The sequence below is a fragment of the Sinohyriopsis cumingii genome, chromosome 17, assembly GCF_028554795.1.
Source record: "Sinohyriopsis cumingii isolate HCF-2022 chromosome 17, ASM2855479v2, whole genome shotgun sequence".
In the NCBI taxonomy this organism is placed as follows: domain Eukaryota; kingdom Metazoa; phylum Mollusca; class Bivalvia; order Unionida; family Unionidae; genus Sinohyriopsis; species Sinohyriopsis cumingii.
In genome coordinates, this window is record NC_142977.1 from 82,755,040 (window position 1) to 82,980,315 (window position 225,276).

The 225,276-nt window shown below is 35.6% G+C and overlaps 2 protein-coding genes and 1 long non-coding RNA gene across 6 annotated transcripts; 1 reads left to right on the forward strand and 2 right to left on the reverse strand.

Annotated features, from left to right (window-relative positions):
• Positions 1–18,712: 18,712 nt before the first annotated feature.
• On the reverse strand, positions 18,713–22,767 carry LOC149779325 (uncharacterized). The gene is made up of 2 exons (XR_016415608.1): positions 22,655–22,767; positions 18,713–19,106 (listed from the first exon to the last, which is right to left on the reverse strand). It is a non-coding gene; the product is annotated as an uncharacterized LOC149779325 (long non-coding RNA).
• Positions 22,768–33,046: 10,279 nt separating this feature from the next.
• LOC149779326 (ceramide kinase-like protein) lies at positions 33,047–121,809 on the reverse strand. Its single transcript, XM_089939941.1, has 13 exons — positions 121,213–121,809; positions 107,923–108,195; positions 106,174–106,305; positions 80,616–80,679; positions 78,808–78,950; positions 75,811–75,885; positions 71,699–71,879; positions 55,766–55,837; positions 51,895–52,010; positions 46,429–46,652; positions 43,562–43,879; positions 41,855–42,072; positions 33,047–40,239 (listed from the first exon to the last, which is right to left on the reverse strand). The coding sequence occupies exons 1-13, from the start codon at positions 121,403–121,405 to the stop codon at positions 40,146–40,148; spliced, it is 2,103 nt and encodes a 700-aa protein (XP_089796067.1). The 5' UTR covers positions 121,406–121,809; the 3' UTR covers positions 33,047–40,145.
• Positions 113,117–218,151, forward strand: LOC149779327 (sterol O-acyltransferase 1-like). Of its 4 annotated transcripts, XM_089939944.1 has the most exons (16): positions 113,117–113,236; positions 118,813–118,899; positions 148,901–148,962; positions 159,344–159,477; positions 171,380–171,442; positions 180,027–180,134; positions 186,898–187,046; positions 187,661–187,788; positions 188,809–188,881; positions 190,564–190,657; positions 195,551–195,747; positions 197,469–197,545; positions 204,814–204,912; positions 205,479–205,614; positions 209,449–209,588; positions 212,901–218,151. In XM_089939944.1, coding segments are annotated over exons 2-16 (1,512 nt in total). In that variant the 5' UTR covers positions 113,117–113,236; positions 118,813–118,898; the 3' UTR covers positions 212,952–218,151. The 4 variants fall into 4 exon arrangements, with proteins under 4 accessions (XP_089796070.1, XP_089796069.1, XP_089796068.1 ...); XM_089939943.1 differs by lacking the exon at positions 118,813–118,899 and having other exon boundaries at positions 113,140–113,236; XM_089939942.1 differs by lacking the exons at positions 113,117–113,236; positions 118,813–118,899 and adding an exon at positions 135,254–135,352.
• Positions 218,152–225,276: the final 7,125 nt, after the last annotated feature.

Consider the following 225,276-nt stretch of genomic DNA (forward strand, 5'->3'; position numbering starts at 1 on the left):
ATAAAATGGTCCACAATTGTTTGTCTCCTTGTTGCAAACTCAAATTGGCAATGGCTGCCCCGATGACACAATACACCACAAAGATTTGGCAGAAAAAGACGATTTGCGTTTTAGGAACACGTTCTCCACACCACACCCACAAGGGTTGTTTTTGTAAATCTTGCACAGAAGAACTAGGTGAAGGAGGAGTGGTCGACGTAGCTGCGTCTGCTGTGTGAAAGGGCATGATGGTCACTTCTTTTTATAGTCGATGACTTGCGATGCGTCGATCCAAGAATCAAAACTGGGTGGATATCCTTTCCAACGTACTTTGACTTCTTTGACACGTCGTTTGCCCACTTTACGGGTTCTGCGTTCGAGAATGCTTTCGATATCGTACACGTCGTCTTCTTTTTTGGTGACGCGTTGTAACTCGGGCAAATAAAACGTTCCTTTGAGCACTTCTCCATTCGTGTCTTCCAATTTATAGACGGCAGGATGACGGCCATGCGCTCGTCCAGTGACGCGAAACAATTCGGTCGTCCAGTTAGGTAAGTAACCTTTGTCGAAAGTGCGTTTGGTTTTGCCAATACGCACCCAATCTCCTACGGCCAACATTCCACTTTTCTTGGGGACAGCCCTCGTCGGGGACGTACCAAACAGACGCTCAAACACCAACACTTCGTTGTCGGGAGTCACGTCTTGCGGGGCATGTCCGATGCTTCGATGGTAAGATTGGTTGTACGCTTGCACCAGGTGCGGTAAGATGTCGATGTACTTCAGAGTATGGTGATGCGTAAAATATTTCCACATGCGTTCTTTCAAAGTGCGTTGAAAACGTTCCACGATGCTGGCTTTGGTTTCGGGATTCTCGGTGGTAAAAAAATGAATGTCACGTTTCTTTAATTCTTTTTGGAAAGCTAGGTTCAGAAATTCGGTGCCTTTGTCCGTTTGCCATCGAAGAGGGTGACGACCGCTTTGTTTCAACACCCGTTGCAGGGCTCGCACTAACTCGCTGCTCGATTTGGAAGTCAAGGGCACGACCCAGGCAAATTTGGAAAAGACGTCGATGACACAAAACAAATATTTGTAGCCACGATTGTAGCTGGCCAAAGGAGAGACATCGGCTAAATCGGCTTGCCATTGATGATCGATGCCTTCCACTCGGGTGCGACTTCTGGCAAACTTGCGTCGAATGGGTTTGTGTAAAGTGTAGGTAGCTTGTTCTTGTAACCATCGTTGCACTTGAGGTAAACGGAGACTTTTCAGTCGCGTTTTGGCAGCACGATACAATTTTTGAACTCCTGCGTAACCTGCAGGATGGGAGGGATCGTAGTAAATGCTGGCTAAGACTTTTTCCATTTTTTTGTGTTGGTTGGTGTGTTAATAAGACACCCACTCTTGGAGGATGCTACTCTTTTTCTCTTGGGGTATTTTCTTGGATTGCAATGCTTTGCGTGTGCGACCGGCAATAGCTGTTGAAGAGGAGGAGGATGTCTGAGCGGGGGATATCGGTTCTTGTTTCACTTCTGTCTTCACTTCTGTCTTCACTTTCTTTTTCTCTTGTGATGAAGAAGGGGTGGCCATCATCTTTTTAATCCATCCAATTCTGGAGGTAGGTGGTGTTGTTAACTTGCGTACTTTTTCTGGTGGAGTTTGAAACCCTTCTTCTTCTTCTTCTTTTCCTTTTTCTGTCTTGGTCACTGGTACTGGTGGTACTGGTACTGGTGATGGTGATGGTGCTGGACTTTTCATCAAGGTCTTAAAATCTTTCAGAGTGGGTAGAGCTGTTTCGTCTAAAGCTTTCTGGTGAAAGAGTTGCAGTCGTTGCAAGAGTTGACCGTACTTTTGCGATTTTTCTGTTTCGGACAAATCTTGGCGATCCATCAAGGACTGCAATTCGTGTTGTAACTGGGACATCTCGCTCAAATTGGGATTGGGAGGTAAATGCGGGGTGCGTTGTTCTTGCCACCGATGGTATTCCATCCATCGTTTGTAAGGCACTAAAGCTAGTTTTCGTCCTTCCATGGGGTTGTCAGCGGTCGATTCTGAGATCTTGGGACTTCCGAGGGCCTTTTTATCTTGCTCCCACCAGTCCTCCCAACATGGTTCCCAAGACTCCTTTCAGTATGGGGCCTAACAAGAGAGGCAAAATACTTCCACGCTGCACTAACATCTTCTTTTTTTGACGAATGGGAATTTTCTTTTGAACCATTTGGCGAAGAACGTGACGATGTTTGCCTAAGCATTGTTTCTGGTGTTTGGACAAAGGAATCGTGCCTTTCAAAACGTTCAAACAACATTCGCACACGGTATCGATGACCTCTTTGGAGGCCGTTTGAATGATTTTTTTTTCGTAGGGGTGGAGAAGCTTTGGACAGGACAGATAACATGTCCCCATGTTTGGCTAAACGTGGTGGCAGTCCTTTCCTTTTCTTTCCTTGGGGTTTTCTGGAGGGTGACATCTTTGAGTCTTCAGGAGCACCAAAAAAACACTGATACCCTACTTGGTCACAGGCCTTTTTTATACTGGAACGCGTCGCCACTGATTGTCTTTACGTCGTATCAGTTTGAGGACAGGCATGACACGTCGTGCAGGGGTACGCAATGGACTAAATCGAGCTAGTCCTTGCTTGGACAAATCCAGTAAACTTTGTAACATGCCCGATCTTTCTTGGACTTTGATTTTGGGAGAAGGTACTTTGTGAGCAGCAGCCACTGCCACTAAATTGGAGGGTCCTGCCACTGGGGAAGTTCTTTTGGGGGTCATCAACGGAGAAGTTCTTGGTGTAATCAACGTCTCCAAGTACTCTTCTTTTCTGGGTGTCATTAACGGAGAAGTGGATAAACGTGAGGCTGCCAGAGACGCAGTCACCGCTGCGGCAGGTCGTGGTTTGCGAGTGTAAGGTTGCGTCCTGGCCGAAGTGCCTCTCTTGCGACTAGTTTTCTTCTGTGGACTTTTCTTTTTCTGGGGACTTTTTCTGTTTCTTTTTCTGGGGGCTTCTTTTCTTTTTCCGGGGTGGTGTCTGGTCAGAGGAGGGTCCTGCCACTGGAGAAGTTCTCCTTGGGGACCTGGTCTTTTTCTTTTTCTTCTTGGGGCTTCGTTGGACTTTTGTCTTGGGGATAACTTTGGGGGCATTAGGATCCCATCTTAAGAGAGAGCGAATGATGACCCCTCCTAGAGTACCGCTCCCTCCAGGTTTCAAAATGATTTGTTTTTTGGTTTGAGTGTCGATGCGGGGATCGGCCAGTTGGACCAAAGCGACTTTGTTTCGATCGAAAAAGCGTTTGGTTTGATGAGGAATCTGAATGATTCCTTGAAGTAATTGACGTGCCGTCACCGTGAACCATCGTAAGACTTCTTTGAGACTAGCTTCTAAGACACGAGCTCGTGTTTGTGGATTTTTTTCTCGACTGATGCCATACAAGGCACGAATCAGTTTGACGGGAAGATGTGACTGAAGGGACGTCATGTTCACACTGTGTGAGACAGACAAAAAGGGTCTGAGGTTTTTATAGATTTTTTTTATGGGGAGTGAAATGAAGTCGAGGACGGAGACGTGTACAGGACAGGCCCTCCGTCTTGGCACCAGTGGTGAAACAAGTGGGTACGAAATCGCAAATCCTCGGGAGTCGTAGGTTTCAAATCGACGAGTAAATAGGCGTGTGGCGTTTGAGTGGCATCGTCGTACGCCTGAGTCAACCAAGGCGTTCCTAACTGTTTGGCTAAGACTTGCACTTGCGATTTATCTCGATGGCTTTTAAACAAGACCACGTAATGCGCATTGAGACTGATGGTGCGATGGGCTTTACTTTGTTGAAACAAATTTTGGGTGATGTAAACGACACTGGCATTACGGTGATGCCCTTTGCGCGTGAACCACAGTTTAATTTCTTCTTCGTCTTCTCCTAACATGTCGTCGAAAATGACCAAATGGGTTTGACGGGAGTCAGAGACGATGCCGTCGTCTTCTTTAGGAATGCCTTCCACAAACACGATGGAATCGCCTTGACTTTCTCGCAAGAGGTTGTACGCCGATTGCCACTCTTTGTAACACCACACGATCCGTTGAGGTGGCCGATCGATCAAATGATGTTTATGTTCGATCAAACGTTTGACGAATTCGGTTTTGCCTGAACCGCTAGGTCCAGCAATGAGCATGTTAAAGGGATGGCGAAGATACAAAGCCTTCCAACTGGCACGATCTAAGTGTTCGTCGATGACTTTGACAGTAAAGGAAGAGGGAGCAGAGACAGCAGAGGTAGCCATTGTGTGAGAAATGTCACTTGTGACACGAAAAACAAACAAGACAAGAGTTTATATACTTTTTCAGAACACGTTTATTGAATGTTTCAAATATGAACACGAAAGACAAAAATACATAAAACCCAAATAGTGATGTACAGGAATAAAAAACACATCAAAACGATCAAAGTGGAATATAAACAAGTGTCTGTACAACATGTTTTGGGTAACCAAGATGTCCTAGGGACAGTGTGTAATGTTCTTACAGTCTCTACATGAGGTATTGTCACACAAGTGTCCTCCCGGAATGACCTTTCAGGCATGTCCATGACAGTCCTGTCCTGAAGCGAGTGGTTGTTCTCGGTGACGGGTTCTTCTGGCACCGTCACTAACACAGGTTGAAAAGTAACTTTTTTCCTTGAACAACTCTCGTGCATACTGGGCCACTTCTTGGGTCCAAGCCTCAAAACCCCCCTTTTTCCAATCACGAACATCTGTCCAATGGGGGTGTAAGTCACAAGCTACACACACATCGTCATACACGTCTTGGGTAGCTAAAAGTTGACGAATCTTTTTTTCCTGTTGAGGTCGAGAAGTATCCAGATGAAAACGCAAGGCTTTGAGCAAAAGGAGTTTTTCGTGACCATTTAAGGCCATTGAGGTGGTAAGTACTGATCGTAAAGAGTCCACAAAGAATCGGCTGGTAAACGAAATCCCAGAAAACAAGTCACTAAGACACACACCACTTGTCGTCCCAAATTGAATGGATACAGTTCTTGTAATAATTGATGGTAATGATCCACGGTTTGAATATGGTCATTGAGTACCTTCCACGGAATCTGTTGGATTACATACGACATAAGTCGTGGCATGGCAGCCTGTTTTTTATAGTCTCTTTGTTTCGGAAGCAATACACGTACTTTCTAGCCAGTGATGTTCGTTCTCGAGTTGGGAATGTAAATCTTGCATACTGTAACCTGAACTTCAGATTTCGATTAGAAGTTTCCTCTTCCACTAAGTAGATTCCACGGAAAATATGTTGGTAATCCTTTACCTCGTCTTCCTCAATGCGTTGGTCTAGGTGAATCTCGAAGTAACCAAAATGATCAACACGTGGATCATCGGGGGCCTGGAAGTATTGAACAAGGTCTGACCACTGAAACAATTTCTGACGAATCAGTTCTCTTATACCATTCAGGTACCAGTGCTTAAAGATCTGGTGACGTAACGGATGCAATTGTTCTTTACGTTTCACTTGTATTTTCACCAGCTCTCGGTAGATCCTTTCTCTCAACTCCTCAGGCAAGCCCAAAATGTTCTCTTGTAAAGTATTCATGAATAGGTCAGTCCGTACAATTTACAAAAGTAATCCACATAGTGATTAATTTCTGACCACTGCCATTCAGGGTAACGTCCAAGAATGTCACTGAACTCTTTTGATGTAAACGGTCTAAAGCGATATAATAGGATGAATGCAGCCTTGACCCAAAGAAATCTAACACACTGGTTGACTTTTTTCACTTTCCTCTTATGAATTTCGCGACACAAAAGTTCTACATTGACCCATTGAGATTTCACTCTGGCAAACCCCTGCCAAGTCATCCTGTATGCAGAATTCGATAATACGATAGAAATCAACAGTTTGAGAGAAGTCATCCTAGATTACTAGAAACCATGGAAGACTGTTGTCCCTCTTTACCTAGTGGAGAAACTTTGGACATTAAATGTGAGGAGACTGTGGAAGAAGAAGTGATCATGATGAAGTCGAGATGGCCAGAACAAGAAGCCCATTTAGTCTCCTGTTTTGCCAAACACTTGGTGGAAAAAATGACGGAATTGATCAAGAAAAATTGTTATGGATGTCAAAACGCTCATCCCAGTCAAATTCAACACGATAAATGCCTGATGTTGAGTCAAGAAGAAAAATTGGACGAGTATCTGGACGAAGCTTGGAGTCTCATCTCGAACAAAGACGTGTTGCACCAGTGGTATAAAGACTTGCGTGAACATTCTTGTCCACCATTAACCACTCAAGAGATCCATCGTATCGAAGCTCTCCTGAATCAGAGTGAGGAAACAGAACGAATAACCGTTTATTCGTCAGACATTTTCAAGCAAAAAGTCAGGATCGAATAGACGACTTATTATTACCTGTGAAGAAGAAGAAGAAAAAGCACACACAAAACATGGATACCTGGGAACTTTATTACCTTTTGAACCACAGCTCGTATACAGCCTCTTGGAATCCTGTCGTCTGTGCTAAAGATGAACTCCCTCATCGCAAACCTAAAGACCATCAAGCTTACGTGATCAACACGGACGAAAGTCATCTCCCAGGAACCCACTGGGTAGCCGTCTACTTTCCTCAAGAAGGATGTGTGGAATATTTCGATTCGTACGGATTGCCCCCTTTGGAAGACGATATCATCGACTTTATGAGAAGAAATGCTCAGACCACCCGATTCAATAATGTGAAATTACAAGGCACAGATTCCTTGGTGTGTGGACAGTACTGTGTGTATTTTCTGCATCATCGCAGCCTAGGCTATTCCTTAGAACATTTAGTGACTCATTTTGATCCTCGTTCTTCTGCTAGAAACGATGTGAAAGTAGATCGATGGTTTGGTCCATTATGCTTATCTTTTGTCTCAAGCTAGGAAACGTAGTGTCCATCAATGGCCTAATGATTTCCAACAGTGGAAATCATAATTTCATTCACAACGTTGTCAGCCCTGTTTAAAGTAGACTGTAAATTGAGAAAAAATTGTTTGATGTTTCAAAAAAATGTTTGATGTTATAGTGTTGGATTATTGTTAAAAATGTTAGAGTTGTTGTTTAGTGTTAAGTGATTTTTGAATAAAAAATGTTGTGTTTTGAAAAAAAAAATGCCTTTGTCTTTTGTTTAGCTATAAGAATGTTGGATTGATGCTCTTTGATTCCTTACTATCCCTCTCATGACACTCACTGAACGTTGCGGCTCGAAAACCGTGTGGGGGATGTTTTCCTTCACGTCCGCGCTTTGACTTTAAGAACCGGGGTTGTTTCCAGTCTAACCATCCATTGTCGACTCATCCTCCTAAGAAGATGTGTTCCAAACTAGCTAAGCTCAACGAAGCCTACGTGAATTTGCATAGGGTCAGACACAGTCTGATACCGAAGCCAGAAGAAATAGAGAATGTGAGAATGTTAAAAATCACTGAAGACCTGATAGAAGAGCTCTTCAGAGAAGAAATGAACAGGGAAAAAGAAGAATGGACAGAGAAGTACAGACTTCAGAGACAGCAGCAACAGCAGCAACAGCAGCAACAACAACAACAGCAGCAACCTGAAGCTGACAGAGGCTTTGTCGATTGTCGTATCGACACCAAAGAGTTCTTCTTCTCTTTCCGAAGAAGCAGACCTATCGCCAGAAAGTCTATCCTCAGAGGACATCGCATTCTTAGAAACTAAAAAAGAATGCCATAGCAAACAAAAAAAACAGCCCTTTTCAGGGCTACCCAATACTCTAGAAAAGAAATAACGATCGATTTGCCAATGTGTGTAGGTAGAGTAGTGTGAATATAAACACTAACTCTTTTTTAAAAAATGTGAGGGTGTGTGTTTGTGTGTTTGTGTTTGTAAGTGGTTAAGTAAGTTGGTGTGGATAGTAGATTAAAATAATGTCTTTTTTTGGTGTTTGAGGTGTATATTTGGAGTTAGATTGGATTGCTTTGCGTATGTGGATAGTCTATTGAAGTGATTTATAAAAAATTTTAAAATAGTGATGGGTAGCATAAAAAAGTGAGTGAGTGTTTCTTTTAGGTCCGCGCGTTGTTTTTTGGTCATGATCTAGGTAAGATCAATTTTATGTTTTTTAGGGGGATGTTTTCCTTCACGTCCGCGCTTTTACTATAAATTAAAACTCGTTCGGCAGTCTAGCTACCCTTGTTGATTGATCAACACCAAAAATGAACACGAGACTGTCTAAACTGTTGGAACTTCATGTGCATCTGGAATATGCCAGGCGCATATTAAATGAACTGGCCGCGGAAGCCATTGTGGAGGAGGGAAGGATAAGAGAGGAGGAGGACAGAAGAAACAAAGAAGAGGAGGAGAGAAGATATAAAGAAGAAGAGGAAAGAAGATACAAAGAGGAGGAGAGAAGAAACAAAGAAGAGGAGGAGGAGGAAAAGGAGAGAAGAAAAAATTTCAGAATCCCAGAAAGCGAAAATTGGGATTCTGAAGCCACATATTCTGCCTCTGCTCTCTCCCCCAAAAAGGTAAAAAGTAACTGGGGGACAAGATGTGTATGTGGCGCCAGGCCTGGAAGGTGTCACCATTAACCAGGTGTCCATGAAGTTCCAAAAAAACAGCCCTTTTCAGGGCTACCCAATACTCTAGAAAAGAAATAACCATCCATTTGCCAATGTGTGTAGGTAGAGTAGTGTGAATATAAACACTAACTCTTTTTTCATTGTGTGAGGGTATGTGTTTGTGTGTTTGTGTTTGTAAGAGCTCAGGTATGTTTGTGTGAATAGTAGATTATGGGTTTATTTATTGTTTCTTAGCGTATGTGGAGAGTATAGTTTGGGTTATATTATATGAAATGAGAAAAGTGGGGATGTTTTCCTTCACGTCCGCGCGTTGTTTGGTCATGATCTAGGTAAGATCAATCTTATGTTTTAGGGGATGTTTTCCATCACGTCCGCGCTTTCAGTATAAGAACCCACAAAGTTTGATGTTGGAACCATTCTAAGGAATAACTGAGACAAAATGACTCAAGTATCAGTTCTATTTAATCTATTGAGAGACATCTATTTCTGGATAATGGATGTAGAATATGTTTTAGGAAGAATAGAAGAGGAATGGAGGCATGGAGATATGAAAGACTTTGTAACGAGTCAAATTCAAGGCCTAAAGACAGCAAGAGATATCATAGCAGGGATGATTGAAGAAGAAGTCAATAAGTCAAGAGGCTTCATTAACCCACCTTACTTCAGAGTGGGAAGTTTGAAGGAAGCACTGGATAATGTCATCAAAGTCCGGTGCTTCCTAGAAAAAATATTGTACTGGACAGAGTGGAGAAATGTAAAATGGGGATTGGAAAAGGTGAAGAAAGGGGAAGATCTGATGAGAAAAGTAATGGAGGAAGAAGTAGAGAAGATTAAAGAGAAATGGAGAGAAGAAAGAAAAGATGTGGAAAAGAAAAAGAAACAGGCAGAGTTTGAGAGGTTGAATGAGAATTGGATAAAAGTTCAGGAAAAGTTTAGAGCTCTAGGTCATCCTGACTGGATGCCAGAAAAGGAGAAAAAGAAGACAGGAATAGTGACAAAAGTGAGAAGATGGTTGAAGAAGTGGAAGTGTTAGAAGAAACCCAAAGGCCCTTTTCAGGGCCAGCCATATTTCTCGAAAAGAGAATGACTTTTCAATTGCCTACCCCTTTTTTTTAAAAAAAATTTAAAAAAAAAAAAAAAAAATCCCATGTTCAATTCCCCTTGTTCCTAGACAAACCCAAACTCTGTGTTAAATTCCCATTGTCCCTAGAGTGACCCACGATTTTTCTCGATGTTAAATTTCCATTGTCCCTAGATTGACCCAGGGGTGTTTTTAATGCTTTGTCCCATTGTCCCTAGGGTGCCCCACTTAACTACTGACAAATTTGATATCAAATTATATATTTCTCGTCAGTCTAAATCGATCTATGTCATTAGATTTGTGTAAAAATGCAAAATAAAAGAGTTGGTATTGTTTCCTCAATATCACATAGCTGAGCGAATTTACGGATATATATTGTCATGATATGTGCTTGCAACCTTGCCCTGTTATGATGTTTCCACGTAACTTGGTGAGAATACTATAGATATAAAGCGTTTAATACCTTGAACAGTTTTGCAGATCTGTATTACTTTTTCGAAGATTATTTGGCTGGCATGTTATTACCATTTTAAAATATAACTTTGTTATTATTTAAACTACCACGACCCCCCCCACCACCACCACCACCACACACACACACACACAATATCTGGAATAATTAGATTTATTTACTCGTATGGTTTGGTACAGGTTATTCCTATGAATCCCATTAGTTTTCAGTTCCCGAGAGATGTAAATCATAACTGATACTAAACCTTCCTTTCGTAGGAAAACAAAATATGTTTAAATTTAAAATCAAATTCCATCATAGATTATAATAATTAAGTGCACCTTGTTTTTCTCCTTGAAATAGAGGCAGATTGGAGAGTATGATAATTTGGCGAAGCTGCATCCTCCCTCCTGGGATCTCGGGCATCTTGGAGAGTCAAGTTAGATTTCACATTGATTACACAAAGTGGACATTACTGATAGGCTTGATGTATAGTCCCTCTTTACAGTTATATTGAACTGTTAGCCGCTAGGATTTAGCCACAAAATAAAATCAAAAACTGCCAATGATATACTGTGATCCTATCTACGATGCTTAACACAAAGTCCTTAGTGATGCATTATCATGCAGTATAGTTACCATAAAGAAGTTTCGGACTGACGGTTTAGTGTCCAATCTTTCAGAAAAGCAGTTGCTCATTTCACACAATTTAGCCTTGTGATAACGTATGAAGCATATAGTCTAAGCTATACAACAGTATATACAATGTGTAGGTATCATGTTAAATAAGTCTTCATTTGTCTGTACGTGCTCCTATACATACGTTTTCCGTATAGGTAAATAAGTCTTACCATTCCTATACAACCACAGATTTGGACAATTGTTATATCAATTTATATGTTTCTCGGCAATTTAAATTGATCTATGTCATTAGACTTGTGTAAAAATGCAAATAAAAGAGTTGGTATTGTTTCCTCAATATTGCTAAGCTAAGCGACTTTACGGATAGAAATATTCATGATATGTGCTTTTACCCTTGCCTTGTTACGATGTTTCCACGTAAATTGGTGATAGTACTATATATATAAAGCATATAGTCTAAGCTATCCAACAGTATACAAAATGTGTAGGTATCAAGTTACATAACTCTTTATTTTCTGTCGGTGCGCCGATACATCATTTTTCCTTATAGGTAAGTAAGTCTCACTATTCATATACAACCACAGATTTGAACAAATTTACTATTAATTTATACGTTTCTCGGCAATCTAAATCGATCTTTGCCATTAGATTTGTATAAAAACGCAAACTAAAAAAGTTGGTATTGTTTTTTAAATATTGCTTTGATTATCTACATATTTTGGTGATAAAACCATAGGAATGAAGCGTATAGTCCAAGCTATCCAACAGTATATAAAATGTGTAGGTATCATGTTAAATAAGTCTCCACCTGTCTGTGCGTGCGCCTATACATACTTTTTCCATATCGGTAAAATAAGTCTTACCATTCGTATACAACCACAGAGTTGGACAAATTTGATATCAAATTATATGTTTCACGTCAGTCTAAATCAATCTATGTCATTAGATTTGTGTAAAAATGCAAAATAAAAGAGTTGGTATTGTTTCCTCAATATTGCTTAGCTAAGCGACTTTACGGATAGAAATGTTCATGATATGTGCTTGTACCCTTGCATTGTTACGATGTTTCCATGTAAATTGGCGATAAAACTATATATATAAAGCATATAGTCTAATCTATCCAACAGTATATAAAATGTGTAGGTATCAAGTTAAATAACTCTTCATTTGTCTGTCCGTGTGCCGATACGTAATTTTTCCTTATAGGTAAATGAGTCTTACTATTCATATACATCCACAGATTTGCACAAGTTTACTATAATTTATGTTTCTCGGCAATCTAAATCGATCTATGCCATTAGATTTGTATAAAAACGCAAAATAAAAAGCTGGTATTCTTTCCTAAATATCGCTTTGATAAGCTACTTTACGGGCTATCAGACTCTACCCTTGCATTGTTGACACACTTCCACACATTTTGGTGATAAATTACCATACTAAATATTTCGTGGCAACTTCGTCATTTTCAAGCCGCTTTACTTGAATAAACTGAGGATGTATGTAACGTTAATTGTATTGTATTGTAAAGAGTGTTTTATATCAATCTCATCACAAGGAACACAAGTATACCAAAAATTATTAAACAAAACACAAAATATCTAATTTAACAGAACTATAGCACTGGCGGCTGTGTAATAGCATTGATGTTCTATAATTCCAGAAGTGAAGTACACTGGTCAAACTGATATATTATAGTAAATGTACGTACAGAGTTAGTTGATGGGCATACTTTTCTAATACATACTTGCAAAGTGTATCCCTTAGTATTGTTTTGACTCTAATAATGAGAGAGATACACTTTAATGTTACACTAATCTCACAGCTTACTTTCCATGTTACTTGAATTATACATTTGAAAATTCAAAATACACTGTAAAAGTGTTTTGTATAACTGTTTACAATTGTACAGAAGATACAAATATATTTTTAAACAGTGTTGTGATCACGAGGCAGCATTGTGTGTAAACCTTACTTTAAAGATACAATAAGAGTGTGAATGTCTAATACATTTACGGTATATAGGCTGGTCTCGTTGAACAGTCTGTGTTTTGGCTGTGACTAAAAAAGCATTTAAACAACTTGGAAGGCAAAATAAAGTGTAACGATACCTGAATGACACCACTGCACTGGTAGACAGATTAGTGCCTGGTGTATTTATATTGATAAACTTAGACATAGCTTTACATGAAATCAAATTGTGCAACTATAATCAGCTTCTTCATTACCACATTACACATAGTTTATGCTAGTCAATAATTGTACATTTCCTCTAACAGTATTTATATTTCATAATTTTTCTTAGTTATAAATTATAAATTATTCATTTGAATCTCTAAGTTGGATTAGTTTGGTAATGTTTATAAATTGTTCTATTGAAACGTATGCATCTTGCATTCTAAAATTTATTTTGTATATCTGGTTTCATCATTCTTGCAAGAGGAGTGTGTGTGTGATTAGGATTTTTAACGTAGCTTTTAACATGTTTTCAGTCATATCGCTACGATGTATACAGTGTGGCAATTTATAGTGATGTCTAGCACTGGGGCATCATGCCGCAGACACGTAGCACGATGTTCCACCCAGTCACATTATCCTGACACCAGGCCAACCAGTCCTAACACTGACCTCTTAATGCTGAGCGTCAAGCGAGGCAGCTGTTAGTACCATTTTGTAAGTCTTTGGTATGACTCGGCCGGGGTTCGAACCCACGACCTCCAGCATCCGAGGCAGACGCTCTAACCACTAGGCCACCGGAGCGGTCTCTTGCAAGAGGAAGAATTCAGGAAGCACAAACATGTAACTTTCTGCTTATTGGTATTATGTACTTCTTAAACCCGTATTATATAAAGGTGAAGTGTGCATTTGCAACAAGCAGAATGGAGAGAATGTTGAAACACCTCTATCCTGCTTTCATGTACTGTGACTAAAAATGTCTTTATATGTGATATCAGGGAAACTGCATGCTGCCTAAGGTAGACAGCGGATAGAAAAATGGCTGCACCCGTGTGCTCTAGAAATGAGCTTGAAATAGTCCAATGTATACAAACTTTAGCAGTTATTAAAATAGCGAAAATTAATTTTGTGACAGTAGAAAATACTAACTTCTAAAAGTACAATAAATGAAACATAAAATATAACCAGAGTCCCTCAGTGGGACTGAAGCTCTACTGAACATTTTGAATTTCCAGGAATTCAAGATAAGACAATTTCTTCATTTTAACTGTTGAGTATTAAAACCATCTCCCGTATCCTTCAGCAATAACGAGATTTTCAAATTCGCGGCTGTGGTACTCATACTGGATGTCAACTTAGCACCAATTTCATTTAGGACAAAGTAGACATCATTAAAGGTGCATTGGTGAAAACCACGTGTCATAATGATCATTCATTCCAGGGGAGTAGTGACAACAAGATTTAAAGTCAGTCGTCGTGATAACCATATTTTGATGTAATACTGACACCAGTTTCATTAAGACAGTCGTCGTGGTAGCCATATTGGATATGCGACTGGCACCATGTTCATTTAGGACCAACAAGGTATTATAAGAATTCTATTGGTTAAGGCCCCATGTTGATATAACCATTCATTTGGAGAGGAGATAACAATATCTTCAAGATATGACTTTTCATTCAGGAGGAGTAGCAATAACAAGATTTTCAAAATGGCTGATGTGGCGGCCATATTGGACATCAGATCAGCACCATTTCATCTAGGACCAGCCAGACAAAATAAGAAGTCTTTTAGTGAAAACCCCATTGACATGACCATCCATTCAGCAGGAGTTGCAATAACAAGATTTTCAAGATGGCTGCCATATTAGATTGGCACGATTTTCAATCAGGACCAACTAGACAACATACGAAGTCTTTTTAGTGAAAACCAAATGTTGATATAACCATCCATCTAGGAACAGTAGCAATAAGATTCTTCAAAATGGCTGCCATGATGACCATATTGGATGTCAGATCAGCACCATTTTCAATTAGGACAAACCAGACATTATAAAAAGTATTTTAGTGAAAACCCCATGCTGATATGTCCATCAATGAAGGAACAGTAACGATAATAAGATTTTCAAGATATCCACTGTGGCAGCCAAACTGGATGTCAGTTAGGTACAATTTTCATTCAGGACCATCTTGACAATATAAGAAGTCTTTTCATGCAAACCCTATGTTCATATGACAATTCATTCAGGAATAGTAGTGATAACAAGACTTTCAAGATGGCCACTGTGGCAGTGATATTGGATGTCCAAGAAAAACCATTTTCATTGATGAATGTGTGTAAAGTTTCAAGGCTATCCTCAGAGTAGTTTAGGAGAAGTAGTGATAACAAACATGCTAACAGTCAGATGATGAATGGATGACAGACAACAGACCATCCCATAAGCTCATCTGGTCTATGACTAGTAGAGCTATACAAAAGTAACGTTAGTTTTTTTCTTCAATTTGCCTGTTAAGTCCAGGAAGTGAAGATGACCAAGCGGAGATAATAGTCTTTTGAGAGGTGCATATCTGAAGTAAGGCCAAACTATAATTTATAACCCTATTTACACTCAACAAACACCAAAACAATGGAAATATAAAATTATTTTAATGATACCTAACATATAAAGGTCTTTTTTAAATACCCAGTATAACCAGTGAGGAAAATCTGGGAAACTATATTCCTTTAAAAGTCAAACCCTGTGCAAACTATGAAATGGTAGAGTGGAACCTTAAAACAAAGATGAACATTCGTGCAATTATCTCTTTTTCGTATCATCATGTATGATTTCTCAATAAACCCATACATTACTATTGATGTTATGAATAAAAAATACGCTAATCAGCCTATCTTGCTGTTGTTGATACAATGTTTAGTGCAGTATTGTGCCTGAAATGTTTCTAATTGTGGGGAAATTAAATGTTTTAGAACACAGAAGTATTATAAACTTGGATTAGGTGAAAGAAAAGTGTAGGAAAAATGTTTCTTTTCATTCATTTGTAACACAAAAAAGGACAAATTACAAGGCAGATTCACATGCTTCCTTATACTACCGTTAGAAGAATGAGCAAACTTTGTACTTTTTGACCTCTGTGAACCTGATCTTTTCCATCCCTATTCAACCTATACCTTTTATCAGTGACATCTCTGGAATGAATGTGGTAAGTCTTGTGTTCCTGTCTTTAGCATAATACTGGTTGCTAGGTTGAGAAAATACAATATGCATTTTTAAAATCTGAACCTATTCATAACTGATTAAGATAAATTTTGACTTGCTCAATTGCTGATAAATGCACTGAGACTGTTACTTGAAAATAAAACAGTTCTCTTGATATTGTGTCTGAAAACTCAAGTTCATGAAAAGTTGTTTTGTAACATATTATCTCAACATTATACTGCATTAAAATTATTTTGGCAAACAGTTTTTGGTGTCTGAAAACCAACAGCCTCCGAAGACATAGAGAAAATAAATATTTTTTTAATGGTCTGATAGGTACTGACACTGCTACACAATCTAGTTAAAAAGTGCATGGTGTATGGATCAGATGTAATGTCAATATTTATCCTTGTACAATTGTTGAAGCATAGGTATTTGGTAAGTCCATGAAAATAGCTTTCATGCCCCTGTTATCTTCTACTTTGTGGCTGTATGGTGTTTAAACAATTGTTAAAATATGATGGCCAAATAACTGCATGGGATAATTTTGGACACCTCATGTTTGATTGATGACTGACATATTGAGTTGGTAAATAGTCATTTGAACCCATGTGTTGGTCTAGTATAGCAAACATTGCCTTCGATGACCATGGGTATCTATGTATGTGTGTATACCATATCTGAAAGATATGTTTTACTGGTAGGTAGGTATACAAGCAAAATATGATAGATTAAAAACAGACAGGTAGATAAAGAGCAATTAAAAACATTATATGTAAGCGTTGAAAGAAGGAAACATTGTACCCTTTGACCTCTATGAACCTGATCTGTTCTGTTTCTATTCAACCTGTAAACTTTAAAAATGACATCTCAGGAATAATTGAGGTATGTCTTGAATTCCTGTCTTTAGCATAATATTGTTTGCTATGTTGAGAAAATACAATATGCATTTTTAAAAAAGCCCACTTTTCCTCATGGGCTGGAGTTTGAGGGCTTGGGTCTGACTTTGGGACCAACAAATACTGCCCTGTGGAAGAAATGCATAATAATTATTCAAAAGGACTGTTTAGAGGCTAACTATTTCAATGTTTCACCTATACCACCAAAATTAAAGTGTACACTAGTTTGATATTTATGGTTCTGTTCTGGTGATTAAATACTTCTGAAACTGGGACTGGTATAAGGTAAAGTTACGTGCATTTGCAACACGTTCACTGGAGAAAATGTGGACATACCTCAAAGCAACTTTCATTTAATGTGACTAAAATTTCTTAATATGTTGCATTAGAGAAACAACAGGCTGCCTAAAGAAGACAGTTGATCAAAATGGCTGCTCCCACTTGCTCGTGAAATGAAGCTGAAATAGTCCAATGTACACTACCGGTAACTTTAGTAGTTATTAAAATAGGGAAAAGTAATTTTGTCTGAGTAGGAAGTACACATCAATCTGTGTTCATCTCACTCATTAACAAACATATGCAAGAGCTTAATAACATAAGTATGTATTCCAAGTCTGATCAAAATCAGATCAGAAATATGATATCCTGAGTGGTAACAAGTTCAGCCAAAAAGGTGCAAAAATCACCTTATTAATATGAGTTGATCTCATTCACTATCAAATCCATCTGAGATCTGGATGATATATGCGTATATTCCAAGTTTGATCAAATTCAGATCAGAAATCTGGCCTCCAGAGTGGTCACAAGGTTAGCCAATCAGATGCAAAGGATAATCTCTGTGGATCTTACTCCATACCAGATCTATTCAAGATCTTGATGGCAAAAACCCTTAGTGCTTGTCAGATAAATATCTAATCAGAATAAACGGCTTTCAGAGAGGTAACAAGATCAGCCAATTTGATGAAAGATCACCATATTAATATGCGTGGATCTCACTCATTGTTCATTTGAACTTGACCTTTAATGACATGCACCCCCCACCCCACCATAAAGAGCATGAACAACCGCAACATTTCCAAGAGCAATTTTTTTAACGTATAGATGGTTAAAAGTATGTCCTGGAAACACTTATAATGCAGGACCTTCCAGGGCCTTTGCCTCCTGGGCCACCACCATAGTGTCCATCCTACTGACCCTATGCCTACTTGTTTACACTCCCCAACAACATTCCTGGATCTGCCAATGTTGATCAAGATATTGATGATTTAAGCATATATTCCAAATCTGATCAAAATCGGACTAGAAATATAGCCTTTGGAGTGGTAACAATCCAAGACAATCTCATGCAAGATTATTTGATTAATATATGTGGCTCTTGTTCTTCCATCCAAGATCTTAATGATATAAATCCCTATTGCAATTCTGATTAAAATAAGATAAAAAACATGGCTTCAATAGGTGGTTACAAGCTCAACCAATCAAATGCATGTTCATGCATGGATCTTGGTCATTAACAATCTTGTCAGAGATCTTAATGGTAAGGATATATTCCAAGTTTGATCAAAACAAGATAAAAATATATGGCCTCCAAGTTTAGCCAATCGGGTGCAAGATCAACTCATTAATATTCATGCATCTTACTTATTATCAAAATCTGTGGAGATTTTGATGATAAAAACCTATATTCCATGTTTGACTGAAATTGGATCAGAATATAGACACTAGGATGGTACGAAGCAGCTGTCGACAGACGGATGCAGGGCCTTTCAATGGCATACATGCCATATTTCCAGATGGTTATTGAGACTCAAAAAGGTGGGGGGTTGGGGTTGGGGGGGCAGTGCACTCGCCACCACCCCAAAGCAAGATCGTCCAATTCAGAATAAACTCTTTTCATATAAACCTATAGAAAATGACTGGAAATTCATACATGAATACAAGAAAATAATACGTGTTTTCTTTAAAGCATTTAATGCGCTTACAAACAAAATATAGTTGGTTCACTTAGCATTGTCAAATATCATCACCTAACAAACACACGTGTACACTCACAGAATCACAGCCACACAGAGATATAAAAAAATGCATAAAGTTCTGTCTTTAAAATCTAATGGACATTGCAATATAGTCTTAATTAAATGCAGTCTATCAATAGTTCAGTTGGGGGGTTGAAAATATAAATGTCATTTGTGTTTGTCTTTGCACTCATTTGAGACTGGATAGTACTGTTGTTCAAAGTTCCCAGCTGGACTCTCCGAGGGAAATCTGGTCAGAACTGAGTTGTTCTTGCCGACCATAATACTGGCATTACGGTAACTGTATCTGATGCAGTGTGACCACGTGATATGCTGGTTCAATAGAAAAAAGAAAACAAAATGTATTAAAGGCTGAATCTTTTGTTTCAAGATTCCTTGTAATTTTATTATTTTATCTGTTGTTTGATGATATAAAATAGGGGATCATGGCTGCTAATTACAATTCTGATATTCCTGTTTTTCTCTTGTGTAATGATGTCTACAATGACAACCAATCATAATTGTTTTAAATGAATCAAGCAATTAAGAAATAGACAATCATAAATACCCTTCCAATACATTTTGATATCCAGAAACATACAATTAAACATGATAATATATCTACTGAAACCTTTCTGACAGTGTTATGAGTTCAGTATCATACACATATTTAATCATGCATGCCATATCTCATTTGTACACAGAACACTGTCACGTGGTGACCTGCACAAAAATAGCAATCAAAACAAAAAGAACACGGCATATCTTCCATGACCACTGTCATGTAATTAGTTATTGGTAAGTTCATGATTACATTCAATATTTCTTGCTAAGTAAGCAGAAGTATTCTCCAAGAAAATTTTGTACCTATTCATGACTGATTAAGATAAATTTGACTTGGTCAATTACTGATAAAAGCACTGAGACTGTTACTTGAAAATAAAACAGTTCTCTTGATATTGTGTCTGAAAACATAAGTTCATGAAAAATTGTTTTGTAACATATCATCTCAAAATTATCCTGCATTAAAATTATTTTGGCAAACAGTTTTTGGTGTCTGAAAACCAACAGCCTCCAAAGACACAGAGAAAATAAATATTTTTTAATGGTCTGATAGGTAATGACACTGCTACACAATCTAGTTAAAAGCGCATGGTGTATGGATCAGATGTAATGTCAATATTTATCCTTGCACATTTGTTGAAGTATAGGTATTTGGTAAGTCCATTAAAAAAGCTTTCATACCTCTTTTATATTATGCTTTGCGGCTGTATGGTGCTTAAACGATTGTTAAAACATGATGGCCAAATAACTGCATGGGATAATTATGGACACCTCATGTCCGATGACTGACATTTCGAGTTGGCAAATAGTCATTTGAACCCATTTGTTGGTCACGTGTAGCAAACACTGCCATTTGAGGACCTTTTTCATGTATGTATGTATGTATGTATGCATGCATGCATGTATGTCTGAAAGAATTTTTCAATTGGTTGGTAGGTATATGAGCAAAATATAATAGATTAAAAACAGACTGACCAGTAGATTAATAGCAATTTTTAAAAATGATATCTAAGTTTTCCTATTATTAAACATACTTTATTATTATTATGATTATTATTATAATTGAATTATTATTATCATTATTGTTATTATTAAATATAATTTGGAAATCACTGAATATATCAGTAACAGTTATTAATACAATCCGTCTATCTTTATTTAACATCCACAGAACCCAAATACCTGAGATGCTATTGCAATATGTTAAAATTGCCATAGGGTTGAATTCTTAAGGAATGAACTATCCGGGGACAAAATGGCTGAGGATGAGTTGTTCTTGAACACATAATTTTCTTAAACAACTTGCCAAAAGGTGATGTCATGGATGTGACATTTCTGGGCAGTAAACAATGACAAGATATTTTACCAACAGACAACCTATCAACAACAACACAAAAACTGACACCTGCCAACAATTTGTTGCACTGTATAACAATAATGAAGAAAAGTCACCAGGTTATTAACAGCATGAATAGGTTTTACTTTAAATATAAATATACTTGGATAAATATTACAAACATAAAAAAGTCAACAACAGTCGATCTGCACTGAAAAGCATATTTATTCTAAGGTATAGTTTTGATGATGGTAAATGTACATCATCAAGCTACAGTAACTGCAGGCAAATGTATCAGATTTTATTGGTGTTGTGTGACAGATGAAACTGGTAAAGTGCTAGGTTACTTTATTAAAATAGTGATTAGCTGTTAAACTCAGTGTGTGGACCAGAGAATTAAATTACATGATGTACCAAGAGGGCCCCTGAACATAAAAACAGGTGTGCCAAAGAAAGAATGTGGTGTTGGCATGGTTGCACTGTCAATATAAAGTTTTGATAAAATATTCAAAAATATAATAAAAAAACAGCATCTGCAATCTGGCAACTCTCCCTGTTATAAAAACAAGTATCATAAGATCTTTAGAAGTTATATACACAAGAACAAGAATCAAGATAAAAAAGAAAAAACACAGTCTTTCTTGATCTAATCACTCTGCAAAATATATTAATTTGTCAGACCTTAGTTCTTACCAATACTACTGATAGTAATCCTTCTTTAGCTGCCATGAATTAAGGGCATAAATTACCCAAACTGATTGGCTGGCAATGTTGCTTATAGGCACATCATGACATTTTGACTATTCAGTGCTAAAGCTGGGGGAGTCAAGTTCTTTGGTCCGAGACCCACAGCAGCCAACCCAGTTAATCGAGGCAGGATTCAAACTGGCAACCCAATTATCATGAATCCAGCATACTAACTACTGAGTCATTAAACAATTAACTGGGGAGAAATTGTATCATGTTACAACCCGTCTCAGACCCACAACAGCCAACCCAATTAATCGGTGCAGGATTCAAAGTGGCAACCCAACGATCATGTATCAAGCATACTAACCATTGAGTTACTTCCCAACTTCCCAAGTAACTGAGAGGGAATAGTGTCATTTTGAAATTTGTCTAAAGTAAGTGCCAAATAAGCTTATACTGAATTTTTTATTTTATTTTATCAAAAGGTACAATTCATTTTGAAAACAAACTTTACAAACCTAACATTTTAGTATATTCCAATAAGATGATCATAATTTGGATAAGTCCATTCTGCAAAATTACTATGGTATATGAAAATTTTCAATAGAATCTGGCACAAAAATGCTGGACAGTTAACATAGTAATTTCCAGTTGCATGGGTTGTCCCAGTAGGCAGCAAAATTATGGCATATGTGATGCAATCGAAACAACCCTTGCTGTCCAACTTTGATGCAATACATAAATTGTTTTTCCTTTACTAATATAAATGTGGCGTAGTCCTATCAAGACAGTAGCATTTCAAAATAATTACTTTGCAAATTGATTGTACAGCTGATGTTATTCAGGTGTCAAGTTTATTACCTAAAAGTGATGATCATATATATAAATAAGGAAGAAAAACGTGTGTATTGGATTATTCACCACCACCAATAAGTGGCTTCCTATTGGTCTTTTCAATACGTTTACACGATTTTCTCTTCCCTGCACCCCACCCCCAACTCAGAGTGTTGGAGCCATTCACTGTACTGTACTGTATCTGTATCTGCGTGATACTCTAAATCCTCTTGACAGAATATTATTCGGAGAGTGTTGTCGACAGTACATGGAGTGAACATATTGTTTCCTTTTTTAATAAAATAATTAGCATACAGTTATTACGATATTTTAAAAGATATCACTCCAAATGCGTTATTTTAAGAATTATAACTGCTCATTACTTCTTGTATAATAATAAATATTGCCTGTATATGGCTGTTGGCGTCGTATAGGCAAATTTCATCGTGCAACTTACGTTTTGAGCAGTTGAAATCCCTCACATGAGAACGGGCAGACGACATGAAAGTTATTACTTCCGGGTCAATCTTTCGCTGTGCTTGTTAAGCCTTAGATCACAATGGGAAGTAACTCGTATATATAATTCAATTCAATACACTAGAAATCGTAATTAAACACGAAAAAGGCAATCACTTGTGTAGTATATACGTGTTTGTAGGATATTTAAGATCTAGAAACGATTATATATGTTTATTTTATTGAAATCTGTGATAATAATGGAGATAAAGATGACGTTGGTTGCGGGCAGATTTTAATCTGCCCACTAAACTTTATCTGCCCACAACATGAGTATGAGGACAACGGTTCTGCCTATAACCCACCTAAAATAGTATATTTGTCTTAATTATAATTGGATGGATTCGGGAAATTATCCACGATTAGGCCTTCTAAAGACAAATTTAATCTTGACAGAATATCCCCTGACTTACCGAGGAAAGCTCTGGTTGATCCGAAGAATAAAACTTTGATTATTAAAATTCACGACGTCAAGAAAGAGTTTCGCAAAGATGCGCCTCTTATGTGTGGTCAACATTTAAAATCTTGCGCAACACCAAAGGTGTCGATGCTACGATGAACGACAAACGATCACTAATTATCTCAACAATCGAAAATATTGTTTCAGAATAAAGTTTGTTGTATTAGCAGAAACAGACACTAATACTTGGATTATCCGTGACAAATATGATCCTGTCCTTTAAAATGAAACAATTGCCATCCTGAGTAAAAATTCGAAAACAGGAATGTTGACTGGTATTGACAAACCGTATTATGAACGAGCGTCTCCTGTAAACAGCAGTTATATAAGCGTTATATCCGATAAATGATAAACCCAGAGTTAATAATTTAAAACCAATGAAATTTTCAAGGCAAAATTGTGTAGCCGAACGAGTAACGGAACATTTTACCGTTTCGACTCGTGGAAACGGTCTCACGGATTAAAGACGTAAAAAAATAAATGAATGGGGAGAAATAGTTAAAGATACTGGAGCGTCTGTCAAAGATGTTGCTGAGCTAAGAAAGAAACTATAGTTCCCAATAACAGTAAGAACGGTAACCGAATCAAAGTATAAATCAAAAGGAGCCTCGATTTAAATTATTGATCTTAATGCGTATGCGTGGACCAATACAGTAATAATATTTCCACAAAATCGAACTGTTAAATTGTATAATGATGATATATTCGATTTTTTTAACGAAAAAAGGACGAACGATCCTGTATCAGTATGGTTATTTCAAAGTTCTGATGATGGAAACTATCAGTTTGTACGACCAAATGGCATTATTTATCGCACAGAATCTCTTCACGAAGAAATGAAAAATCTTGCGTTAAAATATACCAAAGATGTTGAATAATTATTCAGTAATTCTTTTACGATTCCGTCAGTTGCGGCTCATTTTGCTAGAGAGAAAAATTCGTGGAAACCAACACGATTGGTTTTTCTCAATGATATAATATCGAGTTGTGTTCAATGCGGACACGGTGGATTATGGAATAGTAAATACTATCATAAAGTTGTTATCTCGGTTGAGATGATTGCATGTTATCCTGGACGTTTTCTTGAAATGTGAGAATCTTCTAAGCATTTTAAGTGATTTGGTCATCCCACACACGAAATGACCAGATTATTGATAAACGCACCATTGCCAGATTTTGACTTGACTGGATTCGCTTGTATCGAGTCATTTACTTTTGCCGAAAATCTTCATTCAATTTGTTGTGTCTGGTTTGGCAAACATTTTTCAGAAAATCTTTGGGTACCAACAGTATTATTACGGTATATACTCGATGTAAAAATACTTATATTCTTTACAGTAAGTGAACCAATTATATCACATCGTCCACAGAAATAAGTTTGCTTACCACAACAACAAAAAAATATTCTGAGGATGAAAATCCTGATATAACCGTTTACGAAAATAAAATCGCAAAAGATCTCGGCAGAAAAATAATCGGTAAATTTACCCAAGGAGGATCATATGATCATAAATGACATTGCACAAGATTGAATATAGACGTTGCTGAGTTAGATTTTATAATTGCTGATACAACGAAAAAAAACATACATTTATAAGTCGATGTAATGCTAACTTATCGGACGGAACTAAATTAGGTACAATTGTGGGTTATATTGATGGTGAGTCACCGCAGTTTACTCGCTTAAGATCTTCAATGCTCGCGTACGTTTCGATACGTATATTATCAATGATAAATAGAGTTTCTAAGTTTGCTGTCAGGTTAGCTACAATTAGTTGTATATCCAAAACAAATATTCAGGATTGTTGGAAAAATTGAATATCGGCACTTATGCATCACGGGGAGAATGGATAATAAAACAAGAAAATATACTTGATAATTCTGAATCAGACATTAAAGCTATCTTCTTCACAGTCAGTGTATGATCCCGTAGCTAGACATAAAACAGTTTATTTCAATGGACCAGAACATTCCGGTAAAACTACTAGTATAATTGAACTATTTCGGAATTTTGATATTGTCGTTTTAACCCCTACACACAGACTCGCAAGAGAAATGAAAGGAAGAAATATTAAATCATGCACGTATTACAAATTCTTTCAATGGAAGGCAGATAAATTAACTCCTGATCGAATGGGCGTAAAATACATTCCAAAGATTATCGTTTGGGATGAAATATGTACAGTGTCGTCAGATACATTAAAAACATTTCTTGATTGGTTGTTGACAAAAATTACTGCTGTAATAATATCTGCCGATCATGGTCAACCACCGCCATTTGTTGGATTGTCTCCACCCGAATGGCTGAGGAATTTTGTAGACTATTATGAAGAAATAACAGACGATCATAGAGCACTTGATCCAAAATTAAGAGAGTTTAAGAAATTAACCAGACTACAACCGAATAAATGTCAATGTGAAATAATGCGTGAAGTAATTTCAGAAAGTCCTATGAGCAACTTTTGGAATTTATGGTGAACAAATGATTTGATAGTGGCAAGTAGAAAGATAGTTCGTGATACACTTCAACAACAATTATTTATGTTACATAAAGAAAAAATTTAAAATCTACCCGTACTATTATGTTTTCGACCAGTTTATACGCGACGGCAGAAGATCGACGTTGATACACCAGGATCGTTAGAAAAACAAAATCTTGTATTAAATGATATTGTTTTGTATCCTGTCAATGTTGTTGAGGATGCGCTAAAAATGGACAAATCTCCGTGGACGTTAGGATACGCGATGATGATTCATTCATCTTAGGGGTTAACTATTTCTGATACTGGAGATTGGTTCGTCGATGATCATCTCGAATGATCAAATTTGGTATATCTGGCAGTGTCTACAGTCAGAAAAATATCTCAGTTGCGGAGAATTGCTATGGACTTCACAGAAACCACTGGCGACAACAACAAAGTTGTTGTTCGCGATGTTATTGACCATGATATAATAAGAAACAAATTAGTTAGTTACAAGCAATATGACAAACATAATAACCGCGACTTTGATCTTGATGCCGAATTTATAAAGACGCTGTAACAACAACATAATAATCATTGTGCGAGCTGTAATACAATAATGTTGTGGAGCAATATTATTAATGGTCCAAGACAATTCACCGTAGACAGGATTAATAGTAAGTTTGGTCATACACGCGAAAATGTGATGCTGACCTGTCTTGAATGTAATCGTCGTCAAGGTGCTAATTTACAAAAGTGAATGCGGTGGTAATTGTGTGTCTTCATTAATTACTTGTAATTGCTTGCGTGCGAATCCCCGTTGAGGAGCAGTTGAATCTAGTCTGTAGATGGAAGGTCTACCCGTAGTTCTTACCACGCTAGATATGTTATGTGTCGTTACACTCTAAATAGGATATGTCGTTCTTTTTTTTACCGCCTTCAAGTTCACCTGGTTCATATAAATACCTGACAGTCACATTACCTAATATTGGTTGTTTTGAAAATAAATTCATGTCGTTCTATTCGTATATGGCTTTTCTTTGTTTGTGTAATTGCATTAATAGGTTTCATAGAAGTTGCAGGAGTAATTGCATAATTTAATGCAGCTTTCACACTTGGTAATTTTGCAACCCACTCACGAGATCTCGTATCCTGAATTATTTCCTTTGCATATTGATATCCAAATAAACGCTCAGCAAGTGTTCGATTAAATCGTTCAACAATTGCGTGATCACGATGAATTGAGGTATGTCCTCGTCTGATTTCGACATTATGTTATGTTTTTCATCAGAGATGATACTACGCCAAGAAATTCTTGCCAGGATCAACCTGCAATAGTTTGGCCATCGCAAGGGTCCTCGTTGATAAATTTGCTCAAAAGCAGATAAAACTTCAGCAGCTGCTTTAGTTGATAATGGCTCTGCTTCTGTATACTTACTTGCAACGTCAACGACAGTCAACGCGTATTTGTATGTTAATTGACGTCTACCTATTTTGATGGTGTCGTGTGGTTCCAATAAAATATCAGCCTGATGAACTTCGTTAGGAGTACTGACATCAAAATGTGCATGCTGAGTTCGATTTTGTGGTGGTAGATAAATCTGCCATATTGCATGTCGTGCTAACATGTTTGCAGTAGACGAACGTGTAACGTTTGCTGCATCCACGAGTTTGCTAATTGCTGCTCTACCTTTCCAATATCCTCTTGTGCTATAATAAATCGATTCTATTATTTCAATTAATGGTTGATTAATTACCGGCTCTGAACAATAATTTACCTTTCATCGCATATTTTATTACCAATCTAGCTGATTTTTCTTTAAAAGATAAAGTATTTAAGGAATTGAATGCATGAATTAATTTCACATCTGCAATATGTGGTTGCTGCAGTTCTTTACTTTTATAAGCTACATCATGAGCGTGATATGCTTTATCAATATCATTTATAGGATACTTTCCAGGTCTAGGTTGATCTTGTTTATCAAGTCCGATATCATGTCGGGTACCAGGACCACAATAATTATACCCAGGAAGATGTTTTTTCTCCTGGATATTTAGCCCATTTAGTTCCTGGAAATTTTGTCATTAATGTAGCAATATCAACGCCATCCTTATCTTGAATTTTAGGTAAAAACAAAAATTCTGTTACATGTTGCACATTTTTCCACAATATGCTATTTTTCCATTTTCTTCTTTTTTTTTTTTTTTTTGTAACCGTGGCTAAATCAGTGGTTGGAGTTTAACTCTACAACGCAAATTATATAGATTCATGTATGTTTATAATACGGATGTAATTGAATTCTGAGCGACACGAAAGCAAGAGCCAGTAAAACATATTTCAGCATTACCGAATTATATCAGAATGATTATAATATGTCCATCTGGGTCCGTTAAAACGCAATTACTGCTTAATTCGATAATGAGATGGTCAAATCTGGGACAAGTTATATTTAGTTGCACCATCATTTGATGATCAGAGATGTTATGATGTACTTAAAGATTTTAATGAAAATGCAAGACTGGTAAATGAAGATGGTGACGACATTATTAACTTTATATTATATTTTAATAATCTCGTAGTATACGACGACGTAATGCTGGACAAACAAACAAATCCAGCTCGGATATTTTCTCGAGGCAGGCATAAAAATACTGATGTGATTTATGTTACTCAACGATATACAAAAATACCTAAGGTGATCAGAGATAACTATAACATTTTAGTTGTGTTTAATGGAGTTGATACACATACACTGCGAAATATTCACCAGACTTGGTGTAGTGGGGGATATTCACATGATTAAGGTCAAAAACGTCTTTTCAAAAGCACAATCTACTCCACACGGATTTATAACAATACATTTACACGATCCTAGAGTAAAATATCCTGTTGGTCTTGATAAAATATTTGGTTGATTTAATTATAGCAGCAGAGAGTGTGCGACATCAATTGAACGTCCGATGGATAAATGAAAACGCATATACTTTTTTAAAAAAACACTAACGACACCATAAAGTAACAAAATAAACTGGACGCTTGCTGATCTCAGAAATGCCCGAAGAAACACCCAGTGCGCGAACGAGTACTGGCAAGAACTGTGTGAAGAAATCCAACGCAGTACCGAGTCCGGAAACATCCAAGGTATGTACAGTGGCATCAAGAAGGCTCTAGTCCCTACAGTGAAAGGGGTCGCCGTTCTGAAATCTCTGACAGGAGGGATCACTGGTCGTGAGCAACTGATGGCCAGATGGGTGGGGCACTACTCAGAGCTATAATCCCGAGAAAAGTCAGTCACCGATGAGGCCCTTAGCAGCATAAAGAACTGCCCATCATGGAGGAGTTCAACAAAGTGCCCACCTTTAGAGGAGCTCATCAAAGCAATCGACTCCCTCCCAAACGACAAAGCATCCCGCCCGAAGCTATCAAACGTGAGAAACCAACATTGCTTCAGCCGCAGAATGAGCTACTTTGCCTCTGCTGGGAGGAAGGGGCAAGACATGCACGACGCCACGATTGTGACCCTTTACAAAAACAAGGGCGACCGAAGTGACTATAATAATTACAGACGGATCCCGCTCCTGAGTATCGTTAGCAAAACGTATGCCCGCGTCATACTCAACATGCTGAAGTTGCTGCCGGACCGTGTGTACCCGGAATCCCAGTGCGTCTTCAGATTAGGCAGGTCGACGACAGACATGATCCTCTTCCTAGGACAACTCTAAGAGAAGAGCAAAGAGCAAGGTCAACCGCTCTACATGATGTCATCGACCTCACCAAGGCCTTTGACCTGGTCAGCATAAAGTTTTTTTTGAGCTTCTCAGTAAGATTGGTTGCTACCCCCCCCCCCAAACTCCGCAACATGATAATCTCTTTCCATGCCGATATGAAGGGAACAGTCATGTATGATGGATCCTCCTCAGCCTCCTTCATAATCAACAGCGGCGTGATGCAGGGCTGCGTGGTGGCGCCAACTCTTTTCGGGATCTTCTTCTTGTCCTACGCCTTCGACTCGTTCACTGATGATGTATATTTACACACTAGCTCCGACGGGTGGCTGTCCAACCTTGCACGACTGCATTCGAAGACCAAAGTGAGATCGGTGCTCATCAGGGAGATGCTTTTCGCAGATGGCGCGAATCTTGTGACCCACACCGAGGACACCCTCCAGAGACTGGGAGATCGTTTCGCTGATGCCTGCAAACAGTTTTGACTCACCATCAGCCTGGAAAAGACAAACGTAAGCGTGCAAAATACCACCATTACACCTTCCATCAAAATTGACGGTGTCACCCTGGAATCAGTCAACAACTTTACTTACCTGGGGTCAACCATCAACAACAGTCTCTCACTTGATGTGGAGCTGGACAGAACGCTTGGAAAGACAAACATCATCATGGCACAACAACTAACAAAGAGGGTGTGGGAAAACAACGCACTGAAAGAGCACACAAAGATCCAAGTCTACCAGGCCTGCATTCTCAGCACCCTCCTATATGGAAGTGAGACCTAGAGCACCTACATGAGGAAAGAGCACCGGCTGAACTCCTTCCATATACGGTGACAAAAACGCATCTTGAAAATCAGCTGACAAGACCGCACCCCACACAGCGAGATCCTGTAGCATGCAAGTACCCACAGCATGTACTCCCTGCTGCGAATATGCCGCCTTCAATGGATGGGATATGTTCAATGCATGGAGGATGGAAAGCTGCCAAATCACATCCTGTATGGACAGCTGGTCACTGGTACCAGAAGAGTTGGCCGCTCCTGACACCATTTCAAGGATGTGTGAAAGAGGGACATGAAGGCATGCGACATTTCACCCAATGGCTGGGAAGAGCTGGCCAAAGACAGTGGCACCTGTAGGCTGACGTTAAGCAATGGCATAGCAGTCGCTGATGGGAGGAGAGGCCAGTTGGTAGCAGAGAAGCGTGAGAGAAAGAAAAGTTCGGCAGCAACCCCAGTAACTCAGACTTCCCAGTATGTCTGCACCAACTGCAACAGGGACTGTCACTCGCACATAGGCCTGCACAGCCAAAGCAGACGATTTCAACACCCCGAGACAGACGACACTCCAAGGGCGCTATTCGCATGGTCTGTCAAGACTGAGCAGCCAGTGATGGTGATGAGCTGCTGCTGCTGGTTGAGTTGTATTAGAAACATTAACATTATGGATGCCTTTGTTATCTCGTTCACTTTCTGCAGAATCAGGTTTGTGATGACTTATGCAATCTTCAACCGCTTCAGCATTGTCATTTCTTACATATACCACAGACGTACACTGAACAACTGCTATTGCGGGACATTTTACTTGGCTGACAATTACCCAAAATGGTCTTGCTGGGATTTGCTTTTTTTGGAAACCCTTGGGTGACACTGCCAACCGTACGAAACTCTACCTCCTATGATTGGGTCATGTTTGTGCAAAATTAAAAGTGATAAACATGCAATGGTCACGTATGGGCTAACTATGGGTGAAGAAGCGAGGACTGGTGTCAAGGACCAATATGGGACATAAAAGACAAGAGCCCTACATTCATACTACTAAAGTGTTGGGTATATGTAGTTGATTGTACAGATTTGTATAAATGTGTTCCTTGAGTGTCTGTGACAGGACTACATCTTCGTTTATTAGTATTTAGTTTAATATCCTTTTTATGGGTGATTTTGTTTATAAGAAAGTTCTAAAATGAACTTTATAAAAACAGCTAACTGGTAGACAAATGCATCCAATTGGAGCTGAGGCAACTTAGTGACATTTATATAAATCGTGGCAACGTTCATAAGCCATTGATGCAAATGTTTTATAATTCGTCTAACTGGGATTTCAATAAAATGTTGGCATATATTTGCATTAATTCAAGGCACATATGAAAATAAGAGTTTGGTCTCCTGTACCTGGGCCTCAAGTTTCATGTTTTTTTTACAAATGCAGTTTTAGAGTATGATTAGTTACATACTACACTGTTTATTTTAATAGAACATGTATCCCAATATTTGCCTCTGTATACTAAATGACGCACATTAACCCTTTTTTATAACTTGACATGTTGTAAAGAGGCGACCACATTGCAAGCCTGACATTGAATACTATCATCATTGAATCTTTCTTCATCATGAGAAAGGTGTGGCGGACTTTTTTTGAGGGTACATGCAAAGAGTCTCTAAAATATATATAGTGGATATGTATTCTGTTACTGAAGATGGTTACTCTTCCGAAATAAGTACCCACCTGAATGCCTACCACCTGATCTGACAGCAAAGACCACTGAAGAAGTGGCAGACTTTTCTCACAACTGGAATCCATGCAATCTGAGAGAAATAACTGCATTTTTCAAACAAAGGTGCAAACCAGGACTTACTGTGCTAGAGGAAGAGCCTAATTCAAATCCCAAATTGATGAAACATGTTGAATGTTTAATCTGTCCAAGCTATCTGCTGGCCCTCTATGCCCTAATGAAAACAGTAATAACAGACTTCACCAATATTAATATCACATACATTGCAAATATGCATATAATATTGAACTCCCATAAAGTGGAAATGAAATTAAGTATGAACTTGTTAGAGTTGTAATTTCTATAAATCAGCAAATACACCCTATTGTGTCCATTATTTTTATTGCAATATCAAAGAGAAAATTCTCTTTAACTAAATACTGAATACTTTTAGAACAAAGAAGTAAGAAATAGTGTAAGTCGTTTAAGAGTGAAATATGCCATACATTGTCATTCTAAGATATGTATTATACCACAACAGAATTTAAAGATTACATAACAAATTTTTCCAATTTGTAAAAGGGGCATTTCGCACACAGAATTATACTTATATGTTCAGAAATTAAATATATAGTCATGCCATTTCCTATCATTAGTGCTATGAGTATTCTTTGCCGGATAGGGAAATGTGACGGCGGTGGTAAAGGAAAGTGCCTGGTAGGGAAATGTGACGACAGTGGTAAAGGAAAGTGCCTGGTAGGGAAATGTGATGGCAGTGGTAAAGAAAGTTCCTGGTAGGGAAATATGACCGTGGTGGTAAAGGAAAGTGCCTGGTAGGGAAATGTGATGGCGGTGATAAAGGAAAGTACCTGCTAGGGAAATGTGGTGGCAGTGGTAAAGGAAAGTGCCTGGTAGGGAAATGTGATGACAGTGGTAAAGGAAAGTGCCTGGTAGGGAAATGTGATGGCAGTGGTAAAGAAAGTTCCTGGTAGGGAAATATGACCGTGGTGGTAAAGGAAAGTGCCTGGTAGGGAAATGTGATGGCAGTGGTAAAGGAAAGTGCCTGGTAGGGAAATGATGTGATGGCAATGGTAAAGGAAAGTGCCTGGTAGGGAAATGAAGATATACAGCTTGCAGCTTCAGAGATACTAGTTGCAATAACATGTTTCTCAATCATGAAATAACAAAGATAAAAATTGTATGTGACTTTATTCTGATAAAATGACATTAAAGTTTCATTTCAAAACAAGTCAATAAAAGCAAATTGTAGAATAGCTTAAAAACAGACACTCAATATGGTCAATCAACCAAATAAAATACTAAATACTTAAAATATAAAAATAATAAGAAATTCATTCTGGACGGAAGAACTGGAGAAAAATTCAAGGTAATATTAAAACATGCTATTACATTGTCCATGGAATTGTAACTTTAGAGGCACCAGTTCCAAAACATGTTTCTTTATTAGGCAATAACAATGATGAAAACTGTATGCAACTTTATTCTGATAAAAACAAACACAAATTTTGATTTGAAAACGATTTTTAAAAAATGTTGATGTTCAAAAAGCTTGAAAACAGATACATAATTATATAAAATGAATACACAAATAATAAACACTTAAAAAATAAAATAATAAGAAATAAATCTTGAACCAAGGAACTAGACAATAATTCAAGGTGACATCTCAAACAAGTTAGGGCTGTTCCATTTAAACATACATGGTACCCAAGGAAGGCAGTTTTTTATATATACATGTATACATGCCAGGGTACTTTGATCTCATAGAGTTTGCATTAAAATAAGAAAATTCTAAATTGCATCTATGGGTTAGTACCCCACTTTAAAAGTGCCCTGGTCCCAGAACAGCCCTTAGTTTATTGTGTAATGTGGGACAGCTATTTACATATTACATTTCAATAAGGGCTATTCCATTAAAACATACATGGGACCCAGGGAAGGCACTTTTAAAATGGGGCACTCACCCACTGAAGCAATTTAGAAATTTATTATCATTTTAATACAAACTCTGTCAAATCAAAGTACCTTGGCATATATTTTTAAAAACCTGCCTTCCCTGGGTACCATGTAAGTTTAAACAGAACAGCCCTGAGATATTTTACCCTCAAAAGACTTATTTTTACAATATTTTATCTTCTTCTCACATAGTGATTTACTGACATATTCTGACTGAGATCAGTTTTTGACAAGTATGCAAGTCACTGTGCCTGAAAATAAACGACAAGTTCTGTATGTAGAACAACGAGTGACAGCATACTGAAAATCAAGTATGTACTAAGATGTAGATTGGAATATTTCCTTAATTTACTAGGCGCCCATGACTTGATGAGTACTTTTATTCAGTTATGAAATTTACAAAAAGAATCAATCTTTGTGCCTGAAAACAGATTTTGTCAAAACAGAACATGAGTCTGAAACCAATGCCCACTTAAGACCATTGTACATGACATAATTTAATTTTAATTTATGCTTAACTGAGGTAAATACTAATCAATTCGGTCATCTACTTTAAGAATATTTTTTTTCCTCCTTTTACCTGATACCTGCCATCTTTTTATGACTATATTGTTACCTTAACTAAACAATGAATGAAAATACACACAATTCAGGAATTGCAATTCTTCAGTCTCTGCCAACAAATCACAAAACTAATCTTGAAACTAAAATGTTCCTACTTGCCAAACCAAGTCCCATGCAAATATTAGGATGACTTATTATGTCCACTTACCAGCAGTGAACACTGTAAAAAAATAACTGCTTGATGACACTGATTGAAAACAGTATAAACAGTGAGCCCAAAAAGATGTCAATATTTTCAATTGGCAAGATTGTGTGATATAATCCTCTCAATATGACAAAAAATTATGATCTGATGTTGGGAATGGTTTTTGGCATCTCCTAAAGAAAAATCATTAGATGATACATATTGCATAGTGCTTAAAAGGAAAAAATAATATATTGTCAGTACTGATTTATTTAGTCACATTTATGAGATGAATTAACAACAGAACACACTTCAAAAATGTCATCTTGTGTGCTATGTACTAATGATTTCCAATCTAACAATATACATATTTTGGATGGTTTGATGTATATGAGTCTATTTCTTTTATAACTGAACAGTTTTGATCGACCACTGAACATTGGCGATTAGCTGTATGACAACACTGAAAACTGAACATTGTTGGGTTAGCTGTGTGACAACACTGAAAACTGAACATGGTTGCGTTAGCTGTGTGACAAAACTGAACATTGTTGGGTTAGCTGTGTGACAACACTGAACATTGTTATGTTAACTGTGTGACAACACTGAACATTGTTGGGTTAGTTATATGACAACACTGATCACTGAACACTGTTGGGTTAGCTGTGTGACAACACTGAACACTGTTGGGTTAGCTGTGTGACAACAATGAACATTGTTGGGTTAGCTGTGTGACAACACTGATCAATGTTGGGTTAGCTGTGTGACAACACTGAACATTGTTGGGTTAGCTGTGTGACAATACTGAACATTGTTGGGTTAGCTGTATGACAACACTAATCACTGCACTTTGTTGGGTTAGCTGTGTGACAACACTGAACATTATTGGGTTAGCTGTGTGAAAACACTGAACATTGTTGGGTTAGCTGTGTGACAACACTGAACATTATTAGGTTAGCTGTGTGACAAGATTTTCAAAATGTAAATCTTGAACTTTTTTGTCTATGGTTTTCAAAGCAAAGGGAAATAACTAAAGATATATCCTTTTGTCAACACTCATCTTTGTAGAATGCAAAGAAACTTACAAAAATATAAAAACTGTTAAACAAGAAAATGAAAGATATTATGAAGCATGGTGAAAAATGTTGATGTGTTAGGAGCACTAAAAAGAACATTAATGGTAAGATTCTATATATGGCATGGCAAATTACACTGGAATTTTTATCAACAGACTATTAACAACAATTTAATTCTGTTGCATTTTTCTTCTGTAAACCTCTTGACACAGTATACCTGGAATTTTCCAGGCTTCAGGCCATAAGGTACGGTAAAATATTACAGAGAGTTCAGTAACTTTTCTGATATTGTTTTCCCCTGAATTTATTCAATGTGCACTCATATAAATGTCTACCAATGTACAGTCAAACCCGGTTATCTCGATTACGTCGGGGGTGTAAAAAAATCGTCGACATAACCGGGTCCCGAGATATCCGGGTTCATAAAAACCGGTAATTTTAAAAATGTCCTTGAGCATTACTCCTGTCTCTTGCTGGTGTTTACTGGAATCCCCTCCCACTGCATGTTACAATAAAATAAACAAAACGCTTAATTGATAATAAAATGAAATGAACTAACCTGGTGTTGTTATCATTTATTCCTTTTTTATCATCATAAGTAATTTATTAAAGAAAAAATATATCTATGAACTCCTTATATCACATGTAGCGTATGCATCCATTACTGTAGTGTGCATCACTTATGTCAGATAACACACGACGCATTTTTATAATTGATGTGAATATTGAAAAACAAATCATGTTTGGTTGTACTCAGAGGTTTGAATATGTTATCAGATTGAAAAATGGATCAAAGAAAATCACAAACGAGAGAGTGAGAGAGAAACATCCACCGATTGCTTTCAGGCACCCGCCATTCACGCATAACGCGGTGTTAGGTGCAAAATAACCAAGATTGTATTATATCCAGGTTAATATATGACAGTATCTCGCAGATAAAGATCAATAAATGTTTTTGAAAATACATGTACATGTACATTGACTGTGAGTGCAAATGACACTCCTTTCGCTAGCATGGGTTACAAAGAGTATTTATTAAAGCAAGTTAATGTTGAGTAGACTACTTACCCCGCAGGCATCAATGCGAGTTTGTATCAATTATGATTCCAGATGGCAAATAAATAGATGCGCGGGCGGTGAATAAACACATCCGGTAGCGAGCAGTAAACTAATTCTTTGAACTTACCGGCAGGATATCAAATACAAAGGTTATTTTATTGCAAAGCAAACCGACCCTGGAAAATGACTTTTGATTCTTTCAAGTGTGCCGATTCTTATTTTCTTTTCTGTTTTTCTTTTTGCCGACTTGGGTTCCCCTTTACTGGTATTCACAGGAATTTTGAAAATAAATTAAAACAATGGAAGCCAATTTTTCTGCCAGACCTAAATAAGATATATTACAAATAAGAAAACAAAACAAAATTAAGAAGACCTCAAGCATGAGAACTAAATTATGGGGCCTCGACTGCCATTGTATAGAAGCCAAGTGCCTGAGATTATCCATTCGCGTGCATATATACGAGCATATATATAGGGTGATATTCTGCCTAGAAATATATCTGTTCTGTTTATTTTCTGTTGACAAGTACATGTACAGTATATGCTGTTTCATGAGAGAGAAAAAAATGTTCCAAAAGAGAAAGCTTTCAAACCAAAACATTGAACTGAAGTATGAAATTTTGCTACAACTTGAAAAAGGCGAAAAGTGTGCTGATTTGGCAAACAAGTACAACATTCCATCAAACACTATTTCAGGCTGGAAGAAAAATGCTGATAAAATCAAAACTACTTATGAACTTGGACAATTTGGTCCCGATAGAAAGAAAATGCGTTCCGCAAAGTTCGATGATGTCGACGAGGCAACACTAAAATGGTTTAAAAACGTCCGTGCCGAAAATATCCCAGTAGATGGCCCTCGTATCCAGCAACAGGCTGAGAAATTTGCAAAAGACTTGGGACACGAAACATGGAAAGCATCACATGGCTGGTTAGATCGTTTCAAACAGCGCAATAATATATGTTTTAAAACCGTGTGTGGAGAGAGTGCATCTGTTTCAGATGTGGCTGTTAAGGAATGGCATAAAGAAGTTTTGCCAAAAATCTTAGACAAGTTCAAGCCATGCGATATATACAATGCTGATGAAACGGGGCTATTTTGGCAATGTCTGCCTTGATTGTTGTTTCTTGTATACATGTACTTCGGAACATAGTTCATATCTGAAATGTACCTTAAGAAATAAAAGGGAAATGATAAAATACACATGTAGCTGACATCTAAGATTCTGCGTTTTCGTAAAATAAAGTTACATTGTAATTTGTACACACTCTTGTCTTTGTGAATCCTTGAATATTTTACGTAGTGAACATGATATATTCTTAATAAACTAATCGATTAGGCTACTCTTACGAACCAAAAATAGAAAGAATATGAAATAAACATGTGACTACTGCCGTAACGGACCAAAATTGTGCCTGAAAATCGATCGCTTTTGCTGACTATTTCTTGTACAATTTCTGTGAGATTGACGTTAAAAAGTTGCATTTCGTCGAATTAAGCGGGTCCACATGTTACTTCGGACCGAAACTTATGCCCGACATAACCGGGTTATCGACTTAACAGAGGTTGAGATAAGCGGGTAAAAAATAGCATAACAAAGAAGAATTTTTTCGGGACCGGACCAAAACGCTCGACATAAGCGGGTTGTCGAGATAACCGAGGTCGAGATAAGTGGGTTTGACTGTAATTTAGTTACATTTTATTTGAGATGAACAAACTACAGAGTCACCATAATAATAACTGTACTATTCCATATTTATCTACAGGTTTTTAAGCATCATACATGATACAACATTTTGTTAAAACATTCTTAACTTGAATTTATGTCTTTCATGTCATTCCATTTATAATAAATATATAAAATAAACACAAGTCAGAAAACATTTAACAGAAGAAAAATGTTAATATTCTGCAAGATCTCTAGGAGTGTAAGATAGTCCAATGTTCTGTGAGATCTTTTTTTCATCACAGAATATCACATATATATTATAATGTTATATCATATATCTGTAATATCAAATTTATAACATTAGTTCATGATAAATTATGTGATGTTAGCATTTTAAAAAGCCAGCCTAGGAAAAATAAATGTATCAATGATACCCATTTAGCTTTTCCAAATAACTGGGCTTTTTAAGTTACAACGATCACAAAGATGCTCAATATGCCTATATTTAAAGTGTGGCAATCAGAAAAACATGTATCTAAACACTGATATCACACACATCAAGCATTACCTTTTGGCTTTTCCAAATTAATGTTTTTTGAAATTTATGCAATACAGATAAACAAATTGCCTATTTTAAAAATGAAGCAATCAGTGTAAAAAATATTAACATTGATGAAAATGGCACAGAAGACCAATTTCTGTGTCTTACTAAATTTTAGCCAGCTAGAAATGTGGTATCAAATGGGGATCCCCCACCACAGTGCTTTAGAAACTAAGTCAAATGTGAAACTTAACCAGATAGACAGATGGTTAGACAAGGACAACACTACAGAACCCTACCACATTCTTGATAATCATGTGTACAGCTACATCATATTTGTCACAAGATGCTATGCAAAGTGACAAATTACAGTCAGAAATGTATCACCAATAACATGCATACCTAATCAAAGAAAATACCATGAGATCAACAACTGTAGCAAGAATTATTGAGCATACTGAAGCATAAAGATATGTATATGCTGTATAATGCTTAGTTACACTCTGTAGCCTGACGAGGGTAATTTGTCAAAAGGCACACAGCAGTGTAACAGGAATCTCACACCAATGACACACTTTGCAGCCTGACAGACTAATTTAGCAAAAGGCACACACTGTGTAACAGGAACCCAACACCAAAGACATGCTCAGTAGCCTCAAAAGGCTAATTTAGCAGATGGCACACAACGGTGTAACAGGAACCCCATAACCTCCACAAACACATTTAAAGCTGTTGCTGTAATAAAATAAATGTGTCACACTTGTACAAACAGACTGATGCTAGTTAGACTGCATAAAAAGCAGTGCTAAATCAGCCACTCAAGTGTACGATGAACTCCTTAACGTCAACAGTTTATGGCTTTCATATAGATATAAAACATACTGGTGTAGCAAGGCTAAAAAACTCAAGCACGTGTAACACAGTGATGCTGTAAGGGATACGCTGTGACTAGACATGACAGATGATCTTCCACAGAAAATATACAACACACCTGTATAACCGATCTAGCCTACTCTGACAATTTAACACAAATCAATACAACATCATTCACCTGTGTAACAGGTGGCACAGAACACAGAAAAAAAATTAATTTTGTTACAGTGCATATGTGTCGTAGCGATGTAACAAGACTGGCATTGCAGCATCAGTAACTTCAGAACAGAGTCATAACATGTACCATAGATCCATTATCCATCACACTGATTCAAATAAAAGCTTGGAAATCAAGCAGATGGCACACACAGCAGTGTTCCCTCGTCTGCTTCTGTATCAGGAGGCACACCTCTACCACACACCAACAGAAGACCATGGTGGACTCTGTAATGACACCAAAAAAAACATGATAATGTCAGGGCAATCAAGTACAGAATATTATTAATTATTTAAATTTACTTGAGCACTTCAACATTCCATGTTGAATTAATCTGCTACAAGAATGAATATCATGTATATCCAGTTATATGAGAGATATCAAGGATCGAATATTCCACTCATCCACTCATATTTATGAGAAGCGACTAAGGAAGGCATGATGCTTTTCTGATTGGAAGAATGTCATTTTAAGCAATTTTGGTATTAGGTACAGTGTTGAATGAATAAAACTGATTCAAAACAAGTACAAGTTCCAAGTCAACATGACAAGTCATTCAGGAGAAGTAACCAACTGAAAATATCTGAACATTTTTGAGCACTCAACATTATATACATGTGTCTGTGCATGTGTGTACGAATGTGTGTGTGACTTACTGGAATGTTTTTTGGAACTCTCTTGCTAGTTATGATGTACATGGATAATCCAACAGTTTATGAAGGTATAACTTCATATATAAATTTATGAAACATGTTGAATAATGTCCAACTTTTGCAAGCCTTCATAAATTTAATATTAAATCAGTACCCATTTGACATTCTGTTCATCAGAGATTTTATTTCAGTGGAAATAGTTTAGAGAGAAAGAAATAATTTTGTTCATTCTGTTCAGATGATATACCTTTCATTTGTTGTGCATAAAAAATAGTCCCTGACAATAGCTGAATTAACAATGCGCAGTTCTATAACCAGTAACATTTAAAATGTAGATGTTTTATAAATTATAATTCAAAAAGCAAGTGTCCTTCCAAATCAAAAAAACATTTTACATGGACAACATTAGTTTTCAACACTGTATCACTGATGGAAATTATTGCATGATGTCAGGTTAGGCTGGCTCAGGTTAGGTTAGACAAGCCATATGATCAATGAGAATGTTTACAATGTTTCCACCTAAAGTGTGTCACTTTCACTACTAAGCAATCCAAATGTTGAATATTCATGTGAAGGGATGATTACTGGATGCAGGAATTCCAGATTTACTCTAATGATTTGTGCAATGATACTCGCATTATTTGATATGAAACAATACAGCAGACAAACACATTTTATTAGGAGTAAGAACAGCATCAAATAATAAATGACATCAGCTTGTTAGACCTATTTTACCACTTAAAAGTACTTTGGTTGGGTAACTTTCTAAGTTGGAAAACTGGAATATATCCAATAATACTGCACTTAGACTTCATGATTTTATTTGGACCCATCAGATTCACACAAAGTGATATGTTAACATGCTAACACGTCAAAAATATTAAACTGCAAACACAATAATTATGTAATGTGTACCAATTATTCAACAAAGCTAAATATCATGGTTTATTATGGATATGTGAATACGCTGCTAACCAAATATTTTTTCAAGTATTATAGGTTTTAATTTAAATCCTCAGCAAATTTATGGCACAATTGTTTTTCCAAAGACACTATGCATCATGTGTAATCATGCTGTTAATAATACAAATTGGTTGGCTAATTTATCAGAAATTTAAGTCATGAATATTTTAAAACTGACACAATGTTGAGCATTTCAATAATGCAACTGAATCTATAGCTTCCTCACTTAAAGCTAAGCTCATCCTCACGGCAAACTTCATTATCAATATTCCACACTGATTTCATTTTCTTTTCATCTTTGGCTTTTTTCTTTTCCTCCTTTTTCTGTTGCCGTTTTTGGCGTTGCATACGTTCCTGTTCAGAGAAAGGGGTCCTGTATGCTGGGCCTACCAACATCATGTCTGATGCTGAAGCAGCTCTGACATGCCTAACACCATTTACTACCTGCAAAAACAACACTATGTGTATTCAAGTTTACTGAGGACTACATTAATTTCAAAGTTTAAAAGCCATTTTATATACGTACTTTGATCACTGAAATATGCCAAAGGGTAGTATACTGTGGTATTATTAACTTTCATGGCTCTCAATTTCCATGGTTTTTTAAAAATAAACATTTATGTGGGTATTTCAATTCACAGTTTGACCTGTCAAAGTTTCTTTATTTTTGGGTATTTAATTGCATGGACTAACCTCTTGAAATACCCCAAAACAAGAATAGAAAAAAACAAAACTTTGCCAAAAACAAAAAAAGCAATCACTTTAATAGTTAAAACAACACTACCACCTGTATGAAAAGAAATAAAAAACCTACCAAAAACAATCAATTACTTTCTACACCAATAATGCTAATGCAACCAACAACACTAAGCTAATTGGTATTAAAATATATCTGTATGATCTCTTTAAAACAGTATCCATAAAGTTCCACCATAAGTACTTTCGGATGACCCTGGCATTAACACAGACATTTCATAGTACTAAACTTCAATTTAGATCTCCATCATTTTGGATAATGTCATCATTCCACATGCGAACCAAGTATGTGACCAGCTGCCCCTAGCAAGCAGTGTCAACATCTAAAGTGTTCAGACCCCATCATAGTGCAAAAATGCTAACTAAATTTTAAAAAAAATGGAATCACTCCTTTGTCTGAATCTGTCTCATGAATGAACCAACCTCAACCACTGAGACTACAAAGAAGAATTCATATCACTCTTCCTCAGATTCAGCCAATGTAGGTATGTGAGAAAGCATGCCAGTAGCTTCTCGTGGGTTTGTGGTTCTTTCCAGGGTTTTCCCAGGTTCTTCCTCCACCATTAATACTGGCCGCCATGTATAGCTTATCATGTGCTGAAAAATGGCATTAAACCCCACAACAACAACAACAAAATCCTCAAGTGGTATGGTAACATATCATGAAGACATCAGGGAAAAGGAAGACATCAATTTATCATTGTAATATTTTACTGGGTTTTTTAAATTTGCAGTTCAGTAAAAATCCACAAAATTGATACTCCACAAAAATTAATGAAACCACTGTACCTGAAAAACTCTTTACTTAACAAGATTACTTGCAAAAGAATAAAATATAAAAAATCTGTGTATTTGACAGCTGGACTGTATATATATTTAAGAAGCATGGCACATTCAGGTTTTAAAAAAAAATGACAGGAAAAAAATGGTGATATACAAAAGATGAAATTACACTACAAAAATATAAAACCGTTGTAGAGATGGTGATCAAAAAGGCAACATGTAAATTCTATATCGTACCTGCCGACAAAGCTATAAATATCTTACATAACGTTCAAAATCTTTAAGATAAAGTCATATAATTAATGATATCATAAATTCCACCATCGCCACCACCAAAAAAGTGATTCCTAAACTTTCCTACTAACAAAAATGCAGGCATGACAAAAATGATTACTCTCTCTGTTTCCTGTGGTTTGCTCTTGACACTGTCATCAGAGTCATCAGAATCCTCTAAATCAAGGTCTTCAATTTCTGTGTTCATTTTCTGTAGACTTTGGAATCTCTTGGGAGGCTCATCTTTTGCATCTTCTATAGGGTCATCAATTTCAAGGATGGAACTATCTGGGGTGAAAGCTCTGTTTAAATTTTCTCTCCTGGACATTTCATAGTCGATTTCATTAAAACTGAAGTCCTTATAATTGAATCCTATAGGCCACCTGCGTCTAAACCGCACTTCTTTTGCATGGTGCACTTCAACAAAGGGCAATTCAAACTGAAATTAAAGTATAGCTGAATTATAGAATCTGCAACAACAAACAAAACTGAAATAAAGTACAGCTGAAATCTGAAACAACAAACAAAACTGGTAATGTTGACAGCAAAAGTAAAAAAGGAACACTGATACCTTAAGCTAAATGAATGAGTGGCACTTTCAACAACCTAAAGTGCTGCTGTAGAACAAAGGCCAGGTCATTTAAGATGTCTCATGATTTATAATTGTGAAGAAATTTAAAATAACCTGCTTTCCTTAAATTGCATCACATCACTATCTGATTATAATAATATTCATATCCATAAATTAAAATTCTAGTTATGTTTACTTGTTAAATCTACAATTTCAAAATTAAAAACTTCTGCAGTTAAATAAATGCATATCTAATTTCATTGATCCTTGATTATGCAGGGACCAATGATCTCTGCACAAATCTGTACAACTATCACTTAGCCAAGACATATTCTGTGGTCATTTGCATCAAGTATCAGCCTAATTACATGTCAAATAACATTAGGGAGCATCCAAGTAGGAAAACTATTTTTTACAAAAACTGTATTCATCTTAAAATTATGCGATGAAAAGATCATGATAAATTACAGGTATGTAAAGAGTTTGATCTATACAGATAGATGGTTCATGAGGATATGATGAATTTTGTCTGTATTTATACAAACTATTACCCAACAAAACTTTATTTTCTTATGTTCCCTTCAGTAAATTGCTAACATTGTTCATCTTCTTCATCTGCTGTACTTAAAAATTAACTAAAATTAAATGATTTCAGTGTTTATTCAAAAGTATGAGAAAATACATTTTTTGTTCCAAAAATAATGATTACTTAGATTTACTCAAAAATACAATAATTTTAAACATTTAAATTTAGCCAAATCTGATAGGAAAGACATGTAATTCAAACTTGTGGAAATTAAATTCAAATTTTACAAAATGCTGACTTAACTTAAATAATCTTGTTCAAACTGGAAAGATATTTCAACCTTGTCCCAAAAAGGTATATTCACCATAAACAAACAAAGATGAGGAATAGAATCTAATAATTGTTTGTATAGTTAATGGGAAATAGAATATCATATTTGTTTTTACAGAGAAAATCTCCCTAGCAAATAAAAGATACGACATAATACCCTCCCCTATGTAAGTTTTAGCTGTTTTTAAACAACCATCACAAATATACATCTTTGTTTGTTCAACTGGGCTCTTTCTAGTTTAGTGTTGGCTTCCCTTTAGTAGATCAAAGATGTATAGCATGTGGTTAGATATTAGATTTACCTGAACAAGGAGATTAAGATGCCAAATAATCATTTTGATCTACAGACAGTACTGAGTTCACTGTATTTTGACTATTATTGTCATATTTTGAGAAGTACTCAAAAGCTAAGCCACAATTTTACTGGATAAAAATTAAATTCCACATGAAATAAAAACTTAAGTATATTTTGATGATATGTCACATTCCTTCTTGTTTCCCCTATCCCATTTCAAAAGAGAACTATATTTGTCAAAGTTTAAAAGTTAAAAAACTGGTGTGAGTTTGTCCATGGAGGATGATGTCCTAAGGAGATTCTGCCTTGGGGGGATTTCATCCTGCTGGGATTTTGTCATACACCTATTATTATGACTGTATGGTCTTAAGTAGCAGAAAAGTGCAAAAACCAACAAGTTTTGTAAAATTCAACAAATAATTTATTTCCCTAGAATACAATGTGAAAATTTAAAAAGAATTTACAGTATTGTGAATTAAATACCAAACAGTCCTAAACATTCTATCACCAGTCCTAATGAATAAAGTTCTTATTAAATTCCAGGTGTGTTCGAAATAAGACCCATCACTGAATTATTGATATGCCTGTAGTGGCCTGGAATATGGAGATGTGCCAACAGTCTTGATGAATTACAATAACATCATCCAAGATATCCTTGTCTGAATTCACTATATTTCTCAATTAATGTTTCTTTTCAAGAATACTAATGAGCACTTTGTAATTCCAGTGAATAATAATTTGATTAAATTCAAATGAGAAACTAAACACAATAATTAAAATGATTCTGCTTCAGATGTTATCACAAGAATAAGTAATTTCTGAAGTAAACAAGATTACATTAAAAAAAAAGTCTAAGACACAAAAGCAGAGCCAGGATGAGAGACATGACACAAGTTGATTTCTAGAAAATTCTAAGTTGTCAACAAGATATAATCTGTTACTAAAATTATAACAAAAACAACAGGTTGACCAGGTTTTTTATGGAGGGGATTCCAGTGTCCAAGACCCAGACCCAACTAAAGATGTTTAACTCTATTGATAATGATCTGAAAATTTAATCCACACTCATAGAGAAATAGTAACTATGTGTTATGTTGTTTACAAAACAAATGAACTTGACTTTTGACAAAGTCAAGTACTTAATCAATTATACATATAATATAATCATGGATAAATAACTAACAAGCAATACTAATTAAATTTATATAATACCATCTTATATTTTGGTACAGTGGATAAAGAGAAATATACAATCAGTCAGTTTACCTGATTTTTTTGGTTGGCTAACCGTTTGATGTATCTTAAAAACTCTCTTCTCACAGTTGTTTTTATCAACACCAGATCAATTACCCCATCATTGAGATGGGTGTATTTACTAAGGCCCCTAGGGGCTAGGGCCTCTCTGCCTGGAATCACATAAATGGCCACATTTAAATATTGACCCTTACATGTTCTCCAGGATCCTCCTCCATTGGCCTCCTTTGCAAGATCTGAAATGCAAAAGTAAATATGTACATTTTATTGGAGGAATAATATGCTTTTAAAATTACTAGAACATTCTTCAAATTTATTTTGCACTAGAAATTTAGAAGTTATAGGCACTTTTATCTTCATAAAAGGTTTACAATGTTATTCACAATTTGATAAGTATATTTCGTATGATAACTAGACATGCATCCAGATGACATGGATGGCCCCAGTATATATAACACAATAAGCTACTTTATAAGCAGTTACCATAATCAGCGGTGAAAAGATTATCTCCCTTAGCATGATCACTAGGTGACACATAATTTAAGGCATGGAAAGGGTTAATATCTATTATGGTATATGATGATATTACTAATTTTTATGTTCTTTGGGATTCTATTGAATGAAAACAAATTTGGAGATATGATAATGAATGAAGTGTGTGACTTGAACCATTGCTCTATTTTCAAAAATATCCAACATATTGAGTGTTTGTAATGGATTTATAAATTAACTTTTTCTGCCAGTACCTGAGTGTACTTTTATTTGTTTTTTGAACAAAAGAGCAGCTATCAGCAAAAATAAATATAGACGGCATACCTGCCAAAACATGTGAATTGCAAAAAAACATGCTTTTGGCTTACAAATTCTTAACATGTTCATTCTTTGAAAAACAAATTTTTCTGTAGTCTTGACACACACACACAAAAAACAGAAAGAGAGAGACTTTTATTCACCATGATATATACTCATAACCTGTATAAACAGTAAATTGTCCTGCCTAGTGCTAATGTAAAACTATCCTCAAGACAGTTCATGCAGTTGATGACAGCAGCAATTAAAATACAAGGTGGTCTGAGATAAACAACCACTATTTCACAGATTACTTAACTGACTGACAATAGCTAATTGTTAAGTCCTTTGAACACTACTCTTGCAGATCCCATTAGGTTATTTGCATTTGTAAAGTCAACTAAGTGGAAAACCCTAATTCATTTTAAGTGAGGGTCTGGCTGAGGGGCTTGGGATTTTTAACAATTTAGCATTTTATTTGTTACACAGACTGCAAACACCATAATGAGAGAAGTCATTCTGGATCATATAAAATCCATTGACATGGCAATTCAACCCAGCATAATTATCCAAAGTAAATATCTCATTATTATTTTCTTCCTAATTGTTTCACCATTCTAATTATAAGAGTGTGAAAGCGTAACTCCAACTCTCTAGACTTGTCAAAAGTTGGCAGCTGAACTACCTCCCTGGGTTCTGCATATTGTAATGTTGCCAGCAGACCAGACTGCTATTCCATCTTGTCATTTGTCAATATTGTGTTCCACAATGTCGGTGCACACAAATTTACAACAAATATGTAGTGTACTACCTACCATATATACCCTCTTATGAGAAGAGTCCAACTGCAAACTACATAGACCCAGATTTGCTGGAACATCATGTGCCAACAAATTTGGACCTGTGCAGTAGAACAAACAACTTAGACCCTGATCGGCAGGCACATTATGCTATGGCAGATCAGAATCTTTGCTTGAAGTTTGACTCAAATAATAAGCCAATATATGGTAATTCAAATTAAATAAAGATAACAACAACATAACCAAACAATTTAACTAAATTTCTAAAGTGATCTTCCTCAAACTGATATTTTCAAATAAATTTCTTTCAATTTTTTTTTTCTTTGTACTACCTTTTTATTACATGACTGGCTATACAGAAGTCTTCACTATATATTTACCAAATGGCCAGAATTTAAATAAAATTTAAACTCTGGAATTCTCAGGAAAAGAACCTGCTTTATATATGAAGGAAATTTAACAAGAATAAAAAGACACTCAGCCATGCAATTTAAATAACATCAACCTGAATCTATTTTTTCATCCCTTCTGCTATCCACAACTGATAAAATTCCCAATATTGAAAGAAGTACCCCAAGCAAACTGATGTTAATTCTAAAATCTAGGAGATAATTTGAGAAATTTTGTGGCAGCAGGGCCTGGTCTGATAAAATTCAGCTAAAAGACTCAACCAGAAATTACTGTATATTAGATGCTATGCATTCTGAGGTATGCTTACTGAGAAAGTATCATTTTATTGTTTTAATGCATAAGAGTAAGATAAAGTGCTGTTGTTTGGATGAAATGCTAGAGCACGTTGCCCGAAGAAGAATATAATGTTTATAAATATAAATTAACAGTCTAGAACAAGGACTAATGGAACTGTGGTACTAGAAATGAAGCAGCAGTGAATCCAGAATGGAAAACTGCATGTTTTGGTATATCAAATGATACATATACTTTCTTCTGATGCATTTAATTAAATCAATCAATACATATAAATTAAATGTACTAAATATCAAGCAAGGCCCCAAAAATATTTGGAGTTGCTGCTCAATGGTATTCAAAAAATAACATTCATAGGTAGTTTGTTAAAGGTAGATGTGGCTCAAAACTAAATGTTTCAGGTAGCTGCAACTCAAATGTTTCAGGTAGATTCAACTTAAATCTAAATGCTTCATGTATATAGAACTCAAAACTAAATGTTCCACATAGATGCAACTCAAAAGCTAAATTGTTTAGTTAGTTGAAACTCAAAACTAAATCACTCAGGCAGATGCAGATTTAAATAAAAATTACGTCCATGGCTCTCAATGGCCAATCCACACACTTTATGTTACAGAGTCCAAAATATGAAATATATTAATGTGTCTTCCTGTTATAAGTGTATGCATAAAGCCCCTACCAACTCCATTTAAAACATAACTATGAATAAAGCCCCTACCAACCCCATTTAAAACATAACCATGCATAAAGCCCTAACCAAGTCCATTTAAAATATAACTATGCATAAAGCCCCTACCAAACCCATTTAAAACATAACTATGCATAAAGCCCCTACCAATCCCATTTAAAACATAACTATGCATAAAGCCCCTACCAACCCCTGCATAAAGCCCCTACCAACCCCATTTAAAACATAACTATGCATAAAGCCAACAACAACCCAATTTAAAACATAACTATGCATAAAGCCCCTACCAACCCCATTTAAAACATAACTATGCATAAAGCCACTACCAACCCCATTTAAAACATAACTATGCATAAAGCCCCTTCCATCCCCATTTAAAACATAACTATGCATAAAGCCCCTAACAACCCCATTTAAAACATAACTATGCATAAGGCCCCTACCAACCCCATTTAAAACATAACTGTGCATAAAGCCCCTACCAACCCCATTTAAAACATAACTATGCATTAAGCCCCTACCAAACCCATTTAAAACATAACTGTATGCATAAAGCCCCCACCAAACCCATTTAAAACATAACTGTATGCATAAAGCCCCTACCAACCCCATTTAAAACATAACTGCAATTTTCTGTATCATTTCCTTATTACCATCTACCATTGCCCAGGGATGAAAGTAAAAAAATTATACACGTCATGCAATACGTTCACCACTAAGTGGCAACTGATCCAGTGGCTACCCATCAAGTGGCATTTTTCACCAGTTTTAGATGAGTAACATAACAATGATGTTCAAATTTGTTGAAGAATAGTATGAGAGGAATATTCTCAGAGAAACATAATTTATTAAACATAATTTATTACAAGTTTTTTTCTCTAATACAATCCCTGAAAATAGAAAGTAGAAATAGAAAAATATTTGAGAGAAAAAGGAAATGCTGGGCAGCAGAAATGAGTGACACATAACCCAAGTTATAGACAGATAGACAGAGGTAAAGATTGATGGACCAATAAAAGGTATCGTAATATATATAATGCTAAAAAAAAATGTCCATGAGGATAATTAGCAAATTACACTTTTTCCTTTGTATTAACTTACCCCCATCCCTGAAACCTACCACATTTCCCCTGAAGGTCAGAACCAAAAGCCCATTAAAAATAACATGTCTTCCTATGAGAACATTTGTTTCAAAATAATAACACTATAATGGGGATTTTGCAAATTTAGCATCAGACCCCAAAGAAGTGGACCCAAATATATGACTCCTCTTGTGTATGGCATACAAACACAATAATAAGCTATAATGTCTAATTCTATATGGCATACAGATATGATATGTCAAATTCCATATGGCATACAGACATTGTAACAATTCAGCTATGTCAAATTCCATATGGCATAAAGACATGATAACAACTAATGTATATCAAATTCCATTCAGCATACATATATGATAACAACTAATATATGTCAAATTCCATATGGCTAAGAGATATGATAACAACTAATCTATCTCAAATTCCATATGGCAAACAGACATGATAACAACTAAACTATGTCAAATTCCATATGGGCATACAGACATGATAACAACTAAGCTATGTCAAATTCCATATGGCATACAGACATTGTAAAAACTCAGCTATGTCAAATTCATATGGCATAAAGACATGATAACAACTAAGCTATGTCAATTTCCATATGTCATACAGAGATTGTAACAACTAAGCTATGTCAAATTCCATATGGCATACAGAGATTGTAACAACTAAGCTATGTCAAATTCCATATGGCATACATATATGATAACAACTAATCTATGTCAAATTCCATATGGCATACAGACTGTAAAAACTCAGCTATGTCAAATTCATACAGCATACAGACATGATAACAACTAAGCTATGTCAATTTCCATATGTCATGCAGACATGATAACAACTATGTCAAATTCTACCAGTGGTTAAAGAGGAGATGTAAAAATGACAGACAGATGGTGAGATGGACATATGGGTAGAAGGAGGATATCACCACATCCTGAATTTTGTTTAAAGTGTAGTACTGGGGTAAGAAATTGGCCCCTTGCTCTTGGTGTTACGTCAAAACTTTATTCTTTCTAATAATTACAAGAGAATGTCTTAGAGATAATGGGCTCACAGTATAATCTTAAGAAAGTTTCTAAAACAAAATTTATCCTAATCTTAAAAAAACATAAACATTAAAATGGGCCTTCTAGAAATGTATCAACTCTAAAATCTACAATTTTTTTCAAGCCCAGAAGTTAAAATTGGCATTGTTCCAAGCGTACATGGTTTTACAAAACACAATGTATAAAGAAGAAATGGAGGCCTACAATCATTTATCAAAGTTGTTGAAAAAGACAAAACAATCAAAAATTAAATCAAATCAGAGCTTGCATGTATATTTCACACAAAAGCTAGGAATCCAAAAATATGCAAATCAGGTCATCTAAAGCATAACAGCTGTTCTTACCAACAAGTGTATCACTGTCACCAGACATGCCAAGGGGGTTGAATTCCTCTACAACATCTGTTGTCACACCACTGTCATCATCAACTGCCTTCTCATCATCCCAGCACACATCACATCTGCAAGTTCCAGAAAGAATTGAGATGTTATTAAATTATTATTCATACCAAATTTAACAAGTTCAAGGAGTATTGTTATATCTATCTCATCCCTAAGCCGCTCCAAAAATTACAAAACTATCCAAGCAGTGACCTATTCATATAGTCACAAAACTGTCTGAGCCATGGCCTTCTTCCAGTCATAATAATGTCTAAACAACAACTTGTCCCCAAAGTCAGAATACTAAGTCATGGTCTGTCAACAATACTCTCTAAGCCATGATGACTTATCCACATAGTCACAATACTGTCTAAGCCATGACCTGTCAACATAGTTACAGCACTGTCTGAGCCATGACCTGTCCCCATAGTTACAATACCATCTGAGCCATGAACTATCACTAAAGTCAAAATACTGTCTGAGCCATGAACTATCACTAAAGTCAAAATACTGTCTGAGCCATGACCTGTCTCCATAGTTACAATACCATCTGAGCCATGAACTATCACTAAAGTCAAAATACTGTCTGAGCCATGACCTGTCTCCATAGTTACAATACCATCTGAGCCATGAACTATCACTGAAGTCAAAATACTGTCTTAACAATGATCTGGCAAATAGTATAAAAAATAAATGTCTGAGCCATGACCTGGCACAGAAACTGAAATCATGCACATTTTAACAAAAAAGCTTAATTTCTACAACTTTACTCAGAATATAAATACTCACTTTTAAGTTGGGTCCAACTGCAAATGAAAAAAGAATCTGATCTGCCACTGCATAATACACTGGCAGATCCGGGTCTATGTTATTTGTTCTATTGACTGCTCCTAGCAAGCTGCATAAATCCAGCTCTGCCACTGCATTATGCAATGGCAGATTTTAGGTCAACAGTGTTTCTACCAGTTTTGATGAGAAAGGGGCCAATTTGTGGATATTATTTGAAAAAGTGAAACAATTGTGTCATCATAAGGGACCAACCTCATAATAAAATGAGACATTTAAGTAGTCAATTTTACATGATATTAAACCCAAATAAATAACCATTTTTACCTTTTAATACAAGTTTCACTTCCTTTTTGACCTTCCTGTCAGTTTCTGTAGGTTTTACTGGCTTCTTCACTAGAGTCATCATATCTGTGGTCATTTTGACCACTTTCATAATCTGGACTTAGTAAAGAAACCTGTTTTCCATTGTTTCCATGTCTATCTCTAAACTTCATTGCATTTGGAAATGAAAAATGGTTCAACATATCATGTAACTGGGGGCATATGCTTATGGAAATCACAGGACTAAAAAGTTTTCTTATACTTAAAACTATTAATAAAACAGGAGTGGAAGTTACCGCAACACTAAGTCACTTAAATTTGTTTCATATTTTTGCATAAAAATTATTAATTATTCAGTCCAATGACTAGCCCACTCCCTGTCAGCCATTAAATATTATGGGATGTGCTGAATATATGCTCATTTCCAGAAGATCCCAAGCTTTGCCATATATATGGGATTAGCAGAACAGGGGTGGGGGGTAGATAGTCTGAGCATAGCAACCAATACAATCAGAAAAGATCACTTGATGGTTTTTGCTCATTTTCATAAAAACAATCATCAAGGAATTCAGACATTTATTGATTGGATGGTACATCTCTTTCAGATTAAAGGAAAATAAAACATGCTTTGTTGGTGGGGATGGATACAACTTTTGGCACATTAAAATATTTTTGCATGACTTGGTGTCTGATTTGTGCAAATACCATAAATGTACATCCAGGCTGAAATCAATGAAGTCTGCAATTGAATCCCATTTAAAAGCAAGAATATACAAGATAATATCTAAATCATGAAAACTGGGATGATGCAAATGTTTGTACATGTATCTTTAAATACATGCAAAATTGTAATGGTACTAATAAACTTTTGGAATTTTGTATCTGGCTAAATGTTTGTACTCAATTCAAAACAATGTGGATTAAATGATCACCTGTATCAAGGAATTATCTATGTTAAGTATGCTTTTTGTTACAAACTTAACATGTGTCTTTACTTTGCAATTTTTTTATATCATGCTAACACAAATCTAATGGCTAATCCCAGACTGTGTAAAGAGATCACATGGTACTAATTACAGTGAATCACTAAGGAAGTCTCAAACATGTTAAAATTTAAATCTTAATTACAATAAAAACCAATACCTGTGTACGAGTTTCAACTGTAACAATTTATTTCCAAGCCTGAATATGAATTTCAAGTTTCTTAGAAACTTCCAATGTCCCAATAAGGACATTTTATTGCTGGTACAAAAAATCAGTCCCATAAGACATATATAGCAAAAATGAATATTTTCAAGGTCTGGTATATTGTGTTTCATATGTATATATGAGCTTATTAGCATATAATTAAATATTGTAGTCAAATGAAATCAGCAAGAATATTCTTTGTTTGAAATTAAATTGTGTGACATTGACACATTATAACGTGTGCGTACAGAAATGTAATTGTGCTATATATTTCCTTACATTCTTCTTGTAATAATTTTCCATTAAATTCTGACACATAATGTACTATCCTGGAATTATCAAAAATTATCTTTCTTTGTGCACATTTTAATGGGTATTATCATGGGATTTACTGTTATGGATTCAATTAGAATAGTTGGTGATTATGAGTACTCTAACTATTCATGCCATTCCTTTGCCAAGTGTCTTATACATGTATCCACAAATGAATAGTTCTCTTCTGAAAATTCAATATTATTTATACAGTCAATATTCCGAAAGCATTTTTCATTTAAGCCTGGTAACTGTCTCATAAAAACCTGTAGTTTTACATTCCTCTCCACCCTTGTCATTTACAGTCTGGATGAAATACATACAACATTTTCTTCAGAAAACAGACTTGTTTTGATATAAAACATGATGGTATTGTGCAGAACCTGACCACTGTATCTTTATTGCATGTTACCATAATCATTTAGTGTCTGTTTGGTGATGTTTTTTGCACATCACTTTACTACCCGATATCAAATATTTATTAAAGATAAGAGTCATCTGGAAAAAATACAACTGACCTCAAAGACTAAAGAGTGAAGTAATACATAATAATTATATAAAAATTAAATAATTAAGCAATAATTGACCTGTGCAAACTACAAACAGCCATAGTGCCCAGATGATGAAATATTAGCCAGCAAATACCATTCCTGTCTGGGGCTACAAACTTCTGTTTTTCCCAAGGGGAATTTACTCAGACACTCATCATAATCAGTTAAATCTCAATAATAAAGTGATGCCAGAGAGTATAATTAGTCTTCCATGAGTCTCTCTTGATATCAAACCTCACCAGCAGAGTGATGTCTGACTGAAACATGAGTATCAAAAGTCTGTGCCTGAGATAAAATTTCACCAACAGGGTGATGTCTGACTAAACCTAGAGTTCCAAAGAATGTGCATGAGATAAAATTTCACCAGCAGGGTGATGTCTGACTAGAACTAGAGTCCCAAAGACTGTGCATGAGATAAAACTTCACCATAAGAGCAATGCCAGATAAGAATTTGAGTCCCAAGAGCCTGTGCTTGAGATTAAACCTCTCATCATCAGAGTGATATCAGAAACTGAGACTAGTCTCGCAAGAGTCTATGCTGGTAAACAAAGCTGTGCCTAAGATTTTGCTTACAACAGCAGCCAGTGTCTATCCCTACTGCAATTTAAATCTACTTTTATTGATTAAATTGTTGTCTCTTGGTGCCCCTCTCCTCTCTTTCTTATAACACCTACCCCTGCCAGCATGGCACTTGTTTTCTGTCTCCTATATCTGCTGGTATGTATTCCACATCACATTCATAGGCCCTGAAAGAAAAATCCACTAAAGTTACAAAGGCACAAATATTTCTCATGCATTGAGAATAACTGCTGGTTGGTTGATTGTCATTTGGAGAGCAACAGTTGATTGGTGGGTTGTCATTTGGAGGACAACAGTTGATTGGTGCGTTGTCATTTGGAGAACAACAGTTGGTTGGTGGGGTTTCACGGGAAAACAACAGTTGGATGGTGAGTTGTCGTTTGGAAAATAATGGTCGGTGGGTTGTCATTTGAAAAACAACAGTTGGTTGGTGGGTTGTCATTTGGAAAATAACAGTTGATTGATAGGTTGTCATCTGGAAAACAACAGTTGGTTGGTGGGTTTCACTTTCGGCACCTTTCTGGGCTCTATCATGCCAAAAAAATGTGAGCCAACACACTTTCCAAGGACACATTGAGAAAACTCACCTGGCCAAACACTTTTTTTACAACAAATCTCAGGCAGCTCCCAAATTACTTTGTTGAATTTATACTTTGCTATATGCCTAGTAAAATATACTGCTGTCTATTACCTAGTATTCAATTTCACATTATTGTAACAGTAAATCTGTACTATTTGTAATCATGCTGACCAATGTTTCAGTCTATTGCTATTTTCACAAAAAATCTATAGGAGTGATTTATTACAGATCTCATCAAATGAAATTATTTAATTTTTTTAAAAACAGCAAATGCATGATGCTAATAAGAGTTTTTGTACGTTCAATGGTTTTATTTAAATTTACATTTCCTACTAATTACTCCAAACAATTCTGATCTGTGTAATGAATCTTCTTCCATGAAAGGATATGTATTATAGTTTGTACCAAAACGATTCACTGCATTGAATATTGCTGATTTTCCAAAAGCTACTGCACCATTTTATTGGTAGAAAGGAAAGAAAATGATAAAAAGAAGGATTTATGGCATAATGAAACTTGTCTCATTGTTAATCTATGGGTTCTTCTTTCTGCATTTCTTTTATACAGATCAAACATTGACTTTCAGTATCACCAAGGCAATGACTGTCATTTGGAAAAGACTCTAGAGGACACGTATGCCAAAATTAATCAGTTAAAATTCAATACAACATGACTAACTCAAACAGGAGCATAACTAAGTCATTTTGACAGAAATAGGTGAATACAGAACTTTATTTAGGTTTCTAAGACATTAAATGCATTGCCAACTTTGCTTAAAATCCAAGGAATGCTTCAAGACCTGTTTGACAGAAAGAAAACTTCTCAAAAAAAGGGAGAGGTCTTCACTCAATTACTTTTACTGAAGATGAGATTAACATGAATGACATATGTCGACATACTGTTTACTAGTTCCCTATGTAGCTATATAAAATATTTGCACAAAAACCATTTTTTTCCCTTCAATCAGAGTGACCTTGGTCTTGACCTTTTAACCCCAAAATGTATAGCCTTCTTTCTTATGCTAAGTGCAAGTCATCCACAGAGTAAGGGCCAGGTCTGTGATGTAGAACTAATTTTAATGAGCTGAAACCATTTTTGTCTTGAAGTCAGCGATATTGATCTCTCGACTTTTGATACCAGACACAATCGTTTTCTTCCATACCCCAAGTGCAAGCATTCCATAAAATTTGCTGGAAATATGTCATGTATCTCCAATGTTACTGTTTGGAATACTTGACCTTTGACTTCTGAGCCAGAAATCAATAGGCTTCTTCCTTAAAACAAGTACAAGTAAAGTCTGGTAACTGCTGTAGATGATAGAGAACTTGAGTTATTGTTCAAAAAGTAAATTTTAAACACTTACGTTTCTAAATAAATACTTACCTAATCACATTAATGCTAGGTAAATAAACTCCACCATCTCTCAAAAACCCAGCAATTCAGGAAAGAGAAAAATTTCATCTTTCCCATTTCTCTTCTATGGAACATATAGACAAAGGGCAAACACTTTTACCCATTACCTCCACTTACCATCACAGTGGCTACCCATGAAACAGATGTTTACCAGTTTAATCTGAGCAATATAACAATGATGTCACATTTGTGGGGAGTGTGAGGGTTTAAGAATAATTTGATCAAGGAAGCATTCTGGGAAAAATATAATTTACTAAAAGTTTACGTTCTCTATCCAATATATTCCCAGACCAAATCAAAATTAGGAGAATAGGTAAAAGAAAGAGGAATTGCATGAATATCCTACCCTTATCACTGGCACACTTTGTTGTGAGAGTGGCTGGATGAAGGATAAACTGATGTCCTAACATGAGGATAGCACAACTAATTGTCACATAACCCATGACAACAAATATCTGAATTTGTGGAAGAGGTTGATCCAAGATAGCTGAAAACAAAGGAACTTGTCACCAACCTGCTGTCTGTGTGTGGACAGATATGGTGGCAAGTAAGCAATGACTGTCTTTAGGATGGAGAAACCTTGCCTACTATTCCATTTATTGAACTGACTCCAGAAATTTGACTGAGGTCTTAAAGGCTGCATTCTTCCTCCTATCTTTTCACAGATGATAATCTCACCCTTGCAGATGAAATTTATTTGACAAGAACATCAGAGCACGTTTGAGGCAGTTCTTTATTATTATAAAGAAAATTGGGTAATTTGGCATCTTCAATTCGATGTATTACAAAACTAAAGACTGAATGCCATATTGCATTGCCTATTTCCTAGTCAAGTGGAAAACTACATAAATTGACCCTTGTGGAAGCTCAGAGAGTACAATATTTACTGTAACCAAGTGCCAAACTTGCCAAAATAAATAAATGCCTAAATTTCATATACCATAAATCTGCTATATTACACATAATATACAAGTTTCCTGTTATGCAGCGTGTGTGGGCACAATTGTCCTTATCACTGGTCAAAGGATTGAAACCATTCTTAAGGTTTTTTTTAATGAATAAGGTACAAACAGCAAAAAGCTGACAATATCATGCAGGATACCAAAAGAAATAAGCTACTTTAATCTGATATAAATATTGCTGGCCAATAAGTCTGAGCATAAAATAAAATGAAAATTTGCTTGTTCTGAGTGAATAATGACTATAATATATGTTGTTGGTGAGGTTTTCACCCACTCAATTAAATATATGTTATTCTCTTGATCCAAGCAGATATCCTTTACATGTTAACTTAAAGACAATATTCTTTATCTCTGAGAAATATTGGAATTTCCTCAAGTCTAAGGAATTTCTTAACTTCATTTTTAAAGAATAAAAAAGCATACAGGTGAACAAATTAAAATCAAGGAGTTATTTTTCATTATTTCTACCAACTCTCGCTAAAATATAAATATTATTAAATGATTCAGAAGTGAGATAATGTAACATTTTAATTTGATCAAAGAAATTTTAGAAATTTACTTAAACAGTGCTAGGTCATATTCTTGATAAGAAATATAAACAAATTAACTGGGAACTGTCAATCATGATGCTGTTAGAAGAGCAGCATACCCCCAGATTGAAATAGATGCTGGTTTATAATTATTCATTTTAAACCAATCAAACAAGCCAATTCCACATCAGGGCTCGAATTTAACACAAATTTCATTGTAGCCAGAAGGACTAGTATATAGAGAAATTTACTAGTCCTGCCAAATCTTTACTAGTCCTGTTCACAAAACAATGTCACACAGCTTTCATGTACGTTTACCAATTCAATTTTAAAGTTTGAACAACCCGCAACAAAACTGGAAGTTTTCTGTGTGTTTGTTTTTGCGAATTGAGTACACCAGTTACACCACATAACATTCCTTTCCTCATCATAATTCAGCCATTCCCCATCTTTTGTCCATTTCTTCTGAAATTTTCCATTACGCTTTTCCCTATCATAAGAATTATTCCTATCATTCTCATTCAACTTTTGCTTTCTTCCGGTGGCTGAACACCTTCTATCAAATGCCACATTTTGCCTATCTTATAAGGAGGAAATTGTACCTTGTTTTGAAATATGAGATGTTATAGTATAGCTGACGCGAATTATTTAAAGCAAGAAAAGGAAGGGCACAGTGTCCTTTATATAAGAAAGTCAGAGCAAGAAACACATTTCAAAACACTTGTCTTTGCCCCCTCCCACAATGAAATGGCCTCTCCCTAACAAAGACTTAACTTCAGCGGATGTTCTGCATCATCAAAGCAGTGGCTATTGTAAACAGTTATAAAATATTAGCATCAGAAGATAGTGTTAGTTTCAGCTTGGAAAAGGTGTGTTCCCTTCAAACAAAGCTATCTGACACTCGGCGCATTGTATTTAACAGCTCCAATTACGTTATCGTAAGTCGTAAGTTTGGTAATTGTTTCTAATTAATCGAACCTCAATGTATTGTTGAAATTAATAATAAGGTGGAAAATTTTCAAATCTTAGATGCCCTTGCTCAGAGATTTTAATTCCCAACAAATATATGGCATTCTGCTTGGATATCTCCATGTGTATTCAATTATTTGTTCATTCTTGTAAGGGAAAAATATAAAAACTATTCTTATCATCATAGAAAAAGTAGTTGTATGGAAAGGATGTGTCAATAACGTAATCGTAATAAACTGATCTAATTCTTATAATTATTTCGATGGAAATGTAAAATATGTAGTTACCTGTTTGAGACTGTTGGAGCGTTTGGGTAGCAAGCAAAAAAAAAAGAACCTTAAACAAAAAAACGTGCAAACTAATTTCTTTGAATAGTTTTTGCCATGTTCTTTTGTGTGGTATACAGCTTTGTAGTTTGTTACTGTGGTCAAGCAAATATAGTGTGATACCATGTCATTTTCTCACTTAATTCATTATCAGATTAATTAGGATCAATTACCAAACTTCCGTTTTTAATGACGGGACCATAATTTGTGCTGTTAAGTGAAATGCACAAAATCAGACGGATTCTTGTTATAGAAATGCACCTTACCGAGGCAGAAATTGACTTTATCTTCTCATACTAATATTTTATGACTGTGTTCACAATGGCCACTGCTTTGATTCTACAGAACATCTGCTAAGTAAAGTCTTTATTAAGGAATGGCGTAAACAAACTCTGACTATTGATAACCAAAACTTACTAGTCCATCAGACTATTAACATTATGAAAGTTACTAGTCCGACAAGAAATCTGCTAGCCTCGGGCTAGCGGACTACCGCTAATTTCGAGCCCTGCACATGGAAAATGAAATTACAGTTTATTTTCATTTATTTAAACATGGGTGTAATTACAATGGTTTTGTGAAAATGACATTTTTGTTAGTGTTTAAATTCATGGACATGGTGGTGGAAATATAATATGTATAGCAGGGCAAGTTGAAACTTTGATGGGCAAGTAAAATCGTTTGTCTGGATTGATCTAATAAATTTGAAAGCAGGATAAATATGTTTGTGTAATTTCATGAAAATGAAAATGGGGAAACAATACGGTAGGATTTGTTCAGCCCATGAATTGATGAAAGGTCTAATTGATTAATGACTTCAAGATAAGACCTATCTTATTTCTCTTATACATTAATGACCCGCCATTCTGTACGGAAAACAATGAAACTCATATGTATATAGATGATGCAACATTCTGCACATTGGATCAAGCAATCAACACAATCCAAGACAGCACGATTTTAATCATACCAGTAAGTGGTGTCAAGACAATGGAATGTACATACATACCAAAAAGACCACTTAAATGCTAGCAGAAACATCAAACAGATTATACTTGCAAACCCCTTTTGATTGTGTGCAAATGATGAATATATATCTAATATAGACAGCAATAAGCTCCTACAAGCATATGCTAATGATAAACAAATTTGAAATCATCACATGAATCAGGTCTGTAACACAATTGCCTCCAAACTAACACTACTGCAAAATGAAAGAAATATCTACCATGGAAGGAATCTTTTCTGTGCTACTTACATATTACCTATTATGAATTAGTGTTGCGAAGCATGGACAGCCCTTCATAATTTCAGGCTTCTTTACCTGAATATGTGCTTGTCCAATCATACGTGTATTTTGGTTGATAAAACCCTTCATAATTTAACACCTCTCTGCCTGAAGTGTTTGTCCAATCACACATGTATTTTGGTTGATAACACCATTCATAATTTAACACCTCTTGACCTGAATGATGTGCTTGTCCAATCACACATCTATTTTGGTTGATAAAACCCTTCATAATTTAACACCTCTTGACCTGAATGATGTGTTTCTCCAATCACACATGTATTTTGGTTGATAACACCATTCATAATTTAACACCTCTTGACCTGAATGATGTGCTTGTCCAATCACACATGTATTTTGGTTGATAAAACCCTTCATAATTTAACACCTCTTTGCCTGAAGTGTTTGTCCAATCACACATGTATTTTGGTTGATAACACCATTCATAATTTAACACCTCTTGACTTGAATGACATGCTTGTCCTACCATACATGTATTTTGGTTGATAACACCTTTCATAATTTAACACCTCTTGACTTGAATGATATGCTTGTCCAATCATATATGTATTTTGGTTGATAAAACCCTTCATAATTTAACACCTCTTGACCTGAATGATATGCTTGTCCAATCATACATGTATTTTGGTTGATAACACCATTCATAATTTAACACCTCTTGACCTGAATGATGTGCTTGTCCAATCATACATGTATTTTGGTTGATAACACCATTCATAATTTAACACCTCTTTACCTGAATGATGGGGGCCCCGAGTGGCCGAGTGGTCTAAAGCGCTCTCCATTACGGATCACTGCCATCTCACCTCTGTCTGCGTGGGTTCGAGTCTTGGATTCGGCTAATGTGGGTATGTGAGAAAGCCTGCCAGTAGCTTCTCGTGGGTCGGTGGTTCTTTCCGGGGTTTTACCGGGTTCTTCCTCCACCATTAATACTGGCCGCCATGTATAGCCAATCGCGTGCTGAAAAATGGCGTTAAGCCCTACAACAACAACAACAACAACCTGAATGATGTGCTTGTCCAATCATACATGTATTTTGGTTGATAACACCATTCATAATTTAACACCTCTTGACCTGAATGATGTGCTTGTCCAATCATACAAGTATTTTGGTTGATAACACCATTCATAATTTAACACCTCTTGACCTGAATGATGTGCCTGTCCAATCATATATGTATTTTGGTTGATAAAACCCTTCATAATTTAACACCTCTTGACTTGAATGATGTGCTTGTCCAATCACACATGTATTTTGGTTGATAACACCATTCATAATTTAACACCTCTTGACCTGAATGATGTGCCTCTCCAATCATATATGTAATTTGGTTGATAACACCCTTCATAATTTAACACCTCTTGACCTGAATGATGTGCTTGTCCAATCATACATGTATTTTGGTTGATAACACCATTCATAATTTAACACCTCTTGACCTGAATGATAAGCTTGTCCAATCACACATGTATTTTGGTTGATAACACCATTCAAAATTTAACACTTCTTGCCTTGAATGATGTGCTTGTCCAATCATACCATGTATTTTGGTTGATAAAACCCTTCATAATTTAACACGCCTTGACCTGAATGATGTGCTTGTCCAATCATACATGTATTTTGGTTGATAAAACCATTCATAATTTAACACCTCTTAACCTGAATGATGTGCTTGTCCAATCATACGTGTATTTTGGTTGATAACACCATTCATAATTTAACACCTCTTGACCTGAATGATGTGTTTGTCCAATCATGCGTGTATTTTGGTTGATAAAACCCTTCATAATTTAACACCTCTTGACTTGAATGATGTGCTTGTCCAATCACACATGTATTTTGATTGATAACACCATTCATAATTTAACACCTCTTGACCTGAATGATATGCTTGTCCAATCACACATGTATTTTGGTTGATAACACCATTCAAAATTTAACACTTCTTGCCTTGAATGATGTGCTTGTCCAATCATACATGTATTTTGGTTGATAAAACCCTTCATAATTTAACACCTCTTGACCTAAATGATGTGCTTGTCCAATCACACATGTATTTTGGTTGATAAAACCCTTCATAATTTAACACCTCTTGACCTGAATGATGTGCTTGTCCAATCATACATGTATTTTGGTTGATAACACCATTCATAATTTAACACCTCTTGACGTGAATGATGTGCTTGTCCAATCATACATGTATTTTGGTTGATAACACCATTCATAATTTAACACCTCTTGACCTGAATGATGTGCTTGTCCAATCATACGTGTATTATGGTTGATAAAACCCTTCATAATTTAACACCTCTTGACCTGAATGATGTGCTTGTCCAATCATACATGTATTTTGGTTGATAACACCATTCATAATTTAACACCTCTTGACCTGAATGATGTGCTTGTCCAATCACACATGTATTTTGGTTGATAAAACCCTTCATAATTTAACACCTCTTGACCTGAATGATGTGCTTGTCCAATCACACATGTATTTTGGTTGATAACACCATTCATAATTTAACACCTCTTGACCTGAATGATATGCTTGTCCAATCACACATGTATTTTGGTTGATAAAACCCTTCATAATTTAACACCTCTTGACCTGAATGATGTGCTTGTCAAATCACACATGTATTTTGGTTGATAACACCATTCATAATTTAACACCTCTTGACCTGAATGATATGCTTGTCCAATCACACATGTATTTTGGTTGATAACACCATTCAAAATTTAACACTTCTTGCCTTGAATGATGTGCTTGTCCAATCACACATGTATTTTGGTTGATAAAACCCTTCATAATTTAACACCTCTTGACCTGAATGATGTGCTTGTCCAATCATACCATGTATTTTGGTTGATAAAACCCTTCATAATTTAACACGCCTTGACCTGAATGATGTGCTTGTCCAATCATACATGTATTTTGGTTGATAAAACCCTTCATAATTTAACACCTCTTAACCTGAATGATGTGCTTGTCCAATCATACGTGTATTTTGGTTGATAACACCATTCATAATTTAACACCTCTTGACCTGAATGATGTGTTTGTCCAATCATGCGTGTATTTTGGTTGATAAAACCCTTCATAATTTAACACCTCTTGACTTGAATGATGTGCTTGTCCAATCACACATGTATTTTGATTGATAACACCATTCATAATTTAACACCTCTTGACCTGAATGATATGCTTGTCCAATCACACATGTATTTTGGTTGATAACACCATTCAAAATTTAACACTTCTTGCCTTGAATGATGTGCTTGTCCAATCATACATGTATTTTGGTTGATAAAACCCTTCATAATTTAACACGTCTTGACCTGAATGATGTGCTTGTCCAATCATACATGTATTTTGGTTGATAACACCATTCATAATTTAACACCTCTTGACCTGAATGATATGCTTGTCCAATCACACATGTATTTTGGTTGATAACACCATTCAAAATTTAACACTTCTTGCCTTGAATGATGTGCTTGTCCAATCATACATGTATTTTGGTTGATAAAACCCTTCATAATTTAACACGTCTTGACCTGAATGATGTGCTTGTCCAATCATACATGTATTTTGGTTGATAACACCATTCATAATTTAACACCTCTTGACCTGAATAATGTGCTTGTCCAATCATACGTGTATTTTGGTTGATAACACCATTCATAATTTAACACCTCTTGACCTGAATGATGTGTTTGTCCAATCATGCGTGTATTTTGGTTGATAAAACCCTTCATAATTTAACACCTCTTGACCTAAATGATGTGCTTGTCCAATCACACATGTATTTTGGTTGATAAAACCCTTCATAATTTAACACCTCTTGACCTGAATGATGTGCTTGTCCAATCATACATGTATTTTGGTTGATAACACCATTCATAATTTAACACCTCTTGACCTGAATGATGTGCTTGTCCAATCACACATGTATTTTGGTTGATAAAACCCTTCATAATTTAACACCTCTTGACCTAAATGATGTGCTTGTCCAATCACACATGTATTTTGGTTGATAAAACCCTTCATAATTTAACACCTCTTGACCTGAATGATGTGCTTGTCCAATCATACATGTATTTTGGTTGATAACACCATTCATAATTTAACACCTCTTGACCTGAATGATGTGCTTGTCCAATCACACATGTATTTTGGTTGATAAAACCCTTCATAATTTAACACCTCTTGACCTAAATGATGTGCTTGTCCAATCACACATGTATTTTGGTTGATAACACCATTCATAATTTAACACCTCTTGACCTGAATGATATGCTTGTCCAATCACACATGTATTTTGGTTGATAAAACCCTTCATAATTTAACACCTCTTGACCTGAATGATGTGCTTGTCAAATCACACATGTATTTTGGTTGATAACACCATTCATAATTTAACACCTCTTGACCTGAATGATATGCTTGTCCAATCACACATGTATTTTGGTTGATAACACCATTCAAAATTTAACACTTCTTGCCTTGAATGATGTGCTTGTCCAATCACACATGTATTTTGGTTGATAAAACCCTTCATAATTTAACACCTCTTGACCTGAATGATGTGCTTGTCAAATCACACATGTATTTTGGTTGATAACACCATTCATAATTTAACACCTCTTGACCTGAATGATATGCTTGTCCAATCATACATGTATTTTGGTTGATAACACCATTCATAATTTAACACCTCTTGACCTGAATGATGTGCTTGTCCAATCATACCATGTATTTTGGTTGATAAAAACCTTCATAATTTAACACGTCTTGACCTGAATGATGTGCTTGTCCAATCATACGTGTATTTTGGTTGATAACACCATAATTTAACACCTCTTGACCTGAATGATGTGCTTGTCCAATCATACATGTATTTTGGTTGATAAAACCCTTCATAATTTAACACCTCTTGACCTGAATGATGTGCTTGTCCAATCACACATGTATTTTGGTTGATAAAACCCTTTATAATTTAACACCTCTTGACCTGAATGATGTGCTTGTCCAATCAGACATGTATTTTGGTTGATAACACCATTCATAATTTAACACCTCTTGACTTGAATGATGTGCTTGTCCAATCACACATCTATTTTGGTTGATAAAACCCTTCATAATTTAACACCTCTTGACCTGATTGATGTGCTTGTCCAATCATACGTGTATTTTGGTTGATAACACCATTCATAATTTAACACCTCTTGACCTGAATGATGTGCTTGTCCAATCATGCGTGTATTTTGGTTGATAAAACCCTTCATAATTTAACACCTCTTGACCTGAATGATGTGCTTGTCCAATCACACATGTATTTTGGTTGATAAAACCCTTCATAATTTAACACCTCTTGACCTGAATGATGTGCTTGTCCAATCATACATGTATTTTGGTTGATAACACCATTCATAATTTAACACCTCTTGACCTGAATGATGTGCTTGTCCAATCATACATGTATTTTGGTTGATAAAACCCTTCATAATTTAACACCTCTTGACCTGAATGATGTGCTTGTCCAATCACACATGTATTTTGGTTGATAACACCATTCATAATTTAACACCTCTTGACCTGAATGATGTGCTTGTCCAATCATACGTGTATTTTGGTTGATAAAACCCTTCATAAGTTAACACCTCTTGACCTGAATGATGTGCTTGTCCAATCACACATGTATTTTGGTTGATAACACCATTCATAATTTAACACCTCTTGACCTGAATGATGTGCTTGTCCAATCACACATGTATTTTGGTTGATAAAACCCTTCATAATTTAACACCTCTTGACCTGAATGATGTGTTTGTCCAATCATACATGTATTTTGGTTGATAACACCATTCATAATTTAACACCTCTTGACGTGAATGATGTGCTTGTCCAATCATACGTGTATTTCGGTTGATAAAACCCTTCATAATTTAACACCTCTTGACCTGATTGATGTGCTTGTCCAATCATACATGTATTTTGGTTGGTAACACCATTCATAATTTAACACCTCTTGACCTGAATGATGTGCTTGTCCAATCACACATATATTTTGGTTGATAAAACCCTTCATAATTTAACACCTCTTGACCTGAATGATGTGCTTGTCCAATCACACATGTATTTTGGTTGATAAAACCCTTCATAATTTAACACCTCTTGACCTGAATGATATGCTTGTCCAATCACACATGTATTTTGGTTGATAAAACCCTTCATAATTTAACACCTCTTGACCTGAATGATGTGCTTGTCCAATCACACGTGTATTTTGGTTGATAACACCATTCATAATTTAACACCTCTTGACCTGAATGATGTGCTTGTCCAATCACACATGTATTTTGGTTGATAACACCATTCAAAATTTAACACTTCTTGCCTTGAATGATGTGCTTGTCCAATCATACCATGTATTTTGGTTGATAAAACCCTTCATAATTTAACACCTCTTGACCTGAATGATGTGCTTGTCCAATCACACATGTATTTTGGTTGATAAAACCCTTCATAATTTAACACCTCTTGACCTGAATGATGTGCTTGTCCAATCACACGTGTATTTTGGTTGATAACACCATTCATAATTTAACACCTCTTGACGTGAATGATGTGCTTGTCCAATCATACATGTATTTTGGTTGATAACACCATTCATAATTTAACACCTCTTTACCTGAATGATGTGCTTGTCCAATCATACGTGTATTTTGGTTGATAACACCCTTCATAATTTAACACCTCTTGACCTGAATGATGTGCTTGTCCAATCATACATGTATTTTGGTTGGTAACACCATTCATAATTTAACACCTCTTGACCTGAATGATGTGCTTGTCCAATCATGCGTGTATTTTGGTTGAGAAAACCCTTCATAATTTAACACCTCTTGACCTAAATGATGTGCTTGTCCAATCACACATGTATTTTGGTTGATAAAACCCTTCATAATTTAACACCTCTTGACCTGAATGATGTGCTTGTCCAATCATACATGTATTTTGGTTGATAAAACCCTTCATAATTTAACACCTCTTGACCTGAATGATGTGCTTGTCCAATCATACATGTATTTTGGTTGATAACACCATTCACAATTTAACACCTCTTGACGGGAATGATGTGCTTGTCCAATCATACATGTATTTTGGTTGATAACACCATTCATAATTTAACACCTCTTGACGTGAATGATGTGCTTGTCCAATCATACATGTATTTTGGTTGATAACACCATTCATAATTTAACACCTCTTGACCTGAATGATGTGCTTGTCCAATCATACGTGTATTTTGGTTGATAAAACCCTTCATAATTTAACACCTCTTGACCTGAATGATGTGCTTGTCCAATCACACATGTATTTTGGTTGATAAAACCCTTTATAATTTAACACCTCTTGACCTGAATGATGTGCTTGTCCAATCAGACATGTATTTTGGTTGATAACACCATTCATAATTTAACACCTCTTGACCTGAATGATGTGCTTGTCCAATCATACATCTATTTTGGTTGATAAAACCCTTCATAATTTAACACCTCTTGACCTGATTGATGTGCTTGTCCAATCATACGTGTATTTTGGTTGATAACACCATTCATAATTTAACACCTCTTGACCTGAATGATGTGCTTGTCCAATCATGCGTGTATTTTGGTTGATAAAACCCTTCATAATTTAACACCTCTTGACCTGAATGATGTGCTTGTCCAATCACACATGTATTTTGGTTGATAAAACCCTTCATAATTTAACACCTCTTGACCTGAATGATGTGCTTGTCCAATCATACATGTATTTTGGTTGATAACACCATTCATAATTTAACACCTCTTGACCTGAATGATGTGCTTGTCCAATCATACATGTATTTTGGTTGATAAAACCCTTCATAATTTAACACCTCTTGACCTGAATGATGTGCTTGTCCAATCATACATGTATTTTGGTTGATAACACCATTCATAATTTAACACCTCTTGACGTGAATGATGTGCTTGTCCAATCATACATGTATTCTGGTTGATAACACCATTCATAATTTAACACCTCTTGACCTGAATGATGTGCTTGTCCAATCATACGTGTATTTTGGTTGATAAAACCCTTCATAAGTTAACACCTCTTGACCTGAATGATGTGCTTGTCCAATCACACATGTATTTTGGTTGATAACACCATTCATAATTTAACACCTCTTGACCTGAATGATGTGCTTGTCCAATCACACATGTATTTTGGTTGATAAAACCCTTCATAATTTAACACCTCTTGACCTGAATGATGTGTTTGTCCAATCATACATGTATTTTGGTTGATAACACCATTCATAATTTAACACCTCTTGACGTGAATGATGTGCTTGTCCAATCATACGTGTATTTTGGTTGATAAAACCCTTCATAATTTAACACCTCTTGACCTGAATGATGTGCTTGTCCAATCATACATGTATTTTGGTTGGTAACACCATTCATAATTTAACACCTCTTGACCTGAATGATGTGCTTGTCCAATCACACATATATTTTGGTTGATAAAACCCTTCATAATTTAACACCTCTTGACCTGAATGATGTGCTTGTCCAATCACACATGTATTTTGGTTGATAAAACCCTTCATAATTTAACACCTCTTGACCTGAATGATATGCTTGTCCAATCACACATGTATTTTGGTTGATAAAACCCTTCATAATTTAACACCTCTTGACCTGAATGATGTGCTTGTCCAATCACACATGTATTTTGGTTGATAAAACCCTTCATAATTTAACACCTCTTGACCTGAATGATGTGCTTGTCCAATCACACGTGTATTTTGGTTGATAACACCATTCATAATTTAACACCTCTTGACCTGAATGATGTGCTTGTCCAATCACACATGTATTTTGGTTGATAACACCATTCAAAATTTAACACTTCTTGCCTTGAATGATGTGCTTGTCCAATCATACCATGTATTTTGGTTGATAAAACCCTTCATAATTTAACACCTCTTGACCTGAATGATGTGCTTGTCCAATCATACATGTATTTTGGTTGATAACACCATTCATAATTTAACACCTCTTGACCTGAATGATGTGCTTGTCCAATCAGACATGTATTTTGGTTGATAACACCATTCATAATTTAACACCTCTTGACGTGAATGATGTGCTTGTCCAATCACACATGTATTTTGGTTGATAACACCATTCATAATTTAACACCTCTTGACCTGAATGATATGCTTGTCCAATCATACATGTATTTTGGTTGATAAAACCCTTCATAATTTAACACCTCTTGACTTGAATGATGTGCTTGTCAAAGCCAACAATACTGTCTCTATATACTCTTTAAGGTCACCATCAAACCTGTGTTTAAGGCTAGACCAGGGACTAATGCCTTGAAAGAGACATCTACAAATAATGGATCTTCTGAATCAAATCAGTTATTACTTGAACTAAAGCAGGCTGACAGTCTAGTCATGTTCAAATATAGCATCTCTCACCTAATATTCCAACAGTTTCTACTTTGTTTTTAAAAGTATGCCTTAGTCAGCTACAATCATTGTTACACTGATGTACATATATAAACATTGCAAGTTTTAAGTGAGTTATGTGTCTGACATTAACCTGTAATTAATACATTCATTCTCTCTTTCTTTCAAAAATCTAGTATTCATGTAAAAAATGTTGTATGCCCCTGATGGCCTTATTTGAGATTAGCTAAGAATTTGGTTTAATGAGGGGTAACCACTAAAAATAAAGCATTGTTATTATTATTATTATTATTAAAGGGTTCTTAGTTTTCTGCAGATGGCTCACTGATCACTTTATCCCTAAAGTTGTAATCTGTAGCAACTACAAAATCCATAAAATTTGGGACCCCATGAAAACTTAAATACACAGTATATCCTCACCTGAGTTTGGCTTTTGTCATGGATTTGTATATAGCCATCTCCAACCCCCGCCTGCCCAGGTTTCTTAAACGATTATATGACTTCATCACATTCCCAGCATAGCCATACTGGCAGTTGAATGCCCACTGACTAAATTTATCTTCAGAATACACTGAGCAGATATCCACAGGCTGGGTGTTACCTGGAAAAAAAAGATAATGAAGCTTGATAAGTAACTGGTAAGTTGTTGTTGTTGTTGTTGTTGCTGTAGGGTTTAAAGCCATTTTTCACCACACGATAGGCTATACATGGCAGCCAATATTAATGGTGGAGGAAGAACCCAGAAAAAACCCAGAAAGAACCACCAACCCACGAGAAGCTACTGGCAAGCTTTCTCACATACCCACATTGGCCAAATCCAAGACTCAAACCCAAGCAGACAGAGGTGAGATGGCAGTGATCCTTAATGAAGAGCACTTTAGACCACTCAGCCACTCGGGGCCCCAATAACTGGTAAGAAAGCTAAACGTAGCATAGCGATCGGTTAGCATGTTTAGGATACAAAGATAATTGGTTCAAGTCCCATGCAGATAAATGGTTTTAAGCCTTTTACGGGGACAATAATAGGATATAATTTACATGAACACATATCAAAAGCTTTAGTCATATACTGGGATCATGAAGCAAGCTCCAATCCAATATTAGCAAATGTGTACAATAAAATGATTGACGGATATGCCTAACTACACCCAGACCTGTTGGTACATAGCACTTAGCATAAAATACAGTAACGGGTGAGAGAATATACAGGAAACCCTCACTAAAACGAACCATGCTATTACAAACATCCAAACTGGATCCTAGAGATTGCTTATTAAGTTATACATAAAGAAAATACTTGTTACAACAAATGCCATTCTATAAAATTTCCTATGGACCCAAAATCTTTTGTTACGGCAAGGGACTAGTGTATAATGAAATTTGACAGTGTTTTGAAGAAGAAAAATAATGTAAACCGTCAGCAGCAAACATTTCAATTTTCTGATAATGTTTAGTTAAATGTCTGCACCTCTGTGTATAAAGTGTGATCATTATCTTCCATATGTGTGTCTGTGCGGCCATGAATGGGTTTTCTGTCGTAAGTACCTGAATACAATTTACACTGACTGAGAAAGAGAGGTGTCCTAATTGATAAGATGTTTAATGATGAGTGGACAACAGCAAAGATTTCTGATCCTGAATAAAGCCTGGGGATGCAAGTGTATGTTGCAAGTTAAATAAAAGGAACAAATTTTGCAAGTTTTGTTCACCTATAGTTTTGAGTCTCCTGAAAAACAAATCACACAGGATTAGTCAAATAGTAGATGGGGTCAGTGGTCTCAATAAAGATCTGTGAGCAAATTCAAGAACAGGGGATCTGAAAACAAAAGGGCAAAGCAGGCCTGATATCACATATCTGGCATAATTTCATATACAATTAAAGTGTTATAGTAATAAGGTAGGTAACTTGCATTTTTTTAAACAAATCCTGTGTCTCAATAAATTCAGTTATTTGGCTGAATCATTTCCAGCTATCTGGCTGAAATTGGTGGTATTTGATATGTAGTCCAACTGTATTTCTACTTAGTGTAACTTCAGCAGAACTAGATACCATATTGCCATCTTTCATATTTTGAATGTTAAAGGTGTTCATGCCTTGACTCTACCTATCAATTCAGTCTGATATGGTGCAGCAGGTTTTAAAGAGAAAGTCATTCTGTGATGGATTTTTTTGTATATATTACTAACAACAGCTATACTGGATGAAGATCTGTAAGTAAAATAAGGTGGTTTTCCACCTGACTGCAATGGAAACTTTGCCAAATTGGCTCATACATTCTGAAGAAGAAATGAGAAGAAAAAAAAATATATTACCTGGTTGCTATTAAAACCACACTATTGCTAAGGTAAATATTTCAAATAATTATAGAAGAACATTATATAAGAAAAATCATGTCAAGTGTGATCAAAACTGGCTTTGCCATTTTGGAAAAGTGAAAAATAGGTTTTCTACCCAGCTGCTATGAAAACCACACCACTGCAGAGCAACCTTAGAAACAAATATGAAAGGGCATGTCATCTGAAAATTTTTCATCAAAATTGTTTAAGCAATTCTAGAGAAGCTGAAGGCAGAGTTTCCACAAGGATGTTAAAAAAGCCACACCACTGCTATGGATCTTCAAGCCACCCTGCAAAAAAACCTGACAGAGTATAATCCCAGACATTCCTACCAAATTTGAGGGGAAAAAATGTATCAAATATTCTAGAAATGATGTTAAAATGAGTTTTTCATATTGCTGTTAAGGAGCCATCTCAAAGTTAATTCTAAAAGAGTTTCATCAAAATTGGCATAGCTCTTCCACAGAAGAATCTGAAAAAAGCGTTTTCTACATGGTTGTTATGGTAGGCCTAACTATGCAGAGGAACCACTCCACAGACAAAATTTCATCAGGCTTGAAAAATTTGAACTTGGCTACATGTCCCTTTTTTCAAAATGCAAACTTCTGAATAACAAACTTTTATAAATCTAGGTGCAACACATTCAAAATACTTTAAATTCCAAATATTTTTATATTTTTTTGCCACTATTTCCATCACAAAATGCATACAGACTATGGTATGTACTGCATTTTCTGTTTTAATGTAGTATTTATTACACAATACCAGTACCTACATTCATTTAAATTTTAATCATTTAAAATTGTAAATTAGATATTGCTTGAAACAGAGTAAAGCATCCATCAATCTTGTTCCCCTCTGGTGTTTACAAGTAAATATACTGGTTCCATTTTCATGCAAGTCCAAACAACTCCTATTTGTATTATATTTCTTCTTTATACAGTGTTTGATGCAATAAAAAATTCTGATTTTAATTATATTTGCTTTTTTTTTATGCTAGGTCTAATTCCCAGGTAATATTTCTTTAGATATCTGCCAGTTGAAAACCCTTAACTTTAAATGGCAGCACTTGCTTTGTTTTCCTAACCCTCTGATCATGCCACAAATGTGATACTTGCTCAATGCCAAGCAGTCCTATATTCAGAAAACAGTTTATCTGAACTTCCTGTGATCATGCAGCACAAAAGAAACCTATTAAGTTGCTGCATATACTTTAATAGATTTCACATAATGTATGCTCAAAGTGTCAGTAAAAGAGCCCAACTGTTACATCTTTTCAATTTATTTTTGATATTCCAGTAAAAAGAAACCATGGTTGCTTTCCCTAAGTCAACCTACTTTGTGTATAAAAGAAAATTGGCTTCTATTGTTTGCCATCTTGTTATCATAACTAATACAAAAAGACATTGTTGTCTGCAGGGTATAACGGAATCCACAGTCTTTAAGAATACTTTTGTAATGATGCTAGCAAAATTAGTCATTTGCACTCGCAGGAAATGTATTTAATAATGAATTTCCATTGTGAAATATTGTTATATTGTTAACCTGGATATAACAAACTGTATTGTATGAATAAATGGATCACTGAACCAATCAGTTCTTCTCTCTCTCTCTCTCTCTAATTCTGTGATTTTGTCAGATCCAATCTTCAATCTGATAACAAGCTGAAACCCCTGAGAACAACCAAACATGATTTGTTTATACACCTTCACATCATTGAACAATATGTCCATACTTTTACTTTTACTCTGCATAAGACATGCATAATAGGTATGTGTTGGACCATGCAGATTTTGGATAGTGGATTTGTTACTGTTGCACATAAACTGCTTATGAAGAACAAAATATAAAAATAAACAAGAACAGTACAAGGTTAGTTTGTTATTGTGTATTTTCAAAACAGCATTCTATTTATCAACTTTATTGTAACATGCAGGGGTGGGGATAGCAATTTCAATACAATTTGTTTCATGTACATAAGTTTAGGATATACTATCTAGATAACAAAACGTTTAATTATATGTTATGGGACTCGAAAAACAATCGCCTACTGTATCTTATCCCAAGATATAACAGGAGTATAGTGTATCAAATTTGGAAATAAGATAATTTCGGTGAAAAAAAATTATGAAGAACAAACAAAAGACAAAAAAATCGAAACAGACAATTATATTTCCATATCTACAGTTGCTTACCAAGCATAATGTGCAGGACAGCATTAATCATATCAGAGGATCCCATGACAGATCTAGCAATGTAATTCGTAACACCTGAAGAAAATGAGAAATTATCAATTAATGTGAGCATACTAGGTCCAACTGTAGATAACAAACACATCATATGAGGTTGGTCCAAGTGTATGTTGTTTGTGGTTGGATCCAATTTGTACACAAGTACATACAATAATTTCTTTTAGATAGTCTTTACATACTTGCAGGTAGCCATGTATGCTGATGGTAACATATTGGTCACAACTGACAGCCACTGGTAATCATTGGTAGCCAGTGGTGCAGTGTGGTTCACGCCTTTGCTGGTCGAATCTACCATACCATCAAGTAACTTCATCTACCCATTGAAACATGCAAATACAACTTGGCAAGTGTAACTTTGGAATGCAAGAAAAGACATTCATGTCATTTCACTTTTCAAATTTATGACATGTTGCTTTCTTTTGACTAATAGTCCACATACTTTCAATTACTTTCACTATTTATTCTGGATATTCTTTGTAAATCAAATTAAATATAGTAGGTAATGTTTTCTGTGAGGAAACCAACTGCCATCAGTAACTATAGCAAACTAACATCAGCCCTAATGGGAAATATTATGAACACTCCACCTTTTTCTGGTTTTGAACCAGCAGTTCCATGGCAGCACGATTTTTCAATTTATCCAAAGTTAGAATAAAACTACAAATGTGTCCACACATCACAACATGGATGCCCACATAACAGCACTGTAAAATGGGGTATAACTCTCAAAAAAAAACATCAACTTGAAAAATTATGCTCACTAAAGAGTAACCACCAACCTTGGGAATTAGTTAATCATTTTAGACACTATGAAATATAGAGTATTATAACTTAATATGTAAATGGATCATGAGTACTGCTGCAATCAGTGAAACCTAGGCCATTGTGACCCATAGACTTAGATTTTATGGTTCAGTGATTTGTGCTTACCTCTGGGTTGAGCTCATGTTTTCAAGTTTAGGGTTTGATGTTAAGGTCATTTCTTTTGTATAACTACACTAATTGGGCCAGTGAGCTGTTATTACACCATACTGTAATTCCTAAGATGTTTCCTCAAGATTTGCTAACCAGTGCAAACATTATCTGCACTTCACAGAAAACAGCAATTAAAGCCTAAATAGAAAATTAAATGCTTATTGAATTCATCATAGTGTAGTTAACATAGTATGATAAAACAAACAGATGTGGTTTGGTTGGTTCCAAAAAGGTCAAATGCACTGAAGTTTCACCCGTGTCATTCAGATGCAACTAATTTTTGGACTGGCACGCCATGAATAAAAATGACTTTACAGTATTCATGGTTTGCAATCCAGTCTACTGGCAGTTTTCTTGCTATATGACTGTTACCAATTGTATGCTGCACCACAATACTTTTGAAAGTTGCACAAGCAGATAAGAATTATACCATATTATGAATGGAGTGTGGAGTAACCTTGGAATTGGGGGTCTGTCTCCAATTTGCTGGAGGAGGGGTTTGGGGAACTGGTTGAGTAGGTCATGCATTATTTTGTACATTCATGTGGTGTCATCAGCTTTCTCCAAGACAACAAAGATGTCAACTATATGTTTGTTTGTTTTTTAAGGAACACTGTTCTAATAAGTCTGACAAGATGGTCTATCATGCATCTCTGGTGTCTGATTCCACACTGAATGTCTGTAATTTGTTGGATTCAAGATACCATAGTAGTCAATCATCTATCATCCATTCCATGGTCTTGCAAATAATTGTTTAAGATAAAATGGTCTTTTCCAGGCTTGGGTACTTGCTACTCACCAAATCTATGAGAAGTCACCAGTTTTCCCATATTTTATTAAAAATGTTCAGCAGTGTATTTAGAATGGTTGTCTAGTAAGTGTTTCCAAAGTTGATAGTGAATATCATCTAGTCCTGCTGAAATGTCAGGTCATCGATTAAGAGAGTGAGAGTAAAAGTTTTATTGCAATCTTCAGTATTAGCATATATGAAATTTTGTGGAACCTTTCAAGTTTTTGATATGGTGATAGTTTTCAGACTAAAATGATCTTTGTGAGGAGTTCTTTGAGAATGTGTTGGCCAATGTACCTGAGATTTCTACTACATATGTGACCACTGCATCAGATTTGTTCATACAGTACTTGATACAGCTGCTTTTATTTTTGTCAAGGATTTTTCAGACCATATTCTATACTGACTTAAGAGAAAGCAAGAGTTAAACCTAGAAACATAGGATCTCCATGTGTACCTTTTGTTCTCTCTAATGTTATGACAAACTTTACATTAGTATATGCATTAATTTTTGGGATCTACAGCATTTATTAGCAATTATTGGTAAATACTGTAATTATTAGTAAAGACTATTTACTGCCATATACATTAATTATCTGCTAATACAGTAATTATTGGTATATACAGTAATTATTAGTATATACAGTAAATAATGGCATATACAGTAATTATTGGTATATACAGTTGTTATTGGTATATACAGTAAATAATGGCATATACAGTAATTATTGGTATACACAATAAATAATGGTAAATACAGTAATTATTCTGATTTTTAGTTGTTGGATGAACATTAAAATGCTGAAGGACTTTTTTCTAATCCTGGATGGCGTCTTTGCATGCATTGTCAAACTATGCCTTGCTGACATGGTTAGGAATTGCCAGGGGTTTTGTTATTGTATCTCTAACAACATCCTGGAGTATCTTTGTAAATTGGAGTACTGGATCCACCACATTGTCAAATGATTATCTGTCAGATTTGACTTATGGATGGATTGAAATCTGCATTGTTATTTTTTCTATCACTGACTGAATTCAATTAAAAAAGAAATAAGACCATTGGGCAATTACAGATCTGATAGATTTAGTCTGAAACAATGAACAAAACAATTAAAAAGATAAAAATTACTAGTGTAACCTTACTATAAGACATAAAGATAATAACTAGTAATTACCTATAGGAATAATACCCAAAGGAACTTTGGCTTTTGTTGGAGAAAAGCCTGGTTTCAGTTCAATATCTTTATCCTTCTGTGATCGGGTCAGCAAGCCATCTACCACTTGATTTACTGTCCCATCACCTCCCATTGCAATAATTCTGCAAGAAAACCGAAAAGATTCAGTACCAACAGTCCACTAACTGACGATCCAAAATATAATAGCTGAAAATGGTTTTCTTGTTATGTCAAACCAAGAGTGTGAAAATTATGTTGCAATCAGAGGTCACCCGGTGCAAAATTTTGTGAACTGGACTTAAAATAATCTATCCAAAAGGAGAAAGATACTGTCTTGCATCTATGTGATGAAAAACCTGGGAGTGGGACACAAAATGTCAGGCTGGATCAAAGTTTGCCCATTTATGTTTGTTTATCAGTTTGTCCAATGTTAGTTTATCAGAATACCAAATCAAGTTTATTAAGTAAGAAAATGGTTATATATTACCACTGCCAAAATAATATTTAAAATCTGATTGCATTGTTTGTAAACAAAATATTCACTCAATTCTGGACATTTTGACCTTGTTCCATAAGCGCATGCATGTCTAATGTTGATGCAGATGTTATCCCATTGTATGTCTGGTTCTCGATTCTTATATAGCTATGCGTAATTCAAAGATCCATACTCATGAGGCAGACTACTGTATTACATGTGCTCTCATTTTGCCTAAACAAACTGTAACAGTTATCTCAAAATCAGGTAAGAACCCAGATAGGCTGATTTAAATACATACTGCTATGACAGGTATTTATGTTATTTTTACGTTTGGTAAAGTGTGCAAGCAGAATGCATCTTCACACACTAAGAAAATGAAAATAATTCAGACAAGTTATTTTTCCAAAGTATCACTCTGAAAATAGCTTAGTTCAGTAATGATCTTTCATCTTAAAGTTAACTAATGTTTGAGGTATGATTAGAAGTATTCTGCATCCGAAAATAGGTAATTTATTTTAATTAAATTTCAAATGTCAAAAACCATACATTAAAAATCTGGTCAGAATTAGGCATTGTTGCAACAACAAAAACTATTTTTTATGAAAATTTACAATTTATTGCAAAATCATGTCATAACAATGATCAGCTGATTGAAAGCAGGCTAGTAATTTTCTTTTTGTTTTAATCTACTGTAAATTATACATGCAGAATGCATTAAAACAAAATGAATTCTTTTTAACAGAAATATATTCTTTTTGAAAAGCAGAAATTTTGAAAATAATTAGGTTCAGAGCAGATCTGAGATCTTTAAATTAACTGAAGTAATGTACAATGGATGCAAATTTTTCAGGAGGTGTTCTAAGGCATATGATGAAAAAAGTTACAATGACCTCAGGATGAGACAGGTTATATACTAAAAGAGCGATGAATTAATACCACCCCTATGCCATTCACTTACAAATAAAAGGAAGTTTATGACAGAAAAATATTTTGCAGAATTAAATCAAATATTTCTACACTAGTATATTGCATTTAAGAATAAAAACAGAAAAAAGATTCCTCTTTACAGTATTTCTCCTACATCAAGCCTGTATGCAAACTGGGTAGGCTTATCAATAAAGAAAGCTTTATCAAATACAATTGCTGCAAGAATTTGTATACAGAAGTGTGGAATGGGCATATCACTAAGCAGGGCCTTAAAATACAATAACTATAGTATCAGAGGTCTTTACAACAGTAAAGCTACTGTAGTAGAATGGTATGATTTATTGTATGGACCATATGGGAGGAAAGTTGAGATAAAAAATCCAAGACATTCTTCATTACTTACGCATCATAGTCATCAATGTTTATATGTATCATCTCCTGCTTGATGAATTCAGTATGTTGCACTTCTGAAACAAATGAAAAAAGTTCACACCAATAATGGCCATCTTGAAAATCCTACTAAAGAGTTACCTTATTCATTTTTTCTGATGCAAGAGTTACTGAAACAACAGTTATCATACACATGAGTTATCTTACACATGAATTATTTTTGACACAAGAGTTATCTTAAACAAGAGAGTTACCTTATTCATTGTTTTTGACACAAGAGAGTTATCTTATTCATTCATTTGACACAAAAGAGTTATCTTATTCGCTGATTTGACACAGGAGAGTTATTTTACTCACTGTTTGACACAGTAATTATTTATTGTTTGTGATACAAGGATTATCTTATTCAATGTTTCTGACACAAGAGAGTTATCATATACATTGTTTTTGACACAAGATAGTTATCTTCTTCATTGTTTTTAGCACAAGAGTTATCTTATTCAGGTTTTAACACAACTGAGCTATCTAAGTCATTGTTTCAGACACAACAGAGTTATCTTATTCAGTTTTTAACACAACAGAGTTATCTTATTCATTGTTTTTAACACAACAGAGTTATCTTATTCAGCTTTTAACATAAATGAGTTATCTTATTTGGTTTTAGACACGAGACAGCTGTCTTCTGCATTGTTTTAGCACAATGGAGTTATCTTATTCATTGTTTTAGACACAAGACAGCTGTCTTCTGCATTGTTTTTAGCACAACAGAGTTATCTTCTTCAGTGTTTTTAACACAACAGAATTATCTTATTCATTGTTTTTGACACAAGATAGTTATCTTCTTCATTGTTTTTAGCACAAGAGTTATCTTATTCAGGTTTTAACACAACTGAGCTATCTAAGTCATTGTTTCAGACACAACAGAGTTATCTTATTCAGTTTTTAACACAACAGAGTTATCTTATTCAGCTTTTAACATAAATGAGTTATCTTATTTGGTTTTAGACACGAGACAGCTGTCTTCTGCATTGTTTTAGCACAATGGAGTTATCTTATTCATTGTTTTAGACACAAGACAGCTGTCTTCTGCATTGTTTTTAGCACAACAGAGTTATCTTCTTCAGTGTTTTTAACACAACAGAATTATCTTATTCAGTTTTTAACACAACTGAGTTATCTTAGTCATTGTTTTAGACACAAGACAGTTATCTTCTTCATTGTTTTTAGTACAATAGAGTTATCTTATTCATTGTTTTAGACACAAAACAGTTATCTTCTTCATTGTTTTTAGCACAACAGAGGTGTCTTATACAGTTTTTAACAAAACAGAGTTATCTTATTCAGTGTTTTTAACACAACAGTTATCTTATTCATTGTTTTTAACAAAACAGAGTTATCTTATTCATTGTTTTTAATAATGATTATAATAATAATGAGGACTTTGTATAGCACCTAATCTTTAGAAGCTCTAAGCGCTTTACAACATTAGACAACACCTATAACATAAAAAAATATATAATGATATGATTACAAAAAACAAACACCATGAAATTGGAAAACATCCTGAAAATATTAAGGTAGAAAACATTATTAGGTCTTTAAGTTTGTTCTTGCAGTCATAATAAGTGAGTTTTAAGCTCACAACAGAGTTATCTTATTCAGTGTTTCTGACACAAGACAGTTATCTTATTCATTGCTTTTAGCAACAGAGTTATCTTTTTCATTGCTTTTAACACAACTGAGTTATCTTATTCATTGTTTTAGACACAAGACAGCTATCTTCTTAACTGTTTTTAGCAAAACAGAGCTATCTGATTCAGTTTGTAGCACAAGGTAGTTATCTTATTCAGTTTTTAACACAAATGAGTTATCTTATTCATTGTTTTCGACACAAGACATTTATCTTCTTCATTGTTTTCAGCACAACAGTTATCTTATTCAGTTTTTAACACAACTGAGTTATCTTATTCATTGTTTTAGACACAACTGAGTTATCTTATTCATTGCTTTCAACACAACTGAGCTATCTTATTCATTGTTTTTAACACAGCTGAGTTATTTATCTTATTCATTGCTTTTAACACAACTGAGTTATTCTGTTCATTGTTTTAAACACAGAGTTATCTTTATCATTGTTTTAGACACAGGACAGCTATCTTCTTCATTGTTTTTAGCACAACAGAGTTATCTTATTCAGTTTTTAACACAAATGAGTTATCTTATTCATTGTTTTCGACACAAGACAGCTAGCTTATTCATTGCTTTTAACAACAGTTATCTTATTTATTACTTTTAACACAACAGAGTTATCTTATTCAATATTTTTGACACAAGAGAGTTATCTTCTTCATTGTTTTTAGCACAACAGAGTTATCATATTCAGTGTTTTTAACACAACATAGTTATCTTATTCAGTGTTTTAACACAAAAGAGTTATCTTATTCAGTATTTTTAACACAACAGAGTTATCTTATTCATTGCTTTTAACAACAGTTATCTTATTTATTACTTTTAACACAACAGAGTTATCTTATTCAATATTTTTGACACAAGACAGTTATCTTCTTCATTGTTTTTAGCACAACAGAGTTATCTTATTCATTGCTTTTAACACAACTGAGTTATCTTATTCATTGTTTTTAACACAAATGAGTTATCTTATTGTTTTAGACACAAGACAGCTATCTTCATTGTTTTTAGCACAACAGTTATCTTATTCAGTTTTTAACACAATAGAGTTATCTTATTCATTGTTTTAGACACAATACAGCTAGCTTATTCATTGCGTTTAACAACAGTTATCTTATTCATTGCTTTTAACACAACATAGTTATCTTATTCATTGCTTTTAACACAACTGAGTTATCTATATTCATTGTTTTTAAGACAAATGAGTTATCTTATTGTTTTAGACACAAGACAGCTGTCTTCTTCATTGTTTTCAGCACAACAGTTATCTTATTCAGTTTTTAACACAATATAGTTATCTTATTCATTGTTTTAGACACAAGACAGCTAGCTTATTCATTGCTTTTAACAACAGTTATCTTATTCATTGCTTTTAACACAACATAGTTATCTTATTCAATGTTTTTAACACAACAGTTATCTTATTCAATGTTTTTGACACAATACAGTTATCTTCTCCATTGTTTTTAGCACAACAGAGTTATCTTATTCAGTGTTTTTAACACAACAGAGTTATGTTATTCATTGTTTTCAACACAACAGAGTTATCTTATTCAGTGTTTCTGAAACAAGATAGTTATCTTACTCATTGCTTTTAACACAACAGAGTTATCTTCTTCAGTGTTTTTGACACAAGATAGTTATCTTCTTCATTGCTTTTAACACAACAGAGTTATCTTATTCAGTGTTTTTGAAACAAGATAGTTATCTTATTCATTGCTTTAAACACAACAGAGTTATCTTATTCAGTGTTTTTAACACAAGATAGTCATCTTATTCAGTGTTTTGAACACAACAGAGTTATCTTATTCAGTGTTTTTAACACATGATAGTCATCTTATTCAGTGTTTTGAACACAACAGAGTTACCTTATTCAGTGTTTTTGACAAAAGAGATTTGTGGAAAAGAAACATTTTGGTATGTATATAAAGATAGAGAACTTCATCAACTAATAAAACCAAAGCTGCTAAAAAATAACATTACAAATTAAAGATGCATGACGAAGTTAACACAGTTTATCATCTACTTGACTGATTCATTGACCTTTATGCAACAGTATGTATAAGCCTGATATGTAAGTAAATGATTCCATTTTCTCTTCACCAACATCCACATGGTAAGGGTAATCACTATTCTTTATGAAATTACTGTTTCTATATATACATGCTTAAATGTCAGATCATACTGCAAACTGTATAGACCCAGATCTGCCATCATATAATAAGGTGGTAGATCTAGGTCCATGCAGTTTGTTAGAACTAATAAGTAGAATATACAACAAAGACCCTGGCCTGCCAGCTAATTATTGATGGCAGATCAGGGTCTATGCTTTGAATTCACTACATTTACTAATTTTTTTGGATTGTACATTATTACAAAACACAACTTTAAAGACCAATGACTAATGATGATCTTACTTTAGAAATAATAGGATTCTTTCACCAGACCATGAATTAAAGTACTGAAACAAATGTAATTTTTCCCAGGCATTTAAAACTGACACCCACAAAAATATCTTAATTTACAGTATTCTTTCATAAAAATGGGATCAAAAACATCAAGTGTTTCCAACTGGACCAACCAATATGTTTTCATGTTTCCCTTTTGGAATAAAAAATTGCAGAATCAATATTTTTAAGTCCATACTGAGTTTTCTCTAAATGACCTATTTTCACTGCTATATTTATTTTGTATATGTTAAGCAAGAGTTTAATGAAACAACATGTATCACTGTCAAACTGTATTATGAAAATAACAAGATCAGATAAAGCAGGCAACAAACACATCCTTGCATGTCAGGATACAAGCTTTTGGCATACAGAAATACTGTAAAATCTATAAAACAAGTGTATATGCTTATTTTTAAGTAGTAACAGTGTCATATATATTTAATTAATACTGTGCAACTGAAATTTATAATGTTCTCGATTTAAGGTTGTGAAAATGGACTTCTGTCTACCTGATTTAAGTCATGTTTTTAGGAATAAACAAGTTGTCTAATTATATTTTAAGTACAAAACCTGACCTTGCTTTGAGTTAGTGGGTTTTTCCAGAAAATCTATTGCATCACAGGTCAAGTAAAGTTTCAATATAAACAGATTTGGTAAACAATTATTCACTCCTATTTTATAATCAGCCTGTGGAATCACTTGTAGTTGCTTTCAGTTTTGAGAGGAATTATTTATTCAATTATTCATTGAAATTACAAAGTTCTCATTGACTTTTGGACTAAATCACTATCTTGGGATTACTGAGAATTAATTTAATGACTTCCTCAGTTATATCATTGTGGTACATCATGAAATCCAAGACTCTTGGTACATCAGGACATTCAAGATTATTAGAAATAATTTGTAACATTCTATACAATTGGACTTGCGAGAGAACATTTTGGATTATTTAGGATTTATTTTACAATACCGCAAATGCTATTTGAAGTTTCACTTTGTATTGAAATAAATTATTTGTTGATTTTACTAAACTTCTTGGTTTCGCTTCTTTCTGTTACACATTTTAAGACCATAGAAATCTTACAAAAATTAAATGTAGTCCCATATTATCATAAAGTTTCCATATCTATACTTATCAAATAGCTTCAATATCATATACTAAAAAGATCACTTCTGAAAAACAATTAATGCACAAGAGGCAGATTAAGTGCAAGAACAAAAGATAAATAATCATGCTAGCTTGCCTAATTAGGAACCAAATTAGAATCAAGGAGCAAATCTTAGGTCCTAAAGTTTCTTCCCTTGCACATGTGTATAATTTTTGCAACTGAAAGAAATGCCTGTTTAAGTTTATTTTCTATATACGTTTATTTGAAGATACATGTATATGACCCTGATTTTACAGTATGGTACCAAAGTTTCCACTGAATAGAATCGTTTATGCCTTTCAAAAAAATGTAAAACCAAAAAAAAAAAAATTGTCACTGACAAAGATGCCATCAATGCTGTTGCCAAAACGTGATAACAACATCTTGCTTTTGCAAGCACTCACAAGACAATAATTTCCTCGCATTATTAAGTTTGGTCACAGTAACATTCAGTAAGGATGAACTAAGGTGAAATACTGAAGTAAAAATATAACTATTTAAGGGACCAAGTAAAACAACCCTCTCTGCAACAAAATAAGATTTACAGGCTGATGTCCATTTCTCTAGCATTAAAATTAGTTATACTGGTACATCTATTCCCATAAAAGGTCCACTGCATAAAGGTACGGAAAACAGTGCTCTATCAACATATCTCTATACATTAACAGCCGAACAACTATTTTTAAAAATCATCAAATTTGCACTTGTTGCTTAAAGAACACAAATTCATCTTGTTACATAAACTGAGAGAAACACACACAAACACACACATATAGCAGCAGAGGGGGCGAATCGGACATTTTGTCCAATCGTTATTTTGCTTAATTAATACTTTCTGCACTCAACGATCTAGTGTCGTCAGCGCCTGGTAAAAAAAAAACGACGACGGTCCATCCTACACGATGGTGACGTCATTTGGTTTAATTAACACCTTCTGCGCGCCGATCCCCAGTGTCGTCAGCGTCCGGTAAGCACATCGACGACCGCGTCGATGTCATCGCCCCCTCTGCTGCTAAGTGGTTATTTACAATGAAAATTATTTACAACTAACCGAATATTTGGTCAAGTCCGATACGATATCGTGTCCGAGGATCATGTAAATTTATCGTTACGAATCCATGTGGGGTCGACTGAGCATGACTAAAAAAGTTTCGAAAAACATTAAAGTCCATGTCACCGCCGCACCATGTCTGCCAAATATTTCGTAGCGTGTGTGTATCAACGCCGTTGAACACAGCAAGAATATTACAGTTGTCTCTAATTACTTTTGGAATCTGAGTGTATCGTTGAGTGACATATATCACGTCAGTGTTTTTATGCCTGCCTCTGGAAAATATCCTAGCTGGGTTTTTTTGATTGTCTAACATAATATCATCGTACACGACTAGATTGTTAACGTCGCCATCAATATCATCAATACCCGGTGCATCATTGATATCCGTAATAAACTCAATAACATTTTTTTTAGCGATCGCTGATGCATTCTCGTTGAAATCTTTCAACACCTCGTAGCATCGTTGATCATCTACGCTAGGAGCAACCAAATACAACTTATCCCACTTCATCCATCTCATTATTAAATTGAGTAACAATTGCGTCTTGCCGGATCCAGATGGTCCGATGATAATCATCCGGATCGAGTTTGGTAACGTTGCAACATGCTTAACTGGTTCTCTTGTTTTAGTCGCCGAAAAATCAATTATATTCATATCTCTATACATAAATTATGGATCTATATTGTGTGAAGTGTAGAGTGCGTACTGGCACAAATGATATGACAACCGTTACGACAAGAAATAACAGATCGGCGCTTACTGGTAAGTGTGTACAATGCGGTACAAAGAAATTTAGATTTATTTCTATTAGACCCGGAGATGTTTTAAAAAAAAGCGAGGAGGTGACATCGCAGCCAAATTGGCAAAACTCCCCGGAACACCGTGGGCAAAGTATCCAGGAGAAAAACACCTCCCAGGATATAACTACTGTGGCCCCGGAACACGATTAGATATTAGACTCGATGCTCAGGATCAGCCCAATCCAGGTGAGTATCCGATAAATGCTATTGATAAGGCGTGTCATGCTCATGATGTTGCTTACAAAAGTAGCGATCTGCAACAGCGTCATATCGCGGATGTAAAATTAATTCACGCGCTAAATGCTATTCCTGATAAATCCGTCAAAGAAAAATTGGCCTCATGGTTGGTAAAATCGGCTATGAAAGGTAAATTAATGATTGGCGCTGGTAATTAATAACAATCATCCAAGAAAAACGATGGATTCCATCTATTATTCTCCGAGAGGATACTGGAAGGGGAAGGCCGCAATTGGTAAGCTTGCAAGCGCTGCAAAGGTAACAAAGACCACTGCGGCTAATTGGTTATCCAAACAGGCTATATGGCAAATCTATCTACCACCGCCTAAACAAATCAACTTCTCGCGCTTTGATGTCAGCGTACCTAATGAAGTTCATCAGGCTGATATACTATTTCTGCCGCATGACAACGGTTACAAATACGCGCTAACCGTAGTTGATGTTGCGAGTCGATACAAACAAGCGGAACCGTTGAAAACAAAGTCAGCAACTGAAGTAGCCGATGCGTTTGAGCGGATTTATCGAAGAGGTCCTCTGCGCTGGCCAAATCTATTACAAGTTGATCCTGGTAGTGAATTTCGCGGCGCTGTTTTATCAACGCTGAAACATCATAGCGTCGCGATACGACGAGGTCATACTGCGCTACATCGTGATCAGGCAATTGTTGAACGATTCAATCGGACTCTCGCTGAACGGTTATTTGGATATCAATACGCGAAGGAATTCATCCAAGAAAAACGATCTCGTGAATGGGTTAAAAGGTTGCCAGGTGTAATTGCAGCGTTAAATAACGAGATTACCCGAGTAATCAACATGAAGCCCAGCGACGCGATTAAATACGAGTATATACCCGGAAAATTAAAAATAAATAGCGTTTCTAAGCCGATTCTTGGCGATGTCACTGTTAGATATCTATATGAACCAGGAGAGCTTGAAGGCGGTAAAAAAAGGGCTACCGATCCTATTTGGAGTGTTACCACACATAACATATCAACGATAACACGATCAACTGGTAGACCACCGATCTATAGACTGGATTCAACTGCTCCTCAGCGCGGATTTACACGCGAGCAACTACAAGTGATACCTAACGATACTCAATTACCCCCGCGTGGTCTTAACTAGCGCCGTTGCGTCTATTGCACTCAAGACAGGTCAACCTCACATTGTTTTTGACATGACCGAGACTGTTATCGATCCTATCCACGGTAAATTGGCGAGTGTCTTTATCCGAATAACGCCAACTCATTATACAATTGCAACTCGCGCAGTGATTATTCTGTTGTTGTCGTAGCGAGATTATTAATTCGGCATCAATATCAAAACGCCGCTGTTTTTTTTTATCCTGTTGGCGGTAACCCGAGAGTTTTCTATCAATGACGCTTGCATCGATGGTGACTTTGTCGCCGGCTTCGTCAGTGACTCCGTCACCGGCTCCGTCAATAACAATTCTTCGAAGCTGATTTATCCTTCGTACTCTGGACACTGCAAGATAGACTAGATTCGACCATTCGATGCGATTATCAACTATCCAAACAATTGTGTCCGTGATGGTTAGTCCCTGCGAGGAATGTATTGTTGTTGCGTATCCTAGCGTCCACGGGGATTTATCAGCACGTAGCGCGTCCTCGACGACGCTGATATCAACGAGCACGATATCATTCAGCACGAGAATTTGTTTTTCTGTCCGACCTGGAATTTCAACTTCAATGTTCTGCCGCCGTGTGTCCGCGGGTCTATAACATAACGGCACTGGACGCGTTGGAAACTTTTCCTTATGCAACGTAAACAACTTCCGCTGAAGTGTGTCTCTGACTATCTTTCTACTCGCTACAATCAAATCGTTTGGTCTCCATGTTTCCCAGAATTCATTTAACGGCGTTTCCGGAATCACCTCGCGAATTATTTCACATTGAATTCTATCCGGCTGTAATCTGATTAATTTCTTAACCTCGCGCAGTTGTTCATCAAGTGCTCGGTAATCAGTATCGGTTTCTTCATAATAGTCCACAAAACCCCTTAACCAATCATGTGGACCCTCGCCGACAAATGGTGGTGGTTGGCCATGGTCCCCACACATGATTACCGCTGTATTCGCGCGCAGCAACCACTCAAGAAACATTTGTAAAGTATCTAACGAAACAGTACATATCTCATCCCAGATGATAATGTCGGGAATAAATTTTTCACCCATTCGATCAGGAGTCCACTCACCGCCGCTGTATCGAAAGAAGCTGTGATAAGTAACGGCGTCAACATTTCGTTGTTTTATTTCTCGCGCTAGTCTATGAGTCGGTGTAAGCACGATTATACTTGCCCGCGTTCGAAATAATTCAATTGCCCGAGTCGTCTTTCCTGACCCGCCACAGCCGCTTAAATAAACCGTCTTGTGTCTACAAATTGGATCAGAACACGATGGTGCATTAGACCATTCTGACAATTTATCACCGCGTAAGTAGTTGTTCTCAACGGTGACATCTGCTGACGGGGAATAATCGCGTCGTATTTCATTTTTAATTCTCCATGTACCCCAACTCTCGTCCGGACTAGTAAACTCGGCTACGTTTCCCTTATACGCTACGTCAACATAAAACGAATCAACGGCTACTCTAACCGCGGTATCGGGGAATCTATTTATCATCGAGAATAAATTGATAGCGGCATATCCCAGCATAGACGCCCTCAAATGTGGATACGCCGGGCTGTCTCCATCGCTGTAGGTAACAACTGTACCCAACCTCGTTCCATTGGACAAGAAAGCTGTTTTGCAGTTCACGTATCTATTTTTTGCCACTGTGTCCTTGATTACGAAATCATATTCTGCGTCATCTATAATCAGCCGTGAGCAATATCGTTTGTAGTCGTGGTTTTTTCCACCTTGTGTGAACTTACCAATTATTCTTCTACCGAGATCTTTTGCCTCGCGGTTTCGTTGGTTAAATATCCTCCTGGACCATTCGATGATATATTCCTCGTCGGCATCAATGTGTTTTCTGGACTCGTCAATTATGCTATCTAGACGCTCCGGTTCTGGTAACCAGACTTCAGTCTGTGCCCGGTATGATATAATCGCGTCACTGACAATCAACGAAACTAGCATGCTACAATCAATCATATACCGTAGCAGCGCTATTGGCAGCCATCTCTTTTCAGCCATGTGTCTACCGATCCAAATATAGCAACAGCGATGGAGTCCTGCCGCGAATTCAAATGATACTATGCGAGCGAATCCGGTTAAATCAAAATCAGGCAGTGGTCCATTAATAGCAACACGAATCATTTCATGACTGGGGTGTCCAAATCGTCTAAAGTACTCAGCGGCGGATCCATACCCGAGAAAACTCGCTGGATAACAGGCAACCATATCAACCGAGATCATAGCGTCGCGGTTGTATTCAGTGTTCCATAGTCCACCGTGATAGTATTCCAAACAACTGGATTGTACATCCGGTAGAAATTCCCTGCGCGTTGGTCTCCACGCATTTTTCCTTGCTGCAACATGAGCTACAACCGATGGAATCGTAAAACAATTTGTTAGCAGTTGTTCATCATGCTCCTCAAATTCTATGGCGGTTTTTTTCATCCTGTTGTGAAATGCTTCAGTGCGATATAATTCACCGTTTGGTCTTACAAACTGATCAAAGGTATCCGCATCGTTTTCAGCGCTGCGAAGTAACCACATTGATACAGGGTCGTTTTTACACAAGTAGGCAATAGCATCAAATAGTTTCCTCTCCGCGAGAAAACCGTCCTTGGAGAATTGTTCTCCCAGGAATTCTTCGGGTATATACTTTACTGTTCTATCCCGTGGAAATATTGTGATCACGGGCGTCCATGCGTGTTCGTTATGATCAATAATTTTGATTGGGGCTCCCTTCGATTTATACTTCGATTCGTATAATACTTCACCGGTTATCGTTGTAACGGTTATTGGAAATCTCAGCGATGTTTCTAATCTCGCTATGTCGCTGATGGTTGCTCCACGCTCTTTTACGGTTAGTTCCCACTGGTTGATTTTGCTACGTCGTAAATCAGTCAATTTGTTTCCTCGACATGCATTTGTAAAATGCTCTATTATTCGTTCTGCTACACAATTTATCCCAGTTGACTGTTTCATCGGTTTCAGTTTTCCGATATCAGGTTTCTTATTTAACGGGTATATTCCATAAACAACTGCTGTTTCAGGATACGCTCGTTCATAGTATGGTTTGTCAATTCCGGTTAACAACCCCGGCTTGGAGTCGCGGCTGACAGTGACTGTTTTCTTGTCGCTGAGAACTGGTTCAAATTTATCACGCATGATCCAATCGCCTGATTCCACCCGGACAATGAATTTTACTCTGAAGAAATACCTTTTACCGTCAAGTTGTGATATTATCATTGCTGCGCGGTTGTCGTTCATGGTAGCATCAACAATGCCATCAATTCGAAATGTTGACCAACTGTGAGATGCGCCATCACGCTTGAATTCATTGATACAATCGCGTATTTTACTCAACAGGGTTTTATCGTTTATTAACGCTTTTGGTGTGTCCTTGAGGACTCTATCGAGATTAAACCTAATATTTTTCCGGGGTTTAATTGCTGCCAATCTCTCGAACTCATCCATATAATTAAAACAAGTATTTAAATGAAAGAATATAGTATAATGAATCACTGCAAATGGTTGATGATTGGGTCGACAACCCCGTGCAATAAATCATGTAGAGGTGAATTCTGCGGGTATCATTTACAAAGCGTTCGTAATGGTTCTCTTGGCCCCCTCCCGTGCTTGGTTTGCCACGTCGGTGTAAGAGGAAAATCACAGTTGTGTATCAATTGTGGCGGAAAGCGATACAGGGAACTAAAACGCTATTATGACAAGCGAATTAAAAACGCCGTCATTGACCCCACCGCCGACTTCGTCATCAAAACCCCCCAGGACTACGTTGAAAGATTCATAATTAAACCAAATAATAAATTAGACAAGTAGTATTATTATACAAATGGACCAAGAATTTCAGCCGCACCCCCTGCTCGTCAATTACGAGGCATCTCGCGACGGTATTGTTAGAAATCGTAGACTGAAGAAGCCGGTTGGATGGAAAAACAATCACGGGTATTTAATGTTTACTGCTGGAGGGAAAAAATATCTCTGTCACAGAATCATCTATGAATGTTTCCACGGATTGATCAAAGATACTCTCGTTATTGATCACATTGATTCTAATTATCAAAATAATAGACTGTGTAATCTGCAAGCCATCTCTCAGAGTGAAAATAGTAAAAAAGGCCAAACTGGTAAATACTCAAAGAAAGTAAAACCCGTAAAGTCATTTGATACAACAACTCACGAGGAAAAAATATTTCAGTCGATGAATGAGGCAGGAAAATATTTTGACATTTGTATCGCCTCAATACAATTTGTTGCAGAACGAATATATCAAACAGCGATCTCAAAAAAGACGGGTCATAGAATTCGATTTTCATATATAACATCAAAGGGAGATAACTCGTTTTGTGATAGCGTCGCATGACAAGAGTTACGTCCCTTGAAGTCTAATTAATGTTGCGTCCCTTCAAGTCCAATTAATGTTGCGATTAATTAATCATTTTACGATGAAAACTAATGAAATACACGCTATTATCTAACAGCTGTATTCTTTTTTTTAATGTTTTATTTGAGTATTTGGTTTCATTTAAATGCCGTGAAACACCATTAATAAGTATTTAAGGATTCAAACGATTCAAGGGAATTCAAATTAACACACACCTTGTGACTGACGCCGCTGTATTAGTCACTTTATATACAAGATGACTCGTTATAAGCCTGGGGCTTTCGAAAGCCAATTCAACTAATCAAAACTAACCCACGCTCTTGACCCGGGCGTGTGGTTGTCTTTTGTTCACAATCATGCAACCGGGTTAATTTAATTGGGTTGCTTTTGATTGGTTGAATTGGCCGTAGAGTTCCGCCCCGCCGTTTTATGTTTGTGCTGTCTTGTGCCGTCCCATCATCCATCAATCATTTCATTGTAAATATATTCATCCTTAATTAAGTACATGTAGTGATGTCCCCCAAGCATATCTTCTGGGCGGTCTACGATGACGTTTGTCACCCTAGGCCTCCCTCCCGGAGATGTATGCTTTGGGGTTCCAAGATGTGAATGTCCTTAATTAAGTATATGTATATGCCTGTAATCTGCCACAACACTCGAGTGGAGATCTACGGCATTGTACTGTCCATGTATGCCTGCAATCTGCCACAACACTCGAGTGGAGATCTACGGCATTATACTGTCCATGTATGCCTGCAATCTGCCACAACACTCGAGTGGAGATCTACGGCATTGTACTGTCCATACAAAAAACGGGGTCAAAAATGGCCCCAATAATTTTATTAAAATTTTTGATATTAGAAATAAGATGTTTTATAAGAATAATGAATATCGAAGACATCAATAATATATTAACTGAGATTTCAAAATTAAAAAATCAAGGAATTGAATTATCTGATGGTCTCGACAGTGAAAAAATATTATCCGATTATGAGATTATTAACGAACAGTCGAAACGGGGGCGTTTTACCCTGGCCCGCGAGTATTTTTTTATAAAACGATTACAACATACGATTAATGAGAACCTGTACCACAATGACGCAAATGCATTCATTGGACTATTTACTGCCGTTGAAATAATACGAAAAAAACTCGGACGTGTTTATGAACGACGCCGGGAGATTTCTAGTAAGATCAAAAACATTAGAAGGATTATAGACGAAAACTCCGTGGAGCCCCCGATGGTACACTCGGCGGAAAATTAGAAAATTGCGGATCAATTTACAATAATGGTAGGTGAATCACTTACTACTCGGCTAGCCAGAGAGCGGCTAGCAGCGCTTAAAAAGTTTATACCGTTACGAGACAGAGTGAGAGAGAAACTTCAAACGCGACAACAAATGCAAACCGATTTTACTGTTGGAAGCGAACAGTTATTTGCCCCGGTAACTAAAGCGACTAAGGATGTTACGGCGGCAACTGTACCCGTTCTTGGTGCGCTTGAAAAGATAGCGGCAGAGACAAAACAAACAAAAAGGTCTTTAGAAACACTCCCTGCAAAAATAGCGGCTGCTACAACACGGAGGCCACCACCACTCGCTATAACCGAACCACAAGAACCTTATGTTACAATGGCCGACGAAGAAGAACCAGGCGCCACCGCAAGAGAACCAGAAGAAGAAATACCCGAAGAAACACCAGAAGAAGAAATACCGGAAGAAAAAGAGGGGAATATACCCCGTATTGTACTCAAGAAGAGCACAATAGATCAAATTAGAGGCTTCAGCAACAGGGAAGAATTAATTAATTTTACTGCCAACAATTTTGCTAAGAACATACGAGATAAGAAGCATATCAATAGCGGTTACGAGAAAAATATAAAGTCGTTAAAGGACTGGGCAAGAATAGTGTATTTAGCGAGTAAACATAAAGATGCATTACCACATCGTAGTAAATCCGATTACGACGCATTCCACAAGGAAGTTAAGAGTATAACACCAAAAAAAGGAAAAGGATACTCTGTTGGTAAAGAATCCTACGGCGTTACCTGTCCTAATAGTGTTCTCAGTGATATATCACGGCTGGAAGTACTAATCGGAGGAAAACGAGCCGGAAATAACTCTACGGAAATAATCAATGAGGCCGCTGATATTTGCAAGCGGTTATTTGCAGGCGGTATTATGGACATTAATGTATATCGAACGCTCATAGACGAACTCGTGGATGATTAATTGGAAAACTGGTGTTTTTAATAAGGATGATCATACACTACAACCATGATAAACCAGTACTCGTCTACGTGGTAAACTCGCGATTGCCTGTTTACCGCGCGTACTATGGAGATGGTCTCGGTAGCACCATTGCGGGGTTATTTACAAGAATGGCTCCAAAAGTAGCGCCGTTAGCCAAACAATTAGGAATGAAGGCTATTGATGTTATTCGTGATAAGGGTATTAGTGCCATTGGAGATGTTGCCGGAAGGGCGTTTTCAGCCGCGCGGGACAAACTAATGTCATTGGTGAAATTCAGGAGAAAAAAACAGAAACCACCGGTAATGCCATCAACGACAGTGATGCCTGCAAATGTCAGTAAAGTAATAAATAACGCCGTGGAAGAAAAATTAGAGTCGTTGGCGACGACTTCGCCATCCGCCGATGCGGCAACCAACGCGCTCATGAACGCGATAGCGGGGAGTGGTTTAAATTCAAAGAATTTACGACGAAAAAATCGCAATTGAAAACATCAACATGATAAATAATAGAATGTTTGCGCGTACCGCTGATCCCGCGTTTGATATGGACGCCCCAGTGCGCAGGGATGATTCTGTCCGTGATTATCAATATTATTCTTATTATGCAGCGCAACCCGACCTACGATCGCGAATTGAACTTCAGGTCCAAGATACCAGTAAATACTTTCTGCCGTGTGAAGCGTTTATCGAAATTGAGGGAGAACTCGTGACAAATGCCGCCGATAATACACCATACGCAGATGACCATCGTGTTCGAGTTGGCTTCGTCAACAACGGTATCATGGCGTTATTTGAGAGCGCCAGATATCTTATTGACGGGCGAGAAATTGAATCAATAGAACGCGAGGTTGATGTTGCAACGACGATAATTGGGTTAGCGAGATACTCGGATGATTATACAAGATCGGCGGGCCCATCTATGATGTTTGCGAAGGACACCGCTAATAGCGCTGATCATCTTCAGTACATCAACGTGCTGGCGAAAAAAGATATCGCAGGTGATCAGGCTGAAGCAGCCAATCCAGACCGCAGAGCAAAACCGGACGCTGATTTCACTGTTACAAAAAGTCTTAACGATAATTACAATATGGGATTCGCAGCACGAGTAGGAATGTTGCAAGGACCACGCCGAAAGTTTTCATGCGCGATTCCACTCCATCACATATTTGGATTCTGCAGAAATGTTAGAAAAGTCATCTATGGGGCTAAGCATACAATTGCCCTGACGCGAAGGGGCGATGATAACAATGCAATATGGCATGCTGCTGGCGTCGCTGCCGGTAAAGTCGTTTTAACTAAAATGGCATTGTGGATGCCGGTGCTGACTCCATCAGTTACCACGGAAGCACGATTGTTAGCATTTATGGAACAGGGAGGGAAATCGTTGTTGAGTTGGCTAGCGGTAACAACTGATGCTAAAGAGGATAACGTCGCCGATACGTTTACATGGCACCTGGCATCAAAACAAGGTGTTTCAGCCCCGCGTCATATATTCATAGCGCTACAGAATAGGGAACGATTGGGCAGTCAAGAACGCAGCCATATGATATTTGATCAATTAGGAGTCAGGGATGTTTCGCTGAGAATAAACGGACAACAGGAACCATCCGAGGATATACAGCTTAATTACGGCGACAACCATATCGCACGTGTGTACCATCGATTGCTGTCGTATATGGGTCGTGATCAAAACGTCGACACTGGTTTGCAAATATCACAACTTGATTTTAAAAACCTGTATCCGATTTATTATTTTTCGCTGGAACATCTTGATTTAACGAGACAATCCGTCGTTGATATACACTTCCGAGCTCGTATAGCCCCGGGTGGTGTTAATTATAGAGCGGTTGCTGTCATTCTCAGCGATAAATCAATGCTGCTAGAAGGCGTTGGTGGACGAATGAGAATCGTTGATGCGCCAGTGGAAAACATGTAATTGAAAGCACAAAACGCGTTTACAATAAATGTCGTATAGTGTCGTCAGTGTAGAGTTGACTGATGGTCAAGTCAAGAAATTACGATCAAAGTCGGCTAAACAATGCGGAACCACAATAACGCTGAAGCCGTCGCAGATGGCGGGTGGTAATCATAAGATATCGTTGACGGCGCGTCAAATAAAACATTTCAATGATGCGATGAAGAATAAAAAGGGTGTTCAAATAGATTTTTCGGCCGCAGCAATTAAAAACATGGAAAAGACCGGTGGGATATTTCCGCTGTTAGCTGCGATTCCGGCATTAATTGCCGCGGCCGCACCAGCAGTGGCTAAGGTGGCGGCGTTGGGGGCCGTTGGTACCGCGGCGGGAATGGCATTGAAGAAGGCAACCGGGAAAGGCTACAAAAAAAAACGACCCGTAGCCGGAAAGGGTCTAAGACTACCGGGAACCCCGTATTCATGGTATTCGGGAAAGGGTCTAAGACTACCGGGAACCGTTTATTAACTCGGGAGTCAATGACTCCTGAGTCTATGACTCCAATGTCTAATTTTGATTTAATAGACGCCGCAAACGCGTTAGCGATAAAAAACTTCAGAGGTGTTTTTATGAGGGATCAATTACCGGCGGCCCCAAGGAATACTGAAACAGGCATAATTAACCTCGATGGGTCCTCCGGAGCGGGAACTCATTGGGTTGCGTACGCGATTGATCCGCGTGCAATCGTCTATTTTGATTCATACGGGTTAGCCCCGCCGAAAGAGTTCATGCGGTATGTCCGGGCGTGTTCAGCCCCGGCGTGTTCAACCCGGGTTTTTTATTCCACGCTGCCAACACAGCAATTGAGTGACCCACCGATATGTGGCCGTGAGGTATTGAACGTACTCGCGGCGATTTCATCATCGCGAAAACCACCTCATGTGGTTGTAAACGAATACACTAGTGGGGTCGTAGAAGCTCAACGGATTTTAGAGAATAACATTTACAATAATAATGATTGATATCTGGGGACGACCGGTTTCGGCGCTGAAAGAATACACGGAAACGGCCGCCGCCGACATAAAAAAACTAATTGAGGATGAAATCGCTGATATGTTGAATCTAACAAGTGTTGACCCGGGCGAAATAGTTGTATTTCAAGACCGCCAGGGTAAATTGAAATCCGGTAATGTGTCACTGAATGACGTTTTAATACGACAGCGTGATGCCGCCGAGGACACTATCGCGCTGTATACCAGCGACGGACGACTCAAACCGGGTGGACATATATCAGCGGTGACGGATAGGGTAACATTAGTCCAGGACGGTTTTACAAGGTTAGATAGATCGGTGACCGAACTTGACGCGCAGGTGAAAAAATCTGTCGCCGAGGTGAAAAAATCTGTCACCGATATACAACTCACTACCGCTAGTTTTTTTGGAACCCCGACGGTAACCGAACCGAATCTTGCAACAATAAAAAATACTATTTTGGAGTTTACGACGCTGTCGGGCCAATTTACCTCGTTACGAAAAAATGTTAACAGGATCGATGACAACTTTGATAAATTCCTTGGTAAAAAAAATGCCAAACCGGATGAAATCACAATAACTATAAATGATATCACTGCGTATGGACAGGAAATAAAAACAATCAAAACTGATGTTGCAACAAACAAAAGGAGTGTAGACGCGCATGAACGGGAAATAGAAATAATCGGCGCTAATGTTGCAACGATCATAAATAATGTAGACTCGCATGGACGGAAAATAGAAACAATCAAAACTGATGTTACAACGATCATAAATAATATGGACACGCATACACAGGAAATAGGAACAATCAAAACTGATATTGAAGCGAACAAAAAGGGTGTGGACGCGCATACACAGGAAATAGGAACAATCAAAACTGATGTCGAAGCGAACAAAAAAAATGTAGACGCGTATTGGCGGGGAATAGGATTAATCAAAACTGATGTTGCAGCGAACAAAAAAGGTATAGACGTACATACATATGAAATAGGAACAATCAAACTTGATGTTGCAGCGAACAAAAAAAGTATGACCGAGAATACACGGGAAATAGAAACAATCAAAACTAATGTTGCAACGAACAAGAATAATATAGACGCGAATTTGCGTAGAATAGAAATAATCAAAACTGATGTTGAAGCGATTAAAGACGGACTACCGAGAATAACAGAGCAACTCGAAACTAATATTGAAGCGAACAAAAAAAATGTAGACGCGTATGGAGGGGAAATAAAAACAATCAAAACTGATGTTGAAGCGATTAAGGACAAACTACCTAGAATGACAGAGCAACTCGAAAAAATGAAAACACCTCATGGGATCATCGGCAGTGGCGTATACACGGTTCAATACGGATCATTCGATTGGACTCCTACGCGTAATGCAATAGATGTCACCGCAATTGTTAAGGGTATTTATCGATTGACATTGATTTCGGCGATGCAGTTCAGTATATCATCGCCGAGTTCATCCGGGTTTAACAATACAATATCAACAATCATCGACAAGGATACAATCGAACGGTTTATAATTAAAGCCGTTGATAGCAGTCTATTTAGGGCAAACATCACATGGTATGCGGAATTTGTAGTGGATCTAAGTAATTAAAAACACTAGCTCTTTTAAAATAAAAATGACCACCAAGGAAATTGAATCAGAGGTATCACCGACGTCACATCAATATCGATTCGATACCGCAAAAGAATTTTCCGCGAACTTGAAAACGCTTTCCGAACAATACCGTGTAAAAATAAAAAAATACCGTCGTAAAATAACCGCCATCGACGCGGTCGTGTACTCGGTGTCGGGTATAATAGCCGGTACCGGTGTTATTTTATCCACGGTAACCACGATAGCCCCGATCGCTGTTCCAATCGCTGTCTCCGCAATGACAACAGTTGCTGGAGTCGCCAACGCAATCACTAAAAAGATATCATCGTGTTTTCAGAAAAAACTCAACGAGTATACAGTAAAACATCAAATAGTATCCGACGCATACTCGAAATTATCCGGGTTGATCTCGTTATCGATTGATAATTTGTTCGTATCCGATGTTGAATTCTCCACGATGGTCCAGTTGTATAGCTCCGCGATGTCAAAAATCGAGGATTTTCAACTGGAAGCCGAAACCACCTGGTTGTTAAAATTAGACACTAAAAACAACGAATAATAATAATGTCACTGAACCCCGAAGGGTTTCAATTACTTCAGCGGATCGCGGAGAACACCACTCCGGTACAAACAAATATGATATCGATAACATCAACGAAACCCGAATTCAGTGTAAACTTTCCATCACCGGTTCCAGTGAAGGAAATAGCGCTGGCAAAATTGCGAGTATATCACAGTTAGCCTAATATTCGAGCGGACGCATTTAACGGACAACAACCTAATAACTCGCTGGTTTTTGCACGGAAAAATAAACCCGATGGAACCCCAAACTGGGAGGAGGTTACAATACCAACTGGGTCATACCAAATAGAACAAATCAATAAAGAATTTCAACGCAGGATAAAATCGATCACAGGAAAGGAATCAAAAATCGCTATTACGGTTCATGAACCGACGTTATCGTCGACGATTGAAATAAGCACACCGGGGTATATGGTTGATATTTATAACAGTTCAATAAGAACCATACTAGGATGGCCTAAGAATCCACCTTATGAAAACCCCGAGGGCAAACAATCGTATCATGAGATTAATCCCAATTATCGAGATGTTTTGTTTGTTATGAAAAACTCGTCACCCCCCGACTGGTTTACATTTCAAGACAGGAATACCATGTATTGGTATTTTAGGTACGAGAAAACTCCTGGATCGGTCGTCGAGGTCGAAGTTAATTTAAATGATATCGATAGGTTTTTTATCGAGATTAATCGTATTTACCAATCACAACTAGAACAGCTACGGGAAACAAAAGCACAAAAACACGTTGAGGTGTTAAATCAACTTATATTAGACATGGAATATATCAATGAAAGAATCATCGGGGTAATATCCACTAGCAGAATTGATAATAAACAAAAATTCCTAACCGAGTATAATATCGCAGAAGCCGATTTACCCGATTTTAAGTTTCCAAGATACAACACGCCAGAACTAAGAAAGTCTCTTAATGATTTTATCGGTCCATCAACTTATATCCTCAGACACGATAACGGGGATGATGGTAGGCATATTGCTCCATACAACGTAAATATCGCATCGGTGATAGCAATCAATCTAGTGTGTGATGTTATCGAAGGGAGTTACCAGGTAGATACCAATCAATCAAATCAAGCTCAACAGGGATATATCCTTTATTCATTTTCACCAACAGCCCCTCCGGGATTTTTAATCGTTGAGAATCCGATTAATCCGGTCTATATGCGATGCCATGATCGGTTTTTAACGAGAATTAATTTTAAACTCACCGATCAGTCAAATAACCTAATTGATCTACAGGAGGAGGAGTTAGTGATCACTCTGTTTGTAAGATCATTGTAAATAACCACTTAGCAGCAGAGGGGGCGATGACATCGACGCGGTCGTCGATGTGCTTACCGGACGCTGACGACACTGGGGATCGGCGCGCAGAAGGTGTTAATTAAACCAAATGACGTCACCATCGTGTAGGATGGACCGTCGTCGTTTTTTTTTTACCAGGCGCTGACGACACTAGATCGTTGAGTGCAGAAAGTATTAATTAAGCAAAATAACGATTGGACAAAATGTCCGATTCGCCCCCTCTGCTGCTCATATATATAATTCCAATTTTTATATACTGAATGCATTTTCTACACTTTGATTGGGTGTAAAAGGTCAGGTGATACTGATCAGGAATGTTACCAGGTCATTTGATGTGAAGTTTTACCTATATCAACACCTTATACCCAAATAATCTAATAGTAATAACAACAAGCTCCCACCCATCCACTTCTGTGATTTCCGATCAAATGTGACAAGCCACAGCTTAAAATCGACCATTAGAATTGCACAGACCTTCCTGCACTCCGACATTCACCCCTTTTGCCAAAGAAGGCATATGGCAGGCTTTAGAAGCCAATCTTCGGAAATTACTGCATTTCACCTCAACATGTTATGGGACACATGGTACTAATGATATTGAAAAATGGGAATCAGCCTGGAAATCAGTGAACATAAAATAGAGTATATATGGGTTAGGCTGACCAGAATTGGTTAATAATGTAAGTTATTTTGTAGGAGAAAAAAAATCTTTTGAGAGCTTATCTTAGTTGTAAGTGAAAATAATAGAAACATTGTTTTGTTGATGGAATTTCAGTCCTTTAACAGTCTTGAGTTTGGAGCACTCATTACTAAAATTAGCACCTCACACTTTGGTGCAGAATTGAAAGCACATGTTTCAAACACATGCAGGTCCATGGCTCATATCCTTTCCTCAACACATAATAAGCTGACATCCAGGTTTCATCAATACTGATAAACATAGGTTTGATCATGGGCACTAAAAAATTTGAAGTTATTGAAATTTTAATATCATGGTGTTTGCGTAGGTTTTCTATGGGAACTGAATTAGTAATGTGAGTCCTACCGCAGCAGATATTAAAGGTCAGGGTGATATGTCAACCAAGGGATGTCACTAAAAATGGACATGATTTTGCTTTTGAAAGATTGAAATGCGTAGAAAGTAACAACGACATTGCTATAACAAGTGCCATATGCAAGAGTAATTTTTTAAAAAAAAGGAATATTCCTAGTTTAACCGCAACAAACATTTTTTATATATTAAAATAATGATCATAACAATATATCACTGGCATCACCTGCCATGACATTCTACCCCGTATCACTGTATAAAAAAAATCAGTGAATCTTGGATAGCAAAGATAGGGCTATGTATTCTATCACAGTTAAGAGGCTAATGAAAGAAAACTTCAATGTACATAAAAGTGAATGATTTTTTTGTTAAATCTGCTGATCTGATGTTAGAAAGGAAATAAATTGGAATCATAAGGATTAAATGATCATGGTTGGGCATTTATTGATGTGTAAATTTTACCTAATCACTCACAAAGTTTACTCAAGTTCTTCGGACTTTATTTACTTCGTGAGTGCTTAGGTAAAATTTTACAAATCGATAAATACTCAACCATGATCATTTAATCTATATATATATATATATTGATGTGTTAATATTTTCATCATGACACAATTGTTGAGTACACACTGGAGTTCTGATACAGGTTATAAATTGCTTATAATTTCCCTACATGATATAATATTTAGTGTGGACTTTATCATTTTCTTTCACAGCACTGTTCCTTGTTGTTGTTGTTGTTGTTGTTGTAGGGTTTAACACCATTTTTCAGCACAAGATAGGCTATACATGGCGGCCAGTATAATTGGTGGAGGAAGAACCCTGGAAAACCCCGGGAAGAACCACCGACCCACGATAAGCTACTGGCAGGCTTTCTCACGTACCAACGTTAGCCGAGGCTGAGACTCGAACTCATGCAGACAGAGGTGAGATGGCAGTGATCCGTAACGGTGAGCGCTTTAGACCACTCGGCCACTCGAGGCCCCGCACTGTTCCTTGTAAATATTAAAATTGTTGTTGTTGTTGTTGTAGGGTTTAACGCCATTTTTCAGCACGCGATAGGCTATACATGGCAGCCAGTATTAATGGTGGAGGAAGAACCCGGGAAAACCCCGGAAAGAACCACCGACCCACAAGAAGCTACTGGCAAGCTTTCTCACATACCCACATTAGCCGAATCCGAGACTCGAACCCACGCAGACAGCGGTGAGATGGCAGTGATCCGTAACGGAAAGCGCTTTAGACCACTCGGCCACTCAGGGCCCCCAATATTAAAATTTACTAAAGCTCTTTATATTATTCAATAGGAAACAGAAATCACAATCATATCAGGTTAGGCACAATACCTCCCAGAGTTCATAGTTTATTGTTTACATTCTACTGCAGCACTGGAAAAATCCATTACAAGCTGAAAAAAGAAACATCCAGGCAACTGTACTTGTCCATGAGCATGCCAAGGCAATTTAAGCTAAAATATTCATTTGTGGTTTCTTTCAATACATCTGTCACAGTTGATAACAGTACAACTGTGTTTGTGATTAGATGCTTTTTTCCTTTGTTATCTTTTATCTCAACAAGCTTGTGTTCGGTTCACCTGTCCAAGTTGTTGCAAATTGAAGTGCACCATAAATTTCACTCCATATCATGTTCATGCTACTGCACACAAAAAAGAAAGAATATTTGTTTACACTACATCACACAATCTGGGAAGACATTTTTATCAAATGATTATTAGATGAATAAATCTTCTATTTGGTACAAAGCCCATTTTAATCATGAAAACCATCAGTGTTTCTCTTTAACATAAGGCCACAAGACATATCAAAAGCAGACCAAACCAGTTCATTGAGACTGTTTTATCATTATTAAAATTTAAAACCTATGAAATCTACACTAATATGATATTTATTTTACATTATCTAAAATTATAAGGAACTCCGATATGACTCTTTGAGTGATTATAGTTAATACCAATTTCATTCTTTGATTGCTTAATATGGGAATGGTACATTAGTTATTAAATTAAAATTGAGGTTGACTGGTCATGTGCCTTTTGTCAATGCACACAGCTGAAAACAGAAGGTAAACACAGTCAAGTGATAATGACAACCTAGACTTAACATTTGAATTAGTGAATGAACAAGAATATAATCTAAGTGATTCTTCAATTAGCATAAAGATAATCCTTTCTCCAAGTTTATCAAAGTTAATGAAATATATATCTTCATACAAGTGTAAACAAACTTGTTCCCAATGCCTTGTTCTGTTGATGATTTAGAACACAAAGAAAACTGAAAATGAGCTGTAAGTTAATAAATAAAGAACAAAAAACTTTAACATCATCATCAACAACAATAACCATAATAATAATAATAATTTATAATAATAATATAACTACAACAACAAATGGCAACAACAATGGATCAAATTCTCCAATTACTAATCATTTAAATATGTATTTGTAATTTTAAGATACGAAAGTAATAGGCTTTTTACACTTCTACAGCTGCATTTTTTAAAATATTTTAGATTCAAATCATAAATTATGTGCCTCTAAACTAAAACCATAAAACATTATTTAATAAAGACTTTCCTAATTTGAACCTGATACCTTACAAAATATAAGAATTACACTAATGAGGTTAAAACAAAACTCATTGTATATGAAGGAATATTTACTGCACAAGTTAATTTTGTGGGTCGGAAAAAAAAATATTTTAACTTGTCTGGTGGGCAAATAATATTTTAACTTGTCTGGTGGGCAAATAATAATATTTTAACTTGTTTGGTGGGCAAATAATAATATTTTAACATGTCTGGTGGGTAAATATTATTTTAACTTGTCTGGTGGGCAAGTATGGGGATCAAATTCAGTACTTCTTTTAGGGAACTTACCAGAATGATCTACATTAATATCTGCTAAATTAAACAATGGCAAGACTTTGTTTTTGAGAAGACTTCTCCCATGAGCAGCACCTGCATAATGCTGCAAAAAAAGTTTCACCGATTTGGGTCTACCAGGAATCTCTGAAATGGAGAATGAAATTAAGGCTTAATAATTGGCAATTTTAATATGCACAGTCCTTCAGTATGAATCTACTATAGTGAAACCTGCTAAAGTGGTGATCTCTATATAGCAGTCACATTTTTAATTAGGTCAAGTATGCAAGATCACTACATTTTCTTTTAGGACAAATATAAAAAGCATAAATTATTTACTCATAAATGATATTGAATTTCAAATTCAAAATATTTAAAGACTATTTTAAGTCTGGGATACCATTTAGTGCCAAACATTCTTAAGCTCCTGGGATTGTGCTTATCATTATAGAAGGAAAAACTTACAGTCACATTAAACAATCAAACTCTATATGTTCATGAAAAAAAGGAATACCTTAATCAAATGAAGCCTGGTACATTAAAGAATGAAAAATGAAATCCCTTTATCATAAACCTGAATGAGCATAGATTCTACTAAAACTACTTATATTCTGTACCTCATGTACACATACCCAGTAAATCAGTTCTAAAAGTGGAAAAAAGGGTAAATATCAGCCAAAACAGTTTATAATGTTTCACAGGGGACTGGTATTTTTAAAACATTGATAAATGATAATTTGTTACATAAAATATTTAAGTTTTTTTTCAAATTTATATCTACTTGTCTGCATCGATGTCATTGGACATAATGTAGATGTACCAGACTGTGAATTTCAATTGTTCACAGATGTGATAATGTCACTATCCGAATTATCAAAATCCAAGAAATCAACCGTATCCAGCATCATCACAAGCAGCATTGCTGTCCCCGGTAATAACATCTGTTTGCTCACTAAACCCTGCCTTAATAAAACAGCCTGCAACACAAACACCACACCTTGCATGACGAATCATACTGATTGCAGACAGTACATTTATTAGATGTTCAGTCTTTCTTTGTCAGTGCTCACAAGGCATTTTATGAATAAAGCACAACACTACTTTGGCTTCTAATTAGATTTTTCTTTTGTAGCTTTGTGTTTAAAAAGACATTTTTCTCATTTTCTGACTAGCAAACTTGTAGCCATTTTTACAAGTCAGAATTCACAATGAAAACAAGCGATATTTACTTTAATCTGTGCTTAATTAGTCAACTTACAGGCACAGAACAATAACTAATGCACAAGTCTATATTATTCATTCAAAAAGAACAAAACAGAAACAATTATTTCATGCTTTAATTGCACTGAACCATCAACCCGTGATTCTAAAGTGCTGATTATGAACGAGGTGTGATTATCAAACCCTATGTTACCTGGTGTCTTTGTTATGCTTTGCTATTTACTGACATGTGATTATCATACTTTTTGTACCTGGTACCTTTCTATTGTTATGCTTTAGTTATTTAAACATTTCCCATGGTTTATCTCAATTCAGAGTAACAGGTAATAAAAACGTTACAAATCAGCTAATTTTTCAGGCAGACCAAACACATCGATCTCTCTATAACCAATTAAATATTGTAATAAATGAACAATGTAACAAAACCTTTGGAATACATATTAATTAGGAATCTGGATGGGGAAATTAAAATCAAACAAAGAAAATGTTGTATAAAAAAATCTTTGCTATATCTTAAAAGTTTTTGCACTGAGACACAAGTACCTGAAATATATTTCTGTATTTTCCGAACATATCTTGAACACAAAGCATCACTCGGATGTTCAAAGAGGACCATTTTCTCTCGCATACAGCTCTGTGATTTATGTTCCATAACATGGACAGCAAATCCTAGACAGACACCCTCACCCTCTTTCTGCTCTCCTGTCCGTCTTCGTTTTATTTTTACTCCTATTACACTGTTCAAATCAATAGCATTGTCCTTGATTTTGAATTCTTTATTCTTGCTGAATAGTCCCCCAAGGCCTTTTTTCTTCCCTGTAAAGATATTTAATGAAAAGTAGAATTGGTGCGAAACATAAACGGCACAATTAACAAGACACATTTTACATAGTTTCAATCATAGACAAAAATGGGGGCTATATCAACTTACATTTTGACCATATTAATGTAGTCAAATATGGGGTCCTTAACATGTTTTATATTTAAAAAATCAAATAATGAATCAATAAGGGACTGACTCTCTACTGACTCAAAACAATTTACAGTAATCCAAGAGAAAACCAGTTCTTCTTAGCATCTGAGTAGTGAAACCATATATTCTTCTGAATCTCTGATACAGCAAATTTGCAAAGATAAATACCGCTGTACTTTTTACATGTCTGAGCTAACAGGCTTGCATAATACATGTAAGTGCAAAACAAAATTCTTTGTCATGATAACCATTAACTTTAAACCTAATATCATTGACAGAACTGTAGAAACTTATTCAACCTGATATCATTGACAGAACTGTAGAAACTTATTCAACCTAATATCATTGACAGAACTGTAGAAACTTATTCAACCTGATATCAGACAGAACTGTAGAAACTGATTCAACCTGATATCATGGATAGAACTGTACAAAATCATTCAACCTGATATCATGGATAGAATTGTAGAAAATCATTCAACTTAATATCATGGGCAGAACTGTAGAAAATCACTCAACTTGATATCATGGACAGAACTGTAGACAATCATTCAAACTGATATGGATAGAACTGTAAAAAACACATTAACTTGTGTCTGGCATTGTCATGATGTATTCATGTGCTGAGTTTGGTTAACTCTATAAATAATATTTGTTGAAAAACAAGTTATTTAAGTTGCATTATTATTCAAGATATTCATCACATATAACAACAAACTGCATTTGATAATATTTCATTCATGGTTATTTTTGCTGCAAGTTCACAAGCCAGTTCAGCTAAGTTAAAATCTTTGTTTTTAAATTCAATGTCCAAGTCGTGACTATAAACCTGTTCTTTTTTTAATGTAAATAAACATAATCATAAGATGCCTGAACTGCAGTACAAAATTGTTTGTTATGACCTCTGACCTTGAATCTGATATCATGGACAGTAGATCACCAAACTTGTCTCATAGACAATATCAAGTTATACCCACATGCTATGTTTTGTTAAATCTACAGTTTTATTTGGAAAAAATTAGTTTCCTAAAATGTATCAAAATATTCTTTAACTATATCCATAAATGACCGCTCCAGTGGCCTGGTGGTTAGAGCATCCACCTCGGACATGGAAGGTAGTGTGTTCGAACCCTGACATAGTCATACCAAAGACTTACAAAAATGGTACTAACAGCTGCCTCACTAGGCACTCAGCATTAAGAGGTTAGTGTTAGGACTGGTCGGCCTGGTGTCAGGATAATGTGACTGGGTGGGACATCATGCTACATGTCTGTGGCATGATGCCCCAGTGCTAAACATCACTATAAACTGCCACAGTGCAGACATCATAGCAATATGACTGAAAAATTGTTAAAGCTACATTAAAAATCCAAATCACACACACACACATATCTACAAACTGTTTTTCACAAAACCCCATACATACTTGGTTGTGTTATCATGTTCACAAGCCAGTACACTACAAAAAGCATCTAAATCAAGGCATTGTCAATCTCAATTGGCATGCAACTAAATACAGAATATGGTAAGAATTCACTTATATATGCACATATACAAGACAATGTGTTCACAAGTTCACTGAAGCACACAAATGCAGGCAATGACTTTTGACTGATAGCCCAAAGACAAATTGGGTCTGGCTTTGAAAATGTTTTTAAAAAATAGGTTATTTAAATCATTCATGCAAGAATAGTGGTCAAAAAAAGATTTTCAAAACGGCCATTATGGTGCCATATTGGAAGTCAGATGAACACCCTGCTAACTCAGAACAAGCTATATATTGGTGTAAGATTGCTTTAGTGAAAACCCCATGTCAAGAAGACCATCCTTTCAAGGGAAGTGACCATATAATGTCAGCCATTTTGGGGTTGGCTTAGCACCCTTTTAATGCAGGCAATTGCTATACATTACCAAGAAAAAAGTTTATTTTTCGTTTTCTTTAAACATTTGGCATGACCATCCATGTAAGAGATGTTCAGTTATGAAATTTTAAAATTTCAGAAGGTCATATTGTATCATTTTTATATCCGTGTAAGAGATGTTCAGTTATAAAATTTTAAAATTTCAGAAGGTCATAGTGTATCATTTTTATTTAGAACACTGCATTTAGCGAGATGAGTTTGGATGAAAATTTTCATTCATTTAGGAAGATGAGTTTGGATGAAAACTTCCCTGCATTTAGCAAGGTGAGTATGGATGAAAATCTCCAAGCATTTAGTGAGTTGAGTTTGGATGAAAACTTCCAAGCATTTAGTGAGATGAGTTTGGATGAAAACTTCCAAGCATTTAGTGAGATGAGTTTGGATGAAAACTTCCAAGCATTTAGTGAGATGAGTTTGGACGAAAACTTCCATGCATTTAGTGAGATGAGTTTGGATGAAAACTTCCATGCATTTAGTGAGATGAGTTTGGATGAAAACTTCCAAGAATTTAGTGAGATGAGTTTGGATGAAAACTTCCAAGCATTTAGTGAGATGAGTATGGATGAAAACATCCAAGCCTATCATCATCCCTTCAACAGAAAAATTGATGATAAGATTTTACATATGGCCACAATTCATCAGTGTCGCTTTTATCAAGGGTCAAAAAGACACTGTATGAAGTCCTCAAGCTGACATGACCATCCATTAATCTGAACAGCAATAAGCTTTTCAAGATGGCCCTCATAGCCATCATACTGGAAGCCCAAAGGGAACCATTTTCGTTAGGACAAACTAGACACCACAAATATCTCAATGAAAACCCATATCAATATGACCATCCATTCTGGAGTTAAGTATACTAAATGCCAGAATGGCATCATTTTCATTTAGGACCAATGAGGCATCATAAGAAGTCCTCAGTGTAAACTCCATTTCAATATGACCATAGTTTAATGGGGAAGTATTGGTCCACCATTTACATTCAAGAGCAACTTGACATTATAATAGGTCTTTTGGTGAAACGTCCATGTCAGTATGACCATCTATTCAGGACGAGAAGCTTTAACTACGTTTATAAGCTGACCACTGTTGCTGCTGCCATACTGGATGTACAAAGAGCACCATCTTCATTTGGGGTCAATCAGACCTTGGATGGTATATCTGTATAAAGTGACAGGGCAATCCCCCAAGTGGTTTAGAAGCAGTGAAAAAAAAACCTTTGCAAATGGACAAACAACTGAAAACAGGACCTCCCAAATGTTCTTCTGTTCTATGTCTAGAAGACTTACAAATTGTTCCAATATTTTCAAGGAAATGGTGGAATACACTATACAACTAAATTTTCACAATTAATTTTAATTATGAGACATGTGTAAAATGTTCTATTTAAAAGTATAAATTCAATAAATTGGTCTTTTGCAATATAAATCTGGGTGAAACAAAGTAATCACATCAAGATGTATTGCAAAATCACAACCTTTTCACAATATCATCACAGTATTATCATAATGTTTGTACTATTAATAAATCAGCAACAAGTTACTGTCTACAAAGCGCACCAAAGTCATGTGCATGGCCAAGTGCCAAGGTTAAGGTCACAGCCCATGGAGAACTCCATTGTTTTTTTTTCCACTGAAAAGTACCTGAAGCTGTGAAGTATGTAATGTGGATTTTTAATGCAGCTTTAACAATTTTTCAGTCATACTGCTATGATGTCTGTAGTGTCAGTTTATAGATATGTCTAGCACTGGGGCATCATGCTGCAGACATGCAGCATGATGTTTCACCCAGTCACATTATTCTGACACCAGGTTGACCAGTCCTAACACTAGCCTCTTAATGCTGAGTGCCTAGCAAGGCAGCTAGTGCTACCATTTGTATTAAGTCTTTGGTATGACTCAGCCGGGATCTGAACCCACGACCAACCGCATAAGACATGGATGCTCTAACCCCTAGGCCACCGGAGTGGTATTAAAAGAAGCTTGAAGATTGTTGCTATTTATATCTGACAATTATATTTTGACCACTGTGTACTAATTCTAATGTCACAGATCAATTAGGTCAACATGCTGCTCTGTATTAGTGTTTGGTATTGCGTAGAAAAAACTGGATTTATGTGGGCAGGCTAATCTCTACCTACATGCTGCATATACAATATTGCTTGACTAGTCCATATTTTTGTTAATCGATTTATCATCAATGCATCAAATCCAATGCCATGTGGCAATATATGATAACATCAATAATACTCAGTATAGTGAGTAAAAGTTTTGAAAGACCATCCCAACTGGTGGTCAGTCAATAAAGGTCACGACATCATACAATAAAATTAACATGTGCATTCAAGTATAAGTTGTATTTAACTGCACTGACTCAGATTTGCCATCATATAATGCACTTTCAGATTTTTGTCTATGCAACTGGTCAGAAAGAATCAGTAGAACAAACAACATAGTCCCTTATCTGTTTATGCATTATGCAATGGCAGATCAATGTCCATTTTCTTTGCAGTTGGACCCAGCTTATAAGTAAGCATATATGGTAATCAATGACAGAATGTCAGCGGAAAACACTGGTCAGTCATATGATTGAGTGTATAGTGTGTCAATTTTGAGGTGTGGCTAAGGGATTAGAATTATAAAAAGTGGGAAAGGGTCAACAACAAGACAAAGAATGCAACAATATATGCTGCTTGACTAATTCTATTAAAACTTATTTTTAAGTAACAGTCCTTTAAAAATGTTATTCTCAGCCTTGACAGATATGTGAGGTTATCTGAAATGTGTCTGATTCTACTGTACACTATGGTTCAAAGTACAATGCTGTACATGTGTAACTATTATAATACATGATGCATGAATACACAGATGAGGACATCATATAGTCAGTACATTAACAAGGTCAAGAGGGAGATAAGTGATTTTCATCAGGATCTGTACTAACAGCAACATGGAAGCAGGAGGTACAGTATGAAATTTACTTTTGTATTACCTTTGACTTATAAGCACAAACTTATTCTGCATCTAAATTGCTATAAATTTGATACTAATACTTCACATCGTATCTTTGGGGAAGGGCCCAAAGTTTAGCGTCACTACTGGAACTTACTGTCAAGCTATACAAAACCATAACTATAAAAACTATTGAGATGTGGTGAAAAGAGAATAAAACGGTTATATACAAGTTAGAATAACAGTTTCATTTAAGAAGCATTCCAATTCTGAGAGATTTCTCAATTTGGTAACAGACTGCAAATTCATTAATAACATTTTGGTTGAAAACTTTTAATAATCATAGCTGAAAGTAACTTAAGTGGAAAAAACAACATATGAACTACAGTATGTTTGTAGATCTCTAATAAGTCAAACAACTTTTCTAAGTAAAAGAAAGAAATACCTGCCCATACATACTAAAATATTGCACTATAATGCCTACATGTTGCAAGATATGGACCACTGTTTGACAATATGGGGAAACTGAGTAAGAGTAAATTAAAAAAGATACAAACAAAAGTTGCCTGGCTAATTTTGGATGCTCCTTTTGACATACTATGTAGACATATCTTTTTCCATGAACTGAAATGGCTTTCAATAAAATAGAGTATAATCTTTCAAATGACAATACTTCTTTATAAATGTATAAAATGTAATATGTCTGAACTGAGCTACTAGATAAAAGTATGGACTTCTTGCTTTACAACTTCACATGGCCACTTGAAACTTCCAAAACCCAATAATAGCACTCTTGATGCAGTTTTAAATATTCTGTAGCAAGAATATGGAATTTTTTTTACCCACATGTTAGATCAGATATTCTGATTAAAGTTCTGAAGAAATATATCTCAAATAATTAAGCTTGATTTTGACTGATTTCAACATGTAAACATATTTTATCAACTTCCTATGTCTTGTTTAACTGTTTTTCTTTTGTGTGTAGTATTTTCACATTTTTATTTTCATATTTTGATTTAAATATAATTAGTATGTTGAGAGTAACGCAAAGTACAATAAAATCATAAAATGTGCATCCACAAAGCCCTTCATTTATGACTTCTAATGGGAAAATTGTCGCTTTGATATTTCCTGATACTGCTAAATGTCCCCTCTGGATTACTTATTTAAGCTGGACTATCTATTTCCGTACCAGCTATCATTTGATTCTGACATTTCACGGACCATGAGGATTTGCTATAGAACAATAAGAACTGAAGCCTCCATCTAAGTCTCATTTTTAGTCTTTTTCCCTTTGGATATACTTATATATCGTAATTATACAACAGTGGATTTTCAAAAAATTTTAAAATTAAATTTAGGGCCAATCTTCCATTTTGCATATTTATTTCTGTCTGAATTGTTCATATTCTTTTCACATGTTAACTTGACAGGACCAAACTATTGCTTCTTTTTAAACACTTGCATTTCATTAAACCACCCTGTATGTCCCCAAATTATAAATTTTTGCATACATGGTTTCAAAACTTCTACAAGCATATTATACTGTCACTAGCTCTTTATATTTTGGGATCTATAAAAAGTTAACAGACATAGTAGTTATAATTTTTTTATAAAAAAAAACAGTCTGCAATGCTAACTTTCAAATTTTGTGATGGCATAAATGTCTAACTTGTGTAAAAACAAATACATGTAGATCATAAGCAACAAAATGCCCTGACATGACACCTCTCTATGGCAATTCTTTCATTTAATGCTCTGACATGACATCACTTTAATAATGCCCTGACATTCCACTACTATATGGCAATTCTATCACTTAATGTCCTGACTTGACAACTCTCTATTAATGCTCTGACAAGACACCTCTATATGGCAATTCTTGCATTTAATACCCTGACATGACACTACTCTATGGTAATTTTATCATTTAATGCCCTGATATGATACCTCTCTCTGTCTATGGCAATTCTTGCATTTAATGCCCTGGCATGACACTACTCTATAGCAATTTTATCATGAAATGCCCTGACATGACACATCTCTATTAATGCCCTAACATGGCACCTCTTTATAGCAATTCTTGCATGCCCTGACATGACACCTCTCTATTTATGCCCTAACATGACACCTTTCTATGGCAATTCTTTAAGTTAATGCCCTGATATGATACCTCTCTCTATGGCAATTCTTGCATTGATTGCCCTGACATGACACTACTCTATGGTAATTTTATCATTTAATGCCCTGACATGACACCTCTATTAATGTCCTAACATGGCACCTCTTTATGACAATTATTGCATGTAAGGCCCTTACACGACATCTCTCAATGGCAATTATTGCTAAAAGCACTCATTCTCCTGTTATAAAAGCAGCATTTATATTGTTTAAAAAAAATTGAGGCATAGTAATAAATAAAAATATGACAAAAGCTGTGTCCAGAGAAAAAATTATCAAAAATTATATACTGTGTACTTGCCATACATACTTACTTATAAGTCAAACTGCAAACAATATAGACCCAGAATAATCTGATCTGTCATTGCATAATATGTCAGCAGACAGGATCTATGTTGTTTATTCTACTAATTAATTCCAAGAAAACTGCACAGACCCAGATCTGCTGACATATTATGTGAGGGCAGATATGGGTCAGTGCAGTTTGTAGATGAAATCAACTTGCAAGCAAACACAAATGGTAAATATAATGGGATCATTTCAACACTTCAATATCCTTTATTGATGTTTCCAAAGCCTACTGTTTAATAGAAAATGAAATCTTCAGCAAGAATCATTTCATACTGTGCAATAAAGGATTTTGCCTTCGCAAAGATGCTTAGTTGACAACCTCAATATAAAGAGCACCTTTGTATAACATAGTTTGACATTCAACATATCACACTTATAAATGAATCAGGACATATTTACATGTGCAGACACAGATCACCTGTTCATAAAGACCACTTAACCACTGGACCCCAGAATGGTCAGTATACAAAGGTTTGTCTGTATTTAGTCATTTGTTCTTATGACCTGATATTTTTAATGTTATCTGTCTTCATTTAGCTAGTTATACAATGTAAATTATAAATGATTGTTAGTGACACATTTTGGAGAAAAATCAATATCTTTTTTGTCCAATCTAGCATTTTCAGAAGCAAACCCCCAACATTCTTCTTGACATTATCCTGAGTTATCACAATACAAATCAATCTTACACGAGTGTTTCTTTGATGTCCTATGATGTAGCAATCTTAATTGCTGTGACTTTTTTTTCTCCAATAATGAGGAACTACTGGTACCATTACTTAATTATTTTTACATAATTATCAAAAGTGAATGTCAAATGATTAAAACTGTTTAACAATTATGCAGCAAATGGTTTTGATGCCTTGGCAAATCTCCATGTTCTTTTATGACATACATGTATGACAATCCTCCCTGAATATCATAAGCCTCCACCTCTCCCCTGGAGGAAAGTGACACTAGGGTTATAACCAAATAGTTGTTAGTGGCTAGAGCTAAAACATAATCTGACAGCCTTATGCCCAGGGTCCCTATACAAAAAGGAACTGAGATCAGGATATTATGTTTTAAAATACATTAGTTCAAAGAGTTGGTAGTGTTAAAAATGTCTATATCATTAAAAAAAATTATAATATAGTTTTTTATTTAAGTCATTTGAGTTAATGACAATATTATTATGACTGATAATACGATCACTATAGAAAGCATTTTAAAGATGAGGTCACATAGATTGTGTAGTGTACAACATGTTGTGAAAATTACAATATTTCAGTTAAGTATGCCATGCATTATTTGCATGAGGTCATGTCAACATCATGTGATTCTAGGAGTACATTTGTCCTGGAGAGATATCATGCATGCTCCAGTTGCTGATTGACTCAGTAATTAAAAAAGTCAGACCATGACTGTCAAGATATTTCACGACATATGATATAAATGTTTGGACATCTTTTCCAGTGAGTAAGATTTGTTTATTTGATACACATTATATGACTTTCTAAGAGGATTAAACCACTACATTATCTTTTTCTTCCATTCTACTTCTGTAAAAGTCATGAGAGGAAATTTGATTTATTTACTCAATGAAATTGCAGAAAGGAAAAATCTTTTATTCCAAACAGACAGTACCTGGCTGAACAATTATGAAATTATTCAAGGGCTAAGATATTTAAGTAATTAAATGGAAACACTCAAGGACATTCAACTTTCACTGGATTGCCTTTTTGCTTAAAACAATGTTTCTTCATTGGTGCTAGCACGTAAGTATATTAGAACCTTCATTCAGAATACCTATGGCTCATTTCTGGAATACCGTAAAACTGATACTACATTTAGGATAATATTCTAGGAATTCATACAATACTGAGTGTTATTATTAATTCTTTGACTTTGTTTGATTATATAATTTAAGGGGAAAAATATATTTTGCAAAATTGAATCATTGTTGGATTTTACCTTGTCTTGTTACATAGTTTAAGCCCTAGATGTAACAGTAGCCAGTAATTCTACTGATACAGAGTGTTTTCTGTAATTGTGACACATCCACAGTACTATCTCAAATATTAATTAAGCTACTGTTTATATTTATTGATTTCAAAAAAGCACTGTCTCGCTCTCTTCATTTCTTTTTTTAACCTTTATCAAGAAACATGGAAGTTTTTGCAGCAATCAGAAAATGAAATTACCCAAAGTCCCCTGAATGCTTACCCCTACATTTAGACTGTGATGAAATACAGACAGTACATCAAACTAAAGGTACAGCTAAGTGCATACAATCAGTAATTGCAAGAGCAGATGTGTATGCCACAATTGTTCAAAATGTAACACCTAAATATGCTGAAATTGTTGGAGACCTTTAGGCTTATGAGCCATCTTCACATGTATAAAGGACTTGCTATTTATTTTTTCTGCACATGGTGGATGTGTCAAAATATTGTTGGACAAGCAGATTTTAAGTAAGGGAATGTGGCTTTTTTGGACAAGTGGACTTTAAGTAAGGGCATGTGATTTTTTTTAAAGAAGAGACTTGCTTTGGGCCTGTGTCTGAAATGTTCTTTGAGTACTGTGGCAATTGGACAATGGCTGACATCAGGACTGGGAAGAAATCATTGCTTTATGTGAAATATTTAAGAGGTGATTAAACACATGAATCAACTGAACTATTTCTGTTCATATTTAAAGTTCAGCAACTTTGATGTTGTGTAAAACAAGGGCCCTTAATGCATAACAAAACAGTGGAATTTGAGTCAGGGTTAGAGAAATTTGGGTCAAGACTAGTGTAAATTGATTCAGGCTTAGAGGAATTTCAGTCAGGGTTAGAGGAATCTGAGTTAGGACTAGTGGAAATTGAGTCAGGGCTTGTGATTTTTTTAAAGTCACTTGCGCTAGGTCGGTGTCTGAAAAAAAAAGTTCTTTGAATGCTGGTTACAAATGTTATGTCTTCCTGCTAAAACTTAATTTTTTTAAGTTTAGTATATAAATATTCAAAAACATGGCTTACAAATTAGTATATCACTGTAAACAATATTTGCATATTTGATCTTTGTTTCCCTCTCAGGTACCCCAAGCATAGGAACCAACAAGAAGCCCAAGTTGGCATGAAACTGCTCACCTACCTAACAGAACCTAATAGATGACCATTTCAGTAAGCAGGCTCAGATTACTGGTGCAAAGACAGAATCATGTGTCAGCAATCCTCCAAGCTTTATATTATGTCAATATTACCTTTATGTTTCACGTCTAATAAAAAGGGCTTCTAAAAAGAATGGTTCATATGCAGTTTCTTACTAATAACAAAACTCATTGCTTTTGATGATATAAATATATTTACATTTAATCAAAGCCAGATGAGAAACACAGCAGTTGTAGACAGGTAATAACCTCAGCGTATCAGACTCATGCTGGGCTGGGTTGGAGAATATTGGAGTAAAGTCACTGGGGTAAAGTCCCTTGCAAATGGGCACACCATAAATGTCTGACCAGTCCCTTGCCCAGGGGCAATTCAACACGAGATTCAAACTTACTCATATTTATCAGGCAATTTTTGTATCCAACTGGCTGAGCTTATTACACCTCTGAAAACCAACTTTCAATTCAAGGATTTTTTAGCTTAAATCAGATCTTACAGACGTTCTAATATAAGCAAAAGGGCTTACATAATAATTATATCTTTATCTTTTAAGATAGTTTATATAGTAAAATTGGCAAAATAGGCATAATATAAAGTCTGGGATATAGTTCACATAGCTTTATGTTCCTACAATACCAATGTAAGCCTGAGTAGTGAAATGATCATCTGTCAATTTGTAAGAGTCAGATGAGTAACATCAAGTCCAATTGGCCACTTGCTTCTGATTTCTCATATTTTGCTTTGAAATGCAACAAAGGTTTTATTATTTTACCATTATCTGAACCTCCAACATAACTAATTTCAACTGGGAATTTTCAAGTCTAATTTAAAGGGGGAAGAAAAAAATGAAGGGGGTGGGTGGGAGCAGGCCCTGAGTTTGAAGTGGCTACAGTGATATGGTATGTGATAATCAAAGTTCCAAATCTAGATTAATTACAATTGATTACAGCACCAAAAAATTTATTTGGACAGTCCTGGGAACATAATCAACTTGCTAGTTTGCAAGATTATACAGGTATAATTGGAGGATTCTTAAATTTTAAAATGTCCATTCACATAGCTGCTGTGTACCAACTTCTGCAAAGATTATTTACAGAGCTGCTGTGTGCCCACAATAGAAAAGACAATCCATATGGAGACCAGTAAATGCATTACAAACAATTTTTAAATGTTCTGAATGATGTAAAGTCAAATAAACAAAACATGTCTAGATAAGGTTTTTGGTCAGATTTGGGTAGAAAGCTGATTTGCAACAAGACAGCTAGTCCCAAAGATCAGCCCCAAATTTGAATTTGCATTAATGGGTGGGCACCCATCAATGCTATTATAGGTTTGCAGACCGACTTATTAGACAAGAAAACACAGTAAAAAGGGCATTGTCTATCTTTTTATTTGTTATGTATGAATAATTTAACAAGCACAGAATAATTTAAACCAAAGAAAATGAATAGTTTATAAAAGAAAAATCATGCAGCAAATGGTCCAGTTAGAAATATAACAAACAGTGGTTGACATGAAAAATTTATGCCATTTTAGGGGCAAAACATTGTGGGTATTTTCTACATAAGATTATGGATATGACCAGTGACAGATCTTAAGTTTTATTACGGGGGGGGGGGGGGGGGAGAAGGAGTAAAAGTCTAACAGTTTGCCCAAGTACAGACTGAGATGGCAAAAGGCTGTGAAGCAATTGAAGAAGACCCACTCCCCACCAAATACCATTTAAACTGTTTTGCTTCCACCCACCCCATCAGCAAAACAGGAGACATCTGATTCATTTGCTCTGCCATTAATCTAGTCTTGATTTTACCAGTTTTACCTACAATGATTTGGAATTTTAATTTTAAAAATCTGATTATGTATACTGAAGTAAATTATGTGTGCAATGGTCATACAAACAGCAGATGATGAATACGGCTGCAGCAGGAACAGACTCAACCGTTACACTTACAGTATGTGGCTAATATAGACCTAGTCCTACGTGTAAGGCCTTGACGCTGATATTTATGTTTTGTGCGTCTAGCAGCACTAAAGCATAAAGAACATGTGATATATTGTAGGACTAAGACAGACCAACAAATAGGTTCCATTTTTTATTTCTGACCGCTGTCAGAAGAAACAAAAGTGTGGACCTACTTGTTGGTCTAGTGGCTACGACAGTTGATAAGTCTCAGCAGATATGAAAGTGAAAAATTTTATATGACCAGCGTGAATTAAACTCAAATTTCGAATCGAACACATAACTCCAGAGTACTATTTTCTTTCATAAAACAATTCACAAACCTGACATATGCATTCATCTTATTACACAGTGTAAATGAAACTTACTGCCTGTGCCAGGATTGACATTTTTTAGTGTTATTGTCTTGCGAGCGAGTGACAGTGTAACATCATATCCATCTCCTTGAACATGAAAAATGTCCATTAAATCATCTTCCCCTGCAAAATTCTCACAAAAACCGCGTGGTGTTGTTCTCTTTGGAATTGGATTTCCGTCATCATCAAATGTATACTCAGTCATTTTAGAAAAGTCCCCAAAAACTACGCGTACATTGTCCCTCGGAATAACGAGATCGTTACGGCCGAGGATAGTAAAGCATTGATTTGTGATTGGATAATATTTATGAGCATGTGCTTGTCGATGCCATCGCCTAGCAATAAAGTAAACATAAAATCGGGGCGTGACTGATGAATAATTCGGCCTGTATACCCAATTACCGCTTTACTACACAGAAAGCAAACACATAAGGAAACGTTTCCAACATTGTCCCAAATCTCACTCGAACAATGGAAAATTTAATGAAATCGAAGTTGTTCTTGATGCTTGGAAAGATAACCTCTGTATCGTTTTGTGTGCATGACTTTAATGGTTCTAAGCACCTGCTCATATGGCGCGGTAATAGGCATGACGCACTACTAGGACATATTATGTTAGACTATAATCATGCAAAGTAGCCTATCTACCCCCTAAATTGCGATTAAAGTGTACTTTCTATGTCAAATTTGAAGCAGGATACAGGCTGCAAAAGTATTTCATTTCTTTCTTCAGAATGTACTTGTAAGCCTTTTGATAAGAGATGCGACTATCTTTGGTCAGAATAATATGCTGGACCAGAGAGACGTCCAAAGTGTGATATATATATATATATATATATATATATATATATATATATATATATATATAGCAGGAGCATATGTTTTATAATTTTATACTCATGTTTTAATTAGGCAGAAATAGGTATTTTATTATTTTATGTAGTTAATGTTTATTATTGAGTGAAATACAGTCATCAGTTGCAATTAGTGTGTTGTTCTCAGTTTACACGTATTTAGCCATTTAGGTAACCTTGAACAAGGATTACCTGTTAAGAGTTTTGTTCACTGAGCAATGCAACTACCCTGATTGCTGGTCATGCTAGGTTGTTCTATTGTATGACAAGTGGTAAACAACTTTCTGATTGGTTAGTTTGCTGCTTGTCTGGATAAACAACATAGTATGAACAGCATATTAGTGGTCAGTGCATTAGAGTTTCTTGTGCTTGAAAGGATGTAAATTGGCCTTTGTCCCATATGATAAGGGTTTATGTTACAAAGCAAGGAGAAATGTCTCAATCTCCACCTATGAACCCAATAAGGCATAATAAATACAATACTGAACAAAACACTGGACTTGTATTTTCTCACCAATGAGTAGAAGGCAAGTGCGGTAACATATATATATATATATATATATATATATATATATATATATATATATATATATATATATATATATATATATATCACTGGGTGAATATTATTTAAGCTATTGTGCCAGACATAGTATTGATTTTCAAGTAGTCAAAATGTTAAAGTTTTTCTTGCTAGTGAAGATACATATGTCCTTGTTCTTTTAATGATGACGAAAATGGTGGTGTTGGTGATGATGTTAATGATTCTGATGACAGCGATACTAAGTGTAGTGTGATGGTGGTTATAAAAATCACGACAATGATGATAGTAGAGGTGATAGAATGTAATACAAAGGACGACTTTCTTGGTGATTGTGATAACGATGATGATGATGTCTGATTGTTGTAACATGTCTTGACAATTACTAAGAATAATAATATTAATATTAATATTTAATGACAACCTTGGGTTAATGTTTCATTGGCTGATGGGGTTTAGACAGTTCTAGAAGAATTCGGTAACTTTCCCAGTGATTGGGCTACGTCACCTCAATAGGCAAGTTCCAGATTGAGTAGTGTTACGTATATCTGATTTAATTCATATTTATTTTAATGTTATAGTTAGTTTGTCAGATTTAAAAAATTATTTTTATTTGTACATGCTATTATAATATAATCTTGTTTACACGATTTGGATTTTTTTCCAGAAAATAGTTTTACCTTGACTGATTCATTTGTGAACACATAAAGCTGACCAAATTCTCGACCTTAATTTAAAATTAGTAACAGTCACGTGAACAAGTTCTTTTTTATTTTATTTTTATTGTGGAAATAATAAGGCTGAGATCGAGGCTGTGTTGGATACATGATCCTCGACTTGTAAATAGTTTTTAGTGAACTAAACAACTTTTTCTATTTTATTCTCGGAGTAAAATGATTGGTCTTTATCAAGGTCATAATGGGGCTACGTGATTTTTGATATGTAAACATGATCACGTGACCCTCTATCGCGCAATTCAGACATTTCCGAAAATGCGCATTTCTTAGTTTTAATAGTCACAATATATGTCAAACAAAAATGTAGTAAGTGTTTGTTTAAAGCGTCAGTTTGCAAAAGTATCCTTGGCGTACTACCTTTAAACGGCGCACCGGAGTAACGATAATGACCCAAACGGATTTAGGCGACCGAAGACCTCTGGCACCAGGGGAAACCGCCCCGTCGGCCCCCTCCATCCTCCCCCAGCTCGTTAGTACGCGCTTGCATATTATCATTGTCATCCATTGGGGGGGGGGGGGCATATATTGCGAAAATGTATGGTTGTGCATTTTTGCATGCGCACGAGTTTGTGATGCTTTTTTGAACAGTTTGATCGATTGTGTTTTACCTTTATTTTGCATTAAGTTTCAAATTTTTTATAACGAACCGATCTGGATGTCACTGAGCATACTTAATGGAACAGGTAACGCGGTCGGTTTGCAATACAAGATGCCTATTTATTAAGAGCAATTTTTGGAGAATCTTTGATGGAAAGAATTAAAAAGTTTATGCGCAATCAAAAAGAATAAAGTTCTAAAACATCCAACACCAGTTTAGTTTCAAAAGTTTACTTTCTATAAGACATGCACCGAACAGAAAAAAGACATTTAAAGAAATAAGAAATTTTACAGATATACCTGGTAGTAATAATGTTTATTTAAATTATGTTTTAGTAATATATAACTATATTTGCTTATACTTTGGCATGATACAGATGTTAGTATAGGTAAATTGTCGCAACTGCAAAACTGTGCCACAGATACAGGCAATTTGATTTCGAAAACCATTAACAATAACACTAAATGTCCCTATGATGATAAATTAATCTATTTCGCAGAAATCATCCATTATTTGGTAACCATCAGCTGTTATGTTTGTTTTTATTTGTCCCCTGTACATAAAGCGTATCGAGATCAAGGCTAAATGTGTTCTTACCAGATAGTTTCGTATTTTATATATTTAATTGTTTTTATGTTAGTTTTACAAATATTATTCCAGTACATGTTATCGTGGTTAAATATTATTTACTGGATTTGATATTGTCCAGAATAGAGTTCAGATCTATTTGACCTGACTGATTTTGTTTTACTTTCGATGTAAACAACTAATAATAGAAACAATATATTTAGTTGCTGAACTTTTTCCAAAATCAGTAACAGTTTTGGTAAACAAAATTTTTTTAATTAATATTTTTCATCTTTCTTAGAGTAAGAATCATTAAGTTGAGTCAAGGTCATACCTGGACTACGCGATATGATGTACGTGTCAATTGGTAACAAACTTCTATGGGGCCCCGAGTGGCCGAGTGGTCTAAAGCGCTCTCCGTTACGGATCACTGCCATCTCACCTCTGTCTGCGTGGGTTCGAGTCTCGGATTCGGCCAGTGTGGATATGTGAGAAAGCTTGCCAGTAGCTTCTCGAGGGTCGGTGGTTCTTTCCGGGAATTTCCCGGTTTCTTCCTCCACCATTAATACTGGCCGCCATGTATAGCCTATCGCGTGCTGAAAAATGGCGTTAAACCCTACAACAACAACAACAACAACAAACTTCTATTTTTATCCAGAAGAATGAACTTTTGACCCTCATCAGGGAAACTGTTTTGCGTCTTAAGTAGTCGTATAACTGATGTTATAATAAAATTTATATCAGTCTTGCTTTCACACCTAGCACTGTAAGCTCTGTTATGTTGTGACAGTTTGGGCTGAGTTTTCATTTTTTTCAAATTTTTTAATTCAAGTGATTATTTTCTCTAGAAATACAAAAGTGCTCTGATATAATTTTTGGACAAAGACATTCACTGGAATTTATACAGAAGTCAAAAAAGGAATAATATTTTCTGTGATTCAACAAAAACTGTTGACACATCTGCAATTCGTATGTTATTGCAAACGTCATCGCCTTACATCTAGAATTTCATCTGGATTTGAACTGCGATTCACTTAGAACGTTTTATTACTAGGACTTGTGGTTTAATTCTTGGATTACAATTTCGATTTAAGTTCTTTTTTCTTATTATTTCACTTTGTATTCTAGGAAAACGAATTATTTGCTAAATTTTACAAAGCTTGTTGTCTTCACTCTTTTCTGTTACTTATTTTAAGATCATAGACTTGTAACTATATATACATGTATATGAGAGAGAGAGAGAGACATTATCAGATGTATATACCATTATACTAACGTCAATTTTTTGAAGAAAGTAGAGGAAGCAAACATTAAGCAAACGATATGGGCAAGCTTAATTGCACATGATCAGCATTGATGTCTTCAATTCTTAGCAACACCACTTTTTGTAGAAATATCATTGTGTGACAATTTAACTGCAATTAGAGTGTGTTTCTATATATTAATAAAACTTTGTGTTAAGTCCACTTTTCTTTCTTCGAAATTGTTCGTAATTTGAAGAAATGTTTGTTTAATATATTATTTCCACTTTGATATAATAATTTTGGTAGTCGTCCTAATGAAAGCATTTTCTCAGCTTTATGGATTATTATTATTATTATTATTATTATTATACAATGATTGTGTACAGGTTCTTAAAGCTATTTAAAGTACTCGCTACGGCTTTGAAAGCGAACGCACAACCAAAAATCGTGAATTTGAGAAATCGCCAAAGATAACCACGTCTACTCATTAATTTGGCAATTTCTTTCAAATTACATGTTGTCGTTGTGGGCATACATTCACCCACTGTACTAGAGGTACTCGGTGTTATCCGTATACCGTAGTATTTTGTTCCAGTGGTATGAACCATGGTACTTTTTAACTGTAATGGTACTTCGGCAGTTCCCGTCAGTAAGGAATGCAATAGTAATCTTGTTACATTTAACGATATTACCCGTGTGTTTTCATTCTTCGCGAAAATAATCAAAAAGTTAGCATTATCATTTCTTTTACAAAATAGATATATTTTTCACAAATTATTTTGAATATCACAAATATAACTATATTATAGTCCCCTTTGCACGTATGCTCAAATGCGATAATGTGTAAGATATTCAAGATAAATCCAACTTTCGGAAAAATTTCGAAAGCAAAACTAATTTAAACAGAACAATATATCATTGGTTCTTTACTACCATATGCTAATGTGTGGAGAACATGTCTTCTTTTGTAAAATCGATAATCAACCTCAGATTTCCAGGACAGCGGTTATTTTCTTTTTAAATTTTACGTAATTTATTAAGTTCACTAAATATTTTCTTGTTTCTTGGCATCCTATTCAAAGCTTTCTGCCTGTTATATCATTGGTGTTGCTAGTAATTTCTAGTCCTCAGTGTCAACACTTCCCATTTATTTCAACTAGCTGTCTAATATCAGCTTACTGTCTTTCTCAGGGTATCAGTTATTATGTCAGTTTAATTATCCTACTATACTTAGTTTTTTTTATTACAACATTTACACAATAACAATAAACAGATCGCAAATTCACCTACTAATAAGATATTGACCGTTTTATGGAGGGGTAGGTTTTCTATTGAGCTGAAATATTTTATTTTATTTTCTCTCAGGATAATTTTTCTTTATATCGTATTGGCTTTCTTATCAAGAAAATTTGTGGGAAATCTTTGATAATGTTCCGACTGTACCCAGTCGAAGGCATCACCCAGCGTAGAATATAACATTTAGAAGTACCTTCCATAAACAGCCATGAAACTATGAAAATACGCATGACAGGTATGATACCCGTGGGGTGGCGGTGGTGTGCTCCCGTCTTTTAGTGTTGCTATATTGGGCTCCTCAGAAGCCAATTTTCCTATTTAAAAAATGTGCACGTTTAATAAAACAAAACTAGGCAGAGAATTTTAAAACTTCGTGAGCATACCAAAACAATTTTCATCCAGTATGATATTTTTAAATAAGTCAATGCAAAGGATCAATCATACATAAATCATTTTAAGACAAATAAAAAACAGATGTTTTGTTTAACTCTTTAAAACAAGTCTGAACGACTCTAATCTCTTTTTATCAATTTCTTAAAATGTTTGAACGAGAAATTAAAATTAAATCCTACGTTGAAGCTTGTTAAAACTGGTTAAAAACTCGCTCGTTCAATCCAGATTAAGCATCATTTAAATGAGTTCCGAAATCGTTCAAATTGTCTTGATGCTTGGAAAGTGGCACAGGCAAATCTTAAAATAGCTCAAAGATTGCAATAGTCGTGCAAACGAGTTTTGAGCTCTCTCAGACTAGTTCTGAACATGTTAGAACGAGGTTTAAAATGTTTGAAAGAGTCAGAAGCGTTCGAATCACTTTTAAACTTGTACAAACAACGAGTTATATTTTCGTTGAAACAAGTTTAAAACCGCTTAAACTAGTTCAGAACTACTTTAAAGGCGTTGTATATGCCTTAAACGAACTTCCGTGGAATCAATACCTCGAGCCGATTGAACCTTTTCCTAGATCAGAATAATATTACTATATCGATGTGCTTAATGTCATATCTAATTTAACCCTTTCCTAGGTCAAAATAATGTTACTACATGGATGTAATTAAAGTCATAACTAACTGAAACTTTTCTTAGGTCAAAACAATATTACCGCGCAGATGTAATTAAAGTCATACCAAATTGAACCTTTTTCCTAGGTCAAAATAATATTACTACAATGATGTAATTAAAGTCATACCTAATCGAACCTTTTCCTAGGTCAAAATAATATTACTACAATGATATAATTAAAGCAATAAGTAAGTGAATCTTTTCCTAGGTCAAAATAACATGTATACACTAATGTAATTAAAACCATACCTAATTGAACATTTTCCAGGGTCAAAATAATATTACTACGCTAATGTAATTAAAGCCATACGTAACTGAACCTTTTCCTAGGTCAAAATAATATTTATACACTAATGTAATTAAAGCCATACCTAATTGAACCTTTTCCAGGGTCAAAGTAATTTTACTACACTAATGTAATTAAAGCCATACCTAACTGAACCTTTTCCTAGGTCAAAATAATATTACTACATTGATGTAATTGAAGCCATATCTGATTCAGTTTATCATCGGGTGATATAAAGATTTACTTGACAGCCGTGTTCTTGGCCTTTTTGTTTGGTTATACAAAATGTTTCCCTTGCATGACTAAATATAAATATAGAGATGGAATTCATCATATTGGCACATTTGTTAACCCCATCCCACCCCAGACAACTTTTAAAATATTAACATTCCTTGCCACGTCACAATAAAAATGGTACTATCCTACAAAACACCCGAGACATAAATAACACATCTAAGTGCACAGAGTACATACTTTTATAAAACGCTCGATGTGTTTCACTCTCATTGGAGGTGGGGGTGGTTGTTTGGGGAGCGGGTAAGCACATTTCCTCCCCTATCCCTTCCTGTTTTACAACTGGACTGTCATCCTACGGCCCGTAATCGTTGAGTTGGCATGTCAGATGTATACAATACACAGAGGAAATAAACAATGTAACAAAATCAAATACAGACCACAAAATACAGAATACAAAAGGAGCGATATAGAATGCTAACAGCAATGTTTAATACTAATGAAAAAATATGGCATTCAGATGTGTGATATACAATACAACTGAGACAAGAATGAATATAAATGACAAAATATAGAATACAAATAGAGCGATATTGACTACAAATGGGAAATTATTAATACTATGACATTTGACATTCCACATCATTAGCGTCTGATCAACGGTAAAAAAGTTGTGTGAACACTCGCGAAAAGGACAAACAGGCGAATTCAATTACAACATATGGATCTGATACTTTCATGTGTTTATATGTTACAACTATTTCATTTTTGTGTATCGGTCTCGTTCCTGTCATAGACTTTCTTTGTTGTTTTTTTTCAGTAAGAAAAGCCTTGACAAAAAGTCCTTGGAAAACTTTTGTCGTAAAGATTTTACATAATGAATGCACTGTTCTAGCGAAGATTCATCAATATGGTAGCACTGGCGGATTATGTTATTCACTGCGTTAACTTGAAAGAGAACCCTCACAAGCCGTAAAGATATATCAATTATAGATCAATTACGTAATGAATAAGATGAAAAAGAACCGCCTGGAACTAATACACTGTAGCGTGTCCGCAAATAACCAAACCCAAAATGTCATCGGATGCTAGCTAGCGTATATGCTCATTTACTGACGCCTTTGTGTACATGTATTACACATCAGCCGGCGGTCAAGTTACTTATAAGCTGGAGTATGCAGGTAAATATAACATTTGATATTGTTTATGTAGGTACGTTAATATGCCCATTGGTCATTTCGACATTGCTAAATCATGCTCTCGGGAACGGCGTTAGATTACGAGATTTTGTAAGTAAGGGTTGGGTGATTGGGAATGTTCCTATGTTCAGAATATTGCAATGTCTTGCTTTACCGAATTTTCCAGTAAATGATGACAGCAATAAGAAAAGTCGTTGCCTTGTATTATTGAAAATATTTAATTGCAAAATGTTTTTTCTTTCTCTTTGTATCTGCTTTCTTATATTACTGTCATGATAGGGTTTGTATCATAACCTTCTTTTCATATCTTGCTATGAGAAGAGATTACTCATAAGTTAATAAATGACTTTGCCCATGGTTAGAGAGAGAGAGAGAGAGAGAGAGAGAGAGAGAGAGAGAGAGAGAAGAAGAAGAAGAAGAAGGAGTTCAGGCTCTCTTAACAAGTATGTCACCCATAACCGTGTAGATACGGCTACATCTTGGGGAATGAGGTACGGAATCGCTGTAAGGAAAATACAGAGCTGTTCTGACTCGAGGAACGAACTTTTTATTTAAATTATATATATATATATATATATATATATATATATATATATATATATATATATATATATATATATATATATATATATATATATATATATATAATACTACATTCTAGAGATGTAAAACAGTTAAATCTCGATTCACATCATGATAGCCAATGAGTATAAAATTCAGTAGTTGCGATTAATGCAACAATCATTATGAAGAAATGTATTTTACTAAATTTAAAAAATTTAAAATAGAATACTAATTTGGAATATGTTACTAAACATTACTCATTATTTCTTAAAGAAACTTACATTTCTAAATTAAATCTAAACATGAAGTTGGCAATGAATTCATCTTTTATAATAATACATACCGCAAATACAATTAAACATTCCATTATATTATAATATAAAATATAAGGAACTCAAAAAATTGCTGGAAAAATATGCGCTTTACCGTTAAAATCTCAAATATTAAAAAGTGCCCATTCTTTAAAGTTTGCGAACACACACTATTCTTACCTGTAAGGAAAATGCAGAGCTGTTCTGACTCGAGGAACGAACTAATTCTTCGTAAGTCTGCTTCTTTATTTATACACAGTTTTAGCTTTCGCGCAGTTCAGTCAGACCAATGCTCTCAAACTTTCCCAGGAAAACCGTGTGAACCATCTGCGTAACTCATCCATTATTGATGTAATAATCTGCCTTTCATCAGCTTCTCACCAAATCTAAATTGCTGACCTTTAGAGACAAGCGAAATGTATTTTATGGATTTCTGCACGTGCTCGTAAAGAGCGATCTTTATAAAATAGCATAGAGTTGTATTACACAAATAGATACAATTAATCTCAATATATTTTAGAGGAAAATTACTTTCAACATAATTTAATGAACACTTACGGTTAATACAATTTAGAGAAAATTTCAATCTTAATACTTTTACTCAAAAATTCTGCCCTAATATTACAGTTTGAAACATGTTTTATGGGGTTTGAGCCCACATTGCATGCAAACGATTCTAAATAAATTTCTCTTTCGTCTGTTCATCCTTTTTTTTTATTGTCGTGCTTGGATGCTTAGATTTTTATCAGATACATTTACCGTTTCATATGTATATGTTATTTTTAATTTATTTGCTTTTAATGTACATAGGTTTTTTTTCAGTGATCTAAAACGGGCCTGGTTATTACCGACAAAACAAAAGTAATTTAAAAGCGTATCTGACGATCAAAAGGGTGACTTGTTTTGTCGATAATTGTTGTTGCTGTTATTGTTTTATTGTTGTTGTTGTTGCTCCTGCAGCAGTTGTTTATGCTATTGTTGTTATGTTGCTATTGTTGTCCAAACATGAAACATGCAAGGTCGTTGAACTCAATATGATGGATCAGCATCAGTTTGCAAAAAACTGTAACAAATAAAATTAAGCATAATTAATTTTTGAGTAGTCCCCTTTATGGTCAAATGAAATACAGCATTTTTGTCCCCGAAAACAATGTTGAGAGATACATGGCCAATCAAAGTTTTGTTCGTCAAACCTTTAATTTTTTCAGGTGGGCAACTGTATTTTTCTTCTCTACCTTTTACTTGGCTATGATATGCAAAAATTCGTTGTTACTTTCTGAATTCTAACGGAGGATTTCACATATGATCTTAAAATATGAAAAAGTTTCATCTCGTTAGGCGAAAAATGTTGGGTATTGACTTTAAAATTTATAACAACTTCAGAAGAAGGCCATATCGGCAATGATTCAATCGGTTTCAGATTAACACTATATATATATATATATATATATATATATATATATATATATATATATATATATATATATATATATATATATATATATATATATTGCAGTGTCAGAATAGTGCAGTATCGTTTCATACCACACAGCTTCATATTGGACGAGATGTGTATATAAAAATATTAACGTGTATTATGAACTACTTTGATTATAAACAATGCACGCTTATGTAGGAGACGATTTAACTTTTGATCTATCACATTAGTTTGTAGACGAACTAAAGAAGTTGTTTCATCTATTTGAAAGCAGAGATGATAAATTGAACGATGTAGACAAGTTTACTAAGTTACAAATAAAACTTTCAAAGAAGCAAACGAAAAAAAAACGTGATCTTATGAACATCTACAAGAAACGTGAGAAACGCAGTATTGAAAATGCCATTTTAATCATATGAACAGTTGTTTATTAGGAGAATATTCGTAACTTTTCGCAAATAAAATGTTTCAGAATATGACCAATGCACAGAAAAGCATAATGAAGCCACGGAATATCGCATATCTATCAGAGATGTACCATTTTATAAGTCAAATTACTCACTTCGATAAAAAAAAAAGTGCAACTGGAGGTTTTGGTTGAAATATAAGGACCTCAAAGCCAATAAGGCAGGACGACGAAGCATTCACATTTCCACTAACTGAATGGATTGTCACAAACCTGCTGCTTTGCAGTTTTGCACGTTAGTATTAGAAGCCTTACAGGTCATTTACATAGCTGGGGTTCCTACAAAGACCCTGCAAGTGCCAAGGCATATACATGTCTTCTTTAACTGGTAGTAAGAATGGTAAAATATACCTATGCTTACATTTTCGCATCTTGAATTTCATCAAAATATACTTTTTTAGTTCTGCAAATTCGAATTACATGAGCTATATCATGGGTTCTAAAACTTGATTACAAACTGTGAAATTGTACTGTAATTTTGACTACATTGCCAACTGCAATCATATTCTCCTTACCGCACTCAAAATGAAAAGTACTTTATATTCCATAGCGTCTTTTTGATAATTTCAATTGAAAGAGTTCATAGTTTTCTCACATGATGATTCCAAACGATCAATGATAGAACAGAAACACACATGTAGCTGATTCAAAGCGGGCCCGTCCCTAATCAAATCACATGCAATTTGTAAGGACTTGACACACCCAAGAAATGCAGTGTATCACAGGCGGAAAAGCAGAATTAAGTAGAATCGAAACAAAATCTACCCATTCCAGACCAACTTAATAAGTTGTTCCAATGCGGATTCATTCACAATATGACTCTAAATTTCGATCTTAAGAAGACCAAAGCGATAATTTCTTTCAAACTGATGTCGAGAGCGAGACGAAGTTAAAAGGTCACTCGGCGGTGCTTTATGCGCATTCATATTTTTACTGTCTATTGATGAATGTAAAATTGTATATTTATTTTGGAATGTAGCATAAATCCCTTTATTTTCTTTCTTGTTATTTATTCCTGTTTTTATTAATCCTTAGGTAAAATAAATAACACAAAACGTGGTTTGATCTAACTACTTTAATAGTTTACAGCTGACTCAACAGTGAAAACACACGCACACTAGTTTCTCGCGCTAATGTTATTAGAAAGCATATATGGGTACAACTGAGAGAGAGCCCGTAGCTGACCTTAGGTGACCTGTAACTGTCGGACCATATGTAGAGACAGAATGTTAATACCGTATATTACCACAGAAAGCAAAATGAGTGTATAATAAAAAGGTTCCTGCATTTGTATGGTAAGATATAAGTATATATTTGACACACAATTGCCATGTGTGTTTTTAATTAAAATGCAATGGTTGTCAAGCAAGAGTTTATTGATTTCTTAAAAATATCGATTTTTCGGCCTTGCCTAACCAGATAAAATATTTGACTTTTTATGAAGAATGGTGATGATAACTTTTATATGTTTTTAGTTTTCTTTAGTTTCAAAGTCGGACGAAATTATCTTTCAGTACTGGAAAACGTCATTCAGGTTACACGAAAACTTGGGATAGTTGCAAACTTTGCACGACAAAAATTCATTTTAAAGTACTTTTTTTGTCAACTTTTTATCAAGAACTACCGGTCTTCATAAAAAATTTAGCAAATATCTAACATATACACATACAGACACGCACGTGGTGAACCTTTTCTTTTATATGAAAAAGGACAGCATGCATTAAATATTCGATTCTTCCAACCAATAACATAACATTTTTCATGAAAATGTTATTTCTTTCACGTAGAAAGAAGACACATTAGAGCAAACTTTTCTTGAAAATTCTTTTATGCAGAAAGTTAAACATTCTGTTTTTTTCTTCTTCTTTTTTATTTTGTTGTTGTTGTTGTTCATGTTCGATATTATCTGGATGATGTACACATCAAAATTTGGAAGATATTGGCATTCCATATCGCAAATTGCTTTAATTGCAAGAAACCGTTGGGTTAGGAAAGAGGGTGGAGGATCACCAGGGTAAATTCATTTAAAAATATGAATTTCAATTTTGTACAATGCTTCTGTGAACAACACACATATGTTTATTAAACCACCCCCATAGTACATGAGTTGTATTTGAATACGTCAGTATTATTTATATTATAATATCATATGAATTTTTGTCTATAATGATGGAAGTCGCTAGCTACAGCCTTCGTGTAAATATCTTGCTGAGAGCATATTTTTGTATACCAGTCATGTTTAACTACATATTTGAAAGAATACTAACAGTGTAAAGCAACGAACGTTGTTTTCCGGTTCTAAGTCTCAACACTTTATTTTGCATTGGTGTTTGTGGTGGAGGGTTTATAGAACACTTCATATTTTATTATCATTCACATACATCGTTTTCGGTGGGTTTTTTGTAGTTTTTTTTACGTAAAAAACTAAAACAAACTACTTCTTTTAAGAAAGCTTTTCTTCTTGAAAAAAAGTTCAACAAAAAACAAGAAACGAAAAAAACAAAACAGATATCCTTGTCAAAACATTGATATTTGTCAATGTCAATAACACACTGCGTAAACGTTAGTCTGCTTCCCACACGTGTCCGCCCTATCCATTTTCCCAAGTAATGTCGCAAGAATGCAATGAAAAAAGTTTGACTACCAGACTGTTAGTAATGTTTGATCGGATATCCTCTATTTTTATACCACAGCTGATAAGAGATGGAAGAGCAAACCACTGTAAAACCGTATGAAAACGGAGAAATTAAACAAAACGGTGAGATAAAAATCAGACTCAGAATGCAATCAAATAATTATACGCTGTGAACTAAGATAGTAAATGTGACATTTACACCAGTGACATAGCAGCTAGCAGTGAACGTTCAGCCATGCTGGACGGAAATGATGCAAATAAAATCGACTCGATGACATAGCTACAGTGCTGTCTGGCATTTCTGCGCACTTAAGGTTTCCGTCTCCAATATTGAAGCAAACCGAATTTAACCGATTGACGAAAATAAATACCGCAATGCTTGCCATCTGAAAAGAGGCAATTGTCACCAGAATATTCTGTTCAAAATAATAATTTTTGACACGGGGATACCCCCCTTCCCCGTTTTCCTGACTCGCGATATCTCTGCCTATTCTGCGCTCAGCTTTGAAAATATGTAATGTTTATCCATCGGGCTATATAAATTGAATGCATAACTTTGGACTGTTTCTGTCAGCAGTTCAGTCGAGTAATTGGTATATGGAAAACTTGCCCCATGGATAGCTACGATCTCGATCTCGTAGGCTCAACTTGATCTGTTGTGGTTGAGGCTACAGACTGATCCTATATCATGTAATGGAGCAAACAAAATTATCACTAAAGTCAGAAAAGCAAGCAGTGTAGAAATCTACTACATAAGTATAATCATGTTGTGAAAGAAGCTTGGCTTATTTTGAATTTATTAAGCCCTAACACGATATAATAAATTGGCATGGTTACACTAACCTCACCGTGTCCACCATGACAGATAATGTGAGACTCTTGCTGTGACCCCTTTGCTACCTAAGGCATGCCAGACCATATTTGAATATTCTACGCTATGTTATTATCAATCAAGTGGCAAATAATGGCTTCTTTGTGGAATTTCAAACTTGCCGATAAACCGTATTTACTTTTAATGCGCAGAATTTCTGACGCTAACCGCGCCATATTTTTACTATGATTTGTTTATATTTCCAAATAAGGACTCAGTGTCCTTATATGGCACACAAACAAATGAGGCTGAGAATGGAAGTAATCATTATTTGAACTAATATGGCGGACAATCTAAACGAAAATATTGGATAAAAAAGGTAAACAAGATTTTGCAACTATTTCTACAATGATTTTCGATACTTCCGGTATTAAATAAGAGGACTACTCAATTTATTGGATTATATGCAAGGAATATGTTCAGATTGTTGATATTAGGCTAAAAGAGCACCGGGTGTGAATCACAATTGGCTTGCTCCATTTACACGTTTATGCTCGTTAGTACCCTGTCCATGAGGTAAGATTAAGGGTACTAATATTAGTACCATCCCCATGGAGAACTTGCCCCTACATATCTGGAGAAGTCACCTCAAAACTTGTCATCCAGAAAACCAATTTAATATTTATCTTTGAAATAAATAAATTATTTAAAGATAGAAATGTGTACCTTCAAACAGTGCTGTTGGTGACAAAGATGTCACCACTCGGTGGTTACCGCATTATTTGATTACATGATAGATCTTATTATCTGGTATTGACTCTCCTGTACAAGGAAGTAAACTCCAGACCTATGCAACTCAAGATGGTTTTGGAAGGGAAACTGAAATGAAGTCATACCTGGAAAACAAAAGAAAAACAAGGAAGAATATTTCACTTGTGGGATATGTTCAAAAACAAAGAACTAAGTGTCAGTGCATTGCTGAATAAATGCTCTCGATAATATGCTGCACCTGTATCCTAATTCTATTTTATTATGTTATTCCAACGTAACAGTGCAAATGTCATTATGGCAAAGTGTATATTCCTTTTTGGTCATTTGGTAAATTTTGGTAAGTTCATAGATATATGCATTGATATCAAAATCATTGTCAAATTTGCTGAGATCATGCTTTTCATCAGACATCTACTAAAACAACAGGAACATTTGTTTAGAAACAAAAAAACCACGAGGCATCATTGCTTTTAACTTGGATATAAACATTTTTTTTTTGTTAACAAATTTTGACAAAATCAGTATAAGTGCTGTGCTGCAACTTATTTAAATTCATTGATGTTCAAATAAATGTAATTAATTTTATCAAACGTACTATTATGTAGTCACAGTCATTTTTGTAGAGGGTTCAGACTGTCAAAAAGATCACTGAATACCTTTTCGTTGATTGAATATATTCAGCGCATATCCGAATGCTTTTTTCTTTTCATTCTCTTAGATGGTCCTACGCTTGGTACTGAATAATATGGGAAATATTGCCATTGTTTTTCATCAGTGTTCATCTTTGACAGTTATACAGCAAAATTTTCAATTTTGGTAGCAGAAAATATTCGTTTTGAAATCCTTACTTTATATCATTGCTGAACTCTGATATTTATACTGTAAAATATTATTAACATGTCTGCTGGAACAATCCTCAACTTTTGTACTCTTTTTTTTTTTTTCTTTTCTTCTCCATCTTTGAAAAGTAAGAAATTATCTACCAAATGAAACAACATTAAAGACATGTTTACACTTTCTCGTTCAATGTTTCCTGCATCAATTTATTATGCACCTTCAGAGGTCTCTGAAACGCATAATCACGCATATTTGGATGTAGTTTTTGTTACCTGGGACGCAGAAAATCACTTATACGGGAGTCCTCCATATGCACACATTTGCTGGACGGCAAATTCAAGGGCTTGCCAGTCCTGCTTCAGCCATCTTCTGAGTGGGAAATGTGTTGATCAAATGATCATTTTAGCTGTGCTGATATTTACAATGAGAAAATGCAGTGGCTGAAAGACCCCTCAGATGCACATGTAGTCATTGTAAGAGTACATCTGAAGAACATGACCCAACAGCTTGGTTGCAAGTTCAAAGACTTGACTAGCAGAGTGGTGGGAAAATGTACTGATATTTACAGTGACTGAATACAGAGGCAGAAAGACCCAGTGATGTACTTTTGTGTAAGATTATATCAAATGAACAACTTTAATTTCATTGTTGTGTTCATTTCCAAGGGTAGCCGAATAAGCAGTGCATGTGACCTCGAAATCAAGACATATTGAGAGGTAGACAAAATGCTGTTTGCAAATTTTGATAAGTTTTTTTGGGCAAATTGGTGAAGATTATAATGAGATTAAATAGAGCTCTAGAAGTTGCTAGAACTGATATTTCACATTTAACACTATGTGTGATGCTTAGCTTAGTGCATGGAGTAAAATGTTTCCTTGGCCTGACATAATTCACTCTCATTTTAGTGGACAAACAAGTTATATGTCAGTGATGTAAAGAAGTTAGAAAATTAAACTCACTGGTTTTACTCATCTGGAAATTTAGCTACTTCAGGTATGCCCAATATGCTTCTGGTAGGGGACTGCAACTTTTGCTGGTTGAACTCCTGTTTTTTCCAAAATAGGAGTCCTGGACTCCTTGTTTTAAAATCCTAGCAAGACCTCTGCACCTTTGATTTTGTATGTAACTGCTTTGGATGAATATGCATTTTTCTTCCACACTTACGTTCAAGACTGTTTTCCACTTGTATAATAAACCCTTCCTTCCCATGCTGCATTCACCTTGTTAGTGTAATGTCGATATTAGAAAAATAAATCACTTATAATTGAAAGTCTGTGTATTCATATAAACTCCTTAGATTTCTTATAACAGCACACACCAGAACACCACAAGAAATATTTTTAAACAAATGTTACTGTTAACTTTCTTGATTGATACATCTATTATACTAACATTATTCATTAATGTGGTAATTACTTTCAAACTTTAACCAGGTTGATTCGGTACAAATTACTGACTGATTCAACCCAGATTTCTGGCTGATTCTCCAAACTTCCAAGCTGATTCAGACCATGTGAACTATTATTCAGTTAAGTCCAGGATTTAAATGTGACATTTAAATTTGTTTTTAAGGATGATCTTCTCATTATGTCCCAAGTATGTCGAGCAGTTCAAATATGCATTAAAAGTAACAAAATCCCATTAGTACGCTTGATCATGGTGTTATATATAATAAAAAAATGTAATCCTGTATATTTTGCATCAGCAGTTTAGTAGTGAAATATTTTTAAAACTTTTAGTTCAACTTTAAGTAGTTTGTTTTATTGAGAAATAATAAAATGACGAAAACTGACTAAAAAGAAGAAATAAACTAAACGATGGGTGTAGTACATGTGAGCTTTCAGAAACTGTCCGAATTCTGTGCATTAGCCATGATGTTGAACTCTGTAGCGACCGCATTTCCTGAGTAGGCGTCAGTGATGCTTTTTATCGAGTTCAAGTATCGTTCATCAATTGTTAGCAAATCTCAATGAAAACTCAGATTAAATTATTCAGTTAGAGAGATGATACTATAACCCTTTGGCTTACTGACAGCACCAATTCAGTCAATTTCGGGTTATAAAGGTCCATGCCATAAAGTCATCTCAGGATGACTTTGGTTATTAGGTTGGAACCCTTTCATATATAAAGCTGCATGCATCACATCATGCTTACGCCCGCTCTATTTTTCTAAATAAAATGCATCTAATCATTTGAAGAGCAGAGCAAAGGGGACATATAACACTTTTTTTGTTAAGTATAGAAACAGAGTTGAACAAATGGAAAACTTGAAAAGTTGCAAATTTTATAGATTTAATAAGTTATTAAGTTGAAGAAAAACAATACATAAAGCCTTAACAACCATGTGGTGACATCTCAAAATTGATATATATAATCCTTAGGGCAAATTCTTCAGTTGCAGTGGGGTGACTTTTCCGACCACCATGGGGCGACTTCTCCTGACTCCTGGGATGAGTTCTCCCAGGGCGAGTTCTGCATGGGGCAAGTAATTAGGTCAGATTTACAGCTAGTTTTACAAAATTCAACTTAACAATGCCAATAATGGCAAGAGATATTAAGTAAACTAAACCGATCTTGTAAAAAAGTTCAACATTTTATTAAAAAAATAAGCTATTACCGGTATGTGGAAGAGAAACAACAGTGAATATGTAATGTGTTTACAACATCTTGTTGATGGTGAAAAACTACTAAAGAATTCAGAAACAGAATTTATGTTTTAGCAGCAAGATGACACATTGGGTAGCAGATGATTTTGTACATGTGCGACAGCTTCTTGCAAAATTGGAAGCTTGGATAAAAATGCAGTATTGTTTTAAGGTATACATTTCCATCTTTTATATAATGTATTTATTTGTATGATTCTAAAAGATACATAGTAAATCGGATTTTCTGGGATACCGGTTCAAGAAGCTCATGGAGTGGGTCTTCATGTTGACATTTACAAATCATATTTTCATATGCATTTCGAGTCAAAATGCGGGATATTTTTGTACACTTTATGAATATCACTTTCCTTCATTAAAGTAAGAACGTTCTTTCTTGATACAAAATGGAGTTTTGAACAAAAATAACATGTAATTCAATGTGTACAGAAATGATGTATCGTTGCGCAGAATTACCTGATGCGCAGAATTAGCCAACATGGTGGTATATCTTGGAGAAAAATAAGAGGTGTGTCACTAGGGCTTACTGCATTTTAGGAGAAAAATCTATCTAATTATCTATATATCTATGTGTCTGTCTATCTATACATTGACACAGCCACACTTGACTATTAAGCAACGGGGGCATTGTCAAGGATAAAGTAAAGATAGCAGTGATAGGACAGTCAGAAGAGTAATGATAGGAAAGGCCGAAATAAGTAAAATAGTGTCAATGTATGTTTTCATCCCTTCATGCTCGGACCAATCCGGCTACCATATTGGTGATGAGATAAGGAACCTCAACCGGCATAGCCCTGAGAATCACTAGGTCTTACTTGTAGCTGACTTGTTCATTAGACTGATTCTGTGAACTTGTTAAAAGGTGTCATGAGCTAGAACAGGAATTGACCGATGCCTGCCATTTGTTATCCCACAAACCTGATCAACAAATGTTGTATTCAGAAGTTGAAATGTGTTTTAAATTTTGTCATTTGACCCCTTGGCTTTTCTGTTCTCTTTTTTGTGTGTGTGATCCCACTATGTAAAATGTTGATGCAGATGCAAATAAGCACAAGTAGCCGCAATCTTGATACTAAAATGAGGCAAAAGCCTGAAAATATTATGTTCAGAGTGATGGATTTAAAGTCATTCTAATTCATGTTCACTTAAATATATAATGTGAGATGAGGTCTGTACCCAAAGAGATTGCAGTTTAACACCTGGGTCTTGATTTCCTGATGGATTTATGATTATTTGATTGCATTCTTAGCCTGATTTTCAAGTTATATAGGTGTAATTTTAAAATGGAAGAATTGTGTTATCAGTAAGTAATACAAGCTAAGAGCCAGAGAAAGCAGTGGCTGCATACATGGTCACTCTGCCTATTTTGTGCCATATGCATGGTATATAAAACTAACATTTCTTTTTACTAATTTACATGATCACCATAAAAACATTTTTACTAATCCTGCCAAAATTTCACTGATCCTGGTAAAATTGCAACTTTCAGTGAATGAAGTACTCCGTCCACTTTTGTAATTTTCAAAATACTTGGTACGGAAGGTGCACAACATCATATCCTTTATGAGGTCATATCTGAGCCAACTGGATTCATTTTCTAAGGATTTCTGGTACTTGCTTATTATGGTGGTTTAAATTTTTTTTGGTAATTGCTGTATACTTTGCATAAACTTCCAGATCATTTCAGTTGTCACCTTACAGTGCAGGGAATGTTTATTAACAATGGTCTAAAAGTTAAACCTTTTAAACGTTATAATTCTGCAATATTTATTGAGTTGGCAGTATGACCTTTTGGGATACTTAGATCCACTGTATCAATATATATTGTCTTTTTTTAAATGAGTGCATTAGGCCATGGTACCTGGCTAGTTTATTATACATCTTGAATGTTTTGACAGTCAACATCTTTGCTCTCTAACCGCTCCGGTGGCCTAGCGGTTATATTTTCCACCTTGGATGCGGGAGGTCGATTCACACCAAAGACTTACAGAAATGGTACTAACAGCTGCCTCGCTTGGTGCTCAGCATTAAAAGGTTAGTGTTAGGACTGGTCGGCCTGGTGTCAGGATAATATGACTGAGTGGGACATCATGCTACATGTCTGCGGCATGATGCCCCAGTGCTAGACATCACTATAAACTGCCACATTGCAGACATCGTAGCGATATGACTGAAAAATTGTTAAAGCTACTTTAAAAATCCAAATCACACGCACACACTTTGCTTTCTTTAGGCACAACAGAATAGTCGGCCATTTCCACCATGGCATTTATTGTACATCACAAGTGGAGGGTCCAGCGGTTAACCATGAAAGAAAAAAGCATTCTTGGTTTCACTAGATACATACATATCAAGACCTTGAATTAACTTAAGATAGTAGCTGGTGAAAATTTGTAGTCATTCAACAGATTTGCAAGGGATGGGATTCAGTGATCTGTTAGAAAATTTACAGACCTTGGATTAGTAGTAGATTTGTCAAAATTTTAGAAAACTTTCACTGGGTACCTGTTGATACTAATAATCGGTTACCCAGATACCCGATTGAAAGGAAACTGAATTAAATGTGTACAGACCTGAAGTTAAATTCACATTTTTTAAAATTCACAGTATTTGATATATATCAGTATCTAATGTCATCTGCTGCAAAGTCCAAGAATTTGTCCTCATTGTCTGTGACCAAAATAGTGTTTCCAGTCAACCGACCATCCCTATTTTTTGTTGCCTACCCTAGCATTTTTTTCTGACAGATTAAAAGAAAAAAAATTAAATCCTGAATTTGATTTGTGCACCCAGTTGAACTAGTTTTGCTCAGTTCTTGAACTAGTTTCGCTCAGTTCTTGAAACGCTCAATATATTATATATAATAATCATTATAATATAATGTTTTTAAAAATAAAAAAAAAATACCTTCCCTAATTTGAAAACCAATGTGATAGGAGACATATTTTTTTGCCTGATACAGTACTGAAATCCTTCATTGTTTTCTAGTAGATCATCGTGGTCTATATAGTCATCGGAAATATTGTATGACTCCCTTTCCTTGGCCTCGCTGTCATATGCAGATGTTTATTTAGAGACTGATCTTAAGCTTTGTGAGTAACACTTTGATCATACAGTTTGTGAGATCTATTAAAGGTTACAGCTGAACTAAAGTCAGTTGTGTGGCAAGATCAAATAACCATCCTCTATTACTTGCCATTGAAATACACATGTGGCACAGTCAAAGGGTTGTCGCATGGGAAAATATGTTATGGAAGTAATGGACCTCGGGTTGTGAATGTAGCCCTAATTTGTTTCAAAGTGGGCAACAAAAATTAAAATTTTCACTTGTTTTCAAGGTTTCTACATTGGCTTTAATCTGAAATTCCTTAGATTGCTATGTAATTTCTGGTATTTGCAGTCATCAAATTAGCATAAAACCTGACTACAGAACATAAGACTTCTTTTTCTATATTTTCATACTATAATGAAACTAATTAACTTTATGATTTGGGCCTGTTTAGATTTGAAATAACAGACTCAAGGTGACTAATTTGCCAGAATCACCCCTAGCATCAGCCCTGCAATTACTGGGATTCTCAGGCATATGTGAGTTGTTGAAAAGTTGATGAAGAGAGCATACAGCTTCCCATTGCCATGATGACATATTTATTCCTTCCACAGTCAGAAAACATTTGTTGGCTAGCAGTTTAGGTGGTTGATAGTGCATGTTCATTAATTGACAATATGGTCAGTATGCACATTTTGTGATTTGAATAGTTTATATTTAACACATGGACTAAGATTCATCTGCTAAGGTTTTTTTTGTGAAGTGCAAAATGCTGAATGACTTTTAAGCTACTTATAACAGTGTTTCCATTTACCCTCGTTTGCATTTCAGAGACCCACACATTTTTAATTTGACCCCCAGTTTTGATACCAAGGTTTGTTTTTTACTCAGTCAGATCCCCCAGTTTTGACACCAAGGAGATTTATTACTCTCAGTCTTATACCCCTAGGGGATACACTGCTTATAATGAACCAAATCCCATTTTTATTATACTTTTTCATGATTTTTTATAGTGTCTGGTATTAGGTTTGTTGATTTGTGTTTGTTTGGTAAATACGCTGCGAAGATTCCTTTCCTTTAAAACAAAGTGTGTGTGTGATTTGGATTTTTAACGTAGTTTTAAAAATTTTTCAGTCATATCGCTATGTCACATTATCCTGACACCAGGCCTACCAGTCCTAACACTAATCTCCTAATGCTGAGCGCCAAGCAAGGCAGCTGTTAGTATCATTTTTGTAAGTCTTTGGTATGACTCGGCTGGGGATCAAACCCACAAGCTCCCGCATCCGAGGCGGATGCTCTAACCACTAGGCCACCGGAGCGGTCCCTTTAAAACAAAGAACTTTAATTTGATGTAAAACTAATGGTCTTTAATGAGCACAATTATTCCAATAGCTACTGTAAATAACAGACAGCCCTAATTTATATTATGTTAGATGTATTATCCATTATTTGTTTTTGGCTGTTCTGTATCATCACTTTGCCATCCTCACCTTTTAAGCATCTTCGGTACATACCAGCATGGTTCAGGATTACTTCCCCTCACATTGCTTTAGCTGTATTAAATAGGTGCATGTCTGGTGTGGATACAGAAAACTCTGATAATATTGCTGTATAATTTCCTTAACACTTGCGTACATACAGGTAAGTTTTCTATGTTTTCTAGTCTTAGCATTTACTTTGTACTTTTATATGTGTCGCTCTGCTGATTTTACCTGTATAGGTTGCCAGTTGGCCTTTTTTGCTGATATCATACTCTTCCAATTGATATTACAGTGTCCACTTTGTAAGCATCAATAATGAGGCTTCAGTGTTTTTTATGTGCATGTATGGTGTGTACTCTAGTAAACAGAATTATATTGCTATGTAGTTTCTGCTGTGGTCAGATACATGCTGGTAATTTTCTATGCCAAAGTTAGTTATAGTATCCGCTTTATAGTTACTATAAGTGATGCTTAGATAATTTTAATTGTATATGCAGTAAATTGGCCATTTCTACTGGTAACTTGTATTGGAATTGATATTTTAGCATGCATGTTGTAAATATTAACACATTAACCCCTAGCGACGACTTTACGGGGCAGGAGGTAGTTGCCTACTGCTGAGCTCTGTAGCGTCATGGTCATGCATGATACACTAAAGTGGGTGGTATTATAGAAAGGTAGATATATGCAGTTCTACAGTGGTACCAAATTATCTGGAATATCTAGTTGCACAACAAAATACAGATAGATAAACCTCATTATTTGGATCCGACTTTTTTTATCCAATATTCGCTCGTGGTCGGAATCCGATTTTGTGTCCGGATTTTTGACTTTTTGGTCTCAGATCTAAGGCAAACCAGTATGAACTGCAAACAGACAGATGAGCCTTTGCAAAAAGTAGGATAAGATGGGCATTTGTAATAAAGAGTGGTCTCCATACAAAAAAAATGGCTCCTTTTAGCAAAAAAGAAATAAAAAAATTCCAACTTTTACCCTTCTGCTCATGCGTGGGCCAAATAGCCAATGAAAAACTATGTTTCTAACACAACTAGGCAGTATGTTATTGAAAGATGACCGGGGATTTGGTGTTTTTGAGTCTATTCAGAAATAGCTTTCAAAATGTGTTTCCTACTCGATTTTCAGGCGAAAATGACAAAAAGCTCCAGGGGTTAATGTGTTAATACAGATAATTGTAATTATCATTTGATTATTGACTAAAAAGGAGGAATCTACTTTTAGATTACTTCCACAGTTTGGCAGACTTACTGGCATTGTGGGCTGCTTACATTACCAGTTACAAAAACCTAGCATCAATCTACTCTTTTTCTTGCAAAGATGCCATCACGTGGACTTTAAATGGTGGTTGTATAAGTCCCATACACCAGTTTTCTATTAGGATACCCCAGCATTCAACTGAGGTATCGCAGCTTTGTGGATGATAAAGACATCTTCTGTACACAAGATAGGAGGTTTTTTGACAACACACAGCAGTAGGTGTGCAACATCTTGGCCATGGGCTCTATAGACTGGAACAGCCTTGATATGTATGCTTTCCCACCAACAGCTCTGATTTCAAAGGTGATACAGAAAGCAAGAGAACTGAAGTGTCAACACATCCTGATTGCTTCACTTGAATGGGGGAAATTGTGGACCAATGATCTTATTAATGCTGTAACTGAAATCTCAAGGAAAATTGAGATAGTTCTTGGCTCAAGCAACCATGATGGCAGGGGTTTCATCCTAACCCATGTCTGGATCTTATTAAACAATCACGCAGGAACAAAGTTTTCTCACAACCTGTGTTGGAGAAGTAACTTGAGTGAAATGGCTCTCATTTTGAAAACCAATCGAAAGGCAAATGGAAACCTTAACATAATGGCATGTGGAAGAACACATTATACCACTGTAGGCATCAGTACCTCAAATAGCTAATTTTCTACTGTCACAGTGGTTCTTTGACAAGAAACAGTTAGCACCAATCACAATTAAAGGCTATAATTCCACGATCAATGACAACCTGCATCATCACAAAAGAGAAGAAAGGGTATCAGACGATCCAAAGACCTATCCAGTTTTCTGTCCAACTTTGATTACACATGTCCAAAGATATTGGTTCTTTGCCCAGGGCAGAGTCTATCATAGGCAATAACCTGGGTGAACAAGACATCACTTGAACCACTCGCAAGCGCTTCATTGGTTCAACTATCATACAAGACTTGTTTCTTCACTGTACTAGTGAATGGCAGGCAGAATCAGCGAAAAACGCGCTCTCTTAGCTGACCTTAACTACATGTAGTTCCGACAAGATTGGTCAACATCACTGATGACAGACCCAGCTTTTATTGGCAAGAACAGGTTCCTGTTCATGGGGAATGAGACTGTTTTAATGAAATTTCCTGTCTACTCGGGACGCTTCTTCACATGGTCATCCATAGGATCCAGTCTGAAACAGTATTTGAGAAGGAACGAGTCATTGCATAGAGGGAGATTATGCCTCTTACCCCTCACAAAGGGAATGGACAACATATCAGCACAGACATTTTAGTCCTGGATAAAGTGGGTTGTTTGTTATTGGAAAATAACTGCATCCTGGCTCACAAACTTGGGACACTAACCACGAACATTGGAATGGAACTGTTCTCTGTCATTATCCATGCCATGGGATGGAGATTTGAGTCCACTTTTCCACCTTTTATCTCAGAGATCTTACATTGTAACAGACCTAACTTGATCTAATGGGACCTATAGCCATGGCACAACAGGTTACCTTCCTGGGTCGTTCATAAGGACCCGGAATCACATCTTCCACTGGATTTGCTCAAGGGAAAATATTTCCATTGCTCTCTGAGATAGCATGAGCATGTATATGTTTCTGATAGATAATGGAATTTAGTATTTAAATACTAAACATGTTAAAATAGACAGGAATTAGTACCATCTTCATATAATGCGCATTGTTATACTCTCCTAAGAGGGCCTCAAGGGAGACTAATGAGTCGCCCTCTATAAATAAAGCATTATTATTATTGCATGTATTATTATATGGAGTCTTTTCTCCAGTTGGTTTACCTAGAAGCTGTCTCATGTACATTGCAAAATTGGTTTTGTATATATATTTTTATTGTGTTGTTCTGTACTTCATGTGACATATCATATATCCATCTTCTCTGCTTTTTTCACAAGTACCCTCTATTCTGCACTTCCAAGCCATGGAATAGGTCTGATCCATATTCCAGAATTGTATCAGAGGTGACTAATGGAGACAGTAGCTGCAGTGAGAGAGTGGTTTACATGCACAACTCATGGCACTAAATAAGTTATTTTTCTTGCTGTGCTCTAAAACTCCAGAGCATTGTAAACATAATCATTGATTTCATAAGCTCTATAATCTCAAGCATAATTGTGATCAACCTTCATTGGTAGGGTTATCAAATAGTGTAATCATGATTACAGATGATTGCAAAAAAAATCACCACAGCAGTTCATCTGGCATATTTAACTTATATATCTGTGATCATTTGGAACTTTAATTGACAAGCTGTGCCTTCACAAGTTTACACTGGAAGAAATGGCACCCAAGATGAGGATTGCCATTGACACCACCATGCTCTGAAAAAATACAGTGAACTCCATTGAAATGGTGACCTCCCTCCAAGTTGGTGCCCCTGGTGGTCACCCATATAGCCCACTTCTTAAAATGGCCCTGTCTGCAAGTACCAAGTTCCTCATACAGTTTATAACATAAACAATTGTGTTTTTCTCAAATGCAATGGGTCTGCTAAAAAGTTGAAGACATTGATTCCAGTTAAGCTTAACTTCATAGAGATCTCTTGACTTTTTCCATTTGTATTGTTCATTGTATGGTACTGTATATTTAGAACACTGGTTATTTCCCGTATGAATATGAAAGAAACTATGAGCTTTAACTATTGGTCCTTTGGTAAAACTTATGTACCATCCATCAGTTGCAATAGACTGTGATGTCAACCTTGCCAAACTTAAAAGGACTAAAGTAAGTAAAATTAGCACTGTATTATTTCTCATGTCTACTTTCAGTGTCAGGGAATTATGACTTTAACGAACAGATTAATATGCAAAGGGTTCGGAACAAGGCTGAGGTATGTACTCATTAAAATTCTCACTTCCCAGCATATTGTTTACTATAATATTTAGTATGGTACAGTTGTTAATTGCCCAGGCTTCGATTTTGAATGCTTGCAGCATACAGTAATCATCTGAACACTTGCACGATACATAGTCATCATCAGATAACTTGCAATATTTTATTTAGAACTTTTAGAGGCTTATAGGCAGAAAAAACAAACAAAAAATACTTGCCCTCGAAATGCTAATGATTTGAGAACAATACCAGTTCTGTACCTATATAAATAAATCTTTAATTCAAGAAATTTACTCTGCCATTGAAAATCTAATTGTATTGCATCATGTCATGAAATTGGAGAATAGGATAAAGAAAATCTACTGAATAAGTTTACCTCTCACCTAGTCAGAAGGACAGCAGGTGAGTTCATGGTATGGCACTGTGTCCATCATGCATTGTTCCTTGTGTGCCTGTTAATAGTTGCTGTTTTCAGCTTTAAAAAAAAACATTTAACTAATTTCAGCTAAACTTGGGAGACAATATCCTGGTAGAACTTGACAAGTCTTTAAACAAACTCAGCATTGCTGCTGCCACTAAAGACATAACAACCTTCAATAATTTCTTTAAAAAAAATTATTTAACACAATTTGACCCAATTTGACATCAAGTGTCCAGACATGGAGGGCTTTCATTTTTGTATCAATGATGCCAATGCACCATCAAATATGGCCACTGTTTCTAAAACAAAACTTTTATACATAAAACTTCTCGAAATCTGCTAGACAGAATTTGACAAAATTTGAGGGGAAGCATCCTGACATAGAGCCCTTTAATTATGACTGCTATTATTAAACACAGAAAAACCTCCAATGACTTTTTTTTACTAAACTATACAGAAAACTTCCAGGCATAAAAGTATATAAAATTTAAACAAGTCATGCCAATCTGTCAATCAGATATGGCTACTGTTAGGAAAACCTTTAAATGACTTCTTTTGAGAAACTGTTTAGAAGAATTTGACCAAATTTTGAGAAGTCATTCTTGTAAGGATGCCATACAGTGTCGAATGGAAGATGCTGATTAAACATCCAATCGGTTTTGCAACATTAGGAGTTCGTGTTTCTCAGCTCTTAGACTTAAAGAGTCACAACCTCAGTCTAGAAGATCCTCTACTTTGCTAATGGATTCTTGTCAACTTGTTTATCTTTTTTGGTTACATTAAGTAATTATTACTTTATGATAGATTAGTGAGTAGACAGACCAATATGTATTATTTTGAGGAGCAAATATCTCTCCCTTTCACACACACTTGGACCAACCCACCCACACTTCTTGATATGTTAGTACAGTATAACTAATCTTAAAGACAATACATTTTTAAAGGTTTATGCATATTAAAACATTTATTTTCTTCATCTAATTAAGAACTTGTTGAATATATTTTAATGGGAAATGAGACAAAACTGTTTTAATGGCAGTAGTTGAACATTGTGAGCAGTTTGTTAAGGTTTTGGCTTAATGCTTTTAGTATTTACATGCAGGTAATGGGCTTCATGCTTTTTGATTTTTAGACTGATTTTTAATTGGAGTTGTTTTCTTGTCATACAAGAATTTTATTTATAAGACTTGTTGCTTATACTGAGACATACATACAGTACAACTTTATTATAGAAATCTCAACAAAGGCTTGGTTAGTTAATAAATATTCAGAAATGTGATCTGCAGTAACTTTGGACAAATGTATACTCTAAAATATTAAAATTAAATAACACTACAGCTTAAGGTAACTGACATTTATCATTTCTATGCTTTTCTAATAAAGCAATTTAAACAAAAAATGTAATAATTAAAACTTAACAGAAAACTGTGAACCTAAGATGAGTTCAGATATGTATGTAAAACCTAGTTACATGGAATTTTTTTGAAACATTAGAGCTTAAAATGGTCCTGTGTGCAAAGTAACTTAAAGTGGGTTTAGCCCAACAAGACAAAAATATTGTCTCAGATAAATCGGTAAATAGTTTTGTGTTTTTAAATAAATTTTATTGACATAGAGATAAATAATACACACGTGTAATACATATATCTTGGTACATTATTTAAACCACAAGATAAGCAGGGGGAAGATACTATATATATATATATATATATATATATATATATATATATATATATATATATATATATATATATATATATATATATGTATATTTATATTTATAACATTTGTTGATGTTCACTTTTTAGTCCTGACATTGATGCAAATGTATCTAATGTTTCTGCTGATGCATACAAAGGGTTCTCTGATCCATCTAAAAGGAATGATGTGTCATCAGCATATTGTGCCAGTTTATTTTCATATCCATTTATCAATATGCTATAATTCCTAAAATTTCTGCTACTAATAAAAACAAATAGGGATATAGTGGATCCCCTTTATGATACCCATGTCCAGTTGCCAGTTTAAAAAACTATGATGCACACATACTTGTGCATTTCTCTCTCTCTCTCTCTCTCTCTATATATATATATATATATATATATATATATATATATATATATATATATATATATATAATTACAGGTTTCTCAATAGACATTTACCATTGTGTTTTGACAGTTCCAATTTAAATTTGACCCATTTCTGATGCATGGTTATTTTAGTCTGTGCGTTTAAATGATATATATTGATTTGGGCTGGAGAATCAGTCTCAGTTACCCATGATTTGCTTGTAGTTTACTTTTTATTGACACAGATTGGAAAATGTGTGTATTCTATAAACATAAACTGGTGGGAACAAGTCTACTGAGGACTGGAAATGTTATACTGATGCAATGTTGTGTTACTGAGTAATCAGACTACAAAGGCTAACATGTATACAACACAAGTGTTAATTGATTACCTTGTGGAAAGATTATGGCCAAAATGTGGGATGTTTTATAAGGTGTGACAAGTAATAAGGATCAGATGTTGTAATTGATTGCTTTAAAGTCTTTTAAAATCCACTTACCTTTGTTGGAGGTGGGATGAAAAGGAGTCAGACCAAAAAATGATACCAGCCAAAATACTTGTGTTGGTATTTTTAATTTTTGTTTTGTTTAATTGTTATTGCATCGTTCAAGATGGTTTCAAAGGAGTATTTAAGGGCTGTAGATACATGTTTTAATTCAGTTCATGTTAAAATGAAAAAACAAGCTTTCTCTCAGTGCTAAAAAAACAGGGTAAGAAATGTGAAACTCTGAAATACATCTCTTTTCCAACTTTGAAACTTTCTCCTCAGAATGAACATAGCTTGGAGAAGTACTGGAGTACATTCAGTAATCTTAAAAACCCAGTCATGGGAAAATTTAAATCTGAATTTTCTTGCAGGAAGAGCATGGTTGTTTTGCCATTAGCACATTCTAATGCTAATACAAAGAAGACGGTCTCCATTCTTCAGAAAATAAAGATATTCAATGGGAAGTCTGGACTAGAAAAATAGGACAGCCTGTTAAGTGTGAAACCTAATTACCATATCATCAGTAGTCATCATTAGTCAGTGACCTTGTGAAGTAACCTAAAAATGATTGTGGATGTTATTTATTAAAAATCTTTGCAGCGAATTACAAGGGAAACACCATTTTCTACCTCTTAGAATTGTTATACTCTTTCTTATAGTATTAATCACAGTGGCTTAAAGAAGTGTTTTATTTTCTGTCTCAGTCTCAGACACCAAACTCAGTTGATGATCATTTTCCCCTTGGACTCCAAAGAAACAGAAAGTTAGTAACAGTTCTAAAGAGAAGGTTAATAAATCACCTCGGATTGCAAGAAATCTCACGCATCAGTTTGCTCCATGAATAACAAACAATCACAGCTATGAGATCATGAATAAAAAACAAAGTACTCTTGTGATTTCAGTTTGACTCCTGAGATTTTCATTTTGACTCTTGTCAAGGGTCAAATGACTGATCAGTTTTTAAATCAATTGTCTAAAAAAAATTAATAGAATTTGACCAACTTTTTCCTCCAGAAAACATTGACTTGATGTGTTTTGGGATTGGACATATAATGCTGATGATGTGCCAATAAATAAGGTCTGAAAATATCTATATAAAAAATGAGAAACCCTGAAGCAGTTGTTTGTGTTAAATATCCAGTTAACAGCATTGGAAGAATGCTTTTCACAAAATATCCTAGTAACCTGGATTTGTTACAAGCTTTTCTTACATTTGGCTGTTAGGCACATGTCAACCAGGTGAACTATTTCAGGCCTAGTTGGGTCTTTTGTTTCTGTTGTTTTTCAGTCCATTGACTGTAATTTGTACTTGAGGAGACTAATGTGAGGCACACACCCAATCAAAATAGGTTCAGATAAGTTTATGGTTGGATAAAGAGTCAGGTTGATAAAACATGATAATACTTTTCAATGGTTTAGGGTTGACCTGTTGTTCACCAAGGAGTTACTAAGACTGTAGATACAGCCTGATGTTGAGAGGACCTGTTGCAGGAAATTATATTGTAAGAAGACTTGAAGGGATCTGAACAATTTTAGAATAAGATGCATTCCCAGAAGGACCCAAGAAAAGAACCACCAATAGCCCAACTAAAATTCATTTGCTTCTTATCCTTCTTCCTACTCTATCTACTGTGGAATATTTCATGTCCTACAGTGTACATTAGCCAACAATGGTGGCATCCTTGCTAGCAGAGGGTTTACTAAAACTTATCACTTTACATAGACGTGAAAGATTATTTATTAACCTTATTAGCTGGGGAAGATGACAGTTATGAATGATGGTTACAAAACTGATACTTGTAGATAAGTATGAGTCATATCGGTGATCACTGTTGATAATGTACTCTGTCACCTCAGATGACCGTTACTTAACCATGTATAATCATTATGTATATTTGTCAGTCTAATCGTTCACCTGTCCAAAAGTTCATAATGGAAGGTAAGCAGGACCCAGTGGCCTATTCCATACATAAAGTAAAGGTTGATTGATTGAATTGTCTAAATATTAAATATAGAGACAAATAAAGTCATGCTAACACCACTTGCCTCAGTCGCTAGACAATTATATTTGTGTTATTATTGGCAAAGTGGTTATAATTGTTCATCATTCCAAATTTCTTGTAAGCTGTTATTTACAAGAAGGTTGCAGCCCTGTTGGCACAAAATGGAATCTTCCTTGAAGGTATATAATCTGCCATCACACTTCCAGAGTGTAGTACAAGCTTAAATAACAGCCTTGGCTTTTATACACAGGTTTACCCAAATAGTGATTGTTATGCATTTCTTTTGGAAAGATAGAACTACAGACTTGAGCATTCAGGAGGAAATTCTGGTAATTAATGCTATTATAGCTAAAGTTAAAATGGTGCAAACGATCAGTGCCTGACACTATTAAACAGTACAAGTGTAAATTTGATTCTGGCCAAACATTGTATAAAACTCCTAGTGAATGGATGTCATATGGACTGTCAGCCAGTACTGTCACTGTCAAAGGTGTCAGGCATTGTGTGATTTATAGTAGTGCTTGAAGCTTGTCAGACATTCAGGTCCAATGTCCATCACTTAGCTGACTGCCACTGTATATCATATAGAGGCTGAAATCATTATAGCTTCAACATTTGTTACCATTTTTCATAACATTTTCAGTCTATGTACACTACAGATTTGGTTGTGATTCACATGATGATGATGTCAGTATAAAACATCTGGGGTTTTATGACATGTGATGCATATGAGTAGGCACAGTTGTTTCTGCTCTGGCTATAAGATGTCAGTATAAAACATCTGGGGTTTTATGACATGTGATGCATATGAGTAGGCACAGTTGTTTCTGCTCTGGCTATAAGTCACATCACCTGCCTGTGGTTCAATATTTTGACATCATTTGCTTGCATCATTTTGTTTTTGCTTGCAGCAGTTTTTCCATGCAGTATTTTCTTCCATCATTTTCCATTAATTTTTTTCTAAGACCATTTAACAAGCAACATCAGGTTCTTAAAGTTTGTCTAACTTTAAAATACTCTCACTGCCTTAATTATGCTGTGAGGTGATCTGTAAGGTGGACCTGAGTACAAAATGTAAATTAATATGCTTAAATGTCAAAGCAGGGATATAGCACATAAAAGATTATCAGTTTGACTTGAAAGGTTCCATGTGTAGCTGAAAATTCATAATTATAATAGGAATTGACTGTCACTAAAATTTCAGATTTGCAAGTTCTGTCTTACCTGCATTAATAAAATTGTGAGACATAAGTATATTGGTCCCACATTATAAAACCTCTCGGTATAGCACTGCCCTGAGACATAAGTTTATTGGTCCCACATTATAAAGCCACTCAGTATACCACTTCAGTGAGACAAAAGTATATTTCTCCCACATTATAAAGCCACTCAGTATACCACTGCCCTGAGACATAAGTATATTTCTCCCACACTATAAAGCCACTCAGTATATCAGTGACCTGAGACATAAGTATATTTCTCCCACATTATAAAGCCATTCAATATACCACTGCCCTGAGACATAAGTATTTTGCCCCCACATTAAAAAGCCACTCAATATACAACTGCCCTAAAAACATGAGTATATTGGTCCCTTATAAAGCCTCTTAGTATACCAACAACAACAATTCATAATTATAATAGGAATTGACTGTCACTAAAATTTCAGATTTGCAAGTTCTGTCTTACCTGCATTAATAAAATTGTGAGACATAAGTATATTGGTCCCACATTATAAAGCATCTCGGTATACCACTGCCCTGAGACATAAGTTTATTGGTCCCACATTATAAAGCCACTCAATATACCATTTCCTTGGGACATAAGTTTATTGCTCCTTCATTATAAAGCCACTCAGAATACCCCTTCATTGAGACATAAGTATATTTCTCCCACACTGTAAAGCCACTTAGTATACCACTGGCCTGAGACATAAGTATAATTCTCCCACACTATAAAGCCACTCAGTATATCAGTGACCTGAGACATAAGTATATTTCTTCCACATTATAAAGCCATTCAATATACCACTGCCCTGAGACATAAGTATTTTGCCCCCACATTAAAAAGCCACTCAATATACAACTGCCCTAAAAACATGAGTATATTGGTCCCTTATAAAGCCTCTTAGTATACCAACAACAACAACAACATAATGTAATAACAATAATGATGAGTTTATTTAAAGAAGAAGCTCATTTGGTCAAAATGACCAATCTTCCATGAAGCCTTCTACTTTTACATTTGTACAAATTTATTTATGCATAATTTTACAAGATGAGGTGTCTTTAAACAACAAATGATATTAAGAAGTAGACAGTTGATCTATTGCTGCAATAAAATAAAACATTATAGGTGAGTACATGATATAATAATGTTTTGAAGAGTAATAGTACTGAATTAAACAAAATCATACAAATGCTTGTATTGTGGATGTTGACAGAAGCTTTTTGAAAGCTTGTCATGAGTCAGCTGACTTTATATAAGGTGGTATGGAATTCCATAGTTTGGTTCCAGAAGAAGCAAAACTTATTATAAAACTCTGAATTTGGTTAAGGTAAATATAACTTGTTGTTTGATATGGATCTTACTATATTTTCAACAAGTTTAAAATTACATTAAGATAATTAGGAGCCAATCCTAGTAAAGAATTACAGACAAGTAAACTCTTTTAAAACTGAGTTATACCCTTTATAAACTGAGTTCTCTGTTTAAATGGAAGCCATTTTAGGATTTTATAAAGATTTGTTGATGTTGTATCTAAAATCAGCATCCAGAATAACTTTGTTCGTTTTTTGAAATTTCAGTAATCTCTATTGATTTTCTGCACCACTACCACCCCAGATAGGCCAACAATATTCTAGATGTGGCATGATATGCATTGTAGAATATCATTCTTTGTTCTTGAGGGAGATAGGATTTTATTTTGTTCAAGAAATAAAGCAGTGTGTTAACTTTTTAATGACCTTTTCAACTTGCATTTTCCAGCACAAGATATTGTCTATCAAGTAATTCTTCATTTTCAGAATGTTGTATATCCATTCCTTTTATCATTAATTTGAAATCATTTTTCTCAGCTTTTACTCTTGCTTGACTACCTATGATAATGGCTTTTAATCTGGCTGTATTTATCTTCATACTATAGTGTTCCCACCAGTTATTTATTTTTACCAAATCTATTTTACTTTAGTGCTAATCTCTGTTGATCCAGTGTTGTATAATATTGTGTCATCTGAACCATGTTGGTGGTGGATAGCTCAATATGATATGGTTAATCATTTATATACAGCAGAAAGAGTAATGGTCCAAGAACTGATCCTTATGGAACACCTACTTTATCAATTTCGTATCTGAGAGTTTATTTAAAATAGAAATTTGTTTTTGTCTGCCTTCAAAATAGGCTTGAAACCAAGTTAAGCTTTCATGGTAAACTTGATTATATACTGAGCTTTTCCAGCAGGATTTTGTGATTTGCAGGGTCAAAAGCCTTTGTAAGGTCAAGACACACTCAGTGGCCTACAAGGTTACCTTGATCTTTTGCTGTTAACTAATCATCCATCATTCTAGTTAGTGTCATCTGACATGAATGTCGTTTACGGAAGCCTGAATGTCACGAATGTAGTAAATTAAATAATTCCAGGCAGTTTCTAAATTCATAACAAACATGTCTTTCTTTGAAATTGATGACAAAACTGATGATATAGGTCTATAGTTATTTATATCAGAAAGATATCCTTTCTTATATATTGGAGTTACTTTTGCCAGTTTTAGCCTGTTTCTAAAAATACCCATGGAAATACTTAGATTGAACATGTACATAAGTGAAGGTGCAATCAATTGAGGTGAGAATTTTAGGAATTTAGCACTTACATTATCTAGACCTGTAGCTGTTCTGATATTAAGTTTTTTCTAATTCATTTAAAATGAATTTGAGACTTTTTAAAGGTATTATGAAGCACTCTACTTTACTAAGTTTTGAAGAAATATGCTCATTTAATATTCATCTCTGGAGAATCTTTTATGAGGTATGAGATCCACGAGTTTTTCATTTATATTTGCAAAGTAATTATTGAATGCATTTGCAATTTCAATCGGTTCTTGGCTGAATTTCCCCATTTTCATCACTACTGACACATGTAAATGGCAGGTTATTGACAGCTTTGCCCCTTAAATCATTGAAGGTTTTCCAGAATTTTCTAGGGTTCTTTTTTGTACTACTGTCTGATATCTTGGTTGGAATAGGAAATTTTCCTTGCCTTTTTAATCATTGACTTGAATTTGTTTCACCATAATCTGTTATTGTCAGTGTCTTTTAATTTATTAAATCTATCCCTTGTCTTAATAGATTTCAAATTGGTTGATTTTATTGCTTGATTCTCTTGAAATTAATAGGAGCATGACTGTATAGGGTGTCAGTGAAATATCTACCCAAATGTCAAGAGCATCTGATGGGTCATCAAAGGATTCAGTTACTGACCAATCCATTGGATATCTGTCAGTTCTTTAAGGAATATTTGTGGATTGAACCATTTCTTTATGTGAGATATGATAAATCTGTGATGATAAGTTTAATTTTTTTTACTTAATTTATGTGTACAGCATATAGGATAATGATCACTTATGGAATATTGGGGAATTGCAACTTCTATAATATTGTCAGCATTGTTAGTATAGTCCAGATATGATCAGTTAGGGTTTCAGATACCTCTGTTACTGTAGTTTGTACATGAACTAGCTGTTGATAATTCAGGAAATTCATGGTTAAAATCCAGCTTTGATTGGTGTCACTTATTTTGAAATATAGTATACCGAGTATTGTCAGTGATTGGTGGTCTGTATTAGTCCCACATTCCAAAGCTCTGCAGCGTGCCAGTACCTCGAGACACAAATATAAAGCCTTTCAGTATGCCACTATCCTGAGATCAAATACGTTGACCCCACATGGTAAAGCTTATTAATATACGACTACCTCTCTTGTACTTTGACACCATTATAGTCATGCATCCCATCAGATTTTTTCACTTGTTTTATATTATGTTTGCTACTTGAATTTATTTAACATATTTTTTGTTCTTGACTAAATGCCCTAATGTTATGCTTGTTTGCACACTCATGTCACAATCCCTCAGTTATGATGTGGGTCACACTTATGGCTTCCATGAACAGTGTTATAATGAGGTAACAGTGCATTGGTAATGTCCGCTTCAACGATGCTAAGATTGTTACAGTTTTCTGTTGAAATATTTAAAGGTTGCATTTGGATTGCGTTAAAAGCACAATTTGCAGGCTAAATGGTGTATTCCACAGAACCCCTCTTTTTCTGATTTACTGTAGTAGTTGCTACCCTTATGCAACATGCTGAATGATGATATATTTGTGATTCTTTCATGTGTAGAAATTAAAGTCAGAGCTGCTGGAACAGTTGAAGAGAGATGTTGATGAAACTTTCAAAGGTCTTCTGTCCGATGTCGACCATCTGGATGGACAAGTGGGAAATGGGCTTTCATCTTTTTCAAATGTCAATAAAAGGTAATCAAGACTGTATTATAACTGTATTATACTGTGCACAGCTATTGTCCACAGAATTTCCTTCTTTACCTTATTCTCCATCTACTAATGCATGCACACAATATACAGACAGTTACACCCACAACTGCTGTTTTATGCCCCCCCACCAAATACTGCTAATTCTACTACAGAGAAGGCAACCTCTCTAGACAAAAAGAACAAAGTTATATGACTATACACAGACCCTCATTTTAATTTTTAATCTGCTCGAAAGGGACATATGAAAAAAAGTGTGCTAAATATTCCTGAACATGTTTTTTCATGATAATATAAATTGCGAATTCTGGTGTGGTAGTCCAGAATTTTGCTGTTGAAATTATCATAGCCAAGTAAAAATGCTCTTTGTAACCAATGCAGCTAGAAGGAGGAATAAATTATATGTATGGTATTTTGTATTTTACCTGTAAAATGAGGAGGTCCAGAGTGGCCATGTGGTCTAAGGCACTTGCTTAGATATACTGGCTGCCATGTATAACCTATCATTTGCTGAAAAATGGTTTCAAAGAACATTTGTTTACGATAATAATTTCTAAAGCAAGTATATAGGATGATTTTTGAAAAAAAAAATTAATTGCTTTTTTTATCAACTCAGTTTAGTACTTCTACTTTGATATCATAAACAAAAACATTATGTTTTAATCTTTTATCTTTATGCCCTGTTATGATATATACATATGTACATATATGCATGTATACAAGTATGTATATAGTTTTATACCATGTCAGCACAATTATGTATACATTGTGTCAATTTTAAGTTAAATTCTAAATATGTAAAGAAAAATAACCAGAAAAAAGACCAGTTAGAAAAGTTACCAAGATTTTGTTGACATGATAATTTTAGTTAGAATTTATTTTCTGCGTGATAATTAATGTTTATTCTGCATGATAATTAATGTATACAGTGGTTGCTAGAAACTACAGAAAGCCTTGTAATGGTGAGCTATGTAATTGTTGATTACATTATTGGTTGCTAATTATTTTTCTAGGTGTATAAATCATTTCAGATATTTAGAAAAATGTACTGTTCATGCTTAATGTTGAAATTGTGTACATTTTGAATAAGGAATCACCATTATATGTCTCAAAAATTGAGAAATAATTATTATTTTATGATTTCCACATTTTCAGTTCATAGAAAGTTACAGACAATGTAGCAATCCATCACAGTATTCTGTAAATGTGGCAGTGTTTACCCATAAATCCCATGGCACTTCCATCATGAATTTTATTTCACTCTATAACTTTTGAAGGAATTCATGGATTGAATCCAGATATGGCATGATGCTTATAAGATGAACTAGAGTCAGCATTTTCTGGCTGTTTGAAAGTTGTAATCTCCATTTGACTTGGAATTTTATCTTTTGATCTTGAAACAAACTTTCTTCACTTGCATCATGTTGGTGAAAGACCCTATGTCAATTGAATACATTTTTTTGGTGTTGTTTTTAATATTTCAACACTTTAGTCTCAAGCATTGTGGTATTGAGATGACTCTGTCTTACATCATCCCCAAGACTGCAGTGTGATAATCCATGAAATTCTAGTTATCGTTTCCAAAAATGACTGTCCACAACAAAGGTAATATTCTTGGCTCCTGTCTCAGTGATTTCGAGGGGGGGGGTCAGAGGTCAGATTTATATGAGTTTCAATTAAAATGCAGTTATAGTAATGAAATTCTGCTTATAACAATGATTTAACTGTTTCATTTTTTTATATTATTTCATAATGCTGCAGTAAATATTTCGGAAGAAAGTTAACAGAATAGATATGCCCAAAGGAGTTAACGTGTGGGTGAATTAGCCAATCCAAAAGTTAATATTGTGGCATTGCCAGTGTTTTCTGCAGGCTGCACAATTGCTTGAATTCCCTCTAAAAAATTTAAATTACTCCCATTCTGTCCCCCTCCTTTGAAATAAGCAAGTGCTAGAAAATCATGCACCATTAATTTGCCATGAGCATAATGAAGCCTGCAACATTTGTTACTATTAAGTGGTTTTGTAGCTACTCTACTTCTAGGTCAAATGCCATAATAAATTGTTTAAGAAATGTAATTTAGGATTGATTATATAGTTACTGGCATTAAAGCACCTGCACATGGCAGGGTTGCAAAATGGCAGACATGCCGATTTTGGTATTCTGTAGTAATCTTTCTGCTATTAAATGCAGTTCTAATGAACCAGACAAATAAATCAATGTTATAATGCATGATCATGACAGCTGTATTGTGTGTTATAATGAATGTAACATAGTACCATCATTATAAGACATGATCATGACACAGACAGCTATGTTGTGTTCTAATGAATGTAACATAGAACCATCATTATAAGAAATGATCATGACTGATGCTTTGTGTTTCAAATGAATGCAGCAGTGATATTGTTATAACATGTAATCATGACTGCAGTGTTGTGCGTTTTTAATGCATGTAACAGTGCATTGTTATAAAATATGAATATGATCATGAGTGCTGTGTTGTGTGTTCTAATGAATGCAACATAGTGTCGTTGTTACAATATGATCATGACAGTTGTTCTGTGTGTTATATTGAATGGAAGATAGTGCCATTGTTTTAACACATGATCATGACAGTTGTACTGTGTGTTATATTGAATGGAAGATAGTGCCATTGTTATAACACATGATCATGACAGTTGTACTGTGTGTTATATTGAATGGAAGATAGTGCCATTGTTATAACACATGATCATGACAGTGGTGCTGATAATAAAGATAAATTAAAGATTAATTATTACAGGCACATGTTGAAACATATAAGTGTGCATTGATGGATACAGTTTTCATATAAAAACAGCCCGTCCACTCCATCATAGATACAGTTTTCATATAAAAACAGCTCATCCACTCCATCATAGATACAGTTTTCATATAAAAACAGCCCCTCCACTCCATCGAAAATGAAAAAGCCCATCTCTATGAAAATAACAAAGGAGAATTCCACTTTGTGTGAAAATCCTGGATAATTAAGCAGTGACTTCACAGTGCATGTTCTTATGATATAGTTGTTGTTGTTGTTGTTGTGGGGTTTAACACCATTTTTCAGCACACGATATGCTATGCATGGTGGCCAGTATTAATGGTGGAGGAAGAACCCGGGAAGAACCACCGACCCATGAGAAGCTACTGGCAAGCTTTCTCACATACCCACATTGTCTGAATTCTAGACTCGAACTCACGCAGACAGAGGTGAGATGGCAGTGATCCATAATGGAGAGCACTTTAGACCACTCGGTCACTCGGGGTCCCCCTTATGATGTAGTGACCTAAGCATGAGTTCAATTTATATTCCTGTGTCTAACGTTTGCATGCTGTATTTATTTCCAGTATATCTAAGGCAAAGAAGGAATATGAGTATGTATTTTGATAGTGCACTTCCTGATCTGTTTAGTGGTTTGTTTGTTTTTCTTTCTATTTCTCTTATAAAATACTAACTTGATTTAAGCAAAAGACTTGAGTTTTTTTTTAATTAACTTGGTTGGCACCGAATGAATTATGCTGACAGTTGCATGGATGTACACTTTTCATTAGCATAAAATACTCCCCCACCACATGAATTGTCTGGAGATAAAGTGGTATATTGCAGTGATTATTTGCATGTATACTTCAGTCACCATTTAAGTTTGATGGACTATGTTGTCATATTTATTTTAGAGCACACAAATTGAACCATTAAACAGAGTGTAAATATCAGGGATTTAGAGGTGTTTAAATAATTAGTTGTATGATGTTTGATGCAACAAACAATTAATGAGAATTATAGATCTGAATCTGTGTGTGAAGGACCATTATGGAAGGAATTAAATTCCACAGAGTGATCTGTGTTTGAAGGACTACCATGGAAAGAATGAAATTCCACAGAGTGATCTATGTGTGAAGGACTGTATCATGGAAAGCGAGTGATTTGTGTTTTAATGACTATCATGCAAAGAATGAAATTCCAGAATGATCTGTGTGTGAAGAACTATATCATGGAAAGAATGAAATTTCACAGAGTGATCTGTGTTTGAAGGACTATATCATGAAAAGAATGAAATTCCACAGAGGAATATATGTTTGAAGGACTGTATCATGGAAATAATGAAATTCCACAGAGTGATTTGTATTTGAAAGACTATATCATTGAAAGAATGAAATTCCACAGAATGATCAGTTTGAAGGACTATCATGGAAAGAATGAAATTCCACAGAATGATCAGTTTGAAGGACTATCATGGAAAGAATGAAATTCCACAGAGTGATCTTTGTTTGGAGGACTATGATAGAAAGAATGAAATTCCACAGTGTGATCTGTTTGAAGGACTATCATGGAAAGAATGTTGTTGTTGTTGTAGGGTTTAATGCCATTTTTCAGCACACGATAGGCTATACATGGCGGCCAGTATCAGTGGTGGAGGAAGAACCTGGGAAAACCCCAGAAAGAACCACCGACCCACGAGAAGCTACTGGCAAGCTTTCTCACATACCCACATTAGCCGAATCCGAGACTCGAACCCATGAAGACAGAAGTGATATGGCAGTGATCCATAACGGAGAGCGCTTTAGACCACTCGGCCACTCTGGAAAGAATGAAATTTCACAGAGTGATCTTTGTTTGAAGGACTATCATGGAAAGAATGAAGATCCACAGAGTGATCTTTGTTTGAAGGACTATTATGGAAAGAATAAAGATCCACAGAGTGACCTGTGTTTGAAGGACTATCATGGAAAGAGTGAAATTCCACAGAGGACTATAAAACTCAAAATATGTCCTTTATACCTTCAGCAATCAAAAATAAAACACAGTTTATTACAGTACATTATTGTTAGTTATTTACATTGTACCTGAAGAGTCCTTTTCATAAACTGGTTACTTATCATGATAGGGTTAAGAATAGAGCTGGGTACCATGATTTTTTTTGAATGCAGTACATAATGTGATATATAACATTGTATTTCACAATTACAAGATGGACCAACAATTTTTAATGTTATGAGATCCTATTTTAAGGATGAAAACTTGAATCAGTCAGTTAATCTGGAAAAAATATATTGTTCTGATTTACAACAAATTAACACCATGTCATGTTCATTGTATTATATATATATATATAAAAATTATCTTGAAATACATGAAAATATAATATCTCTGCTCAGTGGAAAATCAAAGCCCCTCCCTTAAAAATAATTGCCAATAAATAGCCTGAAAGAACTTGAAAAGTATTACTGCATGAGATCATTTCAAGACACATCACATGTGTACCATACCATCAGAAATTTTTACCTTACTATGATGGATCTTGTTTCTCTCCATAATGAATCCTATCAATGAAACTTTGCTGTTTATTTTCATGCATCAAGCAAGCCTTTAGGTTGTTCCATTGTTAACATTGATCACATAATGCGTATGTTCATTGAACTTACTTTTATGCTATTACTTACAGTAAATAATATTTCAAACATTGTTCAGTTTGTTAGCTGAAATACGTTGACTTCAGACTTGTCTGGGATTGCTAGCTCTCATCAGTTTTTGTTCATTCCCTTAACACATTAACCCCTGGTGACGAGTTTAAGTGGTAGGAGGTAGTAGCCTTCTGCCGAGCTCTGTAGCATCAAGGTCATGTATGATACACTAAAGTGGGTGGTATTATAGAAAGGTAGACAGAAGTAGCTCTACAATGATACCGCATAATCTGGAATATCTCGCTGCACTAGAAAATACAGAGGGAAAAACCTCATTTTTTGGACCTCATTTTTTCTACCCAAAATTCACCTGAAATTAACTCATATTTGATGATAAATATATACCGTCTGTGAAGACTGCACTTCTGTACCAGATTCATTTACTTCCTCTGTGTTTCAGTGTCATTGAGTTTTATAAATTTCAGCACTTTTCATCCACTAAAACCCTTTGAAGTTAATTAAATGTATATGATATTATCAATATTTTTAGCAACCAGAGTGACAGGAATTTGTCACATGATGTATGACATAGGTCATTTTTCTACTGTGATACATGACATTGTTCACACCTAGCAGAAATTAATCGGATCCAGAAAATTCACTTTTAATACATGAATTTTTCCAAAGACAGAGTTGACATGGTTTAGTACACATCATCTTCTCGGTTTATACATCATTCTTTCCATGTTAGACAGTCTTCAAGTTTCAAAAATTAGGATTTTCAGGTGGGGTGGGTGGTAATCTTTTTCTTTAGGGACCCTTGATACAGGCAGTGTATATTGCATTGAATTCATAATTGTTGTACTGTATGATGTTGTAGAGTTTAATGCCATTTTTTAGCACAAAATAGGCTATACATGGCGGCCAGCATCAGTGGTGGAGGAAAAACCCGGGAAAGAACCACCGACCCACAAGAAGCTACTGGCAGGCTTTCTCACCTACCCACATTGGCCGAGCCCAAGACTCGAACTCACACAGACAGAGGTGAGATGGCAGTGATCTGTAACAGTGAGCACTTTACACCACTTGGTCACTTGGCACCCCCTACTGTATGATTCAAACAAGAAAAAATATAAATTGTAAGCTAAAACATTAACTGTTTTAAATAGTGTGTGTATGTATGTATGTATATATAATTTTTCAGTGAAAATCTTCTTACATAAAGACAGCAGGTCATGATTATTGTACTTCCACTGCTTACTCCTAACATATTGCATAGACCGGGATATGCTTGCACATTATGACAACAGATCTGGGTCTCTGCAGTTCTTAGCTGGTTCCCGCTTCTATATGAGTATATCATTTATGCAATTACTTTAACACTCAACATTGTCATGTAAACCCCAAAGGAGAAAATGTAATTTTTAAGTGTATGAAGAATTATTCCTTCTCATTATTATAAAATAAACTTACTGCTTCTATCATATACTGTTCATGCTTCCAAAATTGCTATACCTATGGGCAAGTTGCACATATTAATTTTCAGTTCCTGTGCCATTTATATTGGTACTATTTTATTTATTCTTTCCCAACAGGTTGTATGCATTTGCATTTTCTTGCTCATGTTCAAGTTAGCAACTCCATAGGATGCTTTGGAGGCTGTGTGTATTGAAAGTTTGTCCAATACTTATGATAGACTTAATTGATTCAATAAATTCAATACCATGCAGCCAAAACTGGATATTAATAACACAGGTTGATTCAGATAAACAAAATCTGACAAGTTATTCCTCTCTGCATATTCAACAGAAGAATGTTATGTACACTAACTGTTGTACCAGTAATTTATTATGAAATACTCCTTTATAAATGATTGATAACATTATGGTAATTACCAATCTCCAGTGAAAATGAGGATAACTGGTTTTCTTTAGCAGCATGGTTTACAGTATGCACAGAAGGTTTGGACTATTTTCTATCAAACTGCCACTGACTTAAACTCCACTATCATCTCACCTCTGTCTGCGTGGGTTTGATTCTCAGACTTGGCAAATGTGGGTACATGTATATAAGAAAGCTTGTCAGTGGATTCTCGTGGGTTGGTGGTTCTTTCCGGGGTTTTCCCTGGTTCTGCCTCCATCATTTATACTGCTGCCATGTATAGCCTATCTTGTGCTGAAAAATGGCATTAAACTCTATAACAACAACAACTTAAACCCCATCCAGGTGTTAATGGTTGAAATCATGTCCAACCTACAAAGTTGGAATGCTAGCATTTGAATGATTACCAACCCATGGATTTGCCATCTGTTGCAAGTCCTTTTTAGAACACAGTCAATTATTCAATGCAATCCATAAAATGAGCCTTCTGAAAAATAGAGAATATAGCAACAACTAATTTGATTATTTTTATGAAATTAGCATTTTTCATTTTTCCAATAGTACTCAGAATTATATTGTAAACATCGGATGAAAATCATACAAAAAATGTCAGTTTATAAAAGTTGAATTTGTACCATATATAGTCACTTAAAGCTCAAGTCCAAATGTTCATTGCACATAATGTACCAGCAGATCTGGGTCTTTGCAGTTTGTTAGGAGTAATCATTAGAATAAATAAGATAGACCCTCATCTGCCAGTGCATTGTAATGTAACAGATAAAGGTATATGATTTTTTACTTATAATAGTATGGGTCCAGCCACCTGATATACAAGGATTCTTACCTTGTTGTCAGTTAACTGGTTTTATGCACTGGGAATCTCTGTAATGTGGTAGTTGATTGATAATTGTAATTTTATGGAGGGTTTAATTGGCCAGGTAGATCCTACTTGTGTTTGTGGAGTTCATTGTTATTGATGAATACAGCCATTGCCAGAATATAATGCCACCATATCAGTGAAATACACCAAGCTGCACCCTACACCAGCATAAGTGTAGTATGGTTAAGCCACTTTTTCTGCACTGTACAACAGATTAATTTCAAATTTAAAGGCTAATAAGAATGTTATTTGTATTTACAAAACATGATATGATACATTTTTGTATTTATTTCTCTTAGCTTCAGGTATTATTAAGACAGGTATGGGCTTTTCTTTTGAGCTCTTTGCTCCAGCATGTTTCAGGTTTTATTAATAATTGTCATGTTTTTTTAATGCGTTCTTGTTAAAGACATTCAAAATTATGTTTTACTGACTCAGATGGTTGTTTTTGTTTTGCCTGCAAATCATAGGTACAACATGGGTATCTATTTTCCAATGTATTGTCATTGTTGGTGGTATAGGTGTAAGCATTACATATTAGCATTTAACTTAGTTTTTTTCTATGACTCTGTTGATGTGTGTATTTATTATGGAGAGTATTGTTCATCACAGGCAAAAAAAGGTCACAGTGACACTCTTTTATGTTCAGGTGTAAAACTTGATGGGTGCATTTATCTTGATACATACTTCTTATAACAGGCAAAAGTAGATCACAGTGACCTGAATTCTTTTTCAAGTGACTTTGCAAGGTTTGTGGATTATGCCATGGCATACCAGGTAAAATAACCAGCTTCAGAATTCTTGTTACCAGAATAAAATATGTAAAGAAGCAAGCCTTTTCTTAATGTTTCATATTAAATTTTAATGTTTCTCACATCATTTGTAACAAGCCCATATTAGTGGAAGTGAGACATAGCAATCATGTTTTTGCTGGCAGCATGTTGGAGTCAGTAGTTAATGGGTAAGTTTTAATTTTGCGTATATTTACAAGACCCCTTGATAGATTTTGATCATGCTTGGGATGAATCATTATGAAGCTGAGACAGAACATTCTCTGGCATGTTTGCTTCCATTTTGCTTTGAATCTAGGTCTTAGTCTTTGAAAATTTGCATTGACCATTGTGGTCAAAGTCTTTAATTTGTTTATATTTGCTAAACCTTTTGTTAGGTGTTTTCATACCTGGAATAAATCACTATGAAGCAATGACAATTAATTCAGTGATGTGTTTGGTCACCCCATTTACCTTGGAGTTTGGGTTCCATCATAGAAAATTTGCATTTAGGTTTCTGGTTAAAGCATTTTCATTAGCTTATATTCCTACACACCAAGTTGATAGATTGTCTTGGGATGAATAAGCTAAGATAGTTCACTTTATGACACTTTGACCATGGGTTCAAGGTCACAGTCAGAAAATTTTGTTATTGTTTTGGTTAAAGCATTTTTATTTGCTTTTTTCCCTAAACCACTTGGTGGGTTTTCTTCATTCTGCTACATGCTTTCTCAGCTTCTTCACCTTGGGGTCAAGGTGACACATGTTACAACAGTGCTTTCATCATGGTTCTCAACAAGTAGAGCCTGTCTTGTTTTGTTTTATCACACATTTCTTTGCTCATTTAGCACAAGGAGTTTTGTTTGAAATATAATATTTATATTGTAAGACAATAATCATCCACCAGATTAATGTTTACCTTTTTATGAAGCTTAAAGTATATTAGAATATATGAGATATTTATCTAACAACTTAATTTTAATACTTAGGTAGTAATCCATTGTTAGGTAGTGTTCAAGTTTACATTTACATCCAGCCTCATCACTTTTAGCCCATCTGGCCATGAGTCCAGATGAGCTTATAGTGTGGCCCTGCATCCATTGTGTGTCGTTTGTGGTACATCATTTATCTGTTCATCAGCAGTTGTTTGTTGCCACTCTTGGGTCCATATTTCTGACTGATCTGATCTTAATCAGGCTTGGAATATGGTTTTACATCCTCAAAATCTAGGCCAAGTTTGATGATGTGTGATAGGTATGCATATTAAAGAGGGGATCTTGTATCTGATTGGTTAATCTTGTTGCCACCCTAGAAGTCATTTGTATGATCAAATTTTTATCCAACTTGGAATATATGCTTACATCATTAGTATAATTAGAATCTTAGATAAGTTCAGTATTGATTGAGATCATTGCATACTAATTAGGTGATCTTGTATCTGTGCTTCTTACCCTTCAGGATGTCACAGTTATGGTCAAACTTGAAATATATGAATATTTCACTAAATAAAAGTTCAATAATAAATAAGATTCATTTATACTAATTGGGTGATCTGGCATTTGATTGATTGTGTTCCTCCTTTACAAAACAGATTGCTCCAGTGACCTAATGGTTGGAGTGTCCACCTCAGATGCAGTATTTATTAGACAGATTGCTCTAGTGATCTAATGGTTGGAATGCCCACCTCAGATGCAGGATGTAAGATGTTTGAACCCCGGCTAAGTCATACCAAAGACTTATAAAAATGGTATTTACAGCTGCCTTGCTAGGCGCTCTGCATTAAGAGGTTAGAGTTAGGACTGGTCGGTCTGGTGTCAGGATAATGTAACTAGGTGGGACATGATGCTACATGTCTTCAATATGATGCTCCAGTGCTAGACATTACTACAACTGTCACACTGCAGACATCATAGTGATTTGACTGAATTTATTTAAAAAACTGTTAAAGCTACATTAAAAATCCAAATCACACATGCACACACCTTTGTGAGACATGTTTCATAATTGATGTTTGTGAGACTTTAAATATGGGCTTATACCACCAAGATCTTAGATAGTTTTAGTAATAAGCAAGACCCATGCATATTAATGAGGTAATCTTGTGTCTTAATGGCTGAGCTTGTGACCAGCTGGGAGGTTGTATTTCAGATCCAGTTTTGATCAAACTTGGAATATATGTTTGTATTCAAGATCTTGGACAAATTTAACAATGAGCATTAACCAAGAATATTAATGAGGTGATCTTGCATTTGATAGGCCAAGTTTTGGAGCCATAATATTTGTCCAGTTTGGTTCAAATTAGAACAAAGGCTTATATCATTAAGATCTTGGACAATGTAAAATTTGAGCAGGATCCATGCATGTCCACAAGTTGATCTTGCATCTGATTCCCAGAGCTTGTTGCTGCTCCAGAAGCAGTATATTTGATCTATTTCATTAAACTTCAAACACAGCCTATAGAAATAAGATGCTTTGTATTTGATTGAGTGAGCTTGTTACCTCTCGAGATCTGGATACTTATTTCTCATAGTTTAAATAAAACTTGGTGAATGGAATAATATCATCAAGATCTTGTATGACTTTCATTATGACTGTCTTATTAATCATACCATTATATGTAGAATACACTTTTTCAGGCTCTAGTAAAATAAGCATAATCAATATTATATCAAGTTTGGCAGTTAGTTTACCTTGGTTATTTTCTTATAGTACATGTAATACATAAGCCAGCATAGTGAAATGGTCTACTGTTAAGTTGTATTGGGGAGGTAAGCGATATTAGGCCACTTGGGTTTCTTGATTTATATTGTGTTCTTGTTGTTTTGAAAAGATGAAATAAGTTAGATGGAAAAAATGTGTACCATACATTTGATTAATGTGCTATAAAATGTACAGAATAATTTTGGATTATGTCTGAATTTTTTTCCAGTAAAAGTCGAGAAAAGGGAGAATTGCCTGATAAAGTCTTTACTACCAGAAGATCAGTTTTAACGTAAGTATCTGTGTAACTTTAATTCTCAAATAAACTTCGATTTCTTTATGAGTCTGTGGTGATAATAGACCTGGCACATTAATTTGTCTTGTCATGTGTACATGTATCTTTATGACTACAGTAGGGCAGAGATTATCTGGATGCAGATTATCCAGGTTATATGTTCATACAAATTACTGATGTGCCCCTGAAATAATTTTTAAAAAATTGGGTGATTTTCATGGATTTCTGACATATTATTGTCTCTATCATGACAAGAAATTAGCTGCTAAGTGCCTTTCCCAATACCACACAAATTCAGCTGAACTCTATTTCCATGTATCTGTAAATGAATTTAATTTGCTGATTATGTCGCTAGTATGGAGAATAGTAACAGAAATTAGAAACAAACACATTCACAACTATAATCTTGTACATTTAAATTATAGCAGTATTAAGAATAACTTATTCCTTATGACCTTATTTGTGAAAAGAATTTAGTTAACTCATTTTATCAGAATAGAAAAGATCGCATCATTTGACAGCTACCTTTACTAAAGTGATAATAACATAAATTTTGTCATTTAAATAATAATAATAATAATGAGGACTTTGTATAACGCCTAATCTTTAGAAGCTCTAAGCGCTTTACAACATTAGACAACACCTATAAGATAAAAAACATATAATAATATTATTACAAAAACAAACACCATGAAATTAGAAAAACATTAAAAAATGAAAAACATGCTGAGAATGTTTCAGATTGGAAACATTATTAGGTCTTTAAGTTTGTTCTTGCAGTCGAAATAAGTGAGTTTTGAGAGCCCTCTTGAATGTGATCACTGTGTCTTTGTGTCTAAGTTTAGTGGGCAATTCATTTCACGCTGCTGGGCCTTGGTATGTAAAAGAATGCTGTCCATATGACTTTGTTTTTCATAGTGGGAATAATGAGTATACGATTGTCAGAAGAGGAGCGTAAGTATCCTGCTGGTGTGTACACATGGGTGAGATCGAATAGGTATGTTGGACTAGAGTCCGACAGTGAAACATAGCACAGAGAACAAATTTTGTGTTTGATTCTGGATCGAATGGATAGCCAGTGTAGGTACAGAGCAGTGGGGAGGTGTTCTCTGATTGTGGTACTTTAAGTATGATCCGAGCAGCAGTGTTTTGAAGTTTCTGGAGTAGATATTGAGATGAACCAGACAGAATTGAGTTACAATAGTCCAGTCTTGAAAGTACTAATGAACACACAAGTGTTCTAGTGGCATCAACTGAAAGATATTTGCGAATTGAGCTGATGTGTCTCAGCTCAAGATATGCAGCCTTGCATATGTTCATGACATGTTGGTGCAATGTGAGAGTGCTTTCCAGAATAACACCTAGGTTTTGTACTGATTGTGTGAATTTAATGTTGGCGTTGCTGATATTTATTGTTTGAGGTAAAGGAAGTGAATGAGAAAGTCTTTGTGTTGTGATCAGAATGACCTCAGTTTTGTCATCATTCATCTGCAGCTTGTTACATGTCATCTGTGATTTCACATCAGAAATGCACCTCTCTACACCTTGGATGGTAGTATCAACTTCAGTTGGGTGGCTAGATTTGTATATTTGGGTGTCATCAGCATAAAATTGGTGAGACACTGGATGACGATCTATGACACTTGAGAGCGGTTGAGTGTATAGAATGAAGAGAACAGGTCCAAGAACAGACCCCTGTGGAACACCACAACATAGATCAACTGGGCTGGAGTGTATTCCATTTACAGATACAATTTGCTGGAGTGTAATTCCATTTGCAGATACAATTTGTGTCCTGTTGACCAAGTAGGACTTGAACCACAGTAAGGCTGTATCATGAATGCCAAATACATGCTGGAGATGGTGAAGTAATATATCATGGTCTATTGTGTCAAATGCTGTAGACAAATCAAGGAGGGTGAGGACTGTAATCTTTTTGCTATCCAATGCAGAGAGAATGTCATTAACTACTTTTAGAAGAATAGTTTCAGTACTGTGGCAAGGGCGATATGCAGATTGTACATTGCTAAAAAGACTTTGAATTTAGATGAGATGCAAGCTGGGATAGAACAACCTTTTCTAAGATTTTTGATATGAATGGGAGATTAGAAACTGACTGGTAGTTCTTTAAATCGTTATGGTCTAGTGTTGGTTTCTTCAGCAGAGGCTTTACAATGGCAGTTTTGAAAAATGATGGGAATTCCCCGGATGAGAGAGAGGTATTAATAACATCAGTTAGCGCAGGCAGTACTGGATCTAAGCACTCAAGCAGCAGTGATATTGGAACTGGATCAAGTTCACATGACTTTGGTGCACTCTTCATCAGGATTGTACGTACAAAATCCATAGAGACTAGTTCAAATGCTGCTAATGGTTGCTGCTCAAATTTTGTATCCCAACTGTATGGTGACGACAAGTCAATTGATATTGTGGTGTCAAGCTTATCTCTAATGGTTTGTACTTTGTCATGGAAGAAATTTGCAAACATGTCCAGAAGGACGACTGAGAGAAGGTAGTTGAAAGTGGTGTTGATTTGTTCCTTGGCATTAGCTTGTTAGTAATCTTGAAGAGCACTTTGCAGCTGGAACTTTCCATGATCTTAGTAGTGTAGTGGGCTGATTTCGCTGCATGGACTATATTTGTGACCTTCTTCTTAGCGACTTCATAGATTTGCTTATGAATAGTGAGTCTGGTGGAAAGGAGGGCCTCTCAGCTTTACGGCGGTCTCTTTTAGCAGTGCGAAGCTGGTCCCTAACACTGCTATACCATGGAGAACACTTTTGAATTGATACTCTGCACTTGGTAGCTGGGGCATGTTTGTCAAGCAATGAACGCAGACAGTTGTCGAGTTGTTCTGCGGTAGGAGGTAAGCAAGTTGTTAGAATAGCTTGGATGTTGTGCATTAGTTTGGTTCTATTTATCTTATGGAGGTTTCTCTTAGTAGCAGATAAAAGTGGAGGGTTAGGGACTGATATGTCAAGATGGCATATAATGCAGAGGTGATCTGATGCAAGGTCATGGGATACCTGGGAGGACCGTAGAATGTTATCATCAGGTCTATGAAGAATCCTGTCTAAAATGTGACCATGTTTATGGGTGGGTTGGTTAACTGACTGTTTGAGGTTGAAAACATTAATGGAATCTATGAGTTTTGATGTATTTGAGTTTCCGGAACAGTCAGAGTGAAAGTTGAATTCTCCAAGAATAATCAGGTTGCCACCTATTGAATTTCCATAGTCCAGGAGATTCGGAAACTGCTCCTAAAAGAGAGAGTCAGCCAGCTTGTTTTTTCTACTAGGAGGAGGGCGGTATAGGCAGAAAAGATGGACTGACCCTTGCTCCAGTGTCAGTGTGGTTTGGAATAGTTCAAACGATTTGTGGTCAAAATTGAATGTTGTGGTGTAGTTAAGACGTTTTATCATGGAGTTCTTTGTGATGACAGCAAATCCACCTCCGTGAGAATTACGGGGGAACGACTTGATGGAGTAACCAGTGGTTGTTAGATCCGCACACTTGGGTTCATCGCCTGATGTTTTTAGCCATGTTTCTGTCAGGAAAAATATGTCAACATTTTGGTCGTTGATAAAATGAACTATTTCTGTGCGCTTTTCCGGTGGTCCTACTGACTGGGCATTGAATAATGCAATGCGTAGAGGTATTTCTTGGATAGTTGACACACAGGTTGATGAATTAATAGGGATTTGAATTAGGTTATCTAAATTAACGGTCAAAATTTTTTTAATTGTTGAGCTGAAATATGGGAGGTAACTGGGATTCTTCCTGTTCTACGCCGGCTAGCTTTGAAACAATGTTTCTTTTTTCACTTCTGTTTACATTTAGGTAATGATGAATGTAGTCCCAGTTCGTTTAGTCTAGAGCACAATGTAGCATGGAGAGCCAAGGAGTGATCATTTAAAGTAAATAATGAGGGTCCATCGTAGCATATACGGGTTGACTGGCGAGAATCACGTGATGGCGGTTTGTTCAAAAACAGTGGAGCAAGACAGCTGAGAAAAAGTCTAATTGTTCTTGTTTCCAAAACAAGGAGATGAAGAAACACATACGAATTTAACAGCCAATACATAATGAACACAGTGACGAAGATGAAAACAGGCAACAAGCACAAATATCATGAAAACAGCTCTAAAAAATGGAACAGCTGCTTCAAGCCGGTTAAGCGATGGCAGCCATCTTGTCTTGCAAATGCACAAAATGCTCCTTTGGCATACTTCCATCAAGTGTAATACCACATGTTTAGGCTGATTCCTCATATGATCATTTAAAAAAATTAAGGACTCGTCACTGTCATTTAATTAGTTTGAAGTTAGATAAAGTGATTGAAGTATGAAAATTAGCACTTGTCTGGCTTGTTTTAAACTAGGGAAAAAAGCTTGTTTTAAAATAGGGAGGAAAAAAAACTTGGCCTGGACTTGCACCTTGGAAAGTTGTACTTGTCCAACCCTGAAAATGTATTGCCCTGAATGTTGGGGTATGGAATTGTTTTTCTTTAATATATTATGCATTGATTTAACTCATTCGGCCCTGGTTTTTTTTGTCGTTTTCGCCTGAAATGCGAGTAGGAAAGACATTTTGGCGGCTATTTCTGAATACATCATAATGCATCAACTTTCAACAGATTTTCCTTGAGACTAATGCCTAGTTGTATTAGAAACATTGTTTTCCATTGGTTCTTTTGCTTGTGCATGAGCAGAAGGGTAAAACTTGGAGGTTTTTGGGGTTTTTTTTTTTTTGCTTAATGGACCCTTCATTTTCATTTGGAGACCACTCTTTATTCCAAATGCCCACCTTATCCTAGTTTTTGCAAAGGTTCACCTGTCTGTGTGGAGTTCAGACCAGTCTGCCTTATATCTGAGGCCAAATGGTCTAAAATCTGGACACAAAATCGGATTCCTACTATGAGCAAATTTTGGGTGGAAAAAAATGGGTCCAAAAAATTAAATTTTTCCCTCTGTTTTTGTAGTGCAACTAGAACGTCTAGATTATTTGGTATCATTGTAGAGCTATATCTGTCTACTTTTTTGTAATACCACCCACTTTGGTGTATCTTAAATGACCTTGATGCTGCAGAGCGTGGAAATAGGGTACAGTCTCATCAGATTGGGGCTGAATGAGTTAAGATGGTAACCAGGCCAGTGAAGCACATAGTTTTGCATCCACTTCTGTTACACCCCCAACCTTTTTTTTGGTGGGGGGAATGCAACATTTTTTTCAGAGAACTGACTTGGTTGGTTATAGCATGATACTGTAATCAGGACATGACATCTTGTGGAATCTAATAATTGTGCTATAGCAGGGTTTCATTGTACTTTTGTGGAATCTAATCATTGTGCTATAGCAGGGTTTCAGTGTACTTTTGTGGAATCTAATCATTGTGCTATAGCAGGGTTTCAGTGTACTTTTGTGGAATCTAATCATTGTGCTATAACAGGGTTTCAGTGTACTTTTGTGGAATCTAACTATTGTGCTATAGCAGGGTTTCAGTGTACTTTTGTGGAATCTAATCATTGTACTATACTAGGGTTTCAGTGTACTTTTGTGGAATCTAATTGTGCTATGCCAGGGTTTCAGTGTACTTTTGTGGAATCTAATCATTGTGCTATAGCAGGGTTTCAGTGTACTTTTGTGGAATCTAATCATTGTGCTATACTAGGGTTTCAGTGTACTTTTGTGGAATCTAATTGTGCTATACCAGGGTTTTAGTGTACTTTTATGGAATCTAATCATTGTGCTATACCTGGGTTTCAGTGTACTTTTGTACAGTAAATGCTTCAGATGCATAAAATATACCATACACAGTACATGTACTTTTTGTATATAAAAAACACTTCAGACAGTACTTTGTATATAAAATACATTAAACACTACATTTATGCACATGGTACATTAGTCAGTACCGTATTTTCGCGTATATTAGACGTACCCAATTATAAGATGCACCCATATATAAGACGCGGGTTTTGACGATTTGTGTAAAAAATATTTTAAATAAGATGCCCACGAATATAAGACGCACTCGGCCACGCCATCTGCCGAACTGAGCAAACCCTATTTTGACTGCAGATGATATAGCGTTGATTTTTTTAAAAACTTATAAGTTACTTACAGTATTGATCTGTATCTAATATTATTTTGTTAAGTACTATTACATTATTGTTCCAATAAAGTTTAATAAAATCTTTTGAATAATTCTGTGTGTTGTTTTGTTCAAATATGTACCGGTAAACATCTGTTTTCAAACCACGTGCATCAAAGTGGCTGCCGGTACATGTACTTTCCATTGTCATAAACGCAAATATCTCCAATGTTTCGATCACTCACCTAATGTAAAAAAGGCTCCATTGATCGTTTTGGCTGAAGCTCAAAGAATTGTTTGAGGCAGGGCCGCAACGGTTGTCGTTTGATCTTATCTTCTTCTAAGCCGCTAGGCCTAGGCTTCAGCGGCTGGGGTTAGTAAACACCGGTATATAGGGTATACGTGGGATCAATCTCTTGTTATAAATAAATGAGTAATCAGTCTCTTGAGCATTTATAAAATTTTCAAGATAACGAAGCGAAAATCATATATGGCCGATTTTAAATTCGACGTCGTCAAGTTTGCCAAGGAGCATGGCAACAGAGCTGCTGGAAGAGAATTTAGTTGCACGTGAACTAATTTTTAGTTGCACGTGAATTTACGTGACTGGAAGTTGGAGGAAGAGGAGCTTAAGAAGATGAATCCAAGGAAACGAGCTCGTAGAGGTAGAAAGGCAAGATGGCCGAACTTGGAAGAAAATCTTGCCAACTGGGTACGTTCGAAATGTGACAGTAACCGTGCGGTTTCAACGACATCGATCAAACTCAAGGCTCGAATTATTGCTACAGAAATGAAGATCATGGACTTTCGTGGCAGTGGGAACTGGGTGTTCAAGTTCATGAAACAGAACAACCTTGCAGTCCGGGCACATACAACTGTTGGACAGAAGCTTTCAGACGTTTGGGAGAATAAATTGGATGTTTTCAACACCTTTGTTCAGAAGGAAATAACTGAACTGAAGTTGGCAGATGATGACATCATCAACATGGATGAGGTTCCAATGTCATTCGATATTCCAGCTAGCAGATCAGTGGCAGAGAAAGGAGTAAAGACAGTAGCGGTTGATACCATGGGACACGAACGAACGAATTTAACTGTTGTGTTGGCCTGCACAGCTGCAGGAGGAAAACTGAAACCCATTGTTATCTTTAAAAGGATAACCATGCCCAGAGAAACTTTGCCAGCTGGAGTTGTTGTTGTCAGCAATAAAAAGGCTGGATGAATACAGAGGTGATGCAGACCTGGACGGACAAGTGCTTCAGAACAAGAAGAGGCGGATTTTTCAATAAGCAATATCTTCTGATTTTCGATGCGATGGCTGCCCATAAGGAGACGACTGTGCAGAAACACATCCACAATGCTGGAGCCCACATAGCCATTATACCAGGTGGTCTGACTTGTAAGCTCCAGCCCTTGGATGTTGCCGTCAATCATCCATTTAGGACTTTTGTTCATGAGGAATGGGATCGTTGGATGACTAGCGGTAAGCACACCTTCACGCCAGCTGTTCAACAACGTCGTGCAATGTACATAGAGGTGTGTAATTGGGTTCTCCGGGCATGGGAGAAAGTGAAAACAACAACAATCTTCATTGGCTTCAGAAAGTGTGGGATAATTCCAGAACCGGCCGCCGATATCAGTTCTTCGGACATCCGATACCACTGACTCCATTGAAGATCGATTATCAGCGGCTATGGAGGTATTCGGCGACAAGAGTGAATTCGATGAAAATTTCGATGGATTTGAAGCAGAAACTGATGATGATGAAGATGAATAGACTGATTTTAAATCAAGACAAACACTGTTTTTAGTAAATGTTTATTACAAAAATTGTTGACTGAGTTTTCGTTTGTGTAAAAAATAATTAGATAAGACGCCCACGAATATAAGACGCACTTAGGATGCGGGGTAAGTAAAATTTTATATAAGACGTGTCTTATATACGCGAAAATATGGTACTTTTGTACATGCAGTACTTTGTACAGAATACCTTTTTATGTATAATATATCATGCACAGTACTTTTTTGCATATGGTAGCTCAGTTGGCAGAGGGTCTACTTGTAATCCAAGGGTTAAAAGTTCATTACTCATCTAAGACGGCTCGATGTCGGCTGCCTTGGTGTCTCACTGACAAAGGAATTTTGTTCCCATTTCCTCTACATATATTATAGCCAGAAGTTTGTTAAAAGTGTTGTTAACACACAAAACTAAAACAAACTTAACATACTTCACACACAGTACTTTTGTACATGAAATAAATAGGAGTACTCTTGTAAATAAAATACATCTTATGCATTACTTTTGTACATAAACTACTACATGCTTGGTGCATATGTATATATATATTATTTTTACTTTCGACATTTTAATTCTCTTTTTTTCATCAACATGTCAAAGCATTGATTGTTTTTACTTGTCTTATAGTCCTAATATTTTTAATTATGCTGTCTGCTTCATTAAAATGTTTCTTTCAAAATCTTTTTCAGAGACCTATTTGAAATTGACCACATCAAGACCATATACCATATGTTTGCAGCCATTTTAATAGTATTCAGCTTAAATACTTTAGTTTATGACCTCATTGATACAGGCACGTAAGTATGCCAGACAGTTTATTTCCCTTCCCCCATGAGACATAGATTTCTGTTGACATTTGCGATGAATTTACTATCAGACCTTGCTCAGTACATAGAAATCTTCAACTGCTGTGGCATTTATTAATGCAGAATCTCATTCTCTGGGCAGACTTGACAGTTATTTCATTAAATATACAGTCCGTAGTCAGATTACACTGACTGTTGACATTAAGACAACAAGATATAAGCAGATTTTGTTCTTAACAAATCCAGTCCTTCCTTTTATGCAAAGATATGTAATTGTGTAGGGTTTATGTCAGTATTTAAAATAACCCTCTCCTGACAAAATTTCTTTGTATTAGTATATGTAGTTAGGTAAAATAACGTTAACAGTTTCTTTCTGTGAATTTAAATCTGTTACATGGAAATCTGTATAAGTCTGAGTTCTAATACTTGCCACTAGTGATATATCCTGTAGTTTTGGTGCCAATAAAAGACAAATTTAGTGTCCATTGAGTGTCCATTATTAGCAGGTTTCACTTTAAATGAATTGTCAGTATCAGGAGTTTGCAAAAGCATAAAAGATTCTTGAGCATGTGTTTTCTTTTAAGGGGCAAGTTGTTGAACCTACAGTAATTAATTTTAAAAATATTTGATACATAATTTGAAGTTCCATTATTTGTTATGTAAAAATATTTAGATTAAAGTGATAGAATCAAATTTCTCCATCAAATACATTACCTGGTCATTAGGAAATTACTCTCCGCTACCTCTGATGCAGCCCTTACTAAACGATGAAGAATGCCTTATCATTTATATGCCATATCGATAAAGGGAAATAACTCTTTCATATTATCTCCTGTTCCTGCAGGTGGCCACCTGCATCCTGGATGTAACCAGCTTACTGTAGCTTGCATCCATGAACATCACTTCTGAAGAATCCATTGTAATTTATATTAAATTCTGACCATCCAGCAGCTATTTTCAGTCTTATCATTGAGTGAAGAGGTTGCTATATCTGGTGTATAAAACATGTAGTTATCCCCATTGAATTTTTTTTGTGTTCAGGCATTCTTTGACCAGTCATTATTGACCTTGTGATGTCAGTCAGTAACACTCAAATTAGTTTTTACTGTTAAATTTTGGTTTGTTACAGACATTTAATTGTCTTGGTAACATGAGTTTACCAGTTAGAACAATCCGAGTAATGTACGAATGTTTTTTTTCCTTTTTCTTCTCTCTTTCATTAGAGATGTCAGTCTTGCAAGAAGTTCAGATGCATTAAAGATGTGAAGAACAACCATGAGAAGTCCCTGGCCTGTATACATTTCTTCCGTACACTGATGTAGCGTGTGTGCAGTATGTGCGGAAAACATTTGGTCCATCATCTCGTAAAGGCAGTTGAATTGCACAAAAATAAGGGCATGCTCTGAATCTCCCAAACACAAAGAAAATATTAAGCATTCATCCGATTTCTGATTTATGAATCATTTATTTGGTGGATGTTGAGATGTCACACTCCATATCCAATGAAGATGCCATATGTTCCCAATTATAAGTTGGCTTACCCCCACCACCACCACCATATTTTGGGGCTGCATGAAAGCTAATTTCTCTTTGACCCTCCGTTAAGTCAGGTTGTATCTTGCAAATCAGCTCCATCTGATGAGGTGACTTGTTGTCAGTGAGATGTTGCACTTTGTGAAAACTAACAAGCCAAACTAGATGGATGGATAGGTAGGTAGGTAGGTAAATAGCAGAATAAAGAGAAGGAAAAAACCCACTAAGTTATATTATTGAGTGGAATCTGTTACAGATATATTAGCATTTACATTTTGTCCATCTTCTGGTTATAAAATTTGTTGAAATTCATAATGCTTGACATTTTAAATCAGTTTATATGAGAAATTCATTAATTCAGTCATAGGTGTCCCAGAATGATTTGATTCACATTATCTCATAATATGTTAATTCCACACATCTTACAAATAAACAATAAATGTCAATTCACACTTTTGTGATTACACTATCCTGTAAATGTCACTATCTAATGTCATCTGGTGCAAAGCCCAAGAATTCATCCTCATTTTGTGAGTGACCCAATAAAGTTCTGACATATCCAGTGTCATCTAGTCATTGTGATGTCTTTACTGTCATATGTAGATGCTTATGTAAAGAGACTGAGCTTGGGCTCTGTAAGTGACACTTTCATCCTACAGTCTGTGAAATCTGTTAAAAGGTGCAGATGGAGTTTAAGTAATACCTTTTATTGACAACAAACAAGTATCATATGTGGCTCAATCAAAAGGATTTGTCAACTTGAAAACAAAGTCATTGCAGCCTTTACAAGCCATGGGCTGATTGGCCCATGTACACTTTCAGATAACTTGGGGAAAATACCACTTGGGAATTAGATCTGGCTTATGGAAAAAGAAAATAAAGTCAAAACTTTTATTGCATCAAACACGGAGTTTATACAGCAAAAACATCAAATACAGGTTGTTCAGACTTTCCTGAAGATGGAAGCAATATACTTGCTAGTCAACACCCACTGTAAATAACACTGACAAACACTTCATTTTGCAGTGGGTAATATTTAATTTACCAGCAATATTTCCAAATTCTTACAATCCAGATACAAACATTATGTAATTAATACTGTCATGAAACCGATAAACACAGTGCATTACATATATATGCATTTCAGAGTCACTATAATGTTATAAAAACATAAAAATATTTGAATTGACAGTATTTGTGCATACTGCAAAACATCTAGAATTTCCAATGTTACCCCTTGATTTATCAAATTTTCTGTTTGTCACATTTATAAGACATCCCCTACTCTGCCTGCATAAAGGTTTCTGTAAGAAATTTCGACTCATAAGCAAGTATATATGGTACCTAAACCAGAACATACAGCAATGATTGCTTCATATCCAGTTGAAGTCATACCAAAGAATTCCTCTCAAGCTGTATTAGAATCGAGTGTGATATACATTACAGCAATCTAAGCTGTATTAGAATCAAGTGTGATATACATAGTACAGCAAGCTAAGCTGTGCTAGAATCAAGTGTGATATACATATTACAGCAAGTTAAGCTGTATTAGAATCAAGTGTGATATACATATTACAGCAAGCTAAGCTGTACTAGAATCAAGTGTGATATAGATATTACAGCAAGCTAAGCTGTACTAGAATCATGTGTGATATACATATTACAGCAAGCTAAGCTGTATTAGAACCAAGTGTGATATACATATTACAGCAAGATAAGCTATATTAGAATCAGGTGTGATATACATATTACAGCAAGCTAAGCTGTACTATAATCAAATGTGATATACATATTACAGTAAGCTAAGCTGTACTAGAATCAAGTGTGATATACATATTACAGCCGACTATGTTGGCAGTCCACTGATCATAGTTTCCTATTGCCAACTTGGCATGCACATAGGAATGTTGAAGCTGGGCATGCAGGAATACCATCCAATTTTTCCCACAGCTTTCAGATTATTCAGTGTTCAATGTCCCAGCTTGCAATCAGCTGGGCCAGCCGTACAGACAATCAGTGTATGGTTTTGGAAGTCATAACTGTGTTGTTTTGGACTGGTGAACAGCATGTTGCTTGACAATTCTGACATCTTGTGTCCAGCAGAATCCCAGACCAACACTATCCATGATAGTGGTATGTGGCGAACAAGCATCACATTTGGAGTGGTCTGTTTTGTGATCCTTCCCTGCTGGCCCCAGACCCACTGTGCAGGACATGACTCCACTGGCCCTACTGGCATATCAGACTGGTAGCACCATTTTTACACAGGGTGACAATTTGACCACCTTTGCTGTACAGAATGCTATACCACTAAAATTTAGTTTTAAGGCAGCAGTCAAAGAAATTTGCCTCCTTTGGAATGACTTCTACTGGCAGCCATTGCAACATACAAGGTCAAGGCCTCAATGAATGTTGATGATGATGATGACAAAAATTAATTTTACCTCATTCGTCAAAAACTAGGGAAATTATAGGATGTCTCTCTCAAAAATTTTTGAAAATTTGAAGACATTCTTTCTGGTGTGTCAGTTGTCTGGAACTGCCCCACCACACTGGCACAAGTCACATACCGATGTTTATTGTTCTGATGTACCTAGCCTAGACATGAATATTAGTGACATCAGTATGTCTGCTTCACTTTGTTGTAAAGTCAAAAGGGAAGTGGCAGTCATTCACCTAGCCAAGAAGGCTTAAAATGACCGTGCCTGGAAATCTGTATGCCATGTTGCTATGGTACGCAGTAAGGCTCTCATCACATGATGTTGATTACTCTAGTGGCCTCATGTAAACTTGATTTGATAAGAACAGATGTACTTCTGTGATTGTTTTCTTGCAGACTCCATCATGTGGTACCCTTACATTCCTTTCCTTTCAGTTCTTCCATTTTTGTTGGCAATATAACTGAGGAGGTGAGAAGCCCTTCAGCTCTCTGTGCAAACGCTATGCATGTGCAACCTCATTAGGAGGTTTATCATAGAAGGGATAATCAGCAATAGAAAGATTGCAGACATAATTTTCAGCAAAAGTTGCATGCTGTTCTTTTTCACGATGCAAATAATAGATGGCTAAATTCCCATACTTTCTGTGCACTGTCCTGGGGGGATGAGAAAATAAGGTAATAAGGTTTCTTTTCCACCATGTTTCCTGCTTATTATCAATGACTTGCAGTCTATCTCCCTGTGAGTGCCAGACACCTTTTGTTCTGCCAGACTTGGAGGAACCCAGTTCTGTCAAATAAATGGACCGTCAAAGTTATTTTGGAGGATCTCCAGAGCTTGTTCACCCAGCCCCCTTCACTTTCAATGTACTCTTTCATGATGGAGATCCCAAGTCAATCATCTGATGAAGTCAATGTTTTGCAGAAGAAAAATAGAACTTTTGTAGGTAGTCCAAAAACCAGACTCACTGGGTTTCTATTCCAGACTTATCTGATTATGAAAACCACTGAACACCTGTCATAGATTTTAGCAGACTTGGTTAATTGTTTCCCTTGCATTCATGATGGAGATATCAAGGTTCATTCATTGTCTATGCAGTGATTACATGAGCAGTTTTGACCATTTCAAAGCATATTTCCATATACTTGTTCACATGGTATCACATATATTCTATACTTGTTCACATGGTATCACATCACATCTATACTTGTTCACATGGTATCACATATATTCTATACTTTTTCACGTGGTATCGCATCTATTCTATACTTTATCACGTGGTATCACATCTATTCCACTCCAGGCCTTTGGCAATCATGGTGTAGTGTACCAATTTTGCACTTTTACATTTGGCCTCAGTCTCAGTCCTTAGGCTTTTACAGTGACACTGGACTGTGCTATATCCTATGTAAGGGCATCATTCTCCATAGCACCTGGATGAAACTGCCAAAACATTAGGTAAGTTTGGTTTTGATTCATAATATGAATAGTCTTCTCTACCACATTTACATTTTACGGTGGATAGTCATTGTAAAGTCATATCAACTTAGTTTGTCTTCCTCCCAAATGTTTTGACTAATGTTCATGTAATGGAAGAGTAGTCCACCAGGACTTTTACCGGGGCCAGCTCAGTTTAGCCTCAAACGTGTATACCCTCGCCACTGTTACATGCAACCTTTGCAGGTGGCACTTCTTGCACAGTAGTGCCCTGTCTCAAGTCATTTAGATCACCAGATTCCAAATCTCATCCAAAATAAAAATAAAACTTTCTGCTTCATTGGGGAGATGGGGACCTGTTAGTGGTAGGAATACCTTTAGAAGTCTGACAACCAGAAATTGCAATCTGCACATACAGGTTATGGGGGCACACTTGATGCTGGGCTTTGGTTAGCAGCAAGTGGACACTGCAAGAGATGGCTCTTCACATCAATCTCTTGGACATGAAGGTCATTCTCAAAGCATCTCACATTTATGGTGTAGATGGTTCTGAATATGTCAAACAATTCAGTCATAGTGAGCTATCTCTTCCAACTGTATATGTGTGTGTTGTGGGGGTGGGGGCAAATTACTGGACCTATGCATTATGGTAATGAAGTAACTTCCGATACACACCAGGCACAAGAAAATGAGGCACATGGCTTGAAAAATGGTTTTGCCCTTTACCGATAGGACATTTTCAGCCACTGGTGTGATGATAATGATGTCACACTACTCTCAGTCTCCATCTTCCAACATTTTTCTTTGAAGAGAAGAAGACATACACTATCACAATTAAGAAATACTGATTCATGATCCCAGACACATTCCTACATTAGGAAGAGAAGAGATCAATCCTCCCAACCTAACCTGCGAATACAGCATCCAGTTATAGGTTTCTCTCTCTTGAGCTTAAACTGGTTACATTAGAGATACAGATGGTCACCTTCCTGGAGCAAGAAGATTTAATCTGCAACTTCCCTGCATCTTTATGTTACCTATATATATATATATATTATGATCTTTTGTTTTTCAGGTAGTGCTAGATTTCGGGATGTAGAGAGTAATTTCCTAAAGTTTATGTGATCAGGTAAGTATTTTCAGAGAAGCATAATTGACAAAAAAAAATCCCTTTTTGAGGATATTTTGTGTTTTTCTCTGAATATTTTTTATATTGCTCAATTTTTTTTTATTATTACTTGTGTTATCTCCATGGCATTCCTAAAAATGATAGAATAAAAAAAACCTGAAGGTTCATACATTAAGTTCAAGTCATACTTTTGCAATTTTTTCTTTCGTATCTGCAGGTTAAATTTGAATTTTGAACTAATTAGTTCAGGCCTAGGCAAGCTGCCCAAAGTGATGTACCTATGGGTCCTGATGATGGGAAGTACATTGGTTCTAGTCTACCCAGGATTCTACTACTGGGCAACAAACAGAACCCCAGGCCCTTTCCGTAAGTACAACATGGTTTGTCTTTACTTTGCCTGCATTAGAAATTGGTGAGACATAGGTTACTGATTTACATGGCTTGATGAATACATTTTGCTACAACACAAATGGAATTAACCTGGTGAGGGGACATCTCAAAAACTACAGTCAGTGTACCTCTAAAAATTCACAGGCTGAAGTCATCTTGCTTTCATAATATTAGAAAGCAAAGTTTACATTTTTCGGCAACTTAGTTGCCCACTTCAACTGGTAGCATGACCCATGATACATTGTTGAGAGAAACTTCAAAGTATGGCATTTATTGAGATCAATTTTGGTTGTCTACAACAGAATATCTACTTGACCCAGTTTTGGCAGGTCATAAATTCCTGAGATTTCAAAAGATCTTGTTTACATTTCTGCTGAGTTTGCCATTTTCTTTGACAGGGTTGCTATTGCAGTTATTAAGATTGTATGTGTTATTTAGACAGAAACATGTTTATTGTCTTTCAGGAAGGGCAGGAGTTGGAGGTACTTGAGAGCAATCTTAATGTTAATGTGATAGGGTAAACATATGCAAAACATAATTTACAAAAACATTTATTCCTGGTTCAAATAAATGTCCTTTATCTGTTACAGGTCTATTGGACTGGGGAGCATTGTGCATTTATGGAATCTACCAAATGACCTTCCTTGTATGGCCTGTGATATATGTGTATGACAATGCTTTACCTGCAGGATCTGCTGTCATCATCACTACAGAACAGGTATTTGTAAATGTAGCAAGTTTTAGATGATATGCAGAAATATAGGCACCAATGGAACACCCTTCATTGACTATCCTTTTAAAAATAAGGTACGGACTTGTAAACACAAATCCTCTCACCAACAGCAGTACATCTTCAGTAATTGACAATATACTGAATACAGACTGGCATGGAAGTAAAAACAAAATTCACATAAGTATGAACATAATATCATAGTGACCTACTTTTTATACCATTGAATTACTCCAAATGCCTTAGCACTAAATAACCTACTGGATAGTCTGAAAGGGGATTTGGGTTGGGGGGGAGGTTAATGCCATTGTTCAATACAGGATAGGCTCTACATCATGGCCAGTAAAACTGGTGGAGGAAGAGCCCAGGAAAGCATGGGGAAGAAGGATTTTGGGCTAGATATGTGAAGATTAAGAAACATACAGATTTCACAATAGTGTTCATAGAAACACTAAGCTTTCATTGTTTGCACAAGGTACTAGTACATCTTTAATTGGAGCACCTTTTTCATTGTTGCTCAAGGCACTAGTACATCTTTAATTGGAGCATCTTTTTCATTGTTTGCACAAGGCTCTAGTACATCTTTAAGTGGAGCGTCTATTTCATTGTTTGCACAAGGCACTAGTACATCTTTAAGTGGAGCATCTTTTCATTGTTTGCTCAAGGCACTAGTACATCTTTAAGTGGTACATATTTAATTGGAGCAAAATACATCTTTAGAGCGTAAAATAATCCTTGCAAATATTGTTTTGGTTGATTGTCATGGGACATTTTTTTTTCAAATTACATGAAAAGGAGAAGGTAAAAAAATTAGAATCTATACATTTTTTTTAAACTATTCAAATCCATTTTTGTTTGCTTTGACAATGTTGTCTTCTTTCCTTTGTGTGGTAATTCACCTAAAACAGGCAACATGCATACAACTTAGAATAAAAAAAGTTTTGTTGAGAAATCTGCTGTTATGCTATTGAACTGATCTGATCAGTCATTATTTGTTTTTCTTTGCAGCTTCGGCTGATGATGAAAACCCATGCTTTCGTTCGAGAAAACATTACGAGGGTGTTAGGATACAAAAAATCAGGTTGGTTATAGGATTTGAAAAGAGAAGGAAAGACAGAAACCTTTGTCCACACTGGTCATCTGTTATATACATTTTGACTAATGAAAACATATAGAATATTGGTGATATTTTTGGCAATTTTGTTCAAAAGTGGGATTTTAATTTTTACTTCATATATTTAACAATTACAGATTTGGAAAAGTTGCAGTATTTTAATTGGTAAATTTGAATGTTATTTAGTTTGTGATCTCTAAGGTTACTAAATCACGAAATTGTACTACCATTACAAATTTATGTTTACAGTATTACATTATTTCATCGGGAAGATAGTAAAATAAGTATTGTCCTGAAATATGCTTGTAAAATTAGTTATGAAATATACTTTGTTAGATCTTGTTCTATAAACTTTATTGATGCTTTCATACAATTTATAGGATTGTTTAAACAATATGTACATAAATCTTTTGCTGTAACAACTTTCCCTTTAGACATACCTGTGAGTTGTTTGGTTTGGTATTTCAGGGCTCAACTATACAATAGATTATTTAGTGCCAAGCAATCATAGTAAAGTGCCATGACAAAGGATACACTTTGGTGGCTTAACTGACTGGTATAATGCCAGGATTTGAATCTGCATCCTTTTTGTCAGGAGTACTGCATACTAACCCCCGTGACGCTGAAGCTTCAGCCTCAATTTACAAGTTGCTGCATCTGGCCTGTTCTACATCTTCATGCACTGTGACACCGATGCTTCAGTCTCAGTGCCTTTTACAGCATGAAGCTGGAGCATTGGACCTTTTTTTTTTTACATCTTTGTACACTGTGACACTGAAGCTTCAGTCTCAATGCCTCTTACAGTATGAAGCTGGAGCATTGGGCATTTTTTACATCTTTGTACACTGACACTGAAGCTTCAGTCTCACTTAGTGCCTCTTACAGTATGATGCTGGAGCATTGGGCATTTTTTACTTTGTACACTGTGACAATGAAGCTTCAGTCTCAATGCCTCTTATAGTACGAAGCTGGAGCATTGGGCATTTTTTACATCTTTGTACACTGGGACACTGAAGCTTCAGTCTCAATTAGTGCCTCTTACAGTATGAAGCTGGAGCATTAGGCCTTTTTTGCATCCTTATGACTGCAGGGGGATCCTGGTTTAGTCCTCTTGGAATCCAGATAAATATATATTTATATGGAATGCATAATTGTTTTGCTAGTGACGTGGGATGAATAATTATGAATCTCTTTACCTTTGGGTTAAGTTCTTATTGATAGTGAATTTATGGTAGGGTCTTGATTCAAGTTTCATTTGCTAATATTTCCTAAACCATATAATGGATTTTCTTCATACATATAGTGAATCATTACAAAGCTTAGTCAGACCATTCTTTGTTACTTGCCTGATTTTTTTACTTTGTGGGTCAAGCTCATGCTCATAAAAAATAAGCTTTTGGTTAAAGTGGGTTTTTTAATTTTCTTATATTTCTGAAAACGCATGATGAATTTTCTTCATATTTAAGACTAGTCATTATAAAACTTAGACAATTCATTCTTTGATATGCTCACTCAACCTTTTGACTTTGGCATCAAAGTCTTACATTGTACAGTATGAATTTGAGGCCTGACATACAGGTCTGCATATTTTGCAGTGCCGAGTCCTTTAAACAGAGTCATTTATTGTTTTTAATCTCATTTTGTTTCAGATGACAATCATGGTGACACACTATGCCCAGACTTCTCAAAATACCTGTACTTCCTGTTTGCTCCAACTCTTGTCTACAGAGATAACTATCCAAGGTAATACAATCAAACCACAGAAAAATGTACAATCATTAATATCATGCAGTCCCAAATGATGACATTGCCATGGCAATAACTGCTATTTACCACATAATGTTGTCTTAACCTCTAGCTGAAGCAGCATGTGTTTGCCCCATTGAATAAATAGTCAGCATAACTACCTAATCTTCATGTCAGTACAAATGCATACATACAGTAATTAAATATACTCATATTGAGCAGGCAGAATTCCTCATTATTTGTTCCATCCTATATTAATCAAACTCCATAATCACAAAGTGCCTGAACTAAAGTGTGCACTCAACTCAGAATACATATTAACACACCTCTGTATCAAAATGTATTTGCAGAAATTGAAATGTCTTATTAGTTTATTCAGAACATACTTGCATGCAATATTGCTGTCTTCTTGTACCCAGATATTCTTACATGATAAGCTGAGTTGGCTTGTTTGTCATGTGCAATTTTTTGGTGTCACTTGAGCTGAACCATTGTATGGCTTTTGAAACATTGGAATAACACTTTCTGATTCAGTGAAGGCATTTTGTCCCTCCCCCCCAAATCCTTTCATGCAAGTATTTGGTGTATAATTTATGTACTCAGTTTGCTATTTATAAATGTAAGCTTGATAATTTACTAAAAGACCTGAAACCCTTGAACTTAATCAACTGTATTAGCCCTATGTTATAGGATTCCTGCCTTGCCTGAATAAGACCTGAAACCCTTGGTCTCAGTCAGTTGTATGACCCATGTCAGAAGATTACTGCTTGCCTGCATAGGACCTGAAACCCTTAAACTCGATCAGTTTTCTGACCCCAGTGTTACAAGATTACTGCCTTGCCAGAGTAAGACATGAAATCCTTGATCTCAGTCAGTTGTATGACCCCTGTGTTACAAGATTCCTGCTTGCCTGAATAAGACCTGAAACCTTGAACTCAATAAGTTGTATGACCCCTGTGTTCTAGGATTGCTGCCTTGCCTGTATAAGAACTGAAACCTTGAACTCGATCAGTTGTATGACCCCTGTGTTACACTATTCCTGCCATTCCTGAATAAGACCTGAAACCTTGAACTCAATCAGTTGTATGATCCCTGTGTAACATGATTAACACTTGCTGCATACAAGACCTGAAACCCTTGATGTTAGTTGTATGACCCCTGTGTTACAGGATTACTGCCTTGCCTGCATAAGACCTGTAACCCTTGTTTTCAGTCAGTTTATCCTTGTTATATGATTCCTATCTTGCCTGCATAAGCAGATAAAATTGTTATTATGGCACGATTCATACAGTCAAAAGATATAATTTGTATAGTTTCTTGGTTTTACTAGCACTTTAAACACATTTTTGGTGCCATTTTCAAGACAGCTATGCTGAGCTTGTCTGGATGGGTGCCCAACCTGCAGTCCTTGGTCTGATGATGTTCTCGCTGAGCTACCATGTTTTCCTATCAAAGGATATAAATCAGTCTTAAAAATTTATTGTATGATTTGATTTTAAATAAAATTTAGGTTTTAAGTTGACAATGAAAAACCATTTAAATTGATTTATGTTAGTATTTACTGTTGTAATATAAAATCTCTCCATTTCAGCTGTTTCTGGGTGCTACTTATTATGTAGAACACGTATTTTGGGTTTTAAAAAGTGATGGGGGTGGAGATTAAATCCAGAAAAAAGAAACATTGTAAATTTCATCACTTAAAGTGTGTGTTAGCTTAACAAATTCAGTCTGTAAAATAGGCTTAATTACTAATGTGAAATTAATCAGCTGTTTCAAAGTGTGCATTAGCTGAACAGCCACAGACTGTAAGATAGGCCTAATTACTACTGAGAAATCAGGCAGCTGTCTCAGAGTGTTCATTAGATTAATAACCATGGGTTTTAAAGTAGTGCTATTTGCAGAAATCAGGCAGCTGTCTCAAAGTGTGCATTAGATTAATAACTGCAGGCTGTAATGTGGGCTTAATTGTGATGTCCAACTGAGAAATCAGACAGTTGTCTCAAAGTGTGCATTAGATTAACAACCATGGGTTTTAAAGTAGTGCTATTTGCAGAAATCAGGCAGCTGTCTCAAAGTGTGCATTAAGTTAAAAATCATGGGTTTTAAGATAGTGTCATTTACAGAAATCAGGCAGCTGTCCAAAATAGTGCATTAGGTGAACAACTTTGGGCTGTAAGATAGGCTTAAGTGTGTTCTAATGAGAAATTAAACAGCTGTCTCAGAGTGTGCATCAACTTGACAACTGTGGGCTATAAGCTAAGATTAATTGGTATGTTCTACTGAGAAATCAAGTACCTGTCTAAAATGTAGAATGTTTTTGTATTTTCAGAGTTGAATATGTCAGATTGCCAGCAGTATTACCAGTGATAGAGAACGAAATGGCATTGAAAATAAATGCCTAAGAGATATATATATATATATATATATATATATATATACACAGTGGAACCCCGCTATAACGCGCCCCTATTTAATGCAAATCCGGATATAACGCGGTCATGGCATGGCTCCTGAAATTTCGTATATTCGCACATGAAAAAAATATTTTTTTTCCAAAGTACATGAAATAGTGTATAAATAAATTAGTATCATTATGGAGAGGAGATCACGTATGGATTCCAGTTTAATATGATAGTGGCGTGGTTCCTGAAATAGGGTGTAAAACGTTTATTATCATTTTGGGGGAAGAGTTTGCATATAAATTTTAATATAATACGATTGTGGCGTAGCTTCTGAAATTTAACAATATCACCAGGTTCTTAAAGTGTTATGCCAAAAATAAACATTATGGGAAATGTTACTTATTACTGAACCAGTTAAAAAAAAAGCCGCCAGCATGTTTGCTGGGCTTGGTGGTGTTATTAGACGCAATCAGTTGACCATTAGATAATGTCCGCTTTATTAGCTGGAAATTGAAAGGATATGAAATTGTACATGCGTTCAGCTTTAAAAAGAATATATAAAAGTAACTCGTGACGTTTGCAGGCCTACTACACTTAGTTCTCGGGTTTTACATGTGCATGGGGTTGGCTTATGAACTCGTTATTAATTTCCTATTTTTTTATAAAAATATTTTACCTTTATGGAAAAGCAAGTTCACAAATGCAATTCGTTCTCTGCACTTCGCACAAAAAAATTAATTTTCCTTTTGGGGAACAGATCGTGTATGAATTTGAATACAGTACGATATATAATATGATTGTGGCGTGGTTCCTGAAATTTTAAATTTGTGTACGTGTATTTTTCTCATACCCGGAAAAAATACTTTTTTTAAAGTAAGAGAAATAGTGTGTAAAACGTTTATTATCATTTTGTGGAAGAATTCGCTTATGAATTTGAATATAATACAGTTGTGGCATGGCTTCTGAAATGTAACAATTTCACCAGGTTCTTGAAGTCTTATGCCAAAATAAACATTATTGGAAATGTTACTTATTACTAGTCCATGAGTAAAGCCAGTAAGTTGTCTTTGTGATTGTCTTCAATTAATTCTGTATACAATCATTGCTCAAACAATAGCCGACATGTGTTTCTTCTTTAACTACATACACAACCAATCAGCAGACAATGCGGTGGTTGATAAAAGATTCTCACAATTTAATAAACATCAAAAAACGAAAGCCACCAACATGTTTTCTGGGCTTGGTGGTGTTATTAGATGCAATCAGTTGACCAGTAAGTAATGCCCACTTTATTAGCTGGAAATTGAAAGGGTATGAAATTGTACATGCGTTCAGCTTTACATTTTTCTTTAAAAAGTTACTCATGACCAATGCAGGCCTACTGCACTTAGTTCTCGGGTTTTACATCGGTATGGTGTTTGTTTATGAACTTGTTATTAATATCCTATTTTTTAAAAAAATATTTTACCATTACAGAAAAGCAAGTTCACAAACGCAAATCGTTCTCAGCACTTTGCGCCATGATTAGTATAGTAGTTATCACACGTTTCTTTCGATATTCACAAAATCTGAAGTAAAAGTTACATGTACGCTAAAAGCTTTTGTTGATTTGTAATTATTCTGTTGTAGACGTTCAAATGAATAGGTGTACAAGCATTAATTATTGGAAATTTGCAATGGATAAATGTACACGGAAACGCATATGAGAAAATTTTAGCAGTATGAAATTTGTACAGACACCGTTCATATATCCTGTAACGTAATGAACCATACACGTGCTTCGTCTTTCTTAACCTAATTTTGCTGTTAATTTTTTCCATTGAATTCAGACACATAATGATGTATGACAAAATTATTGAATAGTTTAAATATGTATGCAATTTTTGCAATGGAATTACATATTTTATGGATTAATTTCAAGCCCCTACGGTACGATATCAGACGGCAAGTAAATGGTGTTGATACTATGTTTATTCTATATATTAGATGTTGAATACAGATACAATGATTAGGGGAAAAAATATTGAATATCATAAATCTGTGTGCAATTTTTCAGTGGAATTACATGCATTATAGATGAACTGAATGCCACGACGGCACGATAGTAAACGGTGTTGATACCCTATTCATCATATACTGTAGACATGAATACATGTATATGTGCCAATGAGTTGTTCTCTCAAAAAAGTAAAATACTGCAAAACCCCGCATTAACACGACCCCAATATTAATGTGATCCAATTTTGTGGACCCCAATTATCGCGTTATATCGGGGTTCCACTGTGTGTGTATATATATATATATATATAAATTAATGATACAAATCTTGATAAAACTTAGATTGACCCCAAAGTTCATAACTAAATTTGCAGTATTATATCCATGATTCATTATCAGTGTAATGTTTGCTAACAAATTAAATTAATTAAGCATGAATTTCACATTTCCATTTTCAGAGTATAATATACATGTCTTTTTAAATTTTCAGAACTGCAACAATCCGTTGGAACTATGTTGTGAGCAACTTTGGCCAGACCATTGCATGTCTTTTCTACACATACTATATCTTTGAGAGATTCTGTGTCCCAGTGTTCCGCAACTTTAACCATGAGCATGTTACGCCAAAGAAACTCTTGCTTTCTGCATTTGGCTGTATGATGCCAGGCACACTTGTTCTGTTTATTGGTGAGTTTTGGAATCCCAATTTTCAGTTCTTTTGTTGAAAACGTAACGGAAATATAGGGGCATTAAGTGCTATATATGCTTATTAATAAGTTGATATATTTAACAGTAAATTTGATTCATGCAGAGTAGCTATCGTCTTTTAAGTGTGACATACAAAAAAATGTATAAATCTGCAGGTAATATCAAAACTCTCTTTGTAGTACATACAAAATACTGTCATTTCAACAAAACAATTTCATGCCACTTTTCCCATCAGAAATGCATGTACTGTTTATTAATTAATTTCTTTATAGTATTCATTACACAATGGCTGATTCTTATCTACATATATGTGGATTATAATAATTTGAAAATACTGAATATATAATCAAGTGCCCAATAATGCTTTTTACTGTTGGTGTTTGCTGGTACATTTATTGTTTACTTTTTTGTGAAAGTTCAAGCAACCCATATATTTATTATATTTTGTATTTGCTCTATTAACACTGTGTTAGATGGAGTAAAAGCTTTCATTTGATTTGTATTTGCTTTTTTTATATGCCAGATCTAATTCCCAAGTGATATTTCCAAAGTTATCTGCCAGTGCATTGGGACAGTAAGTTCGAAGCTTGTAAAGGCAACACTCACTTTGTTGTCACATTTCACAACTCCTTTGACAGAGCTGTGAATGTGATATATGTTCAGTGCACAAGTTTAGTCCTATATTCAGTTAACTGCAAATGCTTCTTTTAAGGAATTTAATAAGTCCCTGTGTGCATCTGACCATTTTCCTCTGGATTGTAAATATAACACCCATTTTGTTTTCCCACTTGACAATCTTTATTTGATTGCTCTGCACATGTTCAGTGCCAAGTTTAATCCTGTATTCAGTTCACTATTCTTGCTTATTTTAATTCCCTAAAATCAAGTCACAGAGTTGAAACCTGTTCAGCTGCAATGATCTTTTAATAAGGTTTCACAGACTGCGTGATCAGAGTATCACTTTCAACATAAATTATGACAAAAATTTCTGACTCATCAGTGATTGTCAGTTACAGGGTACCTTGTCACTTGGATGTCGTATATCATGAATAACTTAACTTGTTTAGTTTTAATAATATCGGGAAAAGAATATGTAATGCTTACAATGGAGTATTCAAGTTACAGCTTTTGCAGAAAACTGCCAAGTTTGCAGTGAATGGTAACTCTGTAAAGGAACAGGAATTTTTTTGGGGTATATTTCCTTCAGTGCAACTCAGATTCACTGGCAGCAAATCACCCTGTACAGATGGGGAGAGGAATTTGATTAGCAAAGTAAACCCTGACTTTTAGTGTGGTCGAAATGTAATTAGCCTCTTGCAGTCCTTTAAGAAGTGTGTGTTTGTGAATTTATAGTTGTCTTGTAATTGAGTATATACAATACGCATTGTGTCAATAATTAATTTGACTGCTAAGTTTCAATAATGAGATTTGTTAGACTGCTTAAGGTGTATATAAATTACTATATTTTAATCCAAATTCTTTTTGGTACATCACAGTCGTTGTCATAATGATCAAAGGTATTGGTATTTGTAATTAGAATTATTGATAGGTTCAGAATAGTCTTGTTGCACTGTAATTGCTGTGATATGAAAAGTTGTTTATTTATGAATAATTCTGACCTCATGTTTTCTTCCTCTAGTAGATCTGATTTAACTTCATTAAATACATCAGTTTGTTTACTTTTGACTTTTATCTTTCAGCTTTCTTTGCAATTCTTCACTCCTGGTTGAATGCCTTCGCAGAGATGTTGAGGTTTGGTGACAGATTATTTTACAGTGTAAGATTGACATTCTTTTTATTAGGCTATTAAAGGATTACATTACAGTATCAAAATGAAGATAGATAATATTATGAGATACCTCTACCATGACAAACTGCCATTGGCATCTCTTCATAGCAGTCCCCCCCCACAAAATGTAATGTGTGAATATGCTAATATTAATAGCTTTTTACTGGAATAAGATGTTGTTAAATATGTTTTCATGTCTTTAAATAATTTACCCAATCATAATACCTTAGGAGAACTAGTACTATCTCACAAATCCAACCTCCCAAGTTATCTGCTAACCTAGGTCTGGTTGGGCAGAGTGATCTCACCTTGATGTAGAAATTGGTGGCAAAATCCATGAGTATCTGAGTTACTACTTCCACTCATGCTGAGAAGCACACTTTCACCACAAGAGTCCTTGCAAAAACCAGAATCAGTGTTGATACAAGTTGGAGGAGTTATCACATCTTTATTTCAAACTTGCCTTTCATTCTGTCTCAGAGTTCTTCCTTTACAATTTTACCCACACTTTGTCATTTTTACGCATTTATTTGTACTTACCTACTTGCACTGGTAGCCTATGTGACTTCACAATTAAGTTCGGGCTGTACATTTAATAATATTAATGTGCAAGTCCCAGATTCCAATAGAAAAGTCCTAATATATGTTTATTTCAACAATGATTGGCTACATACAGGTGAGTTTTTGCTAATACATTTAGTGTCTGGATGCCATGCTTCATTGCATTTACCTGTACAGGACATCCTTGAACCTCTCACAGGTAGTATGGTGAATTATTTTGGTAAAATTCGTCTGCTGTTGTCCAGGTAATGCTAGAAGGCATAGCTCTGTACTGACTTTGTGTTCAGTAATAAGAGACAGGTGCAGAGTTACAACAGGTTTATATGTTCTGCTCCTTTTGTCATACCTAAGTGGATAGAGCGTCCAACTTGAATGCAGGAGGTTGCAGGTTTGAACCCTGGCCAAGTCATACCAAAGACTTATAACAATGGTACTAACAGCTGCCTATGTTGCCATTCAGCATTAAGATGTTAGTGTTAGGACTGGTGTCAAGATAATGTGACTGGGTGGGACATCATGCTACATGTCTGCAGCATGATGCCTTAGTGCTAGACATTACTATAAACTGCTACACTGCAGACATCATAGTGATATTACTCAGATTGTTAAAGTTATTTTAAAAATTCAATCACATGTACACTATTTGTCTTACAAAAGAGACCATTGGCAGAGTGTAGAAAAGCAAGACTAAGGACAAAGACAATAAGCCTACATGCTGACATGTCCTCAGAACGAGAATTTATGGTGGATAAGAGAGATAAATCAACCAAGGGTTCTGCAGTTACAAAATGATGGAACTCTACATGATCAGCCCCAGCCCTGTCACCAAAAGATTCCTTATTCCTGGTGGTACCTTCCTTTAGGCCTTCCCTCCTTAGGGTTCCACTCTACAGCTCTTGATGATAAACAGCAAGCAGATGAACAAAGCAAAGTCCTTTTGCTTAAAGGTGTAACACTATACCAGTGTTCCCTGTAAATTGCAATACAAGATGCTGATATGATATAACGCGATATGAGTATGGAAATACCAGTATACTGGAGTTTTTCTTCACCTATACTAGACTGTCTGGAACTAACTTTGAGCAGACTACTGTCTTCCATTAGGCTTAGTATTGTTACCAACATGGCAGCTTCTAAATATGAGTTTATGGTGAACCCAAGAGCAAACGATTATATTTAGATTTTTTCACTCATAAGGGAGTTTGGCACCAATGCACTTCACAATGTACTTCACAAAACGGTTTCTTTGTCTAATATGTGCACAACCAAAATCAAACGCGAAGGTGGAACGACAGACTTCTCAACTTGTTCATGGTCCACCATTACTGTGCAGCAATGACATGAGACAATCCCTGGCACAAGAGTCGAAGGCTCCAGCTTCTGTTGATCTGTTGATCACAAAAAAGGAAGAATCCAACTTCAGATTACTTCCGGAGTCTGGCAGATTCACTGACATTTTGAACTGTTTAACATCATCAATTACAAGAGACCAGGGCATCCCAGGCATCAACCATATTTTTTTCTCACAAAACACCTTCCGTCAAGTTTTTGCTGGTGATTCTAGTGTTGTTATACAACAGCATTTCATTTTTAAAATCACAGCAGATGACTGGGACTTGGCAGCTTTGGAGATGATAAAACCATTCTCTGTGTGGATCAAACGTCTTTCAACAAGACTCACCAATTGGTCCACAGTGTAGTAGCTGTGAGATTTATGTTGGACTGGGTATTAATGGCTATCCTCTGACAGGCGGAACAGTGCTTATCACCTCTTAATCAGAATTCCATGGTGCATACATGGGAGTTGGTCTTGAATGGAGCTGCTCAACATATTTTAACCAATGCAGTCACAGCAGCTACATAATTTACAGTTGGCAGAATGAGATGCACTGCTGTCCACCACCACCTTCCTTAAGGATCATCATAAGGCCAAGCTATGATCACAACTGTTATCCTCTAATCTACTTTTTTAACAGCCAGATTGATGAAGTATGCAAACAAGCCACTAAGAAGACGACTTTTCCAGCCCCTCTACTGGGACGTGTAGCAGACATGTAGCATCATGTCCCATCCAGTCGCATTATCCTGACACCAGGCCAACCAGCCCCTCTACTGTACAGGGACGTTTTTGGGAAACCAGTAAAGGAACAAAGAGACATGACTCAAACACAAACTTGTGACCAGTTGTCCTATCGTAGTTCCTCATGTTGAAAACCTTCTAGTAAGAAACCATATGTGGACAAAAGACAGAAGTTGGAATCACTTATGCCAAAGTTTCCACTCACAACCACCTCCATATTAAAAAATGACATCATCTCGACACTGCCTTTCCTGCAGATCCTGGTTAGAGGAAGGCTTCAGTTCTTTGCTGCCAAATGGGACAAGATTTGCTGCAATGATCACTGGTTTCTGAGGAACTCTGCATCACTTCCAAAACACCTCTGTCCAGAGTCCTATCAGCTACATATATTCCAAAAGACCCACTGAAAACCTTGCAGCAAGAACTGAACAACCTTCTTCAGAAAAGGCCAGTAGAAATCATTCAAAATGATAATCATTCAAAATAATAAATTCCCTGGGATTTTATTCCAGACTTTTCTTGGCCCCAGAGGCAAATGGTGCTCTGTGCCCTGTCACACTCAATCAATTCAATTCATGCTCTTTGGTTCTTAGTGGAAACACCCCAGTGCACTTTGAATGCCACTCAAAAGGGAGACTTTGCAATCAGCGTGGACTTAAAAGATGCATATCTTAACATCCTTATTCACAAGGTTTCCTTGGAGTTTCTGTGGATCACCTACAACAACATTGCTTATCAATTCTGAGCTCCCACTTGGACTCTGGGTCTTCACTTGTCTGATGACAGACTGCTCCGGTGACCTAGTAGTTAGAGCATCCACCTTGGATGCAGTAGGTCGTGAGTTCAGTCCCCAGCTGAGTCATACCAAAGACTTACAAAAATGGTACTAACAGCTGCCTCACTTCGCACTCAGCATTAAGAGGTTAGTGTTAGGACTGGTCAGCCTGGTGTCAGGATAATGTTACTGGGTGGGACATCATGCTACATGTCTGCAGCATGATGCTCCAGTGCTAGACATCACTATAAACTGCCACACTGCAGACATCGTAGCGATATGACTGAAAAATTGTTAAAGCTACGTTAAAAATCCAAATCACAAACACACACACACACACACACACACTCACTTGTCAGATGACATCAACTTACCTGGATGACATCCTGCAAAAATTTAGGTGAGTTATATATTAGAACATGGTGTAATAACCCTTGTTACACTGCTTACAATCTGGGTTTCCTCAGTATGGAATTCAGCTTACAGGTCAACAAGAGTATGTCACCCACTAGAATGGGCTTTTACAATCAGGACCATGGTGGCTTCGTTACTCTCATGGGAATCTCTCTCCACATGGGAATTCCTTCATCTTCTATGCTTGCTCAAAATGGCAGTGGATCTCAGCATCCTAGGTTGCCTTTATATTTGTCCATTACAAATTATTCTTTTGTCGCAATGAGAGGCCAAAAGCATGCCCATTGGATTGACTTCTTCCTATCTGCACAAATATGAGGTGCCACTGGCAGACTTGGAGTGACCTAACTTGGTTCACAGCAGGTACAACTATCAGAGATCACAGTCTGTAAGGATGCAAGTACAAAAGGCTTGGGGGCACACCTACAACCGTCTTTTGAGAAGCCAGTGGAGTGTGGTCTCTCCAGGAATGGCATCTTCATATCAATATCCTTGAGATGAAGGCCATTTTGGAAGCCTTTCACTGGTGGCCAGAATTTTTAACTTGAAAGGGAATCCTCTCTCCATTCAACAACTCTACACTGGTGCCTTATCTCAAATTCACATCCAAGTTTGTCATATTCCTGGATGTCAAAACATAATTACAGTTTCTTTGTCCCATGACAATCAGTATATACTGATGCAATGATCTCTCCATCCCTCTTTTTTCATTCAGATATGCACCCGATGGAACCAACTATTGTTGGACCTGTTTTGTGACAAGGCAGAATACCAAGCTCCCAGCCTTCACTGCACTCCCAGCCTTCATTGCACAAGTTCCAGATCCCAAACCCTTTGCAGTCGATGTGCTATCCATAGATTGGAATAGCCTGGACGTATATGCCTATCCTCCAACACCTCAGATTCTAAAGGTGATACAAAAGCAGGAGAATCAGAGTGTTGCCTCATTCTTATTATAACACTCAGATGGAAAAATTCATGGAACAACGTCCTCTTTAATCTCACAATGGAAATTCCATGGAAAATAGAGAATTTCACTGACAACCACAATAGAAGTTGTTTCATACCCAACCCAGACCTACTGAACTGGTATAACTGGTTCATAGGGCCTCAAGGATAAACATTTCTGTCATCCAGTCATGGAGAGAACTGCTCAAGCCAGAAGGCCCTTCACTGTGAAAGTGTATGAAGGCAAATGGAAAATTAGTACAGTGGTATACACAAGAACCATTATACTACTACAGGCATCTATGCCTGATATAGCTAACTTCCTCTTCTGGTTCTTCAACGAGAAAAAGTTAGCACCAGACTCAGTCAAAGGCTACTGCTCCATGATCACTGGCACCTTTCATCATCGTGGAAAATAGGATATTGGGCAAACCAAAGACATCCTGCCTCCTCTCCATCTTTGATTATACATGGCCAAAAATGTTGGCTCTGTGCCCAAAGTGGGACCAACCAGAAGCATCACCTTGGACCGGAACTTTCTCTAACTGATATTTTCTATGCTGTGGGATGGAGATTGGAGTCCACATTCTTGAGATTTTACCTCAGATATCTTTCATCCCAAAGGGCTTAACTCAGTCCAGTGGGACTATAGCTGTGGCTTAACAGGTTGCCTTTCCAGGTTGTTAGACAGTTTTATAAGATGTGGCTTCACATCTTTTAGCAGATTTGCGGGAGGGAAAACTTTTTTGAAGCAGCTTCCCAACAGATAGTCTTCTCCAGCAGGGTTATCTAGAAGCTGTCAAACATACCTTAGGGGACTGGAGATGGCACCTTTGGGGTAAGGGGATGCACCTCCCTCCACTGCTTACTTATTCACCTAGGGTGCTATGATTGGGTAATGTATATAAAGAGGCAATTTTTTTCTAGTGTAATTGTTTTTTCATGAATATCAACCCAATCATAATACACATACACCCTCCCAGCTTCCCTGCAGTTACATCTGTATGGAGAGCATGCCTTCTTCTCAAGTAGTAACTGAGATATTCATGGGTTTTGACACCTATCCAAATATCAAGGGGAGATCACTCTGCATGACCGCCACATAGGTGGGCAGATAACTTTGACCTCTTTTAGCTAAAAGTTTTATCTGGGATCTCTAGATTTGTGAGGTAATAATAGTTCTCCTACAGTAATATGACTGGGTAAGTATTTGCTAAAAAACATTTTCCTTTTAAAAAATAAGTCTCTTGTGATTACCACTTTATATGGTATTTTTATCTCTCAAGAATATTTCAAGAGACTTGCTGTGTTGATCTGGAACTAATGTAAATGTCAGTGTGTACCATCACCATATTTAAATTTTGAGATTGAAATAAAATGCAGCTCTGTCAGTCCTAATCGCATTGATAAAAATGGAGATGCTTTCTTAAGATTCTTTACTCTTATATATACTTATTGTCTTCAGGATACATCCCAATCTCCAGTAACATATTGAGAACCGTTTACAGTCTGACCCTGTAACCATGTACACATTTACTGGGCATAAATAGATGAATTCAGATATTCAACTGTAATTGGCATTGGATCAATTCTTACTATCTGGTACCCAAGGGGCACAGATGTTGGACATGAGTGAGAAAACGTAGGGAGCACAGTGATATTTGTTTTACACTCTAGTTCATTTTGAAGTAAAAGATGGTAGTCACAATCAGATCTTATTAGATACAGTGCCTGGTACTATAAAATTAGGTGACAGTTGACATTATGATGATGGCATAATAATGCTATGATGATGACATAATACTGATATGATTATGACGTAATGATGCCATAAGAATGCTGTGATGATGGCATAATAGTATTATGATGATGGCAAAGCTATGAGTGTGTGTATGTGTGTGATTTGAAACTTAAACATAGCTTTCACATTTTTCAGTCATATTGCTACAATGTCTGCTGTGTGACAGTTTATAGTGATGTCTAGCACTGGGGCATCATGCTGCAGACATGTAGCAAAGTTATGATGATGACAATACTGATATGATGTTATAATAATGTTATGATGATGGCATAATAGGCTATGATGGTGGCATAATAAGGCTATGATGATGTCATAATGTTATGATGATGGCATAATAAGGCTATGATGATGGCATAATAAGGCTATGATGATGACATAATGTTATGATGTTATAATAATGTTATGATGATGGCATAATAGGCTATGATGATGGCATAATGTTATGATGATGGCATAATAAGGCTATGTTAATGGCATAACGTTATGATGATGGCATAATAAGGCTATGATTATGGCATAATACTGTTATGATGATGGCATAATAAGACTATGAAGATGGTGTAATAATACTATGATGTCAAGCTGCATGGTAAATGTTGATTTTATTGTAGCAGACATCTGTAATTTTCAGAAGGTTTCCGAGTTATTTAGTATATGACATGTATTTTATTTTCTAGGACTGGTGGAATTCTACAAGTTTTTCAAATTACTACAGAACCTGGAATATTGTGGTACATGACTGGTTGTACACTTATATATACAAAGATTGCTACAAGGTATTTGACAGGGAAAGTGGTCAAAAATTAAATGTAGATGTTCTAATTTGTATACATGTCAGAAAGAATACAATAAAACATGGCTACACACACACACACATGCATACACATATATCAGGGAAACCCCACTACCCGATCATAAGATGATGATATGGGTCCATAGAGTGCCATTCATTGTTTGAATTATTGATAATAACAAAAATATGATCATATGTTTGGGCTTGTTTATTTTCACCAGTGGTCTCCTAACAGAACTTGTCTTAAACACAGTTTTGGCTATGCAGTATTTTCTACCTTTTTTTGTGGATATATAATTTTTAAATTTGAGCCCTACAGCATACTGAAGTTTTGTTGAATTTCTAGCTTTTATATATTCAGATTGATTAAGATTTAGCTGCTGTCTTATTTGTCTGAATTTGCCTAAAGCCAAATGAAAATTAAAATATGCAAAATGCATACATTCATAATTTGACAGTCATTTCAGTATGGACATTGGAAGAATATGTGATTATTTTATTATTCGATCATTAGAAATGCTATTTTATGTGTCAAATTTCTCATTTCAGCTTTTAGGTTCCAGGAATCGCACAATTGCCATGACTTTTGTATTTCTGATATCAGCCATATTTCATGAGTATGTCCTGATTGTAGCATTCAGCTTCTTTTATCCAGTTCTGTTTGTCATGTTCATGGGAGCAGGATGTAAGTATAAAAAATTTGTGTTATGTTTGAATGTCAAGACAAATGTATCACTCGGCAGTGGCAGTGTTGATGCCAATTTTGTTAAGAATCAGTGTTTAAATTTTGGAAAGTCACATGATTTTTTGCATTCAACTGAGACAGTAACAGAAGCATGCCAGGTGACAAATAATGTCAGAACATTTGACAAAAGGTGATTAACACTATGCCACATTTGACCAAATCTTTACCATCACTCTGCCTACTCATGCTCATTTGCAGACTGCAATACAGTCAGGACTATCATCAATCAGATTACAAGCCCAGTCATGTAGCATGGTCCTGTGTCCAGGCATATGGCATAGTCCTGTGGCCAGGCATATGGCATGGTCCCAAGTCCAGGCATATGGTGTGTTCCTGTGTCCAGGCATATAGCATAGTCCTGTGTCCAGGCTCATGGCATGGTCCTGTGTCCAGGCATATGGCATAGTCCTGTGTCCAGGCATATGGCATGGTCATAAGTCAAGGCATATGGTGTGGTCCTGTGTCCAGGCATATGGTATGGTCCTGTGTCCTTCATGCATTGTCTGTTATTAGTTCAGAGTCATTTGCTGTTTTCAGCTTATAGAAAACCATTAGACCAATTTCAAACAGATTTGGCTACGAGCATATAGTCTTTTAAATTTTGTACAGATGATGCCTATCCACTATTAAATTTGAGAGGAAGCATTTATGCATGGAGGCCTTTAAGATTTATACAGATGATGGTGATTCACAATAAGAAAACAAAAAATGTAAATATTTAATTGTTACTGTGACCTTGACGATTCAAACCCAATTGAGGCACACAACACATCTTTTTGTGACGATATACGAGTATACAAAGTTTCTACAGTAATCTCCAATATCTTCGAAGCCATAGTGCAGAAGGGAAAACATGATGAAAAATGTAAAATATTGCATTATGACCTTGACCTTGAAGATAGTAAACCTGTCTGGTATTTGACACACCTTCTAATGATGATACAAAAAGATAAAAATTCTACGCCTTAGTTTTTTAAATTTTAAAGTTCAATAGGGGAAGGAAATTTGTGATGGAAAACATACAATATTGAGCCAAGACCTTGATGTTGAAGATAGGACCCCTAGTATAACAGGCAACACACCTATGACTGATGATGTGTAAGTGGAAGGGAGGGCATGAGTCATAACGAAGTTCTCTATAGTCAGCCCTTTGCCCAAAATGGAAATTGCTGTGGGTTCTGAGGTGAATGAACAAGGCACCTACTGAATCAGTTTTTCGTCATTTTAGCCACAGCATGCAGAAACAGATCCTGGCCTTATCATTTGACCTGAACTCTGATCAGTTGCCATAACAGTTCTGTTTCTCTCATTAAGTAAGCTGCTTTCATTGCTCTGAAGAACAGTTTTAAAAATACTGTTATTGCTACTCTTTCTGAATGGAAAGTCATATCGATGTGGGGTTTTCAACATGATATTGGTCCTGAGTTAAACATTTAATGTCTTATTCAATATGGCCTCCACGGTGGCCATATAGAACATTTTTCATTGCTCAACAATATGATCTTGTTTTTTAATCCAGAAATTTCTGTTTAGTCAGTAGTATCAGTCCCATTGAGGGACGCTTTGTTTTTGTTCTGTAGCATCGTCTATAGAGTACAGACAACTTGTTCAGTTTCCACAGATCATAATGTAAACAGCTGGCCAATTTAATGTGCTTTTCTTTTGAGATTGGCAGGTCATGCTTACATCTTTTGAATAATCTGTCAGTGAAGAAACTTTTCAAATGATAAAAATGATATGCTGTTTTCTTTGTTTTAAATACAAATTACATTTTAGGTGCCCACTAAAAAAATCCAGTTTGGTGAGACCTGCCATTATTACATCCAGTATTACCTGTGTGGCATCAGCAATAAAGTAAAAACTGTTTCAGGCTCATGCCTACTAATTTATACAGATTTCCAATATGCAGGCTTCTGATGAATAATTACATTAAATATTTACAGTACTGTATATATAAGTTGAGTCAAACTGCAAACAAAGATCCATATCTGCCTTAGCATAATGCACCTGCAGATCAGGGTCTATGCTTTTCTGATTACTCCTTACTAACTGCACAGACCCAGATCAGATCTGGGTGTGTGCAGTTTGCAGTTGATCTTGCCTTATAAGCGAGTATACATGGTAATTATGTTCAGCCAGTGAGCAACCATCATTTTTTTAAAATATAGTATTCAAAATACTACTTCACATAGACTGGTTCCATAAAATAATTATTTGCCTTCAGAGCATGTTTAATGTGATGATTGATTTCACCTGTTGTCATGACTAATTGCTACAAACATTGAGAGAGTCAGAAATGCATAATCAATGATGCAGAGTCTATTAGTCTTGCTGTCGATGTTGCCATTGCAGATGCTCCATCCCATATCACTGCAGACAGTTTAGATTTTCCAAACACAGCCCATTTCCATCTTAAAGACACAGATAGTGCCCAGCACCCAGCCATGACAATTCTAGTACCACATCTGAAAGACACGGATAGTGCCCAACACCCACCCATGACAGTTCCAGTACCCGATCTGAAAGACAGATAGTGCCCAACACCTAGCCATGACAGTTCCAGTACCCAATCTGATGTCAAGTCAGACTATCTGGTTGAGATTTTCCAAAGCACTAGATCAGCCATTTTGTACCAAGACACTGTGGCTTTGTCTTAGATTTCTTGACAATATGGACAAATAGAGCATGTTGCTCTCAGAAATGTGTCTTAAAGTCACATGATGGTGTCTTAAAGTCCTATTGATGGTAACTACCATTTGTATAAAGAATTGAATTTCAGGCCCAGAAGTTATTTGTCATTGGGTCTCCTCAATATAATACTGGATCCAGTCATTTTTGGCCGCTCATACATTCATCACCTACTAAAAATCATTATGAATACCTCTTAATTACAGCAGGTGACTCGGTCTGGAAAGGGTATTTTCATTCTGTCCAACATCTCATTTGTCTTAAATTACATCAGAAAGGAAGGGAAAAACAATTACCTAGTCCTCTGTCTCCATGCTTGGTTACTCAACTTTTATTATACTGGCAGGAATAAATGTTTGTCTCTAAAACATGTTTATGCATTGACTGTACGCTAACTCATGCCCATATTTCATGTGAGACTTGTACCTGATTTGCATGTAGGGAAAGAGGATATAACTCACACTCCCTATTACATATTCTTACATGTTATGATCAGGTAATGAATTTTAAGAACATTTTTTTTGTTCTGTAACCTGACTTGGCAAAAGCTCAATATGGCCATCACAACAGCATCTGCATTTCTGTATGCCTGTCCAGCCACATTCTTGAATAAGGTCACCTAAAGTATGTATGTTAGATCATAGTTAAACAAATCAAGAGCTCTTGTTCGAGTAAAAGAGAGTTGATAACTCTTACCTGATCATAATATGCCCTTCTAGCATTTACATCAATGGAAGAACATGAAATTTATTCCCTTAGTAAGTTAAGATAGACAAGATGTGGCCTCAATCCAAGGGGAAACCACTATTGTCTGATTCTGCCTTAGCAAACTGAAGACTATTAGCACATGTTTCGCATAGACAAGCCAAAGGAATTGGTGAACAGCTGTATAATTTAGGAATACTGGATTTGCAAGGATGGGGTTGTAGTCCTAATATATTATGACAAGTAAGTATTACTGAGGCACCATATTTTGCTAAAAAAAATGGAGTCTTGTTTTTCTATATCTTTGGTATTGTCTTAATCTTTAGTGATCTAGCATAACTAATAGTCATGCTTATACATGTATTTGTTGTTTTCTTTCAGTTGCCTTTATGTTTTTAAACAAAGGAGTGTCCCGAGGCTGGAATGTCTTCCTCTGGGTGTCACTTTTTATTGGCAATGGTCTCCTGATGTGTTTGTATAGTATGGAGTGGTATGCTAGACAGAACTGTCCCATAACAAATGTGAGTGCACTGTTCAAGCATGGATCATTCTTTTCCACTGACTTACATATGTCCAGTATTATCTAATATTGAAATTTTTTTGAGCACACATTAATTTTCATAAAAGCTCCATTTGTGGACAGTGTATTTGCAAAACATTACCCAATAACTGTAGGTTAAACAATAAAATGTTTCATTTGCAAATATATTAAATTTATAGAATATGCTAAAATTTTGTATTATGAAAATTTTTGGGCTGGACAAACTTTCTTAAATTTCTCAAGAGAACTCCATTCATAAAAAGTTTTTTCCAGAATGTTTTTAAACTGTATTAGACAAATAATACTGAATTTGCAGAATGTGCACACATTTATTGAAAACATGATTTACAATATGGGACATAGTTTAAACTTTTTTAATCGGATACCTTTACAAAATGTGCCAGCCATTTGTTATCCAGGGACACATTTTAAAAATTTATATCCAAGCATCCTTTGTGCTAGAAATGCCAGCCTTTTGCAGATTGTTGTTGACTCTGGACACAAATTTTGTCCTGGATGTCCAAATACATTAACCCTTTACCTCATACAAGCGTCTTTGGACGCCTCTACTCCATTCGCATGGAAGCGCCTTTTGACGCCTCTGCAAGATTCGCATAGAAGCGCCTTTTGACGCCAGCTGTAAACATCAGCCATTTTGAGATAGTTTTCGTAGCGCCACCTTCGGGGAAAACCCCCCTATTACATACTACATTCATTTCTGCGAATGACAATTACGTCAGATCACGTGGTTGCTATTCATGCACTGGTCGATATCTGCTATTTAAAGTAACTGGGTCGTAATCTCCACTCTCCAAAATGGCAGCCGCGGATTTCATTCAGTACGATTAGAATAACAACCACGAAAGATTCAATAAATTAGGTAAAGGCTCTGATATTAATATAGGCAGCAATTAGTTTTTATAAATTATTAAATTCAGATGACTTAGTGATATAGACGCACACGAAAACCTTGTAAATTTCGAGTATCGGAAATGGCAGCTACGGTTGGTCACGCGGCCTCACTGACAGGACAGTGAACGAGTTCTCTCAAGATTTCGAAGCACATAAAAAAATTCTTCTGTGGAAAATAATTACACAGCTATAACAATCGGACACTACTCTTAAATTTTTCCACATATAATATGTGTACCAAAAATGTAAAATGGTTAAAATTGTTGTTAAACGTAACATACACTAAATTGCTTAACAGTTCACAGGCAGGATTTCATTCAGTACTTACGAAGTTTTCACGAGTAGAATCTCAACCATGAAAGATTCAATAACTTTGGTAAAGGCTATGATATTTATGTAAGCAGCAATTAGTTTTTATTGATTATCAAATTCAGATGACTTAGTGATGTAGATGCAGACGAAAAACGTGTAAATTTCGAGTATGGGAAATGGCAGCTACGGTCGGTCACGCGGCCTCACTGACATGACGGTGAATGAGTTCTCTCTCGATTTTAAAGCACATTAAATATTCTTCTGTGAAAAATAATTACACAGCTATAACAATCGGACTTTACTCTTCAATTTTTCCATATATAATAGATGTCTACCTTAAACATAAAATGGTTAAAACTGCTGTTAAATGTAATACCACTACATTGCTTAACAATTCACAGGCATGCCTACGCGGATGCGGTCTGCTAGGTAACAGGTGTTCTATTTATAGCGTGCTGCACTTTGTCACTATGCTCTATGAGGTAAAGGGTTAAAAGGATATTAGATATTTGAATTTGGAAATATGATACTTACCAACATCAATATTATTTAATTGGAAATATGATACTTACCAACCCCCAATCATTATTTCATTGGAAATATGATACTTACCAACCTCAATTATTATTTAATTGGAAATATGATACTTACCAACCTCAATCATTATTTAATTGGAAGTATGATACTTACAAACCTCAGTCATTACTCAATTGGAAATATACTTACCAACCCCAATCATTATTTAATTGGAAATATGATACTTACCAACCTCAGTCATTACTCAATTGGAAATATGATACTTATCAACCTCAATCATTATTTAATTGGAAATATGATACTTACCAACCCCAATCATTATTTAATTAGAAATATGATACTTACCAACCTCAATCATTATTCAGGAATAGGGCTCCTATATTTTATAACATTTATGAACTTCTTGCATCATAACTTCATGTAACCTGTAAAATATGATGTTAAATATTATTTATTAAAATTATTAGGAAAATAATAATTAATTTCTTGAAATAAATAACAGAACTATATTTTGACCACTATACAAATAACAAGATTGGCACATAGATACTTAAGTAGTTCCTTCTGATAAGGTAATACTAGTTTTCTGCATCACAAAGTATAGGTTTAACCAATCAAAATGCTTGTTAAAAAGGTTTGGTAAATATTTGTATTATAAATATTCTTTCTTGCAATAAATGGTGAATGATGTATATTTTAATGTAAATCTTAAACTAAAAGTTCATGTATTATTAAGGGATATAGTGCATATTTCCAAATACTTTTTCGTACTATCCATACATGATGCCAGTATATTAAAAGACAAGAAATTCCTTTCTCTTAATTTAAAACCCACCTGTTTCTGGAAGCCCAACATAATGATCTCTTTGACATGCTGGTGTGTGTTCATATGTCTGTCCACTGTTCCCTGTATTAACCTTGATTTTTACCTTATGTGCTAATATAATTATACCCATCTGCAATCAGCTTAGACCCAGACATAATGTTACATACTACATTGTAAATTCACAATCTGATTTTCCTAACTTTACTTTTTCTAATATGATTTAAAGTAAACAGTAGACAATGATCTTTGTGTACTTTGTTAAATGGCAGATCATCGAGTTCATTGTTGAGTGAATGCTATTAGCTTGTTATTACCTTTTTCCAAGGGACATGGCAATTATAGATTTAGTTAATCACATGATGCTGTGTTTTGTTACATGTCAACATGTAGCAATAGTACATGCTGGGACTGGTATAATTCCTATAGTCAAGTTTAGGATCCCATAGTTACAGGGAAATGCATGCTGTACTAAAATAGATTCCTCTCATCCACAGTTGAAGTTCAGAATTCAGAATGTATCATTCCTTATAGTCATGTATAGGATCCCATAGTTACAGGAAAATGGATGCGGGCCTAAAATAGATTCCTCTCATCTGCAGTTGGAACTTTAGAATTTATCATGTGATGTACTAAACATGGGTCGATACAGTTACAATCAAACATGGAACAGAGTATGAAGCTAAACATACTTTTTGTACATTTCAGGATAACTTCCTGGACTATGTTATACCAAGATCCTGGTTTTGTGGAAACTAGGACAGAGTTCAGAGGTCAAAATCATGGCACAAGGTATTGATGTATGATCTTCTGAATGGCCCAGTTTATACAGACAGGAAATATATTTACAGGGCTTTGACTACGCCATCCCATACATGTTGAAAAATACAAATCATATTTTGGAATGGTCTACTAAACATACTCATTTAAAGGTATTTAATCTCATTATCCTAAGATTTAATCAGGGCATTTTTATCTCAAGAATTTCTTTTTGAATATGTTATGTTTGAAAGAGAGAAAAAAAACCCCACATTTTTTTTATAACAGTGATGAAGCCATATGTACCATCTGTATATGTTAATTACTGAGATATGTATAATATTTTCTTATGTCAAACGGATTCTAAGTTTGCTTTTGTGAAATATAACATTTCTGTAAATGTATTGTGTATATGTATTTTATTTTATGATATTTGGGACGAAGATAAATATGTGCTAACCACCCCCTTCTTTTTATTAGTCACACTGCAATTTTTTCTTGTTAGCCTACCTGTACAAAAGATATTCTTTAAATTTTGTTCTGTAATTAAAGCACATGTATTCCCATTTATGTCCATTTATCATTATTTACATTTCATTATTTTATTTTAGATTTTTTTCCTGCTTTATTTGTATGTATGTCTAAGTTTAATACTTTCATTTAATTTTCTCAACATTTTCTAGGCATTATTTGGAACTTTAGCAGGTGAAAGAAGTATTTCAGAATAATTTTGCCTTCAGTTTCATTTAACTGAAAAATAAATACAGTTACCTGTGCCACACAAAAGTATTGCAAACATGGCACATGTACGGTAAAAAATAGGTATGTACAAGGTAGCATAAGAAAATGTTTAAGAACTCATTGTGCATATTATAGAGAGTTATTATATGATCAGGGATTATTCATTAAAACTTTAGCTCAATGACAAGATGTTCCATCTCAGTTGAATGATAATTACCTTAGACTCTAATTGTCTCAGGTTTCTCAAAGCAGCACCATTTAAGGCAGCTCTTGGCTTGCAAATACACTATAAGGGCTGTTCCATTCAAACATACATGAAACCCAGGGAAGGCACTTTTAAAGTGGGGAACTCACCCATAGATGCAATTTAGAATTTTCTTATCATTTTAATATGAACTCTCTGAAATCAGAGTACCATAGCATAGATTTTTAAATAAGCTGCCTTCCCTGGGTACCATGTATGTTTAAATGGAGCAGTCCTAATTAAATTGCCAATTCGTAGTTCAAATGAATAGTAAGTAACTATTGGATTAAAATTTTTAAAGACTTAACAGGTAACAAAAATAGGTTGACAACTGTTGGAACAACACTGGCAGATCAGGATCTTTTTGTTTGTTATACTGATTACCCCTAGATCTGCAGGTGCATTATACAACAGTAGATCAGGGTCTGTGCAGCAGTTGAACTTGACTTATAAGCAAGTATATTCCATATTTCAATTTGTCATTACTTGCAGCAGCTTTATCTGATTCAGGGACATCATGCTGCAGTATTGGAATAAATCTCTTCATGAACATAGTTGCATAACTCAGTGTTAATTAGTGCAATTATATTACATAATAGGTACAAATACCTGTATTTTTTTATGTTGCTTTTTATATATTGCATAAAATTAACTCCAGCCTGTTTGTTTGTCAGTAAATGTTAGCAGACTCAACAGGTGTAAATATTATATATATATATATATATATATATATATATATATATATATATATATATATATATATATATATATATATATATATGCGCGCTGCTCATAATGTTTAACGCCAACACATTTATTGACTAGTTATTGGTTAGTATAATTTAGATACTTTTGACTATACAGGTCATTGACAAGAAGAACTTATATGATAGCCTATTGTCTGTTAGCACTATTTTGTTATCATTATTCCTTCTAAAGAGATAATTGATCATCTGAAGGTCTAATTGGTCCTAAATGACATCAAGTTTGTCTGAAGGGGCACCATCCTGAATATTTTGTTAGTACTTCCTGTACGGATGGTCATGTAAACATGGGGCTTTCACTACAAGATTTCTTACTATGTCTGGTTATGCTAAATGAAAGTGGAACTGATTAGATATCCATTAAGGCCACCATGAATGATTACATCAGTATCGGATTTTCACTTAAAGATTTGTGTTTAGCTAGTCCTAAATTAAAATTATAGTCCTAAATTAAGATTGTTCCATAGTTTATCCCCACAGAAGTATATAATCATGACAGCTGTCTCAAAATTCTGATCATTTCTCATCCCTCATGTATAATCATAGCAGTATGGGGTTTTCCCTAACAAAGACTGATGTCTAATTGGTTTTAAATGAAAAAGTTACTGATATGATATTCCTTGTGGCCATCTCAAAAATCTTATTTTTATTCCATCAGAATGGACGGTCATATAATATTTATTTTACTGATTTACTGATCTAACAAACTGCATGGAACCAGCTCTGCAGCACATTATGCAGTGTCAGCTCTGGATTGATGCTGCATGATCTGACTTTTAACTAAGTATATACAATATACTTTATAGAAAGTAATTCCTACATATGCAGTGTTAATCAACTGGTCCAGGACTTATTTCATTAGATCTCCAAGTTTCAAAAATGCTGAAAATTTATTTCTTTGAATGTTTTCATAGATTACAAAAACTTGATTTCTTTCAGTCTTTAAAATAATAGGTTTTGGGGAAGGGACCAAGAAGGATAATTATTCAATAGCATCTTTAAGCTTTATTGTTTACTGTAGCAACAAAATCCACAAGAATTTGTATCCATGAAACATTCTAAACTTCACAGTAATAGTGTTAAAGTTAAGTTTAGGAATCAGGATTAACAACCACTTAGCCTTTTTGGAACACCATTGCTGCATACGATATATCTATTGTTTACAATATATTACTAAAAACATTATATTTTATAACAATTTCACATAAGTGTTCTTTAGGCTTTTATTTTTCAACAAGTTTGGTCTTGTATGATCATGAGACACGTGAAAAAAATTCATTTTGATAAAAAGAAAGAAAGAATTACATTTTCAACAGGTGTATTTTATGTATATACAAAATATTCAGTTTGATAAAAAGCATTACATTTTTTTTGTTTCAGATATTATTTTGTTTTTCTTAAATTTTCCAAAGTTTATTTACTTCAAAGGTTGTATATGCTGTACAATCAATAAAGTACATTTTGTGGAGTGCAATAGTGCAACAGTCAATGCAATGTAAGATTTGTTATTGGAATCAACAGAATTTTCAACACAGTATTGGATTTTATTTATAATCATGTCGTAAAACATATTTTGTTGAGCTGCATGCATATCTCAGTGCAGTTTGGTTGGTTTCATATTCTTCATCAAAATGTTAAATCCGAGTTGAAATCCAAAGTCTGAGATAAAATATATTAACAAATATTTGGGTGTTTCCATCTGTGAATGGACTTGATCTCAGATAAAATATATTAACAAATATTTGGGTGTTTCCATCTGTGAATGGACTTGAACATTATTAGAATTATAAAAAATGTAAAATCAGCATTGTCTATATATATATATATATATATATATATATATATATATATATATATATATATATATATATATATGTATATGTATATATTACCGATCTTTTTACTGCATTCAGTAACTTTTTCCTCTTATTTCAAGTGATTCCAAATTGAGCAAGGTAACTGCAAATACAAGTCTTAAGGGACAAGTATCTTAAACCAAGGAAGCTTTTTAATCCTTGGAAACATTTTGCATTTGAAGATGGTTAGGCTTGTTGGTTTTAGAGGCAACTGGCTGTATTTATGTCCAGAAAATGTGAGCTAAGTGTCATTCCCATGGACAGATCAAGGCAGCAAACCTGGCTGGCCTGGGCAGGTGCTAAACCTACAAGTCCTGGATTATGAGTCTGAGAATCTGTTAATTGGCTAGTGTTACACCCAAAGTCAGACGTTTTCAGTCAAAGACACAAGTTTGATATGTAAAGATGAATTTGTGGTGTTGTAAATATATCAGGTGAAATAGATTATGTAAAATACACGTACTTACATTCAGCTAGTGTTTTTTGGATCCAATCAACTTGCAAATAACATGTTTGAAATATTACAGAGATTTCATTTGTGGATTCAGCTGAATCATAAGGTAAACTTTCCTCAACAACTATGGGCTTTGCATCATTTCTAACAGTTTATTATGTAATCAGGTTGATATTACTTCCCATAACAGTGGCTTATGGGGATTTTAACCTTTAAAAATACGTAGTCCTTATAATTAAATGACCTATTTGATATCTACATTTATGTTAAGTTATACACATTACAAAAGCGTAATTAATAATGTAAGTTTATGGGACTTTCAGTGATGGGAACATGGGTGCAGAAGTGGTGCATTAAGGGCATACTTACCAACCAGGAATTTACATCAGTTTCTTGTAGGTTGATTTACAGAGTTATATACAAGGCTGGAGTTATTAGCTAAAGAAATCAGAATGACTCGATTCATGTTCATCTATTGAAATCAGGACATATCTCTATATATTAAAGCTCTTACCTTTGACAAGGAGCCTTTATTTCATGACTGGTTCAAGGTTGTTCAAAATAAGGCACAAAAAGAGGGAAAAACTTGATGTTCAGACACTTCTAGAAAATACTGATTTCCTTCAGTGCAGTGAGGGAGGTGGAAATTGTTGGTCCAGTGAGTACTAACATTTGTTTGAAGCATTTTTAATCTTGCTGTGCATCGCTGAATACAAGTTCAGTTGTATGCAAATAAACAAAAAATAAAGATGCCTCTATGGGATCAAATTTACTATGCAATAAGGCTGTCGGCAAGGATTACATAATGACTTTTAAGAAAATCTGATCAAATTTGTTGATGTCTGAGTATTTTAATACCCATGCTAAGACATTTTAAGGTCAAGTTATGAAAATAAAATGAATTATTTAGATTTTGTTGTATTTCTGTAAATGGTACATTTTTATCACATGACCATCACACTGTTTTAATACATGTAGAAACTATTGTTTCAGTTTTGTAATGCCTGTTTTTGTTTGTTGAATGGATATTTTCAGAGAATTACTTCAATTAAAAGAAACAGAACAGCCATGTTATTACATGATGTACTTTTGTGATATATTTCTATGACTTAAGAATAAAGATATTTACTTATTCAGTAAATGTTGGAGTTTTGTAATTTTTAAAAAATTTCAAATGGTTAATGTAAACTTTTGCTTCCAACACACTGGTTGAACCAGTTTTTGTTTTGCTTTGTTGGGTTTATTGTCTCTCTTGGCACAATATTTGCTATATGAAGCTTAGCAAAGTACTATTTCCAGGCATACATTATGGCAGCTGACCTATCTGGCCTTGGAGGGTATTGAACCTGCATTCCTTAGTTTGACAATTACTCTTCTAGTTTGGCTGTAACAGAGTCATGTTAAGCAGTTCATTCTACCTACCCCGCCCCCCAATTCTTTCAATCTAACTGCTTTTGTACAAAGAGAAATTTAAGATTTAAGTATATTTCATTACCTGCTACATGTATTTGATTATATGCCCTTTGGTCCAAGACAAATTGAAGCTGGACCACTATTTCATAATATGGCAAATAGGTTTTACAAAGTTTAAAAAGCTGTTCAAACCAATTGTAAGTTATATATGTAATATAGCAATAGTCGTATTTCAGGTCTTGTGTTCTGTAAATTGCATGAGAGCTGTGAACATCTCTTCTGGTAGTTATGAGAAGATAATCACTCTCCTGAAACATTTACAACATGAACTGCCATAAAATCTGGGACAAAAACAGAAGTTCACTCAGAAAACTTCTGGAACTCTTTGCTTTGAACTATAAGATTGTGAAGAGCAATGGATCACTTTGCGGGAAGCAATTTATAGCACACAATGTTATGCAAGAGTGATTGTGCTCCTCACAACACATGCCCTGATATTTAGATGGTTTCTCTTAACAAAATCCCAATCTGAAAGCATATTTTGTATTCATGTACACTAGTCTTATCTTTCATATTAATGTGTGTGTGGTAAAGATCATCTCATGAGGTATTTCATCACACAAAGATCGCATCTCATCTGGCATCACACAGCCAAAGATCACACCTGGCATTACATCACTCTCGTAACAGCATCATATTTATTCATTGATAAAATACATATACTCACAAGTTTAATTGCAACCTGCTTATACCTAGATCTTCCATATTTACTCACAAGTCTAATTGCAACCTGCTTATACCTAGAGCTCCAATATATACTCACAAGGCTAATTGCAACCTGCTTATACCTAGAGCTCCAGAATATATTCAAGTCTAATTGCAACCTGCTTATACCTAGATCTTCCATATATCCTCAAAAGTCTAATTGCAACCTGCGTACACCTAGAGCTCCAACATATATTCACAAGTCTAATTGCAACCTGCTTATACCTAGACCTTCCATATATACTCACAAGTCTAAATGCAACCTGCTTATACCTAGATCTCCATATATACTCACAAGTCTAATTGCAACCTGCTTATACCTAGAGCTCCAATATATACTCACAAGTCTAATTGCAACCTGCTTATAACTAGATCTTTCATATATACTCACAAGTCTAATTGCAACCTGCTTATACCTAGATCTTCCATATATACTCACAAGTCTAATTGCAACCTGCTTATACCTAGAGCTTCAGTATATACTCACAAGTCTAATTGCAACCTGCTTATACCTAGATCTTCCTTATATACTCACAAGTCTAATTGCAACCTGCTTATACCTAGAGCTCCAGTATATACTCACAAGTCTAATTGCAACCTGCTTATACCAAGATCTTCCTTATATACTCACAAGTCTAATTGCAACCTGCTTATACCTAGATCTTCCTTATATACTCACAAGTCTAATTGCAACCTGCTTATACCTAGAGCTCCAGTATATACTCACAAGTCTAATTGCAACCTGCTTATACCTAGAGCTCCAGTATATACTCACAAGTCTAATTGCAACCTGCTTATACCAAGATCTTCCTTATATACTCACAAGTCTAATTGCAACCTGCTTATACCTAGATCTTCCATATATCCACAAAAGTCTAATTGCAACCTGCTTATACCTAGAGCTCCAATATACACTCACAAGTCTAATTGCAACCTGCTTAGACCTAGATCTTCCATTAACTGATTCAGCCCCGATCCCGTTTGTAGGCATGATGAGGCTGTACCCTACTTCCAAGCTCTGCAGCATCAAGGTCATTTAAGATACACCAACGTGGGTGGTATTAAAAAAAAAAAGGAAAGATATAGCTCACAAATGGTATCAAATAATCTGGAAGTTCTAGTTGCACTAAAAAATACAGAGGGAAAAACCTCAATTTTTGGACCCGTTTTCTTTTCATGCAAAATTTGCTCGAGGTCGGAATGCGATTTTGTGTCTGGATTTTAGACCTTTTGGCTTCAGATCTAAGGCATACCGGTCTTAACTGCACACAGACAGGTGATTCTTTGCAAAAACTAGGATAAGGTGGGCATTTGGAATAAATTGCGGTCTCCATATGAAAATGATGGGTCCATTAAGCCCCCCCCCCCCAAAAAAAACTCCAACTTTTAGCCTTCTGCTCATGCGCAAGCAAAATAAAAAATGGAAAATGATGTTTCTAATACAACTAGGCATTAGTCTCATGGAAAATCGGTTGAAAGCCAATGTATTACGATGTAGTCAGAAATAGCCCCCCCAAATGTCTTTCCTACACACATTTCAGGCAAAAACGACAACAGCCTCTGGGGCCGAATGAGTTAATGAGCCATCAGATCTTGTTCTGTGCAATTTGTTTGAAGTAATAATACAGATCCAGATCTGCTGGTAGATTTATGTACTAGCATTTCAGGTTCTATGTTATTTGTAGTTGGACTTGACTTACTAGCAGGTATAGATGGTGCTTGAACATTCTGTATCCAGATGAATACAGAAGTAGGAACTTGAGATGGCCATATAAACAAGTAGCATCAAGTAAGGGAAAAAACATTACATGATGTTTCTTTGCTTAAATACAGAGCTGGTTAAACAGATGGCAAATAAAGTTCAGTAGACTGTATAAATATTTATATAAAAAAAACAACCATCTACAAATATTCAATTTTATTGATAGCCAGCTGGGCAACCAACTTTTGACCATAATGTTTTCAAATAATAATGTTTACCATTATGCAAAATGGTAATGTCATTCAGATTTGCACAACTAAGAAAGTACATTTTGAGAAAATTCAAGATAAATATGTGTAAGCATATTAACTACCATTCTTATTACCAGCTAAAGAAATGTTTGTGCCCTGTCACTTGAATGCTCACTGTTGGAGGGACCCCAGCTATGACCCTTATCATAGTCTTCTATTGCTAACCTAACATTGCATCAAAATTGTTAAACAAAAGTTGCAAAGGATCTGTTGTGCGAGAGTCCATTTAGCCAGCAGAAATGATACTTTTCATTGCCTTGGCTTATTAGCTCTGAAAATCTTAGTTTTACACCAAAACCTTCTGTTTTTCTCAAATTTAGTGTTCTGACTTTTTGAATAATGATATGACTTTGACATACGATAGCCCTGGGCCTCATTGTGCTTTTCTATGCTATTTTTATAGACCCTAGAGAGCAATGGTCATAGTCTGAACCATTCTGTTTGCAAAAAGTTATAAATATTTCTCCTTAATAAATGTTTTAATGATCAGAATGGTATTTTCAATTTTTTTTAAAATATTGTGTTCATTTGTTTGCTTGTTTGAAAGTTTTGTTTTTGACTCAGTGAACATGTCCATATCATTACCTTTATCATCTCTACATTCTAGCCACATGCTTTCAAAATCTGTAACTTCCAGATATTTCCTGCATGTACATACTGGTATGATACCATCATTCACTGACCACCAAACCTCTAGAGCCATCAATTTTGTCTTTTATAAAATAACTGAAAATGTTATGCTTGAACACCCTTGTCTGGGTAATCAGTACTAAATTATCTTTCACACAGACCAAGCACTGAGATATTATTTTCTTTATATAGTAACATAAGTCAAACTTAATCAAATTTACGTGTTGTTCTTATTCCACTTGGTGACTAATATCCGTATCTTGATCCTAAATGCAACACATTATGGGTATTTTGGGTCAGCAAGGGAGATATATGTGAATTGGATACAAGTCAAGAAAATCATCATCATTTATCAGACTACAGTTTTAATATGTTTTTGAGTATTGACATTACTGCTTACATTAATAATTTGTAGATCCATCTAATATACAGTTTTGCAATGAGAATCTAACAATTTTTCATTTGCATGTGGGTTTCTGACGCTGGTATTTAGAATTTACAGTTGTTCATCATATAATTGCAATTTTCATGTTTACCAGGACTGAATATTTGTCAAATGTAGTAGTGGATATGACATCTGGCCATAAAGCTAACCCTGTCTTGAGGCCGAAAAACCCCACAAGTGACATTTAAGTTGCTCCTTAGATTGGCAGTCGAAGGCAGGGTGATTTGTTTTACCACACTTATGGCACAGCTGATAACATTTTCCTACTTCATGTTTTTGCCCACTTATTCTTGATTTATGTATTCAATTGTTCCCAGTCTTGTGAAAACATGAGGAAATTGTCAATCAACTGCATGTTTGGACAATTTCTTTATAGGATCTTGAAATCATTTTGCTCCTGAATGTGAGAGATGACTGTCTTTCCAAAGAAATGGAGTGTCAGGTTGCCATCTTTATTGTAAAAATTAATGTCCAGTTAGGCTGTAGTCTTTGACTGGATCCATTATGATGTGATTGTGTTGACTGGATCCATTATGATGTGATTGTGTTGAGTGGATCCATTATGATGTGATTGTGCTGACTGGATCCATTATGATGTGATTGTGTTGACCGGATCCATTATGATGTGATTGTGTTGACTAGATCCATTATGATGTGATTGTGTTGACTGGATCCATTATGATGTGGTTGTGTTGACTGGATCCATTATGATGTGGTTGTGTTGACTAGATCCATTATGATGTGATTGTGCTCTGATACAATGCAGTCTTTAAGGTGACATACACAACAGAAAATTATCACACATTGTGAAAATATACAGTTCTGATCTGCAAGATGAACTAACTGATCTAGCTTCTCCTGAAAAATACTCAAAATCTTTTCCACTTGAAGCATCATTGCTTCCAATAGAAATAATTACAGCTGAAATGTGTTAGAGATTAAAGAGTTTAATACAATGACCAATGGTTTCAGCTGACATTCCAGAGACACCATGACAGTGGATACCTCCTCTAAGATCATTTTCATGAATGCCCTTCACAAATGAACCAATATCTCTTGTTTAGTATAATGTGAGGGTCATGTCTTTCAAGTGAGTACCTGTATTTCCATCAAGCAGACTCGAGTATTTGATGACTAATAAGTGAGTACCTCTATTTCCATTAAGCAAACTGGGATATCTATTTCTCATCCATGTGACAGAGAAATCTATTTGTCTTGCTAACCTTACTTTTCTATCTGTCTGGTTATCTCAGACCCATCAGCTCAGTCATGGTGTTCACAGGCTATGACCTGCTTTTAAAAAGAAATCCTTGATGTCTTTTGGTGTGCCTGGCAGGGTTATAAATTTCAACAACATATACAACAAAAAGAAATTCACTCATAAAGCAACTTACGGTCTCTCCAACTTTGAAAACACTTTACAAAACATTTTAAACACACACACGCATACGCGGATTGCTATACTTACGAACCATCTGAACCTGGTACAAAGGTACTCTATTGCTGCCTTTTATATCCAAATATTTTATATACACAGTAAACTAAAAGAGTTATTGAGTTTCAATCTTGTGACATTGTGGACATTAAATTGTATTTCTGGACATGGTGTCCATAATGTGTTTATATTATTGTGTAACCAGTTCTGAACCTTGTGTCCACAAATCTGATGAAAAATCAGTGTATTATAACAATGGTTTAATAAGCTTTCACGATGAAAATGTTCTTATGTTATGAACAGATTACTTTTATCATGATGAAGAAAAGTCAGCTTACAATTTGTCATAGAAGGGGGTGGGGGACAACTGAGTAGAAGATACAAAAAAAATCACAATTTGTTTTATGAAAGTAACTTCTTTTTCGTACTGATATAAGCAATTCCATCACTGTTGTACTATTATTGTATTGCCAGATATATGCAGTAGGTACAAAATATATTGGCGAGCAGGTAATTTAATACTGGTGAAGTTGTAGTGGTTTAATGGTCTCAGAGAGAGAGAGATAGATATCCCATCAAAATGTATTGCCTCTTATATCTGTAATCACTAAAGCGTATTAAGTAGATTAAATTAAAAAGCCCAACTTTTTTCATTGCAAACATCAGTTGTTCTGTATATTAAAATTTTATTAATGATTACAAATATTAGTGTAATACATGCTGGAAAATACTAGTGATGGATAACTAGCATCCATGAATTTCAACATCACTAGTCATTGACAAAGTGAATCTACAATCATATGCATGCAATGATATATATATGGTAAAATGTACCCACCATCTTCAGTTAAATGAAATAAATAAATGAAAATTTAAATATTAACCTGACAAAAAGAAACAAAGTGCCATTCATAAAAAACTTTTTTTCTTCTATTCATTTTTATTATTGGTAATATAAATTGGATAGCACCATTCAGGAATAACTTGGACAAATGATTCTGAATAATTTTCTTGTTATTTGAACATCATGGACCAACATATATATGCTGATAGATATTTGCCGTCTTTCACGAAAGTTTGCAGATTTAGTCATCTGTAAAATTGCATGAAATATTTGGTTTTCTTTAGAATATCATCTGCATGATCTTTGTCAAGAGCACAATGACGTGTCCATGCCGATCAAGGATAACTCATTTGAAACAAACAATAAATTATGAGATATTCCTCGAGCTTTTTGATGTTAGTTTTATGAGCTAGTATACAGATTTCTTACATCACTGCTTTCACTGCTGGAAAAATTACCCTTTGTTCAGTTTCATGCATCAACACCTAATATCAATCAACAGAATAGTTTTGTATGAAATCAAATAATCTGTAACAAATTTATTTAGCTTGTAAATATAAAGAAAATATTCCCATAGATTTTACAAACATATGCCTAATACTTATTAACTACTAGGAAAAAATAATGGACTACTGAGAAGCAGCAGTCTTCTGAAGTTCGTTTTTAAAATGTACATAACTCTTACTTTGGATATTTGCAGAAATATTTGCCTGTGTAATAA

Excerpts from the sequence above, each read along its gene's own strand:
- LOC149779327 (XM_089939942.1), top strand. The coding sequence starts at position 135,298 with ATGGAAGAGCAAACCACTGTAAAACCGTATGAAAACGGAGAAATTAAA. Across the intron at positions 180,135-186,897 it reads GACCTCATTGATACAGGCAC|GTTAAATTTGAATTTTGAAC; the intron begins GTAAGTATGCCA and ends TCGTATCTGCAG. Across the intron at positions 205,615-209,448 it reads CATGTTCATGGGAGCAGGAT|TTGCCTTTATGTTTTTAAAC; the intron begins GTAAGTATAAAA and ends GTTTTCTTTCAG.
- LOC149779326 (XM_089939941.1), bottom strand. The coding sequence starts at position 121,405 with ATGACTGAGTATACATTTGATGATGACGGAAATCCAATTCCAAAGAGA. Across the intron at positions 78,951-80,615 it reads AACATTGATGACTATGATGC|AATTATTGCAATGGGAGGTG; the intron begins GTAAGTAATGAA and ends GTTTTCTTGCAG. Across the intron at positions 52,011-55,765 it reads CAAGTGCCATGCTGGCAGGG|ATGTGATGTGTGCTGGGATG; the intron begins GTAGGTGTTATA and ends TGGAACTTGCAG.